Source organism: Balaenoptera borealis (genome assembly GCF_965194805.1).
Source record: "Balaenoptera borealis genome assembly, chromosome: 12".
NCBI lineage: Eukaryota > Metazoa > Chordata > Mammalia > Artiodactyla > Balaenopteridae > Balaenoptera > Balaenoptera borealis.
In genome coordinates, this window is record NC_138869.1 from 98,431,734 (window position 1) to 98,707,164 (window position 275,431).

A 275,431-nucleotide genomic window follows, 5' to 3' on the forward strand; every position below is an offset into this window, starting at 1 on the left:
AGCTAGAAGTCTGCAAACCAGGAAGAGGCCCTCCCCAGAACCCGACTATGTTGGCACCCTGATCTCAGAATTCCAGCGTCCAGAACTATGAGAAATAACTGTCTGTTGTTTAAGCCACCTACTCTATGGTATTTTAACAGCCGGAACTGATACGACAGGTAGGAAATATTATCTGTCCTATGTTACCGGTGAGGAAACAGAAGCAGAGAGCAGTTGGGTAATCTGTCAGAGAACACAGCTGGCAAGCAGGGAAGCCAGGTACTAAGGTTCTTTCTAGAGCCCTTGCTCTTTACACACACACACACACACAATACAAGACACAATCAACTTGCTGCTACACAGTCTTTGTGTCTTCAGTTTCAGAAGGAGACCCATAGCGAGAAGATTTCTCAACAGAGCCTCAGCTCTCTGTGAGGGGCTGGCTGTTCAACAGAAGGCCGCCCCTGGGATTCAGGCCCGGGGACGATGAGGGGCCATGAGGATTGTCCCTTCTTTATCTCGTGGTGACAGTGGCTGGTGAGCAGGGTGGGAGATTTTGTTGGTTTGTGTAAAAAATTAAAAGCATAACAGAGAAATGTAAACCTAGGTAAATCAAGGTTCTGAGCAACAATGACAAACACTTTTTTAATAAAATAAACACAGCTTTTATTATCACCCAGTATTCCTCCTTCTCCCACCCTGTGCCTTCCTCCAGAGCCGCCATTTTCTGAGCTCTCAGCAGTAAACTTAATAAAGATTGATATCAGCGACAAATTCTGTCAACTTCCATGCTGCAAAACTTAGCCACTGTGCAAAATGGACCAAGGAAAATAAATAACCTGAGGAATGATGGAGTGTGTAAATATTGATGTGGACACTGGGCGCAGGGAGTTTGGATGAAGCAAAATAAGAGCTAGTGAAGGCAAGTTTCCATACCCTGACTGAATGCAGAAAGGTCTCCTCACGTTGATTTTAATTCTCTGGCATTATTTTCAGAGTGGGAGTGTGTGTTGTAGGCTAAATTATAAGTTCTTGGATTCCAAAAAAAATTCTAGAAAAAGCATTTTTAAATAGTTTTTAAAAATTACTATTACGAAAATAGTACTGTGTACAGAAAAATTTAAAAATACATACATAGGAAAATTAGAATAATAAAGACTAGCCATAATTTCATCACCCAAAATACTAGCTGTGAGCATCTTCCAGACTGTTTTCCATGCTTATGTATACATTTCTAAGATGCAAGTTTTTCAAAGTTTGGTATTTCTGGAATCAGATTGAATCTATGGGTACATATACCATGGCAGCATTTCCTTTTGTCCTGAAAGGCTGTTACTAAGTTACAGTTGTTTCCTACAAATGGTGACGTCTTAAATCCAAAGATATATGTGGATATCATATATTTGTAGAAAATATTATATCATACATACTATTTTTTCTTTTTTTTATTGAGGTATAATTGACATAACATTATATTAGTGTCAGGTGTACAATGTATTGATTCAACACTGGTATACATTGCAAAATGATCCCCACAATAAGTCCAGTTATTCACCACACATAATTACAAAATATTTTTTCCTTGTGATGAGAAATTTCAAGACCCACTCTCCTAGCTACTTTCAAATATGCAATACAGTATTATTAACTATAGTCACCGTGCTGTATTACATATCCATGACATTCATTTTATAACTGGAAATTTGTACTTTTGACCTTTTCACCCATGTCATGCACTCTACCCCCCTCTTTTTTCTTTTTTACTGTATTAAAGTATACGTAACATAAAATCGATCATTTTAATCATTTTTAAGATTACAATTAAATGTCATTAACAATATTCACAATATGTAACTATCACCACTACCTTTTTTCTGAACTTTTTCATCATCCCCAACAGAAACTCTCTACTCATTAATCAATAACTCCCCATTCCCCCTCCTCCCAGCCCTGGATAACCACTATTCTACCTTCTGTGTCTATGAATTTGCTTACTCATCATATGAGTGGAAGCATACAATATTTGTCCTTTTGTGTCTGACATTTCATCTAGCATAATATTTTTGAGGTTCATCCATGTTGTAGCATGTATCAGAATTCCATTTATTTTTATGGCTGAATAATATACCACATTGAGTTTGTCTGGTGATGGACACTTGGGTTGTTTCCACCTTTGGTCTATTGTGAACAATGCTGCTATGAACATTGGTATATAGTATCAATTTGAATCCTGTTTTCAATTCACTGAATTGAATACCTAGGTGTGGAATTGCTGGACCACATGATAATTATGTTCAAGTTTTTAAGGAACTGCCAAACTGTTTTCTACAGTGGCTGCATCATTGTATATTCCCACTAGTGATGCATAAGGGTTTTAGTTTTTCCACATCCTCACCAATATTGTTATTTCCTGTCATATAATATATCCAGAACATGTTTCCATGTCAGTTAATATTCTTCTACATCCATATCAGTTGCCATTTTAATGGCTGTAGTTTTTCAGTTCTATGTAATCACATTTATACATTTTTAAGCAATCCGCCATTGTTGAATATTTAGGTTGTTCTCAGTTTTTTCCTACTATAAATGATGACGAAATGAATACTTCATGGCTAATTTTTTGCACACATTCTTAATTATTTCATTGGTATAAATTCCTAGATATGCTATTGTTGAATCGAAGATATGAATGTGTAAGGCACTTGAGTCACAATTCTAAATTGCCTCCACTTAGTTTTAAAAGGAAAAAACCAACAGCGTTTTCAGTGAAGAACCACCCACACCACCACTGCCAACCCCAAAGATTTAATTGGAAAATATTTACACTTATGAGGAAAAGAGGAAGTGGATATGAGGATCTGGTCAATGAAATAGAAGTTGTATCAGTCAGCTCTTTTGCCAGATGGCTTGACAATTCTGGAAGGATGAAATTCTTTACAATATTCATCTTGGGTCTGGGAATAAACTTTTTTCAAAGAAGTATGATTACTTTCTTTCTGATCCGATTTTCAGATTTCTCATCTACCATTCTTGCCTGGGGTGTAGTAGGAAAAAAAATAGAGTAAAAGTAGACACTCCACCAAAGTGTTCCTCTAGCAGTTACTTAAACTTGAAATTCTGAGCATCTGTATGAAATTTCTATAGAAGAGGAATAAAAAGAAGTTTTTGATTGGTATGTCTAAATTAGTACACATAACCTGCTAAATCTACGCCATAGAAATTCTCTGGAGGATTTTCTTACCTCTGAAAAATTGGATGATTTTACCAAAAGCATTACATTTCATCCCTCATTGCTTGTTAGGGTAGATGCTGCAACAATGACCAGGGCAGTTAGGTGAGCAGTCATCCTATAATTAGAATTACCCGCTCCAGCTAAGTCACCTGTCCTAGTCTGTATGAGCTGCTATAACAGTACCATAGACTTCTACAGTTCTAGAAGCTGGGATATCTAAGATTAAGGCACTGGTGGATTTGGTGTCTGGTGAGAACCTGCTTCTGTGTTCATGGATGGCTGTCTTATCACTGTAACCTCACATGGTGGAAAGGACAGGGGAGGTCCCTGGGGTCTCTTTTACAAGGGCACTAATCCCATTTATGAAGGTTCCACCCTCCTGACCTAATCACCTCCCAAAGGCCCCACCTCCAAAGACCATCATGCCGGGAATTAGGTTTCAGCATATGAATTCTGGGGAAACACATTCAGTATAGCATCGCCACATTAAAAACCATAGCCTAACATCGTGGTCCTTACAGCAGTGATTCTCAGACCTTGGTGTGCATCAGAATCACCAAGGGATGTTAAAACACAGATTGCTAGGCTCCACCTCCAGAATTTCCAATTCAGTAGGTCTGGATGGGGCCTGAGAATCTGCATTTCTAATCACTTCCAAGGTACTGCTGGTTAAGAACCTGACTGTGAAAAACCCTGCCTTCAGTGATGTTGCCTCTCACTCACCTCCCTCCGGATAGCTTTGGATGATCATTTAGGTGAGTGATTAAGAGCAAGGAAGCTAAATGCTAAACAAAACAACTATATAGATTGTGATAATCATGACAAAGAGCTACAACTGTTTTATTCATGGGGCATTTTTTCCCTAAGAGAATTATTGGAGTCTTTGTACTTAGAATTGGCATCAACAGACAACAGACTTCTCGCACGGAAACAGAGGTGTCAATCTGGATCATATAGTAACTCTGATAATTAAATTTTTCACTGTGCTTACTTCAGTGGCTCTAGTGACTAATGTATTTACAATGTGCATAAATTACACAGATGGAAAGCTTAAAATCTTTCCAAAGATGTATCTTTTAGGTTCCCAGGTAAAATATTTAGTCCTTGAGGCCAGGATCTTATTTCCTGTCACTCCAGGGCACTTGGCTTCTAGTCAGTGTTCAATACATGTTGTTGATCAACTCAAGGTCAACCAGTCTACAAGAACCACCAGAGTATGAGACAAGAACATATTTAGGAAGGATGGGAGGTGTGGTAGACTGTGCCATGCCCTTGTGTGGTCCCTTCCACATTGACTCTGGACTTGGCTATGTGAGTTGCTTTGGCCAATGGAACAGCAACTAATATGATGAAGCAGAGACTTGATCAGCACTGGTACATTGGGGCTTGTCCTCATGAAATGCTTCCTCTTCCACACCATCTGCCGGGCTGTAAAGAAGCTTGGGCAGAATCACTGAATGATAAGTGACCCCATGGAGAAAGACCTCAGAGGACAGGGGACATCTCGGATGTCCCAGCCCCACTCCCAGGTGAACGCAGCCTCGTGAGTAACCTCAGCTACTGCACTTGGTGCTGAAGAACCACTCACCGATCCCGATCGACTGCAGACTTACAAGGCATGATGGGAAGTGGTTGGTACCAAGTAATAGGTAGTTGAAGCAGGAGGACTGCGAAAGCAAAGTATCTTAAAATCTAAAAAATAATTCAATAATCATGTATGTGATTTCCCTTGGATCAGTTCGGCTTTTGTGATACTTGTAGAGTTGTCCTGTGTTGAAATCTGAGAAAGAATCTGGATGTCATGACAATTTCATTCATTTGTTTATCCACTCAACGGTCTTTTGCTGACCTTCTATTACAAACTAGGCTCCATGTGAAGAGAAGAGACGGGGAGGGAGGGAGAGACAAGGAAGCCAATAATCCCAGTGCAGGGTGGTAAGAGCCATGCAGGATGGTACAGGGGAGCGCCGGGGAGGATGGAGAGGAAGAATGAAGCTGGGGCGACTTCCCAAGACAGGTGCTCCCAGAAGGAGAGCTGGTGCTGGCTCATAACTTCTACGGGACCCTGACTTGGGGTGATTGAATTCCAGGTATCTTTATGAAACTCAGGATAAAAAATCAAAATAAAACAACAACAACTGGAGAGGTGGTTAAGATGGAGAGACGAGCTTTTGTTATTCATGTAAAGGTTTCAAATGCAGCTCTTCTCGAGATATGAGCAATCCTTCCTGGCTTCCTTAAAGCACAACCTGGATGCGTGGCCAAGAAACAGTTTCCTTCCGTCACTGAGACAGAATGTCGTGTGTGATAACACAATGCACCCCACCCCCATGTGCCGAAAGTCAGAGCTCAGACTCACGCAGCCCGGCCCCTGCCCGTGACACTAATAACTTGGGAATTACTAGGAGAAGAGCCTGGCATGTGCAGGACCCACCCAAGAAGAACTGTCCCAGAAGAGAGGTGCTAGCTAGGTGAAGACATACGACTCTGAGCACCACTTCCTAATTCTAACGGAGGGAGAGTCTGGCATGGAGCCAGGAAACAGAAAAGGCATGAAAGGAAGAACTAATCTGGAGCTGGCAAAGTGAGTGTTTTTTGGCTTATTTAAACACATAGATATAGAATTCAAACAGGGAGGAGGGATCTGACTACCAGATGCAGCTGCTGAGTGAGGCAGGACGTCAACAGTGGAATCAGTGATGTCCAAGCAGGAAAGGAGACATTTTGACAGCAGGGGGGCCATTGAAGTAGCAATGCTTGGTAGACTGGGTGGGTTCACCTTACGCTTAGGATTTTATTTCCATTTAAATCTCTGGGAGGCAGAGGTGGACGTTACTGGCTTGACCCCATGTTAAAGAAAAACCACAGTCCAGGCCTTTAAAGACGACTAGGGAAACAAGTCAAATAGACAGCAAATAGGCAGATGTAAGGACCTTCACTGAACACAGATGTATCGAGCGCCTGTGACAAGGCAGAGGCACTGTGCTGGAGCCCAGAGATGCACCGAGGAGCATGACCGACAGATTCCCTGCTCTTGGGGGACATCCATTCTAATTGCCATTTAACATGCCAGGTGCATGGAGGGGCAGGGGAGGTCACAAAGTAGCTGTGATACAGCGGGAAGCTCAGAGAAAACCTGGCCTCTCGGCTTGCTTGCTCCAGGACCTTAGGCAAACCTCTGAAACTCTCCCTTTCTCGTCCATTGGTGGTACCTTCTGGGGTCATGCTGAAGAGTCACTGAGGCAGTGTTAGGTGGTAACAAGGCCCTGGAGAGGGCAGGAAGGGCTTGGAGCTTTGTGCTGTCGGCCAACTGGGGCGTAGACCCCTGTGTGTGGTAGCTCTCGGGGGATATGGTTGCCCGTGGATAAAAATGTGGGAACTAGAAAGACAGGCAAAGCCAGCGGGAAGACTCAGAGGCAGAGAGAACACGTGTGCGTCCATCGCCAGCACAGTTTCGCCCCTCCCTCGGTGTGATTTCATGATCCGTGCTTCTCTGGGCGTCATGTCACGTGGTCTGAGATGGTTATTGCGCTGCATTCCAGGGGTGGCGGGGGGAGCCGTGTCCAGTGTTAGAGAGCTGGGGAAAGCCTCCTCGGTGGAATTTTAACTCTTCCTGTAAACAGTGACCTACTTTGAGGAAGGCTCTGTCTGGCCAGGCCTCACAGCCCCTGTATCTCTTCTTTCTCTTCACCCCCTTCTCCCGCGCTCAGTCAGACTGTCTCGCCTTTATCTCACATATGGACTTTGCAAATAAGCGTGGGTGATTTGTGTGCTCAGCTAACTGGAGAGACCGTGTGTCAGCAAACCAAGCACCGCAGCCAAGTCATGAGCGCCTGCAGGAGGGAGCCGCCTCCTCCTCTCTCGCTGTGAAACGTTATCTCAGCAGGAGGGACGGAGTCCAGGCAAGGCCAACAGACCGGCCAGGGAGCCCCTTCTTTCCCTCCCAGCTCCAGCTCCAGCTGTATGTTTTCCCCCTTGAGCAGTAGGTCAGGTTCTCTCTCTTCTTTGTGTAAACTGAGCAAACTTTTGACTGAGGGAACTGCCCCCCGGTTGTTTATGGCTTTTCCCTCCTTCCCTTCACCTACTATCAAGGAGGCTGAATTTATAGGTGGGCAGCACCTCACAGAGGAATAGAAACCGCCCTTCTCATTGCTCAGGTGCCAACAAAAGAGCTAACCTTCCCCCCGGGAGCCCACAAGTGAGGGGTGAATCCCAGCTAGCGAGCCCCTTGGTGGGTGGTACTTGGGGATGGGAAAGGAAGGGTGAGTGGAAGAGTCATATGAGGGCGGATGGACGGAGGGGGACAAGCAAGGCGTAAAATGTCCTGCCACATTTTGACTGAGAAGCACTAACCTAGGTCAGGGGTCAGCAGACTTTTTCTGTAAAGGGCCAGATAGTAAATAATTTGTTCTCTTTGTGGGCCATCCGGTCTCTGTTGCAACCATTCTGAGGTTGTAGGGCAAAACCAGCCACAGACAATTGGTAAACTAATGGGCGTGTCTGTGGCCCCAATAAAAGATGGTTCACAACAAGAGGCGGCAGGCGAGATTGGCCCGTGGGCTATACAGTCTTCTGACCCTTGGTCTGGAAGAAGACCCTTCCCATGTTCCTGTTTAGCCAGCTACATCCGGGAAGGGAGGCCAGTCTGCCTCTGTTATGTGGTTCTGCTTTCTCCACCCTGTTTCTTACCAACCCTGGGTGCTGAGCTTGGACAGGGAGACCTCCTAAATGAAAGCCAGAGGGCTGGTGACCTCAGGGTTCAGGATTCTGTTGATAAATTCCCCACTCTGTGCAGGCACAGGACAGGTAGCAATTGTAGGCGTGAAACTCAGCCAGGAGCGGTGTTAGGACCTTCCCTAAGCAGTTTGGTTTAGAAATTATAGAATTCTCCTATTTTCCACCTCTTCTCTTGTTTCCAGGTCTCTTATAATCTGAATGTTGACATTCTGACTTCATCTTTTGTATTTCTTGGCCCTCCTGTGGTATCTTCTATCCGTTTTTATATTCCCCTTTATATTTCAGGGAGAGCTCCTTAGTCTAATATTCTAGCTCGTGGGTTCATTCCTTGTTCCACAATTTCCCCTTCCATTGTACTCCTTAACCCAGCCTGAGAGCGGGTTCAGTGTCAAGGGCTGGACTGCTTGGGTTCAAATCCCAGCTCTGCAGGTAATTGTAGGCCAGTTACTTAACTAGTCTGTGCCTCCACTTCCTCATCTGTAAAGTGGGCTTGGTGATAGTACCCAGCTCACGTTGTTATAAGAAGTAATTATGTAACGTGTGTAGAACACTTAGCACAACAGGATAACAACCCATAGAGTTTTTATATGTAGTGCTAAAACTTCCTTATTTTTCTTCACAATTTTTTCACAATATTTCATATTGAGAATCCCTTCCTTTATTTCTCCGCGTATATTTTTCATGATCGTTTAAATCCTATCCCTCCTAATACTTCTGTGTCAGGTGGTATTTGTTGTGCAAATACCGGTTTTCGGCATCAGAACTCCTCAGGGGTCTAGTTGTGGGCGGAGGAGCTCACAGAGCCCCCCGGGAATAGCAGCTACTGTGCCGTATCCGTGCTGTGCTCTGGGGAAGGGTCAGACGCCGGCCCGGGAATAGCAGCTACTGTGCCGTATCCGTGCTGTGCTCTGGGGAAGGGTCAGACGCCGGCCCGGGAATAGCAGCTACTGTGCCGTATCCGTGCTGTGCTCTGGGGAAGGGTCAGACGCCGGCCCGGGAATAGCAGCTACTGTGCCGTATCCGTGCTGTGCTCTGGGGAAGGGTCAGACGCCGGCCCGGGAATAGCAGCTACTGTGCCGTATCCGTGCTGTGCTCTGGGGAAGGGTCAGACGCCGGCCCGGGAATAGCAGCTACTGTGCCGTATCCGTGCTGTGCTCTGGGGAAGGGTCAGACGCCGGCCCGGGAATAGCAGCTACTGTGCCGTATCCGTGCTGTGCTCTGGGGAAGGGTCAGACGCCGGCCCGGGAATAGCAGCTACTGTGCTGTATCCGTGCTGTGCTCTGGGGAAGGGTCAGACGCCGGCCCGGGTGAGTTTAAGGGGGGAGGTCATGAGCTCCTGGGGGGAGCCCCGGTCACCCCAGGACCACCGTCCATCATTCCGCCGGAAACCTCTCTGGCTCGGTTGAACGTTAAACCCTTCGAGTGACTCTGCATTGGGAGGGGGCCGTCTCCAAGGTGGTTTCCCACCAGCCTAGGGGCCTGGGGGCGTTGGGGAGAGAGAGCCTGAGGGCAGCTGCACAGACTTAATGCCACCGCCCTCCAGGGTCTCTCCTGCCCAGATATTTGCGCTGTCCGCACACCCCCGAGATCTCAGACAACAGACATCCGCGCTGAGCCCTTGCAGCCAATTTCTGTGGAGGAGGAACAGTCAAGGATTGCCCTCAGGCTCCTGGGAGATGGGGGTCGGGGCAGGGAGACCAGAGCAGAATTTCCAGAGCTTTCCTCCAACCTCTTCTCCAGCCACCTACCTCCTCCCACATTCACACTGAGGGAAGGCAAGCTTCCGCCACCCCAGGGATGACCCGAGGCTTTGTGCAGCCATTCTCATTCTCACTGCCTAGAATCCATCTCTTCCTCTCACTTCTATGGTTTCTCAAGGGCTGATTTTGGTGGCAGGAACCTGCACACTATGCTAGTTCCGTATCTTAGGAAGAACCAGAAAATAGAATCATAAAGTCCAAGGAAACTGAGATGCTGTCCGGCTTTCCGTTCTGGGTGTGGATCTCCCATGATGGCCCCAGTAAGGTGTCATCTGGGCTCTGCTTCAAGGGCTCCACAACCGCAAACAATGACGGCATGGGCCTGTTCATTTTTAGTAACTTTTACCTGAAATATACCATACATACAGAAAAGTGCTCAAGTCCTCAGTGCATAGCTCGATAAACTTCCACAAAAAGAATACATCTGAATAATCCAAATTTAAAAACTTTACAAGCAGGCTTGTTAATTTTAATATCACTGTTAGGAAAGTCTCCTTTATTTTAGCCAAGAGCTCCCTTCCTGTAATTTCCACCAATAGTTTCAGCTCTGCAGAGTTATACAAAAGAAGTGCAATGTTTTCTTACCATTAAGCATTTAAAGTTAAATATTTGTCTTTCCATAAAACTTCTTCCCCTGTCCCCACCACCCCCCCAAGTTATACAGTCTTACTTCTTTCAACTAATTTTGCTGTAACAAGATGGTACTGCAGTGATGATGTAAGGAGATAAACAGTGTTGAAGGACTCCCTCATTTAGGCAAAGAGATGTTTGGAGAACACATGTTTGGGGACTGGAAGTGACTATCTGGTCTAGACAGTGTCAATATAAGGAGGAAAACAGAAGCAGGGCTGTGTCTGCCAGCACAAGGAATAGAGTGGCTTTCTGCCTGGTCACACGGGGAAGTTTGGTGGCTCTGGGGCTCCCAAGTGGGTGGGCGTGGGGTGGAGAGCAAGCGAGATGAACCAGCTGCTGTGCAAGCCAGTGTTTCTGGAGACACAAGGCAGCTGCAGCCCAAGAAACCAGGGAGGTGTCATCGGAACCGACGGCGGGGAGACGACAGCTCAACTGAGGTGGAGCTGAGAGAGAGTTCTGGCTGCTTCCAAGACTCGGCAGCCACTCATCTGGGAGCTAAATACAGAAGCAAGCTCACTCCAGATTCTCACCGTACAGCCCAGCAGAGGGAATAAAGCATTCGGGGTTGAGGGGGGTGACACTGAAGAGATTTGCAGACTGAAGTAAGCGAGGAATTAATTCTCAGTGTCAAGATACAGTCTAAACGCTTCTCTGGAAAACAGGAAGCCAGACTCTGAGCCCTCCTTCAACAACTGGGGCCCCTCAGTCCGACCCTGGGGCCACGAGAAGGGACCGGGCCGTGTGCGTGTGCAAAGGAAAGCTGTGACGCGTGGGAGCCCTGGGTACGTGTGCTTTTCCAGTTTCTGCCATTGTCCACAGGCCCATCCTTTCAGCCTCTCTTTGTGTGGGCTTGGAAAGGAGAGCATGAAGTTCTGTCAGCCACAAGAGCCTTAGGAGAGTCGGGGCCACCTTCTTTTTCTCTTGTTCCTCCTCCTCCTCCTTTATTTTTTAAAAAATACTGAGTCAATTTAATAAAAAGAATGGGAAAGGTGAAAAATGAGCCCTCTAACTTGTGTGGTCCCAATTACCCATTGTATCTAAGGTTACATTTATGTAGGTATTTGCTCTGTTCCTTTTTTTTTTTTTAATTAATTAATTAATTATTTTATTTATGGCTGTATTGGGTCTTCGTTTCTGTGCGAGGGCTTTCTCTAGTTGCGGCAAGTGGGGGCCACTCTTCATCGCGGTGCGCGGACCTCTCACTGTCGCGGCCTCTCCTGTTGCGGAGCACAGGCTCCAGACGCGCAGGCTCAGTAATTGTGGCTCACGGGCCCAGCTGCTCCACGGCATGTGGGATCTTCCCAGACCAGGGCTCGAACCCGTGTCCCCTGCATTGGCAGGCGGGTTCTCAACCACTGCGCCACCAGGGAAGTCCGCTCTGTTCCTTTTTATACCCTTCTTCTTAAATTTCACTCTTGCTCTTGCTGTGTGCAGAGAATGACGGAATATAAAAGTGGTGTGATTAGTCTCTGCCACGTACAGAAACTGCCCCTGTGTTTGCCACGAGGGTAAGTGTTTAAAGCTTCTCCTGTGTGTAGTAGACTTCTGGCCTTTGGCCTCCTGAGTTGTAGCCACTTTTGCTCAGAAGGAGCTCATCCATTTCCGGTTGCCACATGCTTGTTGCGTGGCTGTCTTTCCCTGGGATTCCACAGCCAGACCATACGATACCAAAACATATTGGCTATGGCTTATCCTAAAAGACTGCCAGGAAAAAAAATTGCTGGTTAAGAAAAGCTAGGTTTTTTCAACTTACTGCAATAAGGGGGAGTTTTACCTTGACAGAATCTAGAAGCGTCTCAGAAGGGAGAAGTCAGGGGAAGATTACTTAGGGTTTAGGGCTTGCACTGAGTGGCTTTAAGGCGGGTTTTGCAAGGCAGGGAACTAGTTGGGATTAGGCAGAATTTTAATGCACAATAGCTGTCGATTGGTAGGCACAGAGATGTGAGGGTCTAAAAGTGCACTTTGATGAGGAAACTGTTAGTCTTGGTAAGTTAGCTATTTTATTTTAATTTTATTTATTTATTTAAAGTATAGTTCATTTACAATATTATATTAGTTTCACATGTTTTTTATAGATTATACTCCATTTAAAGTTATTATAAAATGTTGGCTATATTCCCTGTACATGATCATCTCCATATAGATGCAGAGAGAGCGTCTGACAAAATTCAACACCCATTCATAATGAAAACTCTCAACAAAGTTGGTATAGAGGGAACATATCTCAACATAATAAAGGCCATTTATGACAAACCACAGCTAACATCATACACAATGGTGAAAAGCTGAAAGCTTTTCCTTTAAAATCAAGAACAAGACAAATGGGGATGCACGCTCTCCCCATTTCTATTTCATATAGTATTGGAAGTCCTAGCCACAGCAACCATACAAGTAAAAGAAATAAACTGCATCCAAATGGGAAGGGAGGAAGTAAAACTGTCACTATTTATAGATGACATGATACTATGTATAGAAAATCCTTGGGACATCCCTGGCGGCACAGTGGTTAAGAATCCGCCTGCCAATGCAGGGGACACGGGTTCGAGCCCTGGTCTGGGAAGATGCCAGATGCTGCAGAGCAACTAAGCCCGTGCGCCACAACTACTGAGCCTGTGCTCTAGAGCCCGTGCGCCACAACTACTGAAGCCCGTGCGCCTACAGCCCGTGCTCGGCAGCAAAGAGAAGGCATTGCAATGAGAAGCCCGTGCACCATAAGGAAGAGTAGCCCCTGCTCCCTGTAGCTAGAGAAAGCCTGCGCGCAGCAAAAAAGACCCAACGCAGCCAAAAATAAATAAATAAATACATTTATTTTAAAAAAAAGAAAACCCTTAAATCTCCACCAAAATAACTACTAGAGCTAATCAATGAATTCAGTAAAGTTTCAGGATACAGGATTAATATGAGTTAGCTATTTTAGTAGTTCCACAGTCTAATTTTCCAGGAGCAAGTATTTATTGGTAGTTTAATTATTTTTGCCTGGTCCCAGCATTGTTCAGCTCAAAACCAGGAAATGATGCTTTATCCCAGAATTGTTTAGCACAGTCATGGAAGAATATGTTAGTTTTGGTTCTGTTGGGTTTGCAAATTTTGCTTATATTACAATTTAAACATGCAGAGAAAATACAGTTTCAATATTTTGCCTCTAACTGATCTGCTCTTCTGGGTGAGCCAACTAATTGGGGAAATAACAACAAAGTCAGTGATGTAGTCATTTAATACTCAGTTGTTTAATGCCCCTTAGTTAATACTCAGAGTCTTGGTAAAAATGCCCATTTTCTCCCCAGTTTTTCACACTTCCACTCTTCTCCCCAGCTCCTCTCTAAGAGTGTGCCTGGGTGTATAAAGGAAGGGATGTGACTTGTGTGTCTTCTCAGTGGAGGGAAAAGGGGCCCTTCAGGGTCTTCTGGCTCCTGGGGTCTCTAGAACAATGGCCTTTGGCCACCTGCTTGCTGTCTGCCATGTTGGCTCTTAGGACTGAGGCTGATGTGCAGGATGGCACTTATCTGGTCCCCTCACTTGGTTCAGGCCTGGTGGGTCTCTCTGGGTGACTTGATCTCCTCTCAGCATTACCCACTTGCAACACTTGTAACCCTGATTGCTCGTGCTGTTCCCCAGGGTAGGTGGTCTATACCCTGTGTGTTAGTCCGTTCCGGCTGCTATTACAAAATACCACAGGCTGGGTGGCCTATAAACAGCAGAAGTTTATTCCTCACCGTTCTGGAGGCCAGAAGTCTAAGATCAGCATGCCAGGATGGTTGGGTTCTGGTGAAGGTCCTCTTCCGGGTTGCAGACTGCCTACTTCTTGCTGTGTCTTCACAAGGTGGAAGAGGTGAGGGGTCTCTGCAGGGTCTCTTGTATAAGGAACTAACCCCATTTATGGTGGTTCCACCATCATGACCTAAGCACCTCCCAAAGACCCATCACATTGGGCATTGGGATTTCAACATATGAATTTTAGGGAGACACAAACATTCAGACCAAAGTACCCTGCCATAGGGCCCCCCGATTAGGCCCACTGGCTTCAGTCTAAGCTTCTCTACTGTGGAAATAAACGAAGACCAACCTAATGAGAAAAGCAAAGCCTATTTATTTTGAGCTTGCTGTAGCAAAGGGAGTCAGCCACCGTCACTTGCATTTTGGCAGACCCAAAGGCAGGCAGAGGAGGGAGAAAACTTTAGAGTGGGAAAAAGGGAAGGCAGGGAAGGTGTGCCCTGATTGGAGGCTGTTGGCCTGGGGAAGCTGTAGACAGGCTAACTAGAGGCAGGGTATCCTATGTGATTGATTGGGGTGTGGGTGCATTTGACTTTTTCTGATTGGTCCTAAGATGGAAGTGGGGACAAAGATTAGGAAAGATGACAGTTATTAATCAAGTCCTGGCCATTTGGGGCTGATTATTACAGAAGTTATTGTTTAGCTTCCTGGATTCTCACTAGGGATAGCAATCTGGCTTCTTACAAAACTGACTTAGAGTGGGCTGCCTGCCTAGACTGATTACTGTAGATAAGGAGTTGGCTTTCTGGGCAGATTGTTACAGATTGTAGGTCAGGGCTCTATTTTTAAACATGGCCTAGCTATTTCCTGTTTGTATATTCCATCTCTCACTACCATATAGGGTCTGACCTAATCTCCTAGAAGTGCAAATTAGACTCTGTCTCCAACTCCACGCTATCCTCCTAACCATGCTGGGCTCCTCTGTGATGTCTCAGTGCCTCCTGAGTGTTTGCATCAACTCCTTTTGGATATTCCTAAATCAATCCCTCCCCCAACTCTTCATCCTCTCATCATCTCCTGGGACAGGAAGGGCAGGGCTGATCTGCCTTGCCTGTGGCATCCCCTCCTCTCCAGGAGCAGCAAGCAAGTTGTATCTCCAGGGGAATAACTTTTCTACCTGCAGGAGAACACCAAGATTCTGGGTGCTTCTGGTTGGTGCTTAGCAGGTCAAAGGAGGAGATAAAGGAATTCCGATGGGTCTCAGAAAAAATAGTCTTTTTGCAAGACTATTGTCTTACTTCAAAAAAGTTTTTTTTTTTTTTGAATATCAAAAGCTGAATATCAACTCTTTCTTTCTCTTTGCATACTCTATGTAACACCCACAGACCTCTGGGCAGATGACCCTGGAACCAATTAGGAGGAAGGACCTATACTTGCAAGCCCAAAGAGAAAATTACATTAATACTTTTTCAAAATATGGCTCTCATTATAGAAGATACTCTTCATTGTGTTTGAATAGAATTCTTTTGTCCTGCTTTTCTTCAACTGGCTTTCTTTAGGGGAACAGAGGTTAATAGGGAGAAATGAAGCTATTTTTTGTACCCTGTTTAGAAATGATCTCTTCCTCTTCATTTTAAGTGCTGGAGTATAAAGTCTCTTTTATCCTCTCAGTACAGGGCTCCCTCTTCTCAAAAGGGTCTCCACTGGCTTTTCTATTTCTTCGCCATAATTTGAGCTCCCCACCCCCTCTTGCTTGAATCTTAATGGAAAATAGATCGGCAGCCCATCACTCTTTTAAGGATCTTGTTCATAGGGCTCCTCACCTACCTCCTCCTTTACTGCAAACTCTCCTTAAAGTTTGTGCGTGCATGTGTGCGTGTAATAATAGGCCCTCTATCCCTTCCTTGTCTTGATCGCTCTTACAGACTGTGTGTAATAATAATTTTATATCTGACTTTGGCTGTTACTTCATTCCCTCTAGTTCTAACCCATTATTTTACATTTTCAGAGGCTCATTATGACTCATTGGGCAGCCAAAGAAACATAATGAGTCCAAGATGATTGCACATGGCGGTGCTCCACAAATAGATATTAAACAGCTCATGAAATCTATAAATGTCCTTACTATCCTGGGTGCATTATAAAGCTATGAATCAATAATTCAGCCAAGTTTTTTTTATCCTCTCTTTAAAATCTGGCTTTCTGGATGTTTTTCCTCCTGGAAATGGAAGCTGTGTACATATTGGGAAAAGAAAGCTAGAGGAAGGGAAGAAGAGCAAGAAAGATGATGAAGACGAATACAAAGAAAAAAAAGAGGAAAACATAAATTATTTTAATAGTTTAAGCCCTCACAGCTTCTTGACCGCTGTCCACGTAAGGAATAAAAAATAGTAGGCACGACACAGGCACTCAAAAAGTATTTGTTGAATGAGCAAATAAGCTTTATGACTATTTTCCATTGAGTTTACACATTGGTTTTGATAATTACCTTTGCTAAATATTTATCCTGTGCCTGGAATAGTACATGCATCCATTCATTAATTGTTAAATATGAGGAAGGAACTGGTATTATCCCCATCAGCTGGGTAATAAAACCAGAAGCCACTGATGGAAGAGCGATATTCAAGCTGAATGTTTGATAAAAGCTAATAATCAGAGGGAATTCATTAGAGCATTGAAAAAAAATGAAGAGTGAATTGAATTTGGATCCTCCTTGAGGATTTCCTTTATTGACAAATGATTCCGTCATCTACCAACTCGCCAAACCCAAAACCCTGGGCATCATTCTAGACTTACCACCATACACAATTCCTCACCAAATTCTCTCTGTTCCTCAACAGTTCTCATATATGCCCCTTCCTGCCTCACCACCAAGGACAAATTCCAAATTGTCATTAATTCTTGCCTTAGTCGTTGAATGAAACTGCCAACCAATCTTCCTGCTTTCTTCCACACTGCTCACCAGAGTAATCTTCTGAGATACGAACCTGATCATGTTATCGTCTGCTTAAAAATCTTTCAGTGATTTCCCGTTGTCTCCAGGATAGATTCCAAACTCATTAACTGAACATACAGAGTCCTTCATGATCTCGCCCATCCCTCCCCCCCCCCAGCCTCATCATTTACTATCTCCTCTCCTTACCAGTTCTTCCCTACGGTCATCTCGAACATTATACCTTCCACAGGACGCTCTCATGTCTCTGAACACCCACATTTGCTCTCTGAAATGATCACTCCCTTCTCATCATTGCCTTAGTTGGAAGTTCCTTACCTGCAAGATATCTTTCAAGCCTTAGCTTTGTTTACCTCTGGGACACTTTACTGTTCTCCTGTCCTGCCCCTTCCTTCTTGTCATCTCTCTATTCCCCTGACTACCTCGGATGTACACACATCTCAAAAGTGGGCTTCGTGTCTGTATCAGCCAGTGTCCCAGCAGGAAACAGATGGCACCCTCTGATCGGTCTACACTAAAGGAGAGTTTATTTACAAGGGACTAATTATGAACTTGTGGGTGGAGTTCAGTGGAACCACAGGAACTGGTGTAGAAATCTGGGGCTAGCAGCAGCAGAGCTGTCACCAGGGAGAAGATGAGGTAGAGAGTAGGTCAGTGGAGGATGAGCAGTGACTTTCTATTCAGCTATCCTCCCTGGGAGGGAAATAAATGCCCCTGAACTCCCTTCCTCTCCGTCTGATCTCCTGGAGTGCTCCACCATTGATGGAAGCCAATGAGAGCCTTGTTGCTGTGGTCCATGTGGGCCAGCCTCTCAGGGAAGAGCAAAAAGGTGGTAGAGAGGAAGAAAGACTTTTCTTCTACCCTCTTAAGTTCTGTGACTGGGTCTGAGAATTAAACCGACAAAAGACAGATTAAGAGGAGAAAAGCAACACATTTTATTTGATGTTAATATGGTTACATGACACAGAAGCCTTCATAGAAAAGAAGATCCAAAGAAGTAGACAGGCCTGAGAGCTTACATACCATTTCCACAAAGAACGATAAATTGTAGAGATGTGACAAGACAAAGGAGAAAGGGGTTTGGGCTAGGAGCAGTAAATTACGGGAAAGTGCCTAGGAAACATATGGGGGAAACTAATGGAAGATAAAGGCTATTTTAGGAAGTTTGTTTTACAGATTCATCTCAGGGTCAACTCCCCATCTTGGCTGCAGGAATATTCACCTCTTTCTGGTACAGGGAGGGTACCCTTCCCATGGAAAATTTGTGTCCTGCTTTCAAGCAGAAGAGGGGGAGGTAGGAGAGCCCTTCCTGCATCTGCTGTTTCCCAAGTGCTTTCAGTTCAAAACAAAATGCCAAAGTGACATATTTTGCGGTGGCATGTTCCGGTCTCCTTCGGTGGATCGGAAGGTACACAGTGCCTTGCTTCTGTGCCCCACAGCTTCCCATGCACACCTCTGGGAGCCCATGCCTCTGGCTGAGTTCCAGTTGGCTGCTTAACTCTCTAGGGAATCTGTCTGCTACTTGTTAGGGGGGCGGGACTTTCATCTTTTTATCCCAATGCCTACCGTAATGACCAGCCTGTAATATGTACTCAGTAAGTATTCTCCGAAATGAAGTAATATTTTGAGTGTATACCGGGCCAGAATTGTTAGAAACCTTAGAGATAATTTTAATAAGAAGCAAATTCAGAGCCAGATCCTAGTCCTCCTGATTCCCAGTCTTCCTCTCCTACTTATTTTTTTTTTTAATTTATTTATTTTTATTTATTTATTTATTATTTTTGGCTGTGTAGGGTCTTCATTGCTGCACGTGGGCTTTCTCTAGCTGCGGTGAGCAGGGGCTACTCTTCGTTGCAGTGCGCGGGCTTCTCACTGCGGTGGCTTCTCTTGTTGCGGAGCACAGGCTCTAGAGCGCGTGGGCTTCAGTAGATGCGGCGCGTGGGCTCAGTAGTTGTGACTCGTGGGCTCTAGAGCGCAGGCTCAGTAGTTGTGGCGCATGGGCTTAGTTGCTCCGCGGCATGTGGAATCTTCCTGGACCAGGGCTCGAACCCGTGTCCCCTGCATTGGCAGGTGGATTCTTAACCACTGTGCCACCAGGGAAGCCCCTCTCCTACTTAATTTTAACTGCAGTCTCAGGTTATTCATCGGAAGGAGAATTCACACGAGTTTCCCATAAATCCAAGAGTCTTATATTTTGGCAACAAGAGAGAGACAGCGAGAAGGGTTGGATCCGCCTGCTTTGAGCCCTTTGCCAAAAGCAATCTCTGAGCTCTCTGGATAAGCAACACTTTCAAACCTAACAAAGTGCCAGGAGCTGAAGTCATGAAACGAATCACGGGGCTCGGGAATAACACAGTTACACAAACTACCTCTGGTGGTTGGTGGTGAGGTGGCTTCGCTTTAACATCCTATTAGCACATGATCTTTAGTTTCCAAAGCCTTTTTTGGTTCCAAACCTACAGGTGGTGATGGTGGGTGGGAGGAGGTTGAGTAAGATGTTTCCGAGTTGGGAGGCAAAGCTGTTGGTGCCTCCTCTCTGGATGATTCAGCGACGGGCTGCTGCTGTGTTTTTCCCAGGAAAAGCCAGCATTACTGTGGAAGTGATTGCATGCCAGGAGCAGAAGACCGGAGCGTTCATTAGACCCGATTGGCATCATCTGTTTATTTATCTGCCCTCCGGGAACTGTGTGCTCTTTGGGGGCAGAGGTCACGTCTTTGTCTAGTCAAGCATCTAATGCGTAGTCGGCGCCCCCGGGCCCCCCCAAAAGAATGAGGAAAGTTTATTGGATCTGAGGACGTGGATTTAGTGTTAAGGGGCTAGATCCTAAGACCTGGCATTCTTCTTAGCACTCATCTGTCCCCTCGCCTGTCTAACAGAAGTGGTTCTATCACTGTCACCTGGCTGATGTGATGATCCAGGAAGATCATGTGCTTGGAACTCCATGTGACATGAACTGTAAAGGTCAGATATAGCTAAATTGTCCAAAAGCCGTCAGCTAGTAGTATGACTTCGGACAAGTTAAACCACCTATATGAACTTCGGTATTAAAATAAGAAGACTGGAAACTATGACCTATAAGGTCCTTTTCTTCTTTGAAATTCTTTTAAACTTCCCTGCTGTCAAACACCTCAACTGTCTTCTTTGGCAAGGCAGAAGCCATTCCACGAAGCTCCCACTGAAAAAGATAAAGGGAGAAATTGGCGGAGTTATGATCATAACCAGTTTTGCTACTGCCAAAAGAAAAACAGCACTGAATTTTTTAGTTTCTCAGAGGACATGCAATGTTTGAAAGTCATCTTCCTTCTTGTATTTTCCAAAAAGAAAAAGAAAAGTGGAAGAGCCATCACATTCTGTGCATAACTTTTCTACTTATAGATAGAATTTTTAATGCATTTTTTTTCTTTTCTGGAGGTGTAAGGGAGAATTCCCATAGCTGGAGGCATGTGTAAGTCAGGGGACTGTGGGAGAATGCAAGTGTGATTGTGGGGCTACGCTTAATTCATTAAAATGTGTGGTTTATGAAAATTGTTTTGCCAAAAATGAGCTTTGTGGGAAGAAGAAGGCAGCAGGGATATGGATGGGGGTTGGGGGGAGGGAGGAGTAAGAAGTGCCAAGAGAGAAAGGAGTCTTATTTGTTGCTAAATGTTGAATCCCACATAAGAATGTGTCGTGAGCCAATTCCAGGAAGTTATAATGCAATTTGGGAGAGTGTAAATCTATTAGGCACAGATATTATGTGTTGACATTATTATTGTCCTATTTTTATGCTAATTGTGAATATTCTCCAATGACTTAAGAAAGTTTGAGGAACGTTCTTCTGAGTTAGCCTCCCTTCTCATTTTTTACCTTTTATCAAATCAAATGGCAGTAGTATACGGACATTGTGCTTTTTTTCCTTTCTGTCTATACTGTGAATTATTTCAGAAGCCAACTATATTCGTGAGGGTAACACTAGCAGCTGTAACAAATAAACCCAAATGTTAGTGACTTAACACAACAGGAGTCTATTTCTCATTTACAGAACAGTCCAATGCAGGTGTGTCTGGTGGGCACACAACTTTCGCAATGAGATAACTCAAGAATTAAGGAGCCTGACATCTTTGTGGCTTTGCTGTCTCATAGGAACTTAGTATGCAGCCATGGAAAGAAAAAATGAGGGTGGAGAAGCTACACCTTCTTCTTGATTGCTGTGGCTCAGAGTGACAAATACTAATTCTACCTATATTCTATTGGCCCAGCCCAGATGTAAGAGGGTGCTGGAAATAGTCTCTGATGGGATAGTTTTTGCCCAGCAGCAGCATTTTACTAGGGAAGGAGGAGCATGAATTTTGACAAACAGCCATTGCTGTTCTGCCCACTTATCTTCATCACTCTTGGCCTCTAAGAAAAATGGCAGCACTTCCTTGTCCATTGAGTGTAACTCTAAAGTCCTTCAAAGCAGAGCCCTAGTTCATCTCCTCTGTGAAATGCATGATTCTGAGGGAAGATCCCACACAAGCACTACCAGCCTCACTACACATCTGCCTTCAGGCTTTCCCCTGATCCGCCTCCACCTCTGTTTGGAATCCACTTCCTTTCAGGTACCAGCGCCCAGCCCCACTGGTTTCTTCTTACATTCTTTATGCCTTTGCTTGTTTTTACCCCAGGGGTCTCCTCTCTGAGAGATATTTCTTTGAAAAGCTTTGTCTCTATCAAAGGCATTCCAAGAATTGACAAACCAATGGGGAGATAACTTTTCTTTAAGAAACTCTTGACAGTCAGAGACCTCAAACATACCAAGGACATCCCTTAATGTGCCTGTACTACCGGTCGCCAAAGGGTTTCTCTTCCTCACTCATAAGTCAGAGGAAAACTATTCATAATAGCCTCAAACTGTAAACAACCTAAATGTCCATTAAATGGACAGTAGAATGAATAAATATATTGCGATATATTTGTAGAACGGAATACTATATAGCAATGAAAAGAAATGAACTCCTGTTATACACACATACATGAAAAACTTTCAAATACAATGTCAAGTAGCCAGACCTGAAAGAATATATAATGTATAATTCTATTCATATGTGGCCCAAATGCAAATAAAATGAACCTATGGTGTTATAAGTCAAGAGTGGTTACCTTTGGAGAGAAGAGGAGTGGTGGTAATTGATGGGAACCTGCCGGGGATTTCTCGGGTGCGGATATTGTTCTGTTCATTGACCTGGGTGGTACTTACACAGGTGTGTTCATTTTGTGAAAGCTCATTGAGCTGTAAACTTATGATCTATGTGCTTTTCTGTATGTATGCAATACTTCATTTGAAAGGTTTTCAAAGTCTATCGGAAGAAAAGAAAAAAAACACTGCTCTTCTTCCAACTACCTGTTTCAACCCCCAAAGTAGGGCAAGACACAGTAGCTGTATAGATGCTTAGGTGAGATTACAAAGCAGCTGGACAAAGAAACAGGACTTGGAAACGCCCACACATTCAAAGACCCAGATGGTTCCAACATATTAAACGCAAAAGGTCATCTAGGCTAGTGATCCAATGCACAGAAGGAATAGTTTCTGAATACATCCAGAGGGGTTCATCTCAGAATTATCGGGTTGGGAGAACAGAATGAGGTCACGAAGTCAGAAGAACCGTAATGCAATTCTGTTCTTCTAGCAACGGTCCCACCTTGGTCTCCCTCTTTCCTGCCAGTCTCCACGGTTAAGTCTCATGGGAAGTGGTTTTACTCACAGGACACGTGGCTTTCCATACCGGGTGGCTCAAACTTAGGTTTCCCTAGAGGTGGGATGGATTGATTGGATATATTTGGAACTCTGTTGTTTTTATAATATGCAGTAGCTGAGAACTCTATTCCAGAGCCCTGGAACTTCAATCTTCATAACATAAAGGGAATTGGACCTCCCCAATCAGAGTAGAAGAATAATTATTCCATCTCCTTCATATTTTTCTCGTCGAATCCCTGAAATCTTAGGAGGTCTCTAACTGAGACTTCCTAAATTCATTTCCTCTAAGTATTCCACAGCAGCTAGAACGATTATTGGTGCTGAGAATTTTCTCTGATGGAGATACAACTGCTCCTCTGTCAGAGTCCAGCAGAAGCTAACCTCAGTGCCATGTTTTCATTAGCTTTGGCGGTCGAGAGAATGCTGACGGGAGGGCAAGCAGGGGAAGTTCCAGACATATCACCTTGAGCGTAACTTAGAAAAAGCACAGGCTTTGGAGTCAGACAGATCTAGGTTCAAATACAATGTCCAAAAATCACCAGAGGCTTGACCATGACCAAATTACTTAATTTCACTTAGATTCAGTTTCTTCGATTATAAAATAGTGTTTATTTTAAAGAGATGCTGTATGTGAAACATAAAACAAGCTATGTAAAGTTCCTAGTACAATGACTGACTGAAAGCAATAATAATGATTGATAATAACACTTAACTAGCACTTGTTATGTACCAGGCATTGTTGTAAGTGCTGTGTGTATGTTGACTCATTTAATTGTCACAACAATCCTATGAGATAGGTCCTGTTAATATTACGAATTTATAAAGGAGCCAAAGCACAGGGAAGTGTATAACTTGCCCCAAATGGCAGAGCAAGGACGCCAACCGAGGCAGCCAGGCACAGGGCCCATGTTTGCTCTTTTCCACAACACCAAACCGGTTTCTTGCCCCTAAAGTGGAGCAATAAAATATGGATTATTTGCTTAAAGAAACTCTTCTCTTCTCCCCTTTCTCACAAATCTTAATGGCATATCTAATTTTTACGGTTAGAAAGAGAGAAATTAAGGACATCCCTTTGTGTTTTCCCCCTGGATCTTGTTTTCACCTCTTCAGTGAAAAGTTTTAGAGAATAGGACTGCTTTGGTAAGCTCCCCTGTCATCCACGAGCACACACTGAGCGCCTATGGCATGCCAAGCACTGTGCTGGGTGATGGGGAAACAGGGGGGTGAGTCACGCTCTTCCTCCTTATCCCTCCTCCTCCTCCCCATGGAAGCTCAGAGGAGCAAAGACCAGAGAATAAGGCCTCAGACTATAGATGGGCCATCGCTCATGCAGCTCTGCCTCCTCAGTCCACTTCCAGAGAGGTCTGTGTGAATCCCTGACTGAACCCAGCGCCGACTTACGCCAAGAGAGCCTTCCTTCTCCAGCCTGGATCGGCTTTGCTGGTTTGCTCTCGAAACAGCAAGCACACTGTTGCTCCCCTAGACGCACTTGCCAGCAGGAGCTCACGGCCTTCCAGAAATTGCTTTGCTTTTATATAGCAGCTTTTCATTTTAACTCCCTTCCCTTTTTTTTTTCCCCCCCCCCATCAAAAATTAACTAAAACACCATGGCAAGCGCAGAATTCACTCACCCTGGCAAGAAAGGAAAGAGAAAGGAGAAGAAAAGATAAAAACACATTTCACTGTTTGCCACACCTGGGGTGGCCAAGTCCTCAAGAGTTTGGCTGAGGCTGGAATTCAAGACAATCCCTCCTCCATTGCAAACACTCCTGCTGAGGGTGGCCTTGCCTCACCGGGCCTCCCTCGGGTCTGCGGGTTGTGGGGAAAGGCCAGGCCCTGAAGGGCTTCCTGAGCACAGCTTGAGTAACTGACTGCATACACAAGGCACACCCTGTTGCTGCCCATGGCCCCCTTCTCCCTCATGCCACCTGTCTCCCTCCCAGGCAGGTTCTCCTTCTCTTGACAAACCTAAGAAGCATCCTGTCTAGGATTAGAACTTGAATGAATACCCAGGTCCCAGTCCACTGGGAAGAGGCCATTAGGCCTTGACAGGTGAAAGGAACCATAAGATCTGGGATCTGGAGAGCTTGCCCTACGCCTCTCTTCCTGTTTCTCCCTCCCCTCTCCCAACCCCCCCCCCCCCCCAAGCCCTGATATGAGTGGTGTGTGCCAAGATGGGATCAGCCACAGGACTTCGGAGCATTTGCCTGCAGTTCTTCTGGTCCAGTCTTGTGTTTTCACATGTTTCCAGGCTTGGGCCAAGACCGACAGTGGTCACAACAAGCCCAAACTCTGCTTCGTGATGTGCGGGAACTTTCCTGGGGGATGTGTCACGTTGAAACCAATGTTGATGTTTCTCCTCAACTAGATGCTCTTGGAGATTACACAAAGGGGAGGAAGGACAAGCTTGAGGAACTGGCGTTCTCCCAGTTTGCACCATTTTCTTCCCTGTTTGCGTGGCGTCCATGGCTGTCTGATCTGCGGAGAAGCAGGAGTTACTCTCAAGGCTCAAAGGGCCAGGAGGGAGGAGAGAGTTGACAGCCTCAGCAGGGGAGCGCGTGGGGGTTTTGTACAGCTTTCCTGAGCTACAGGATTGATTTTCTGCTGGAGTCCCCAGGTATCAATGAACCTACAGTCCTCCTTCCAGGAATTATCAGACTCTGGGGAGACAATAAGAAAGGAACTGAAACTATTTTTGAAAAGTTTTCCGAAGTCTGTGAACGCCGTATAAGGCCCCCATTGGCTTTCATTTTTGCTGGGCTAAAGGGACGGGGGAAACACGAGGTGATTATATGGTTGGAAGCTTTGGCCAAGGCCTACGTTACTCTGAATTAAGACATAGGAAGCAGAATTTCCCCCAGGGCCCTGGGGCTGACTTTGAGTTAAGATTTCACAGAAGACTCTGTAGAGTGGGAAAACAGTTGCCTATTATGCTTGTGCAACAGAACGATGGACTCTTTCACTCTAAGAATCTTTATGGGATGATCTAGGAAGCCTGAACTTAAAAGAGATGAGAAACCATCTGAGCTGAGGGGAAACTGGGTTGATTCTGGGCCTCAGAACAAACATTGCCTCCCATGCCTTGTCTTGTGTCTTACTTAGGTTAGATTCCCCAGAAGCGAACACTGAGTGATTTGTTTAAGGAATGTCCCCAGGAAAATCTGGTAGAAGGTTTGGGAAGTCAGCCCCAGAAAGGAAGGATGCTGGGTAAGTGTGCAACATGGCGCAAAGCCCCAGGGAGGGAAGTGGTGGGGTGTGACAGAGACTCTCTCCAGCGTCTCCCTGTGGCCTCCACTGTGCTCCTGATTAGGGCCCGGGGAAGTATTTATAGCCTCCTCCCATCCGTCATCCACTGGTTAAGGGCTGTCATCCCTGGAAGGATGCAGATTCCCATTATTACTTTTTTTAAGCTGGCAAAGTAGTTCCAGAACCCTGAGGGTAGCCCTCTGACAAAGAGACATAGGTGCTGCTTGACACACCTGGAGCTGGTGGGCAGGCAAATGAGAAAAGTTTCCCGGGGAATGTGGGCAAGCACTGACCACATCAGCTATATCTCGTCTGGACCCAATAGCCTTAGGCTGGCAGGTCATCACAGAGCAGGTACAATCATCTGTAAGAGAAGCTCTGCTGGAGCTATCCATGGGGGAGCAAGGACGGAAGGACCTAGGTGGTCACTGGTGATTCATGAGTGCCCCAGACCCTGCCACTGATCCCAGGGTTACTGTCAACCTGTGGTCCCTTGGGGGCGTGCCATTTGTCTCAGCTTGTTCTGGTTCCCATGCCCCTGCTTGACTGCATGGAGCTGGGGGTCATGGGGGTGATGGTGCATTAGCTGGAGGACAGCCATGTGCATCTCTGTTTTCTCCTCTGTTACCCACGTCGGCAAAGAATGCATCAGGCAGATGCTAAAGAACCAGCATATCTTTCTAAATTTCCTGGCCATCCCTCAGCCTGGAGCTCCTACAGCGAAGTAGGGACCACCTGCTCACACCACCCAGAGGTGTGACTTGAGCTCGCCATCATTAGCAGCGGAGCCCAGCACCGCACAGAGACTTCCGAAGGCATGGCCCTCACCTCTTACCCGCAAGACAGAGCTTCTCAAAGCCTGAAGCTCAGCCGTTGGCCTCTCAAGTGTGGCCTGCCTCGCGGTGGCCTGCCGGCCTGCAGAGAAACAGAAATCAGATACAAAGGCAGCTCTGGGATCAGTTTTACCTCGTGCTGAAGCCTTGGGAGACCAGAATGGAGTCAGGGAACTGAGGCAATGACCCGAAGCAGAAAAACCCAGACTCCTGGTTTTGTGCAGGCGCAAATCCCGCTGGTTAAGCCACACCACCGCCGGCCTCCAGATCCTTGTCGAGCCTCTGCCTCAGACTAAAAATAATCGCTCGTATATAAACAAACGTAAATGTATTTTTAACCTGCCTCAGAAAACCACCTTCCTGTTGGGTTTCAGGGCACTCTCGCCACGTCAACTGGCAGATCACAAAAGCAACTGCAACCGCTTGGAACTTTCCACCACAGACGGGCGATGGTGACCCCAGGTGACATCCGACTGCATTGCCAAAGTGACTTTGGGTTGAGAGATTAGAATCTCTAACTGCTTTGTGGTTTCAGAAGGCAAGGGGGGCCAGAACCTAAGAGAGTGGTGAGAGCCTAAAAATTCAGGGTGAATCGCCCCAGGAAGAGCCACTCGTCTTGAGGGTCATTCGTGTGGCTTCCTGAGGAAAGTTTTCTCAGCGAGAGCACGATACCGTTGAAATGTTGGGCTGTGGAAACACAGGAAGCCCGTCCCTCAGCCGGGCAGCTCACTGGTGGCTGCTTCCAGATGGGGTGGCGTTTTAGCCCTCAGGGCAGGTGGAGAGCAAAGAGAAACTGGCCAGCTGACACCGACCTGGAAGAATGTGACATTATAAAAACTGTATTTTCTTTTAAAGGTGTGTACTCGGCAGATGAGCCCTAAGTCACAGCTTATATCCAATAAAATAACACTGTGTTCCTGCCAGGGTAGTCTTTTTCTAGCTCACTAATCAGACATCGGACACCTCTTCCCGCTCCTTGGCACTCACCATCATTCCATGAAAGGAGGAGATGGGGTCAAATAGGAATTGCATTGAGGGGACATTGTATGCTTTTCAGTGTGGTCCACACCCCCAGGAAGCAAAGATAGGAATCATTGGGAAAATTTGTGGACAAAGAAGCAGCGATATGTGCCCAAGGTCAGTGGCTGGGTAAGTGACAGAGGCATTTGCTGGGCACCAAAGTTAAGGTCGTTTGACTCTTAGGTGCTGCTTTGGTGATGACCTAATGCTTCCTGTTCTGGTGAAACGGTGGAAGCTAGTCCAATGGAATAAGCACGAAGCCCCCTCAGGAGAGCAGAGCCTGAACTCCAACCCCAAGTCCATTCACAGCCTCCCACCTCTGCCATTGGAATGGTTTGGGAGTCTCCTTCACTTTGGCCTTCAGCCCCGGACAGTGTAATTTCTCTGGGTGGAAAGAGGAATTCCTCTCATGGTGCCGACATCACCCCCTTTCTTCTCACCCCGAGGAGAGAGCAGAGAGGGGACAAAAGTGAGCCTGCCCAGGGACAGAGTTTTGAGACGTGAGGTAATGTTGGTTCCCCATCCATGGCAGAAACCAGAGGGAGCCTGGCAGGGGCCCTGAGGAAGAAGAGGGCCAGCTTGGAGATTTTCTTTATGTTTGGCCTGGAGGAGTTCCAACCTTAAACTCAAATGAAAACTTTAGAAATGTTATATTACCAAAGTGTGCATGTGTGTATGTTTGGGGGGGTAAAGATGGGGGTAGAGGGATTCGAGGGGAAGGAAGGTAGCCCACAGTGCAGCTCAACTCAACACCTAAACCTCACCTGCAGCATTCAGACCCTTATGACCCCCACCAAGAGGACAGAGCCTTACTACCCCAATTCTCGGATTTTGTGTTTCAATCATACATCGGTCCAGGGATGTGACTGGTACACCTGGGTCCCAGTCGTCCACTTGACACTAACATGGTTGCTTACCTCCCTTAAATCTCCTCACCTCTCTGACCCTCAGCTTCTTCAGTCATCAACTAGAGGTCTGAAGCAGGCAGCAGGCATCTTTCCATTCAGAGAGTGCGGTTCGGGCACAGTCAGTGGCACGTGATTTTTAAGTATCAGCCTCCTGTGCTTCCAAGGTGGATTTGAAAAATGGGAAATGTTAAGTGGCTCAATGCATTTCATTTTCTGTCTTTTTCAAAAGACCTTTCCTATTTCAGACACTGCCTGTGTGGTGAGTATGTGTGTGTGAAAGCATATGTTTGCAAAACGGATGAAACATTTGCGTATAATAGCATTTTCACAGCAGTGAGTATAAACCGGGAGAAACTTATCTTCTGCACGTGATTAGGAGTGGCTTTTCGTGGGTGTCTGTGAAATGACAGATTGTGCAATTTTTAGAAAAAAAAAGTTTATAGGAAAAAAACCTACACAGGCAATAATATTTTGACCTTGAGGGGAAAAAATATGCTCGTTTGTTTATAGAAAATAAACTCCCCTCCAAAGTTTACGTTCAAAAGAACCTTGGTTGGCTGCTCATAAATAAATTGCGAACAGAATTGTTGATTACTGAGGTTAATGTTCTTTTACTAAAGTGAAAATATTGTATGTAATTAGATTAAGAAGAGATTTCAGAAGAAAGGGTGACGATTTGAGTAATCACAGAGTCAATGCAGGCACATTTTGATTTTATTAGCCAGCTATTAGAGCCGTCTTTGGCATTTATGTGTGACGCGCAGGGTAAGGATGTAGCTGTTGAGAGTCATTTGTGTCTGCTGTCTGGACTAATTGAGCGACAATAATAAAACGCTGTTTTTAGATAAACAATGGGTGGCGGAGCTCCATCGGTCCCTGCAGGGAGCGTGTTTCTGCCGTTCAAAGAGCAACGAGCTGAGCTTGTAGGCCACAGTCATTTCACAGAGCAAAGTCAAGTCGTTTAAATCAACTAAATTGAAGGCAGTTTTGAAATGGAAATCAGCGATCCCAGTTTGGAGCTGCTTCGTTGTCAGTGGGAAGATCCTCTTCCAAGTCTTGTGCAAAGGGAGGAGGCCCCTGAGTGACATTAGCAATACGAGGGAATCAAATGCCGCATGTCACGTGGGTTGTGTAGCGTGTGGGCACTGAGTGGGCTGACATGGAAATATCACCATAAACCCAGCTGCCCACTTCCACGCCCTCCCTCCTTTGCAGAAACTGGGTGGACCCACGACAGACTGACAGTCTGAAGGTCCCACGAAGGGTTTAAGTGGTTGACTGTCACTGTCCCACCCAGTGGGAAGGCATTTCTCCTCGGGACCATGAGCTTCACCTACCTTCTCTCTGCCTCTCAAATGCGCTTCTTCCTTCCTTCTCCCTCCGTGCCCTTTAGACTGAAGAATGTCTAGGTGTGAACCTCTACTCTGTGTAGAGATTAAGATCTCTGGTTACAGACTAAGAACAGAAAGGCACTCACAGGCTGGTCTTCTTAAAAGGTCACCTCACCTTAATGCAGGCTCACACAACCTCCAGGCTTTTGTAGACGCCAAGGGGTGACTGGGAGGGTTTTAACACCTCTCTCTTTTCAGCCGTCACCCTTCCCCAAGCCAACTCAGACAACCACACGTTCCAGGGAGAAGCAGTGTGTTTGCCTGGTCAACACAGCTTCAAGATAGGTTTGCTACACCCCACAAGCTAAACCACGTCCATCCCCGTCCACCATTATAAAATTTTCTTGCCACCGCTGAGTTTTAAGAAGTTGGGTAGAGTCCACTCACATTTTCATTCAACAACCCTTACTTGAGCACCTTCTGGACACCAGGTCCTGTGCTGGTTGCTGAGGAGACATCCTCTCATAAGACCAACCCATGGAAGCTGAGGTCTCGTGGGGAGATAGACATGCAGACAAGCATAATACAATAGAATATTGCCCTGGTGAGGCACGTGCAGGAGGCCATGAGTGGCTTCCTCTGTGTCTTAGCTCATGCCGCTGCAACAAAACACCAAAGACCGAGTGGCTTAAACAACAGACATTTATTTCTCAGAGTTCTAAAGGATGCAAATCCAAGAGAAAGGGCCGGGCAGATTCAGTTCTCAGTGACATCCAGCTCCTAGATTCTTCCCACCCACGTGACAGAGAAAGGAAACTCTAGTATCTCTTCTTCTTTTTATAAAGGCACTAATCCCATCATGGGAGCTCCATCTTCATGACCTCATCTAAACCTAATCACCTCCCAAAGGTCCACCTCCAAATACCATCACGTTGGGGGTTAGGGCTCCAGCATATGAACATGGGGGGACACAAACATTCAGCCCGTCACTCCCTGCCAGTGTACCTAGCTCCAGAGCAGCCAGTTCTCTTTTAGGGCTTCTCCTTGGGCCACAGCCCTGACTTTCTAGTCATCTGTGTTTCCCACCCTCCACACCACCATTTCTGTCCATTTCTCTGATCCAAACCACTGGGACAGATTAAAACTACTCTTCAGCTGACCCCTCTGAGTCCCGCCCCACGGGTACATCGCCCAGGTCAGACTGCCTGAAAGTCTTCAGCACCTACTCTTCTAAGTGTCTCTTCCTGACTTTTCCCCCATCTTGGACACATTATAGTACTTTTTTCAAAAAATATCAGTGATGGCTAATTTTATGTGTTAAATTGTCTAGGTTATGTTGCCCAATTGTTTGGTTAAACTCCAGTCTAGATGTTGCTGTGAAAGCATTTTTTTTTTTTTTAGATGTGATTAACATTTAAATCAGTGGACTTTGAGAAAAGCAGATCACCCTTCATGATGTGGGTGGACTCAAAGGACAAAGCATTGAGCCAAAGAGGATCATTCTCAAGCCTTAAAATCTAATGGAATTTACTGTTAGGTTTCAAGCTTTCTTGGGACACATGACCCTTTTTCCTTCTGATTTCTCCCTTTTGGAATGGGAAGGTCTGTCCTTCGACTGCCCCACCATCATGTTTTGGAAGCAGGTAACTTGTGGTCTGGTTTCATAGGTTCTCATACAGAGAGGAATTTTGCCCCAGAGTGAATCATACTCCGACTTTCACCCATACCTTATTTAGATGAGATTTAGGACTTAGAGTTGTTGCTGGAATAAGTTAAGAATTTTGGGGCTATTGGGATAAGATGAATGTATTTTGCATGTGAGAAGGACGTAAATTTGGGGGGACCAGAGGGTGGGCCATTATGGGTTAAAATGTGTCTCCCAGAATTCATGTATTAAAGCCCTAATCCCACAATGTGGCTGTATTTGGAAATAGGGTCATTGCAGATACAACTAGTTAAGATGAGGTCATACTGAAGTAGAGTGACCCCCTAATCCAATATGACTTCTGTCCTGATTAAAAGGGGTGACCTGGACACAGACACACACGCACCAGAGAACATCATGTGAAGACTGGAGTTACGCTGTCACAATCCAAGGAACTACTTGAAGCTAACAGAGAGTCATGGGACCGGTTCTTCCCCAGGGCCTTCAGAGGGAGCTTGGCTCCCCCAACACCTCAGTGTCAGAATTCTAATTTCCAGAACTGTGAGACAGTAAATTTCTGTTGTTTTACGTCATTTGTTTGTAGTACTTTGTTACAGCAACCCTACCAAACTAATAGTGTCCCTTCCTTGTCACCTCTGCACTGCACACCCCACTGGATCCTCACCTGGAAGCCCACCATGTCACAGATGGGGGACAAGGAGGTCCTGCCTCTCAGCCCCCTGCCTCTTGGCCTCCCTGGCCTCTCCATCCTGCCACGAGCACAAATATCCACACGCACAGGACGTAGACACGTTGGGACTGCTCTGGCCTCACGCCTCACAGCACTCTTAATAATTAAGCCAAACATCGTGAAGTGGAGTAAGCACATTAGAATCTGAAATGTGGGAATCCTGTTCCTACTGAAACACCCATTAGTGTAAAAAAAAAAATGAAAGGAGAGAACACAGCCTCAGAAGTTATGTCTTTACTGAAAATGCTGGGAACATGAGGTCTCGGTTACTCAAAAAGACCCACGTGCTTCTTAACTAGCTCTGACCAGAAAAACCTGATTTATTTCTTTCTTCAAATGAATGCCTCTGCTGGATTAGAAATATGGAATAGAATAAGAAACAGCAGTTTAGGAGTTGAGGACCTGGGTTCAAATTCTGACTGGGTTTCTAACCAGCTCTGTGATCTTAGATAAATGACTCATTCAGCGCTTGAGCAACTTCTTTCTCATCCATAAGTGAAAGCAAAAATGCCTAACTCAAGGGCTTCTCTGATGGTGCAGTGGTTGAGCATCTCCCTGCCAATGCAGGGGACACGGGTTCGAGCCCTGGTCTGGGAAGATCCCACATGCCGCGGAGCAACTAGGCCCGTGAGCCACAATTACTGAGCCTGCGTGTCTGGAGCGTGTGCTCCGCAAGAGAGGCCACGATAGTGAGAGGCCCGCGCACCGTGATGAAGAGTGGCCCCCACTTGCCACAACTAGAGAAAGCCCTCACACAGAAACGAAGACCCAACACAGCCATAAAATAAAAATAAATAAATAAGCAAATATGGTTAAGTAAAAACAAAAAACAAACAAACAAAAAACCATTAAAAAGAGAAAAATGCCTAACTCAAGAGACAGACTTTCCTTTAAGTCACTTATTTTCTCGGGCCTCTGACTCCTGGAAGGGAGGGAGCATTTTAGCATAAAAAACTCAAGTCATGAAGTGAGAAGCCATTGTTGTCAGCATGAGGAAGGTCTGCCATATAGTTGCTCCATCAGGAAGAATGTGAAAAACTTAAGACGGCAGGGAGCCCCCACAGGTCCCCAGGTTGGGGCCGGGGATGCCTGTCAGCTCCCTAGAGAGCATCCATGTGTTGTAGGGCCCAGAGCTTAGTCAGTTTGGCGGGGGGAGGCGTTTTGAGGGAGTAGAAATCCTATATACAAATACAAAGGTAGAAACAGGGCCTTGAAAGAGGCTTGATGAATCCAACCATGTCCATTTGGGACACCGGGAGTAGAGCCCAGACCTTGGGCAGTGCAGAGAGAGAAGGGAAAAAGGAGGGAGAGTAAAATAACAAAAAGGATTCTAGAACACCCATCTAAAGCTGATTCAGTATGGCTGGAGCGTCAGTGTTTATCCATTCAGGTGTTTGTAACTGACTACTAGCAAGATCAAATTCTTTTTTTTTCATTGTTGTTCTGTTTTCTTTTTCCGTTAACTAGCTGGCCCCAAGTGCCTGCTCAGATATGAAAATATTTTGTCTATCTATTTTTTTTCTTTAAGTGATACTAAGGATGAACTTCGTGTCATAACACTCCCACAGGCAGTCAGGGCCCAGCTTTGGACCACGTGTGGATTGTCCCCGCTGGTCCTACTGCGCCTGTCCGCGTGAAGCCTGGAGACAGCTGCTACCGCAGAGGAAGGAGACATCACCGAGAACTTGACCTGCAAGGAAACCCGGGTGTAGGAAGGAAGGAGCGGGTCAGACGTTCAATCAGCACGTATTTACTGGAACATGCAAAGTCCACAGTCACTTATCTGAAGCCCTGGAGGCCAGATAGGTTTCAGAATTCAGAATGTTTCAGATTTTAGCAAGGCACTATGGTGCATAAACCAAATGTTTGATAACATCCCAGAGGACTCTGAGGCAACACCCTGGGAATCAAACACATCAATATTTCCACAGTCCTGTACCAGCAAAATACATGAATATTCACACTAAGTGGGATAAATGGAGCCTTATATCACTTCACACCAAAGCAGTTATAAAAATCTTTCTGTTTTCAGAGACTTCTGGATCTTAGATTTATGGATACAGGACTGTGGACTTGGGCCGGGTGCCAGGCGGTGTTCGAAGTGCATTGAGGACCGCAGACCAGGTGCCTGCAGGAGCTGGGGGTTCCAAATGGGGACGGGTCCCTCTCTGGGCCACATCAGATACAGATATAAGCCCCATGGGGAGAAGGCAGGATTTTAAAGGGAAGAAAACAAAACAAAACAATAGAAACAGCGTGCTTAAAAGTAAGATCTCTGATAGAAAAATCACACGGGGAATAGAGGACACCCCCTCCACCCCCGGCCGCAGTTCTTGTCAACAATAGAAGGCCCAGTGACGAGTCTGGTGTCCTGAAGGCCAAGGGCCTCAGCTGTGGTTGGAGGTGTGAGAGCCCGGCAGACCAGGCAGGACACAGCTGATGCGCCCAACAGAAGCAGAGCCCGATGGGAGGAGAGCCACTTCTAGTGGCATGTGTGCGATGTGTGTGTCAGGGTGGGAGTGACAATGGGGCATTGCGGGACAGGGAGTCGGAATATTTTCAGATCTGAAAGGGCCTGCAGGTTCAGTCAGTTAGCAGAATGTGTGTGTGTGTGTGTGTGTGTGTGTGTGTGTGTTTGTGTATTTGCACATATAAACTCTCGGGAGAAAGCTCTTCTTCCATCCACTTAGGTTGAATGGTCAGGGCCTGCAAATTAACTAACAATAGACAGATTAACAGGAGAAAAGACAAGGTTTATTTACACGTGCCTGTGGGAATTCTCAGTAATGAGTACTTGCTGAATACTCAGAGGTAAAGGTTTCTATATCAACGTAACAAAACGGGTGGGGGGCTTCAGTGGGAAAGTATACCAGGTTCTGTTGGGTTTTTCTTGATGCTGATGGGAATGGGCAGTCTGTCTCCTTCCTGGAATTTGCAGGGAATCCCCTTGGAGGGGGGTTGGTGGCAACTGTATTTTTCGGAAGGCTCTGCTTTAGTCAGATAAGGGAAGTTCAGGTAAGATTTCAAATATTTTCACTCTAAAGTAATTTTTATGCCAAAACCATGATGCTATACATATATATATATATACACACACACACACACACACACACACACATAGATTCATACAAAATATATAAATATATTATTAAAAGAATATATATATATGTATGTAGAAAAAAAGAAAGAAGAGAAAAGAAAAGAGAAAAAGAACAAAATGTTTCTAATAATCAGTCTTGAGCACATTGATTCTCAAGGATGGGTCATAGCATTTCTGCACCTTCCCGGTCCATATTGAATCAGCTTCAGTGGGTGTTCTATATCACTATTTATTGTTATGCTTTAAATCTCCTGTTTTTTCTCTCATTCTCCACTGTTTGCTCTCCTGGAGCTGCAGGATCAGGACAGGGAGAGAGCTGAGGAGGCAGAAGGGCAGCTTGTGTGTTGGGGTGCTTTGCTGAGGGCCTTCTGTTTTCTGATGGGGCGGCCTCAGGCTCTTGGCCAGAGGAAACTGGGCTCCAATATTCGCTGGGATCCTACAGGCTGGGAAACATGGGCATAGACTCCCTGGTGAAGATCCTCCACAAAATCTAAGAACTCTCTACCTCTTTCTGCATTGCACAGCTCCCCCTCACTCCCCCATAGAGCTCCCAGAGGTCATTCTGGATTCTTCCAGGAAATAGCTTAGGGAAGTTTATCTCTCCTTTCTCTCATCCTGGGGAATGTAGGGGAGTAAAACTCATCGCCCCAAAATGTCTCTTTGTCATGCAGATTATTTCAAGCTGAAAATAATCAAGGCCCCAAAGACTCAGAAAGGAACTTTGACCTTGCCCTTAACTACCTAAAAGAATTTAGATAGAGGGCACATACCCGGAATAGAGCTATCACCAGAGATATCCTCAAAGAATACAGGCTAGGTCTGGTGGGGGGAACTCTAGGAAGGGGCTAAAGATCAGCGTCCACTCCATGTCCCATTGTCTCTGCAGGGTCCAGCACACACTTATTTACCAAACATTTGCTCATCCACCTCCATGTCAGTTGCCTTCCTCCCCTTTGATGTCCCAAACCACTACATCCAACATCCCTTTTTGTCTTTAGCTGAAGATGGTACTTAAGGTGAGGGCTTTGGCCATTTTGGTGAGTAGCTCAGTTCTCCTGGGTCTCTCCCATGTGTACCTGTTACCAAATTTTTGTTTGATTTTCTCCTGTTAATCTGTCTCATGTCAATTTAATTCTTAGACCAGAAGGATAACCTAGAAGGATAGAGGAAAATTTCTTCTTCCCTGTTGACAGGGACAACAGGTGTGGACCATCCCCCAGTGCTTTGTGTCTCATCCCACACCCTTCATCTCGTTTCTCAGTGGCCCAGCATTTCGCCCACCACCCACATTGGCCTGCCCCACCCATTCGGGGCTCCCTGCATTTAGCGGGGATTTCACCAGCAAAGGGAAAGACTCTGTCTGCAGGCTGATTTGTTACTAAAGAAAAGGTGAAGCCATTTCTGAAGGAGGGTTCCATTTGAGAAGGGAAAAGCAGCCCTGGTCAAACCTGTAGCACGTCTCCTGTGAGCGTTCTGGTTCTCTGGGTAAGACAGCTTCTGCTCCTGTTTATCCAGCACAGGGGAAGTGCTTTGAATAGATGCCTTGGCTGACATGGATCCCTTTGCTCTGTGAATAGGGCGATTACTAAACAATGAAGCTATTACATAAGGAGCAAGGAGCTGGCTGGAGCCAACCAATCTTGTCCTCTAGGTTTACAGAGCTATAATTATCCAAAGTTTTAAAACACAATGGTATCTGCTGAAAGGGAACATCTGGGAAGGAACCAAGCTGTCCCGATTAAATGAACTATGCACATCCCATGGGTTGCATGACTCCACATTAACGGGGTGGCGATTTTTTTCAGTGTCACTCAAGTTAACAAATGTGCTGAAAGGTTTAAGCAGAACAAATGCACGGGGGAGGGGGGAAAATCAGATCAGGAAGAGAGATCTGTTTTATAAGATCAACGACAAATTGGCCGGAGAAAGCATTCTGGGCTGCCGTTGTGAACACTAATCAAGAGAAATAAATGCTTTATGAGGTTTGTCCCATATGAAAATAAAAGCTTTTTGCAGTGGCCGTTTCATTTCAGAATAAACTCTTTGAACCTCCAGGGGCCCCTGTGTGAAAGAGCGGGTGGGCTGCGCCGCGTTAGTGGGGAGGCGTGCGTGGTCCGGTGTTCCGAGGCCGTGCCTGGCAGGGCACAGCGTACTGTTCAGTGGGAATCTGTTGTTACCAGAGATTGCAGCCTTTATCCTAAAAATAGATTTGGCCCAGATGGTAGCATTGGACTCTACTTTGAGAATGAAGGTTACAGTATGTTCTCTTCAGTAATGATTTGTCCCAAAACTCAGTACCGTCCACACGCTTAGGGATCTGGAGCACTTTTTCAAGATCTACAACTTAAATAAAGGTCTCTACCCCACCTAGTCTTTATATTGGGGGCAGTTCTTTCAGGTAAAAAAAACCTGAAAGAACAGTTGTGAGAACAACAACAAAAACAGACCTGAAGGAATCTCATTCAGCATCTCCTACCTAAGGGAATGTTTCTTGACCCGAGTGAGAGTTCAGCTGGGGTTGGGGGTTGCGGCTGACACACGGAGCTTGGCTCAGTTCTGAAGGCAGAGCCTGGAAGTGATTTGGGTCATCGCGGGCTGATGATACAGCAGGACTGACAACAGGCATATCAGAAGGTGGGAGATTTCCGGGGTTTTCCCTAGCTGCCCTTTCTGGTCTTTTGCGAAGCCCGCTGCTTACATGGGTCTCCTCTCCACCTCAGTGCCACGTGGGTCCCCTCTTTGGATTGTCTCACCCATAAACACACTAAAACATGCTGACAGGGCACTTGCTAAGCTTTCACTTACCCCGTGGGGCAAAAAAGCTTAAGTCTATTTATCAACTTTCCCATAGGTATTTGTATCTTAATTGCTGCAAAAGCAATATCACAGAAACATGCAAAAATTAATAATTAAAACAGTTACCAATTAACCCACTACCCTAATAGTATCTGAGCCAGCCCTGGGCCTATTTGTCCTCTGAGCTATCACCTGCCTTTTCTACACTGCTTTTGATACTTGGTTATTTCTAAGTTCTACTATTAATGTAGATCAACATGTGCAGTACTTTTACCTTCTGTGAAAGATCTCTCTAGAAATCTTGGGCCCTGATGCACAGTGTTATGGACTGAATTACATCCCCCCAAATTCATATGTTGAAGCCCTAACCCCCAATGACTGTATTGGAGATTGGGCCTTTAAGGAGGTAATTAAGGTTAAATGAAGTCATAAATGTGGGGTCTTAATCCGATAAGACCGGGGTCCTTGTAAGAAGAGGAAGGGATGCCAGAGATCTTTCTCTCCATGCAGAAAAGAAAGGCCATTTGAGGACACAGCAAGAAGCTGGCCATCTGCAAACCAAGGAGAGAGGCCTCAGCGGAAACCAACCCTGTCAGCACCTTGATCTTGGACTTCTAACCTCCAAAACTGTGAGAAAATTCTGTTCAGTTACCCAGTCTGGGGCATTTTGTTAAGGCAGGCCCAGCTGACTTATACACACTGTGTTTGAGTTGAAAGGTAAAGAGAAAAGCAGCCTTTGGCATCTAGGAGCTGGCCTGGAACTTATAGTTCTCCTGTTTGAACACAAATAATTTCACAGAACACGAACGTTAGACCAGGCCGCTCCATAATCATGTCTGAGCTCAGAAAAATCATGAACATTGTCCAAACCACAAAAATAACCCAACATCTTCCTATCCTGGATAATATGAGTGATTTCTGCTTCTTTACCAGTTTTAGCTTTAGCCTCACCCTATTCTTTCCTCTTTCTAGATGAGGTTTATTCATAGAATTACCTTTACTTCCTGACAGCAAACAATCCAGAGAAAACCTCCACTTCCTTAAATCCACCCCCAAAACATCTAACATTAGCCCAAATCCTAGCATAAGTCCTGTCTGAGACTCTCACCAAGCTTCCCCGTGGTTCCCCACAAGCATTAAACCCAACTTGGTCAAATACAGGTGTGCTGTGTGTTCCTTGTGGTCATTGGCTGGAGGGCATTGACCAAGGTGTGAGCCTTTTTATGGTTTTTAATAAGGACTTAACATTGCTTATTGTTATGACCTGAATATTTGTGTCCCCCCAAAATTCATATTTTGAAGCCCTCATCCCCAATATGATGCTAATTGGAGGTGGGGCCTTTGAGAAGTAATTAGGTTTAGATGAGGTCATGAGGGTGGGACCCTTACGGTGGGATTCATACCCCTATAAGGAGAGGAAGATAGAGAGAGCTCACTCCCTCCATGTGCATGTATCCAGGAAAGGCCATGTGAGGACACAACAAGAAGGCGGCCATCTATAAGCCAGGAAGAGAGCTTTCACCAGGAACCAAATCTGTCAGCACCTTTATTTTGGATTTTCCAGCCTCCAGAACTGTGAGAAATAAATGTCTGTTGTCCAAGCCATGCAGTCTATGGCATTTTTTTACAGCAACCCAAGCAGACTGATACTTACCAGAGAAGTTGATTCATTTTTCTTGTTTTCAAAAACATTAGCACAACCTGGCCAGCAATTTGAATGTGAGGATCTTTTAAAATCGATTTGATAGTGTAAAGTGTGTCTTGTTTAAATCTGCATGCTTTATTAGTTTTTAGACTGACCATTTTCCCAGGCATTTTTTTCTACTACTATTTTCCTTTGTCAGCTGGTTGATAGTCAATTATGGAAAAATAATTTTTGTCATCTAGTAAAGGAATTTCAGGAGTCTGGAAGGGAAGAGAGGTATTCGTGGGGTTGCGATAGTGTAAGGATGTCTTTCACTCCTACTTCGGAAATCAGCCCATGGCCTGGACTTTGGGGCCCTCATAACAGAAACAGTATTGCTAACTCCCCCAGACTGTATCAGTTGGGATAATTTTGGCTTAAAGTATAAGTAAACCTTGACCTAAGCAATAAGGTTATTTCTTTCACTTAATAAGAAGTCCGGAGGTAGGGCAGACAGCAGAGCTGGTTGATTCAGCCGCTCAAAACCGTCCTTCGGGATCCAGGTTTCAGTCTCTTGGGTCTGTTACCCCTAGTTTATGTAACTGGTCATGTGGTCGTAGCTGGTATTTAAAACTACCTTCTTCCACTACCCATTCTGTATTTTTTTGGCCTTCAGTAAGTACCTCAGCTTGTTGTGGTTCTTTACCTGGTAGAGTGACCCAAACCATCATGCCAGAATCTGGGCCATTAGTAATCCTTCTTGGGTTGGGTTGTTGTAGTTTTTCATTGACCCTAATCCAAGGGCCTGGTAATACTAAAAGACTCCTTTCTTTGCCTGTTGATTCAGAGGCGTGAAGAGTCCAGAGGGGCCAGGCAACAGACTTCACTTTCAGTTCAACAGAATCCTTGTGTATCTCCTGGTAGAAGCATTCCTCCCTTTGGAACTAAGACCTCTAGGCCAACAGGGTGTACGGTTGAGGAAATAAGATGCAAAAATTTTGCTAGTTGGGCACTAGGGGTAATGGTGAGTGGTGCCACTTCCAATTCCACTCCTTGATTCCTGTACCCATGAGTCCTGGCTGTGGGAGAAACAGTATCAAATATTAGACACTGATTCAAAGCATACACGGCCTTCTGGAGAACCTTGTCCAAGCCCTGCAAGGTATTGCCACTTACATGGTGCTGTAACTGAGTTTTCAAAGGCCATGACACCACTCTATCAAGCCAGCTGCTTCAGGGTAGTGCAGAACATGGTCAGACGAATGAATTCCTTGAGCATGAGCCCACTGTGCACTTCATTTACTGTGCAGTGATCTTCCTGATTAGAACCACTGCCATGTGGAATACCACGACAGTGGATAAGGCGTTCTGTAAGTCCACATATGGTAGTTTTGGCAGAAATATTGCATGTAGGGAAGGCAAGTCTGTATCCTGAATTTCTACTATATTAAGAACAAAATGCTGCCCCTTTCATGATGAAAGTGATCCAATGAAATCAATGTACCTGCCAGGTAGCTGGCTGATCACAGGTAGTGGTGCCATATGGAAGATTCCATGTTGGTCTCTGCCTTAGGCAGATTGGATGCTCTGCAATGGCGGTAGCCAGGTAAGCCTTAGTGAGTGCAAGTCCTTGCTGTCGAGCCCAGGCATGACCTCAATCCCTACCACCATGACCACTTTGTTCATGAGTCCACTGTGGTGATGACAGTGGTAATTGGAGAAAAAGGCCAACTGGAGTCTATAAAACAGGATATCCTATTGTTAAAATCCTCCTCTGCTGAGGTCACCCTTAGGTGAGCATTTACATGGGACACAAATATCTTTGCGTTTTTTTGCCCATTCAGAGACACCTATCCTCACAGCTCTTCCTGGAATCTCATCACTAATTTTCCCTTCATATTCCTTCCAAGTCCCTGACCATCCAGTTAAGCTATTGGCCACAGCCCATGAGTCAGTATATAATCATATAATCACACATCTGGACTTTTCTCCTTCTAAGAAAAGTAAACAACCAGGAGCACTGCTCAAATTTCTGCCCACTGAGAGGATTTCCCTTCACGCTGTCCTTCAGGGATGTTCCAGAAAGAAGGGCTATAGTTCTGCAGCTGTCCACTTTGGGGTGGTGCCTGTATACTGTGCAGAACCATGTATAAACCAGACCCTAACCTCTTCTTGTAGGAGAGAGAAGGCAGTAGAGCAGAAGTGGCAACCATAGGCATTTTGAGCACTTCTTCATGTAACTTACTTGTGCCTTTATTATTGAAAATAGAATCATTAGCATTTTTAAATCTAATCAGATTAGAGAGTCAATTCCCAGAACCAATTCAGAAAACTCATCCTTAAAGTTCTGTTCCACTCTCAGTAGTGGTGATGGCTGTATACAACATTGTTAATACACTTAATGCCACTTACATGTACACTTGAAGATAGGTAAAATGGTAAATTTTATGTTATGTGTATTTTACCACAATAAAAAAATATACTTACAAAAAAGAAAAGAAATAACCCAGGATTGAATTAAGGCAGGAAAGTGGCAGGAAGGACTTGAATTCAGAGTTTAAATCAACGGATCAAGCACTGATCAGTTTGATGACCAGATGAACACAGGGTTTTAGGGTTTAAGAAATAAAGTGTAAGTCTGTTATCTTTTTTTTTTTATACAGCAGGTTATTAGTTTTTTATTTTATACATATTAGTGTATGTATGTCAATCCCAATCTCCCAATTCATGCCACCACCCCCGCTGCCCCGCCCCGCTTACCCCCCCTCGGTGTCCATACGTTTGTTCTCTACGTCTGTGTCTCTGTTTCTGCCTTGCAAACTGCTTCTTCTGTACCATTTTTCTAGAGTCCACATATATGAATTAATATGCAATATTTGTTTTTCTCTTCCTGACTTACTTCGCTCTGTAGGACAGTCTCTAGGTCCACCCACGTCTCTGCAAATGACCCAATTTCGTTCCTTTTTATCACTGAGTAATATTCCGTTGTATATATGTACCACATCTTCTTTATTCATTCATCTGTCGATGACCATTTAGGTTGCTTCCATGACCTGGCTATTCCATGACCTGGCAAAGTGCTGCAATGAACATTGGGGTGCATGTGTCTTTTTGAATTATGGTTTTCTCTGGGTCTATGCCCAGTAGTGGCATTGCTGGGTCGTATGGTAGTTCTATTTTTAGTTTTTTAAGGAACCTCCATACTGTTCTCCATAGTGGCTGTATCAATTTACATTCCCACCAACAGTGCAAGAGGGTTCCCTTTTCTCCATACCCTCTCCAGCATTTGTTGTTTGTAGATTTTCTGCTGATGCTCATTCTAACCAATGTGAGGTGATACCTCACTGTAGTTTTGATTTGCATTTCTCTAATAATTGGTGATGTTGAGCAGCTTTTCATGGGCCTCTTGGCCATCTGTATGTGTTCTTTGGAGAAATGTTTATTTAGGTCTTCTGCCCATTTTTTGATTGGGTTATTTGGTTTTTTAATATTGAGCATGAGCTGTTTATATATTTTGGAGATTAATCCTTTGCCAGTTGATTTGTTTGCAAATATTTTCTCCCATTCTGAGTGTTGTCTTTTTGTCTTGTTTATGGTTTCCTTTGCTGTGCAAAAGCTTTTAAGTTTTTTTAGGTCCCATTTGTTTATTTTTGTTTTTATCTCCATTACTCTAAGAGGTGGGTCAAAAAAATCTTGCTGTGATATATGTCAAAGAGTGTTCTTCTTATGTTTTCCTCTAAGAGTTTTATAGTGTCCAGCCTTACATTTAGGTCTTTAGTGCTTTTTGAGTTTATTTTTGTGTATGGTGTTAGGGAGTGTTTTAATTTCATTCTTTTACATATGGCTATCCAGTTTTCCCAGCACCACTTATTGAAGAGACTGTCTTTTCTCCATTGTATATTCTTGCCTCCTTTGTCATAGATTAGTTGACCATAGGTGCATGGGTTTATCTCTGGGCTATCTATCCTGTTCCATTAATCTATATTTCTGTTTTTGTGCCAGTACCATATTGTCTTGATTACTGTAGCTCTGTAGTATAGTCTGAAGTCAGGGAGTCTGATTCCTGCAGCTCCGCTTTTTTCCCTCAAGATTGCTTTGGCAATTCGGGGTCTTTTGTGTCTCCATACAAATTTTAAGATTTTTTTGTTCTAGTTCTGTGAAAAATGCCATTGGTAATTTGATGGTGATTGCATTGAATCCAATCCAAGAACATGGTATATCTCTCCATCTGTTTGTGTCATCTTTGATTTCTTTCATCAGTGTCGTATAGTTTTCTGAGTACAGGTCTTTTACCGCCTTAGGTAGGTTTATTCCTAGGTATTTTATTCTTTTTGTTGCAATGGTGAATGGGATTGTTTCCTTAATTTCTCTTTCTGATCTTTCATTGTAGTGTATAGGAATGCAAGAGATTTCTGTGCATTAATTTTGTATCTGGCAACTTTACCAAATTCACTGATTAACTCTAGTAGTTTTCTGGTGGCATCTTTAGGATTATCTATGTATAGTATCATGTCATCTGCAAACAGTGACAGTTTTACTCTTCTTTTCCAACTTGTATTCCTTTTATTTCTTTTTCTTCTCTGATTGCCGTGGCTAGGACTTCCAAAACTATGTTTACTAATAGTGGCGAGAGTGGACATCCTTGTCTTGTTCCTGATCTTAGAGAAGATGCTTTCAATTTTTCACTATTGAGAATGATATTTGCTGTGGGTTTGTCGTATATATATGGCCTTTATTATGTTGAGGTAGGTTCCGTCGATGCCCACTTTCTGGAGACTTTATATCATAAATGGGTATTGAATTTTGTCAAAAGCTTCTTCTGCATCTATTGAGATGATCATATGGTTTTTATTCTTCAATTTGTCAATATGGTGTATCACATTGATTGATTTGCATATATTGAAGAATCCTTGCATCCCTGAGATAAATCACACTTGATCATGGTGTATGATCCTTTTAATGTGTTGTTGGATTCTGTTTGCTAGTATTTTGTTGAGGATTTTTGCATCTATATTCATCAGTGATATTGGTTTGTAATTTTCTTTTTTTGTAGTATCTTTTATGTGGTTTTGGTATCAGGGTGATGGTGGCCTCATAGAATGAGTTTGAGAGTGTTCCTTCCTCTGCAATTTTTTGGAAGCATTTGAGAAGGATGGGTGTTACCTCCTCTCTAAATGTTTGATAGAATTCACCTGTGAAGCCATCTGATCCTGGACTTTTGTTTGTTGGAAGATTTTTAATCACAGTTTCAATTTCATTACTTGTGATTGGTCTGTTCATGTTTTCTATTTCTTCCTGGTTCAGTCTTGGAAGTTTATACCTTTCTAAGAATTTGTCCATTTCTTCCAAGTTGTCCATTTTATTGGCATAGAGTTGCTTGTAGTAGACTCTTATGATGCTTTGTATTTCTGTGGTGTCCATTGTAACTTCTCCATTTTCATTTCTAATTTTATTGATTTGAGTCCTCTCCCTCTTTTTCTTGATGAGTCTGGCTAAAGGTTTATCAATTTTATTTATCTTCTCAAAGAACCAGCTTTTAGTTTTATTGATCTTTGCTATTGTTTTCTTTGTTTCTATTTCATTATCTGTGCTCTGATCTTTATGATTCCTTCCTCCTACCAACTTTGGGTTTTGTTTGTTCTTCTTTCTCTAGTCCTTTTAGGTGTAAGATTAGATTGTTTATTTGAGATTTTTCTTGCTTCTTGAGGTAGGATTGTATTGCTATAAACTTCCCTCTTAGAACTGCTTTTGCTGCATCCAGTAGGCTTTGGATCATCATGTTTTCATTGTCATTTGTCTCTTGGTATTTTTTGATTTCCTCTTTGATTTCTTCAGTGATCTCTTGGTAATTTAGTAATGTATTGTTTAGCCTCCATGTATTTGTGTTTTTTATGTTTTTTTCCCTGTAATTGATTTCTAATCTCATAGCATTGGGGTCAGAAAAGATGCTTGATATGATTTCAGTTTTCTTAAATTTGGTCTGTGACCCAAGATATGATCTATCCTGGAGCATGTTCCATGTGCACTTGAGAAGAAAGTGTAAACTGCTGTTTCCAGATGGAATGTCCTATAAATATCAATTAAATCTATCTGGTCTATTGTGTCATTTAAAGCTTTTGTTTCTGTATTAATTTTCTGTCTGGATGATCTGTCCATTGGTGTAAGTGAGGTGTTAAAGTCCCCCACTCTTATTTTGTTACTGTCAATTTCCTCTTTTATAGCTGTTAGCAGTTGCCTTATGTATTGAGGTGCTCCTATGTTGGGTGCATATATATTTATAATTGTTATATTTTCTTCTTGGATTGATCCCTTGATCATTATGTAGTGTCCTTCCTTGTCTCTTGTAACATCCTTTATTTTAAAGTCTATTTTATCTGATACGAGTATTGCTGCTCCAGCTTTCTTTTGATTTCCATTTGCATGAAATATCTTTTTTCCATCCCCTCACTTTCAGTCTGTATTTGTCCCTAGGTCTGAAGTGGGTCTCTTGTAGACATCATATGTATGGGTCTTGTTTTTGTATCCATTCAGTGAGCCTGTGTCTTTTGGTTGGAGCATTTAATCCATTCACATTTAAGGTAATTATCAACATGTATGTTCCTATGACCATTTTCTTAATTGTTTTGGGTTTGTTTTTGTAGGTCCTTTTCTTCTCTTGTGTTTCCCACTTAGAGAAGTTCCTTTAGCATTTGCTGTAGAGCTAGTTTGGTGGTGCTGAATTCTCTTAGCTTTTGCTTGTCTGTAAAACTTTTGATTTCTCTGTCGAATTTGAATGAGATCCTTGCTGGATAGAGTAATCTTTGTTGTAGGCTCTTCCCTTTCATCACTTTAAATATATTGTGCCACTCCCTTCTGGCTTGTAGAGTTTCTGCTGAGAAATCAGCTGTTTAACCTTATGGGAGTTCCCTTGTATGTTATTTGTCATTTTCCCCTTGTTGCTTTAAATAATTTTTCTTTTTCTTTAATGTTTGTCAATTTGATTACTATGTGTCTCAGTGTGTTCCTCCTTGGGTTCATCCTGTCTGGGACTCTCTGCACTTCCTGGACTTCGGTGGCTATTTCCTTTCCCATGTGAGGGAAATTTTTGACTATAGTCTCTTCAAATATTTTCTCAGGTCCTTTCTCTCCCTCTTCTCCTTCTGGGACCCCTATAATGTGAATGTTGGTGCATTTAATGTTGTCCCAGAGGTCTCTTAGTCTGTCTTCATTTCTTTTCACTCTTTTTTCTTTATTCTGTTCTGCGGCAGTGAATTCCACCATTTTGTCTTCCAGGTCACTTATCCGTTCTTCTGCCTTAGTTATTCTGCTATTGATTCCTTCTAGTGTATTTTTCATTTCAGTTATTGTATTGTTCATCTCTGTTTGTTCGTTCTTTAATGCTTCTAGTTGTTTGTTCTTTAATTCTTCTAGATCTTTGTTAAACATTTCTTGCATCTTCTCGATCTTTGCTTCCATGCTTTTTCCAAGGTCCTGGATCATCTTCACTATCATTATTCTGAATTCTTTGTCTGGAAGGTTGCCTATCTCCACTTCATTTAATTGTTTTTCTGGGGTTTTATCTTGTTCCTTCATCTAGTACATAGCCCTCTGCCTTTTCATTTTGTCTATCTTTCTATGCATGTGGTTTTCGTTCCATGGGCTGCAGGGTTGTAGTTCTTCTTGCTTCTGCTGTCTACCCTCTGGTGGATTAGGCTATCTAAGAGGCTTGTGCAAGTTTCCTGATGGGATGGACTGGTGGTGGGTAGAGCTGGGTGTTGCTCTGGTGGGCAGAGCTCAGTAAATCTTTAATCTGCTTGTCTGCTGATGGGTGGGGCTGAGTTCCCTCCCTGTTGGTCGTTTGGCCTGAGGCAACCCAGCACTGGAGGCTACAGGCTCTTTGGTGGGTCTAATCGTGGACTCTGGGAGGGTTCACGCCAAGGAGTACTTCACAGAATTTCTGCTGCCAGTGTCCTTGTTCCTGGGGAGAGCCACAGCCACCCCCTGCCTCTGCAGGAGACCCTCCAACACTAACAGGTAGGTCTGGTTCAGTCTCCTATGGGGTCACTGCTCCTTCCCCTGGGTCCCGATGCACACACTATTTTGTGTGTGCCCTCCAATAGTGGGGTCTCTGTTTCCCCCAGTCCTGTCGAAGTCCTGCAGTCAAATCCCAGTAGCCTTCAAAGTCTGATTCTCTGGGAATTCCCTCTCCCGTTGCCAGACCCCCAGGTTGGGAAGCCTGACGTGGGGCTCAGAACCTTCACTCCAGTGGGTGGACTTCTGTGGTATAAGTGTTCTCCAGTCTGTGAGTCACCCACCCAGCAGTTATGGGATTTGATTTTATTGTTATTGCACCCCTCCTACCATCTCATTGCGGCTTCTCCTTTGTTTTTGGATGTGGGGTATCTTTTCTGGTGACTTCCAGTGTCTTCCTGTGGATGATTGTTAAGCAGTTAGTTGTGATTCCAGTGCTCTCGCAAGAGGGAGTGAGTGCACGTTCTTCTCTTCCGCCATCTTGAACCAGTCTCTCAGTCTAAGGTTTTCTGCTTTTAACTTTACTTTAATCCTTCTTCCTCTTCTCCCTTCTTTTTCAATAGTTTGATTTCTTCTAGGACTTAGTCAAAATTCTTTTCAGCTTTTGGACCTATGATTGTATGCTAATTTGCACTTTAACATTTGTAATATAAAATTTTCTCCTTCATAAAGTTAAAATAAAGATTAAATATTAACCTACTTCTCCAGGTATAATTGTAGGGAATAACATACCGTTCTCAGAGATTTTGCTAATGTACCTTCTAATATAAATTCTAACCCGAGCCAAAGAATTAGCTTCACCACATGCCTATAGCGTTGTGGTTTAGGCTTCAATCACTTCTCTGCTACCATCTCATCTAACATCTTTTGCATACTTTTCCAGAGATCATAGATGTCATCCTGTGTGGTGATTAGAAATCCCACAGCCATCGGTACTTGCTATTCTGCTTTTTGCTGTCTCTTTGGGGCTCCACATAAGTGGCTGGAGGGAGTAAGGCAATTGAAATGCTCTGACCTTTTCTTCTGACACCGAGGAATCTGCCAAGTGAGTTTGTAGAGAGTGTCCAGTTTTCCCAGCTTCATGTTAGGTGTACTTTCTACCTTAAGTACAATTGTTCCCAAATGCTCAGGGATTGCAGTATGATTTTCCCATCTTGAAAATCTATTAAAAAGAAAGAGATTCTTCACTCCTCTCCACCCCTCCTTCAGGCATTGCAGATGGCAGTTAGCACCCGACACAGCCCCTCCCTGTAACATCATCAATTTTTTGCCTGAATTGCATCTACTTCACAGCTCAAGATGTGCCAAATGACACACATTCTAAGTACTTGTTGCTAGCAACAAATCTATCTAACTAAGTGACCAAGCACGGGCTATATTTGGAATGTCAGAGCACCTCACTCTGCCCTGGCCCACTTCCTTTAGCTGAGACATCTCCAAGCCTTAAAGTAAGCTTATCTATGTTTCTGGGTTCTGCTTCTCAAGAGAGATACTCTGGATCAACTCTGCAAAATACAAAGTGACACGAAGACAGGGAAATGATCAGGTCTTTCCCATGAACTCCTTTCTCCTCTGTAAAAATGAATATTGTTAGTAATCCTCACCTTACAGGACAACTGGGAATACTTGCTGAGATCATCAAAATATTAAAAATTGTCAGGGTTTGGCAACTGTAGATCTGGCATGTGGTCTGCGCTCCATACTTAAATACCACCAGATAGTTCTACTCCTTTTTTCATACTCTCTCTTAATTTTTAAAAATTAAAAAAAAGGGCTTCCCTGGTGGCACAGTGGTTGAGAATCTGCCTGCCAATGCAGGGGACACGGGTTCGAGCCCTGGTCTGGGAAGATCCCACATGCCGCGGAGCAACTAGGCCCGTGAGCCACAACTACTGAGCCTGCGCGTCTGGAGCCTGTGCTCCGCAACAAGAGAGGCCACGATAGTGAGAGGCCAGCACACCGTGATGAAGAGTGGCCCCCACTTGCCACAACTAGAGAAAGCCCTCACACGGAAACGAAGATCCAACACAGCCATAAATAAATAAATAAAAATTAAAACGCAAAAAAAAAAAAAAAAAATTAAAAAAAATTTTTTATTGGGGTATAGTTGATTTACAATGTTGTGTTAGTTTCAGGTGTACAGCAAAGTGAATCTGTTATACATATACATATATCCACTCTTTTTTAGATCCTTTTCCCATATAGGTCATTACAGAGTATTGAGTAGAGTTCCCTGTGCTATACAGTAGGTCCTTATTAGCTATCTGTTTTATATATAGTAGTGTGTATGTGTCAGTCCCAATATTCCAATTTATCCCTGTCCCCCTTACCCCTCACTTAATTTTTTTATTGAAGTAAAATTCACATATCAACTTAACCATTTCAGAGTGATCAATTCAGTGTTATTTTGTACTTTCACAGGTTGTACAATCACATTTCTATCAAGTTCCAAAATACTTTTATCACCCCAAAAGGAAACCTTCAACCCATTAAGCAGTCACTCCCCTTTCCCTTCTCCCCCTGGGCCCTTGCAAGCAACAATTTACTTTCTGTCTCCACGGATTTACCTCTTCTGAATATTTCATATAAATGAAATCATACAGTATATGGTCTCTTGTGTCTGGCTTCTTTCCCTTAGCATAATGTTTTCAAGGCTCATCCATGTTGTAGCGTATATCAGTACTTCATTCCTTTTTATGGTTGAATAATATTCTGTTGTGTGGATATATCACAACTTGTCCATTCAACCATTGATGGAAATTTGGGTTGTTTCCACCTTTTGGCTTTTGTGAATATTGCTGCTATGAACATGCATGTACATGTATTAGGTTTGAGTACCTGTTTCCAATTCTTTTGAGGTGTGGAATTGCTACTTGCTCTCTCTTTTATTTCTATTTCTTCTCTTAATGAGCTCATGTCTGTGGGAACTGTAATGATGTCCTGTTTTAAAATTCCTCACATTGTTTATTTTGGAAGTCTTAACAGTAATTTTAAAATTTTATTAGTATTTTAATGAACCAATCCATAGTTTTGTAGATTTATCTATTTATACATTTGAATTTGTTTTAATTATTGCATTCTCTTTGGGTTCATTTACTCCTCTTTTTGTAACTTCTGGAGAGGGCTGCTAAGCAGACACTGTTGGGGCTCTGCCCATATGCCCCCTTGCCATTCTCATGCACACCAGCCTGAGTTCCAAGGGCCAACATCTGATTCTTTGTCAGAGGGCTGCCACTGAGCTGCCTGAACCCTCTTTGTGGAATAGCGGCTAGAAGTGCCTGGGAACTAACATCCGTGGGAGAAACCTTTAACCAAAGGCCGAACGCTGTCAGGCTGTAAATAGACCAATCTTCTTGTCCTTTGGCCAGGATAATTCTGATGCATATTTTACATAGTTTTTTAGAGTATTCCTTGGTAATCAAGCTCCAGTCACCTGTTGTGATGGCTGCCTTAATAATACACCCTTTATTGGCTGCCTTCCCTTCTCTGTCTCACTTTCTAGTTGTGTTTCTACCTTCCCAGCCCTCCCTGTTATGGCTGAATTGTGTTCCCCTCAAAATTCATGTTGGAATCTTAACCCCCAGTACCTCAGGATGTGACTGTATTTGGAGATAGGACCTTTAAATGAGTGATTAAGTTAAAGTGAGGTCATTGGGATGGGCCTTAATTCAATCTGACTGCTGTCCTTATAAGAAGAGGCGGTCAGGGCACAGACAGCCACAGAGAGAGGGCCATGTGAGGACACAGGAAGAAGGTGGCTGTTTACAAGCCAAGGAGAGAGGCCTCAGAAGAAATCAGTTGCACCAACAGCTTGATCTCAGACTTCCATTTTACAGGACAGTGAAGAAGTCAATTTCTCTTGTTTAACGCATCTAGTCTGGGGTACTTTGTTATGGCAGCCCTGGCAAACTAATTTATTCCCAGTAAACTGTGTGCCCTTGAATCATTGGCTTGCAATCTGCTTCTGAGGAGTAGAGTCCAAACTAAGATTCAAAGTTTATTGATTTTTTTCAGATTTTCTTCTTTCCTAATATGCTCTTGAAGCTATAAATTATATTTTAAGCATGGCTATAGGTTTGATATGTAGTATTTGATAGTATAATGATAAGTTCTGATATGGAATACTATTATTTAACTTGAAGTATTATCTATTTTCCACTATAATTTCTTCTTTGATTCTATGGATTGTTATAACTTGGAAGCATCTCACATTGGCCTTATATACACTCCAGCCATGACATGTGTCACTTCTGCTCACAACCCAATGTCCAAAACTAGCCATAGGGCTCCACCCAGCCACAAGGGAGCTGAAAGCACAACCTACCATGTTCCTGGAAGGGATGGGGAAAACCATTAACCACATAAACCAGGCAACACAGAACATCCTTCTATGTGTTTCCTTTTGTGAATGTGCTAGAATTTCTTCAGAATAGAGGATAAACCTGGGAGTGGAATCATAGGTCGTCTTATGAATATATCTTCCATTTTACTAGGAATTGCCAAGCTGCTCTCTCCAACACGGTTGTGACAGTTTTCATTTCCACCAGCAGTACCCATACATATTGCGCTGCCCCTTTACAACACAGTATGTTATTAGACTTAAAATTTCTTTACAAAGTGGTAGGTGTGAAACAGTATCTTTTTGTGGTTTTAATTTGTGTTTCACTGACTAATAGTCAAGGTTGGTCAAGTCACTTGTCCCATGTCAGTTTCTATTTGATAAAAACTAGTGGCTCATTCCCCAATAGATGACATAACGATCCTCTAAAAAGAATCCATGCGTTTGAGCAAGTCCTCACACATCTATTTAAGGAACGAGGTTGAATTTAAGAATGAACTTTATCAGGGGTCAGTAAACTTTTTCGTAAGGGATTTTTTTTTTTTTTTCTTTGCTGGTCATATGGTTTCTTGCAACTACCCGGCTCTGTTTGTGTAGAGAAAAAGCAGCCTTCGTCAGTATGGTATAATCTTGCTCCAATAAAACTACTTATGGACACTAAAATGTGAATTTGATATCATTTTCATGTGTTACAAAATATGATTCTTCTTGTGATTTTTTTCCCCGACAATTTAAAAATGTAAAAATCATTCTTGACTCAGGCATATAAAAACAGACAAACGGGCCATATTTGGCTCGAGGGGCCCTGGCTTGTTGACCCCTGAACTATACCTTAGCTTGACCCGAAAGACTAAGAATAGAACAGAAGGCATCTGCCCCCTGTTAATGCAACTGTCTTTGCAATCGACACTGAGGGTTAAGGTCTTGGCTGGGTCCATCAAGCCTCCTTCCTCCACTTTTGTACCTTATAAGGATTTTTTTAGATGAGTTTCATGAGCACATCTGGGTCCAGTGGTCCCAAAAGATTCATTCTGCATTCTGGCTGCACAGCTGCTTCACACAGCAAAGGCCAAAGGCACAAGCCTTGCAGTTTCTGGATAACCAGACCTAACTCATCTCTCACCAATGGTTCAAAAACCCCCATATTAGCCATCATCCGAATACACTTGTGAAGTGCTTTACAAAATGATTTGTCCAGAACGACGAATACTGTGTACCATCTTGTGTGGAAGAAGAGAAGACTCAATGATGACAATGACTCTTTCATCAAGAAAAAAGGGAAAGACTTAAGAAGGCTATGAGATTCTTCTTTGGTGGGTTGTCATGTGTTGAACGGGACGAAGTGGTTCTAGGAGACAAAACAGAGAATTGGGAACATTTGAGAAGATTGTGGACAAGTCCCCAGAGTTGCTTTTGAACACGTGTGTGTTATGTAAATATCACACAGGATCTGACTTATCCAAAGGATCTGACTTTGCAAAGCTGATATAATGGTGCCTCAACATCACTATACTTGAGCTTCTCTGAAATGCTCTGGAGTCTATTCAATGTGTAATTGGACATTTGCTACTGTCTCATTTTGGTCTAGTAGAAAACCACATGTAGATCAAGTGAGTCTAGTTTCTTCCAGGCCTGGAATACGCTCTGCTCTCTGGTACTTTCAGGTATGGGGACTCAGATGAATACTGTGTGGTGCCCTAGCCTCATCTCTTGCTATCACTTCTATTCTATCCTGAAACAATTTTGTTTGAGTGCAATATATTTGCTGATATTGTCAACTCAAGTCATTGCAGAATATAGATTAGGTACTGCATTCTCCCAGAGGCTGAGCAGAACCTTCCTTCTGTGAACATTCTCAATAGTTTGTTTTCAAGGTGAGGAAGTAGGAAGTACAAGGAGGGACAAGCATCAAGGCAATTTTTTTCTTTGTTCCTTTACTTGTGTTAGTGGGAACATTTCTATCAAGGAAGACAGTTCCCTTTCATTTTACCAGATCCAGAGAAGCTATGGAACTTCTGTTACCAATTCTTTATCCATAATTTATTTTAGTAACCCGGGACCTGGTGATAGAAGTTATGTATGAAAACAAAAGCTGGTGGCATTCTGAAAGGAGGGAGCAGACGCTCTCGAGAAAGATGTGTCAGAGCTATGCTTCTCTGTCTAAAACTTCTAATTGCCTTTTTGTGAATTGTCCTTCCTTTTGCGCCTTAGTTACTTTCACATTTACTGGCCACTGATCATGAAAGAAAGAGTGAAAGAAGAGGAAGATGCCTATATGGTTTCTGTGATATTGAGGTGAATCTAGAAATCAAAGTCTTCCTTTCTTCCCATGTGTATTTGATCCCAAGTCACATTTTTTTATGGTAAGTAATTTCAGGTTTGAGTAACCCACTCTAGCATATAATGCCCCAGCTGTTAAAGAAGCAGGAGAAGTAATTCCTGTAGTAATTGCCGTAGTGGTATTTCTAAACGTCCTGCACACCGATACCTGTTGAGAGATAGAGCTGAACAAGCACTGGAAGCCTAGAAGTGAATGAGAAAAATCCATTCGTCTGTGGAATATTTATTGAATAGCTACTATTTTAAAGGCATTGGCTCATCACTCTGAGGGATGAATAAAAAATTAAAGGAGGGCTTCCCTGGTGGCGCAGTGGTTGAGAGTCTGCCTGCCAATGCAGGGGACACGGGTTCGAGCCCTGGTCTGGCAGGATCCCGCGTGCCGCGGAGCGACTGGGCCCGTGAGCCACAACTACTGAGCCTGCGCGTCTGGAGCCTGTGCTCCGCAACAAGAGAGGCCGCGATAGTGAGAGGCCCGTGCACCGCGATGAAGGGTGGCCCCCGCTCGCCGCAACTAGGGAAAGCCCTCGCACAGAAACGAAGACCCAACACAGCCAAAAATAAATGAATAAATAAAATTTAAAAAAAAAAATTAAAGGAAAGAGATAAATACAAAAAATATGGTAACAGATTGGATAAGAACTGAAGAAGGGTAGTCAAGGATTCTGTGTCTCAGGTGATTCCAAAGGCAGATAGAACGTACCTAGCAATGTCAAAGATATTTGTCTTCTCTCCAATTTAGTGCCCCCTGTGGCTCTACCTTGCCCCTTAGAGACTCAAATTTCACTCATATTTCAGAGAGGAGACCAAAACTGATTCTTCCCTAGGTCCAAAAATGGGAACATGTATCCTATTCTAATCCCTTGCTGAGGGAAGTGACTTGCTTTTCCCTGTGTTAAGGTTGAATATTTTCTATGGGCTATAATGAACGCTTCCTGAAAAGTAGAAATCTAATAAGAGTGTGTGTGGGGGGGGGAGGGGGGGATTGTAAGAAGTTTGTTTCTAGGATTAAATGGCTAGATTTCTTTTTTAAATGTACTAATTTTCACATTTGCTAAATTCTGAGTGAATCTAAACTATTTTGCCTCAGAGTTGATTTTCCTCATTACTATCAATCTTCTGCTCTGGAAGATTTTAAAGATAAGGTAGGTTTTGAAACTAGCACACACTAACTACCAACAAGAATAACCTTTTATTTGGAAAATGGAACAATGAGGAAGCTATTTGCATCAGAAATGACTCTATCATTAAAATATTCCACATCTAATCCATTTGCAGTTGAAGATCTTTACACTGTTTTATTTTTGTGGGAGCATCTCCTACCATGTGTTTTGGCCATCTGCATATAGTTATGGAGTCACTATCTCTTAGGATATTCTTTCCTCTTTCCTGAGCTGGTGAAACCTAAGGGAATCACAAGAATCAACTCGACTCTATTTGGATGTGTTTCACAGGGAATCCTTTGTATCAACTGAGTCACTCCCATCCAAATATCCATGGGAAGTTCACATAACCTCATTTCCCTCTGTTAATGTTACTGAGTTAAGCACAAGACAGAAATATTCTTAGAAGATATATGGCTTCCTCTTCATCAGAGCTGGCCTAGAGTGGAGAAACAGAGCCCCTGGGGACAAAGCAAGACACTCATGAACTCTGGCCACTGTAAGACAAACAATGGGGACCTTATTCTTAATTTAGTTTCTAAGCAAAGGTTTTCCTGGTGACCTCGTTCCTCTGGAGCAATCACAACGCTCCCCTGATGGATTAGCAGCTTGCCCTGGTACCGTGAGTTCCCACTTTCCCCTTGCCGCCCATTTTCTTTCAGGAGATCTGGATTTTTCTTCTAATTACACATTTTCTCCATAATTCTGCACAACAGTAAAAATAAATATAACTTCTGTCCTCTTAAAACCTGGTAATCATTCAGCTAGAAGAAGGGCTACTGTTTGGCATAGATAAAAATAGTCTCCAATAGTGTCCTGCCTAGAAATAGTCCCAAGCTTGAATTTACAGTGAGGACAACCCAAGGTCTCTCATGTTTAGGAAACCACCAAGCTGTGATGATGCTTAGCCAGAAGTAGCTATTGTATTACACTGGGACTTATGAGCCCTGAGGGGTCCACACAGTTTATCTGGGGTGAGAGCTCCCACCAAAAGTGCACAGTACCAACTTCCCCTGTCAATGAAGCCTTCACTGCATCACCTCCACTGTCCCATCTTGTGAAGTGAGGAAAGTTCTCTGATAGGAGAAATGGAAAGGAGGGAAGAGGGAGGAGTGTGCAGGATAGAAAGGGAGGGGAAGGTGGTTTCCATAGAGACCTAGCCTTCCTCATGCTCTCGTCAGCCAGTGGTCTAGAAGAGCAGTCTCTGAAGCCACTGGCCTAATTCCACAGCTGCCTATGGAAGCCCCAGGGGCACTGAGACATCAGCTGTTTTTCCACAAAAGAAGGTCCCCTAAATCACCCATGAAGAACAGTATGCATGCTTTGCGTATATCATATACCATCTTTCAATGGAGCCAATATAGCCAGGTGGTTTTTTTCCATTATTAAAACACATCTCTGTTTCTTGAGCAGCAGATGAAGTAGTTGGCCTGCATCTGGGGCCATGTTGTGTGAGAACTATGGTTGCTGTGGCTGTTGTTTTCTGCAAACATGTGGTTGAGTGTGTGTAAGTTGAATGTGAGTGTGATATGTCTCCACTACAAAGCGAAAGGGATGAGGATAGTCTAAATTTGATATGGTCCTAAGGTTAGTGGATAGGCAGAATTACACTTCCTTCCTTCCCCAGGAAATCCTTGGTATTCATTCTATGTTAAATTGTTTGATTCCAAAGATCTACTGGTTTGCTCATGGCTCCTCTTTATTTTTCTTATCCAAATGACCTCCTGCTCTACTTATTTGCCCTGGAGAGGTCAACATTTGAGGACTTAGTAAATCAGGTCAGCCTTGGATTTCCGTCACAGCTCTGACTGCTTATGTGAGCACTTTATATCACAGAGAAGGAAGTCTGGAGGACAGGACAGAGATAGCTCAGAGAGGTTTCCACTGATATTTACTGAAGCGTTATGTGAAAATATTCTCCCCAGCTCCCACTTCTATCCTCTTTAACCACACACATCCACAGAGATGAGCACTGTTGTCATTGACTGTGGCCACAATACAGGGTGGAGGCAGCAAGGCCAATTTACATGTACCCACCCCCACCCCCATCGAAGAGGCGTGACACAGGCTAGAGGGGAAAAGAAAACGCGTGCAGGTACAGTAGAACGGCATTTTGTATATTGTGATTTGTCCATACATGTTGATTGAACTGAATTAGGTAAAAGTGAACGCAGCAAATATTTGCCTTGCGCTAACATGCTTAGAAGTGGAATTTTGTTTCACTTTCCCTGTCATCTTGCAACATCTCCAAATATTAATCGAAATTTTGCGTAACTCCAATGTATATTTGTATTGGTATAAGACGGTGTTGTATTGAAAAGATTGGCACAATTTTCTGATCAATTACAAGGCTCATATAGTTATTAAACCTTACTTTTGAATGGAAGATTAAATACAGATTGGTGACACAATCAAAATTGGAGGTTGAGAGAGTTTTGCCCAGTGCAGATCCTGTTTGCAATCAAGATTTGGGATACTGTTTCAGGGAATTCCCAACCAAGAAAGTATGAAATAAAAGCCAGATGAGTGAAACAAATAAAGAGCTATGGGAAAGCAAAGGAAAAGATGGTTATGTTTGTGAGAAAGTTCTGAGAAAATTTTCACAGAGAAGATAATATGGGAGCAAAGGGCATGGATCTTACTGGTTTTGCCTTACATGGTACCTAGAGCCAGCTTAACAATTAGTAGATTCTCAATGAGTAGTTACTGAACTTATAATGGAAGGAAAGGCAAGGAGATAAGAAGCAAAGTTTTAATCTTGGAGCATATCCATATTTAGAGGGCAGGGAGAGGAAAAGGAAGAAGACAAGAAGGTTGCAAAGAAGTAAAAGAGGAAAAGGGGGAATAGAAAATCATGCAAAGTATGAAGACATCTCGAAGAGAACTTGTTGGACAATATTTTCTAATGCTGTAGAACAGTACTATTTAAAGCGTGATCCTCAGACTAGCGGCATAAATGTCACCTTGGAACTTGCTAGAAATGAAGATCTTTGCGCCAGCTCCAGATCTACTGAATCACAGTCTTTTGGGGTGAGGGCCCAGAAGTCTGTTTACTTAGCTCTCAGAGTGATCTTTATGCATAGCTGGAGTTTGAGAAACAACATTGTGGCATATTTCTGGAAGATGACTTGCTGCTGGCATAACTTAAGTTCTCTGATTCTGAGAAGATTTCAAGAATTTGGTTCTAGGATCCTCCCAGAACTATGTTGCAGGGAAATTATTAAACTAAATTGCTAATGTTTAAATTATATTTAAACGGTTCAAGATAAACAGTTTATGCCATGATTATTTCTTTTTTCTTCTTTTATTGAAGTATAATTGATTTACAATGTTGTGTTATTGTAGTTTCAGGTGTACAGCAAAGTGATTCAGATATATATATATATATATATATATATATATATATATATATATATATATACACACACTCTTTTTCAGATTCTTTTGCATTATAGGTTATTACAGAATATTGAGTATAGTTCCCTATGCTATAAAGTAGGTCCTTGTTGGTTATCTACTTTACATGATTTATTTCTTCAAGTCTGTTTTATAATGCCTCACTTCCATCCCCACCCACACCCCAGCCCTGTGTAGCTGCAGACACAGGGCACAGTCCAGGGTGGGGAGAGCAGGTCTCAAGTGCGACTGAGTTTAAAGTGCTTGCCAAAGGGGCTTCCCTGGTGGCGCAGTGGTTAAGGATCCGCCTGCCAACGCAGGGGACACGGGTTCGAGCCCTGGTCTGGGAGGATCCCACATGCTGCGGAGCAACTAAGCCCGTGAGCCACAAATACTGAGCCTGCGAAAAAGAACATCAATTAATATAAAGATGCAGCCGTTATAGATTTTTCATGTGAACCTCATTGCTTTTGATAGGGATCAGGAGAAACCCTTTATAAAGGGGGACTAGTGTAAACATCTCCACTTTGGTCTGGGTCCTCAGACCATGGCCGACCTAACTGTGGTCATTTCCTGTATTGAACACCAGTTCGTGCTCTGTGGTGGTTCACGCCAGGGTGGTTGTTCCAGATCAAGGCTGTGCTCCCAGGAGCAAGGAATTCTCTCTCTTTGCTAATGTGTTTGTTCACAACTCAGACTTCAGGGTCCAGGACCTGCATCAGCCGTCTTTGTGTCGCCCTAGCTAGCTGTCTCAATGTGCTTCTGCACAGATCTATATACCGTATAGAATGCAGTTTACAAAGGTTACTCTCCTTTACTGTCGGGTGTTGCAAAACCATCTGCTGCTGCAGAGATTAGAACCTGGGGTGGCTTCTCTGTGCTGCTGTGCAAGTGGGTTTTAGAAATCATCCTGGCTTTGGGAAGGTAGAGGAATCTCTCTAGGCTATGAGTTAACATAAGGCTTTCCCTTAACTCTATAGTTTCTTGTCTGGTGTTGCTCTATCAGCGGAATATTATTCAGTCCTAGAAAGGAAGGAAACTCTGAATAGTCAAATTCATAGAGACAGAAAGTAGAACAGAGTTTACAGGGACTAAGGGGAGGGGGTTACGAGGAGTTATTGTTTAATGAGTGCATTTCCTTTTGGGGTGATGAAAAAGTTCTGGAGATGGATGGTAGTAATGATTGCGTTAACATTGTGAATGTACTTAACGCCACTGAACTATACACTTGAAAATAGTTAATATGATAAAATTTCATCTTATGTATATTTAGCTACAATGAATGATAAATTTTTTTTTTAATTTTACAGCTCATTGGAGGCTCTGAGCTCAGGGGTGGGGTTTACATGCTATGGCGTCAGCCATTTCTTTGGGGACCCCTCATTGTCAATTTCCTAAGTCTTTCCTCTTGGACGAGTTGGATTCTCCAGAGAAAGACTTTCCAAACTCTTACCTGAAGGACAGAGATAAGCAGAGTGGGGGAAGAGGGCATAGGTCTTGGCAGTCAGTATGGAAACGTTTATTTAATCTTCCTCCAATCCGATTTAGTCCTCCTTTCATTAAGGTACCCCTGCCCCAAACTGTGTCTGGTGTAACCCCTGTCTGGAGACCTTCTCTGTTACTCCTCTGGAGAATAGACCCTTAGGTTTCTGCTGCGTAAAGGAGGGCTACAAAGACATTTCAAGTCTTAAACAGATTTGTGACCAATCCTCCTGTTTTCACTCTGCACCTTAAACCCTCCTTCTAGAGGTAACTGATGTCACCAATTTCTGAAACTTTTGGGATTCTTTAGTGTCACCTGATCCCCCTACTGGCTTAAGATTCATCTTTCTTAGGTCAGATAAGTCAGTTACCATTTGTTCATCTGCTCTCCAGCTTCTAAAACGTTATTACTATTTCCTTCTCTCTCATTACCTTTATTCTCAGGGGCTTATGCAAGGAAAAAAAAATCCTTTACTGTTGTTTTAATGGAGCCTAGGACAGAGCAATATGGAGATGGATGGTAGTTCATCTGAACATGTATGTTCAGTCCACTGTCTTTGCCGGTAAAACTTTTCTGTAGTGTTTACAATGCCACTTAAAAAACTGTTGTGATTTCTTAGGCTCAATTAAAAGAGGGAAATCATCTGAAACAAGGAAAGTGGTGGTGGTCAGTGAACTCTGGAGTACTGTTTTCAGTTCCGGGAACAACCCTTAACACTAGAAAAACTGGAATTATTTAGAGGACCATGACTAGAATATTAATGGAACAACTGAAGGGACTAGGAAGGTTTTCAACAGAGAGTGGAAATCTCCAGCAGTTGACCTCAAATATTTGAAAGGCTGTTGTTCATTCATTCATTCATTAATTCATTCATTCGATAAATATTTAGTGAGTTCCTGCCGTGTGCCAGGAGGTATTTTTCCAACATGGGAACACAGTAGTGAACATGACTGATTCTTAATTCTTGTGGAGCTTACATTCTAGTGGAGGAAAGAGTGATTTGCTCTGGATGGACCCACTGTAGAAATAGAACAAAAGGATAAAATCCATCAGGAAATAAATTTCAAGTTAATATAAAGAAGAACTTTAAAGTGTTTGAGTTATTGAGGTGTGATGGACAACCTCTTGCACGCCCTCAGAAGGTGATGAAAACTAGGATATGCCCAATAAAAGCTGAGCAGAGAGGTTAAGTTGCACAGGGTCTAGTTGGAATCCCAACTCTACTCCTTGCTGACTGTTGACTTCGGTCAAATCACTTAACCTCTATGAACCTCTATTGTTTCATGTGTAAAATGCAGCTAATATAATATACCGTGCAGGGTGTTGTGAAGATTAAATGAATTACTCTGTGTAAAGTGCTTGGAAGAGTATCTATAGCACAAAGTAAGGGCTACATAAGTATTGCTAATATTATTTCTTTTTTTTTTAACCAACTTTTTATTTTGAATAAATTTCAAACCTATAGAAAAGTTGCAAAAATATCTATATACTCTTTATCTAAATCCCCCAATTGTTAACATTTACCTTATTTGCTTTAACTCTCTGGTGTGGTTTGTTTGTTTGTTTGTTACTGGAACATTTGAGTACTAGTTTAGCTGTCAGGACACTTCAACCCTACATATGTCTATATATATGGGAATGAGGGCATTCTCCCACATAACCACAGTCTAATCATACAAAATATTATTGATACAATCCTACTTTCTAATATGTAGTCCATGTTCAGTTTTCCTCAGTTGTCCCCATATGTCCTTCATAGCTTTTGAAAAAATCATAATCCAATCAAGGATCAGATGTCACACTTAATTGTTATATCTCTTCAGCCTCTTTAATCTAGAACCATTCACTGAACTTTTTTTGTCTTTTATGGCATTGGCATTTCTGAGGAATCTAGGCCATTTTTTTGTCTATTGTATCTCAATTTGGATTTGTCTGATTCTTTCCTCATGATTAGATTCAAGTTTAACATTTCTGACAGAAATACTACACAGGTGATGTTGTTTTCTCACTACATCACATCAGGAGGCGCTTGATGTCAGTTTATCCCATTATTCCCATTTGGTTAAGGTGGTGCCTGCCACCTTCCCCTTGGTATTAATAAGTCATCTGTGGTGTCATATTTGAGACTGTGAACGTCCTATTCTCTGGACAGTTTCTCACCCAGTGATTTTAGCATCCACTGATGATTCTCTTATTATTATTCCACAGTGGGCATGGCACAGTCAACCAGATGAACAGAGAAGATAACTGGTCCAGGGAGAAATTGCCATAGAGTATAATGGGGGCTTCATAGCAGGTCATTAGTCCCACTTAGTAGAAGAGACCATAACCTTTGATATAAATGCACATTTCTCTGACAATTGTTAGCTGAATGACACTGGGTAAAATTCCTTAAACCTAATACTCTGTAAAATGGGAATTATAATTTCCATATCACGAGGTTCATTTGTGGATTGAATACAAAGGGACTGGATGATGATAATGGTGATGATGACAGATGCAGCATCACAGGATGAAGAGCATTAAATTATCAACTAACTTAGTGGCAGTTAGAGAAAGAAAGAATGAAATGGACACAAGAGACAGGATGTAGGGAAAAGGCCTTGCTTCACAACTAATCAGATATGAGAAACGAAAGACACAAGGGAAGCACAATGATTAAATATTGGTTGAATGCTTCCTATGTGCCAGCCATTCTCCAACTGGTACATTTAATCAAAGAGTGATGATGACTCTCCGATTTATGGAAATTATGGCCTTACCTCCTGGGTTTGGACAGATTACAAAGGGCAGAAGTCAGGAGAAGGAGATGAAGAGTTTGATCTTTTTCGTACGCCATCTGAATCGCTGGTGATACATCTAGTCTGAAATGTAATGCAGAGCTGGTCATAATCAACATTGGACTGTTCGCACAACAATCTCCTGAGAAACTTATTAAAATTGTAAATTTCTAAGTTAAGCTAACCCTTCAGAGATTCTGATTCTATATGTCTGGGGTGAGGTTTTGGCCCACTGTCAAGGTAGATAAAGTGTTACATGAGCCAAAGAAGTCAGCTCGGGGGTTGAAAGTCGATTTGAGTGTTATCAGATTATAGACAGTAATCGTATACTTGGGTGTGATAGCATTGGCGTAAATCCTGGTTTATAACAAGAAGAATGAGGCAGCAAGGTCTTTTACAGATCAGTTGAGGCATTATGTGCACATTCCTGAATTGACACAGGAATAGCCAGAAAGTTCTGACGCCACCTCCGAGAGCTGCTCTTCAGATCCGTGCTGTCCCTAGGTGGCCTCTAGCCACACGTGATTCAACCAGAATTAGAGAAGCAAGAGTTGATGGACTTTTAAGACACATTTCTGAGTACTCAGGGTCATTAAACAACAACGACAATTTTTATTATGGAAAATATAAATTGAATTGAATTTACATTTAATTTTAAATGAATTATTTAGCCCATTTCAGGTGTTCAGTAACCACGTGTAACTAGTAGCTGTTAGATGGGACAGCATAGATGTGGAACATTTCCACCACTGCAGAAAGTTCTATGGGACAGCACTGCTGAGGAAGTGTTGATAGCTTGCCAAAAGCCCACTCATAGTACAAAGTAGTTGTCATGGCCTCACTCTAGAGGCCAGGAAAGACAATGTTTAGTGAATAAAGGACGATTTTAGTTGGTCTTCTTGCCCACTGAAGGAGAAAATACTGTAACAGGCAAGGAGGTATTTGATGAAATGAAGAAATGGCATCCGTGTATGTTCATTCCCCTTCTTCGGTGTGGGAAGGGCGAGACGGGAACTGAGCTTCTAAACTCCGTGGCCCCAGGAGCAAAAGCTCCCTATAACACCCTCAAGGGAGTGTTCTAGGATCCACTGTCGGATTCTACTCTCCTCCTGGCCTCCCCCTTCTCCAGGCAGCCCAGTTGCCACGATGGTTGGCAGTGCCCAGGTGTGACGCCAGGTGGCTGCACTTCCCCTCTGTGTGCGCTCTGCTGGCCTCCTCTCAGGGTAGTTTGCACCTATCTGCTCTTCTCGCCCTTGCGTGCTGCGGTAGTTAGCTGCTGTTTTGTCCCCTGGAGGAAGCCCATATTGTTCTGTTCCTACCAGAGAAAAAACAAATCAAGAGCAACAAGGAAAAATATGGAGTGTAAGCATGTGTTTCCAGGTCATCAACATGCAAGCAAACATGCATGAAAATGAGTGTTAATTTCCTGCATGATTCAGTGTTTGCAAGACTATCAAGTCATTTCCCATAGGCAGCCCAACAGCCATCACATGGTAATGAATTTCTATTACAGCCATGTATGATGGTTGAACCAGAAAACTAATGAGCAAAGAAATGAACAAAATAATAACAATGGTGATAACAGTAATGATGGTGTAATACTTAACTGGAAAGGCATTTACAACTGGGGTCAATAGGGTAATATAGTTATTTGGGGGCAGTGAGAACAGATCTGATTTTCTCATTTTAACATTTGTGGTTTCTGCTGCCTTTACATTTTTAAAAAATAAAAATTCTCAATGAAAATAGACCCAGCCTAACGATCAAAATGGAAACAAGTTGTATGGATAGTAGTTTGTGCTTTTATTTATGTTCTTCTTATTAGGTTTTAGAGGTCTTTTAAAATTTCCATGGACTGTTCTGCAGAAATTAAAACAGAAAAAGACTCTAGCTTTTTGGAATTTTTGTGTTCAGTATTGAATTATATTCTTCATTACCAATTTTCTCCTTCATACATATGTATCTTTGGGTTTTGCTTTAGTTATCTATAAAACTCATGATGGACTTGTACTTTAACATGGACTAAACCATTTGAAAACAAGACTATTTTAAAGATAAATAGGTATTTCAAAAATTCATTTTATCCTCCTTTAGAAATCACTATTATTTTCTTCTCACTTTTTCTTTCTCTTAGTTATCATCAGATATATTTTAATATCAGATTGAAAGGAGAATTGATCTGGTTTTTACAAGGTAAAAGTACATGATGAATTTAAAACATCTAGAGAGCAGCCCAAGATGGCCAACTTCGAGGATTGGGTGTCGGATGAGGAGAAGGTACGCATAGCTGCTAAATTCATCACTCACACACCCCCAGGGGAATTTAATGAAGTGTTCAACGATGTCCGGCTACTACTTAATAATGACGATCTCCTCAGGGAAGGGGCAGCACATGTACTTGCCCAGTATAACATGGGTCAATTCATGCCTGTGAAGATAGAAGGATATGAAGATCAGGTCTTAATTACAGAACACGGTGACCTGGGTAATAGCAGATTTTTAGACCCAAGAAACAAAATTTCCTTTAAGTTTGATCACTTACGGAAAGAAGCAAGTGACCCTCAGCCAGAGGAAGTAGATGGAGGTCTGAAGTCTTGGAGAGAATCCTGTAACAGTGCTTTAAGGGCCTGTGTGAAAGATCATTATTCCAACAGCTTCTGTACTGTTCATGCTAAAACTATAGATGGGCAACAGACTGTTATTGAAGAAATGGCATCCATGTATGCCATATGTATTGAAAGCCACCAGTTTCAGCCTAAAAACTTCTGGAATGGTCGTTGGAGATCAGAATGGAAGTTCACCATCACACCCTCTACAGCCCAAGTGGTTGGAGTACTTAAGATTCAGGCTCACTGTCATGAAGATGGCAATGTTCAGTTGGTTAGTCATAAAGATGTACAGGATTCAGTAACTGTTTTGAATGAAGTCCAAACTGCCAAGGAGTTTATTAAAATCATAGAGCATGCAGAAAATGAGTATCAGACAGCAATTAGTGAAAACTATCAAACAATGTCAGACACCACGTTCAAGGCCTTGTGCCAGCAACTTCCAGTTACCTGCACCAAAATCGACTGGAACAAGATACTCAGCTACAAGACTGGCAAAGAAATGCAGAATGCTTAAAGGCTGAATGTAGGATTCTTCAGTACATGGAAAGAAAGGATTCAATGTGTGGTCATATGATAAATAAGTGATTTATAAACAAGAGTGATATTTTTCTAGGGCTTTCAAAGTTAACAGGTTTTCTAGCCTCATGGAATACTGTTGAACTTATAGCATTGTCTTGATTCTTTTGTGTTTTCTGCCTTGTAATTTTCTGTTTTCACTATATCTACTTGTAAATCTTTTTTTTTTTTTTTTTTTTTAATTCTGCCACATTTAATGATGGAGAGAGATATCTATCCTGGAGTCATTTTACTATTTAGAAAATTTTCCTAGCCATGAAGCCCTGTTACTGACATAAACAGGTAATATGTTCAGTACTTTTCTACCCCATCCTTCAAAGCACTTCTGGTACTTCACTGGTTTTTACTGATCAACCAACAGCTAAAGAGGCTATGCTACAAACTATAGCTGAATGGAAGACACATTCATTCTTCTCCCTCCGATTGCTTTGATCATCATTTATAACATCTCATAACTATAGTCTCAAACGTTTGGATTGGGGCTTTTCAGGTCCTTTTTGGAGGCAAAGGAAGTTTTCTGGAAATTCCAGTGTAGCCAGCTTCTCTGGGGAAGTTGTTTTTAAATCCAAAGACTTGAACCACATTCCCTACAAATGAATGTGTTTGCTTTTTTCCCTTCCCTCATTGTCTCCTTCCCATCTAGTACCATTATAGTTATAGACATGTGCATTTTTAGAAGAGTTTTACCCATTTATTATTATTTTTTTAATATTCAAAAACTGCTGACATACTAGAGATAGAGTATAAAACTTGAAAAAATGCAGATGTTGAAGGAATAATAGTTATCCTGTGCTTTAATACTTTGTGGCAGGATTGTACCATAAGCGAATGAATCAAACAACTATGTTAATCACAAACAAAAACTAAAAATGAACCGAAGTGAAAAGGACAACATTCAGACAGTATCTTTCTATTACAACCTGTTATTTAAGGGAATACTAGTGATTTGTTCTAAATAGGTTGTAAAACTTTTTCCAAATTACTCTTCCTCACTCCTGCCTGCCAACTCAAATGTTAACTGTGATATAGCAACCCTTCCCAGGTTTATTGGCAGGTACAGGTGTGATCTCAGAATGCACAGGTAACATAGATATGATATGACAGTTGGTAATGGAGGATTCATTTACATTGTTTACACTTCGATGACCAGGCCTTAAGGGAAGGTCAGTTTTTTAAAAACCAAGTAGTGTCTTCCTCCAAATACATGTCAAAAGAAGAGTTTGTGTTTCAGCTTTGTTTTTGCTCGGTAATACAGTCAAACAAGAGTTTATTTCCAAGTGACCCGTTGAGCTGTGTAAGCATTTTTGTTTATTTCAAATAAAATATATTTGTATAATTTGTCATTCACACTATCTATCCGTACCACACTATCCTCTGTATCAGGTAGACCAATAGAAATATACCTGTTCTGTTCTTTAAAAGAAATAATAAAAAATAAAACTAAAAGAGAATTCTAAATAATGTAAATTGAGTTTAATGTTTAGTTAGCAATTTTTCTTGAAAAGTTGTGTCAGTTCATGCTCATTTTCTTTAATGGAGTGTTGTTATCTCATTTTAGGTAAATATTCTCTAGCAGGTTTCAGCCAGAACAAATATTTACAGTTAAGCCCTCAACTCCAGAAAATGGCTTTGCATGTGTGCTGGGGGGGAGGGTTAAATGCAAAGGCTGACTTTGTCTTCTCTTTAGACAAGCCACCACAATAAATCATTCAAAGACACTCAAACGGATGTGTATTGGAGGAATGCTCACCTCCGTGAAGCTAAGGTAGAGGGTTAAAAGGCTATGCAGGCTATGACACCACGTAACTAATGGGCACACTTTTCACAGACAGAAGGGCCATGCTTTAGTCATCGTGGTAAATCTGTAGTGACAGACGTTTGTTCTATATTTGTGAATGACCTGATTTGGCATGCATGCGGCTCGTTCTACTGACAATAATGGTAACATGGTGTGAGGGAGAGAGGAAAGAAAGGAGGAGGAACAGGGGGAGGAGGTGAGGTAGAGGGAGGAGAGAGACCCAGGCAGACAGAGAGGGAGAAGGGGAAAGGAGTTTTAAACAGCTGAAGATCATGAGCATCTAAGGGTGACTCTAAGGAAACCTGCCTTTAGTAGATGGTTATTTTAATTTGGGAGCAAGTCTTACATTCATTCCTAATCGATTTGGAGAGGATCACCTTCCCTTCCTCCATGCCCCCTCCCTCTTCTTTCACTCCTCTCCCCGCCAGTCTCTGGGGAAGATAGATATTTGTCAGACGGTAACAACGGATGCTTCTGTCTCAAGGAATCCCTTGTAATTTGCAAAACTTGCCTGGCCTTCCACCCTTTGCTGCAGTCCTGCTACCCCTTCAGCTAGGAAAGAACCTGGCCCCAAGTGATGAAAAGAATGAAGGGCTGCCAAGAATTATTGACGTCTGCCCTGACCAGCCAATCCAAAGTGTGGCCCTCCCCCATCATTCTCCAACACAACACTTCCTATCACCTGAAACTATCTTACTGATTTCTTCGCAGTTGTTTAATTAACCAACTAGGATGCAAGCTCCATGCAAATAGGGACACTGTCTTATTCACCACTTCTTCTTTAGTGAAGAATATGTATGTTCTTTATCTTATTTGTATTCTCATTATAAAATAAATGCTTGAGGAGTATTCAGTGAATCTATACAGATATTTTTCTATGTTGAGTTCTTTCAGTTTGCAAACAGTAGAGATCTACTTGGGTTACCTCAGTGAGTGGGTGTTTATAAGGGCCACACAAGCAAGCGAGGGCTCAGGAAACTCTCCTGGAAACTCCACTGGGAAATGGAGCGTGGATCTCACTATTTAGGATCCATTTGGAGCTTTATAACCCGAGAGCCCCTCTGAGGACACAGCATCTGTCTGCTCACTTCTGCTCAGATCAGGCAGCCCTCCCTCTCCGCTCCAGGGCTCTGCCATGTCGGTGAAACAGCTGCACTGGCTCCCCGGTTCCGCTGGTCTGGACTCTCCAGCATCATCAACTCTCTGTGAGTTCTGAAGTCAAACTCCTCCAGAAAGGGTTTGAATGATTTGCCTAATCACTACACAGTATAAGGAAACCCTTTGGGGAAAAACTGCCTTGAAACCAGCACTCAGAGGTTCCTTACCAGGGGAGCACATCAGAAGCAACTGTACAGCTTTTTCAAAATACACTTCCAGGGGACCCGCTGATATGTAATAAATTAAAATCTCCATCTGATATTGAACTGGACATCTGATATTTTGAAAAGTCTCTCCAGGTAATCCTGTTGTGCCCCTCTGGACCACAGCCAGTGCCATTGATGATTGCCTTTGGGCCAGGGGCTCATCTTTAGTCCAGTCAACTATGCCCAGGGAGGTGGAATTCCTGGTACAAAGGGCAGGGAGTGAGCATGGCACACACTCCGAAGTCCCTAGTATCCTTTCACATACCCTGTCTACCTTTCCATTTATCTGTCCATCTTTCCTCCTGTCTACCTATATATTTATCTTCCTAGGTATGATTCTTAGATATTGGATCTTGATTCTAATATCCTTCTCCTTTTCCTTCAGAAACACTTATAAGGATTGATCAAGAAGACAAGTTAGAGCAGTTTTGAAAACTGGAAACAGAACAGTTGTGATTATAGAGAACAGAGCCCATAACTCTAGATTCCATTTCAGAATTAGAATTTAGCTTCTTAAAATAATAATCCTTTATTCCATAGTCTTTCTCATTCACAGTCCTTCCAAGGTGGGGATACCTGGAAAGGAATTTATTCTTCTGGGTCACATGAGGGCAGCCCACTGAATTACTTATGAAATATAACTGCTGCTTATTTCCTTTATAACAACAATGACAACAAACAGAGGTAAAGAAGGAGGAGGAGAAGGAAAACAACATCAAGCATGGACCAATTTCCATGGCTGACATCAGGAGGCCCTTGGGAAAGAATGGGCTAGCAAAAAGTGAGGAAGACTCGGCAATAATTTAGTCAATATAATGTGTACTGAGCTCCAATTTGTATCGTGTGTAAAAGAAATAGAAGATACTGCCCTGCCTTCACTGAGCTGACAACCCAATAAGAGAGACACATGGAAAGGAGCTACAATATTAAATAGGGTAATGTATATAAAGAACCTAAGACTACTGTATGATCTCAAAAGATGCTAGTTCCCTTTCATCTGAAACAAAGAAGCTGGTTAAACAATAGCTGTGTGTATCAGACTTACCTAACTTCCCTTCCAATTTCCTCCTCCCTTGCCTGCCTCTGCTTGATTTTCCAAGCTCCCTTGCAGCTAAGGTGACCATATGACACAGGAGAAATCTGCTGGCATTGCCTCTACCCTTTTGTACTGGGTTGAATGGTGTCCCCAAATAATCCATGTCTACCATAACTACAACCTTATTTGGAAAATGGGTCTTTGCAGATGTAATCAAGTTAAGATGAGGGCTTACTGATTTAGGATAGGTCCTAAGTCTAATATGACTGATGTCCTTATAAGAAGATGGAAATTTGGACACACAGTTGCAGATACACAGGGGAGAAGGCCATTTGAAGATGGAGGCAGAGCTTGGAGTGATGTATCTACAAGCCAAGGAAAACCAAGGATTGCTGGCAACCGCAGAAGCTGGAAGAAGCAAGGAAGGATTCTTCCCTAGAGCCTTCAGGGGGCGGATGGCCCTGCCCACACCTTAATTTTGGACTTCCAGCCTCCAGAACTGTGAGAGAATAAATGTCTATTGTTTTAAGCCACCCAGTTTGTGGTACTTTGTTACGTTGGCTCTAGAAAACTTCTTTCTTCTTCCTAGAAAGAGGATATGATTCCTTGAGGAACAGCAGACATCTTATGAGCATAAGGACAGAAGCCATATGCTAAATAAGGCTGGTAGACCAGAAAGACAGTAAACCTGCCACCTTGGGGCAAGTTCCCCAGACTTGAGATAAATAAATCTTAGATGATTCAGTTGTCACTCAGGATTTCCATTAAGGGAGGTACATTTCTGAGTAAGGCACTATGGTCAAGAGGAACCGACATAAGAGTAACTTGAGTTGACGTCTCAGCCATGTTGTTATGTAGATGGGTGGCCCTGGGCAAGTTGTAAAAACTTCTTGAACTTCATTTTATTCCTCTGTAAAATAGAAACAATAATATGTACCTGGGTTTTAAATGAGATATTTTATGAGAAAGCCAGGGGTCATCAACAGGGCAGGGGAAGCTAATACAAATTACCTAGACTGTGGAATCTCCCAAGGTGCCTGGATCCTGTCTGTTGCCTATCAATACAAACGCTATATGGAGACCATTTCCCCCCCCTATGCTTGCTGGCGGGGACTTCCCCCTATTTTTTTAGTAGGAAGCAGCTCTTGACAGCCCTGGTAAAATATAAAGAAAGTACCTTGTAAAATATAAAGAACCATACTAACATTGAGGATTATTTAAGTACAAATTAAATAGCTCCATCACATAACTTATATAAGAAGTATTACTGGGATGAAGGGCTCCAGATGCCCTCATCCAACAGTTGAGAGCAGAGGTGATTTTTTTCAAGTTCTGTCTGGGGTAGTCCTACCCCACAAACTTCCTGAACCATGCCTTTCTTGCCCAAAGTATGTCCTTCCCATCCCAGAACCTTCCTTTTAGTTATGAGCAAATACAAGACAGGAGCTAACAGCCTGTGTTGTCGACACTTCCTAGTCAGAAAGCAGCAGATAGATAAGAATGAAAACTTGTTCCAAAGGCCCACGGGCCCTGATGTAATTGAACGGCAAATTCAAGGGAGGCCACAGAAGCCCACCGCTGCTCCCTGGACATCCGAGGTGGTAGCTGGGCTTTCTCAGAGGGACACACGAAAGAGACTCTATCTCACCCCACTTCCCACTCGGCAGAAGGGCCTCTCCATGAACAACCTCAATTTTCTAAAGGGCTGGAGCTTCCCAAGGTTCAGAGCATTGAGACGCAGGTCCAGGTGGGCCCTGTGTCCCGGCTCCATCAGTGCCTCGTTCCTCGCAGAATTCAATCAAACCACCTGTTTGCAGATTCGAGTCTCCACAGTGGCCGGCCCTGGTCTGTCTTTTCCACTTCCTGCCACCCTCTCACACCCTCTCACCACTCTGGAGCTAAGTGAATACGGTTTTCCAAATATAGTTTCGCAGCCAGTGTGTTAGGCCTTCTAATGAGCCACGGTAATTGCTTCTGCTATTTTCCAAAATGGAAATCAACCTCGGAAGAGCAGCTGGGTTGTTGTAATGTTCTCCTCCCTCCGATTACATCCCCCCTCCCTACAAGTCAGTCAGGCTCCAGCCTTGACTGCTTCATCTGTGAGCGGGGCCTGTGGGACATGCATGAGGAATGTGCTGATGGCGGCACAGGCGGGGAGACGGAATAAGCGAGCTATTGTGTCTTTATTACATTTGAGGGAGTAGGGAAGGAGGAGGTGGGAGGGAAAGATCTGCTTCTACTTTTGATTTCTAAGATATTCTGTTACGTGTTGTGCTTTTCGATGTATCTGAAAAGATAACCAGGGTTTTAGATGACAGAGCAAAGATGTTTCCGCCCTCCTTCTTTTTTTCAAGAATTGCTCCGAAACAGCACAGAGAACAAGAAACAGAAACACGAGCCCCGTATTCGTTAAGGGCAGGAGACATCTGTAATCTGGAACCACAATATATGGAGATGAGAAACAGATGGAGGAATGGTAAGGTGCTTCGTAGATAGATGTACGGAAAGTTAAACCTGAACGCCCAGCGGGGTCACCATTGCAAATCAAGCTGATTCACTCTGCAGAACACGGGACTTCCCAGGCCCACGGACGGCAGTGGCCAGGAGTGAGCGTGGCCCTGCAGACAGTCCCTGTGGGAGGAAGGTAATAATACCAGCTACCATTTGTGATGTGCTTATTGGTGCCTGGCTCTTTACATTCTCTCCTGCAGTCCTCACAATAGCAAAACGTACTGGTGTCCCCATTTTGTAGATGCAAACATTAAAGCTCAGAAGGATAAAATCATTTGTCCCAGACAACAGAGAAAAAGATTCTAAACCAATGGAGGCTTCATTCCAAAGCCTTACCATCAGAACCCCACCTCTCCTTGTGAAACTGAGGCAGGGGTCCCAGCTGTAGCTACGTTGACTATGTGGCCGGGCCGTGGTATGGCTGGTGGGGTTGAGAGCGGGAGCTGAGCAGGGCCGCTGCTGTCTGACGTCCGGCCCTACTGCGTGGCTCGTCCATTTTGCAGAAGCTACCCTGTTGTTTTGAAAATTCCTATAGAAATGGAAGTGTCCCCACCTCCCCTTCAATAGCATCTGGTCTGGGGGGACCCTCCTCCTGGAATGGGGGTTAGACCTAGAAAGTGAGTTCTTCGAGGTCCGCAGTAGCCAAGGGTCCACCAAACACACTGTCCTGGGTCCTGGGGGGGGGAGCGGGCTAACCCCTTCCTGTGCCCTCCTGTTTGCTGCAGGCCTGCTGCCTTTCCTGCACCACCCAGAACAGGTGCCCGTCCCACCGCAGCGTCCCGCCCCTCCCCTCTACCATCGGGTCCACTGGTCGCCAATCGCACACACGTCTGGGTGAATCTCGGTCATGAGGAAACCAAGCATCCCGTGTCGGAACCTTAAAATAAAGTCTGCAGACACGTGATGAGAGTCTACTCTGTAAGCGGTCACTGCGTAGGCACTTCAGAGGTGAGAAAGACAAAGGGCGTGGTGTCTGCCGTCAAGAATCCATAACCAGCTGGAGCTTCTAGCATCAGCCCCAGAAAAGGGAACTGAAAATACCAGGCTGCGTGCTGTCAAGAGCTGGTGGAGAGGTTCTCGGGCTTAGGGAAGTTGTTCTCATGGTCTGTTATCTCCGGCTCTTCCGTTAAATTGTGAACGCTTTGAAAGGAGGTGGTTTTTCTTTCCCCCAGGCCATAGCAGTGTGTGGGTAAGCATTTGTTCAGTAAGCATGTTTTGAAAGAATGGAGGAAGGAAGGGAGGGAGGGAGGGAGGAATCCGTATGTTCAGAGGGAGGAGTACTGCACAGACCTGGAGTATCAGGGAGGGCGTCAATGAGGAGGTGCGTCTGCAGCCAGGCAGAAGGTTTGTCATCCAGTGGCTCCACGTTACCAGTGGAAACTTCCAAAGGACAAGACAGTCCCAGAAAGAGGCTGACTTGAGAGTAAGCCCAGAAAGCAGGCTTGTGGCAGTGAGCTCTGGGGAGACTGATGGAGACAAATGGATGTCATGGGGACACCAAAACAGAGCCTTTCCAGGAAGCAAGTAAAAAGTCAGCTGTAAGTAAAAGAAGTATCTAGAAACAGATATATGTTCTGACCCAGATGTTGCCACTGACTCTCAATTCCTATCTTGCAAAGACAAGGCAACTTTTATGATGCATTTATTTTTACTTTTGTCAGTCAGCCTGCTGATGCCCCAGGCGGCTGCAACAGTCTGTACCTACCATCAAAGGCTATTCAACAAAGTGTGAAATTCTTGCTGGCATTGAATGCCTCAGAGTCATGGGTTCCTGTTTGCCACTTATGATGACATCCAGCAATCAGGACCAGTACAAACTAACTTCTGCCCATGCTACTAACAGATAAATTGAATCGATGGTTATCCCTTCATTCAAAAAACATTTACGAGCCTGTACCGTATGGTTCGGCAAAGTCCTAGGCGGCAAACTGAGCACTGGAGATTGAACGGGGCGGGTAAATAGCCAGGGTTTCTTCTCCGTGGACTCTGGGTCTGGTATCTGCACAGATGTTCAGTTCCTTTCCTAGCTGATGCTGCTTCCAGGCCCTGGGTCAGGAAACTACAACCTGGAGGTCAAATTCAGCTCACCACTTGTTTTTGTACAGCCCTCTCAAGCTAAGAATTTTTTTTTTTCCTTTTTTAAGTGGTTGGAAAAAGCCAAAAGAAAAATAATATTTTGTGACACATGAAAATGACATGAAATTTAAATTTCAGTGTCCATAACCAAAGTTTTCTTGGAACACGGCCACGCTGGCTGGTTTATGTGCTGTCTACGGCTGCGTTCGTGCTACAGCAGAGTCATTGCCACAGAGCGTATGGCCACAAAGCTGAAAGGTTTTACTATTTGATTTTTTATAGAAAAAGTTTTCTGACCCCTGTTCTAAGCTAACTTTCTCAAAATGCACTCCATAAAACACTACTTCTAAGGATATTAATGTGTTAGATTTTTTTAAAAAAAGATTTCCATTGTCAGTATATTAAAAGTTTCTCTACTCAACATTTTCTCTAATCTGGAGTGTGCCAAAGTACACCCTCTAAGACACAGGATGTGGAGGTCTCCAAACCTGTTCATACATTTGTTTACTTCCAGAGAATCTCATAATGCAGGCGGTTGTGCACAGCACTCTTTGGGAAATACTTATCTAAACAGAGTTCTTACTCATAGGCTTTATTTGTGTTATTTCTGAAACCAGTCACCAAAAACCAAAGCAGTGTCATTGCTGGAGAAGTAAGATTTTCCTACCCAGATCTGAAGCCCCTTCCTCTTACGCATAGCCTGATTGTTCTGAAGCCTCCCAGTTTGATTCCAGCTAAAGGATTAATCTCTACCTATCACACTTAGAGTTTCCATATGCGTCCTGAAATGAAAACTTGTGGGGAAGATCCCAATCCCCTAGCTGTCGGTTATCTTGCCGACAAGCTGCTCTTGATTTATTCTGTAACCACACACTGATTCATCCACATGTGTGTGCATAAGGGTCTCAGGAAGAGCCCAGGATGGGTCAGCTGGGGCCCCAACACTCTGGGACACATCTGGAGAACTGAAGGTTATCTGCACAGGGGCTGAGAAGCCTCCAGGGAGAGCATTAAGGGAGAAATAAGCCAGGCATAATGACTTTGACTCAGTAAAAAAGTCTTCACCCTTCTAGGGGAGGGCAGTTCTGAGGATCATGTGATCTCTCTCACATAGGTGCATCCCCTGCTTTGATACCTGCCTGCTTGAGTCCTGTGAAGAGGTGGCAACGGGGAAAGGGTGTAAATAAAAACTGAAAGAGGTGTTTCTTGACATTCTTAAAATCTTGAGGCCTGAGTGACACTGCTTCGAAACTGAAGAAGGCATGCTTCCCGCCATGCCGCGAGGCATTGGTCTGGTAAGTGCTCATGGCATTGGGGGTGCTGCTGCCCAGGAGAGAGGGCCAAGCGGTATTACAGCCTCCTGGGGGCGCTGTGGGCACTGGAGAAGCCGCAGAGCCCCACCTGCTCCTCAGAACAGTGATAGATGGTGTGGAACCACCAACCAGCAAGAGACAACCTTGCCTGGAGCAGTGGATGCGATGGCCACCAGCAGGTGTTCTGGTGTCCAGTGGCAGAAGAAGCCTCTGCTCTTCCAGAGGATTAGCAGCAGAAGGGCAGCTGCATCTCCTAGAGCACAAACGAGACTATCTACTCTCCCTCCCAGGAGGGCGGGTACCAGGAATCCTTGGGGCTAGTGGGCATGGGGCTGCCATTCTGTGTCAGGCTCATGACCAGTGAGCTTGCGACCTTTGATCTCACTTCTAGTCTCAGAAGGTGCATGGGGGAAATTTGGATTTCTTCTATCCACTAACAGAAACACACATAATCTCACACACTTGCATGTATTCCTATCAAGACATGTGCTATGAATGTAAAGCTCACAGGTACCCAAGCTGTGCTTGTATATGAAGCCATACATCGTTAAAATGAGGTGGGAATGGGTGAGAGTTAGGTGGAGGGTTTAAGTGGATGAGTCTTGGGGTTGGGGGTCTCGCCATCCCTGCTTCATCCAGAGAGCTCTGCTTTTTTCTGTTATATATACTGTGCTTCTACCTAAAGATTTCTTTTAAGAAAGGTTTTCGTGGCAAAACAAAGAGCTGTGAAAAACCCAATTGATATAATCCAACACTCTTATTTTATAAATGAGGAAATGGGGACACAGAGGGGTTAAATGACTCATCTGAGTTCATGAAGACAAAAGTATTGGATTAAGGGCTCGAGTCCAATGTTTTTGTTTTGTTTTGTTTTCCTATTACACCTTGCAGAGAAAGAAGGAATATACACTAAAACAATGAAGTCTGGATATTTTACAGAACTTCATGTGATTCGTAGTTTTAGTGGTCAGAGGTTTGAGAACTGGCTTATTAGATCTTTTAATTTTTCTAGCTATGATTTTATAGCAAGAAAAATATTAGCTATGGGGGCAAAAATGTAGATTAAATTAATACAGTTATGTATCAAATGACCACAGTTAATACAATCTTCAATTCAACTCTAAAGTTGCATTAAAGTCTACTTAGACATGTTGTACTAATCAGAAATATATAACAAAATGAGATCATTGTGTTTTAGAAAGGGCCTTGAAGAACAATGGCCCAATTTTCTAAGCACAGAAGGAGACGAAAAAGATGGCAAGAAAGTTGGCGAAGAAGTTCATGAGTAAATGTAAAGAGAATAGAATTATTCACTCTGGAGAAGAAAAGGCAAAAGAAGCTAACCATTTCCTGGGGCATAAAGGATCTCTTAACTGAAGTGTGCTCCTTTTCTCATCCACAAGGAGGACAGAGTAAGAGTGGACCTTTAGAAAGACCGTGGGAGCTTCAAGGTGGTATAGAGTCTGTAGAGTAGCTTTGAGGTTCTCCAGGCCATGCAGAGCTATAAAGATCAGAGGTAGTGCACGTTTAGTGATCATTCCAGGCAAGAAATGATAGCTGGATGACTCATGGTCTCTTATTATTTCAGAAAATATCAAGTGTCACCATATGGTGGAGACTAGAGGTAATTCATCCAGGAGGTGTAGGGGTAGGAAGCAGGAAGTTGAGGCACCACTTTCCATCTGTACACTAAGACGGTTACTTGGAGTGCCCACCCACTCTGCACGCTGCCTCCGTAACCAACTCTGAGTGCCCTTTGTACCCTGCCCTGCCCCTCCTGCTGTCAATTAGAGATTCCCAGCTGCCTGCTGGTGCCGTGGCTGAAGTCTACAGATGAGCGTTGGAAATAAGGCAAAACACTTTCTTAGAAACTTAGGTTGCATCTAATGTCCTCATTTCTTAATATGCTGTCATAAACTTCTGAAACATGATCAAGTTCTGGACACAAATGACTATCACACATCCCTCCCTGTGTCACCATTTTCCCTTTCTTATCAGAGAAGGCATTTGAAGCTGGTAGAATGGGACATTTAAACAGCTGGGAACTGGATGCAGGCACATCTTCCCAGAGGGGGTTGTCATAAAACATATGCTCACATGAAAAGTGACAGAGATGGTACTTACAGGAATTGCTAGCCTAACCCTTAGTACCTCGGCAGTGCCCGCTTCCAGAGAACAGGACGCTATGGACTGTCCCGATTGTGCATCTTTCAAGTTCCCTTGTTTTCAGACTCCAGGGGTCATGTTGCTCTATTGTATCTATATCTAACCTTGCAGCCCCAGGGCCCAGTGATGGTAGATATTTGTAATGGAAAAAAAAAAAAAAGATTCAGAAATAAACAGTGATTGTTCACTTCAATTTTAATGGACCCAGAAGATGTATTGGAATCCTATGGAATGAAAGGATTATTTGTGACTGACGAAAGATTTTTGTTCAATTAACCCCAAGTCATCAGCATCATTAGAAAGTGAAATCCAAGATTTCAGAAAGGTGTATTTGCAAGTTGTTAATTATAAAAGCAACCAAACAAGCCAACTCAACAATAAACCTCCAACTCACTAGCTTGCCTGATGCCCTGAGATTCTGGGATGATTTGGTGTCAAGTGCCCCTTTCACTTTCAGGAAGAAGGAAAGGAGCAGCTGAGACTCTGTCTTCCAAGGACAGACCCTGACTAATTCTCTTGTTGTTCCTGCCTTTCTCAGTCTGGGCAAAGTTGTAAGCTGGAAAACTCAGCTTCAGATGGTGAGGCGCTCTCTTGCAAATTGCAAGGATTTAGCGGGAGTGGGTATTAATAATTTGCAATGTCTGGTGGTGACTCAGGTCTCCGCAGACTGGCTGTTTAATTTGCAGCCAAGCCCCATTTCTCTGACTGTGGCCCTGGTCCCACATGTCCCTTCCAGGATTCCGTATTTCACATGAGTCTTTGAGGCTGTAGACATGCCTCTGTCTTCACGCCTCTAGAAGTATGAGACACCCAGGAGGCAGTGCAGGCCCCTTTGAGTGTAAGTTGTTGAATCAGCCTACTTTGACTGATTTTCTGTCACGAGTTTGCTGTTGAGAGCAGCTGTGCCCCAGTTATCACTCAGGCTAAGAAGACGACAGCTTTTACCGATTTACTTGGGGAAGTCTTTGGAAAGCATCTAGATGTTCTCCAACTTTGGCCTATGGATAGGGCATGAGAGTCATTTTGTATACTGCTCAATTTGGAGGGTCTGGTTAATTACAGCAATTTTCTATGGATTTTTAAAAACTGATATTTCAAGGACTGACCTGAGCAATTATTTCACTGGTCATTAATGTGAAATGGAAGAGAGAGAAAAGATCAAGATGGCGTGGAAATCATGCCGCTTGAACGAAACAATTATAATAGTTACAAGAGTTTTTTTAAAGTAAGCTACTAAAATAAGGAAGAATGGTGGTGACTAAAATTTATGTAGAGGCTGATTGAAACTTTACTCCCTTCAAATGGGATTTCATCTCTAGTACGCTGCAAATGTCCTTAGAACCTTACTCTCCCATGCTGTCCCAGTAATTGTCACCCACTCCCACTCCATATCTCTTCTCTCTTCTTCCAAACTCCTCGAATATCTCAAGTCCACATTACTGCTCAGCCCAGGGCCCCCACTCCACCTGACTCCTCTTCTCACCTCCTTACTGAATTCTGTTCCACTAGAAACACTGTCATTTCCGACATACATCACTCCAGCCAATCTTGGTTACTTTCAGTTCTGCCCTACAACCTGATTCTGCAAACAAAGGACTAGAAAACAGCACAGAAGCCTTTTGTACAGGTGGAAAGGGGAAGAGGCTCTGAATAATCCTTGATTTTTAAAATTACACACGCAAAGGCCTAGTGTAAGGCCAGAGCAAGAGAAATGATCAATAAGTAATTCACTAATATTAACTATAATTAGCTGGAGGAAATAGAGTGAGGTTAAAAAGTGAAAGAAAGAAAGGAAAGAAGGAAAGAAAAGGAAGGAAGGAAGGAAGAAGGAAAGAAAGGGGAAAAGGGAAAACAGCAGTTCCTTTGCAAAATTTTGTTTGAAGTCCCAAATTTAAAGTTCTAACTCTGATCACAGCAATCTAGACGTGGCCTTCTTCTTCTTTTTTTTTTTTTTTAATAAATCTATTTATTTATTTTTGGCTGAGTTGGGTCTTCGTTGCTGCACGTGGGCTTTCTCTAGTTGTGGCGAGCACGGGCTACTCTTTGTTGCGGTGCGTGGGCTTCTCGTTGCGGTGGCTTCTCTTGTTGCGGAGCACGGGCTCTAGGCCCGTGGGCTTCAGTAGTTGTGGCACACGGGCTCAGTAGTTGTGGCTCATGGGCTCTAGAGTGCAGGCTCAGTAGTTGTGGTGCACGGGCTTAGTTGCTCCGCGGCATGTGGGATCTTCCCGGACTGGGGCTTGAACCCGTGTCCCCTGCACTGGCAGGCAGATTCTTAACCACTGTGCCACGAGGGAAGTCCCGACATGGCCTTATTCTTAATAGAAGTTATATATATATAAGGTGAGAAACTGTGACAAAACTATGCCCAGAATACAGCATGGAAAGAAATATATATTCAAATGATAATGGTGGTTGCTTGGGGAGGTAGATATGTAAGAAATGTAATTTTGGAAAAAAGATTAACTGATAATACACATAGAATCAAGCTGTAACATCTCCCCAGCTACACCAGCCTTCAATATCATCATTACTGAAACTCTTCCCACTGACATAGATATTCTTCATTGTCTCCCTTCTTCCTTCCTTTCCTCCCTCCTTTTTATCTTCTTGTCAGTGTCTTAACCCATTCAGACTGCTGTAACAAACTACCATGACTGAAGGGCTTATAAACAACAGACGTTTATTTCTCACAGTTCTGGAGATTGGGAAGTCCAAGATCATGGTGCCAGCAGATTTGCTGTCTGATGAGAACCCACTTCCCAGTTCACAGACAGCTGTCTTTTCTCTGTGTCCTCACATGACGGAAGAGGTGAGGTTGCTCTCTGGGGTCTCTTTTATAAGGGCATTAATCCCATTCATGTGGGCTCCACACTCATAACCTAATCATCTCCCAAAGATTCCACCTCCTAATACCAACACACTGGGGGGGGGGGGTTAGGATTTCAACATATGAATTTTAGGGGGACACAAACGTTCAGTCTATAGCAGTCACCTTCAAGGTCATTCAAGGATAAAGATACTGATGAGGGTAGGGTTTCCATGCAATGTGACTTGTCTGATTCTCTTTGAAAATAGTCATAAATGGGGCTTCTACAAATGTGAGGGAGGAAAGCAGTACTCAGTATTGACTGAACACATACCAAGTCTCATGCTGTACCCTTGACAAGCACTAACCCTCTCCCTTTTTTGTTTTGTTTTCTTTCACAACAATCATGTGAGGTGTGTCTGTAATTACAGTGGAGTTATATGATGCATGCATTTGACTTATTCAACCTAGAGAAATTAAACTGTGTATACTTCCCAGAGAAGAAGGTGGTGGTGGAGTGGGAAGAGAGTGGGAAGAGATTGCATTTAATATAATTGGTGCAAGTGATTTTGCTCCCACTTTCACTCCGTGAACTCAGGCACCAGGGTGCACAGAAGATGTGTGTTTCCTCAAACTCTCTCTGTTACCAGGGTGCCTCCAGTGGTGTTTAGCATCTTGGAGCATCAAGACTGATTTTAGTGCCTAAATTTGCAATACAGTTGTTTTCTTCCAAAATGGCTCATAAACTGAGGCCAGGATTTTATCTGTTCCACTGTTGGAGGAAAATTTAGCTGTGTGAGACCCAGTGAGAGATGATTTGGGAGATGACTTTGGAAGAGAAACCATATAGATGCATTTTGGAGCATTGTCAAGAATAAATTTTGATATATGTGATATTTTACTTCAGTTGTTCAGTCTTATCTCACATGTGAGACTCCACTTTATCTCCATTTTACAGATGGGAAAATTGAGGCTCAGGGAAGTTAAGTAACTTGCTTCCTGCCATCTATATGGGGCCGAGATGCGATCTAAGCCAAGGCAGTCTGGCTCCTAAGCATATGCTCTTCCAACTCTGCTTAAATCCAGCTGCACTCTCTCCTTGCATCCCAGTTCCAAACGGTCACCTGCTTCTTGGCCATCTCCTGGGTGTCCGTGTCATCTCGCTTTTCCCTTGCTTCACTTCAGGACTATTTTGACAAAAGTAATAGTCTAAGTCATTTTAGAATATTTTTGCCACACACAGGTCGTAGGCAGTTACTGGCATCTTCATTTTCCCGATAAGGAACTAAGGTAAAGAGTGGGAGATAAGTTTGGGATCTGAATGCTCCCGACTCAGCATCTGTTCATGCTGGTTTTCGTGCAGTGCCCAGGAGTGCCCGCAGCCAGCTGTCTCAGTATTTGCTGAGAATTTAGGGTGACAACTGATGGAATGACCTAGTGAGACTTCGGAGAACAAACAAGGATTTTATTGTCTTTATCTAGAAACGTGTGGCGTAGTCATGGACTGTGTTGGGGTCCAGAGTTACCGATGGCATCAGGACCCTTTTGGGCTGTGCGTCTGCCTTGTTCTGATCCATCCCACCGCTCCCACTAATTACGCTGGCCGTGTGGGTGGCCCAAAGCTTCTCTCGCAGGAGGACTTGCAAGAGAGGAGCAAGGCCTCCTGCCATCACGTCCGATGTCACCCTGTAGGATATTAAAACCGACTCAAGATTGTGTTGAAAAATGTTTTCCTTTCCAGTATGCTAATAAGAACAAGATCATATCAGTGGACGTGCATCGTGGCAGGATTTCTCCGCGGCCAAGTCTTTTAATGAGTTGTTCCGTAATGAGGGCCCATTTGCAAACAGTATCTGGGTGCTAGTCAAAGTTTAAAGACCTCTGTTTTCCCCCAACACACGCCCTCTTCCAAGCCATGGCTTTAATTCTTTTAAACAGTAACATTAATTGGCTGTTAAGTAAAACAGGAGAGAACATAATAGATTTATGATATTTTGAGAAGCTACAGCAGTTCTCAAGCATTCAGAGAAACAGCCTTGGCCTTTATGAGGTAATTATGATTTAGTGTTTTCTCTCGCCCTGTTGAGTCTGTGGGCTGCCTCTAAAATGGATCTGGGATGAATGTCAAAATCAGGATTTACAGTCAAACCTTTTCAACATAGAGAGAAGTTTACAGTTTTATTTTTTTTTTCTCCTAAGCAATACTGCCTCGTGCATTTCTGTGCTGTTAGGTTTTGTAGGATTTCCACTCCCCAGCCCCACCCCGCCTTTGAAATGGTGTCTATAAATTACTTCTCCCGATAATGCTGCTGTATCATCAAAAAGTGATTGTTTTTGCAAGCAATCACGAGAGAGCATGTCAATTTATTTTATTTTATTTTTTAAAATAAATTTATTTATTTATTTATATTTATTTTTGGCTGTGTTGGGTCTTTGTTTCTGTGCGAGGGCTTTCTCCAGTTGCCGCGAGCGGGGGCCACTCTTCATCGCGGTGCGCGGGCCTCTCACTATCGCCGCCTCTCTTGTTGCGGAGCACAGGCTCCAGACGTGCAGGCTCAGTAGTTGTGGCTCACGGGCTTAGTTGCTCCGCGGCATGCGGGATCTTCCCAGACCAGGGCTCGAACCCGTGTCACCTGCATTGGCAGGCAGATTCTCAACCACTGCGCCACCAGGGAAGCCCATCAATTTAAATTATCTCTTTTTTTTTCTTCTCACCCCTTTTCTCCCTCACCCTCTACAGGAGAACTGCTTTCATCTTAGTTTTTCCACCCTTTCAGAAATGAGCAGAAACCAACGAAGCTTGATGAACAAGAGCTCTTTCTCCTTCTTCCTATGTCTTTTTTTTTTCTAGTCTCTCTTTGACATGAGAACTGTGTTTAGCTGTTGCCTTCAGGGACAGCAGACCCTGGGGATCTTCGGGCTCCAAGGGTTTCATCCTTGTCTCCCCTTGAACATGAGGAAATCTGAGGCAGTTTCTTTCCCTCTGGGAGCCTCCCTTCTCTTAATTTATAAAACAAGGCAGGGGGTGATTTCTAAGGTGTCTTCCAACTCTTAAGTGTTACCATTACCTATATATGTCCCAATAGTAGTATATTAGGCCACTTCGGTGTGTGTCGTTGAAGAGTACATGTCACCCCAAATATGCCACTTTGGCATAAGAATTATTTTGAGCTAAAGGCATTTGAAATCCCTTCTCTGCCAAAACACAGAGCCTCTGCAGATAACTGAATTGTTATATTCCCTCCCTGGGAGCCACTCTTACCTCCTCTTCTCAGAGACCTTCTGGTCAGCACCACACCCAGACAGGCATTGTCATAAAACTATCATATCTCCCACCTATTCTCCTAAGGGGCTGCTTATTTCTCCTAAAAGTTATTTGTTTTCTCATAAGTGCCCTTTTCCCTTCTCCTTCCCCTATAAAAATGGCATATAAGCCCCAAATTCTAACCACCTCCTTTGAATCACATGTTTTCTGTGAACTCTCATGTATGTATGTGAATCAAAATCTGTCTTTTCCCTTGCTAATCTGTCTTTTGTCAAGTTAATTTGCAGGCCCCTAATCACAGAACCTAAAGGGTAGAGAAAAGGATTTTTTTTTCTCCCTTACATTTGTGTGTGTGTGTGTAGAAGTTACAGAGATGGGGATGGAGAGGATGATGCTAGGAGTAGTATTTTTCTTTAAACAAAAATTTTTAGGAGGAAGCTTTGTGAGAGAAGGCACATTCACCATGCTTCTTAGCTCTACCAGGAACCGCTCTACAGCACCCTTGTCAGTACAGCCCTCCCTTCCCTAGGTAAGGGTGTAAGCATGGCATGCACTAGGGGCTTTTGGGGATTTTGTTTTGTTTTGGTTTGGTTTGGTTTGGTTTTTTTCTGGGAGGGGGGAATGTAAGGAGGGGAGAGAAGGAACAGATGCCAATTCAAGGTCAGCAACTTTTCAATATGGGCTCGGACCACAGTTATTTAATTGTAAAGTTTTTTTTCCCTCCATTTTATTTTGTTTTCTATCTTATTGGATAATCCTTGGAGGTTGTTCCTGGCAAGTTGGGAGTAGGAAGTTGCACCTCTGGTCTATTGCCTGATGTCTTCATAGAAGAGACCATTCAGGGACTTAGACCAGAGTCTAGATATAGCCTCTGAACATTTGATTAGATTACATACTATATGAAATATAGTATGTATTATATATAGCACCATCGACTGTGTAATGCACCCAAGATGTCATCGTATAGTATATACAGCTTTAAAATATGACATATTTTATTGCAGCTACAATTTATTGAATATTAACTATGTGCCAGACATGCTATTAAGCCTTTTTCTTATGTTTTCTCATTTACTTTAGATGATGTAGTTTATATAAACGGTAATTCCAGATAACATTTGGTGTTGGTAATATCTTCCAAGCATTTCTCCTGTCTTCAAGATAAAGAAGTTAAGACACCCGGAAAAGGATCCAACAGTAAGGATGTCCTTGCAAATAGATGAGCATAATAAAATAGGACTTATTAGAGGAATTATTAACCCTTCCTCCTCCCCACCCCCAGCCCCCATCCACTCTAACCCCACACACACACACACACACACACACATTTAAAGGTCTAGTACAGAATAATTCAAGGGTCCCATTGTATTCTAAAATCTTCCCAGCTGGGATAATTGGCTTTGGAACCTCCCTTATCTCCATGACTCTCTCATACACCAGCATCTCTAACACATAGATAATTTATGAAAACAGAGTAGACACTTTTTAATAATTAAGTGATAGATAATAGGAGCTTTTAAAGTAAGCTGTAAGAGCTTGGAAAAGGAGGGGAGACTAAGATGGTTAGCCATCCACATATTTATTTGGAATGACTCAAAAAGGTTCTTCACCTTGTACACCATTATCCGCGCCTGGACTCCCCCCAGGTTTTTTTTTTTTTTCCCCCCCAGGTTTGCTCTGTTTGTTAGCCGAGGTCTTTTCCAGCAGGCGTTTGAAGCCGCAGTCATTCCAAGGGAGAACCAGACACCTGCCCCAATTTTCATCACCCGGCATCACCCACTCTATTCTCTCCAAATTACAGTGCAAACAATAACACAGGTAAAATTAGCCACGACACTAATTATATAGCGCAAATGTGTAAAGGATATAGAATGATAAATGGCAAACGCAGAACATGTTGTGTCATATCATGTAACCTCTCTGGCTGCCGAGCCCAGGAACAAAAAGAGAATTGTGCCCTGTTTGTTTAACATGCTCCATATCACAAATTGGAAATCCTTCCTAATTAAGATATTGTTAAATGTCCTTTGTTAGCAGATTTTAACAATGTTAATTAGGAGGTTAGACTGATCATTGCTCATCTAGCAAACGGTTAGGGTGATTTGCATTGTAGCTTTTGAGAAACTTCTGAGCAAAACAGAGGAGTTTCCTTTCTGCAGGGCGGGGAACTGTGGAGAGAAGGAGGGGACGGGATGGGGAGAAAGGGCGATGCTACTCCTAACACTTTTAGGCTACGGGCCAAGGCAAAGCGTGAGGAAATGTAGCTGTGGGCCTAACAGCTGTTAGAAAGCAGTGTTGGCCTTGACCTTGTGGAATAACAGTATTTGCAGATGTAAAGTCGATCCCCGCGATGGTTCTCGCCTTGATAATTCAGGAGACTGTGGTCAGAGAAAGCAGAGTCTTGAGGTGTCTTAATCATCGGTTGAGTAAGGGTGTGGATGGAGTTCAGGACGCGCTATCTCAAAATACAACACCTGGCACGTTAAATATTTTAAGCTAAAGGAGTTTGAGAAAACGGCAGTTGCAGGAAGGTCACACTGACCTTTCTGCTGATTTTCTTTCCTGAAACAGGTCATAAAGCCCTCCTGTGAGAGGTGCCCTCCCTAGACCAGGAGGAGAGGAACATCCTTATCTCCAAAGAAAAAGGGATGCCAAGAAGAATTGGGGTGAACAGGCCTGGCTAAGCGTCCCCCAGTTTACTACTCTGACCTCATACCTGTTGTCCTAGGTATTCTTCCACGTCTGTGCTCTTCATCAAACCTGGCATCGAAACACCCAGATCTCACGTTCTTCAGGTCTTCATTTCCTTATGAAGCTCCTGTGTCGTATAAACCTTATACTCAGTACGTGTGTATACATATCTCCGGTTCATCTGTCTTTGTTGATTTAAGGTTCACACCCAATCAGGCACCCTAAGAGGCTCCAGAAAAACTTTTTCCTCCTCTTCGGTGTCTTCTTAAGGAAACAAAAACAAGGCTGTGCCAGCCATATTTCAGACTTTTCTCAAATTAGAATTATTTTAGCACCAGATGCGTCTGTGCTCCTTCTTCTCTACCCCCACCTCCTGCCATTTTCATGCCCCCAACATACACACACGAGATAAAGAAGTCAGCACATTTGTTTTCTTTTCTTTTGAAGGGTAGCAGAATATGCCACCCCAAAATATGACTGCAGGAGTTCAGGGCATGCCACCCCTAAATATGCCACTTTGGCACATTGACTATTTCGAGATGTCGGCACTTGAAAAACAGCAAATTCTGGGAGAGGCTTTCTCTCAACTCCCCTTATTTGCCTAAAGACAGATCCTCCAAAAGGAACTCCATCACTTAAGTCCCCTCCCCTCCCCTCCCCTCCCCTCCCCTCCCTTCCCTTCCCTGGGAGTTTGATCAGCCAGGAAAAATTGACCCTTATCCCAGGAGGGAAGACTAGAAGTTGACACCACACCCAGACAAACTTTGTCACAAATGGTCATTCCTCTCACTTATTCTTCTAAGAACCCATTCATCTCTCCTAAACATCATTTACTCTCCCCTAGGAGACCTGCATCTGCCCTCCCCTTTCCCTATTAAGATGATATTTAAGCCTGAATTCTAAGCCACCCCTTTGAGTTACTCATTTTCCCCTGGTATCTCCCATGTATACATGAGGTACCCAAGTTAATAAATTTCTGTTTGTTTTTCTCTTGTTAATCTGTCTTTTATTACAGAGGCCCCAGCTAAGAGCTCAGAAGGGCAGAGGGAAAATTATTTTTTCTTTCCTTCCCCCCTTGCCCAATCCCCAGCCTGATACTGGAGGCGACTGGATTAAAAAGAAAGAAGGAAGGAAGGAAGGAAGGAAGGAAGGGAGGGAGGGAGGGAGGCCTCTGTGTTTAGCTACTTTGAAATTGCAAATATGAGAGCAAAGTATATTTGGAGAGGAAGCAAGAACTGGCTGTTTAAAAACTACCAGAGCACTTGGGTTTCTCTGAGAATCTTGTTCTCTCTTGGCAAAGGTGCTTGCGGAGGGCTGGCATCTCAGCAAGAGGAAGTATTGACTAGAAATTGAACACAGATTCTGAGTTCTGTTTTTGGCTTCATCAGTGATTTCTCAATACAAACTCAGGGTGAGTCACTGAACTAAAAGTCACACCTACTTGGAGATGGTACCAGGTATCTCAGTGTAGTGATTTTCTAACCACGCACACCCAACTCTAGGGAAAAAACGTCTTACAGATATCCAGCAGCTACTCCGTGCCTGGCACTGTGCTAGGTACTTTACATAAATTTAATCACAGCTAGCACTTAGCTTCAATCACAAACAGCCCTGAGGCCCATTTAAGTCGCTCTCGAGTCTCTTTTATCCTTGGGGGACCCCATCTGCTGGGGGGATAAAAAGCCCTTTTATGTTCTACAGCCTCACAGACCACCCACCCCAACAGTTTGTGCTTTGTCACAAAAACCCTCCATCTAATTAGCAGCGCACAATTTTGATGAAATACTGGTGAAATAAATTATTCATACATGTCAGAATCAAGTATAGATCGGATCATCTTGTAAACTGTTCCGATGTCTGTAATTTGCTATAAAGTGCTTTAGCATAGATAATGGGATATCATGTATGTCTTAGCTTAATTCACAACCTAAGTGTAGGAGGTGCTCTAACAGAAATTTACTTATTAAGGGTGAGCAGTCAGAGTTCTCACTGGGAAGTCCAGCTACTACAAATGTACTTCTGTTATCTTATCTTGATCAATATTGGACAGTTTTTGAAAGAGCATGGCCAAGGTCAGAAATGGGTCTCCACTGGTGAATTTGTGGCTTGTTAATTAGCATACAGGCTGTTATAAATGGGCTCTCACTGGTGAAGTTTGATCTGAGAGTCACATAACAGTGACATGTAGAGATGAACTCAGTTTTTTGTTTCTTTGCGCTGTGTGCAGGCATAAATACGAATTCATGTGTGCCTTTGTTCTTCTGGCCTGCCACGTCTGTCCCCCCCAGCACATCTATGCCAGAGCAGGCGCTCAACACACTCAGGGACTCAATACACATCCCCTGAATGAATGATGAAAATTGCTCTGTCACGATTGGGGAAAATTCATCTAGGGTGGAAGATCCATCCACCTTTTTCAAGACCCAACGGAAAAACTTGGCAGGTGCGTATTTTACTCTTCAGATTTCCAGATAAGGCTTTCATGAGTTGATACAGGTCGTGGTGTGAACCCTTCAAAAACGTCAGTGAACTGTTTCCTTCCACTTAGAACCCTTGGTTATCTTAAAGCCGGTCAACTTTTCCAGCCATCTTTATCCAGGGGCAGCAAGCAAGGAGCCCATAAACTCATCCAAATGTAGGTCCTCAATGCACGGGAGGAGTGGAGAGAATATTCAGGCTATGAAATTCTGATGGCTCATTATCATGACAAAGGTGGTAACAACTTGGACAGGAATTTGAACAAAAAGCATCCACTGTTCTATTTGCAATTCTAGGATTGTATTTGTCATCTCTCTTTGCAGGAGAAAGAGACTGCCAGTAAAAGGCTGAAACACAATAGGAAGAGAGGCCGCACAATGCAGAGAGAGACCAAAGGGCTCTGTGCCTGTGCTCACACGCACGCTCCGTGTGTGCACCTTCCCTATGTCTGTACACATTGGACAAGAGGAAATTATTGTCATGGGTAAGAGTTTAACATTATTGACCTGTAAGATGGCTTTTAAGAAATATATGCAACCTGGCTGGAATGCCAATGGGAAGTGGAGAAGCATTTAGGGAAGACGACTAGGCTGGATGAATAGACATGGAGCGGAGCGAGCCTCTTTAATTGGTTCGCTTCGGAGTGTCTGGGAGTCAGCTGACGCTGTAACCTGCTAAGGAAGTCACTGTGAACGTGATTAATAACGTGGTGCGGGGAGGCTCAAGAGTTATTGTGCTGTGTAGGGTTCTGGTGTCAGGGAGGAGGTAACTTTTCCAAAAGTCACTGACAATTGTGGTTAACAAGTGATACAAATGGAACAGGTCACTCTGCTGGTCTTTGGAGCCCTCCCTCGCCCCGTAGCCACTCAACTCTGCAAATTCTGATTCATTACCATTTGCTCCCCTTTTGTTACCTACCTAGCCAGTGACTGTAGCTGGGAAGTGTGTGGTGGCAGGGACCGTTCAAAAAAGGCTCATTGTTCCTGGAGCTCGAGGAGCAAAGCCATTGCTTTTGTTCAGCTGGAAAAGAATGAAACCCACATTGCCTTCTATCGTCTCACTGCAAACTAGGCTTTTAATTGGCACGTTGGCGTTAGGATTTTAAAAGGTGTGCGATGACAGCTTAGAAGTGAGGCATCACGGGGGCAGACGTGACTTCACCTCCAGGTTAATCCTGCCTTGAAGTTTGTGTGCGTGTGTGTGCCGTGACTGTTCTCGACTCCCAGGAAATGCATGTGGTTGCTATCAGTGGAAGGCAGGCAGGGCTGCTCTTAGATCACAGGACCGCCGTTCAGAGGCTACACTAACCTTATGCTAAGATGCATCGATCTCTTTTATTCCCTCCACCCCTCTGACCCCCTGATGGACATCAACAAAGTTGGCACCTAACCACACTTCTCATTCTGCTTCCTTTGGCCTCCGTCTTGTTAGGGACCCATGAATAAAAATGTCAGTTTGTCAATCCCATTCATGCTTACAAAGTGAACACCTAAGGATGAGACAATTAACACTGAGCAATTCAATGCAACAAACGTGTATTGAGCCTCTAACTATAATTGATCGAAAGTGCTGAGTCATTAACAAAATCACTTTTGTGACTTTCGAGACAAAGTCAAGGTGATTCTTGCGGTTAGCCACGTGGGTGTGTGTTTGGCGGCCAGAGGAGGCTGGGAAGTTCGGTGTTGACAAGGTCTAGCTGTGAGAACTGCATGTCAACTCAGGTGAGTGCTAGCCTGCTGTCCTGGACTTGCTTTAAGTCTGGCCGTGGAGTTCCTACGATCTGAATTGACGCAGTGCTGTAATACTGATGACTGTGGAGAATCTGTCTCTACTAAAAAAGTATTGAACGTGTGGAGTCCAGAATGGGGTGTCTGGTTATTCCATGTCTGTACTTTCTTCACCTTCCAGTCTGAGCCTTCCAGTCCTCAGACGTGAAACAACATCATCAGCTCCATTCATGTACATGTAACGGAGGAAAAAAATCTTTTTTTCCTTCCCTCCTAGATTCTCCAGCTGGGGATTTGTAAATTAGACTACCAAAAGAAGGATTAGTAAGAGAAAAACATACAGATGTACTCCATGTAAGTTTTAGATGACACAGGAGCCTTCAGAAAGAGATGAAGACCTGAAAAAAATGATTAAACCAGAGGGTTTTATACCAGGTTTGATGAAGAGTGGATAGTTGTGGGAAAATATAATAGGAGAAAAGAGTATGAGATACACGTAGAAAACTGGGGGAAACTTAGCAAGGCCTTTTCATTTGGATTCCCCTGGGGGTCCCTCCATCTTTGGAGATTAGGATGCTCTTTTCCTCCAGGTATAGACAGGCCACCTGCCATGGGAGGGTCTTATGACCTGCATCAGGGAAGAAGGGGGAGGTCAGAGAATCCTTCCAGCGTTTGCCGTGACTATGCCCTTCAGCTTAAAATGATCAATATGGCAAGTTGCCATATTTTGGGGTGGTGTGCTCTGAACGCCATCAACATACATATATTCTTTAAGAAAGTATCTGCTTCTCAAATCTCTTTACACTTAGGTAATGCAGTCTCCATTTTATAGTAGACTGGTGCATCAATGAAAAGAAATATACTTAATTTTTTAAAAAGTCCATAAAGAGAATTTTCTTCAGAGCCAAAGCGGTAGGATTAAGCTTTTTTTTTTTTTTAATTATTCTTATTATCCCAGGATTAAAAACATTTTTCTTCCAAATTTAATTTTGGAAATAGAGGATTCAGAGGTATTCGGTAACATATGGAACCAATATAAGCTGATAAACGTATGTTATTAAAATAATAGCCCTTGTATTAATTGGTGTATTTTCCTGAAAAGCAGTTTATCAATAGGCACCAAAGGCCTTTTAAACAGTGCACACCTATTGACCTAGTAATTCCCTTCTTAGGAATTTATCAGAGGGAAATGTTTGGACAAATGGACAAAGATGTATGACTGAAAACAATCAGTGTATACTTATTTATAAATAGGGGCACATTAGGAAACTCTTTTAATGTCCATCAATAGAGGATTGGTTGGATAAACAATGGTATATTCATGCAATACAATATGTTATGATAGTTAAGAATGCTGTTATAGAGAAATATATACATATTATCTTGGAATAATTCACACAGTATGTGATCAAGTACAAATATCAAGTTAACAAAATATTATCTACACTATGGCTCTATTGTTGTAGGAAAACATTGGAAATTTGCTCGTAAAAAGTTAGCAGCAATACTCCTGAACAACCAGTGAGTCAAAGAAGAAATTTTTAAAAATCTTGAAACAAATAAAAGTGAAAACATAACATGCCAAAATGTATGGATACAGCAAAAGCGGTCCTAAGAAGGAAGTTTATAGTGATTAACACTTACATTAAGAAAAAAGAGAGCTCTCAAACAAACAACCTAACTTCAGACCTCAAGAAACTAGAAAAAGAAGAACAAACTAAGCCCAAAGTTATCAGAAGGAAGGGCATAATAAAGATCAGAGAAGAAATAAATGAAATAAGGAATAGAAAACAATAGAAAAGATCAACAAATCTAAGAGTTTATTTCTTGAAAAGATAAAATGGACAAATCTTTAGCTAGACTTAAGAAAAAAGAGTGAGGACTCAAGTAAATAAAATTATAAATCAAAGAGGAAACATTACAACTGACACCACAGAAATAGAAAGAATTATAAGAAACTACTAAGAACAGTTTTATGCCAACAAATTGGACAATCTTAAGGAAATAGATAAATTCCTAGAAACATACACCCTACCAAGATTGAATCATGAAGAAATAGGAAATCTACTGATTCAATCTTCTATTCAAGAATCAAAAAAATTTCCAGTAAAGAAAAGAAAAGCCCAGGATCAGATACCGTCACCAGTGAAGTCTACCAAATATTTAAAGAAGAGTTAATACCAATACTTTTCACTCTTCCAAAAAATTAGAGAAAGGGACACTCCCAAACTCATTTACAAGGTCAGCATTACTCTGATACCAAAGCCAGATAAGAATATTACAAAAAAGAAAATTACAGGTCAATATCTCTGATTAATATACATGCAAAAATTCTCAACAAAATACTAGCAAACCAACTTCAACAGCATATTAAAAGGATCATACCTTATGAGCAAATGGAATTTATCCCTGGGATGCAAGGATGATTCAACATATACAAATCAATATATGTGACCCACCGCATTAATAGAATGAAAGATAAAAATCATATGATCATCTCAATAGATGCAGAAAAAGAATTTGACAAAATTCAACATATTTTCATGATAGAAGCTCTCCATAAATTGAGGATTGAAGGAACATACCTCAACATAATAAAGGCCATATATGACAGGCCCCAGCTAACATACTCAATGGTCAAATGTTGAAAGCTTTCCCTCTAAGGTCAGAGACAAGAAAAAGTACCCGCTCTCACCACTACTATTCAACATGGCACTGCAAGTCCTAGCCAAGCAATGAGGCAAGAGAAAGAAATAAAAGATATTCACGTCAGAAAGGAAGAAGTACAGTTATCTCTGTTTGCAGATGACATAATCTTATACCTAGAAATTTCTAAAGACTCCACCAAAAAAACCTGTTAGAACTAATATTTTCCTTCAGTAAAGTTGCCGGATACAAAATCAGCATACAAAATCAGTTGCTTTTTATATACTAACAATAAACTATTTGAAAAAGAAATAAAACAATCTCATTTACAACAGCATTGAAAACAATAAAATACTCAGGAATAAATTTAACCAAGGAAGTAAAAGACCTATACACTGAAAACTAAGACATTGACAGAAGAAATTGAAAAAGGCACAAATAGGTGGAAAGATATCTCATGTTCATAGATCAGAAGAGTTAATATTGTTAAAGAGTCCATACTTCCCAAAGCCATTTATAGATTCAGTGCAATCCCTGTCAAAATTCCAATGGTACTTTTCACAAAAATAGAACAAACAATCCTAAAATTCATATGGAACCACAAAAGATCCTGAATAGCCAAAGCAATCTTGAGAAAGAACAAAGCTGGAGACATCACCCTTCCTGATTTCAAACTATATTACAAAGCTATAGAAATCAAAACAGTGTAGTACTGGCATAAAAACAGGCATGTAGACCAATGCAACAGAATCGAGAGTGCACATATGGCCAAGTAATATTTGACAAGAGAGCCAAGAATACTAAGGGGAAAGAATAGTCTCTTCAGTAAATGGTGCTGGGAAAACTGAATAGTCACAAACAAAAGAATGAATTTGAATCCCTAAATTATACCATTCACAAAATTAACTCAAAATGGATTAAGGACTTACATGTAAGACCTGAAACCATAAAAGTCCTAGAAGGAAACATAAAGAGACAGCTCCTTGATATTGGTCTTGGTAATGATTCTTTGGATATGACACCAAAAGCACAAGCAACAAAAGCAAAAATCAACAAGCGGGACTTCATCAAATTAAAAAGCAAAAGAAACAATCAACGAAATAAAAATTGAAACCTACCCCCACTCTATCCAAGAAGGGGGCTGGTAAATATTACAACCGGAGTTCCCTGGAGTGATGGCTAGTTTTATGTGTCAACATGGCTAGACTGTGGAGCCCAGTTGTTTGGTGAAATGCCAGTCCATGTGCAGCTGTAAAGGTGTTTTAAAGATACGATTAACATTTAAATCAGTAGCCTTTGAGTAAAGCAGAGTATCCTTTTCCTAAATGGGAATCATCCAGTCAATTGAAGGCCTTAAGAGAAAAAACTCAGGTCCCCCGAGAAGGACAGGATTCTGCCTCCAGACTGCCTTTGGAATCAAGACTGCACCTTTTACTCTTGCCAAAATTTCCAGTCTGCCAGCCTGCCCTACAGATTTTGGACTTGCCAGTCCCACACCCTACTGGTCCTGTTTCTCTAATATACCAGGGTAATGCAAAGGTCATTTGCATAAGAAATTCGGGTGCCCTCGGGACAGCATCTTGGTGACTGAGATATGGCAGGAGTTGCGATGGCTGGTAGGAGAGCAGTACACCCTGCTCCACCCACAAGTGCTCCATCCATTTGAGGAGAGACCAGAGGCTAATGCCAACGGGCTTTCAACAAAAAAGACTGTGGTGCCAGTAAGGCCTGTGGTTTCTTCCCTGACCATGTGGACCGAGGGACATCCTCGATATGCCTTCTTTGCATGGCTGCCACACAACAACCCTTGGGGGAAGGACACGGAAGGTTTTAAAGTTGGCTTTAGCTACACCTTTGTGAAAGAAGCAACCCAGAAACACGGTCGGCCTCGTAAGCATTCACCAACCAATAGAACCGGAAGCCTTGTGAGCAGGCAAGGAGGCTCTTTTTCTTGCCCAGCATCCAGCACCGTGCCCAGCACCTGCTGGGCCCTGAGTTAACTATTGTCAAATAAATGGATGAAAGAATGAATGAATGGGAGCTCTTCAGATTTAAGGGAAGTCAGCACAAGTTCAGAAATGAAAATCCAGCTTCAGAGGCTGTCAGGTAATGCTGTGCCAGGATACAGGTCCAGCGGCTTTAATTAGCACTTGCCGTTTCCTTCCCAGCCTTGTACAGCGGACCGCTCCGGTCATATTGTCTTCACCTCATCACTGTATCACAGATGGTCCCTGGAATCAACCCATCCAGGTTACTCTCTATATAAACCTCAAGTAAAGCAACTAAGGGAAAAGATGATCTGTGCAATAGCAGACGGTTCTACGATTCAGTCTCATTTTGTTAAGAAGCCACGCAGAGGAATCCATAAACGTTGAGGAGAAAATTGAAGCAGATGCAATGAATACTGTTTTTGTGTGTGTTCTTAAGTAAGGTAATTTAAGAGATGGCAATTGGCAAAGGGGAAATATACATTTTCAATGGATTCTCCAATAAGCAAAAGCAAACAAGAGACAAACACCAGTGTGTGTTTGTTCCTCTCCTTTCCTGCCTGGTGTCTTCCCAATCCACTGTTTGCAAAAAGCCCCTGGGCTTTAAAAACAACTTCCAAATCTGACATTGCCACATTTTTTGGGGGAAAGGCAATTTCCTTTATGCATCTCCTAGCTGCGACCCCATGTTTCTCTTAGCCTTCGACTTTCCTTTCATTTCTCTTTTTACACTATATTTCTTCCATTTCTTTTCCTCCCACTCAAGTGTTATAAGATCCTGTGGCTAATTATGCCCAGATTTTCTAAAATAAAAATGAGGACATAGTCTGGAAAGTCCAGACTGCATTTGGCTGCATTTGGCTTCTTCAGCATTTGGCTTCTTCAGCAAGTAGAGGGCCCGATGGAGTTAGAGTGCAAGAGATTTATTGGGGTAACAACATGGAAGGTAAAGAGGAGGGGCGCAGGAGCAAGTAGGGAGAGCCTTCAGACTACAGGTCTGATGCTTGTAAAAGAAGAGAGTCAGGGTTCTCCAGAGGAACAGAACAAATAGGAGAGCTATATATTATATATATCTCCATATATATATATATTTATTTATATATTTATATATATTTATATTTATATACAAAGAGATTTATTTTTAAGGCATTGATTCATGTGATTTGGGGGGGGGGGTTGACAAGTCTGAAATCTGTAGGACAGGCCGGCAAGCTGGAAACTCTAGGAGGAGTCAATGCTGCAGCCTTGAGGCAGAATTCCTTCTTTTCCAGGAAACCTCAGTTTTTTCTCTGAAGGCACTCAACTGATTGGATGAGACCCAAACCACGTTGTGGAAGTTCATCTCCTTTACTTAAAATCATCTCATTAGAGATTGTTAGCCACATGTACCAAGTACCTTCACAGGACCACCTAGATTAGTGTAATTATATAACTGGGGACTATTTATATGTCAACCGGCCAGGTTGACATATAAAACAAACCACCATCGGGGAGAAGGAAGGCAGATTGGGTAGGAAGAGTCTCCGTGTAAAGGCAGCTCTGAGAAAGCCTCAGCTAGCCCAGCGGGGAGCTCTAGGGCAGGGTTCACATTAGGCAAAAGCCCTAGACCCTCACCACTGGCTGGAAGGTGCCCAGGAAGAGGCTCAGCGCTGACACGGGCAGGTGCAAAGTTTCTGCAGCTGGAGGTGTCACCTGACTGCATCCTTGACCAGGGAAGAGAAAGGGATCTGGACCATGCAGTCCTTGTACATCCCCATCTTCCATCCTCTTCTCATACCTTATGCTGACACCTAATTTCTCCCTTTCTTGTTGTCCGTGAAACAGCATTGAACATCATGGTCTTGTCTTCTTCCTCCCCTTAATTCTATTCCTCTGTTTCTTCTAGTTCTTCCCTCCTTTTCCACACTCCTCATTTTTCACCAATTCTCCCCCAGCTTCTCTTTGTCATTTATAAAGTCTGCTGTGCCACCTCCCTTTCCTGACCTTTCAAGAGTAGCGGGTTTGTGGGAGTCCCGAGCCCGCTGGTGTGTGATGGGGGAAGCTTCTCAGCACCCCTCCCTCGCCGTGGGGAAGAGGGGCAGGCTGGCACCAACCCAAATGCATGCTTAAATAATGGGCACGCCAGTGCCAGAAAATTAAAACCCAGCATGGAATTGCTGAATTCACAATTTTATTGTCACTGATTGCCTGGTGGCTCTGCATATTGAGAAGATCTTCACAGCTTCTTCCATTTTCCATGCCTTGGTTAATGTGCAGATAATTCTAGTGGTAAACTTTTTATTCCCCTTTCAACATATTCGTCCTTTCCTCCCCACCGAACCAGGCAAAACAGAGAAAAATTAATGCACAATTGTCATGAACGTGCTCTGTATTTCATCTCATCTCATCATTCATCTTTAATAGAATAATGATATCTCATAACTGAAAGGTCATACAAATCGTCTGCCCATTTTGCAGATGAGGAAAGTAACTTGTTAGAGGTCACCCAGGGAAGTTGTGGGAAAGGCAGAGCCGAAGAGAGTTCCTGGCCTCAGCTCAGTGTGTGTTCACAACTCCCTCTGAGTTCAACGGAGAGGTAGGCAGGAGAGATTGCCATTCTCCCCCATTCACAGATAAGGAAACTGAGTCTCAGCCCTTCCCAGGGAGGAAAGGGCATAACTAGGTCTCTGGACCCATTTATTTCTATTTTTGACACACGATGCTGGCTTTTACTAAGTACCAGGGTAATTGTTTCCCTTGTTAGAATTAGAGGTGGAGCCTGACACCGCACACGCGGAAATACAGAACCTGTGGAATCTTTCTACGATGGAAGAATGATAGATATGGAATAACATCTGTTGTGTGTCTAGTGCTTCACCGATTTCAGAATCACCTCTTATTCGTTATTCCAGTGAGTCAACACAATCGCTCCAGGAAGTAGTGAGGCCATGTTTCAACAGCCCGATTTTTATGGTTGGGGAAACAAAGGCTGAGAAAGTAAATGATTTGCCCAAATCACATCTTAAGTGAGGAAACCAGGACTTGACACCTGGATCTTCTGACATCCTGTGCTCTTTATACGCCTCATCTGTCAGCTCACTTGTGGGTGCCGAGGTTTCTGATGGAACAGTCACCCGTGCAAGCCTGAAGTGACGTTAGAGCCGGCTTCATACTTAGCCACTTCCTTGCATCCTCAATGCCATTGTCATTCCTACTTCAATCAGCACGACAGCTTCCTAACTAGTCTCCTTGCCTCCACCCTTGCTGCCCTCCAACCCACGTTCCACACTGTCATCTACTGCAGCAGGGGAGACCTTTCTAAAGCAATTGTCCCTGCATCCTCAAATGTGCATATATTTATAAATGACAGGCACGTACTATTGCTACCATATGAAGCGCATGTGTAAACAGCATACAGAACGAGAAAAATTTAAAGGGCGCAATTTTAAACAATGTGATTAAAGGATCTAATATTTTCTTCTTATTATTCTGCTTTGGAGAAATTACTCAAAAGTGCAAGTCTGATCCTTCCCTTGCTAAAAACTGACATGGACCCAAGATGAAAATCCGAGCTGAGTGTGGTTTATGAGGCTCTTCCGGTTGTGATGCTGCCTGTCTCGCAATCCTCATTTCTTGCTATTCCTCACCTTGAATTCCACACTCCAAGCAAATAAACAACTCCCAAGTTTCTCGCTCCTGCTCATCTACCTGTGGGCTTCACCCTCTGCTGTTGTTTCTGCCCAGAACCTGATTATCCTCCCTGTACCTTCTTTCTTTTCTTCTTCTTTGTTGCCAGTTAATACCTGCTGGTCCCTCGAGTCTCAAATTCAGCTTAACTTCCAGTGGAAGGCTGTCTGTCATCCTCTGAGAGAGGTCAGGTGCTTCTGGGTACCCTGTAGCAGCACTTAGCACATGGAAAAGTCATCTTCATTTTCAGTTTTCCTCATTCCCCAGTAGATCATCAGCTCCTTGAGGGCAAAGAGTAGGGTTTGTCGATCTTTACTCTTCGGTGCTATCCAAGTGCCACGTGCCAACAACTACTTGTTAAAGGATTCCATGAATATCTGCTCTCAGCCCAAGGGTTTCTGTTTAGTGGAAACAGAGCATGCAACCACTTTACCAATCACCCAGTTCTCAAGGGGTGTAATATTTTTGACACCTTTATTCTTTTAAACCACCCAGCAGGGAAACTTCACCTTGTCTGGGAATAAAAGTGAGGACATTCCACGACCCATGGCTTTTCTGTTTACTCTCAGGCAATGGAAAAAAAAATCACACGTTCCTTTGAAATCTCAGCCATGTCTCTCCGTTAATTTAGTAACAAATGGTGTGCAGCCCAGTACACCGAGCAACTTCAGTATTCACGGTAAGATTGCAGGAGAGGAGAAGATTGCAGGAGAGGAGAAGATTGCAGGGTCCTCTTAGAGTCCCTGTCTGAGTCTGAACATGAAACTGACAGGTTAACAGCAGAAAAGTGAGCAAATTTATTTACTATAAGTTTTACATGACACAGAGCCTTCATGAGGAAATGAAGCCCTGAAGAAACAGCCCTGAGTATTGTTCTAGTTTTGATGAAGAGTAGACAGTTGTGGAGGAATAAGATAGGTTAAAGAGTATGAGGTAAGGGTAGTGAACTGGGGGAGACTTGGCCAGGCCTAGGGGTTCAGACTTTTCTCGGCGTCCCTTTGTCTTCGGAGATAAGGATGCTCCTCTCCTCCAGGTACGGGGAGGGCTCCTCTCACCTGAGAGCTTTATGACCTATTTCATGGGAGAAGGGTGGGGAAAGGTCAGAGTGACCTTCCCACTACTGCTGGTTTCTCAAACTCCTTCAGCTGGAAATATTCACTATGCCAAGGTGCCATATTTGGGGTTAGTGCATCCTGAACCCCATTGAGATACTACACCTCCTTCTCCAGCAACTGTACTGCCTTTCTTTGGGGAGAGGGTATGACTCTCACCTTTTCTGGTCAACCTTCCCACCATCCACTGGCTACAATTTCTACCCTTTTGGGGTAGAAAGGAAAGGAAACAGAGATAGTAAAGTTCTTAACTGAATGACACTGTCGTACGATGGCATCGTGATCTCTGGACCGTACAGACGTTTCAAGTTGACTTTTTCTTGTGGGCACTCTTATGTGTTCTCTCTTCTCGACTCTTAAATGCTTGCAGGATGCCATCTACAACAGCCCCAGACCAACAGTACCAAACTGGGCTGCATCTCGGGTCCCTAGGATTCAGGTGCCATTGCGAGGAGCGCCATGACACAGCCCTCCTTCTGGTGACCACAAGTCACTGAAGCTCTTCCCAGGGATGAATCTGGTATAAATCCTCCATGAGTTCCTAGTTGCAGAGGATATGTGTCCAGCTCTCTAGTGGTTTATTGAAGCTCCTCTCTCAAGTATGAAGGAAGAATCAGATGTCTAGTTAGAAGCTCCAGTTAGAGAGAGGTGGTCCTAAGAGGGAGGCGCTAATGTAAAGTTGCAGGTTTGACTCTCTAGCTGCTCCATAGATAAGAGATACATTGAGTCCTGGACTTGCCCATGTGCTGGGGACAAAGAGACGAAACCCAAGAATCGGGGTCCCCAGGGGCTCCCCATACAGGGCTTGGCACAGGTATCTTTAGCACCTCTTCCTACCCTGTGATTGTGTGCAATCCCATGCAAAGGAAAAGATTATAACAGGACAGCCTAAGTCCTAAGTCTGATCGCCCTTTCTTCTTGATTGCTGAAAGCATTGGGTTAGAAACTTAAGAAAGGTAAATGGAGGCCTTGTCTACCAGGTCTTCTCTGGAATGGGTCTTTCCAAATCGCAGAGAATTCTTCTAAATTTCCAACTCAAGGACTGACATGAACAAGCTGTGAGCCTGGGTGATCCACGTCCCATTCATCAACGCTACATCTCTTGCTTATTTAAAAGGTGAAATTGTCCATAGTGATCAGATTGACTTTTAAAAATTCAGTTAATGAATTTACAAAGTACACCGTCATCTTAAATTGACTGATTTGTCCCCCTCATGCTGGCATTTATTACCCCATTCTTAGGAATGTGTTGCAAGATAGCAATTTTTTGTGGAACCCTTCTAAGGCAATGATAGCAACATGAGACTTCCTGCAGCCTTTTAGAGTAGAGAAAAAATTTTTAGGGGCATTGCTTAATCGGAAGTTTTAAAAAACCCAAATGAAGTCATAAAATGCAGGCATGTCTCTGAAAATATGTTCATGAGACTATTATAAAAAGACCTGACTAAAAAATACTTACAGTCTAGAAGTGGGAAAATGAAGGCATTTTCTCCTTGAAAGCAGCAGAGGGTTCTTTGTTTCTCAATTTAATGGAATTCTAATATGAAAAACATCCAATGATCCATTTAAATAACAATGCCAGGTCTGACTCAAAAATTCACAAAAACAAGGAAATCAGCGCTTATAGCTGAAAACTTAGCACAGTGAGGCTGCCTTCAGCCCACACTATTGAGTCAACAAGTCACAAAGAGAGAAGGCCCAGGGTACAAGGCACGGCAAAAACGCGTCACTGTGCTTTCTAGACACGAGTGTAAAAGTCATGGCTTCGATAGTAATTTGAATTTTTATTCCTTAAGGAAATGTCATGGTGCTCGAAATGCAATTCTTTTGTTTTCTTTGAGGGGAAGAGGTGTGTGGATGTGTGTGTGTGTTTAAAACTAAACGGCATTTGAGGGCTTAAGTGTTTGAGTCCACGAAAGTGAACAGACCATATGGTCTATTGTAGAATTAGTAATTACAGACTTATTAAAAATACACGTTAATTTTATTCACTGACACTCCATGATAATGGCTTCCTCAGGATCTAATCCATTCTCCCCATTATACTCAGCTATTTCTTGTGCAGAAACCTCTCATCCTGAACAAATGGCATAAGCAAGATTCGAGCTGACCCAGTCCCACCCCAAAAGATGAAATCACTACTTTTCAGCGATGTAGACAATTTAAGATGATTTTCTCTGTTGCCCTTTACATTCTCACTTCAAGCCAGAGGCAGATAAAGCAGAAAAGAGGTTTCTACTCCCCTCAACCTGTCAATCTGAAGGGAAAAAAATATGGAAAAATGATGATTTTATAGGAGGTAAGACGGAAATTTCCTTGAGTTACCTCCTTAAAGAGTATAGTACTCACTTAGGTTAGCAACCCCAGAGTAAATCACTGATGCCTGAAAACGGGTTGTAAATTTGATCGCCATCTAGTTTGGGGAAACTAGCCCTGACATTTCTCCCAGCTGTTAATGACTAAGTTACTTATCAATACTTCTCAAACTTTAATATGCTTATGAATCACCAGGGCATCTTGTAAAATACAGATTCTGATGCAGTAGGTGTGGATGGGGCCTGAGAGTCTGCATTTCTAATAAACTCCCTGGCGATGCTGGTGCTACTGTCCTGGGGACCACTCTTTGAGGAGCAAGGACTTGGCTGACTGACAAGATGCTCTGGTGCTGGTCCATACATGCTCAAGCTTGATAATGGACCAAGTGTCTGTATTAGTAGATTATTCGTTGAATATAGATTATAACCCAGGACTTCATTCAGAATATTACACTTTATTTTCTTAGACTTTCTTTCTTTAGCCACTGAAGTTTCTTTAGAGTTGGTCAGTCCTACCAGAAGATCCTGATCATCCATGGGGTACCATTCTAGAATATAATTACAGAATACATTTCTCTCTCTTATAACCTAGGCCAGCTAGTCATTAATTTGAGGTCAGTAAATCACCAAAACTTTGTTGCTTATGAGTCTATATAATTCAAATCAAAGTCGTGTGTTTTTTAATGGAAATATATTTATTATTTTTGAGGATTACAGATGATATATGTTCCCTGTAAAAAAATCAAACAATTAAGAAATAATCTAATGTGTATTCCAAAGGCAATTTAAATTGGTATCCCAGCAAAATATGACACACCATGGACATCTGAATAGTTGAAGCATCAAATATGAATTCCTGGAATGCCAAGGTAGTCATATGCCATTAGGCTAATAATTGCAATAGGTACCAGGTATTGAGTGTCTGCTTGGGTGAACACCCCACTGTGTGCTCTGGCGGTATCATACACTTCACGTTTGCAGTGGTCAGCGTTCCTAGATTCAAACAGAAGATACCAGCTTATTAACTGTGAGCAGAAAAGGAAAGTACGGAAACCGTGTCAGAAGTTCACTGAATAGAAGGCTAGAGAACTGAGCTCCGAAAACTCTGAAAATGGGCAGAAATCAAGGAAGGCTGAGCAGTGGGGACACAGAGTGGCTCTTGCCACGGGATCCCTCTGGCTGGGACCTTGCCGCTGTCAAACTCTGGACCCATGATGCAGCCACCAGGAGTGACTTTGCCACTGTCCCCAGAATATTGAAAGGTTCAGTTTGCCCATGGGGCCAGAATCCTGCCTCCCCATCAGGACTCACACAATGAGGGATTCCCCCAGGGTCGTCACAAAACAAAACAGAGTCCGCTGCTTTTCATTATCTTGTTTAATCCTCACAACAAATTGGTGATGGGGTTCAGGACACGCTACCCCCAAATATGGCACCTTGGCATACTGAACACTTTAAGCTGAAGGATTTGGGAAATGGCACGTGCAGGAGGGACTTTCTGACTTTCCCCTGAAGTAGGTCATAAAACCCTCATGTGAGAAGTGCCCTCCCTAAACCCGGAGGAGAGGAGCATCCTTGTCTCCTAAGACGAAGGGACACAGAGAGGGACACACAGGCTTTGCTAAGTTTCCCCCAGTCTGTTAGACTTACCTTGTACTCTTTGTCCTATCACGACTGTCCACTTTTCATCAAACTTAGGATAAAAGCACCCAGATTCAACCGTTTCTTCCAGGCTTCATTTCCTTATGAAGGACCCCACGTGGTGTAAAACTTGTATTAAACATGGCTGCTTTTCTCCTGTTAATGCTGCAGGTGTCCCTCCATGGCAGAAGCTGATGTGACTGCTGCCATTTTCAGGAGGAGGATCTTGAGTCCTAGAGGTGAAGCAATTTACCCAAGAAGCCAAGGTCCTGCCACTTAAGCCCAGCACCCTCTTACCCCGAAACCATGCGCCCTGTCCCCTGCCCTTTGACTTCATGCCTCACCCTGAGGTGGAGGAAGTCACATGCCATTCAGCTGTGTATCTTTTGGATCAGAATCTGACTAGTTTTCTAAGCAGGAGCAGGAAGAGAAACCAAACCAAAACAAAACAAAAATAAAGGAGTTGATTTTCTCCCCCTCCATTTGCTATCAATCTCTTCATCTCTAAGAGAAGCTGGAGTAGAGAATCAAAGGTACAACAGAACCTGTTCACCACCTCTTCCTTTGCTTCTTCCCCTGACCGCCTCTTAGCACAATATGGCATTGCTAATTTCACGCTGAGAATTTAGGTAATGGGGCTCTCCTTCTCGGACTCATCTCCAGTGGAGATCTTCTTCCTTCCTTCCCCACCTGTGGATGTTCACCATCAGTTTCCCCAATAAAATATACTCACAGGTGAAAGTTCTCAAAACCTAAAAACTGTCCCTCTGCCATTCTAGGCTGCAGAATGGTAATGCAAACCTTTGGGCAGGAGCCATGGCTCTAGAGAACGAGGCTTATTGTTCTAATGGAACTTCTGGCCCAGGCTTTACCTGGAGTTAAAACTTTGTCTTAAGAAGGTCACAAAACCAAGATAGGGGATGCTGGTGATAATCTGAAATCCATGGCTCTGGGCCAGCCAGGGCACTCCATCGGGATGCCTTAGTGAGGTTAGAAAAAAGAGAAATACTTAGTGTATTTCCTGAAGTCTGGAAATTAAATTTTCCCCCCATTTTTTTCAGAGTGGTCTAGATTTCACTTCCTCCCCCAGCCCTATTCCCACTTTGGTAGGAAAAACAATGCTGAGATCAGCAGAAAAGATTAATACATCAGCAATTCTGTTATTGTGTGTATTGATTCTCAAGGGACCAGAAAAGAACTCAAAGGTGAGTGTAAGTAGAAAATACACGTAGGCAATATTCCATCAGCTGTATTTATGAGCCATTTAGAGCATCCCAGGAGGGTTGCAGTTTAAAATCTATCAAAGCTTTGGGTTTTTTCTGTTCTTCCCAAGGAGATGCCAACAACCGTTCATTCTGCAAGTTTCTCTAAGATCTCAGTGCTTCCCATGAACGGTACCTAGAAGGAAAATAGTGATTGTCCTGCCAATAAATGAGAAATGCCGGGGGCTGAGGGAGAGAAAAAGCCTTCTGTGTTTCAGTTTTTCATTTCGCACCCATCATTTGAATGCACAAAATGTGCATGATCTGGCCTGTGATATAGCCAGTTACCTCTTGTTTTCATATAGTGAGTCTTATCCTGATTCATGGGTATGCTACATTTTAAGGACCAAAATATTGAATCCAATTTCTTTGTTCTTTTCCTTTTTTCTGATTTCCTCATTGTTTAGAATAGTCTCTAATCTCAAATATGTCTCCAGAAATAAATTTGCTGCATGATGCACGAACCAAGTCAGCCTGCTTAAAGATGAATCCAGGCATTCTCGTGGACTCATTGATGCACTCTTCCAAAAAAAAACATTCACATAATGTCCCCTCTGTGCCAGATTCTGTTCCAAGGTCCAGGGATAGAGAAATATCCTCTAAAACACCTCACAGTCCTGAGGAGATGCCAGACAGGTAAACATGATCACAGAACAGTGTGGGAAGTGCTATCATAATAAAAAGAGCTACCATTTTTTGAGTATTTACTATTCTGGTACTACTTATGTTAAAGCATATTATCTCTAATCCTCCCATTACCCTCCAATAAGTTTTATTTTCCCCTTTGTTTAAGGAAATAGACTGAAAGAGGCTCAGAGCCTTGCCTAAGGTTACATTGCTATAAATATTAGCACTGGGATCCAGACTTGGGGTATGAGGCTCTAAAACTCCCATTCTTTGCATGTTGCCCCTAAGTGCCCTAAGAGATCAAAGACAACTCACCCAGACCTAGTGAGGGTTCCAGGAAGGCTTCCCAGAAGAGGTGAGCAGGAGGGGAGATTCTCCCTCCCCAGAGGAGGGAGAAGTTTTCCTTTATGACACCTCCTTCTACCCACCTCCTTAGACAAAGCCTCATCAAAATGTGCCCAGACTCCTGAGCTGTGGGGAAAGGAAGGTGACAATCCCACATTTTTTTGGTTGCTGTAGGAAAAGTAATAACCGGACCGGGAAGGGAACACAAGCAATAATCAAGGGGCAGCTGTAGTCAGTAGAAAAGGTGAAGTGATTCCTGGCCACAGTAGGTCTGAAAGAAGAAATGGCATCTACCAAGCGGCATCTAGAAACACGTAACTTCAGCTTTGTTACTTTGAACCACCACGTCTCCTTCCCAAGGCTTCCGCTAACTTATTTCTCCCCTGGATAAAGAAGGCTGCTAAGGAACTGGAATTAAATAGAGAAAAATCTTATTATTTTGAGAAATGGGAGATTGTGAGGCTCATTTGAATTAATCTTTAAAAAAACATTCTTACTCTAGGATTTGTTTAAAGAAATACTGATAATTATGTTACAGTATTTCTTTCTTTTTTTTTTCTTTTTTGCTATAACTTCAGAAATGAATGGGGTACTAATAAGGAAAATTAGCTAAATGAATCTAGGATTACATTTATACAAACATTGTTTAATAAGTGTAGATCTCATAAACTTACAGATTTCGAAATTACAACCTTTCATTCAAACTTCTTACCCAATAAGATCGTGTCTTAACTAATATAAATTCCAAAATGCTGGGCCCAATTAAGGAAATTTTACTGTATGGCAAATCATGAGGCGGGTTGTTGTAATTCTGTACTTATATTAAGAAAGAGCTCTGAGTAGTAGTATTAAAAAAATGTTCGAAGCCACTCAAAACAGAGGGAGAGATTTAGCATGTATATCTTGTATTGTGTCAGAAGCCCTGTAATTGCCCTGCAACTACTTAGCTTTTTATATACTGGTCACTGAGTGCCTACCATGTGACCAGGTCCCCATAAATATGAGCATGACCCAGTCACTAAGGTGCACACGTGCTGGAGGGTATGACATGGCTCTCACACCAATAAATAATGTGTGTGTGTGTGATAAATCCAACATGCACTCACAATTCCCATCCACCCCTGGAGAGCAAGTTGAGTACGTTGGTAGGCGGATAAACTTTCTACGGGAAGAAAGGTAACAGAGTGGCTTAGAGCTGTCACAGCATCTCTCCAGCACCCAATTTAGAGGAGAAACACCAAGGATGGGAAAATCAGGCTTTCGTAACCAGATGACCTTGCCCTTGGTTTGCAGGGTCTGTGGATCCAAAGCCAATTTTTTGAATTTTCAATTTTGCAAGAATGAAATGTGCCTAATTTAACTGAATTTGCTGGCCAACCTAGTTTGCTTGTTTTTCTAAAGGTGACGGGAGGGGCTGTGGGTATAATGAGGGGGGGCGGGCAGGACCTAGTTCTCTGTTCCTTTTCCCCCCCACCCCCCCCCCGAGCTATTGAAGAGTGTCCTGGAGAGTAATCTGGAAGTCAGCTGAAATTCACACGGTCATGCTGACTTTACTCCCATTTAATCTGTCCCTCTCAGAGCCCTCCTGCGGATGGCTCACCCTCTCCTTGCCACCAGCGTGGCCAGGCGCGGTGCTCCTCAGAGCCGCCCTGCCCCTTACACCCAGGTGCAGGCCTCTTTTCCCCTTTGACCTGGAGCCGGGCTCGCACCTGAGGGCCTACTCGCTTCCTTCCTGAAGGGCGAGGCCCGCAGCTCCTGCCTTTGCTGTCGGGGTGCTGGTCCCTCAGCTGTTCCTCCCACCCCCTCCTTCCATCTGAAGTCTCCTTTTGTGAGGTCCATCTTCCAATTAAGCCTAAATCATGACAGATGGTGCTGTGGGCTGATTAATCCGCACAGTGGGCGTGCCCTGGAGCACCTGAGGTGTACGTTCAGGAGGAAGGGCTCCAGCTTCGGTGGGAACGGCTCATTGGGAACACAGATAAATCGGAATAAAAGGAATACACGAGGTGGGGTACAGGGAGGGGAGAGAAGGAGAGAAAGGAAGTGGGGAGAGAAAGAGAGAGGGAGAATGAGAGAGAGAGAGAGCCAATACTCCATATGCTGGAATTTGTTTTTTAAAGTATCTTATTTTAATTGTTATGTGAATTTTTTTAAACCGGTCTCAACCCACAACTTAATGGTAAGGAAAGCTGGAAGATGGAGAAAGAGGGCTTTCACATCCCCGCTCCACTGACCACTGCCCCCCCCCACCCCCAGTTTATTTGTCTGGCGATCTGGACCCACAGAAGGAGGCAAGAGGCTTCATAGAGGGGAAGGGAAGAGAAGGAGTAAATTGACGTGCTCCCTCCAAATTTTGGGGGGCAGTTTTTCTTACAGTGGACAGGGCTATGCCGCCATCTCAGCCTGAATGGCTTTGAGAAGTTTTCCACACATCCCATTTTGATGCCAAAAGTCACCAGTGATTTCCTCTCTCTGATCTATAAGAGGTGCTCCAAGCAGCAGACAGATGGGCCCACTTCCCCAGATTCCATAACTCTCACCTCCTGCTCCCCTCCCCACTACCTTGTCACAGTGTGAGCGCACGCGCACACACACACACACACTTTTCCCTTATGTTTGCAACAAGATTCATTTATTTTTCCAATGTATAACTTAATTCACCTATTCCTAAAGCAAACACTTATGAAACACCTATCAGTGTCAAATCCTAGGCTGGGCCCTGCCCCCAAGTTGCTAAAACTCTACGAGTGGTAAGACGGAGTTGTCCCTAGCCAAGTCCAGGTTACTAAACTTCTCTAACCTCAGTCTGCTCACCTGTAAAATGGGCATCTGTTATCACGTATCTGACAGATCTGACTAGTATGTGTTGCTCTTACTAGTAAATGCGATGGCATGTGAGAAATGCAACATCTTTACGAATGTTAGGTACTATTATTGAATCATTAAGATAATTTCCAGAGGAAACACTTCACGGTTTGAGTTTTCTGGTCAGTCCCTTGACATTCAAAGTGGCCTCCTATTTGTGAAAGTAACTCTTTCTCCTCTTTAGTCCCATCCCCTTCTTCCTTCATCCTCCCCATTTGCAACAGACCTAGGTTTAGTCCATGTGATTGAGTTCCTTTCCTCCTCTCCCTCCTCCTTCATCTCCTTCATCTCTATCTTTGGATTATTATTACAGTATTATTACTATGATTAATCAAAGCCCGAACATCACAGATTGATTGTGCAGAGACCCAGAAGAGCTAAAGAAAGCGGAGGAGATGGAGAAATGGAGAGACAGCAGACAGTCCAAGGAACACGTTACCAGACTGGCAGCCTAGTTATTAGAAGCAAATACCTCTGAGGTAAGACTCCTTGAACTTTCTTTGGGACAATCTAGTAACGATAAGAACCCTGCATTACTTCTTCCCTGGCTTTCAGCCAGACCAGCTCTGGGAATTGTGGTCACACTCTAACTGACTTGGCATCTGGAAATCAAGCTAAACCTCTTCAACCATAAGAAGAGTTTCCCTCTGCCCGCTAAACTATTTGCAAAAGAAAGAAAGAGTGAGAAGTATAAATATTTGAAGATCATAAAATAAATACTGCCATCCTTTTCTGGTTTCCAGCCGTTCCAACATTCCAAGACCCTCCTGGTTCCCCCCTCCCCGTCTTACTGATACCTCCCCTTCTCCATCCATAGGGTAGTGATGTGCAAGGTGTTCCTTAGGCCAAGGTTCCCTATACGAGGGGTCGGAGGTCAGCCCTCCTGCACACAACAAGCCACTGGCATGTGAGGGTGCACCCTCCAGGAAGGGGTACCTTTTACTAACTCACATAAAGGCATACTGTGCTGAGATTAGCCCACTCTTCCTCCTGATTTTGTGGAGAAAGCCTTACAGAAGCCACTTTCTCCTTGCTTATTTCTGGGCATGTTTGAAACCATCTGGATATGCGTCCATTTTTCTCCCTTCCAGGCAGAGAAAGTGTAACCATTTGGGTTTACACTGAACAGAACTTGAACCCCACATCTGCCACCTTCCATCCAAATGAACCTGCATAGATGACGTACCTTCCCTGAACTCCATTGTCCCCATCCACAAAATGGACACAGCAATAGCTGTTCTTGAAGGATTGTTTAAGGATTAGATACTGTTTAATATGTAGAGTTGGCACAGAATGAGTATAGCTATTGACAATCAACAAATCACCAGGAAGAGAAAAATGACTTTCTTGAAGTTTCTAGGAAAAAAAATTTTTTTGTGCCTGGCCCCTATCTTAAATAAACTGTACCAACTTGAGTAGATTTTCAAATACTGTTCTTTCATCTCACGTGAAAATAATCTGGTTATACAAAAATGCATAGTTAGCAAACAAAAATATGTTGCATCTACTTTTTATTCTCTCTTAATAATGCAAGCAGTTCTGCTACATTGAAAGAAGGATTCAATTTGCAGTTTCTTGATTTGTTGGTTGCTTTTCAAAGGAAATATATAGCTCATAATTAAGTATACCTCTGGATTTTGGGTGTGTGCCTATCTCTTACAGAAGTGAACATTACTAACCATGACAAAGATAAAGCATCTGCAAATGACAAATGACTCAGGCGCAGAAACAAAAACAACTGATTAAGCCATATGTCACCAGGAGAACCTAAGGCTTAGGCATGAGAAAAACATGCCAACAGCTCACATTTTCAAAATGGGCCTCAGGATTCATTCACCTAGACAGTGGATGGAAGTGGAAAACTCGGTTAAATTGGTGAAATATTAGAGCTGAGAAGGACATAGTGATCACGTGGCCTGACCCCCTGGTTGGACAGATGGGGAAACTGAGGCCCAGTGAGTCACACAGCTTACTTACGTGGCAATGCTAGTGCCACAACCCAGGTTTCTGGCCACTACAGAAATCTCTATTTTATCTACAGGTATTTTCCTAAGAAATCCACATGATTCTGATGGTACAGGAGAGGCATTTCAGCTCTAAGTCTTCCTGGCCCGCACTTGTTCAGATTATACCCTATAACCCTAACAGGCGTGGTGATGATGCAATATATCAGGAGAAGACATTACCGGGAGATGGGCTTTCCCTCTGGGTTCCTGGCTCACGTGTCTCCGTGCCAGTATGATGCCTGGCTCACAGTAGGAATTCAATAAGCCCTTACTGAGTGAACACAGTTTGAGTGTGCACTTTCAAATCGTATTAGTTTAAGAAAGACAATGATGGCGAATTCCCTGGTGGTTCAGTGGTTAGGACTTGGTGCTTTCACTGCTGGGGCCCCGGGTTCAATCCCTGGTCAGGGAACTAAGATCCCACAAGCCACGTGGCATGGCCGAAAAAAAAAAAAGATAATGATGATCATCATGACCTTTTGCCAATTAGCAACGAAAGAGAACAAAGAAGGAGGGACAATATACATAAGTAGAAAGATCAGGGACTCAGGAAAAGGAGTTCCAGGACTCAGGAAAAGGCCAGTTCCAATCCTGGCCTTCTTCCACCTACCTGCCCAAGACAATGACCTTTCCTGAACTTAGTTTTTCTCAACTATAAAATGGGATTAAAATGTCTATTTCACAAGGTTTTATGAAGGTTGTACATGATAATATTTATTAACTGCTTGGCACTGTATCTGGCACAGACTAGGAGCTCCATAAATAATCAATGAGACAAGGAGAGAAGAAGATATTGTGGCAAAAGGTGTCCTGTTGGGTTTAAAAGAATGGTGTTCGTAGAGGTTGCCCTGTCTTACAGCATCACATTCTGACAAAGAGGGGATGCAACTCCACATCAGAGCAAACCCTGCACATCTGTCCTCAGGCTTAATATGAAGCGCCCCACTCCTCCCAGCTTCTGATCTTGGCCATCCCTCACTTCCTTTTCCTTTCTCTTCTCACTTTCATCATGATTTCGTTTGTGGTTTTAAGGGCTCCATCTGCTTGGGTCTCCTAACATACACCTTACTCACCACCCATCTCAAGGGAACTGAGATAAGGCCCTGGGGTCCAGGGCTGTCCCAGTCCTGGGGGGACAGTCACGGCTCTGTCCGGTATTGATAGAGGAGAGACTCTTCCCCAAGGCTCTCACAGCCACTTGTCTCCACTAGGGACCCAAGCCAGAAGAGGCTCAGGGCAAAGGCTGTAGTGCAGGGCCCTGCTCAGAGGGCAGGCCCCCTGGGGCAAACCCCGAGGGGCTCGGTACCCTTTCCCAGTGAGACTAGAGTAATGCCCGAGCCACCAACCCCACCACAACCCGTCCCTCCCACCTCCCCAAGCTGCCACCTTCTGCAACTGCTTAAATCATGTCCCTGTTTGGGAACTTGGGTTTGAAAAAGCAATTTAAAACCAAAGCAGAGGGAGCACTTTGTAGCAATGAGTGAGCCCACACTGAGAGCAGGTCAGAAGGGTTCATGCATGTTCAGACACACACAGGGCTGGGAAATCCACACACCTTATTCGAGAAACCATAATGCCTCTATGTTCCCTCCTCTGCTGGGCCTTTCACAGTTTACAAAGCACTTCCACAGACCTAGGCTCATTCACACCTTAAGAAAGTATGAAGAGGAATTCCCCTCTGTTGCTTGGTGGGGCGTTCCCAGCAGCAAAGTGAAGATTTGCCTCCTGCAGGAGAACGTCTCAGGAACTAGGGGGCTGCCTGGGTTGCTGGTGGCATCCCTGCTGGAAGCATCCGCAGCTCCTGGCAGAGAAGCACCGGAAACCCCTGTGGGAAGGAGGCCCCTTAAAGCCAGGGCTTCATCATTTCTCAAAACCCACAAGGGAGCCCTGTTTCCAGACATGGGGTTCCAGTGCTGGCTGCAGCCGAGCGTGGCCCAGATCCCCAGGGACCCCGGCTCGATCCCCGAGTCTCTCTGTGCCGTGTGCACTTTATGCGACTCTTAGCCCTAAGCTTTTCTGTGTGGTGATGAGCAGAAGCTCCTCCTCCTGTACTTGGACTCATCCTTCCTTCTGAAATCTCTCCCCTCAGCCTCATGTGCTGCTCATTCAGCCTCACAACAGCCCTGGCAATAACGAGGTGCCAACGGGGAAGAGCTACGGTTTAATAAAGCCCAGGCCCAGCGGCCTCCCTCCACCCACACTTAGGGCTCTAATCAAGCCCTTTCAGCGTTCCAGGGCTGCAGTTCCCACCCCGGCGTTGGAAACGGAAAGGATGCTTTATGTGTACTTAGGACGAGGTTGTGAGCAGTCGCGGGTTTCAGCCACCCTGCGTGGGGTGGGAAAGGGAGTTGGGTGCCGGTAGCTCCTGACCTAACCAGGTGACAGGACTTCCCAGGAATCATGAAGCTTCTAGAAGTTTCTAGAGTGCCTCCACTCTAGATGCAGGTGGGCTGCATCACTACCTTTAAACACACAGCTAACTTGTTTCTCAGGCTTTCTGTTTGTGTAGAGAAACAATCTTTTCACTCTCCCCTCTGAACGTAGAAGACTGGAAAAGACCCCCCTCCGAGGTGTCCCTTTCTCCACATCCCACCCTTTCACAGCACTTTATAGGATGTGAGCCAAGAGCTTTCATCACCCTTGTATATTTACTCAGTGAGTGGCTTGCGCTTTTACTGTGTGTTTTTATAAAGTGTTTTTGTGCTGTTTTTATAAAGTGTTACTTTTTTAATTACAAAGTCATTCATGACATTGGTTAAAAATGCAAGTATTCAGGAAACGTGTGAATTAGAGACTGAAAGACCCCTATAATCCTATCCTCTGGAGATCTGTATGATGGGAGGGGTTTACTTTAATTTCCCATCGTAGTTAGTAGTTACGGGGCAAACAAAAGGATGGCTGGTTGGATGGGAAATCGGCAGGAGACTCACAACAGAATCAGGTAATTCTCCTTAGCACACCAGGCTGAGCCTCTTTCCCTGCAAATGGGGATGGTTCTGACTTCCGTAACTACTTTCTCCACCTAGATCACACCTGCTTTCGATGGCAGGGCTCCTTGAGTCTTGGCTAGTGGGAAGGAAGGACAGATGGTCAGTGTAGTGTCAGGGTATGTGCTGAAATGGGGGTGCTATGGACAGAACTGCCCCACCCCCAGATTCATATGTTGAAGCCCTAACACTGATGTGACTATGTTTGGAGATATGGCCTTTATAGAAGGAATTAAGGCTGCAGGAGGTCATAAGGGTGGGGCTTTGATCTGACAGGATTGGTGTCCTTAGAAGAAGAGACACCAGAGCGAGCTCACTCTCTCTCCACCACGTGGGCCATCTGCAAGCCAGGAAGCGCGCTCTCACCAGAACCTGACCACACTGGCTCCCTGACCTCGGACTCCCAGCCTCCAGAACTGTGAGAAAGTCAATGTCTGTTGTTTAAGCTACACAGTCCATGGTGTTTCATTATGGCAGCCCAAGCAGACGAAGACAGAGGGCGGGAAAATACTGCGCTCAGCTAGCTGTTTTCCCATCCCAGCCTCTGTGCATTATCGGTATATTCACATTTCTTTCCCTACTGCCACCACGGGGACTCTGAAAATGGGATTGGGGGGTAGGAGTGTCCTCTTACAGACCCTCCTCCCAGTGGGACCTTCTGCTTCTTTCTCTGTTGCAGCCCAGGGGCCAGATGGTCCCCATGTACCACTAAACTTGCCTACAGCGGGGGAGAGAGCCTTGGGGCACACTCTACACACCTCTGAATCAAACTCACAGCGTGTTTCATGCCCTCAGCTGGCTTAACTCAGATATAAATTCACTCAACAAAGCCTGTGCCCCTGATGGCCTTGGTTGAGAGGTTTAAAAGTTCTCCTTCCACTCTTGCAAGTTCCAAGCTTGCTCCAAGCCTCCGTTATTGAATTGTTAATTATTTAGCCTGTTTTCCTCCTCCTTGACTCTACAGGACCTGCTGGTGGACTCCACGTTTGCCTCATCAACGTCAGATCACAGAGACCCTACCACCAGCTCCTGCAACGTGAGGCCCACGTGTAATTCAAAAGATGAAATAAACAAAAACCCAGGAGGCGAGTGGAGCTGAAAGGAAGATTTCTGGGTTTTGCTGTCCATCTTTAGCAAACACATCACCGATACCACCGAGGTGCGTTCCAAGATGCAGGGGTCTTTTCGAAGTGGCCGTGAGTGGGGAGAAGGGAAGCTCAAGGCAGCTGAGGGGCAGAGGGGACCCTGAATCTGTGCTTCTCGGGCTTTTCTTTAATGACCCACAATAAATAGTCTTTATGTCACCACCCAGTAGTATGCAGGTGCACACACACACATTTGAAACAACTGTTTCACAAAACAATAACTACCTTTATTGCCTGAGATGCACTCTGATATTATCTAGTCTAGTCTAGTCTATTTCACCAAAAATCTTGGCTAGGAATTAAATTGATGTGATGGTTAATATTCTGTATCAATTTGACTGGGCTAAGGGATGCCCAGAGAGCTGGTAAACATTATTTCTGCGTGTGTCTATGAGGGTATCTCGCATTTGAATGGGTAGACTGGGTACAGCAGGTTGCCTCACCAGTTTGCGTGGGCATCATCCCACCTGCTGAGGGCTCAGAACAAAAGGTGGAGGATGGGCAAATTCCTTCTCTCTGCTTGAGCTGAGACGTCAACCTTCTCCTGCCTTTGGACATCAATGCTCTTGGTTTGGGGGTTTCTTGGACTCAGCCTGGAACTTACACCATTGGCTCTCCTGTTTCTCATGCCTCTGGACTCAGACAGAATTACAGGACCGCTTTCTTGGTTCTCCAGCTCGTAGATGGCAGACTGTGGGACTTCTTGGCCTCCATAACCACATGAGCCAATTCCTGGATAAATCAACTCTTGTAACCAAGCAGGACCCTGCAGGACCTCCCTAGGGACAGACCCCCGTGTCCCCTGCCTCTTGTCTGTAGAAAAGCTTTAGCCTTCTAGGCCTTCCCCAAGTTCCAAAGTGCACATTTAATCAGAGAAGTGAGAAAATGCAGAAACAAAGTAAAACAGTTAAGCAAGACAAAATAATAATAGTTTGGCCATAAAACAAAGTCAAGGACATTTAGTTCCTCCTCGAGGGCTGTAGATAATATTCTGAGCCACGTCCTTGAGCTGTTTTGTAGATACTGAACCCCCCACCAGGTGGAAGAAGTTAACTGCATGCTGCCCACCAGCACGTAGACCCCCAGAATGATTGGAGCCAGAAAGCTCATAACTGAGATTCCCAAAACATCACCCCGTTACCTCACCATCAACCGAACAGAGAGCTGCGCCGAGCAGACCAGGCTCCCTGCCACACACACCCCTAAGCTTGCCTTTAAAACCCCTTCCCTGAAAGCCACTGGGGCGTTTGGGTCTTTTGAGCATGAGCTGCCTGTTTTCTTGCTTGGTCCCATGGGGAGCACCTTGCAGTAAAGGCTGTGCTTTCCTTCACCACAATCTGGTGTCAGGAGATTGGCTTTACGGCACGAGGGGGCAGGCAGACCCGGGTCTGGTTTGGCAACACTCTTCTGTGTGTCTACATATATCCTGTTGGTTCTGTTTCTCCAGAGGACCCTGACTGATCCAGTTGATTTCATTCACAGCAGACTTTGTTAGCATGTGCCAGGATGCGGAGAAGGATCAGTGTTGAAATTGTAGAGACACACTTTGGTCAGAGGGAGCATCGCAGAGTAGTTTAGACCCCTGTCTTTAGAGCGCAGCGGGGCCTTTGGGTGCAAGTCTCAGCTCTGCCCTTTAACCAGCTGCACGGACTTGGACGGGTCCTCTGACATCTGTGTGCAATGGGGGCAATGACACTTTCCTCACAAGGTTGTCATGAGAGTTTTGAAAGATGAAATCTTACCGCAGTTCCCCGCAAACAGTCAGCTCCTAAAGAAATGATTATTGTTATTAACGGGCAAACACCCAATCAGTCATTCAGGCGTTTGTCGTGTGCTTACCCTGGAGGTTCTGAGCCCTGCCCTGCCTGCTTCTGCTGGAAGCCGATCAGTCCTGTGCAGGGCTAGGCAGTGAAGTATGTCTCCGTGATGTGGGCACAGGGATGTATATTAATAATAATAAATGGAGCATCGTTCATTTTAGCTGCTAAGCATTGTCGTCCAAAACAGACTCGTGAGCAACGTGGGTCTTAAACCCTGATTGCTACTCTGCCACTTTGTGTCATTCTCCGGCAATACCGTCTTGTCTGGAATGGCCATTGGGCGGCTGCCTTCTAATCTCTCTCAGATGCTGATGTGTTATATGAGCTTATGCCAGGCATTCCGTTTTTCTGCGTCAGTTCTTGTAATAATGGGAATAATAATACCTGCCCACCCTATGTCACAGGCAGGTTGAGAGGCGTGAGTATATTTAAAAATACAGAAAGAGGCTTTGAAACCCTCACAGAGAAGCATATTATCAATACAAAGGTTTTACTATTTATTGCTACTGTCTATCTTTCCTGGGTATTCCATTGTGAAGATTTGTGGTTGGCACTTCATCTTTTTTTCCTTCCTTTTAAAGGATAAAATTCATTTCTAACTACCTTTTGAAAGCCAATTTATGCTTTGGCTATTCGATTAATAGGAGTGGGGCAAACCAGCTTCCCAATCAAAGCTCTTTTGAGTAATTCAATGCCTGATATTAAAAGAGGACGGCTGCTGCCTGACACAGTTTACTTTTTACATTGGGGGGAAAACACGAGCTGCCCTTCCACCCAGATGGACGCCTGGGCCCTGCTTGCTCCCTCGTTCAGAGCCCTACCAGCCCCAAAGACGGCTGCACAGTTTGTGCATAAACATCAGAGCCCAGCCCTGGGTACCCCAAACCCTGTGTCCTGCCTGGGGCTGAAGTCACAGACCCCAGGGAAGGGACATCTTTTTCTAACTGGTCCACCCAGTGGGGTGACTTTTTCAAATTTGCACAAGGTTCGCTGCACAGACTAGCTGAGGCCCTTCTCCTAAGTGAAAGGCTTTGGGAAAATACAAGGCCAGGCAGTGTCCCTGCACAGACTCCAGGGGGCACGACCACAAGTCCCTGGCAGACACCTGGCTGGAGCTGACCCTTTGGACTGCAGAGTTCTCCTGCCCGCAGGTGCCCCAGCCCCCATGGAAGGAGGGCTGAGCTGCTGTCCTCTTTGCCTCTCGGTAGGGCAGGGCCTGCAGTGGTTAAGGCCGTGGCCTCAGGTAGGGAGGCCACCTGAGTGTGCATCCCAGGGCACTCTGGTGTTCTCTTCTCAAAGCCTGTTGTATAGATTAAACGAGAGATGTGTGTGCATTACCTGCCACGTGACTGCAGTGCTCAAAAAGTGCTAACCATCACTCCCTTCCCCCCGCTACGCCTTGTTCATCTTTAACCCTTTCCACTCCAGCCCTGTTGCCCCTGTTCTGCCTTCCTCCTTCTGTTCTTCCTCCTCTTCTCTCCTTCCCACACCCAGGCTTCTGAAGAGTTCACATAGACTCCAGCTGTGCCCTGCATCTGTAATGATCCTCACGTCAATATTCTAACATGCTTCCTCCTCCCTTAGTTTTCTGGCTTTATTTTTGGTTACCAACTTCCTCCAGTTTTAAGGGCATGATGAGTGAAAGTACAGATGATGATTTTATTCTAAGTGTTTTAAAGGCAAAGGTTCTTGTGTATTCAGTGTATTCTCCCAAAATGAGGCTGGAGGTCTCCAAAGCCACGTGTACGATGATGTCGGTAACGGTGCCCCCAGGCACTTTCTGGCCATGAGGGCCCCAAATCCGGCTGTGCCATTCTGGAGGCTGGTGGTGAGGTTCTGATAGCACTAACCCGACTTGGAAACAGGAGGGTTAATGCTGGTATTAGGAACAGTCGAAATCTTTATCTTCAAGATAGTATGTTTTGAGGAATATCTAAAAGCCTACTCTTGTAATTGAGTCCGTTGTGTTAAACGTTGTCATAGAAGTGTCTTATTTTCCAACTGAAAAAATTTATCAGCTTTACTGTGACTTCATTCATCAGATTGTAGAGACTGGGAGGGACAATTCAGTCCAACTAACAATAACCAGTTTTATTAAGGACAAATCTGTCATCTTTTTCACAGCTGGCTAACCAGCACCTAGCAGGATACTGAGCACACGATAGCCTCTCCACAAACGCTGGGAGGATAAGTGAATGAATGAATGAATGAATGAGTGAATAACATGCTCAATATGGGGCCAAACACCCTTGCTTACCAAGATGAGGAGGCTCGGCGTCCTCTCAAGCCAGTGGTGGAGGCCACGTTAACGCACACCTACCATCTGTTGTAATAACCGTTACGATCGTGTTTGTGTACTATCTTAAGGGAACAAGAACTCGGAACAATAAACTGAGTGCCTGAGTGGGGAGGTGGGAGGGTGGCTAAATATGCCATGTTTTCAGGTCACTCATAAAAATTTTAACTGGAAGAAAAACATTTTAATTGGGAGGATCAATTATTTATAACACTATTCTCAAAATACAGTTAAAAGCCGGAGAACTAACCATATGCCAAAGTGTGGTGATGGGAAGGCAGAGGCTGCTCCTTGTGCGGTTGGCTGGCTGCCCATCGGCTGTCAGGTGCTCGGGGGCCCTCGGGGGCCGACCTCACGACAGGGAGTTCCGCTCTCCTGGACCAGCCACCCCAGAGTAGAAACACGCTCCATATCACCTCTCTCCCTTCCTAACTCCCAGTCCAACCTGTGAAAAGACTTCAAGCACCAGCTTTGTTAACCCAATGGGTATGGTTGGATTTTCTTTGATTTTTTTTCTTCTAGCCCGTAGTAACTCAAAGTACCAGAATCCCCTCGGGGTGCTTAATAAGAACAAAAATTACTGGGCTTCCCCCTAGACCTACTGAATTAGAATCTCTGGAGGCGGGGCCTGGGAATCTACATTCTTCTAACTCAAGGGCCCTAGATGAGTTTTTTTAGAATTGACCTTATATTTTAGATTTTACAGAAAAACTGAACAGATAGTACTAAGTTTCCATATAACCCTCTGCACACGGCTTCCACTAGTATTAATATCTTACATTACTATGGTGCATTTATTATAATTAATGAACCAGTATAGAGACATTGTTATTAACTAAAGCTCAGAGTTTATTCAGATTACCTTAGTTTCTACCTATTGTCCTTTTTCTGTTCTAGGATGCCACATTACGTTCCCTTTGATGATTTTTTGCTTGTTTTTATTAATTTTTAATTACAAAGAAAATTTGTGAATATATTCTCTTATTAAAAGTTAAATATTACTGATGAAAAATCCCTTTAGCAACCCCCCGGTTCTTTACCCTTCCCCCAGAGGCAAACAGTGTCAAAAGTTTAGACCGTATCCTTCTGGTCATTGTTCTGTGTATTCATATCCATAGACAGATGTATCAAAGGATAGAGTATTCTTTTGCATTTCTTAAACATAAATTAAATGGTTTTGTTCTGCACAGGTCATTCAACTTCTCCCTTTTTTTACTCAGTAATAGTGACTGCTGAAGGTTTTATGTCAATATAATGAAGCCTAACACATGCTTTTAAACTGAGGTTAAATATCCATAGCATGAATACGCTATATTTTATTTGTGATCAGTTAACTGATAAACATTTACATTGTTTATACTATTTTTTTTCTGCTTCACTATTATGAATTTGCAAAGAATATATCCCTGTGCATATTTGTGACTGTTTCTCTCAGGCACTGTATTCATTCACGGGGGCTGCCGTAACAAAAAACAAAAACAACAACAACAAAAAAACCGAGTGGCTTAAAAAAACTGAACCTATTGTCTCTGGAGGCTAGAAGTCCAAGATCTAGGTCTCAGCAGGACCGTGCTCTTGCTGATGGTGCCAGGGAAGGACCTTTTCCAGGCCTCTCTCCTAGACTCCGGTAGCTCCTCAGCATGTGACTGCACAAGTTCAACCTCCACATGGCCTTCTGCCTGTGTGTGTGTCTCAGTGGCTACATTTCTCTTTTATAAGGACACCAGTCATATTGGCTTAGGGGGTCCACCCTACTCCAGTATGACCTCATCTTAACTAATCATATCCACAATTACCCTATTTTTATTTTTATTTATTTTTATTTTTTTTAAAATATTTATTTATTTATTTATTTATTTATTTATTTATTTATTTATTTATTTATGGCTGTGTTGGGTCTTCGTTTCTGTGCGAGGGCTTTCTCTAGTTGTGGAAAGCGGGGGCCACTCTTCATCGCGGTGCACGGGCCTCTCACTATCGTGGCCTCTCTTGTTGCGGAGCACAGGCTCCAGATGCGCAGGCTCAGTAATTGTGGCTCACGGGCCTAGTTGCTCCGCGGCATGTGGGATCTTCCCAGACCAGGGCTCGAACCCGTGTCCCCTGCATTGGCAGGTGGATTCTCAACCACTGCGCCACCAGGGAAGCCCCACAATTACCCTATTTTTAAACAAGACTATATTCTGAGGGACTGGGCAGGGGTGGGTAGGACTTCAACATACGAATATTAGGTAGACAGGGCAACCCTATCAGTAAAGCACATCTTTGAGCATTCACCAAAATATATGTGCATTTAAATATTTGTAAATTATATGTGTGTGCTTTTGTACTCATTTGTGCATTATACAACCTCCTTAGGTCAGCTCCCCAGGAAACAGACACCAAGGCTCTGAGCTGTGCATGCTGGGACATTACCGGGGAGAGAAGGTGAGCTCAATGCAGTTGCCAGCGAGCACTCAGCTGGTCCCTGGAGTTCAGGGCTGGATGGCCCCTTAGTGCTATTTAGAATTGAGGTAAGGGGCTAGTCTTTCTACCCCCAACTTGACCAGTCATCGGACACAGGCTGACCAGGTTGGGCAAAGCAGCTCCCCTGAGCCAAGGGCAATTCCCTAGGAGTTGCTCAGCCATAAGCCTTTGGCAGTCACCCTTCCTGCCAGCTGGGGAACCAGCTAGAAAGGGCATCGAGGCGGTGCTCCACGGCACCCTCCGCAAAAATAGATTCTCAACATGAAATTTAAAAGGATGGTGTACAGTTGAACACAAATAGAAGTTACCGTATTCTCCCTGATACTGAATGAGTCTGGCATATCCCCTGAGATACACAGAATCCACCTTCTAGACCACGGCTGGGTCATAAAGAATATGCATTTTAAATTTTCATAGAAACTGCCAATGGTCTTCCTAAGTGGCTACACAATGTTATACTCCCATCAGGAGTGTACAATGGTACCCATTTCATTTCCTCGTAGTCTCACCAACACTTAAAATTATCAAACTTCTTAATTTTTACCAATATTGCGTGTAAGAACATCTCAGCCATCTAATTTTCATTTCCCTGATTCCTAGAAAGGTTGAGAATCTTTCTCTATTACTACATCTTCATATCTTCTCCCCTCATTCTTTTGAATTCTGTGTCACTTTCTTAGTGACCCGTAGGCATTACTTGTATCTTTGAATATTGAACCTCCATTCATTCTTAAGTACAGTGAAATCTGAAAACCACACTCCTGTTCTTCCCCCTCTAGCTCTCTTCTTATCTTCCTGTGATGAGTTTCTCCATGAGACTTGCCGGACAGCTCTGGTATTGTCTACTTGGAACCAGAAGGTTTGAGGTCTCAGTCCCAGTGCTGTCACTTACTAGTTGTGTGCATTTAGGTAGTTAATATGGTCTCTCTGACCCTCAGTTTTCTCATAGGAAAAAATGAGAATAATCTCCCTTCCCAGGATTGTTTTGAGGATTTAACAACATTATATATGTGCAATCTTTATTGTTACGTCTTATTTTTTTGGACTTTATAATAAAAATATAAAAGTTTATATAGGTACATTCTCTCCCCGCTGCCTGGGATTTGTTCATCACTCATTTATTCATTTGTTTATTGCTCACTAAAGGGAAATTTATTATTGCTAACCACCTGCTGTGTTAAGCATTGATGGATAATGTGGTTCCCGTCCTGAAGGAGATCAGTGGGGAAAGTAGATTTAAAAAAATGAAGAGTCCACTTACTAAAGATAATAGAGAAACTCTGGATTCTTTCTTCTCATGTTTCAAAGGAAGTACTTCCATCCTTCCCAGACTTGGACTGGAGGAAGAGAACTATACATACAAATGCCTCCTGCATCGCGATGAATCAGAACTTGACATTCCCTGAGCCGTGCCTTAGCCCTGGGCAGGGTGACTGCGCTAGAAGAGGCATGTAGGAAAGTCCTGACTCCTGCATGTCCAGCCTCCTTGTTGCAAATATCAACAGTTTAGGCAGGCTGGCCGTCTTGCTAGTTCTCTCTTCCCCTTTCTGCCAGTGAGTAGGTAGAGAAGGCCACTAGCTGTGCCCAGGCAGCTGGCTACTTAAGGGGATCTGTCATCTGCTCTGCAGGTCCGGCCACATCCTTCTCTCTCTCAAGTGCCCCTGAGTATTTAAGCCATAAGTCAGCTATTTGTGATGAAAGGGAGGACAGATTCAGCCCTGAAAGGAAACCATGTTTTCCAATCATGCTGTTATCAGACGGCCCTGCCTTTTTCATAAGCAGGGGTTTGTCCATCTCTTAATAACGGATTACTTTCCCATTTCTCTGTTGGTCTTGAGTTAGCGCTCCACTGGTTACAAAAGCATGGTCTGTTCAAGAAGTGGTGAGAAATTCCATGACACTGAACATTCAATAAGGTTCACTGGGTGAAAGTACTGGAAAGGTACGATCCAACTCAATCGTGGACACATTTATATGCCAAACATTGTAGCGGTGGACATCTGAGTGTTTAAAATAGGAGAGTAGCATGCTTAGATTTAATTTTTCAGTAGATGAAGACAGCATTAGTGTAGTGGAGGGACAGGTAGCAGGAAGTTTCCATTGTCAGCAGATTCTTCTCCCCTCAGCTGGGGTCCTCTTCTCCAGCCCACCACCACCCTCTCTTTATCCTAGCAATCTCAGGGATATCTGAAATACAGTGCAAATATGCCTGCCAGCTCTCTTGCCAGCATTCTGACTGCAAGGTTAGGGATAGAAATGTGCTTAACATGAAATCGCGTATAACAAAGGCAGGAAAAGAAGTATACAAGCTGAATTTGCCTCTGAAGCCTAAGATGCATTTTTCAAATGTCTTTCCCTCCACTCACCGTGGCTGACACGGGGCCGTGTTGTTCAGGCATCTCCCACCTGGCCTCTGTCCCACACTTTCTCCAGCTGCACTTTTAAACTCTTTCTTCTCTGCTGAGATTTTAGTTTTTTGTGTTTTCTTTTCCTGGTGGCCTTTTACAATCTTCCATTGACATAGAACTCACTGCTTTAAAAAGTTGGTTTTATTATTATTGAGGTATGCTGAGGGCAACAGATCAGGAGATAACTGCCATTGAAAAGACAGCTTGTTAGTCACAGTTCCCAAGAAACAGGGTGGGGCAGGAGGGGGCACATGGGGAAGCACCAGGGTCTGCCAGGAGGCAGAGAGAGCAAGGGGAAATGTGGGCAAAGCCTTTATGGTGGTTTTTGTGGGAAGGAATGCATGAGGCAGGGTAAACAATCTTTGGATTGTCTAGTTTGCATGATTTCAGCGGGCTCTGAGGCATAGGGGCTGTCCCTAGTTGCCTAGTACCTGGCTGTCTTAGTTCAGGCTGCTATAAAAGAATTCCGTAGACTGGGTGGCTTAAACAACAAACATTTCTTTCTCACAGCTCTGGACACTGGAGGTCTAAGATGAGGGATGCCAGCACAGCCAGGTGCTGGTGAGAGCAGACTGCAACTTCTCACTGTGTCCTCACCTGACAGGAAGAGAAGAAGCTAGCTCTGTGGCCTCTTTTTATGAGGGCACTCATGCCATTCATGAGAGCTCTACACACAGGACCTAATTACCTTGCAAAAGCCCCTCCAAATACCATCACACTGGGATTAGAATTTCAACATATAAATTTTGGGGGGACGCAAACATTTCATCCATTGCACTGGCCATGGGGTGATTAAGGCAGGGGATAGCGCCCCAGAGTGTGAGAGCCCCATAAAGGAGATGGCTGGGGGTGTGGGGTGTGGCTGGTTTGCATATGAAAGGTGAGCTGGCAGGAAAGTCCTTTACTATCTCTAGGAATTAGCTAGTCCTGGGAGAGGCAGGCTCTCCAGGATCAGCATGGCGCAAGATGTCAATGCATCAGAATAAAAAGACAAAATTACTGTACTCTTCTTATGATTACTCCACTCAAATTCTTAACGGAATGGACAGATTTAAAGGGCAATACTTTTGTTTACTTGACATCATTTCCCTTTATGTGCCATTATCTTTTCTTTTCTCCACTGTTTTTTCCTTTCTTCAATGTTTCCCTTTACTGGTCACAAAGTTCATTCTCTTATAGAGAATCTCTTTTCAACCAACTCATGATCTCCGTCTCTATGCTGTCTCTTGTATTGACTATCTCATGTATATCTGTTTACGATTGTTTTTAGGGACCATTTTTTGTTTTGGACCATTTTTAAAGTCTTTATTGAATTTGTTACAATATCGTCTCTGTTTTATGTTTTGGGTTTTTGGCCACGAGGCATGTGGGACCTTAGCTCCCCGACCGGGGATTGAACCCGCACCCCCTGCACTGGAAGGCAAAGTCTTAACCACTGGACCATCAGGGAAGTCCCAGGGACCATTTTTAAACTGATCTGCCTCTCCCCAGGTTGAGGACTGAAGCCATGACTTGTTAATTTTGGTAACTCAACACTCTTCACAATACCTTACGTGCAGTCAGGGCTCAATCTATGTCTCCAAAAATAAATGTTAAGTGCTATGTCATATGGTATCAGGCCAAGGTTCTTTTTTAACCAACCATTGAGCTTTAACTTTGAAAATAAAATCTTTTGGAAAAACACCTCACTCAAGATTGCACAGCAGGGTGTAGGAGACACTTGCAGAGCCCATGCCTGTTAGAGATTATAGATTGGAGTGACATTAAAGATGATCATCATGATAGTTTACTGGAGTATGTTGATAGTGTTTGCATTTTAGAATATGCAAATTCTGTCCTCAAGTAGACTTACCTCTCCACAAGGCCCCCAAAATAAATACGTGCATAGAGAAATGATATGCAAAGTTAAACGACACTTTGTTTTTTTTTTTTTAATAAGATATGAGGTACATCCTTAGCTTTTTTTTTTTTTTAATTAATTTATTTATTTTATTTTATGGCTGTGTTGGGTCTTCATTTCTCTGCGAGGGCTTTCTCTAGTTGTGGCAAGCGGGGGCCACTCTTCATCGCGGTGCGCGGGCCTCTCACCATCGTGGCCTCTCCCGTTGCGGAGCACAGGCTCCAGACGCGCAGGCTCAGTAATTGTGACTCACGGGCCCAGTTGCTCTGCGGCATGTGGGATCTTCCCAGACCAGGGCTCGAATCTGTGTCCCCTGCATCGGCAGGCAGACTCTCAACCACTGCGCCACCAGGGAAGCCCCTGACACTTTGTTGTTAGCTGGGATTTCAGCCTCTAAACTACAGTGCACCTCTAAGGGCTGGACCAGATCCTGTCTCAGTGAGCTCTACCTAGGATCATACCAGACAGAGGCCTGCTGTCCTTTGTTCTTTTCCCCAAACATAAGCCTTCAGACTGTATCACTATGAAGAGAAGAAAGGCCAATTCAAACGTCCAGAGAGAGCCAGAGAGTAAGCAGGAACCCTGGCCAACACTTGAACAATGCTGGCCTAGGTCTTCGGCCCCAGGCTTTCTTAAGCCAGCCAGGAGTCTACTCCGTGTGGGAAGAAAGAGCATCTAAAATCGATAGTAAGAGAGGGATTATGTCAGAGGAGCTGAACGGGGGACAGACCCATCTTTTAACACGTGACGCCTCCAGCCACTACACCCACCACCATGTCAGCCAATCAAGTGTCACAAAATGTGACCAAAGACAGCAACACCTCCTTTGGGGGGTGAAGTTCTCTCCACCCCACCCCCAACCCGAGGGAAGCAAGGAAAGAGCCTTGAGCTCTTTTTTCTAGAAGCCAAGGATCCAGGGCTCCTTCCAGCTCACCTCACCAAGCCCCACCACGTGGCCTCAGGGTACGGGTTTTCATTTTACTTCTGCCCTAACTTTACCCAGCACTCGGATTACCTCTCTTTGTAATCAGTTCCTTCTGTTGATCAAAACAGGTGACAGCGTTAAGGTTTCCATCTCCACAAAGAACGGAAAGTGTGTGTAGAAAAGCTGGCTGTAAAATTAACCATAATGCATCCAACATGGTATTGAAATTCTTCAGCAACTACTCATTCTGTTAGGCAGAAAATGGTTTTAGATCTTGAAAAGTCAAGTCTACTCTAGTCTACGTATTTGGATCCACACTTTATGTAAAAACACATATGTCGTTAATTCCTAAAGGCATGGGGAAGATAGGTTTGTTTTAGTGTAGAGCACCTACCGTGTTTTTTTCTACAAAGCTGACTTTACTTTCGTTTCAGAGCCTCTCACTCTTCTTCTAGTGCATATTCCACTGGATTTCCCCAGAAAAACTTTTTTTGACTAATTCCGTTGTCTCAATTCATAGAGCTATGAGGACCTCCTGCCCTCAACTGTTTTCTTTTCTCCTTTTCTGAGTCTTGAGTCTTAACACTAACGTTTATGAATACTTTTATCCCAGTGTAGAAAGCTGAGAAGCTGATTCGAGCTTTCAGTCTTTGTATTTATGCTTCCACACAATTTGGGTCTTTTCTTCCTTTTTTTTTTTTTTTTTTAAGAGTAGATGCTTCTTGAGTCAGGGATAATTTCTGGGGCTTTGGTTGGAATCATCTGGTCAAGAGCAGTTCTCTGCACAGAATGAGCATTCAATAAATATTAACTGACTCGTGGTGACAAAGTAAACGAAGATGCACTTATAGTTGGTAGAAAAACCAACACTTTATCCTCTTCTCTACTTTTTCTACACATTGAAACCCTCATTCCTTAGGTTATTTTTTTTCCCCAAGTTATAATAGTTATTTTCTAGGAATCTTCCCTTAGGCAATATATTTCACAGCTTAGATACTTTTTTCAGATGTTGTAAATTATTGGACATGTAAAAACATATATGACCCTGATCTGGTAAAAAAGCCTATTATAATAAGAAACCCTTCATTCTGCCCAATACAAATGCATATTAATTTTGTATTATGTGCAAATATTTAGTCATGGGTCCATGTACACATACATCCATTAAGCAGTCAAATACTAAATTAAAAATGGCAAGCTGAAAAAAATTCTGAGTGCAAAGGTGTGATTGCTTTGAAAATAGCCAATTTAGAAAAGAGTTCAGCCTTTAATTGGCCAAGTTAAATAAGGCACAATTACCACTAACTTGGTCCCCAAAGATTGGCTCTAATCGTGTCATGTTTAACTTGGCTGGTTAAATTGCAAATAGTGTTCTCCTTTTCTGATTTGGTTCATTTCCCTAATAGAATGCCTTTCTATGGCTGACTTTTTCTTTCCTGACAGCTTTTTCTGTGAATGGAAACTCCATGGATTAGGAGTACCTACTTTTTTTTCCAGAAAAACAGCAAAATGTATGTATGGTGGTGGTTTTTTAAAGAGTTTCTGATACAACTTTATGAGTGTGTAGTTGTACAAATGTCAGAACTTCATCATCAAATTCATATGCATATGTCAAAGCTCCTCATAAACGTATCTCAAAATACGCTTGCAGATTTTTGTTTTGCTTTATGTTTACAGGTGAGGAAGAAGAATGTTCTTTTTGTACTAACTTTATCCTCCTCTGTTACTGAGAGATGAGTAGTTTAACTTATACATTTAATGTTCAATTAGCTGGCTCAAGGATTCCACACAGATCCACAAGGGCACAGGGAGGGATGGTTAAATATTTATCTCAATTTCTAAGAGCATCAGAATTCAGAGAAGGCCAATTTCTTTGTTCAGAATGGTCAGTTTCATGCAGAGCAGATTAAAAGGGCATCTCATTTCATATGTAATACCATGGAATGCATCAACCTAAAAAAAAAAGGAAATCTTTTTCTCTGGTAGAGAAACATATATATACGTACATTAAGCATTCATTCATTTACTTAAAAACAATAAACATTTAAGGAGTGGTAACAATGTGCTTGGTTCTATATTAAGCACTAGACATGCAGAAATTGGTAAGACACAATCTTTGCCTTTAAGAAGCCTATACGTTTTTATTGGGTTATTTGCAAGTGAGCAAGTCAAGAACGAAATGGTTTCAGATTCCAAATTTTAGCTCTTTATGCCTCTTTTTTTTTCTTATTAGTTATCTATTTTATACATAGTAGTGTATATATGTCAATCCCAATCTCCCAATTCATCTCACTCGCCGACCCCGCTTTCCCCTCTTGGTGTCCATACATTTGTTCCCTACATCTGTGTATCTATTTCTGCCTTGCAAACCGGTTTATCTGTACCATTTTTCTAGATTCCACATATATGCGTTAATATACGATATTTGTTTTTCGCTTTCTGACTTACATCACTCTGTATGACAGTCTCTAGGTCCATCCAGTCTCTACAAATGACCCAATTTCGTTCCTTTTTATGGCTAATATTCCATTGTATATATGCACCATGTCTTCTTTATCCATTCATCTGTCGTTGGACATTTAGGTTGTTTCCATGTCCCGGCTATTGTAAATAGTGCTGCAATGAACACTGGGGTGCATGTGTCTTTTTGAATTATGGTTTTCTCAGGGTATATGCCCAGTAGTGGGATTGCTGGGTCATATGGTAGTTCTATTTTTAGTTTTTTAAGGAACTTCCATACTGTTCTCCATAGTGGCTGTACCAATTTACATTCCCACCAACAGTGCAAGAGGGTTCCCTTTTCTCCACACCCTCTCCAGCATTTATCGTTTGTCGATTTTCTGATGATGCCCATTCTAACCAGTATGAGGTGATACCGCATTGTAGTTTTGACTTGCATTTCTCTAATAATTAGTGACATTGAGCAGCTCTTCATGCGCCTCTTGGCCATCTGTCTTTATGCCTCTTTTTAACGCAGAACATGGCTTAGTTTGTCTTCAGCATCTCTCCCTTCGTGTCACCACCCAGTTCTGTTTGGCATCCGTCCTCAGTGACATCCCTCTCTCCCCTCAGCTTCCACGGCTCTCACGGGCTCTCCAACATCAAACCGAACTCTTAGGAAAGAGCTAATTAGTCTATCTTGTTATGGCAAATCATCTAATAAGAACTCTGTACTATCTCTCGCATGGTTGTTTGCCTTGAGGCAGAGCCAACAAAACCATATGTTTATGAAGAAAAGATAATTTTCAGATACCTTCAGGTATATTACTTACCTAAGAATAAGCTACACACACCAAGGCATTTTTATCTGAATTTGCAGCTTCAGTCCTAACACTTTCCACATTTTCTATTCCACCAAGTCAGGACGTGCTTTCAGGCCAAAAAGTGTGTTGAGGGTGTGGAAGGATGGATGGGGGATGCCCACAATATCCCACCCAGCTTTACAGATGGGCATAGCGATGGTCCGGTCTGTACATTTATTATCAAAAGTAATATCCTGATGTGGCTTTATCTGATGTGTTCTTTCGGAAGGATCCAGGCTTGTGGCCTCAACTAATAAATTCTCTGCATTAACATATCGCTCTGTCGTAAAGTTTGGATTTTCAGTAACACATAAACGATAAAATGAATCTGTATATAAAGTGTCTGTTAGCCTTGTTGATCATTCAACGCACAAGCAAGTAAGTGAACAAATAAAAACCCACCACTACGTAATGTAAGGAGCCTGTGGACTAAAAAGCCCAAAGTTACTGAAGTCTCAGTAATATAGACCCTATACCATAAAGAATAATTTACAATTAAAATATAATGTTTTCTTCTGGGATTCAGGAGAAAGTATCTACGGGACATGCTGATGTGTGTGACAGGAATGTCTGACACCACAGACATTTTTTGTTGTTTTTTAAACAAAATCTTACCAATAGGTAAGTAGGTAAAGAAGGAAGTAATCTTGTCATAGTTAGAGGATGCCCCGTCCCTATCCGTACAACCACACGCTCACATGAGCACACATCTGCATTGTGACCCTTGAAGAGGCTTCACAGAGCAGAGTCAGAACATCTCTGCTTATATTTACCCTGACAGAGCCTGAAGCCATAATAGTTGGGCTTGGCTTGGTGCCTAAACTGTAAATTTGTAATTAGTTCCAGAAAAACAAATGATACTCAAATCAAGAATGAGCTTGGGAGAGAGGGAGGAATCTGATTTGGAATGTCTGCATGTTCTTATGAAATCATCTGTGAAATGCGGGGAATCTTGAGTCCTGGGTTTTAGCTTTGGCTACTAACAAATCTGATTACCTTGAATAAGTTACTGAGGCTCTCTGTCCTCCAGTTTTCTCCTATTTGTAATGAAGAATTGCAGTAAAAAATTTCTGTCTACCATCCATCATGCAGATGCTGCATGCTACCATATGTAGAAAAATACATTCCAAAAACAAATACTAGGATGCCTAAAAATTCTTTCCCATGAACAATCAGTTCTTTGGGCAATAAATAAAAGAAGACAAGATTATTCTGCTAAATACAGCCTGTCATTTCAGATGACTCTGACCCATCTTTCATCAAGCATACCCTTCTGATGGTGGAACAAATTCTTGGATTTAGAAGGAACAGACAACATGATGCTTCAACATCATCAAATGTCTTAAGTCACCATCCATGTAGTAAAGGGATCCAGGAGTGGAACTAACCAGAGTTTGATGCTACAAGGGCTGGCCAATCACTGTATGCATGGGACTTGATCCCATCCTTTTTCTGGATTTCCTAGTGACTCAACCGTACACCATGAGCTAAGGCATCATTGGACAAGAGGAATGTGCCACTGGTGGACCGAAGCCAGGTGGTGATAATTTAGGGTTCCATGTACATACTCAAACATTCATGGCACAATGACGCAAAACAACTTTGAAGCACAGACTCCTTGGAAAGGCCACAAAACATACTCAATTACCTTCTGCCCGAAGTGATCTTGTCCGACTCCTGTTGGAACTCTTCCCCTTCCACACTCCTATTTGTTTGGTTGCTACCTTTTCACTCAGACCTTTATTTTCCCCTAGTAGAAACAAAATGTTCAAAATTGTAATTTTGTCATCACAGAAAATATCGACTCTATATTCTGAATGAAAACAAAATCCATATTAAAAACACATAGTCAACAGGCACGTTGAAACATGCTTTGAGATGATTCCAAGTATGTTTATATACAATTGGACTCATTCTCAACTAGACCATCCCTTTTGGGAAAGATCTTTTGGGATATCCTATTATAACAGTTCTGTTACTATTAACTTCTGGAATTATTTGGAAATCATTCCTCCTTAATTAGCTTGGCTAATTGAAATTTTATGTATAGGATTAAGACAATTTCACCTTGACATTGGTTTTTATAGGTTGTGTAGGTTCAAGTGAATAATCAGGGCAGTTCCTGAAATTCAAGATCATGTTCTGTCTGAAGAAAGAAGGAAAACATAGGGCTTTCTTTTCTTAAAACAACAGAGAGACCAATCATTCATTTATTCAACATTTATCTAGCGACTATGTGTCAGGCATCGTTCTAGGCACTGAGCAGCCAGAAAGGAGTAGAACAATCTACTTTTGTGAATCTTCTCTGTAAGGATACTCTGGGGACTGGCAACATGTGGTAGAAAAGGATAGATTTGCAAAGTTATATTTAGCCATGGCTTCTGCAGGTTTTAGTGCCACTGCAATTGTATGTAATGGAAACGAGAACTCTTGATATTTTATCAGAAATTACTAATACAACAAAAATAGGCCAGAAATAGAATAGGTGGAGAAAATTGTCTAGATTTAATAAATTCCTATAATATTAGTTATTTTTACACTGCAAATTTTCTCCTGAACTTACTTTTGTGTGACAAAGAAATGTTATCTAATAAAATAGTCAAATTGAAGCTATATGCCCTAAGAAACAGAATGACAGAATAGAAAAGGCAATAGCTTTTTCTTTTAGTTCTTGACATGAAGAATTATCCCTGAACCTCAGTAAGCCTCAGTTTTTCCCTCAGTAAAATTGAAGAAAGAGATTGCTATTCCACCTTGGAATTAAGTAGCATTTATAATTATTGTATCCTTCTTTAGGACAGGCTAAATTTGTGAGAGCAGAGACCATGTCTGTCTGTTCCCCCATGTTATCCCAAGTTACAAAGCCTATGAGGCATTCAGAAATATTTGTTGAAAGACAGTACACATTTGTTAAAGACTGTTGTGAGGGTGACGTGAGAAAACATATGACAGATTATTTGAACATTGTGAAATATTTTTAAGTTAAACTCACTTTGTTTCCTGCTTTCTTGATATTTTTGCAGTTTGGATAAATGCTTGACCTCTCTTTGGGGATAACCAAGTTGCCTACCAGGAAAACCTTGGTCCCAAACTTTGAGAACAAAATGTAGCTTACTAGCTAGCTACACTAGCAGTTTTTCCATTTTGCCCTGAGATGATCTATCATTCCCCAGGGATTTCAAAACAAGGTTTCAAAGTGAAACTTCATCGCAGTCTCTGAAAGCGTCTTCTTCTATTGGCACCAAGATGGGATTTTATGATGTCCAGTGGTTCAGATGCATACCCCAGCAGCTTTCTGAGTCAGGCTTTGAAACAACCCATCTTTCTGTAATGAATGGTCAGGCTAGAGATCCACACAAACCCAAATCAAGAGGAGATTTGGACAGCGTCCTGAGAACGCATCACACTAAGTCATGTAGTACTAATCATCCATCAGTCCCACCCTGTTGCTCCTTAGGAGGAACCAAATTCTTTCCCAGCATTTCTTCACCCAAGTCCACTGCAGCTGGCTACCTCCAAGTGGGGTGTCCGTCACCATCCCCCGCCATCCTCCGGGGCAGAGGGCCCTGCTAGTCCTCACTCACAGCTCTAAGTGAGCTCAACATTTCAAGGAAAAGCATTTTCTTGAAAGGTCCCTTCAAAACAACGGCCCTCATAAATTCCCTGTGACATCTCTGGCCCCTTGGTGTCTTCCTTCTACTTTCCAAAGTAGATGGCATGTCACGTGCGTGGTGTGTGAGCCCCTCGTCTCTGCTATAGACCAAGCAGCCCCCAGCCATAGGCTTCACCTCATGACTTAGCTGGTTCCCAGACTCGACCATCCCTCCAACTCCCTTCGGTGCCACCCAATTCCATCTCAAGCCAAACCTCGTCCAGACGGTGACCCGCTGAAGCTCTCATCATGGGTATCCGAGGGCTGGCTCCTGGCGGTTCTGCATCACTGCCCAAATCAATCCATGTAGGACAGTGGCATGATGACCACACCGTCTGGCAGCACGTCTGAAGTGTTCCATTTATTTCCCTTCAGGGATGTCAGTGTATATTTTTTCCTACCTTCAATGAATGCCCTATTGAAAACCCTAAGGAGAGACAACTAACTGTGAAGGACATTTACCATCAGCACGTAAGTTCCAAGGCTTTACGATGTGTCTGACAGAATCAGACACAGATACTTTACCCTGGGCACTTATAATTTCCCGGAAAACCCGCATTGTTCTGCCCACACCTGGTGCCCTGCTAAGTGCTGCTGACCGGTGACTGTACCCAGATGTACACTGAACCGTTGCTGTTTAGTTTCCTTCTCTCTTTCTGGAGGTGAAGGATTTGCTGGGATCAAATCCCCAGGGGAGCAACAATAAAGCTAAAGAATTTGGGTGCTGAGTAATATAAGGCTGAGATGGGCTCCCAGGGAAGTCTTGTGTAGGGAGCCATTCTCAGTGTGTGAGTGTGTGAGTGTGTGTGTGTGTGTGTGTGTGTGTGTGTGTGTGTGTGTGTGTGTAGGGGACAGGGGATATTGTGAAGTCTAGTAGGGAAAGATTAATTCTTTTGAACTACCAAGAAACCCAGGAGAACATACATCTGATAGTAATGATGAGGAAGAAATGCTCTTTAAAACATTTCTAAAGGTTGTTCCTGGAAAGGAAGGAAAAGCTAAGATGTTCCCCCCACTTCCCTCTCACCTCCTTCCCTCAATGTTATATTTAGATCCTTACTGGAGCAGAGTTCCTCCTCCCATTCAGCAGCCCAGGGCAGCCCCCTGTCGCCATGGTGCCAGAAGATGCCAGGACAACACCTGGCTTCCTGAGCTAGACTGCAGATGCCCCAGCCCCACACAGACCAGCAGAGGCTGCGTCCCAGGGGGCTGTCCACGTGGGCACCATGGGAAGGCCTGGTCGGGGGGGCTTTCACAGCCTGGGACAAGGCCAGGGCTGACAAACGCCAAGCAGCTGGAAGAGGAACAAGTGGGACTTGGGAAAGGAATGGAGTAAGCTTCAGGAGAAAGTCGAAGCTGACACTTTGCTGGCACAAAATGACATTTTATCAGCTATTGGGAAAACGGGCCACAAGTGCTTGGTCCTAAGGGATTTGAGTGGTATTTATTTTTATTTTTAAATAATTCCAGACTTAGAGAAAAGTTGAAATAGAACAAAAAATTCCCATGATAGCTTCACCCGGATTCCCCAAATGTTAACATTTGCCTTTACCGCATTTGCTTTGTCATTCTCTCTGGATGGATGGATACGCAGATGTATAGATATAGATACGGATATACTGATATAATTTTCTTTCTGAACTAAGTTGCAGTTATTATGTCCTTTTGCGCCCAAATCATTCAGATAATATTATCTAGTTGATAGACCTTTTCCTAATAATGTCCTTCATAGCAAAATAATTTTTTTCTGGTTCAGGGTTCAGTCCAGGATCATGTGCTGCATTTAACTGTCTCATCTCTTTAGTCTCCTTTAAACTAGAATCGCTCTAGAGTCTTTCTTTGTCTTTTACGAACTTGAAATTTTTGCAGAATGTTCCTCCATTTGGATTTGTCTCACGTTTCCCAAGTTTAGATTCAGATTATGTACTTTCGGCAGGAATGTTACAGAAGAGATGTGTCCCCCTCACCCATTGTATCAGGAGGCAAGTGAACTTGATTGGTTCCATTAGCAGTGAGGCTGACTTTGATCACTTAGCTAAAGTTCAGTCTTCTCGGTTTCTCCACTAAAAAGTTACTGTTTTCCTCTTTGTAATTAAAAATAATCTTGTGGGGAGATACTTTACAATTAAGTCAATATCCTGTTTGTCATCAAGCTTTCACTGGCCAGGTTTAGTGGCATCCATTGATGTTCCTTACCTGAATCAATTGTCATTGTGATGTTTGCCAAATGATAATTTTCTAATTTCGCCATTCCTTCTACATTTATTAGTTGGCATTCCACCTCTCTTTCCCCCTTATTTTAAAAAAAAAATTTATTTATATCAGTTTAGCCTCATGGATTCTTACTTTATTTAACGGATAATCATCTATTAATGTGAAATTTATTTTTAAATAGTGACAGTGATACACTGGGATCTGATGCGCCATACAGAAGTGTTGCTTGACTTTTTCAGTGGTCCCTGGGATACATTTTCTTCAAGAGTCCTGGGAAATGGAACTTGCTCTTCATGAGTTGTTGGTTTGGATTGTGGTCAGTAAAGAAAACTGACCTGGGGCCAACACAACTGCCCAGTCTGCAGTTATTCATTGTGGGTGGTGTTAAGAAATAATCTCCCTCCCAGAGGGCCAATATTTGGGGCCTTTGGATGGTTGCTGTGACCAGTGGAAGGAACTTGGACACACAGGAGTTGGATGCTATGCTGGCCAACTTGAAGGCCATGAAGATCAACTCAACTAATTTTGGAATTCATCCGCCCTTCATAAAAGGCAAGCAGATTGCACATGGGATTGTGAATTGAAGATCAATGAAGGTCAGTGGTGGAGGTGACTTCTGCATCCTAGACTCTAGAACTCTCATCATATGGCTTCCTTTTCACCCTCCCCTGCCTTTCTCTTTGATCTGGCCCCTGCTCAGTCCCTTGTTTCTCATCAACTTCTTATTTTTATTACTTTTTTTCTGATTCATCTGCTTGTGCCTTAGGCACCCAAGGGCCTAACTTTATCCAAAAGATCAGGTCTCAGATCTGAAGCTTTTACTTACTGAACTCTTCTTAGAACTGAGTGTACCAGGCCATGGTCACTTGTGGGTTATGTTTTGGAGGAATTGGGAAAGATCTTGTATTGGTCAAAACTCTGTGAGCAACAGAAATCAACTCAAGCTAGTTTAAATACAAAAAGACATTTACTATAAATATAAAGAAGCATCAGAAAAAAACCCAAGAGCAGAAATGTCAACAGATCTTGGCGAGGGTTTAAATCGGACTGAAGTGTGCCCAGCTGCTCTGTCATCTGTGCCCCTATTCTGACATCAGCCCCATTCTCTTCTCTCCTCTCTGCAGACTGACTTGTTCTGCGTCTCTGGTCCAAGCGGGAGAATATGTCTGCCCCTTTGGAGACAAGAGTTTATAGTTGATGGTGCCAGTGAAAGTCCAAAAAAAAGAGGAATCTTTGTGTATTAGGCAAATATCCCAATAGATATCCCCTAGGTTTATTACCCCAAATTTTCTCTTATTTATGTCTTAAATTCCACTATTATTAAGTCTTTATTTTTTTCTTAGAAATCCTTCTTCAGGCATATTTAATAAAATGTTAAACAATTTAACAGTAAATTGTTGGAAAAAAGAAATACAAAGGAAACTCCCCCCCCACCGTGTATAATCTATTGTCTAGTGACGGTGTTGTAAATATTTGATGTCCATTCTTCTGTCCTCAGTTCTTTGTGTGTGTGTCTGTGTGTGTGTGTGTGTATATTAACCACATGGGTACAATATTATACATACATTGTTTCAGCACTTGCTTTTCTCACTTAATTATCAGCATGTTACCTTGCCATTAACATTTATTCTAAAACATAATTTTTAATAGTCACACGGTCTTCCTTCCTATGGCTGTGCCGTAATTTAACCAATTCTCTATGTATCAGACACTCGGTGTCCCTTCAGTCCATAAGCCAACCCAGGAAATTAATTGCCTTTGCTCCAAAGCTGTAATATAGCTTTGACTCTCTTCCTCTGGTCAACATTTATCAGCCTGGAGTGGACCAGGCTTCCAACCTCAGCCAGGAAGATTCTCCTTCCCAGGAATTTGGAATTGGGGCCTATAGACTCCCAGTTTTTTGTGTTGTTATGCACATTTTTTGGTAGCTGGGAGGCAGCCATAACTTCCCATGGGGAAGGAGAGCAGAAATAAACAGCTGACTAAGATACAGATGAAAAAATCAGGGACAAGAGATGGAAGGGAAGTAACTCCACGGGTTGTCTGTGATTTTTCATGTTCAGGTTTTAGTCCTATAGTAGGTTGAATAGTGTTGTCTCTTTAAAATTCCTATCCACTTGGAACCTCGGATTATAGCCTTACAAGAAAGTCTTTGCAATTGTAATTAATTAAGGATCTCAAGATGAAATTATTTTTGATTTAAGGTGGGCCCTCAATCCAATGAGTGGTGTCCTTATAAGAAGAGGTGGGGCCCAGGGACAGAGGAAAAAGCCATGTGAGGACAGAGGAAAAGATTAGACTTATGCTGTCACAAGCCAAGGGACACCTACACCTTGGGGCCACTAGAAGGTGGAAGGGCAAGAATGATTCTCCACTGGAGCCTCTGAAGGGAGCATGGCCCTACTGACACCTTGGTTTCAGACTTCTGGCTTCCAGAACTGTGAGAGAATAAATCTCTGTTGTTTTAAGCCATCTGGTTTGTGGTACTTTGTTAAGGGAGCCAGAGGAAACAAATACCAGTCACTTCCCAAGGACCAGCTGCATTACGGTCTTTGACTCAGGCAAGAGGGGGGCCCCTGTCTTGAGCCCCTTGCCTTGGAGCCCCCATATTATGATCCCTGCTGCACCCTCCTTCTAGCCAAGCCCTCCCCATGGGGGCTAAGGGATGTGCCCAACTGAAACCCAAACTTTCTTCTTTGAACCATACTCCAAAAAACCAGGATCCCTGAACTCCCAGCCCAAATGGCCCAAGCCCATCTGGGGACCCTTTCCCTGGGTTTTGGCATTTCACCTTGCTAGTACATGTACCCCTAGATCCAAAGACTAGGTTAGCGCAGTAATTTGCAGGGGGTGAGAATGGACTTGAATGGGTGGGCTGGTGAGTCCACACATGTGATGGTCAGCAAGGTCCCTCAAGATGTAGAGCTGACCAGGAAGTGAACAGAGAAAAAGGGCCAGTCAGCGCCAGGGGACCAGGGGTCCTGGGATGAGATTCTGGCTTTCCACGTGCTGCATTTTCTGACACAAAACTCTGAGAAGTCTAGTTCTCCAGATTGTTGTGAAGGTATATTTGTCAAGGTAGGGAATCAGATCATTATATTTAACTGTTCAAGTATTATATTTATAGCTTGGTTATAACCCTTAAATACTGAGGCAACTGGAATGGGGACCTTCATTTGTCCTCTTGCCGAAAGTTCCAGATGTCAAAGGCAGGGCTGCCCAGTTGTGTTCCTAACCTCAGTCCTATGAGACATGTTTGTCTTTGTATCACCAACCCCCCTCCTTTGCTTAGGCTGGCTGGTCTTGGCTTCTGCCTCTTGCCTCTACAGAATCTTAGTGCACTCTATTTTTTTTTTTTCAAATTTAGGTTCCTTTCAGTTTGTGGCCATTCTGTTGTCAATTACACTACAGTGACTCCAGATGCATACATTTTTGTGCATATCCTCAATTAGTTCATTAAGATAAAGTCCTAGAAGAAGGAATGACTAAATCACGGGGTGTAGAGATTAAGACTTTAATACACAAAATTCTTCCCCACAGGTGGTATAAGAGGATGCCTCGTCTCCCCTCCCCTCCCGCCAATGATTAAAAGATCTCTTCCAAGGATTATTCTTTTCTTTTAACTTCAAATGCATTGAATTCTTAGTGAAAATACGTTAATTTGATCACTCTTCTGCTGCATAGAACATTCTAGGAAATATTAGACCCTGGGTTTGGAGCTATGCAAGACTTGCTAAAAGGGTTTAAAAGGTGTAGACAGGTCTTCACAGGTGGTAATACCGAGGGCAGTGAAGACAAACATCCTCCCTCTCCCAGCCTTGCTCAGGATGTCAGAGTTCAAACTCTCCTTTCATATGTTACTAAAGCTACTTTTCAAACAGCATTTTGGAGAAAGACTCCCAGGGTCCCCTATATGTGACCTTGTACATCTTATTTTTGTTTTCTGGAGATGTGAAAGGGTGGTAAAATGGTGGAAGGGTACCAATATCTTTCTGCTTCTGAATGTCGGGTGTGGCCTGTCTTGTCACTCCCTTGTGAGGAAAAGAGTGAAAGCATGACAGCGAAACAGCAGACGTGTACGGCTGGTGGGTGATGTCGCCGTCACCAGCATGGGGAGAGTGGAGGGACTTTTTTAAAGGAGTTGACAAAGGCTTTACAAGCATACAGGTCAGAAGGGGGAAGAGTCATTATTTCAAGACCAAGAAGAGTTGAAAACCAAAGATATTAATCATTAAGTCCTTCCTGGGCAGTTAAGTTAAATTAAAACTCACCCTTATATACTTCCTAAATTGTCTGACACACACACACGCTCACACACACACAGAAATGGACCGCACGCAATTCTTCAGCCTCTGCCATTGGAAACAAAATCAATATTGTGTTGCACATAAAGCACCTATTTAATTTAAAATTGCATTTTATAGTCCATTTACCCCACCAGAGTAGCCCAAAGTCAGTCACTTCTTTCTGTTCATTTGCAAGCTCCAGCTCACTTTCCATTGTTCTCCTTGTCAGTGTTAAGCTTGTGAAGGGGGCTTTGAAACAGACAAGAAAAGCTCCAAGCAGGAAACCAGCTCTGAGACCTCGGGTGAAAAAAGCAGCGCACATACACACACGCGCGCGCACGCGCACACACACACACACACACACACACACACACACACACACCCTCGCGGCTCTAAGCTGGCACGTATTTAGCTTTTTTGTTCTTCCAATTCACTGTAGCATGAAGAAGGAAGAAAGAAAAAGAAATAGCCTCAGAAGAGGTGTATGCACGTGTGTGTGTGCCCACGCGGTGCTGTGTTGGACACATGGGTTATGATGTCAAAACTGCAGACAAATAATCAAAGTGATATACATAAAGTATGTTCTCTGCCTTAGGGGCCCGGGTTTTACTTGTGTAATCTTATGTCCCTCAATCAGCTGGTTCAGTCCTTGCATCACAGCATAATTCCTTCTTCACGTAAGGAAGGAACCCGTCAACGAAACAGTAATTATGCTGAGCTAAAACAGGCATTACAAACACCTGTCGTCCGAAGCATCCATGTACTATATCGTTCAGAGGTTTCTAAGAGACCTTGTTCATAGTTACTACATGTGGCAGCAACAAATAGCTCATAAACGCATATAGATAAGAAATTTAATTTCCTTTCATTTTCTTCAAATCTATATCTATTCTGAGTCTCCATCTGTCCAGGTACTTGGGACATATTCTTGGTCAGTTCATGCCCCTCCCCTTTCTCCATGTAAACTCTAGGGTGACAATGTTCTACCAAGATGCCAGGCAGGGTATAGGTTACTGTTGCTCTGTATTCACACTGGCATCCACTGAGATGCCCATTGCTGGCCTGGTCCCCAGATACCCATCCACACAGTTGGCTGCAGCCTCCATGTTACTCCATTATTCTATCTTTTCTCATTCACAGGCTGTTCTACTCCTACTCATGCAGGGACGCTGAAAACTCTAGAAAACTCCAGCTGCCTCCCTGCCTGTCCCAGGTCCGTGGAGTTCTTTGGCTGCTGCCACTCTAGAGGCTGCAGACCACGCCGTCTCGATCCCCCTACACAGCCCTCTCTACTCCAGAGTCTGCCTTCCCTGCAAGGCTCCCCCTGAGAGTGAAACATAGATTCCATCTCCCGACCCACAGATACCCCTGAGGCCCAGGGCTCTCCTAGCAGATGCAAGGCGTTTTCCTAGTGACCCCATCTCTCTCCTCTGGCTCATCGCTTTCCTCCAAACTGGGAAATCCTTTCAGATCTACAGAAGCTGTAGCAGACACCGTGGGTGCCTCAGCCAGATCACGGGGATCCTTCAACTGTCCTTTGATGCCCATCTCCTGCCTCTGTGTGCATTTGCTTTTAATGTCCTGCACCTGTGACTCTCTTCTGAGTCCCCCATGGGGCTGTTGGAACTGCTTTCCGTGAGCTAAAGCTCATACACATGCAGAGAGCCTGAAGGGTCTAGGAGTTTATATCCAAACCTCCCCCTCCCAGGGAGGTCTTTAGCCAAAGCCTGATGGGTGAGGAAATATAAAAGCTCAGCTCTCTTATCTCGAGTTGACACAAACTCTGAGGCATAATTTATGCTGCAGGATCAGGCCGAGGCTGGCAATCACACTCTTTCTGGCCGTCCTCCTTTCTGTAGTGGACGCTGTGGTGTGCCGCCCAGACCCCCTCCAGGACGGAAGGTCTTATCCCCCAGTGACCGGGAGTGCTGCCACCGACAGCCCTGGCTGGGAGCCCTCATGGGAGCTCAACCCAAAGCCTTCTCGGGGCAGCCCTCATCCATTGGCTGGCCGATGCTGGTGTATAAACACAAATGCCTTACCACAACGTGGGACAATGCTGAAGGGCCCCTCCATCTCCAGAGCCCTTCCTGGGGTCAGCTGAGGCCTTCACAATCTGCCTCCCAGCCCAGCTTCCTCTTTTACCCAGTCCTGCTGGCGCCCCTTCCTTTTCCCAGGTGGTAATGCTGGACGCGTTCTCCAGTGACCCTGTGGCACAGGGAGGAGCGGGTGGGTGCAGGGCTCCGGAATGTGTGCTCTGGAAACACACTACCGTATTAGGGAGTCGGCTCTGCTACTTGCCAGATGTCTCAGTTTGTTCGGGCTGCTATTAACAAAATAGACCGGGTGGCTCACAAACAACAAACGCTTCTCCCTCACAATCACCTTGGGGGTTAGGATTTCAACATATGAATTTGAGGGGGACACAAACATTCAGCCTATAGCATCAGAGGTGCCATTCTGGGCAAAGTACTCCATTTCTTGTTACCTCAGTTTTCTCATCTGTAAAATAGAGATGATAATCATACCTATCTTACTGGGTTGTAATGAAAATTAACATACATAAAAACATGCTTTAGATCATGCCCAGCACATAGAAAGTTTCCAGTAAATGCTAGCTATTTTATAATGTATACAAGGTCTTCAAACTTTTTTCTGAGGACAAGACTTTTGAAATTCAGAAGCCTGAAAAACACTCCAAGCTTCACCTATGTCATTGCTTCTTGAGATAATGAGCGTAGAACAGTCTAGCTTGAAAGAAGGAAATGGGGAAAAGGAAGGAGGTGGGGAAAAATGAAAATTGGTTAATATTTCAAAGTATTATCCTGCCGTGTATACTTAGAACCTTTCATCTTGGATTAAGCCAATGTATTGACCATGGAAAAAGTCATCTAATTATCCTGAGACAAACCTTTTTTTTGTTTTAAATCAGAGGTCACAATGTTTGATGACCATTTTTCAGATCCTTAACGTGCTTTCTCTTGCTGTTTGGTCAAACTGAGAGCTCAAAGTTTCCAGTTAAACCAGGCCAAGTCTGAACAGGATCACAGGGAAAAGTTACCATCAAATTAGTCAAAAGGGTGTAGAAATAGCTTTATTTGGTGGGAGGAGAGGAGAATGCAGGGGTTAGTTCTCTGTTCATTTCTATGTGACAAGGAATCTTCCCCAAAACAAGGTGGTTTCCAGTTGGAGGGCTATCTTGGACTCTATAGATATCAATAAGGAAGCCTTTTCCTCCCATGGCAGGTGTGCATACAATGCTCAGCCCGGGACTCACAAGAAACCTTTCCTCTCTGGTATAAAACAACAGCTATGGGAATTCTCTGCTGACTGGAAAACAGGTCTAAGACACCCGCCCCTTGTAACCTTCTTAGCCGTGAGCATCATCCAATCGTAAAGCTAGCAACTTTGGTGGGGACACCTTATTGACAATAGCGCTAGGAGAAGAGTGGCTTGGATTTGGAATTAAATATTTATAATCCCTCTCTGGGGGCAGTGAGCTTAGCACAAGGCATCCACGGGCGTTGGCTCTCCTGAGGTATTTTTCTCATTCTCCCTGGCACGGATAAAATCTAAACTGTACTTAAGAAACAGTGTTAAATGTGTTAGTTGACTGAATCTGGCATTTATAATGCAATTTAGCCAAGTTTTATATTGACAGCATGACATTTTTAAAGGGCCCTTTCTGATTAACAAGGTTCAGAATCACTCCCCTGATTATGCTCGAGGAGTGAGTATAAAATGCTACAGGCTCTGGAAGCAATGAATTGAGGCTCTGTTAGCCTTCGAGGCATTTTGCTTTCTTAGTGACCATTTGGAGGGAGGATCAGGCTGGGGCGACATTTTTTTTGGACAGAAGAAAATGTTTTCTTGTTTTTAGGGGACTTTCTGCAAGAAAAAGTCCTCAATGAGCAGAGGGGCATATGCAGATTCCAAGCCAAGAACGAACAGGTGATCCAAACTTTACCTTTTGCTTTTGGTGTCTGGATAAAGCAAAGATCTCCAGCTGGGGGCGGGCTGGAGGGGACACAAAGCTCTCTTTCCAAAGAGCACGTTGAGAAAGTGCTTAATGTATCTTAGCTCCATTCCCATTCCCGTTCCTCTTACACTAAATATTTCCTGAATATCCACTAAATATCCATCAATTGCCTTTGGGTCTCACATAGGAAAGAAGGGAGACACGTGAGTCATCTTTTACAAATGGAGCAAATGCCACACAAAGAGGGACATAAATTGTCCCAGCTGCTTCCCAGTGGAGCCAGACGTGAGTCCACTCCCCTGAAGATGATCTTAGCAAACATCTGCTGGGCATCTGCCCGTGTGCCAAGCACCATGCTAAGAGTGCTACCTATTTTTTTTTTATTGTGGTCAAATATACATCCCATAAAATTTTCATTTTTGTATACATTTTTCAGTGTACAAGTCAGTGGCATTTACTATATTCACACTGTGCATCCCTCACCATCCATCTCCAGAATTCTTTTCATCTTGCAAAACTGAAACTTCATCCTCATTAAATAACTCCCCGTCTTCCTCCCCCAGCCCCTGGCAACCACCATTCTACTTTCTATCTCTATCAACTTGACAACTCTAAGAACCTCAAGTAAGTGGAATCATACAGCATGGGTCTTTTGGCAACCGGCTTATTTCACTCGGTATAATGTCCTCAAGGTTCATCCATGCTGTATTGTGTGTCAGAATGACATTCTTTTCTAAGGCTGAATAATATTCCGTTGTATGGATATATACCACGTTTTGTTATCCATTCATCCAGTGATGGACATCTGGGTTCCTCCACCTTTTGACTGTTGCAAATAACGCTGCTATGAACGTGGATGTACAAGTGTGCGCCATCTATCTCACCTCTGATGCCTATGATGATGCTGGAGCAGAGGTATCGTCCCCATTTTACAGGTGGTAAAACTGATGCTCAGAGAACTGACCTGCCTACGACTCTTCTCCTAGTGAGTGGTGATGCAGAGATGTGAAGCCATATCTGCCATCCTCCCCACCTCCATCCCCTGGTTCAGTTCAACCCATGTGTTGTGTCCACCCAGCATCAGAACTTCTGTTAGACAGCAGGTGTCCTTTAGGACAATCTCTCTTCTTCATCATCACTTGTGACATGTTTTCCTATTTATGGGTTGATTGGAACCTGGTGAGAATCCAGTAATAGATACTCAGGGAGTTCAGAGATGTCAGATGCCCACTCCTCCACATGCAGGGAGGAATGGAGTAGTTGGAGAATTTAGGAGACGGCTCCTGTGCGCGCTGGTACACCAAGAGGCATCTGGGCAGGGGATTGAGAAGGTCCGTTCTCAAAGCCACGTTTCAGTCAACGTGAGATCCAGAGGGGAGAGAGCAGACCCAGGAGGTGGCACAGGTACCTAATTCTCATCCTCTGCACCGCACTCCCTTGGGGAAAAGGATACAGAGACCCATCCAAAAAACCTGCCTTTCCTGATATCTAAGATTACAGTTCAATGTCTCTGGACCTTGGACTCCATACTGATAAAGTATTTCAAGGAAGACTCTTTTTAACCTAAACGGAAAGTGTAACATGTCTAACTACTTGTAGGCATGGCCAAAATGATCTGGTTTGCAGAATCTGACTTGCATAGGTTTTGTTTTGAACTAAGGAGGAGGAAGGAGGTTAGGAGGGGCCCAAGGGCTAGAGAAGCAGAGTGAGAGTGGGAGTGGCTGCTGCCCTGGCCGGCCCCGCCCACGGGGTCCGTGTGGCCGTGAGCTAAACAGAGGGGGCCGTCCTCCAGAAGAGGCACAAGGCACGGGCCCTGCACACACGTTCCCAGATGACAGGAGAGGGGCAGGGGAAGGAGGCTCTACTTCCCCAACGCAGGCCCCGGCTCCCTGAGAGCATCGGGCGATGGGGGTGATTTCCTGGGAGCCTCGGCAATGGCAGTGGGGAGGGATCATCAGGCGACTTTGGGGGCTGTCACCAATGGGGGTCACCAGCGAGGAAGAAAACGGCAGGTGCTAGTTGAGGAGCAGCTGACGGATGGGGGCTTCCGCATCTGACGGGAGTGAGACTTAGTGCTCCTTGGTGAGTGTGAGTGAGTGGGACAAGAGGCAGAGCAATCGGGGCTATTGCACTGTTCCCTCGGACCCTGGGTCCCCGCTGTGGTCAGGCTCTTAGAAATGAGATGACCTTTAACATCTAACCCACATCTAACCCTCTATGACTCTAAGTGATATTCACTGTGCTCTGCACAGTAAAACAGAGTAAGACCCCATCTGGGAGGCAGGAAATCACGCCACAAACACCGTGACAATGGTTCACGTTTTCACATGTTGTTTCTGATGAGCTCGGGACACATGGCTTCGTGCCGCTGATTCCGGCACTAATGTGAGACCCGTGGGCCCAGGCACCGCATCTGAGCTCAGCAGCCTCTTCCCACTCCGTCATCCTGACTCGGGGCACCCGCTCCCCCAGGCACCCCATCTCTCCGTGTCAAAGTGGCGCCAGGCAGTATGTCACTGTGAAAGGACCCGTCAGCATTTCCATTCCAATCACCGCCTTTGGAGGGATTTATTATTTGTCCATTAAAATAAATTAAAGCCTTACTGGAATACAGGACCTTAGCATGTAAGCAATTTGTTGGAGGGGTTTTATTTTGGAGGGGGTGGTGTGTATAATGTAAAACGAGGTTCAGATGTATCCTGATTTACTTGTAAGCTAACAGAAAACACCGTCAAAGGAAGATTTCACAGTCAGTATACATTTTTCCCCCTAGAAACAATAGCAAATGACAGTCAAGCAGGGCAAATCTAACCTGGAAAGACATTACTGGGCACCCTTCCTCTTCCCAAATATCAAAGCCAAGCTCTCTCTGTGGCTCAGCTCTGATGAATTGACCACTTGATTATCTAAATGACAAAGCTGCAGGCAGATGGTTCCTGTCCCAGGCACTTTCTCTGGGAGGTCTCCTGGGGGGGCCTAATGTCCCCCAGCTCTGCTGACAGGGCAGCACCCTAATAGCAAGACCACCACTAGCAGAAACTTCTTCCTCAGGAACTCCTGCCAGCCATAACCCCTTTCCTTCTGTATTGTTACTGGGGAAGAGGGCCCAGACCCAGCACCAGAGAACATGCTTTTTAATGACTGTGTTTCCAAATGATTTCAGTGGCAGGAGGTTTGGACTGGCTGCTTTTTGTTTGTTGTTGAAACTGAAAAATATGACTTTACTAAGGCAGAACTGGAAAGAGACATTTGCTAGGAACTTCCAAAGATGGTTGTCAGTACCTTTCTTAGCCTAGGTTGGCAGGACCAAGAGCTGAGATGAGAAGGGAAGAAATCCCAACAGAAATGAAGCCAGAGGTTTACCTGGCTTGGTGAGGTGCTAACAGCTAACAGTAGCTCTTTCTACCAGCAGGTGCCAAGCCCTGTTCTAGCGGCTTCATACGTATTAATGCAGTGACTCCCAGCCAAAGCTTTGTGAGTCAGGAGGTGCCACCACCCCACTTTCACTGAAAAGGAGCCTGAGGCCCTGAGACGTGGAGTGGCTGGGCCCCAAAGATGCAGAGAGCATGGGGTGGGCCCCAGCACCACACTCCAAGCCAGCAAGCCTGGCCCGCTCCCCTTCATTGCCGCAGAGATGCCCAAAACAAAGGGCAGCCTGAGCAGATTCTAAGGCAGGGATTGTCTGACCCTTTGCTTTTTACCTTGAAAATAAAACGGTCACTACTTGGGCACTAGAAGGAAGTGCATACGTGTTGGTGTGTGTGAGTATGTGGGGGCCCACGTGCCTGCCTGTACCTCATGCTTAACATTGCGGCTGTTAGAACTGCAGAGAAAGGACTTTGAAGAGAACGCATCCGGTCCAGAAGCGCGAGGTGGCCTGTCCACAGCCTGCCTCGTGGCGCCTGCTGGCGGCACAGCAGGACGTGGTGCACACCTCGCCACCTCAGCCCAAGCTCTTCTGACCACAGAGGAGGAGAAGCACAGGTGTGCTTTGACAGAAGAACAATGAAGACAGAGTTTGTCGACATGTTCAGAAGGGCGAGATGAGAGCAGCCCGGGAGGGAATTAGCGTTAGCTGCCAGTCTCGGGAGTTGGGAGTGTCCACAGTCTTCCAGCAAATTCTAACCCTCATGTAGGAAACACACTTGTTACTTTTGGCAGTTGCAGGAACATAAAAGGGGTGTCATGCTTCACTCGACTTGAGCCCCCCGTCATTCCCTAGGATGGACCACCCACCTTTCTGGAGAGGTCCTTGTTTTTCACTTACAAACATTCTTGTCTTTAAAAAAGGTCTAATTAGGAGAAAATGATGTCAACAAACATTGCCTGGGCAGTGCTCCAGTGGTGCCTGAAAGACGCCCTCCTTCCCAGCTCCTTGGAGCCCAAGAAGGAACAGACCTGCCCTCTGCCACCCCACCCCAGGGATTGCCCTGGAGAGGGAGCAGAGAAGCTTCTCAGCCTCGGCACACAAATCTCCAACATTGAAGCCCTCCCTCAAATATTGCTGGTTTGGATAAAACCTCAAAACATAAAGAGTAAACATCTTCCCCCAGTTAATTTTCTTAGTTATTCTTGAACAGCCATGACTCCTCTTTTTAACCCCCTCTGTCTTGGTGGGGGGACCTTTTCCATATCCTTTTAGAGACCACTAGTCCTCACACAGCTTTTTAAAAGCAGAAAAGGGAAACCTCCTTCTTGCAGGTTTTGCCTCTCCATTCTCTGTTTCCTATGGAAAGTCTGTCACCAGTGTCCCTTTGAGAGGAACTGCTTCCCTGGCAGGAGTTCCCTCTTTGTTTTTTTTGGTTTTTTTTTTTTTAACATCTTCATTGGAGTATAATTGCTTTACAATGGTGTGTTAGTTTCTGCTGTATAACAAAGTGAATCAGCTATATGTATACATATATCTCCATATCCCCTCCCTCTTGCGTCTCCCTCCCACCCTCCCTATGATTGCAGCTCTATTTACAATAGCCAGGACATGGAAGCAAGCTAAGTGTCCATCGACAGATGAGTGGATAAAGAAGATGTGGCACAGGGGCTTCCCTGGTGGTGCAGTGGTTAAGGATCTGCCTGCCAACGCAGGGGACACGGGTTCCATCCCTGGTCCGGGAGGATCCCACATGCCGCAGAGCAACTAAGCCCGTGCGCCACAGCTACTGAGCCTGCGCTCTAGAACCCGTGAGCCACAACTACTGAGCCCACGTGCCACAGCTACTGAAGCCCGTGTGCCTAGAGCCCGTGCTGTGCAACAAGAGAAGCCACCGCAATGAAGAAGCCTGCGCACCGCAACGAAGAGTAGCCCCCGCTCGTCACAACTAGAGAAAGCCTGCGTGCAGCAACGAAGACCCAATGCAGCCAAAAGTAAATAAATAAAATAAATTTATAAAAAAAAAAAAGATGTGGCACATATATACAATGGAATATTACTCAGCCATAAAAAGAAATGAAATTGAGCTATTTGTAGTGAGGTGGATGGACTTAGAGCCTGTCATACAGAGTGAAGTAAGTCAGAAAGAGAAAAATAAATACTGTATGCTAACACATACATATGAAATCTAAAAAAAGATTAGAAGTTTCTGAAGAATCTAGGGGCAGGACAGGAATAAAGACACAGACATAGAGAATGGACTTGAGGCCACAGGGAGGGGGAAGGGTAAGCTGGGACGAAGTGAGAGAGTGGCATGGACATATATACACTACCAGATGTAAAACAGATAGCTAGTGGGAAGCAGACGCATAGCACAGGAGTTCCCTCTTGCATCCTGAGGGAGCGTGGCGGCTGGGGGGGGGAGGAGCTCGGGGGGGAGGGAGCACAGAGAAGGAGGAGGCCAGGCAGTGGCTCAGCCTTCTTCCTCTGGGTGCCCTCTGCTGGGGTGAGGAGGGTCGGAAGGCATCCCCGCTGGGTGTGAGACAGGCCAGGGTCTGGACCCCAGCCCAGCAACTAGAATCCACGTGGACGGGTTAACCAGCTGCTCCGCAGCGTCCTCGTTGATAAGATTAGAAGCATAATGTCCACTGCGCAGGGGCTGCTGTGAGGACTAAATAAGATGGCCTGTAAACCTCGCCTGGTACCTAATAGGTTGTCAGGAGATGTTGGTTCTAGTGGTCACCTAGAGCAGGGGGAGGGGACACGACCAGATTCAGGGTTGAGGACGCCACTCATCTCTCTTTCTCCCTCTCTCTCTTTCCACCAGAGGCACAACAAACAATTTTTCTCGTCTCAAGAAGAGACCGAAAGCCAGTTGCCACTGCCATTTCTTGCTTCCCTCAACTTGCAAGAGCCACCAACGGTCTCCCTTTTAGTATTCAAAGTGCTAAGTAACCAGCACCTCCATCCAATTTTTTCAGGCAAAGAGAGATGCGAGACCACCATGAACACCTCGGGAGAGTAGGTTGCCCCCAGCAGGCCGACGGGCGAGGGCTCTGAGCAAGCATGTGCTGGCCTTTCCAGGATTATTCCTCACTAGATCACATACTTCCCAGGAGAGACCTGAAATACAGGCTTCCATGGGACAGGTCACTGATGTCTATACAGCTCCCAGAAAAGTGCCTGGCAGATGGAAGTCCTCAAAAATACGTGCTGAATGAACATATAGTCCCTGAGCGAATGAATACTTCAGGGGCAGAATGGCTTCAAAGGCAGCCGGCCTCAGACCTGCTTTCCATCTCACCACTTACTGGCACTGAGCATCTTGAAAGTCACTTACCCTTCTCCATTCTGTTGCCTTATTTCTAAAGTAAAGAAAATCCCATCGACTTTGGGGAGAGTCTTATGGATTAGGGACAGTGCATGTAAAACACGTCACATGCGGAGAAGAAACCAGAGTGGCCTGGCACCCTTAGGTAGTGGGCCTGAGGACCTGGCGGGAGCATCTGGCGCCCGCTCTGGAGGGGAGGAATGTCATCTTGATGCTGCTGACCTTGAGGCCTTGGACCCCCTAAGGCAGAGCCGGAAGCCTACACATCCATGACTCTCGGCCCCAAGCAGACTTTCTCAAGGAAGATCACGTTCTTGTCATGAAACAGTTCATCCTCCTCTCTGGTGCCCCTTGGGACAAAGGATCCACACTGGCAAGACCCTGTCCTCATCACTGCTGACCTTGCACCTGGACGTCACCTTCCATCTCAGCACTTCCTCTCTCTCTTTCCTCTCTCTCGGGTGGTTCAAGGCCAGAGCTACCAAAGGAAACCCCTCAGTGGGGATCGCTTGACTGAGTCATGGACCCTAAGTCTGCAAAGCAGTTTGGTCAACTATGTACCAGCAGGACGTCTCAGTTTCAAAAATACCCCGCCTTCCAAGATCAACTTATTCCCACTGTATCAACATTCGCCGTCTGTTTGCACTAGTATGGCTTTGATAGAACTTGTATCAGTATAAATATTACTTTAGCTTTTAACTGCTAATTATATCAACATAAACTTAATTTATAGTGATAATCACAGTCATAATGTGCTGCTGCCAAACATCACCACTGATGCTTTGAGCTCTGCCATTAGCAATCATGTAAATGCTCCCATTACTCATTATGATACTGGCTGAAGGACTTCTCTAATTGACTCCTTCTCAAAGTCCACAGTAGGTAAGAACAACAGAAGACTAGAAAACGTGGATCAGTTGATCACCGCAAACTTGTTTCTTACAAGAGCCCATGCTGGTAAATATGAGATTGCAAAGGAAGACCTCAATCTGCCAGGACCATATTCTCAGTTTTGAACTTAGTTTAGGTCACATTATATCAACTGAATCGTGATACTCTCACTCAGACAAATGCCAAATAACACTTACTTCATACAGTGTGCTACTTCTATCTCCCTATGTCAGGATATAAAAAGGAAAATTTGTTGCATCTTGTGAATTCATACTGCTTTTTGAATTCAAGTGATTCAAAGTGCTATACTAATTTCAACTAGTGGTCCTTTTTCGGTGACAGTTCAGTGGATGTTTGTTTATGCCACCAGTATTTACTTTCCCACCTTGAGGCAATAGTACCCTGATTTTGCTTGGGGAATCCCTGACCCCCAAGACTCTTAGTTCACATTGTTCTCATAATGTGAACTCCAGGAGTGAAGCACGTGATGATCTAGGATCATCCAATCAGCATATTCTGGCCACACCCTGTCCATAGTGATTGGTTCAGGGGGGAGCACATGACCCACTTCTGGCCAGTGAAGGTCAATGAGACTCAAGTGTAGGAAGCACAATTTCTCTTCTCTCCATTGGGTATGAGGGACAGAGAAACGCACTGTGGGGTTACAGTCTCAATCTGCTGACCCCAAGGAACATGCTGACTAAGAATGAAACAGCCTACTGAGGAGAACACAGCTGAAAACCGAGAGTAGGAGAGAAACAAGTGCCCATGACGTTTAAGCTCTTGAATCGTCGTATGTCTGAAACCAGCTTTTTCCCTGGACTTTTCAATTATACAAGTCAAGAATTTGTTTTCAGCATAACCCAGTTGGCTGTTTACTATCACTTGCAGCCAAAGTAATCCTAATTGATGCAGGTAGCAGGTGGACATCAGGTAGGATTATATACATGTCTAAGATGAAGAAATGCGCACATAAAAAACTAACGCCCAGTCAGTAATGAAGCTGTATAAATTAACTACAGAAGGAATGAGCAGATCCTAAATATTCCAGAACCAAAGCACCTTGCAAATACAAAAAAGTTTTAACAAAATTCAAAAATCAGAAGCTAGAGTCGCAGGTACAAAAACCTATGTCTTTTCCTTGTCACATAATTCTGATTCTCCAGTTGTTTAGGTGCTAAAGAAAGTAAAATCTCTGGAGAGACAAACAGAAGCTTCAGGAGAGATGTTTGGAATTCAAGAGGGAAGGGATGTTATTCAGAGTCAGTGAAATGATCAATTCCAAAATCAGAGAAGTTGATGAGAGACTAAAGTAAAATTCAAGAAGCTAGATATGTGAGATCCTCTTGTACTTGGGAAATCTGGTCCCGTGTGCAAGGCCGAGCCAGTGTGAGGAAAAGCAAATCCTCCGGGCTTTTGAAGATGTAGTTTTTCATCTCAGAATCAGTATTCCCAGCACCCCACCTACTGCTCTCTGCCGTGCCGGTGCCGGGCATGTTATCTGTCAGGGTCCCCCCCAATTAGCACTTTGAACGCAATCACAACATTGGAGAGCGTGCCCTCATCTGCTGGGGCGGGCTGGCTTCTGCAATTAAGCTAAAGTTCAGGTTTTGGCTAATAACAGGAGAGGAATGTGACAGTGAAGGGAAGGCTTACTCATTAACTCATGCTAATGGGTGCTGTAACCACCCAGCCACCAGCCTGCCAGCCTGAGAGCCGGGCATGCAGTGTCACTCTGATCGCAGTGTGTTTGCAGGTTTATTTCACAACATTGCTGAGGTCTGGCAATTATCTAAGTGGGAGCGGTTTTAAGGGAAGAGAAAAGGATGGTCTTGTTTTAAGTGCCAGTCTTAGGTCTCAATATTTTATGAAATAGTCATTAATTTTCAATACAAGGCTGACGGTGATATTACGAGGCTCGCATGTTTATGCAGAAAATGTTCCCTGGATATCCCTAAGAGTTTGGTGAATGTAGGGAAAACAATTCTCTCTCATTTATGGAAGGCAAATGATAATTACCTCACCAGCCCAAGTCACTGCAAAGATAGGTCACTGCAAAGAAGGGGACAGACAGTTAGACGCTGGGTGATAAAGAAAATGCAGAGAATGAAGCTATTTTGCTCATGGTGGAAACCCTAGAATCCATTCGTTCGATCATTCCTTGAACACAAACGTTATCGAGTGTGTACCTACTAAGTGCCAGCCACTCTGATCGGCGCTGCGTGTTCAGTAGCCCAGAAAGCAGAAACTTCCCTGCCCACTGAGAGTTTACATTCTTTTGGCCACAGGGAATTAGGTCTCAGGAGACCCCGTGAGGTGTTCCATGTGGCACCTGCTGTCGTGGAGCTCTTGCAGGCACCCACCAAGTCTTTTACTACTTCAGGCTCTTGGGTCACCCAATTTTAGGCACTGGTGACCTAGAAAAGTGTCAGCTTTCGTGTAAACATTATATTGGAGCGTTGGGGATTGTAGGGATTAACCTCCAGGCATTGAGGCAGACTTGGTTCTATTTAGGTCAGTTGGATAAAGCAGGCACGTGGCCCCGATCCTCTTTGTGCCAGTTAAAGCCTCCTATCACGTCCTCACAGACAGTGCTGGGCCCCCGCCCCACCGGCTGCCTTGCACACCCGCAATAGTAAACACATGAAGAAGGTGCGTGGATAAGACCGTTGTGGTTGTCACGACTATAGTACAGCTCCAAACGTGTACTCGAAACACAACGGGTCATTTGTCCAAAATGACAACTTCTGTGAAAACCCACCGGGTTTGAAGGGCTACACAGATCTGCAGTGCGATCGGGTCATCTGTCAGGGGGGTCATTTTGGTGGGACTCTATTTCTACAGCTGCAGATGTGCTCCTAAATGGATGCTTCCATCTTAACTATTAATAACATGCAGGAGAGTCCCAGCTTCCCTCTAGAGCACCATCTATTCAAAATTCATTTATTAAAAATGCACCCTCGTCATTAGTGCTAAGCAGATTTATGAAAAGCAGATCAACCAGGACACATAAGTGTGCGGGCCCTGAAGTTTATATCTGTGCCGTGTTAGCTATCATTTATGTAGAATCCTGGCCATGTGTGTCAATATTTGTAGACTACCACTTTGGAGGTTATTTCTTTCTCCTGGTCCATTTCTCATGGTGACATGGCTTTCCAGCATCTTCTGACAGGCAGTAGTTGACACCAATCTACATTAACTTCAGTTTATGCTGAAAATATACCACTAAGTGAAGGCAATGTTCAGATGATGGTCTGGGTGTATGTTGCATGCTAGGGAGAATCTTAAAATGTCTCCTCGTTTTAAAATGAGGAGCATTTTGGCTTTTAATTTTTTGACTTAACGTTTTTACTATTTTCTTTGTCTCTTTTTAGATTGTCAGCTGATTTAGTGACAGCTGGTAACACCAGTGACAACATATACTTTTTAAAGAAAGACTGGGACTTCCTTGGCGGTCCAGTGGTTAAGACTCCGCACGTCCACTGCAGGGGACACGGGTTCGATCCCTGGTCAGGGAACTAAGATCCCACATGCTCTACGACGCTGCCAAAAATTTTAAAATAATAATAATTTTTTAAAAAGAAAGAAAGAAAGAACTTTAGTAAGAACTCAGGTAAAGTCTTATGTAGGATTTCTCCATTAACCGTTTCATCAGCGGGGGACTGGATTGTGCTAGTGGGAAGAGAGGGGGAAAAAACCCCAAACCTTTTTGTTTTAAAACAGTAATCATAAAGAGATAAATTAGGCGCCAGCCCTTCAGGCTGAAATCGTGCTTTCCTTGACACTGTATAATTTCCGTATTAAGAAGTATTTTAATACATAAGATACTTAAGAAGTGTCTTTAATACTTAAAAGTATTGAGAAACATGTAAGCCAGTTTCTAATTTTCAAAAGAAAATTATGTTCATCTATTTATCGTTGAATTTTAGGGCTGAAAAAGGATCACAGAAATCACTTGGCCTTGACAGAACGCTTGACAGCTGAGCCTTCTGAGGGCTCAGGAATTAACTCTGTGGCTCATGGTCCCGTAGCTGCAGTGGTACAGCCTGTACACACACCCAGATATTTCCATTACACCAGGACCTCTAGCTCCCCGCTTATCATTCTTTGTGAGTCTAAACTTTCTATTACCTTATCTTACTGCTTATCAATGGGGAAGAGAGAAATGCAGAATTTTAGAGTTGGAAAGGACTTATTTACTGATAGACATCACATAAATATTTATTTAGCTATCCCCTATTATGTGCCAGGCATTACATTAGATGTTCTGGAAGCTAACGTAAGTCTTTTCCCTGCCTAAAGTTTTCATAATTTGTGGGGCAGGGAACGGTATACGTGTGTGTGTGTGTGTGTGTGTGTGTGTGTGTGTGTGTGTGTGTGTGTGCTGGGGCTGGTGCCGGGGTGGGCATGGGGGTTGGGAGGGACAGTTACCAGGGGAGAAAAGCCATCTCGTACTTGCACTGTGTTATAAGGGATATGATACCAAGTCTGTCCTGGGGTAGGAGGGGCACAGGCAGGAGTGAGCACTCCACCTGTGGTCTGCAACCTGGGCTTCAGAATCATGCAGGGAGTCTTATTTTTAAAAAGTACAGCTTCCAGAGCACACCCCAGAGCCACTGAATTGGAATTTCCAGAGACCCAAAGTTGCATTTTTAAAAGGCTTTCTACATTGTTCTGCTGATCAGCCGAGTTTGCCAACCATTGTTCTATTCTACCCGGGGGTAAGAGGCTGGTCAGGATTGATTTAGAAGAGGCCTTGTCTCTTACACTGAAACTGGCAAGCTGAAGGAGGACTTGCCAGGCAGACAGGGACGACTTAGCTTAGTCCAGAGTTCCTCGGCCCACCATAACATCTCCACCAGGCCACCTCTGACCTCCTTGGTGAAACGAAAGCTGGTGGGTCAGTGTACCCAACACCTAAGCCTTCAAGCTACACATTCCTTTGATTAGGAAACTGAGCAGTCAGCAGACTATAGCCTTTTGGGGCAGAGCTCAGGAGACCAAGGTGCAGCGGTAGGCAGTAGCTCCCTAAAATATTGGAGATCTCACTGGGATTAGACACAGGTCTCCCTGGAACCTGCAGCAATTCCAAAATAATTGTTTGCATTTCATTGCTAATTCATGGTAAAATGAGAAAATAAAGGTGCATTTTCCCTAAAGGTAAACTTAACTCAATTTTTAAAACTCTGAGTAGGAGGATCTCTACTATCTAGAGTATGCAAAATAATAATAACATTTTAAATTTCTTTATTTGGAAAAATAAAACATGTCAGTCCCTGAAATTTACAAAAGGTTTTATTGGTCTCTGAAACCCAGGAATCTGGGAACAGTCCCTCTTCGTCTTCTGAACAGAGGTCTTTTTTTCCCCCTCCACCCTTTCTCCTTACATACACTCAAATTACACCGCAGATAAACCTGAACCTTTTAAATTTGCTCCTTTTGGTGGGGGGAGTAATATCTTAACAAATTTTTATTTCTATTCAACTTATTTAATTCACTATATTGTCCTTCCTGAAATCAACCTGTATGCAGGCTTATTTAAAACAACTTAAACAACTTTAATTCACTATATTGTCCTTCCTGAAATCAACCTGTATGCAGGCTTATTTAAAACAATTTATTTAATTCACTGTATTGTCCTTCCTGAAATCAACCTGTATGCAGGCTTATTTAAAACAATTTATTTAATTCACTGTATTGTCCTTCCTGAAATCAACCTGTATGCAGGCTTATTTAAAACAACTTAAACAACTTTAATTCACTATATTGTCCTTCCTGAAATCAACCTGTATGCAGGCTTATTTAAAACAACTTATTTAAACTTGCATCAGAAACAGGAGCATTTATTTGAACTCCTAAAATCACTAAACAGAATTTTAGAGATATTACCATTTTCCTCACCAGTGGAGGTAGAAGGTTATTCCTTCTCCCCAACCCAGTTTGCTCTGGAGAACTCCTTTTTTTCAGTCATAATATTTGATGTCATCCACTGCTCTAGAATTTCAGATCAGCCAGCAGAAGTGCTTGTCTCCCTTGTGGCTGGAGGACTCAATTTATGTGGATATGAATAAGATTTATGGTGTGTAATAAACATTACTAAAACGTGACAAAAGAGTGACGATTTAAAGACATTTACTAATTGAAGATGACATTTTAAACATTCACAGTCTTCAGAGCAATACTATTTCAGGTCTTTGTACAGGTTTCCAGGCAGAATGCCTATTAGGAAATGAAAATCATCTGTGTACTTTTCTCTCCCTTTGCGCGGTCCCCCAGCCCCATTTACCACTCCCTTGATGCTCAGCACCTAGATGTTAAACAAATTAGAATCTTAACATATGAGGTGTGACTATGAGGTCTAAAAGGAAGTAGGGAAGAAAAACATACCAAAAAAAAAAAAAAAAAAAGAGGCTGGCCACGACTGCAGTTATGAATGCCCTGTTAGAAGTCCAAGTTTTAAAGGACTGAAATCAACATAGTGCTGGTCTTTTGGAAAATGCTGCCAGGGCTATTTTTCCTCTTACATGGGAAATTATACAAGTAAGTCTACCAAGAAAATACGTCATGGATTTGGAAAGTTGGTGCTTGGCCCATTCTCACACAGCTGGTTTGCTGGGCAGTCTCCCTCCGCTCACAAGCTAATAAGGATGTACGTGAACCCGGCTTAGTCCGGAGCGAGCCCCTTGATCCGCATTTGATCTCACCTGGACGCCGGCCCTCAGCTCTGGCCTGGCCTTCTCCATTCAGGGCCTCTTTTATTTCCAACACAGAATGGTCTCGTGTTGTTAAATGGTCTCTAATTTTTCTAATAGTAGACAGTAGAGTTTCTTGCTGGTTTTCAGTAACGCGCTTTATTTTGCCTCCCTAATTTGCTCCCAGTTGAATCTGATTGCATTTACTTGGGCAAACGGGAGGGGCTGTGGTTATCCAGAAAGCCATGGACTTGAAGTAGTCCTAATGATCTCATGGGGTGCTGTGTGTAATGCAAGCCCCAGGTCCCTTCCACCGTGCAGATGCCAGTCTCGGTGACTGACACGTACTTAAGCTCTCAGGGCTGGCTTCCAGTGTGTGATTTACTCTCTCCCTTTAATTACCCAGGAGATAGCAAGCCAAGAATATTTGAGGCTTGTTTTTTAGGGTAAACAGTATTCCCTGGAACAGGTCACAAACAGCACCTTGGCCCTTTGGGACCTGAGCTAATTCAGGGAGGAACTCCATGACAGACTCCAGGATGGCCCATCTCTGCATTTCTAGTCATTTCAAAAATAGAGACCTTGGAGAAGAGTTGCAATAGTGAATTATGGTCAGTCACAGAAGAAAATTTAACTCATTCCGAGGTAGCCCATAATGTTCAACAACCCATGTTACAGGGAGCTATTTATCTCTCTTTGCCAGTCGTGGCATCCAGGACCCCATGCATGGAGGGGCAGAGGGTGGTTCCCTTTCTTGCATTTGCTGCAGGGGCCACCCAGGTCCTCCCACACCTTTACGGATAAATAAAAGTTAAGTCTTGATGACACCACTAGTTCCCGTCATTAATGCAGGCACTGTTCAAACATGGAAGCACAAGAAATGAGTCAGGGCTGCGTAGCTTGCAGAGATGATTTCTTACAGCTGAGGGCTTTCACACACCCATATCCTTGAGGTTGTTTATACTGAGTTAATTTTTTCCCCCACCTTTACAGGTGCTACAATTTACCTACCATCAGGTAGATACATGCCTGGAATTATTTCTCCACCAGTGGGAGGGGAGCTGCCAGTTTGCCAGGCCTGCCTTCTTTTCGGGGCAGAGAGAGGCTTTCAATGTCATCTGGGCTCCACTCTCACATCTGAGCTAACCATGCCGCGGAGAGGGCCTTTTCCCTGAAAATAGTAATTTCCTTATATTACAGGGAGTTCTGTGCTATGATCTAGTACCGATCTGGTATGCATTGGTTACAAACAAAGCAACTGTTTTCCTTGAAGAAAACTTCAGCAGTTAAAGGTGCTAGGGCCCGGCTCTCCCCTTGCCAAGTTCTCTAAACGGTCTTCATCTCTTGCCATTGTCATCGGTATTTGGAGGCAGTGTGGGACAGTGGTTAGTGCTCAGGTTTTTAGCATCTGAAAGCAAGCTGTATGACCTTAAGAAAATTACTTCATGTCTCTGGATGCAGAAAATGGTGAGAGTGTTAGTTCAGTCTCTCTAGTTATTTTTGGTACTAAAAACTGGTGATTCAACACTAACAATGGTTGGCAGGCACCTCTGTACCCGCTGTTCAGTGAACAGGATCTGTTTATCTCAATGTTTGGGAATGTTCCCTCTGTTTTTCAAATTGTGCCCATCTTTACTCAATGACTTTTAGTTACGCGTTTCTGACTGCTTTTTCCTTCCATTCATTCATGACGTTGACTGGCTTCTTTTGCTTTTCTCTCAAAGCAAATGAAGCTATTCAGGCTTGTCCTTAAGCGGAGGTGCAAAAACTAGATCCTCAAAGCAAACATAATAAGGACTATTGAGAAGGAATTGTGAAAGTCAACACTCAAGATTAATAGACGTCATTTAACTAAACGAGCAGGGCCATTATGAGAATTCCCTAGAAACCAGGGCCCCTAAAGCTCAGGCAGAACGAGACTCAGGACTCAGGGAACCTAGTGCAGGCAGGGTCGGGCCTCTGTCCCCGAGTCTAACCGCTGCCTGAAATGTTAACCTCCTCCAAGTATTTAGGAGAAAAATGATATCATGTTAAACAAATAAACAAACAAAAACACCAAAGTGGGGGAGGGGAGAGCAGTGAAATAGGAGTGGTACCAAATTGAAACTGGGTAATGAATGATGAGTACATGGGGTCATTATTCTCTTTGTTTACTTATGTGTATATTAAACACTTTTCCAAGATAAAAACGTTAAAAAAATATTTCAGCCCTGAGGCAGGTCTTACTCTAGAACTAAGATAGAGGTTGCAGAAAGAAGGGTGGAAGGCTCTGGAAATCCATCTGGCTGGAGTCCCTGAAGACACTCATGAAAGAGGATGCTGAAGGTCCATCCTTTGGCCATTAACTGCTTTGGGAATTCCAAATATTGGAATTCCCATAATGATTTTGCTAACATCACAGCTCTTCCTTAGAGATCTGTAATCATCTTCCTTAGAGATCTGTAATCCTTGTTGCATCATATCTGAAGGAGGACTATAAACCTTGATGGAATTGACTAGACAAGGCCCAGGAAATTCTTTGCTTCTGCTTCATATAAGTTTGCTTGACCTCACCTTCTCCCACTTGTGTGCATGTGTGTGTGTGTGTGTGTGTGTGTGTGTGTTGTGGGTTTTCCCATGGATGTTTCTAATATGGGCTCTGAAGGTTCTCAGCAAAACTAAATTGGGTGAAGAATGAAGAAGACTCATTGCTAACTACTTCTTTGAGTGTCTGTTTCCTTGAGTAGACTTGAGCTATCCATCTCCATATCCCCTGACCTAACAAAGACCTGCTCCCTGGTAGTGGCAGAAGGAGTGCTGGTCGATTTGGGTTACAGTGACACTAATGAATGCGATTTTACCAGATGTTCCAAAAGGAAACTAAATTCTCAATGCATCAGTGTGGAGTAAAGAGCACACACTCTGGAGTCATACAGGCTGATGTTCAAATGCGGCTCCACCACTAGGGAGGCTGGTGGCACTAGGTCTATGATCTGGTCTCTGCATCTCAGTGATGGGGTTGGTACCTCTGCTGAGCTACATCCCAGGGGCTCTGGTGTGACCATGAACCAGAATCTGAATGTGCTATGGGAATAAAGGTACATTTAAATGCATTATGGAATTGTAAACATTGGAGAGGATAAACATAAGAATGGTGCAGATGCTTTACATAATGTAAGCAATTTGTTTAAAAGCAGCAAATGTCCTAAGGTATTTTTTTAAACCAAAAGTCCTATAGCTGTTTAAGTCCAAAAGCCTCAAAACTGCTTAAAAGTAAAGATTAATTGGTAATTTCTTCCCACCTCAGTTTAAAACAGAAAGGTTAGAGTCTATATTGGAAAGTTGAATTGGAGAAATTAGACTCCAAAAGTTGCATTGGAAAATTAGACTCTCCGATTGCACGGAGAGTCTAATGACAGAGATATGGGCAGTTTCGAGGTCTATGACCAGCAAGAATTACAAAAGTAACGCTATCTTTCTTCTCTCCTTTTTCTGACTACATATATGTTTTCCAACTTCCTCTCTGATTCTAAGGGAAAGCCCTTGCTGAAGAAAGAAGAATAAGTCAGGGTTGATCCCCTATCCCATTCCGTAACCAGGATTCCCTTGGGTCAACATAACCCCTCTCCATGACACGAAGAGGCCCTCCAACCCTTCAGCTCGGCCTGAGCTTTGAAGCCGTTACCCTGGTCTGTGCCCACCCTGAGGCTCTAAGACGTCCTGGGCATTAATCAGCCATGGGTGAGCCTGGAGGTGGCCTATAGCGTTCTGCTGAAGTCATCACCATGCAAGACAAGCCTCGGAGAGACTGAGCCTCTATCTTCCTGTTACCGTCTTCGAAATGAATGAGGCAGATCTGGGGTGATGCTGGCCAAGAAGTAAGGTTGCTAATGTGACCGCTTCACTGGAGAAATGAGGGTGTGAAAAGAAGTGGAGGGCTGAGCTCAGAGCTGTAACTTGTGGCTTGACCTTGGACATATCTTGATGACTGTAGCCCAAAGCTGCCACATGCCCTAGACTGTATCCCTCTGTTTTGGAGGTGGCCTATCCCCCTTTCAGTCCCATATCCTTGATTCTGGAATCCTCACCCAGGCTGGCAGCTCCAAGTTATTTGGAGAGAGAAGCAGAGGGTTGTGAATGACCTTTTCCCACCTTTACAACCTCCCAGCCAGATCTGCAAGTCCCCACCTCTGAGCCCCAGGAAGCCCTGCAGAGACAGAAGGAAGCCCTAGCCCAGTCCCAGCCCTTCCTCGGCAGCCAGGAATACCTGCTCCGGAGCAGGCAGTTGACCCCTGTCTCAACTTCTTCCTCTTCAATATTTTATGGCTCATATCTGTCCACAGGCATGTATTTATAAATAGAAGATTTGTCCATTTATTCACTCATTTATATATCGAATATCTATTAAGCACGTTCTACATGACAGGTATCTGGCCACACTCTGGGAGACCAACAGTGCACAAGATGCCTCTTTACCCTCAAGATCTTTCCAGGCCAGGAATTTTGTTTATTTGTTTCAGTGCCCAGGGTGGTACCTGACCCTGAGTGGTTGTGCAGTGTGTCCCTCTTATTACTAATGAAAGTGGCCAGGGCCACCCACATGGAGCAATGGACCCAGGACAGATCACACCTTATGAGAGTGCTTTTCTGCCCCCTTCACTTCTTCCAAAAGGTAACATCTGATTTAAATGAACAACAAGAAAACTTTGGGAGAGAAACAGAAGGAAATGTCCCAGAAGGGCAACTTGCAGCCTGAGGTGCAGGTAGAGGGAACATGGGGTGGGGGTGAGTTGAGGGCATGTTTTTGGTGGGCTGGCAGGGAAAGTGCTCAGTATGGGAACTTTTTCAAACCTTTGAACAGGTTTTCAAGTAGAACCTCCCCTGCCCCTTTCCCCATTCCCCTCACCCCAAAGTAGTTCTAGCTGCCTGATTAAAAACATCACAGGGCACTTGACAATCACTACACCAGGACGGAGCACCCCTGTACTCACATATTGTACTCTAAGTACAACCCTGAGGGAGGACCCAGCAGCCAAAGGAGGCCAGGAGGCCCTTCCTCTCTTTGTCACCAGAAGCCCTGTTCTCGAAGTGAGGGCATCTGGCAGAAAGCCAGAGCTGAGGAATAAAATAATATCACCGAATCCTACACCTCCCATTGGAGAAAACCAGAGATAAATGACAGAACGAAGAGAAGAGAGAAAATCCACTGGGCAAGGAGGCATGAGTGCCCTTGAGTAGCTGAGTGCCCTTGAGTTCTCTCCTAACTTCACTCTCTCGTATCACGGTTCCCCACTCCCACCCCACAGGGGACTCATGAGGACCAAGGACATAATAGATTTGAAAAGCATTTCAACAGCTCCTCCCATAACCTTTCATCTGTAAAATGGGTATAGTAATAGCACCTACCTTATAGGGTTATTGCAAAGATTAGAGTCAATGTACATAAAGCATTTAGAATAGCAGCAAAGACAGAGTAAGCGTTTATATAAATGTTTGCTATTTTAAAAGTCCGGTCTGGGCAGGACACAGATGGTACAGCAGGTTTAACTAAGAGTTATTGAATGTCGGTACTATTTACAGAGGTGGTGGCAGGCTACAGGAGTCAATGAGGGATGGAGACATGGCTAAGGATGGCCACAGTCTAAGGCCGGAGCTGTCAAAGAGGCAGGGATTGAAGGGCTGAACACACCAACCTTTCGCTCCTCCCACCTCTGATCTCCTGCCTATGTCTCCATCGCCCAAACCAACCGGAAGCAGAGGGCAGGTCCAGGTGATGCTGTCCATGGGGTCAGCCTCTGGGGGAACATTTGATGGAGGAGACGAACCAAGAATAACTAGCACAGCTGTTCTTAGTAATGATCTTGGTATTAGTATTAACCAGTGCAAATTAATATTATTGTTATTAACATTGGGTATCTCTAATAACAGGACCTGTTTCTTTTGTATAGATTTGAGCTTTATTCTTAAATTGCTTTCTGTTTGAAGGATGTTTCAACGTCACTGTATTCATTTGGGCAGCTTTCATTGCCCATGAATTAAAGAGCAACCAGAGCCCAAAGCAATTGTTGGAGCCTCATCCTGATTTGGAATCTCAAGCACTCCCCTACTTGCTACCCATCTCCCACCCTGGTGAGCCTCAATTTCCCTTAACATAAAAGGGAAAGAAGAGTTCTAACTCTCACAGCAGAGTTGTGAAAAAGAATACCCTGCCAGAACTGTACAAATACGAGGAATTGGCAGATATAAAATTCTAAAATATTTCTTAATAATATGCACGAGTTCTGACTTAACAAGCATGGCATATTGTGGCTACCCTGTTAAAAAAAATCCACTGATCATTTTTCACAACTTATTTATTCTTGGTGCCTATTTCCTTTCCAAGGAAGGAAAGGGCATAAAAGAACTTTAACATCTATTTTTCTTTACAGAGTTCTTTTTACATTATTCCCAAAATTCATTTCCACACATAGAATATATTTCGAGGTCTGCCTTCTGATTTGAAAAAAAAAATCTAAATTATTTTCTATAGACTTTTAAAGCATTTTGTTCACTTAAATGTGTATATTTCTGCTCTAATTGAAATTCCTAAATAGTCACTTTCTGAACTGTCAAAATTGTAAAGCTGTTGATGGGCGCAGCACTGGGGTTTCCATGGCAACTACTTTCATTGCCTAGGCGACGCTGGTCTGGTGATATCACCACTGAACTGGCTCAACTCTTGAAAACTTGGCGGCTCCCAAAAATGTGCAAGTATGTCCTGAAAGTTTAACGGGCTTTTATTTTTAATGGCTGGCACCAAGCTTGGATCCGCCAGGACTCGGGAAGCAGCAGCTCTGTTCTGAGGTTCATTGTGTAGGGGATGGGAGATTTGACAAGCATGCTCATACTACCAGATCCTATTTGGATGGTGTCGTTTTATGTGAGTAGCTCCCAAATAACATTTCCATCAGTCATGGCGGCTGGGACGCAAGTGGAGTTAAGTGACAGAATCTTAGTTCACTCAGGAGATAATAAGATGCTTCTGAATATAAGTCACAATTGGAGTTTAGACTGTCTCATAGCGCTACTATTTTTTTCTTTTCCTTTTTTCTTTTTGTTTGTTGTCTGTTTCTTTCTCTCTTTCCCTCTTTATCTCCTTCTATCTCTTTTCTCTTTTTCTCTCTTGTCTGAAGAGACAAGGGCTACTGAAGGCTGGAAACATCATGATTTGTTCATTTTGGATGTCTATTCGAATGTGGTGTGTCATTCCTAAACTACCTCCTGTTAAACTGTTTGTGGGAAAGTTACATTAAAAATAAACCATTTCTTGATAAGCAGTTTTATTGGTGCATGGTCAAAAATTACTCAGGGGGAAGGAGATCATTTAGCTTGCCTTTTTTTCCTGCCTATGGAACTCAAGTTTGTTCTAATTACATCCGGAGGAGCATTTAAACAGGGTGGTCCATTTTAAAGCAGTCACATTTAAATCTACTTTGCATTAAATGAGCTCGCTTTTAGATGAGTTTGGCTGGCTCAAGAATACATCACAAAATGCAAATCTGATGATAAATAAAGCTTTGGCTACATCACGGAAATGGAGAGCATTTCAAAAAATGATGTTAGCACTGACTGCTAAGTGAAATGGCATCCCTCGAACACTCCTCATATTTTAAACATTTAAATGTATGCTACTGAATCAAATATGTCCATTTGATGTGTGGCAATTCGTAAGTAACACAAAATGAGAAGATGAGGTGCAAGCTTTCCCTCACAAGTTAACACTGGTGAAAATACAAGGTTGAGAAAGGGCCGTTAGAAGTCAAGAGAATGAGGAAATGGCTCTGCATACTTATTTGAGGAGTCATTTGAGGTACCTAGCGGGCAGAATGTGAGCTGCTGTCTGCCAATTATTCCACAGCTCCTTGGGGCCTGATGCTGTTGAGTTGTTGCCACTGTTGGTTTGGCTCTCAGGAAAAGAGAGAGGTACTGAAAAGGGGAGAATATCAGGTAGGACTAAAAATAATTTAATGGGCTTTGTAAACAAATAGTTCAGACTCCGTACATACAAAAAAAAAGATTGTTGCCTTTGAAGTATTGATCAGTGACTGAACTCGATCTCCAGTCCCTCTCCCATTCCCAGAGGTCAGAGGATGGGGCTGAAATTCCAACCGTTTAATCACGTGGTTGATTCTTCTGGCACCAGTCTGGATGCTGAAGTTTTCCCCGGGCCCTATCATGAGTCACCTCATTAGCATAAACTCAGGTATGGTAGAGAGGGGCTCATTATGAATTTAAAAAGACACTCCTAACATTCAGGATATTCCAAGGGCTTCTGAAGCTCTGTGCCAGAACCGGGAACAAAGACCACCTACATTCTTTATTAGATCACAGTGGTCTATAGTAGGTGGGTTCCAACTAGGGCCACCAACAATACCTACCTCCCACCCCCATAGTTGCAAGTGGCCCCCAACCTTAAGAGGTGTATCTGTTTCCCCTCCCTTGAATGTGGGCTGACCATGTGACTTGCTTTGACTAACAGAATGCAAAGAAAATGACATTCCAAAACTTCTGAGCCCAGGTCTTAAAAGAACTGGTAGGGCTTCCCTGGTGGTGCAGTGGTTGAGAATCTGCCTGCCAATGCAGGGGACATGGGTTCGAGCCCTGGTCTGGGAAGATCCCACATGCCGCAGAGCAACTGGGCCCGTGAGCCACAACTACTGAGCCTGCATGTCTGGAGCCTGTGCTCCGCAACAAGAGAGGCCGCGATAGTGAGAAGCCCGCACACCACGATGAACAGTGGCCCCCGCTTGCTGCAACTAGAGAAAGCCCTCACACAGAAACGAAGACCCAACACAGTCAAAAATAAATAAATAAATAAATAAAATTTAAAATAAATAAATAAAAGAACTGGTAGCTTCTACTTTTTCTCTTTGGAACACTCCCTTTGGAAGTCAGTTGCCATACTTTTAGATTTGTAGCCAATCTAATTATTAAAATGATGCTGCTACTGTTTAATGTTTTTTTCAAAATGCCGATTTTTTTCTTTTTCTTTTTCTTTTTTGAGATTGCTTTTAAAGACTATAAGGCATCTATGGTACATATTTCTAATTATTTACCAAAACTCATTTTTTCTACTCCTGTAGAAGCAGAAGCTGGGTATGTGGCTGTCATCATAATGGCCCCTGGGCACATGGGTACCCCGCCAGTGACTACCAGGTGTGGCCACATGACAATGTTCTCAGTGGAAAATGGAAGTACTGTGGGTCATTCCCAGACCTCAGTTTAAAGTATTGTGCATTGTTCCTCCATCACTTTATCCACCCTCCAGGCACCACAGGAATCCAGCCCTGACCATGCCCTAGGAGATGGCAGGGCAGCATAGTGGAAGGAACCTGGCTCCCTGATGACCGCATGGTGTAGCTCTGCCCTGCCAACCAGTTCTCTCCTCTTGAATTTGTTAGATAAATATAAATTTCTTCTTTTCTTCTTAAAATACCAATTTTGGGGTCTTTGGTTATAGCTTCTACAAAATGTAGGCAATGAAAATGGTAACTATAATGAGTAACCAAACCTACTTGGATAAGTAAGTCTTTGCATGGATATTTAGGAAGAAGTTTCATGAGTTTTGAGTTAGTCCTTGCATTAGGCTCACCAAGGGAGTAAACCAGAAGGACACAGAAAAGTGCATAGAAGCGATGACAGGAAGACAAATAAAAGAAACACTGGAGAAAGGACAATCAAAATTAACCAGGCTCAATATTGTACTTTTTAATACAAGACATGGTCCTCTAAATGTTTCTTATTATGGAGGCTCCCTTTAACACTCTTCTCTATGTAGCAGAGTTCTGCATAACTGAAATGCTTCTGGGAAAGACATTTTGTGAAGTTCCGTTGTCAAAATACCAAACTATCAGAAGGATCTCAATAGGCCCATGTTTCAGTTATCTGCTGCTGTGTAACAAACTACCCTAAACGTAATGGCTTAAAACTACAAAAATGTATGATTTCTCCCAATGACGTAAGTTGGCTTGGATCAGCTGGGAGGCTCTTCTGCTCCATGTGGAATAGCTGGGGTCACTGACATGGCTGCATTCAGCGGGGCTGTTACCCACAATCTGGGTTCCCCTCTAGATGGATGTTGAGCCAAAAGACACAAGCAACCCAAAGATCAGGAGAAGGAAGGATTTATTATTACTTGCAGCAAGGAAGGAGGGCACTGGGGATCTTTCCCAAAGCAGTGTCTCCCCAAACAGCAAAATTGGGGAAGTTTTAAGCTAAGGGTACATGCATATTATTGAAGGGGTTTGGGTACTTGAGAGTCCAAGCTTTAGTTGACTGAAGTCATGAGGGTCAGAAAAGGTCAATATCATCCTCCCTTAGGTTCCAGTTGACCTGGTGGTTGAGTGCTTCAGGCTAATCTTTACCATTGAAACAGAACTAGGAGTCTTTACAACTGATATATTACCTTTGGTATTGTTACTTCTCTTACCTGACGACAGTTGTTTGTTTCTGCATTCTTTTGTTCCCTTAAGGTCATTAATTACTGAGATCTGTTTAAAGGCAAGCATTGTGGCCAGGCTTAGATCACCAAATGGCTTAGGCCAAAAATGGCTTCTCTTCCATCAAGGAAGCCATGACTGGTTCTCTTTCTCCAGGGACCTCCAGCCTTATCTGCTTTCAGGGCCTCTCATCCTCCCAGGTCCCTTTCAATGTAGTCTCTGGTCTTTCAAACAACTGAACTTTCTAAAAGCATGGCAGCTGACCTCTAAAGGGAATTTCCACAAGAGAAAAAATAGCCCCCTTTTAAGGCTGGGGGCCACTTGCAACTATGGGGGTGGGAGGTAGGTATTGTTGGTGGCCCTAGTTGGAACCTACCTACTATAGACCACTGTGATCTAATAAAGAATGTAGGTGGTCTTTGTTCCCGGTTCTGGCACAGAGCTTCAGAAGCCCTTGGAATATCCTGAGTGTCAGGAGTGTCTTTTTAAATTCATAATGAGCCCCTCTCTACCATACCTGAGTTTATGCTAATGAGGTGACTCATGATAGGGCCCGGGGATAACTTCAGCATCCAGACTGGTGCCAGAAGAACCAACCATGTGATTAGAGGGTTGGAATTTCAGCTACCTCCTCTGACCTCTGGGAATGGGAGAGGGACTGGAGATCGAGTTCAGTCACTGGTCAATGATTTAATCAACCATGCCCACATGAGGAAAACTTGATTAAAAAATAATAATAATAACAAACAAAGCAAGGAGGCTCAGAGAGCTTCTTGGTTGGTGAACACACTGATGTGCTGGGAGGGCAACACACCTGGATTCCAGGAGGAGAAGGCATGGAAGCTGAGTCACACCCTCTCACTCCCCACGATTCTGCCCTGTGTATCTCTTCATCTGGATGTTCATTTGTCTGCTTTGTAATCAAATGGTAATTGTAAGTATAGCGCTTTCCTGAGTTTGGTGAGTCATTCTAGTGACTTCTTGAATCAGAAGGAATTATGGAAACCACTGAATTTATACCCCAGAGGGCAGAAGTGTGGGTAGCCTGGGGACCCCACCTGTGGCTGGTGTGTGAAGTGAGGGCAGTGTTGTTACACACCTTGCCCTTTCACTTGTGGGATCTGATGCAAACTCTGGTTAGTTAAACGTAAGAACTGAATTCAGTTGTGGACTGCCGGTTGATGCTGCAGAATTGGCATTGGACTGCAGTAAGTCACCTTGTGGCTGAAACAAAAGGTCCCAGAATGCAGAGGGCCTGGGCTAAAATGCTTGTACTCTTACTGTCCATGTAGCCTCTCATAAAGATTCCATTGTCTCATCAGGTAATGTTGGTAAAAGAACAATGCCCATATTTGGGGCTAATATGAAGGTTAAATATATAGGAAAAGCACTTTATGAACTGAGGAACACAAAGCAAATACTGGGTACTATTGTGGCCCAGACACTTATGTATAATCAAAAATCTTATTTATAACCCAACAAGAGCTTTGTGGCCCAATTTTCACCCTTTTTCAAGTCAAGTAAGTGAGAGAAATAATGAATGTAGATTCCCAAAGCTAAAGATATAAATTTGGTTCTATGTGTCTTTTGTGTGCATGTCTGGGATTTTTTTCAACCAAGTTTTTTCCACCCCGCTCCAGGCAGAAACTCGACAATTTCTTCTCATGAATCATCTTTCTGTGGCACTCTTCCACACCCGGCAGAAAAATTATGTGAGGCCACGGTCTTTGCTGGCCAGCACTCAAAGAAAACATGCAAAACCAAACTCCATGTGGTCTTTGAGTCATTCCTCAGATCCTGAATTCCCTCAACCCTTGAATCTGAGTCGGGTTAGTGGGAATCCCAGGTGGATGCTGTGGGGACATTTGCTCTCAAGAGTCAGCAGAAAGGGATGGTGACGGAGTGATGTGAGTAAATACGATTGCTGCACCACTCATGAAAATGAGACTCTACCCCCGAAACAAAGGTGAAGTAAGCCTGCGTGATTTTTAACAGTTCAAGGCTCTGGTAAGTAAGATGCTGCTTTCCCGGGTCCTCTGTGCTCCAACCCAAAGATGGTCAAGGACAGGTAAGATTTTACAAGACAGCAAGAGTGTACTGTGGACAGACTGTGTACCCAGGACCGTAGGGATTAGGAAAGATGAGAAAAACACGCAACCACTGAATTCAAACATACACTGAGTACTTCCTTTTCACCAGGACTGGGGATGCATGAAATACCATCTTGGGCTTCAAATTCTCTATGTCTGTACACACACACGTCTTGGAAGAGACAATATGTAATGGGTATATTGGTACATCCTCGGGGTCTTACAAAGGAAACCCAAGAACACATCCTCAGTGCTCCATGCACTGGCTTCTCTTCACAGATCCTGAGACCCAGGGCGCTGGACTTAACTTGCCAAAAACTCACCAAGTCTGACTTGGTATGCAGAGAAAAGCATTTCCCTCCTCTTGTTAAATGACCTCGCCTCATCATCGTACCGTAAAAAGAAAGCTTTCAGATCATTTGTCTCCAACACAAAAACTTATAAAAATGAGGTTTTTTTAAAAAAGTTAAATTATTTTGGCCCATAAATTTCAGATGGGGTTGTATATTTCCCTAAAGGGTCAAAAATAGAACATGTATTAAATGGCAAGTTATTCAAAAACCAGCACAGGCCCCAGTTGTCTTTCAAAAGCTCCGATTTACTGCATATTTCTCCCTTGAGAAAGGCCTTTGTAAAATGTTCATTTCCATTTTAAGAGACTGAGGGCTTTGATCTGTTGGGAGCATTCTTTTTCTTTCCCTGACTGGGGCCTGTCGACTACTCCAGACAGAGCTGGAGGCTTGCTCTCAGGGCCTGTACTTTTCCATGGCCATCCCTGGCATCCCAACAGCGTCTCTTGCATCTGCGTTCACCCTAGTTAATCTGGAGGTCAGAGTTGGTGAGTCCCTACACCAGGGGACACGTGGCCACACGTGTTCTTCACACCTCAATAAGAACCCAGCTTCCAGGACATAAGACAATAGCCTTTGGCATCCCTAGACCCAGTGGAAGCTGCTAGGCCGTCCTTTAAATTATTCAGTATTCCATAATCAATTTAATCTTTTTACTCTGATAAAGTCAAATCACAGCCATTGTGATATTAGAGGGTATTTTGCTTTTGAAAGATTTTTGTCTTTATTTGTTTGGTTGGTTGGTTTAGCTTTGTGTAGGTGATGCCAATATGGGCACAGAGTCTGTGGGCCACGCATTTTTCTATTCTAGAGGGGTGGGAAGATGAAAGGTAACATGGTCACTTTTAGTATCAAAACTCTCGCCCCCCGCTTTGTTTTCAAATGACACCACACTTCTCCCTGCAGGACTGCCTCTGGCCCCCACTGCATCTTTGTGTAAATTAAAGAGAGGCTGCCCTTAAAAGCGCAGATTCAAGTCCCTGCGGGGTGCCCATCTGGGTGAGCCACCAACGCTAGGTCTTAGCTCCCACTCACCTTGCAACTAACTGTAGGCACAGTGTGCCTGCCTTCCCGGTTTGAGTTCCCTGCCCACATCTGCCCCAGACACACACACACACACACACACACACACACACACACACACACACACGCACACGCACACACACACACACGCCCACGCACACACACACACGCACGCACACGCACGCACACGCACACACGACACAGACGCACACACGCACACACACACAGACTCTCGATGAAATCACTGGGGTAGCACCAGGTGTTCCTCCCAGTGCTAAACAATTCAGTATTCTTCTCCTCTTCCCTCCCTCCTCTCTCCCCTCTTCTCCTTTCTCTCCTCTTTCTCCTCCTCTCTCTTTCCAATCCTTCCTCTTCCGCAACAACACAGTGAACGTTTATATCAATATAAGTTTTACATGCAGTCAACCTGATGATTCACCTCCACTAGTTCAGGGCTGGGCCACTCTCAGAGGTAACTGTCACTCAGCGTTTTATCACTGGGCCGTTCCGTTGAGTCCGTTCCATATGTAAAGCGATTGTTAGTAGAAATAGGATCACGGGTGGGTGCAGAGACAGAATGAGCAATTGATAGAGGTGGGCCTGCCCGCCCTGGGCTCCCGCTGCCATCTCTCACAGGTAAATGACATGTACAGGCTGAGAAAAAACAACTCTCCCATTTTCCTGTAGCACATTCTGTTTGTTTGTTTGTCAGATTACACGTTCAATTAATTGTAACAAGCCACTGTGCTATGCAAGGCATCACGCAATCCAGTGTAAACCCTGGGCTCTGCAGACAGGAAACCAATCCAAACTGTTCTCTCTGGCTGTTACCCACTGTGGAGGGAAAAAAGCGGTAATGAGGGGGTTTTTTACAACTGACTTTCTATGGCAGGGAGGGAAAGAAATTGTGTTCCCCAGGAGAAAGTGGTTAATTATTTTATTTTATTTTATTTTATTTTATTTTATTTTATTTTATTTTATTTTTGTAGCTGCAGGCAGTCCGTGGATAAGTGGGTATTACGATCCTGGTACATCTCTAATTAATAAGATCAATTGCCACTGTATTTTCTTTTACAAACTCATTTAGATATGTCAGGGCTGCAATTATTTTGAGAACGATCTGGCTTTACGCTTATTCATCTTTCCTCTTCCTCAAGGAGAAAATAAAACTGTCAGCTGAAATGCCCTTTGAAGTCTGTTTTAGATCCTTGATTGAAAATTAAAAACAAAGTCGCTAGCTTAGTGCCACTTACAGGGTCCAAGTTCCTGTCTTCACATTGGGGTGTGTGTGCGTGTGTGGGTATTGTGCTAATTTCTGTTTTTAAAAGGGTCACATGTTGGTTTTCTAATAACATGTTGCATCCCTTTGCTTTAATCTCTTTAGATCTACAAGAACCCTGAAGTTTATATTATTTTAAAACTGAGAAGCACCGGGCATTTTGCTTAGCTGTTGTTTTTTGATTCAGAGAAAGATCTTTCTCCAAATGGACGTGACAACTCTTGGTGTAAACCTGGGGAGTGGTTTAGGAAGCTTCGCTCACCACCCTCCTGCCTCCTGCCTCCTGCCTAATTACCGCTGACTGAATGTGCAGAAATCCGCCCCCGCTCCTGGGGACCCAGATGTCACCCCACCAGGCGGGAAGTGCCTGCCATCCCTTCTCCGAGTCTGTGCCCCAAAGCCCGGACAGCTTCACCACCGAAAACCCCAAGAACCTGCCTGGTCGTCCCATCCCTCTCTGTGCAGCCCCTGCACAGACGCAGACAAATAAACCCCGTCACCCCTGTGGTGCCAGAGGAATGCTTACAGACGCCCCACCTGGGAAGGGTGAACCCGAACTGTTTCAAAGGAGACCTAAACCTTTTCTTCAAGAAGCCAGAGAGGCTGGCGCAAGGCTAACAAATAAGAGAAACTGCCCTGAACTGAAGCAGCCATCTCTCCCAGGCCGTACCCTGCCTGCTTCTCCCACCCCTGCCTGCTTCTCCCACCCCTGCCTTCCGTCTGATTTGTCTTTAAGGCTTTAACATTATCCCTCTGTTGACAAATGAATAGTTTTCGGGAAAATGAGGGATTTCCAGAAGCTGGCAGACACGGGAGTGCAGTGGTGGGGCTCCCTCGATTCATTACGTGAACAGGAGAGGCCTGGAGGTTTGCGCTAGCATCCCACTCAAGGTGATGATAAACGTGGTCTGGCCAGGGAGGTAATAAGGGAGTTTCCAGCCAGGTCCTGTCTAGACCACGGTTTGTTAGGGAGTGAAAACCACAAAGCGGGGGCACCAGTACCCTGCTCCTCAGAGGAATGGTCCCTGGGGAGCTCTAGCCACATTTCAAGTCTGAGCCCTCATCCGGCCCCTAACTGGGGCCCCTGTAAATAACATTAGCCAGTCTTTCAGCAAAGCTCTGGGAAGCTTATACACTGAACGCGCTTTTTGTTGTCTGTGGTTGTACATTAAGCTCAGTACTGTCAAGTCTAATTATTCTCATTAAGGCCTGAAAGTTTTAGGGATTAATTAAGCAGAGAGCAAAAGCTTATGCAGAACAGCAATATTTTCCCCCTCAAGGATTAGCCCGTCATTCTGGTGGGGTTTTCCTTGAGCACTGCCCATTACTTTATGAGATAGCAAAGTGTGGAGCTCATATAATATGGATTAGAAATAGTCTACATTTCACATGTGCTATTCAGCCATGAAAATAAGTCCTGGCCCTTGTGCCCATAACCCAGAAGGCTCGCTAATGAGAACCAGGCAGTGGGACTAATGAGAAATCCAATATGTGCTGTCTCTCTTTCCCACTTCCTTTCAATTTACTTTCCACGGGATCCGATGTGTGTAGGAGGAGTCTGAGTCGATGCTAGCATTCTTCTCTTTACTTGGTGGGACTCCTAGAAATTATCTAATTCTACCCCCTTGTCCTATAGATGTGGATACTGGGAATCAGTGATTTGCTCAAAGGGCCATAGTTATTGACAAAGCTTCTTTAAGTGAAGGTGGCAGGAAACTTCTGGAAGCATTAACGGTCATCAGGTCAATTAGAATGGTGAGGGTCCTTAGCGCTTAGGGTTTGGTGTGACCCAAAACTCAGCAGAAACGAGATGGTCTCACGGTAAAGAAAGGATGGTGGTGAGGACCTAATTTTCATGTGAGCCCAAGGGAAATCTGGGACACCAGGAAGTGCCAGCAGGTGTCCTGTTAGATGAAGGATTTCAAGGCTCTCTGAAGAAATGGGGACAAGGAGATGGATAGTCAGGCCCTGGAATTGCCAGGTATAGAAAGGAGAGACAGTCGTGGGTAATCACCCTTGCTTTATCCCATTAACTTGAGTTTTCAGCAAGATAGATTTTCAGAGGGGTATTTCTGCTCGTCCCTTTTCGCATTTTACATAAAGACACAGTTCCCATTTGATGACTTGAAATGGAGCATTCCATCTCCGCCATGCTCCCAAATCCATTCACTGACTTATCTCTTTAGATTGGCCCCTGATGCATGCCTAGAATTTGGGCTGCAGCAGTGCCAGAATCCCTAGGGCTTGTCTGTACTGAGCTGTGGCTTCCACCCAGTAGAGGTGGGAGTACCACTTCCACCCCATACCCTGACATACCCCACTGCTCCCCCTTCACCCCAGCGTGTCTCTATCAGGCACACCCAAAGGACTGCCAAGCATCCTGAAGGTGGCCAGAGAGAGCACCCCCCATAGACACCAGTTGGAATACAGCCAGGAAGAACAAAGTTGGCTGCCATACTGGGTCGGGTACCTCAATGTAGCCTCCTTTCTTGTCTCTGGGAAACTTGTTTTGGCTCCTCCAAGAAGGCAACAGGAAAAGTGTAGCTTATAGAGGCTGAATTCACTGGATGGCACCACACCCCAAGAGGACTGGTCAGTGAGGCCAAGTGTGACAGCAAAAAATGGGAGCAGCAACTGTCCAGCAGCCTTAGAGAAGGTAGCCAAAGGAGCAGCGGCCACCACTGTTATCATCAGCTGGTGCCATTCCCTGAATGTGACATGTCCTTCTAGCTCCTTTGCTCATAAAGAGCCATTATTCCTTCCCCAATTCTCCACAGCACTTTGCTTATACTTCTTTTTGTTTCCTAAATGCTGCGTTTGCTTGTATGTTTATCTCTCTATGAACTGTGAGTCCCAGAGGGTCTCACTGCCTCATTTATCTTTGCTTCCCCATGGCCTGAGTTAACCCTGCAAAATTCACATATTGAAGCCCTAATGCCCCAGTGTGATAGCATTTGGAGGTGAGGTCTTTGGGAGATAATTAGGGTCAGTCATCTAGGGTTCTGCGGGTGGGTGCCCCATGATGAGGATTAGTGCCTTTATAAAAAGAGGATGAGACAGGAGGTCTCACCCTCTCTTTGTGCCTACACTCACCAAGGAAAGGCCACGTGAAACCATAACCAGGAAGAAGGTTCTCACCAGGAACCAAATCAGCTGGCACCCTGATCTCAGACTTCCCAGCCTCTATAACTGTGAGAAATAAATGTTTGTTGTTTAAGCCATCAAGTCTATGATAATTTATTATAGCAGCCTGGACTGACTCAGAGAGCCTGGAGCCATGATTCTTACATAAGAGGTGATAGCAAACTTGCTGACTGACTGGCTGAAATCTCTCTCACCTACACATAAACAGTGGTCCAACAATTAGTCGGTAAATCCATTTTCAGCTTCTACTGTGGGAAACGTGATATGCTGAGCAGTGGGAAATAATAACTTCTTTTCAAAACTGAACCAAAGGTCCAAGTAGCTTAACACAGTATTAGATTTTTTCAAATGGGTATGTGTCATTATACACGTAAGTCTAATTAATCGTATTTCCAGTGTAGGCACTGAATAACCTGAGAGAAGAAATCAATTACAGAAACTTATGTTATTCATAATTTGAGGTCTTTGTGTCTCAAGGTTTAAGTTTGAAATCAAAACTTTTTGGCATGTGGGGTGGGGAGATGGGAGGGATGTGTGCTTTTTAAATTCTGAAGAAACTTAAGGGTAAGGGATATAGTAACTTGTATGTGTTACTATGTTATTTCTGGATCTTTTTAATGTTGTAAGCATAAAAGGTGAACGAGAAATATTTTATAAATAATACAACTAATTGACAGGTCTTTTGTTATTTCTAAATGTACTGAGAGAAGCTGTGACTGAGGACTTCTGCCCCAGCTCCTCCAAAGGCAAAACTGTGCACTGAATCAGGAGTAAAAGAAGGAACGTGATATAAGAGGCTAAATGAACACAGGATGAGGAATAAGTAATATCATTTTCTCTACTGCTTGTTAATTACAGTAACTCCTTAGATGCTGAAAGCTTGTGTCCTGAGGTCTTATTTTTCTTTCTTTCTCTCTTTCCTTAATTAGTTCTGTTCAGTGAGCACCCGGTTGACACGTGTAAGATGTGCTCAGGCGCACTTTGCCAACGACACAGTAGAATTGCTCTATTTAGCAAAAATGGTGCTTTATGGCCACTTTAACCTTCCGGCATGTGCGTGGAGAACCACATACACGTGACCAACAGGTACATTTTCTTTTCTCTCTTAAGCTGCATCTTCATCCATCTATTCTTGACCACGTGCCTCTGAGGATGTGTAGGGAGCCAGGATGTGACAAAGGCTCTGCGGCTCGGAGATCACAGGGACCAGGAAGCTGGGAGCAACCACCAATGGGAATGTGCGCAGCTAAACGCCAAGGACATTTCCCTCCTTGATAAAGCAAGATCTTAACTGAAGTGTGCTGCTGCCTCTGCCCACCTTGCCCACCCCGCACCCTCCCTGTTCTCCAGCCGTCGGCCTGGCCTGGAGAAGCAAGCACAGCAGGAGAGGATGCCCGACCGTGTGCTTGGTGCGTGGCCACCGCTCAGCCCCACTCATCATTGCCATGGGGAGGGGGACGCGGTTGATCTTCCCATACTTTTCAAATGATGCCAGGTATCTGGATTTTATATGAGTGACCAATTTCTTATGAATTGATAACTAATAAAGTTTTTGAAATATACTGTGCAAACCAAAGAAAATGTCTCTATGAGCATCTAGGCTGCACCTCTGGTTTAAGGGAAGCCCAGCGGGTGTTCCCATCCTGCCTACCACCCTGACGCCTTCCACAGATTCATCTGACACCTATTTTTGTACATCGACTACGTGTCAGGCATCATTCTGTGCTGGGCACACGGCAGATAGAACTCAGACAAATACCTGCCCTTTATGGGCCACATTCACGGAGGAGAGGCAGACAGTAAACAAAATGAGTAAGAAAAATGCATAGTCTATTAGAAGTGCTGTAGAGGAGAAGAAAATAAGATAAGGACAACAGGGGGGATGACTTGGGGTCCTCTTTTGAAGAGCGGAACTGGGGAAAGCTTCAGTAAGAAGGCAACATGTTAGGAAGGACCTGAGGAGGTAGGAGAGTGAGACCTGTAGATAACTAGGGAAGAGCATTCTAGAGAGAGGAAACAGTGTGTGCATAGGCCCTGGGATACATAGCAAAGGGGCCAGGCCAGCAGGAGGGGTGTGAGTGAGTGAGTGAAACTAGTAGGAGAGGAGGCCAGAGAGATGCTGTAAGGGCATACCACAAGCAGCCCCTGTGAGACACGAAGTCATGGAGGATTTTGAGCAGAGGAGGAACTTGATCTTGCACGGTCTACCCATTTGCCCCCACTGCTAGGCTGAGAGTAAACCAAAGGAAGGAGAGTGAACAGGGAGGCTGTGACAATGGACTGGGTGAGAGATGAAGGTGGCTTACACTAGGAGGACAGCTCAGAGGTGGAGAGTAATGGTCCATTATTTGAAGGAGAACGCTTGAGAAGCTGTGCCCATGAAATGCCAGGTGTGGAATGCCCACCTCCTGGATGTTTCCAGTCACCTAATAAAAATAAAATGTAACATCAGGTTTTAAAGATTTTAAGCTGGGAAAAAAAAAACCAAAAACAGTATCCACTTAGCTGCCCTAAAGCTCTTAACTTCCTTCATAGTCTGGCTCCTCCCTATTCACGGAGAGATCTGTTTAGGAGAGTGAGTTAAGTGCATGTATCACAAGACACATAAAGGGGAATGGACAGATCTGGAAATAAGCACTGGCTCATGCATCCAGAACCTAAGACAAACCAAAATAAGCTGCATTCCCCAACTAGTTTACTTGTAAATATATTTATGGGTTTTTGTTGTTGTTGGGTTTGTTTAAGAAAATTACAATTTTATGATTTACAAAATTACAATTTAGAGATGGCAACCGGCCTGAAGAAGGAGGAAGAGGAGGAGGAAGAAGAGGGGATCCCACAGCCTCGGGACCACTCCTGGCTCTCGCCTCTGACTCCACGAGTGGCTGCAAGGATGGGGAAAGGGAATTGCAGACGTGGACCATTCAGAAGCTCAAAATGTCTCTAATCAATTACAGATTTAACATTTGATATACCTCCTATGCGCCACAGCATTTGTTGTTGATTAAAATCGATCCCAGAACTCTATGGATAAGAGGACATCTTCAATATTCCAGATAGTCCCAGGGGTGCTTAGGAAGATTGAAGGGGTGTGTTAGTCTGCTCGGGCTGCCGTAACAAAACACCACAGATGGGAGAACTTAAACAGCAGACATTTATTTTCCCACAGTTCTGGAGGCTGGAAGTCCATGATCAAGCTGCCAGCAAATTCAGTTTCTGGTGAGAGCTCTCTCCTTGGCTTGCAGACGGCAGCCTTCTCACTGTGTCCTCACCTGGACTTTTCTCTGTGCTTGTGCAGAGGGAGAGCAAGCTCTGGTGCCTTGTCCTCTTCCTAGAAGGACACCAGCCCCATCAGATTAGGGCCCCACCCTTATGAGCTCATTTAACCATAATCACCCCCTCACAGGCCCTGTCTCCAAACACAGTGACATTGGGGGTTAGGGCTTCAATCTCTGAGTCTGGGGGACACAATTCGGTCCACACAGGGAGGAAGGGCGATAGTCCAGCATCTCCCCTTCAGACCAGAGTGACTGGACATGGCAGCCAGGCACCTGCCCCACCCACAGCTCAGGTGCCCCGTCACAAAGGTGAGTAACTGCCTTCTTCTCTCACCTCAAGGGATTCCTCTTGCTCCACCTTCCATTCACGCCCTCTTCGGCACCCTTAGCCAGCGGCACCCTGTTTGGGTTCTCTTACTTTGCCCAGATGTCCTTGGCACTCCACCCACGTCCCCTCCACATCCCCCTCTACGCCCGGAGCCTGCTTCCTGCAAAGCCTGTGACTCTGCTTTTTCCTGACCACAGGAGCCCTCTGTGCCACGTGCAGGGCAACCCAGAGGGCCAGAAGGTCAAGGCCCCAGAAAACATCTGTCCATCAGTGACGAGCAATGCCCATCTCCCTCGCCCTCGGCTGGAGTCTGTCTGAGGCATGTTCTAAAGGGTTTCCTGGTGAGATCAAGCCCCAGCTGCCCACGGTGGCAAATGGCTTAATAAAGCCCCTTCCTTGTCTTCCTTCCCTTCTGCCCCCCCCCACTCCCCGAGCCGTGCTTCCCGGCATCACCTCCTAACTAAGCACCTGAAGTCTTGCCTCCGCGTCCACTTCCAGAGGGACCAACACCAAGACACCGCTCAGACTGAGGACGAGGTGCTATGACCGGTCCGACCTCTGACTTGTGCTTCCCCTAGAGAAGCTTCTCCCTGCTTGGTCCCCAACTCTACCCCCACAGTGGGGGCCCTTCCAGTCCAGACTGCGCTCCTAAGACAGCTCCCCAGCCCAGGCACACGGCCGCATCCCTGCTTATGGGGGGAGCAGACCTCTTCCCCTCATTCCCCGCCCCCCGGGCTCACACTCATCTCTGTCTGGTATTGCGGTGCGGCCCGTGCGGTTTCACACCAGCTGCCCACGGGCGCTGACGGAGACACTGCTGGGCCTCACTGCAGACTTCCAGCCTCACCAGGCTCGCTGCTGCTGGGATAAGGAAAGAGCCCAAGCCTGGAGATTTCCAGAGCTCCCAGAGACCCAAGAGCATCCTTGGGCTGAGAACTCCATGTGCACCTGAAAGAACAGGGAGCAGGAGCCCAAAGGGGACAAAAGGGGACCCTCAGAAATAAGGAGGTGCCCCTTAGCGGTCGGGTCCTGAGGTCAATCGCATTTGGATACCTAATGGCAACACAGCCTTCTCATGAGGGGACCAGCAGTCATACCTTCCAAGCTGTTCGGTTGGTCCTTGAGCGGTTGCCCTAGCAGCAACTTTGATCCAAGCCTGACACAGGTGGGGTTGAGAGCTCAGAGGTGGAATCTGGGCCACGCCATCTGGCAAGCTATGCAGAGTGGGAGCCAAGGTGCCCAGAGATTTCTGGGAACATCCTTGGGTATTTTTAGTGCCCCATTCCTCACTCTTGTTCTCTGACAGCCCCTAAAACCAACCTCGACAAACAAGGAGGCACCTGTGTTTCACAGCAGCGGGAACCCTTCTTTACCCCATCGCTGACACCCACGTGGGCCTCCCCCATCGGGGGTTCCTGCTCGGTTCTTTGGTGGGGTCAGCCTTTCCCGGGAGGACCCTGGCCCCATATCCCTGTGCTCGTGTGCTTGATTCTCGTGGAAGCTGGTCCACAGCAAACTAAGTTCAGGAGGGCCAGGGTGGGTTTTGTGTTCAGCATGGTATCTCCAGGGCCTATAATGTTGCCTGCACATAATAGGGGCTTAATCAAAGTTGTTGTTTAAATAAAGGAATAAAGTGACTCAGCAAGTCTCAAAGCAATAGCCCAGCCAGCTCCTGGGGCACTTGCCCAGTGTGAGCGTCCCCAGGACGGGCTCCACCCCGCACACTCCCCCTGGTCTTGGCAGTTTTCTCCCGTGTCAAACAGAACCCAGGGGAGGTGGAGAAATGGGAGCGATGTGATTGGATTTGGAGAAAGGAAGCAAAATCTGGGAGAATCCAGGAAGTTGAACAAAAACAAGGAAAGATGAGAAGACAGAAGAGGCTACTTCCTTCGTCAAGGTGAGGGGAGCAGTGAGGAAGATGGAGAGGTGTGACCGGAATCAGAGGAAAGAAGACAGGCTGGGGTGGCCACATTGGTGAGGGGGGTGAGAGAGAGGACAGAGCTACGGATTGTTCCAGGTTTCTCTGGCTCGAGACTGGAGGACAGCACCGTTAACCCAAATCAGGAACGTGTTAAGAACAGATGAAAGTGCACCTAGTGTTTCGTTCAAGTCTCAGCAGTGGTAGAGCCTGACTCCCTCAGTGTAAAGTCAGGAACGTCTTGGTCATCTAGCTGAGTGATTTGATGGAGACCTACAGATACATTTTTGCTAAATCAGGCCATCGGATGTGAGACCCTATTGATATATAATTCATTAACTATACACCTCGTGTTCATCTTCCTTGTAGAAACATGCTTGGCCTTTTTAAGCACAGAGAATACACACAGAAGGAACAGAGGGGCCAAGCTAGAGGTCACGGCCATGGAGGGTTTGCTGTCTCCTGCCGGCTGTCATGGGGCCATGTGGGCCAGAAAAGGCTCCTCTGGTCGGAAAGCAAAACTTGGCATATTCGGAGTGGAGTGCATTGCTTTCACAGGTGCTGTAAATTCCAGCGCCTATTGTTCTATCCCATTGTCCATTCAGAGGCACAGCAAGAGGTATTTGGCAGGTCAGTAATCGGGCTGCACGTGTGCTAATCCCTTTGAGGGTGGGTCTCTTTCCTGGTCCTGCACTCCCTGGCTCTCCCCTCCCACCCTTTTCATCTTTTCATTTTCTTCCCCTTTTCATTTGGGTTTCTGACTTTTTTACCACATGGGTGTGGCTTTGTGTGAAAGTCAATTGTTCTTCGGAAACGGCTATTTCCACCGCATGGGGAGACGTGGAAGAGATTAGAAGGATCCAAGCAAATCCCCGTCCTGATCCAGGAGATAAGGGGCACCGCCTGTGGTGTGAAGGAGGAATGCAGGGGGAGGAAGGATGGTAGTCTAGAAGGATCCACTGGACAGGCTCCTGTGGTGCTGGGTGAGGATGCAGCGAGAGCAAGGGAGCCCCCACCCTCAAGGAGGTCAGAGCCCAGAGGGTGGTGCTGTGCCTGACACCACCTCCCTGAGAAGGAAGTGTCGTCACCGCTGTGTCCAGATGAGCAAGGTCAGGCGTGGTGCAGTCATGACATGTCAGCACCCAAATCTTACTAAAATTACTAAAATTCTCAATTCTTCCTAAATTCTTCCTAATTCTCAATTCTTACTAAAATTCTCAATTCTTCCGCCTCACCCTCTTTATCACAACTGCCCTCTGGCTAAACAGGGCACAATTCTATCAAAGATTTTGAATGATCCTTACAACCTACTAAGCAGGGGGGTGGGGAAAAAAAAGTCTAAGAACTAGACGTCCAGTTTATTGCCAGTTTCTAGATTTCCTCTAGTTTCATGATTGAGGTTGCACGGAATAATTTGAAAATTTGACCTATTATCCAACACCCCTTGTGATAAAGTGGCTGAGACAGTGGGCCTTGAACTCTAAACACCCTATTATGCCAACGGGAAGGAGTGAAGCTCTTAAACCAGTTCAGTAAATGTCAAATCCAAGAGTTTAGAAGGTCCACAGGTCCCGTGTAGAACCTGGTTACTAGCCCCACCTCTGGTCCAGTATCGGCCTTACTCTAATCACTGTGTCTGTTTTGTCACACTGTGACCTAACGCCATGCTCCCATCGCAGGAATGGGTGGTTGGCAGGATTACCAATAAACTGTCCCCAAAGAACTTGTTCCAAATTTGCTAGGCAAGGAGAGCGGCGGGGAGCCCAGGCTGCAGAGGGGATCTCCTTCTCCCCTTTCTTCTGCACGAGACCCTGAGGACGGGGCGAGCGGGATCTGCAGGCAGCTGCTGTGAGCAGAGTCGAGTGTGGGCAGAATGCGCTGCGCACCTGAGCTCCAAAGAGGCCAGCGCTCCGCTGGGCCTGCGTGAGAGCATCAGCGCGCACCACCCTGCCCGGGGCTATCCCCGCAGGAGCTCTGATCAAAGGAGGCACGCTGCCCGCGGGAGGGGCAGGGAGCAAAGCCACAGGAGGTGACAGGCTTGAAAGACAGTGGCGTCACCATAAGCCAGAGTGGAATCTTCCCAAGCGTGCAGTCTGGGAAAAACCCAGGTGCCCGTCAACGTGGCCACACCCAGCCAGGGGGAGAGTGGAAAGGAAAAGAACGTCCAGGAAGGCAGGGCAGCTGCCTCCTCTGTGAGGGAGACAACCAGCTCAGGCTGAGAGTTAACCTGCAGAAAATGCTGAATGAATGAGCCTCGAGCAAAGCAGGGCCAGGTTTGAATCTAGGCCCATGACTTTGACTGTGTGGCCTTGGGCAAATCCCTAAACCTCTCTGAGCCTCAGTTTCCTCACGAGTGACAACAACTGCTCCAGACACTCACCGTGAGGATGACACGAGACGATGTATGTACACACACACACACACACACACACACACACACACACACATCCCTGGCACAGTCCCTGGCTCATATTAGGTGCTCAATAAATGTTGGTTTTTTTATCTCATCCTTCATCCAACTCCCACACTTTGGGAAAGCCAATCGGGGCAGGGACCGTCATTTATGGGTTAAATGTACTAAGTACAGGTCTGAATCCTACCCATCCATTTAGAAGCAAGAATAAAAACAGTTCGTTCCATAGACTTCCCTGATGTATGTGCCCTTCGTTGCAAAGACCTTATTCTGCTCTCATGGCTTCTACCAGCCTTCAGCCAAGCAGTGGAGATCAGAACCTCCGGAACCTTCGATGCTCCCTCCGAAAACACCCTGCCCTTTCCCTCTGCTCTCACTTTCCTATGAACCACCAGCAAAGACTCCCACTTCAGACCTGTGATTCTTTTTGCACTTGGTTTACACCTTTGAGATTTGAGCTCAGCTTTGGGTGACTGTTCCATGCAGGAGACGGTGCTTGGCTGCAGGCAGAACCCCATGGTTTTGGAGTTCTGATTCCCTGGCCACCTGATTCATCAGTCAGGCTGCCCACCTCTCAGACCTTGACCTTAAAAGTCAAGTTTTCTTTCTTCGCTGTGCCCTAAAACCCCATGTGCAGGCTCTTTGCCTTTCTTCTCTTACTTAGCACATCCTGCATTTTCTAAACCATCTCTTCTATCCTTGGTTTTCCCTTAAACCTTTAGCTTTTCACTACATCACACCTTTAACATGCCGAGAGCTGCAAGCAGGGTCATGGACTGTTTTGACGGAAGGAATCATTAAAATAGCAACAATTTACAATACACACTGTATATTTGTACACATGAAATACAGGTAGACACAAAAACAGAAACAGCTTGTCAATTTATCTCCTCCAACTACATTGGGAAGGATAATCTAGAATTCCTGACACGCTGCATTTGCTGTAAAGGCATTGTGAAAGAGGACTGGAAATACCCAGCAGTGACAGAAGAACTAGGTCGTAAAAACATCTTATATATAAATAAGTATCTGTTGTTCATGGGGAGGTGCCATGTCCAGATCAGGGCATATATTGTGATTAGATTTAATACTAGTGTACACATTTTGCAACCTGTCATTTTCTCAGCTGAATCTGTGCTTCACCCACATTAGACAGTCAGCAAAGAGTGGCACAGAAGCACAGAAGACTGGGGGAGAGCAATTAGGGCGAAGAAAAGAAGGGGAAAATAAAAACAGTCTCGAAAATATAGCATCCTACCACACATAGCAGGTAGTGTTGGGAGAAGATGTTAAGAGATTTAGAGAAAGAGCACAGAGACTGTAAGGACAGTTGTAAGCATGTTTTTATCTTATTCGAATTTTTAGAAAGTCAGCAATTTGCATACCGCACCTGTATTAATCAGATACTTGATTGAACAGAGGCTTCCCATTCCTTTCCTCCATCAGACTGTCTAGGATGACACTGGGGGAATTGACTCTGATGTTCAAACAAGTAGCAGGGAGGGGTGTCTGGAGTCACCACTCAACGAAATAATTTAGCACTTTTATTAGGAAATCATTATATTTACCAAAGGAAAAACCTCATTTTCACCGCAAACACAGAAAAATCAAGCAAGTAATTTCAAAGGTTGCATGGAGAAGATTAGTCAAGTACACATCTGTCCCCAAAGAAAGACAAACAGGTAAATCCAACTCTTGATTATTCAGAGTTGTAGGTGGATTATACAACACCTCTGCTTCTGTTTGTCATTCTGAATGACTTGTCTTCTGCCACTGTTGGTTGGCTATGCAAAAGCTATTCTGAACCAAATACTACTCACTTTCCAGGGTCCTCTGTATCTAGGGGTGCCAGTGTGACTTGGTCTTGGCCAAGGAGACACAAGGAAGTTTGCTGAGGATGAGGGTTGTGTTATGGGAAGCCTTTCCTCTGATAAGAGACAGGTAAGGGAAAAGAGTAAGCTCTCCGATCTCTTCCCCTTGTTTCTGCCTTGTACATGGTTTTGATGCTATGAGCTGCAAAAGCCATTTTACAGCCTCAAGATGGCAAGGACAGGGGACAAAAGTCAACAACTCAGGATGTCAGAGTGAACAGAGAGAAACCACATTGCTCCCTGAGCAGTTGAACCAACACAGCCTCCACCTCCCATCAGATTTCTTAAGTGAAAAAGCAAGGGCTTCCCTGGTGGTGCAGTGGTTGAGAGTCCGCCTGCCAATGCAGGGGACGCGGGTTCGCGCCCTGGTCTGGGAAGATCCCACATGCCGCGGAGCAACTGGGCCCGTGAGTCACAGTTACTGAGCCTACGAGTCTGGAGCCTGTGCTCTGCAACAAGAGAGGCTGTGATAGTGAGAGGCCCACACACTGCGATGAAGAGTGGCCCCCGCTCGCCGCAACTAGAGAAAGCCCTTGCACAGAAACGAAGACCCAACACAGCCAAAAATAAATAAAATAAATTTATTAAAAAAAAAAAAAGAAAAAGAAAAAGAAAATGCCTATGGGTTTAAGGTGCCATTTGGGATTTCTGTTACTTGCAGCCTAAAGCATCTCTAACTCACACACCATGTAGCAGGGGTCCCCAGAGGCCTAAAGCAGGAGCTAGAACCTGGGTGTCTGATGAACTAGTGTTACAAATTGCCTGCAGGCATTGGTCTGCACTTTTAGAAGCTGAATTATTTTAGCTTCCACATTTAGATTTGTAATTTTCCTGATGTCTTTTATACTATATAAGAGAGGAATCAAGATTTTGACATACAGATATCTAATTGACTCAGACCATTGTGAAAAAGAAAATCTTTTAACTAATGCACTGCTGTGTTAACTTTGTCATAAATCAAGTATGAATTTATATGAATGAGTCTGTTTTTAATACTTTCTTCTGACACTGCTTGATATTTCTATTTTATATGAATAGTAAGCTCTCTTAATTGGCTGCAGCTTTATAATACCTCTTAATATAATAAACCCTACAATTTTATTTTCCTTATTCAAGGAGTACTTGGCTATTATCCTTTGCATTTTCATATAAATTTTATAATCAGCCTGTTGCTTTACCCAAAAAGAAAAAAAGCAAAACAAACATCCTAAATATCCTAAATCCTGAATATTTAGATCAGTTCGCTTCTTTACAATATGGAATCTTCTAATCCATGAATATAGTCTATTCCTCCTTTATTTAAACCTTATTTAATTTCTCTCATAATGTTTTCTGGCACATATTTCATTGTATTTATTCTAGATAGTTGAATAAATTTGAGGGATTCTCTTGTAAATGGTATGGATTTTATTTCCTTTGCAATTGTTGCTTGTACAATAGTCCTTCCCTTACCCAAAGTTTAACTTCTGTGGTTTCAGTAACCTGCAGTCAACCATGTTCTGAAAATATTAAATGGTAAATTCCAGAAATAAACAATTCATAAGTTTTAAATTGTGTGCTGTTCTGCGTAGCATGATGCAATCTCTCACTGTTCCTCTCCATTCTGCCCAGGACCTTCTCCATCCTGCCCAGGACCTTGAATCATCCCTTTGTCCAGTGTATCCACACTGTATATGCTACCCATCTCATTAGTACCTGTATCAGAAAAAAATATGGTCTATATACGGTTTGGTACTATCCGAGGTTCAGGCATCCACTGGGGGTCTTGGAACATATCTGCTGCAGATAAGGAGGAAATACTGTATGTAGGAATAAATTGATTGTTTTATACTGATGTATTCAGTGGCATTGCTGCATTTACTTAATAATTCTAATAGTTTTTCTATAAATTCTTTTGCCTTTTTCTAAATGTACAATCATGTCATCCACAAATATCAGTAATATTATATCTTCCTTTTGAAACCTCGTTGCTTTTATTTCTTTTTTCTTGCTAGTAATTCTAGCACAACACTGAAGAAAGGTGATTCAGGTATCTTTTCTCATTCTTAATCTCAAGGGATGACTTTCACTATTTTACCTGTAGAACATTTGCAGTAGATTTTTTTGTAGATGTCCTTTATCAGATTAAGGAAATGACTTCTATGTTTGTTTTGATGAGTAAGAATTTTGTCAAGAATGCATATTGAATTTTATCAAATGCTTCTTCTACATCTATTGAGATGGCCACATCTCCTTTATTCTATTTTTATTAGTCTATATTGTGTATATTATTCTACATTCAATTTATATTCCTCCTTTATTCTATTAATGTGTTAAATTATAATTGCTGTCTTTTGATTATTAAACCATTCCTATATTTCTGAAATTAACCCAAATCAGTTTTGATTTTTACTTTTTATATATCACTGGATTTGACTTGCAAATATTTTAATTAAGAATTTTACATCTACATTCATGAAAGGGATTCACAGCCTCTATCCTTCTCCTTAAACATATTCGGAGCTGCCTCCTTGTGCCGAAGACAGTGCCCATTCTGATCTCTCTTTCCTTGGCCCTACAACCTGCTTTGAAAGCTGTGTCTAGGAGGGTTTCCTGAACAGTCAAGGAGGATCCTGGGTCAAGTCTTCGCCTTTGTCAGCTTGGGTTGTCTAAGCAGTATGCAGGAAAAGGTAATATAATTAATAGAGAGGATGAGATAATGTAACTCTGGAATTTAATACCTGAACCTTAAGATTTCATCTTAGTCTTTAAATGACGCCAATAATAATTTTATGTTTTTAAATGTTGCCTTAACTACCCACTTCCCCAAACAAAAGAAAAAAGAAAGAGAAAAGTAAATCCCATGTACTTTGTATATAACCCCTTGTGTTTGACTCATGACAACCCGATGAAGATTTATTATCTTCACTTTAGAGCGGGAAACAGGCTCAGATCACAGAGGCAGTAAATGGAACAAGCAGGGATTGAACTTGGGATTGTCCATCTCTTTTCAAGTCTGGGCACGAGAAGTGGGACAAAAATCCCTCCTCCCTATCTTTTCCCTTACCCTCCTACTCTCTGTGTCTCCCCAAAACACATTCAGTAGATCTAATGAAAAACCAGGTGGTGCAGGACCAGTGTCCCATCGGCCCCAAGATTGCCCACGCAGCTCTGCCTTGCGTCGAGCAGCGCATAAAGAACTCTAGCTCTGCTCACCCTGTAATCAAGTTTTGAAGGTTTTGCTTGGCTCCGTGACAGCTGCGACGCAGGGCTTCTCCCCCAGTCCTCTCACCCTTTCACTTCTCAGGGATTCAATAAGATTTCTGGTCTTCGAGGGCTTTTCTTTTTTCTCAGACAACGATGAAACTTCAGTGAGGGCAAGAGCTAAGACACTTGTTTAATGAAAATGGAGACACTTTAAAAAAAAAACACACCAGTACAAGGAGGGTGGAGAAAGGGTCACAGATGTTGTTAAGAAAGCGAGCTTTGCACCATGAGTTGGTTTTGTACATGTGCTCAGAAGCCACTGCATGTGTGTGGACAAGAGTTTATGTGCATTTCATTGGCTCTGAGCACGGACAGGACCAAGGAAGGGGCTGAGTGGGTTTGACGCGGTGGGTGGGGAAGGAAAAGGGGTCCTTGGGTGGGGAAGCAGAGGTGGGGGGCATCTGGGTGGCAGCGCTGGGAGCGGTTCCGGAGCCGGCTGACCGGCATATGATTCTGGGCAGGCCATCACCCGCGTGCTCATCATCTTGCCACTCAGCCTTAAGAGACGCTCTGTGTTTATCGGTCTGGAAGGCCCAGCTCAGGCCGCCTCCGCCTCATTGGGCAGGCCATAGCAGCCATCAGCCGTCATCATCCCAGAGGCCTGTCACACGGCCCGACACCCACCACAATGCCCAGGGACTTGAGAGGCACCAAGTTCCTTCCCGGCACGTCCAGGATTCACGGAGGAGCCTCTTCATCCCTCCCTGGTGTCCTCCCAGCTCCCGCCAGCTGCCTGACCCCAAACCCATGAGCCCCCCGAGAGAACAGACACCCAGCAGCCAAGGGATCCTGTTTTCCACTGTCGTTGCCTCCAAGTCAGGTGTGAGGGTCGGGGGGTTGTAGGGTGAGGCTGTTAATCAGTTAGGAAACCCTGATTGCATCTTAATAACAAATGCAAAGCACCGAGAGCAGCAATTTGCAGTAATGGGAAAAATCAGCAGGTCCCTGGGGGTTGACAGGAAGTAAACAGTCTCCAGGCTCAAACTGGGGGGAGGAAAAATCATTTGTGAGAGTGTCCTGGAAGGGCTTAGAGCTGTAGTGCTTTCAGTCCAAAGACAGGAGGCACTGGAGTAAGAAGAGACCTACACTGGATAAGGGGAGATGAGGCTGTGAAGAGTGGCCTCACCCTCTGGGCAAGGAGCCTCCACCCTCCCAGCCTCCCTGCCTCCCGGAGGATTCCAATATGAGAATATCACACTCTCTCCCAGGCCCCTCTGCCAAGTGCCCACCAGAAACAAACAGAAAAGACTATCACTAACAAAATCTGGTCAAACAAGTGTATTTAACTCAAAGCATTCCAGGTTTAGGGGCAACCAGGCAAAGGCTCGTTTTCCCCCTCCAGCCTCAATGACTGTACACACCTTCAGTCAGAGGGGGCTGGAACCTCACCATAAAATATCTCTATCCTGCTGGGAGATTCCTTTCTTTTACAGCTTCCTCTGAATGGAAAGGAGCAGTTGTCCCCACTAGAAGGTGAAATGTTTTTCATAGCAACAATTTTTCTTCCTCTTTGAAAATGTTCCCAGTACTGAACACACATATTTTTTTTACATGTAATTTGATTTGGATGGTTTCTTGACCTGCATCCAAATAGAGCCGAGGGCAATTATTACTGTCACTATTGTTATTAATACTGATATTTATCATAATCTCACAAATGCAGGGGACAGCCCTTAATCTTGCTGTTTTATCTGGCTGAAAATTCGAAGCACTGGCCCCCCTCCCAGTTTATCCTCTTGTATTCACTTTCTCAGGCTCCTACTACGTGAATAATTAGCCCAGTTACCAGTGATCTCCAGTCAGCTCTAACTCTGCATTGCATTTAGCAGACAGAGACAAGGCCAGCAGGTGGAAGGGACAAAAAGTCAGAATTATCTCATTACAAGGAGAAAATATCTAATTGTTAGGGCTTCTCACCAAATGCTTTGTGAATCAGCGAGCTCCCTGTAGCCAGAAATATTCAGGTAGAGGCCACAGAGCTCATCCTTCAGGTATGCTGTTTAGGGAAGTAATGAATTAGGACCTTGGTTCTCAAATTTCAGGTCCGTCGGAATCACTTGGAAGGCTTGTTCGCAGACCACTGGGGTCCCACCCCCAGAGCTGCTAATTCATTAAGTCTGAGGGGGAGCCCAAGAGATTGCATTTCTAATGAGTTCCCAGGTGAAAGCTGCATGTCCAAGGACATGCTTTGAGAACCATAAACTAAGGGGAAGGCCAGATTAGATCACTTAAAGCTTTCTTTGGAGGCTAAGATTTTATGATGTTACAGAATAAGAATTATTAAGAAGTGACCAAGAATGACTGGCTCTGGGTAAAGGGATGAGATACGGTGGTTCTCTTAGAAACTTAATATGGATGTTTAACAGGAGGATGACTTCAGCCTTCACCTTTCAGCACTGTCGTAGATAAGCTGATTTATCCCACAAATGCTTAGGTGTCGGCTCAGCCTATCGCTGGAAATTTTCCACCGCCTCATTTAGTTCAGGTGGATAACCGCACATACACAAATAACCCCTGGGTTTTACTCTCCCTGTACGCCTCTGGCTGCAGCGCCTTAACAAAAATAAAAAAACAACAAGAAAAGTCCTTTCCCCTGAGATGTGATGAGCACATGGCACCACAGCCTTAGCTTGTGGTTTCTGTCACTGTGTTTCTTCCAGGAGCTGTGAAATCCCCTGGAACAGTTTCCTGTACGCCATGTATGAGTCCTGTGGGCAGCTGTAACGGGGAGTAAGGAGGGGAAAGCAGCCCCAGTAAATACCTCACAAAACATGACCTTGCATGAGGGCTTCCTGGCTGCAGAGTATCTTCCACATCCGTTATCGTATTCGATTCCCACACAACCACGCAGGACAGACAGGACGGGTGTCATTAACTCCACTTTACTGATTAGGAAATTGACAGAGTTTCTGAATTGCCCAAGGGTCAGTGCACAACAAACACTGTAGAAGAAAAATTCAGGTTTTCTGACTCCTGGAGCAATCTTTTCAACTACCTCACCAAACCGCTCTTGAAACAAAGCAGGGGCAGGCAAGATGACCAGGAAAATGGTAAATCTGCAGCAGCTAGATAGGGCTAGAGTGTCTGGACAGCCGACAGCCACCAGCTCTCCTTCCTCCTTCTCTTCCGTCTGTCTGGCAGGCATCCTCACCTACTCATCCATCCATCCATCCATCCATCCATCCATCCATCCATCCATCCACCCTTGGACCCACCCACCCACCCATTCATCCATCCATCCACCCATCCATCCACCCATCCATCCATCCATCCATCCACCTATCCATCCATCCATCCATCCACCCATCCACCCATCCATCCATCCATCCACCCATCCATCCACCCATCCATCCATCCATCCATCCACCCATCCATCCACCCATCCACCCATCCATCCATCCACCCACCCACCCATCCATCCATCCATCCACCCACCCATCCACCCATCCATCCATCCATCCATCCACCCACCCATCCATCCATCCATCCACCCATCCATCCATCCATCCATCCATCCATCCATCCATCCATCCATCCACCCACCCATCCATCCATCCATCCACCCATCCATCCACCCATCCATCCATCCATCCATCCACCCATCCATCCATCCATCCACCCATCCATCCACCCACCCATCCATCCATCCATCCACCCACCCATCCATCCATCCACCCACCCATCCATCCATCCATCCACCCACCCACCCATCCACCCATCCATCCATCCATCCATCCATCCACCCATCCATCCACCCATCCATCCACCCATCCATCCATCCATCCATCCATCCATCCATCCATCCATCCATCCATCCACCCATCCATCCATCCTTGGACCCACCCACCCACCCATTCATCCATCCATGCATCCATGCACTCATCCATCTATCCATCCATCCACCTACCCAGCCATCCACTCATCCATTCACCCATTCACCTCATTTCAAAGATGAAGAAATAGGTCCAGAGAAGTGAAGTGCCTTGCCCAAGATCACACAGCTAGTTAGTAGCAGAGTCAGGACTAGAACTAAAAATAGAACTCATCTCCTGAATCTCAATACAGACGACCTACTAGGCTACTTTTCATGAGAATGGCAGCATAATATTTAAGTAGATTTGCTGAGGTGCTTCTTCCCTATGTTTTCTATTACCCTGTGTCTATTCCCTTTATTCTAGAATTAACTTGATATTTTATGCTTACTGCCTGGGTGAAGGAAAGAGATATAAAAACAAAGTCACCCTTAGGGTATTCGGGGTGCCAGGCAGATATTTTTGCAAGGGGTGGGGAACTGTCCATATAAACAGTTGAAGTCACTCCAAATTATCCTGTCAGTAGCACTGGAATGGTGGCCCAGTCTCATACAATCCTGACAAGGAATCACTGCTCCATCCAGTGGAAGTGATCTTATCGCCAAGCTACCCTTCTAGAAAAGAGGGCAGCACTAGGGCCCTTGGATGATCCTATAGGTTCAAGATCTAGGGCCCCTCAGCATCTGGTAGACCCTCACGTGCAGAAAAGGGTCAGACAGTGTTTCACAGGAGATAAATGGGAATGGGGCCCATACACCTTTTGGGGGCCAGAGGAGGATTTAGAAAGGTTCAAAGGAGACACTTCAAAGAGCAGGTTTCCTTGAGGCACAGGGCCTGGGGCAGGGGTCCCATTTACCCAAGTCAAGGACAGTACTGCACCAGACCACAGAGGTCAAGAACTCAATACAAGCTTGGAGACTCGAGGCATTAAAAATACATGATAGAAAAGCAAGGATTCCCCACCCTGGGACTAGATAAGGATTCTCTGGGCTGGAGGCGTGAGGAAGAGAAAAGTTGAAAGGGAGGGAAAGAAAGCTGAGATGCGATTGGGTCCTGAGTTCCCCTCAGTCAAGTAAGAAAGTAAGGGGAAGGAGTGACAGAACCCCTGCGTTCCAGAGAGGATTGTGCCCCCAGCCACGACCTGTAGTAATTCCCACCTCTTCCTCCACCTGACTCCGCCATGCCTGGCAAGGTGAGGAGCGGAAGAAATGTCTGTGAAATGTGTCTACGTGGGTAGACAGCTCTCAGAAGCCCTCCTTCAGTGTAGACTGCACCAGTGATGTGTTTTCTGTGCTTTCAAGAGTGGTGCAGACGTGGCAGAGACAGAGAAGGAGAGGGGGGAGGGGAAGGGGGAGAGAGGGGAGAGGGAGGGGGGCTAGGGGAGGGGGGAGGGGGAGGGGGAGGGAGGGAGAGGGAGAGAGAGACAGAGGGAGAGAGAACCCTAAGAGGTTTTGTAATCAGATACGAAGGAGTCCCAGCAGAGACACGGATGAGGAAGAAGGGCATCTCAGCAGAGGCCAGAAATGAGAATTCCCAGGCTAAGATGACCCTCCCAGACCCCTAATTTCAGCATTGTATGCCTCTTAGAGAATGGATGTAGCCTTGAGGAGAAGGATCCTGATTTGGCTAAGAGTAGGGTTTTACCACTTGGCTGAATGGGGGCTCAAAATAGAAATTAAATTGTTACCAAAGACAAAAAAAAGAAATTAAAAAGCGATATATTTTTTTGCATAGCTCACTCTTTGATTTAGCTTCATACCTAAAACAAGAGGCTCAAGTGAAAAGTAACAACTGAAATCCTGGAGGATGCAGACAGACAAAGGTCCTCGGGAACCATTCTGTCTTCGAGACGCGGGCAATGGTCGGACAGAAGAAAACAGATTCTGGGAATTCCTTGACATTCCATTTGTATCTTGGGAATCTCTGTCCTGGTCTCTTGCGTGTCCTTGGGGCTTGAGATGTGGAAGAGACCCACAGAGAAGTGGCTATACTCTCCGTCCTCTCACCCTCATGCCAGCCTCTTACAAAAGGATCTGAGGGCTTCCCTGGTGGCGCAGTGGTTGAGAAGCTGCCTGCCAATGCAGGGGACACGGGTTCAAGCCCTGGTCTGGGAAGATCCCACATGCTGCGGAGCAACTGGGCCCGTGAGCCACAACTACTGAGCCTGCGCGTCTGGAGCCTGTGGTCCACAACAAGAGAGGCCGCAATAGTGAGAGGCCCGCGCACCGCGATGAAGAGTGGCCCCCGCTTGCCGCAACTGGAGAGAGCCCTCACACAGAAACCGAAGACCCAACATAGCCAGAAATATAAAAATAAATAAATTAAAAAATTAAAAAAAAAAAAAAAAAAGGATCTGAAAAGCACGCAAGAATGGTTCCAAGCATCTCTCCTCAGCGTTACAAGCAGCGCTGGCTGGTCTTGAAGGCTGTCGAGTCATTGGCATTGTTCTAGTCTTGACAGGGGTGAAGCAGGAAGCCAACGCCCAGGCACAGTGGCCCACCTCGACCTCTGCTCACAGGAGCCCTTCTCCTTGTGCCTGAGCAGGTTCACAGGAGGTCCTGCACAGGATAAGCAACACTATCGACCAGCAGGCCCAGGGGACTCTCCCTTGAGGCACCCGCTGAAGTCATTTCATAACCTGACGTGAATCATGTCACCTTCTGCTGTTTTCAAGAGTGAGGACACTCTTGTTTTCTCATGAAAAAGCCCGGGTCACCTGAGGACGCTTTTTGCACTGATCCAGCTGGCCTGCACCTTTGTGTCACCCAGTTTTCTGTGTTCCCTCCGGGGGAGATGGCCATCGTTTTCACTGTAACGAATACACTGTAAGTGAACTAGTTAGGAGGATTTTTTAAAAAAATCTTTGTAATCTGCTAAGTAATGCCTCGATCCCTTGTCCTCTTTCAGAAAGGAGAAAAGCAACTAATACCCCACCGGGTTTCACCTGGGCTTACTGAAAAGCCACATTTTAAAGAAAATAAAAGTGTAGTATGAACCAGCCATACGTATCAGTATTTCATCTGCAGGAAGAGAACGTGTCTCCAAAGTAAGGATTTTGGGGAAGAGCATTGCAATGTAAGAGCAATTAGGTCAGATCACCTGTTCACTGTGGACATATAAACTGTATGTAGAAAAGCATAGTAAGTCGTATCATATCAGGAAGCCAACCAAGTCACCTATAGTCACTCATTCAGCTGTTATTGATGCTGCTTCTAACCCCTACCACCTGAGGTACAGTGGGGTATATGAAAATAAAAAGAATATGCAAACTGCCTTCACTCTCACATAAATGGGCACCCAAGTTTTTACCTATAGGGAGCAATCGGAGAACAACACAAAGAATTCTTATAATTAGTAAATACAATAAGTATAGTGGCTGACATGCATTAAGTCCCAGGCCCTTTGATAAACATTTTACATATGTTATCTCATTGAATCTTTAGGAAGACAGACAAGTGCTGTTATTAGACCGATTCGATTGAAACAGAGATTGAGAGGTTTGCACTGGCCCGAGGTCATGTGGTAAGAAAGGTAGGACTTGAACTCAGGTCTGCTTGACCTCAGAGCTCTCACGCTCGCACCAGTTCTGCACATGCATCAATGAGAGGATGTGCTGTGGTCATTCAGAGAAGACAGTTAAAGAAGGCCACAGGGTAACAGGTGCACCGCACTGTGCCAGCAATGCCCCAAACCTGGCCTGAATTGGGACCAAGGTAAAGAGAAAAGTCTGTCAGCTGGGCTCTGGTCTGGGTGATGTGGGAGAGCTGTAAGTTCCAGGCAGCTCCATTCCCAGATCTGTCCGACTGAGATCTGAAACGGTAAGCAACATTTGCAATGTCACACTGATCCCTTAGCTGTGAAAGGTGGTAATTAAACAATGCTGTCCAACTCTTGTCTCAGGGAGAGGGTCAGAGGAGGACACAGTATCATTCAGGATACAACTCATATTCTGGAAGTGTATCTCCTTTGTAGGAACTTCTTTGGCTGTATTTGTGCACCTTGAGTATCATCAGATTGGCACAGACTCTGACACCCAAAACCACTTGAGATGGGCACATTTCACCTGCTCGGTGAGTGGGTGCTAAAGTTCCAAGCTTTCCCATTTAAGGCCTGAAGCTATCGTGAAGTAACCCAGATCTCAGTGATATGTAAAATAAATAAAGTGCTGCATCTCGATTGTGTGAAATTGGAATCTGAGAACCTCTCCTCTATTAGGGAGGTAAGAATAGAGGTGAGAATGGGAGCTAAAGATGGGAGTGGGAGGTGAAAATAATCTTTTGGAAGGGTGAGAGATGTGAGTCCAGGGGACCCATTTCTTTTTCTTCATCATAAACTAACTTATTTATTTAGTGGGAAAAGCATCGAAGGAAATGTTTCTGGGAACTTTCAAATTTCTAAGTAAAATTCCAAAATTCTCTGGTGTATTATCTAATACGGAAGCAACCCTCATTTTATTCTTAATATTGTTAGCAGTGTACAGTACATGTGCTATCAATCTGCATGTATTTTCCTATCCGGGCTCCTAATAACTCTATGAGGTAAGCATTATGCCACTTATCTACAGGTGAGGAAATAAGGGGACAAGAAGCCCAGTAATTTACCCAAAGTCAAATGGCCAGGGAACACTGGAGCCAGGGTTCAAACCCAAATCTGCTTGAACCCAAAGCCTTAGTTCTTGACTAGCTCTGATGGCAGTGTAATTATCAGGTCACTGTGCTCCCTCTATGCATTATGAGATGTGTCCATAATAAACCGAGATTGGTTTGCACAAGTGATTCCTCTGCATAATGGGATGTTCAGTTTTACATACAACTTGGTGTTTGTTCCTCAGAGTTTCCTTCTCAAGCCACAAGACCACCACCAGCACCAATAGCAAAAATCCAATATGAAGTATTTAAGCAAGAGGTAGAAAGTATGTGTTTAGAGTCAACAGCTATTCTTTTTTTTAAGGTACATTTTATACATAGTAAAAGGTACAGATCATAAGTGTGCGTCAGTGAGTTTTGGCAAAACTATACACCTGTATAACCACCACCCAATCAAGATACAGAATATTTTTATCACCTAAGAAATTTCCGTTTTCCTACTCTTCAGGCAACCCCTATTCTAATTTCTAACACCATAGATTAGTTTGCAGTATATGTGTGGGTCTATTTTCTGTACTCCATTCTAGTCCATTGATCTATTTGTCTATTATAATGCCAATATCCTAATTACTGTAGCTTTACACTGTATCTTGAAATCAGATGGTATTAGTCTTCCAACTTTGTTCTTTTTTAAAGTGTTTGGGTTTTTTTGGCTATTCTAGGTCATTTATATTTACATATAAATTTTAGAACCAGTTTGTCAATTTCTATCAAACAAAAAGTCTTCTGGGATTTTGACTGGGAATGCACTGAATCTATGTGTAGACAACTGACCTCTTAATATTTAATTCTTTTTTTTTTTAACATCTTTATTGGAGTATAATTGCTTTACAATGGTGTGTTAGTTTCTGCTTTACAACAAAGTGAATCAGCTATACATATACATATATCCCCATATCTCCTCACTCTTGCGTCTCCCTCCCACCCTCCCTATCCCACCCGAATATTTAATTCCTGATTCAGGAAATAAAGTCTTTGAATATGATATACCTCTTCATAATTTAAGTCTTCTTAAATATCTCTTAACATTATTTTATAATTTTGTTTACTCTATTCCCAAGTATTTTATGTGTTGGTGCTATTGTAAATTATTTTTTAAATTTCATTTTAATTTGTTTGCTATGAGTATTTAAAATAAAATTGATTTTTATATAATTGACCTATATCTTGCAAACTTGATAAATTTAGTTGGTATTTCTAGCATTATTTTGTAGATTTTTTAGGATTTTCTATGTGTACAATCATGTCATTTGTATCTAAGGCCCAGTCATTTCTTCTTTTCCAATCTTTATGCCTTTTGTTTCTTTTTCTTGCCTTATTACAGTGGCTAGGACCTTCAGGACACTGTTGAATACAAGCAATGAAAGCAGGTGTTTTTGTCCTATTTCTTATCTTAAATAGAATGTGTTCAATAGTTCTTCATTAAGTATTAAGTTAGCAGTAGAATTTTTGTCTTTGCCCTTTTCCAGGTTTAAGAAGTGTTTTGTTTTTGTTTTTGTTTTGATAAGAGATTTTTATCTACAAATGGCTGTTGAATTTTGTCAAATGCCTTTTTTCATCTCATTACCTATTTTTATTTTTATTTAAACTTAGGTTTCAAATACTTCTGCCAGCTATTTGCTGTTTATCTCCTTGTGTTCTGATCTGTGTGGTCTTCTAGGCAATTTTGCTAACTCCAACACAGCACGAAGCTGCCTTCACACAACGTGACTGAAACCTGGTATTTCCTAACTGTTGTACCTTTGTGTGGTAGCTTCTGTTTTCACTCAAATGCTGTTCATTGTAGAGTGTTTTTAATTTTGAGCCAAATCATTCTAGAATTACATATTGAACTATTAGAAATAGTTACTACAGAGTTTTTCTTCACCTACCACATTTCTTGAGACAAATGTAGCCAGAAGCCTCAGAACTTGGCTTGTTGATCACAATCAATTCACAATCCGAAAAAGAAATGCGGAAATATTACAGGCCCTCCCACTGTATCAAAAGCAATGCAGCCAAGAAAGATTGGAAAGGAAATGAAGCACTGAGATGTGCCGTCCAGCAGCCAACTACCATGTTATCTATGGATCAACCTGACCAAACCACATGCATGAGGGAGCAGTTTGGAAAAAAAAGTTATAACCTTGCCAGCCTAGATCTGGCTAGGAAAAATAAGTACCTCATCCCCGAGGATTGCTAAACACTTCTTATACTATTCCCTTAACAACTGTCACTCAATCTCTAAAGGAGATATCCATCATATCATTAGACATGACAATTTAAATGCTTGAAGCCAAGCCTGGTCCAGATTAAGAGTTAGTTTTTTCTCTCTGTGGCTTCATACTTTATACCTCTCTTTCCCTTTTCCTTGTTTTCTTTACTTCCAAACTTTTCTGTCAACCAAACATACCAAGTATCTAGAAAGCAACTTTTGTTGCTGACTACAAAAGAACAGATGCTCAGACTAGACTTTGTCTTCATGATCAACCTGGGAACATTCTTATTACAATGATACTCTCAAATCTCAAAATATTCTGGAACAAGCATTCCTTTGAAACCACCTTCAGGGCTAAGTCACTCATGAAAACCAACCTTCTTACTTTAGGCCTGAGTGTTGCATCTAGTGACAAAACCGTGCCAAACTAAAGGGAGCTAGCTGGTGTGAAATAAGTTTAGGAAGTGTGACATATTATTACATCCTCCTGGAAATTCACAAGACACATTTGTATATCAACAGCTCTTGATATATACTCTTTAACCTAGTATGGCTTTCAATTTGTTTGAACATGGAAACTATTGGTTTGGTTTGATCTTGTTGACTAACACCTTTTAACTCTCATTCCACACTTTGACACTCTACCTTCTATGTTCACTGGCACCCTATATACACTCAACTCTGCGTCCTATGAAAGGGAAACAAGCATCTCTCAGGGCAACATTCAACACTGGATTATCACATTCATCCTTCAGGACCCTTCAAACTGGCCTTGCCTTCACAGCTATTTGGCTGGTAGGGCACCCTTTGGAAAAGGATCACATTTAGATCTCTGACTTGGCTTAAAAGTTGAAGGAAGTTGAGGGTGGGAGGAGGGTAAATGTTTTGCAGCAGAAAGTACAGTCAGGGTGAAAGCATTGATGGAGAAAGGAAAAAAAGGGAAGAGGGTGAATACACGTAAGAGCTGTAGAGAGGGTACACTGCCTTTGCAGGAGACTGTGCAGCCTACATTTGTGGTTCACTCCTGAGGAATGAGGTGGGACTTTATCTACGATGAAGCCACCAGTTTTTATGAAGGTAATTAATGTGGTTTAACCCTCACTTTGTTATGTTCAAATCATTCCTATCATGGGCAGTGAGATCCTATTTCTTCTTTTGCCTCTCCTGCCATCTCTTCTTTTGGGGTCCTAGGTTGGTTTAGTTGAGTTTTTATTTTTCATTTATTTATTTATCTATTTTTTTGCTGCAAAAAGCTTTACTGTTTCCATTTGGTCCAAGGCTTGGGAAAGGGCCCCAGGGTGGTTAAAAAGCTGCCTAGTGGCTGCAGAGAAGGCTTCAGGCAGAAGCCCTGACCACAGGGGCCCCTCAAAGGCCGCCGGGCTCTGGAGGCTCCTAGTCATGCTTGAGGGTGAGCCTTTCAAAGAGATACTCGCTCAGCCCAGCCTGGGGACCAGCCAGCCTGCGGAGGTTGGTCAGGTGGTGACCCATCTTCTTGATGAGTTTTACCTCCTCATCTAGGAAGTGGCTCTGCAGGAAGTCTCAGAGGTGGGGGTCTGTGCAGGCAGAACCCAGGGCATGCAGATCCAAAAGGGCCTGGTTCAGGTCCTTCTCCGTGAGAATGGTGGTTTCCATAGCGTCCTGGGTTTTACCCCACTCATCGTCAGAGTCTGGAGCAAAGGGCGTCCCTGGGTCTGTTCTGTCCAAACACTGTTGAAGCAAGAGACAGATCCGGGGGACCGCCAAGAGCACTGCCGAGTTTTTATTAAGACAGCTTATTTGCTTTAGTGTGAAACTTCTTGATTCATTCCAGTATGTTTTAATTTTTTTTTTTTTCTGTATCTCAGAATATGCTTCCTCTGTATAGAGACTCCTGAGTTTGAGGTCTAGACCACTGCTGTCCCACAGGATGTGCTGCGGTGATGGAAATGTTCTACATCTGAACTGTCCTACGGTGGCCACGGGCCACATGTGACTCTTGAGCACTTGAAATGCGGCTAACGTGACTAAGGGACTGAAATTTAAATTTTAATGAATTTAAAGTCCAATAAGTACACGGGGCTAGTGGCTACTGTATTGGAGAGTAGATCTGGATGCTTAGACCCCCGAGGAGAAAAGAAATAATTTCTATCATATTGCACTGGGATGGCTACACCACATTCGGAGAACTGTAGAATCTGTTAAACCTATTACTATCTCCTTTAGCTTTAGACTAATGTATGTATGCCATAGTAAGTCTGAAGATAGAGTTTTCAGCAGTATGCATGGTTTTATATATACAGGGACTAGCTCTCCCAATTATTTGACCTTTAATATATCCAGGAAGCTGTGTGTGTAGTAAATGTAAAAGAACTTCAGAGGGAGACAGACTTGGGTGAGAATCCTCATTCTGTCCCTTAACAATCTCTAGTGACCCTTTACCTATGTTCCATTTACAAGGTTGCAGTAGGAACTGCCACATTCTTATTGTATGGCCTTCCTCCCCTCTGTCCCAGGCATAGGTGTCTAGAGAAGACAGGTAACCCACACGGGGCCAACTTGTCCTCTCCCTGGGAAATTTGGGAGGTTAGAGAGAGAGATAGAGATCAGATGCTTCAGGTGGCTGAATCCACACTGCTAACATTGAGTGCTGTTGGTCTCCTCATTTTCAACATATGGACCACAAAATTCAAGGAAGCCAGTGTACAAGAGAGAGAAGAATTATACAGGCAGGCAGAAGGGGGCACAAATACTAGACTGAACGAGGACAGGGAGAGTTCCTTGATCTCGCTCTGGCGGGCATGACAGTGCTCACCAATGTCTCTCCTCTGCTCCTGTTCCAACAACAAGAAGATGACATTTTCTAGCCCCAGCACTTAAGCAGGTTCATCTGACTAGAAGTAACATGTGTAGCTTCCCAGGCTGGGGCAGTGAAAGTCCCCTCTGAGACACCCCAGGCTCTCACCGCCCCTGCTGGGCACATTTAGGAGCCTCATTTTGAGATGACAGATCCAATAGTATCCAAGCAGCTGGGTCTCTGAGTCACCACATGGAGGACAACTGCCCCGGAGAACCACTTAGACCTGCAGCCTGGTGTCTTGAGCCACTGAGATTTTGAGGTTGTTATGATGGCATAACTTGGCTTCTGGTTAACGTTCTCTCTGAGCTGCCGTTCCTTCATCTGGGAAATGGATATAAAACCACTCTGTTAGAAGAAGCATTTGTTTATTCGTCAGCAGCCAGAGTTCCAGGTCTGATTGATTCTAGTACAGTCTAAAAGCCTACCAGGTCCATAGTCAGTGTGATACAATCAGTGCAAATCCAATGTCATCTGAAATACATTTGCATCAGCCTGAGGAGTTCAAGCCAGTCTCAAGAGGGACCCATCACAGAGGATGAATTGCCCTTTGTCAGGGGCAGCAGGAGGGGACGAGTGTGAGGCAGGCCTGGGACTGCTTGTCCTACTGGGGGCCACTGCAAACCTCATGCCATCTTCATGGCAAATCAGGGCGGGCACCCAGGGCTCTGTGAGATGCTCCCCTCCTTCTTCTCACTCCTAGCAGGTGGGCAGTGACTCACAGAGCCAGCCCTTAAGAGAGAGGAATTGGCTCTGCCAGCTGGTGCTTAAGAGAAAAAGAACAAAATACAAGGCTCCTGGAAATCTGCTAGCAACGCCAAGGCCAGCACTGGACATCCTTCCCTCATCACCACACACCCCCTCGGGCTGACCTGTGCCTCCATTTCTTTTTTTAAATTTTTAAATTTAATTTTATTTATTTGTTTATACAGCAGGTTCTTATTAGTTATCCATTTTATACATATTAGTGTATATATGTCAATCCCAATATCTTATATTAACGCATATATGTGGAACCTGGAAAAATGGGACAGATGAACCGGGGTGGTGGTGGTGTGTGCCTCCATTTCTGCTTAACTTCCCGCCTGAGGAAATCTGGAGTGTCCCCGTCAGTGTGTATGTGGAAGGAAATCCACATCTGCAACGCGGCAAAGGGAATCCCTTCACCCTCTCCTCTAGAGCCCCACGAGGTCCTTACTGCATTTGGTGTTTACTGTCGGAAAGAAGATCTACTGTCCTGGCGACAGCCTCGCTCTCCAAGCCTAGCCTGTTGGACCAGTCAGAAGGACACGTTTATGAGATGTGAGCTTGAAAACGGAAATAATATCAGTTTGGGTTCATAACCTGTGGAATAAATCTAGTCACTCTGTCATCAGTCGGGGACGCAACAGAGAACAGTGGCCGCAGTTAGGAGGCTTGCCTTTCTTTCTAAAGTGGCTGTAGGTCTGGGGTTTGCACAGGTCCTGAGTGGCTTTCAGCCTTCACTGAGGGGCAGGCCAAGGGCCTCAGGAGAATCGGACAGAAGAAGAGGAGCACTGCTGGCTGGAGGGCAGGTGCTCTGACCTGGGCTGGGGTCTCCAGGCTCTGCCCAAGCCCAGGTGTGCCTGCTTCTGGTGGGCGCCCCTCACGTCTGCCAGCCAATGCCCTGGGATAGGCAAGAAATGGATGAAGAGAATAAGAGCTGAGTAATCTCGTCTCAGTCATTCCTAGTCATCCCCAAGATCTAATACACTGAATGGCCACTTCCGTTCTTACTTTCTCACCAGTGATTCTTTCTCTGGGTGGAGAAGGGGTTGGATTTTCCAGAATTTTTTTTGTCAGTTCATGACCCCCAAAGCTCAGAGTCCGGGACCAGAAACGCGTGTGTGAAACGCGTGTGTGTTATCCGTAACGCCTTCTTAAAAGAAAGCCTGGCCCTCCAAGGCTGTGTCTGGGAAGACTGAGCTGAAACCAAACTGAAAAGAAACTGTGTATCTGTTTGTGGTTTAGAAGGTCAGGGACTCCATCTTTTTCCTCTGGAGCTTGAAAAGGGCTTCCTGCTCCACTCTCAACGAGCCTTTCATTTGCGGGCAGCAGGCGCTGGCTTATGTTGACGGCAGCATATAAAATTGAGTGGCTGGTTATTTCGTCTCTAGCACATCAGAGTTCTTCTTAGACAGAGCAGTTATTCACAGAGTTTATTCTGTTATTTGTTTTCTTTTTAATCCCCCAGGGGGATTTTAAAGAGGTTAACTCCAGTTATTCAGGTTATCAAGTTTGTTCACTGGCAGCTGAATTAGGCCTGGAGTAGAGTCTCTGGAAGCCGGCGGATGCAGGGGGCGCTGTTACAGGGAGAGGGCTTGTCTGGACTCAGGATTCAGGAAAGGAAGGGGAAGGATGAAGGGCCAAGAGACCGGGTACCAGGGCTTGTTGACAGATTTGGTATGGAACCACAGAGCAAGAAATAAAGAATAACTCCGGGGTTGCAAAGCCTAGAGTAGTTTCATACAATTGAAATGTAATGCAATCTACGTATACAATTATAAATTTTCTAGGAGCTGTATTAAAAAAGCAAAAAAGAATAAATAATATTACTATTTTGAGAATTTTTAAATTTAACCCCATATGTCCCAATATCATCGTTTAAAGTTAATATTTTACCTACTGGTGTTTTTTTTTTCATACTAAATCTTCCATATCTGGTGTGTGTTTTCCACTTACAGCATGCTGCAACACATTCCAAGTGTTCTGTGACCACACGTGGCGGGTGGCCCCCAGCAAAGCCCAAGAGGATTAGAAGGATGTCAGGAGAGATGAGTGGGAAAAGATCCCTTGTTTGGAGAGGAATTTGATAAGCTTTTGCCATGTCATGTCTTGTGGGATGCCCAAGAGATGGCCGGAAGGAAATTAAAGACACAGGATTGATGGTTGGGGTGGGGGAGGTAGAGAAGATTGATTGGTCAAGGCAGATTTGAGGTAACAAAAATCCCCCGTTACTATGTTCTAAAACACTTGTTGCGTGAATGCCCAGACACTGTTCTGTATTGAGATTTAGCCCCTTGACACGTGTGCCCATAAGAATAAAGGGCTAGGCCCATCTGTGGTGGGCCTAAGCTTCCCCTAAAGCTTTTGAAACTTAAAGTACTTGGGGATATTACTGCCTATCTGCCAATCTCCAGATCATTCCCAGTATACATCAAGGATTCAGGTACGAGAGCTATTTGTTAAATACACATATGTTAAAATATCCAAAAGGTACAGAAATGTACAAAACAGAAAATAAATGTATTTTCAGCTAATCTTTTCTATGCTTCTTATAAAATAAGGATGCATCATACTATATCATACCATACCACACGTATCATTTTTACTTAAATGCATATCAGGGACCCATACCTCCCCCTCATCCTTTGTAATGGGCGCACACTACTCTATTGTGTGGGTGTTCCACCATTCATTTATCTAGTCTCTTCTTGATGGAAATCTATGTTGCTTCAGATTTTTCTTTGTTATTATCAAGTACTACAATGGCTGTCCTTCTACATACATCTCTGTACAATTGTCAGTTTTATTCCTTTGGAATACATTTCGAAAGTGATTATCATGATCAGTACGAGTATTTTAAAGTTCTCAATGAACACTGCTAAATTGCTCCATAAGGCTTCCCTTTAATATTTCTTGAGAGTTCTGTTACTACAACACCATGCTAATACTGGTTATTTTCGTTCTTTTCAATCTTGTCAATCTGATAGGTGAAAAATATAATACATCTTACATTTTAACTTCTTTGATTACTGGTGAAGTAAAGCAGTCTTTAAATATGTATTCAACATTCATATTTCTTTTTCTGTGAATTGCCTGTTCATATTTTTTGCCCATTTCTATACTGGGGGTTGGTCTTTGTATTACTAACTTAATGACACTAACGTTTTGTCTATATAATACACCCTGCAGATATTTTTCCCAATTGTTTGCTTTTGATTTTGTTTGTGGTGCCTTTGCTTAATATTTCCACTGCAGGTAAAATCAGGCTAAAATAATCATGTGGAGAAGCTGGAGTTGGGAATTGGCAGAAGGTATGACAATGGGAAGAAATAATTCAGTGCTTTTCCTTAGTGGTAAAACTGGCCTAAAGGCAATATATAGAAGCAATGGAAATCTCTCAAGTATCTGTATGTCTGGTGTAAGTCTCATTTTATTAAAAACAAAGTACAAGTTTGTATTTTATTTTAATAAATAATTGAATCTCTAAATTGTAACAAGATAGAAAAAATAAAGAAGGATGGTTTCTCTTTCAGACTTAATTCTGATTTTTCCTCAGAGAAAGGCCAATTGGGATATAGAAAAAAAGGTCTTGGAAAAGTAATTTTGCTGCTTTAGCAGTAATGGTAATAAGCATTTGGAAATACATTGCAGTTTAAACAAGTTTCTCCACGTTGTCCTTTTTCTCACAGGTGGGGCTGCCGGACCAGGTTAAGCATATCATTACTCCAGAAACATTTTTAAGCACCTACCCTCTGCTAAGTGCTTCTAAAAAGGGAAGGCTTTCTTGCCAACTGGCAGTAGGACAAGGGCGTGAAGAAGTTGGGCTTTACTCTAAATGTGCCTGAACCCAGTAAACATAGAAAAACCAATTAGCACAGCCCCGTCTTGAAGGCCTTACAGTCTCACAGGGAGTAAAGGCTATTGTACACACGTGGGCAGTTCCCTGCCTCTGCAACACTGCATGTATAGTGTGGTGCGGGGCTGATCCCACCTAGAAGAATCCGAGCAGTTTTCAGAATAGGCAATCCTCAAGCCACGTTTGGAGAGAAATTATGTAGTTAAACTATCCAGAAACTAAGAAAGCAGATTTCAGACAGTTCAGAGGAAAGGTAGATGTGGTTGCAAAGACCAGGAATTCTTGAAGCACCTGCCGTCTTCAAGATGATCTGCTAAGGGAGTAGTGTGAGATACAGAAATGTAAGTAGGGAGAACTGTGGATACACAGACCATCAGATGGTGAGGGCTATGGGACCCAGCATGTTGGTACCCATGGCTCCTACATGGGCCAGCCTCTGCTGCGACTCCTTTTAAAGATAAGATGTCTTTTCAAGCTGTGATAATAATAACAGCTCTCATTTATATGGCCCTTTTTCCTTTCCAGGCTCTGTTGCAAGCACCTTACATGTAATAAACACCTTACATGTAATCTCCTTTTGCAGGAGATATAAGGAAATAAGGATATAAGGAAATTGAGGCACAGAGAGTTACAGCCACTTTCCCAAGGCTGTTCAGTTCAGAGGTGATGGGGTCAAAATGTGAACCCGAGCTGGCGTGTGAACCCGACCTTCAGACTTCATCATCTGTGTTCACCGTCACTGCTCTCCAAACAGATGCATTTATTGAGTATTTACTATGCTGCAGGTCTAGATATTTATGATGTATGCATGATCTCAACTGCCATAAACCTGTGAGACTGTGAGGTTGATACTATAATTTGTCCCCTTTAATAGCATTAAAGTGGTTATCTGCAGGTTCCCACAAGCTACCTGTTTTACACCTGGTAGTGTATATATGTCAATCCCAATCTCCCAATTCATCCCACCCCCTCCTCCCCCCGAAACCCATGTCCACATGTCCTTTCTCTATGCCCGCGTCTCTATTCCTGCCCTGCAAGTAGATTCATCTGTACCATTTTTCTAGATTCCACATATATGTGTTAATATACAATATTTGTTTTTCTCTTTCTGACTTCACTCTGCATGACAGACTCTAGGTCCATCCATGTCTCTACAAATGACCCAATTTCGTTCCTTTTTATGGCTAAGTAATATGGTGCTCCGTGGTGACCTAGATGGGTGGGATGAGGGGTAGGAGGGAGGTGCATGAGGGAGGGGATATATGTACACATATAGCTGATTCACGTTGCTGTACATGAACAGAACATTGTAACACAGAAGCTAACACAACATTGTAAAGCAACTATACCCCAATTTAAAAAAAAAAAAAAAAGAGGTTATCTGCTTGCCCAGGGCCACAAAGTAGTAAGTGGCAGAGCCAGGATTTGAACCCAGGGAGTATGACCATGGAGAGAGGCAGAGCTCCTGGGCACGATCATGGAAGTATAAAACGCAGAAGGAGGGAGGGGACAGTCCCACGGCATTTGGCGCTGGACTCACCACATCTGCTCTCATAGTTCTCTCTGGAGCCCCCCAAACAAGTGAATATTCAAAGGATGATCTGCAAACATTGAGGAAGTTTGCAGGAAATGGAGGTGACAGGCTTAGCTAAAAGGAAACTGGGAAAGGGGTACACGAATGTCCTAATCATCTGAAGAGTTGTAAACCAGAGAGATGGGACTTAGCCTCCATGGCTTCAGAGGCGAGAATCAAAGGGATTTTTTAATAGTAAACTCATAAATGGAATGCAGTTGTGAGCTCCTTGGTACCAGGGTTTTGTTTTTTTTTTTAAAACAGGAAAAAATAATTGTCAGAAAGTTTAGAGAGGGGCATCCTGTGCTAGATGCAGAGCTGGTTTAAGTTGCCTCTAAGGTCACTCTCTTCTATTAGCTTATTGAATCTTAATCACCTTCAAACATACTCAGTTCCTTTTAAGAAAATTAACATATGACAGAATCAAGACTTGCAAAGTTCATTAGAAGCTGTTTATCCAGCATTCTCTTGCCTGTTTTACCAATTCTTTGGTGCATGGGGTTCATAATTATGTTCCTGAGGAAATACAAGTAGCGTCAGTGTTTTAAAAGATAGATTGGATTATGCTCTTTGTAATTTACCGTTCAGAGTATTTTGTAGCATTCTAATGCTTTTGAAAAGTCATGTTCCATGAATGAGAACTAATAGCTCACCTTTAACTAGAATATATGACTAACCGGGATCACCCACCTCCTAACCATGACAAACAGCAAATGTTCTGGAACAGTCTCTGAACGGGAAATTAAGCAGCATAGTATATGAAGCAGTTTCCTAGTGGGAACCCAGAGGCAGCAACCCCCTGCACATCTCCTCCACTGGCCAAGCCCAGGTCCCAGAGATTATGATTTAAATGTTGGCCACAGGGTTTTTTCAGCTGCTTCAGGGATAGAAGAGCTACTGCTCATAAGCCTGAAGGCCAGGAGTATCCAAAGAAGCGGCTAGTGCTCATGATGCGTGCGCTCTCCAAGCACAAAAGGTCTGTTCTTACACAATCACACAGGACTGTCTGATGGTCTGGACGTGAGCGCTAAGGGAGAGACTATTATTCTCCCCACCAGCCCCAGCCTGATGCCCCAATGAGAACTCCCCCAGAGGACAGCAGTGCACTCGTTTTATTTAGGGAGCTTTTCTTTTCTCCAGTTCAAATAGAACCATGTTTTTTGTTTGTTTGTTTTTTGGGGTTTTTTAAATTAATTTTCATTGGAGTGTAGCTGCTTTACAATGTTGTGTTAGTTTCTGCTGTACAGCAGAATCAGTTATGTGTATACATATCAGTTATATGTATACATATATCCCCTCTTTTTTGGATTTCCTTCCCATTTAGGTCATCACGGAGCACTGAGTAGAGTTCCCTGTGCTATACAGTAGGTTCTCATTAGTTATCTGCTTTATACATAGTAGTGTATATATGTCAATCCCAATCTCCCAGCTCATCCCACCACCCGTTCCCCCTCCCCCGGTATCCATACATCTGTTCTCTACGTCTGTGTCTCTACTTCTGCCTTGCAAAAAAGTTCATCTGTATCATTTTTCTAGATTCCACATATAAGCGATATTATACGATATTTGTTTTTCTCTTTCTGACTTACTTCCCTCTGTATGACAGTCTCTAGGTCCATCCACGTCTCTGCAAATTGCACAATTTTGTTCCCTTTTGTGGCTGAGTAATATTCCACTGTGTATATGTACCACATCTTCTTTATCCATTCTTCTGCTGATGGACATGTGGGTTGCTTCCAAGCCCCGGCTATTGAAATCAAAGGGAGTTCTAACACCAGTGGCAACACCACGAGGCGGCATGCCCACAGCCGGTGTTGCATATATCACACCCCTACTTCATCACCCTCTCTCCTGCCTGGCTACTCTAATCACTGATGTTAACTTTGAGGAGTCACCTTGTTAGGGCTGGCCTGGAAAATCCCCTTTCCTGTGTCCCAGAGGGAAAGTGAGCCTCCACCCACACAGAGAGGAGGCCTGTTGCCAGGTCCTCCGCCACGCCAGGCCTTGCCTCCACTTCTGACTTGTCACTGGACCTGTTCTCTCTCACAGGGTGTCTCCTGCCCCCTTGCTTCCTCCAGCGTCTGCTCTGCCCAGCGCACGCCCAGTGGGCTGTGCACATGCAGCTGTGCTCCAGGGAAAGCGCCATGGACCAGACACCAAAAGCCTGTGTGCTGGTCCCAAGCCTGGGCTTTCTGTGTGGTCCCGACGCCGCAAAGCTTGTTTCCTCAGCTGCAACCCGGGAGTAATAACCACTCCCCAGGGGCAATGTGGGGGCAATGAGGGTGAAAAGGAGAATGGGTATGAAAGGCCTTCGTGAACTGAGAAACACTCTGTGATGTACAACAGGAGACGGACGTGCAACCTTAAAAAGGAAGGAAATCCTGACTCACATCACAACGCACGTGAACCCTGACACTGCGCTAACGAAACACGACAGTCACGCCAGTAGTAGCTCCCTGTGGCCACCGATGCAGGCAATGAATAAGGAAGTACATGGCTGGATGAGGAGACAATTATTCCAGAGGAATACCCCAGTATTCCAGAATGCTCTCATGGAAGTCTCTTGTAGGTTTCAGAGATGCCAAGTAATACAGGATGGAAAAGAAGTGATGCATGGTGCGTAAGTTAAAAACATAATAAACCTCCCCCCCATTCCTTATTATTCTTCAATCACTGAGATTTAAACTTTCATTATGATAACCTAGTATTTTGTTAAATGCAGAAAATCCTCTGATGTTTCATTTCTGGGGATAAACCCCAAAGAATTAAAAATAGGAACTCTAACAGATATTTACACCCATTTTCATAGCAGCGTTATTCACAACAACCGAAACGTGGAAGCAAACCAAGTGTCCATCAACAGATGAATAAAAACCCAACATGTGGTCTATCCATACAAAGGGACATTGTTTAGCTTTAAAAAGAAAGGAAATTTTGACACATGCTACGACAGGAATGAACTTTGGGGACATTATGCTATGTGAAATAAGCCAGTCACAAAGTACAAATATTGTACGATTCCACTTATAGGAGGTACCTAGAAGATAGGCACACCTTGTTTCATTGCTCTTTATTGTGTTTTTTTGCAAGTTGAAGGTCTGTGGCAACCCTGCATCCAGCAAGCCTATTGGTGCCATTTTTCCTACTGTATTTGCTCTCTATGTCACATTTTGGTAATTCTCACAAAATTTCAAACTTTTTCATTATCATTATTATATTTGTTCTGGTAATCAGTGATCTTTGATGCTACTACTATAAATCGCTGAAGGTTCAGTGATGGTTAGCATTTTTTAGCAATAAAGTATTTTTAAAGTAAGGTGTATACTTTGGCTTTTTAGACATAATGCTGTTGCATACATAATAGACTACAGTATAGTGTAAACATAACTCTTCTATGAACCAGGAAAGCAAAAAGTTCATGTGACTTGCTTTATTGTGGGAGTCTAGAACCAAACCCACAATATCTCTGAGGTCTGCCTGTAGTCAAATTCATAGAGACAGAAGGTAGAATGGTACTTTCCAGGGGCTGCGGAGAGAGGGAGTTATAGTTTAACGGGTACAGGGTTTCTGCTTTGCAAGATGAAAGGGGTTCTGGAGATTGGTTATACAACAATGTGAACATACTTAACACCACTAAACTGTACCCTTAAAAATGATGATGGTGGTAAATTTTACGTTATGTTCATTTTACCGCAACTTTAATAGGAAACATGGGCCCTGCACATCATGTGCTCCCAGAGGCCACTTGGTTTTAGAGGAGTTTCTGAGACTCACGTATGCTAAATAGTCAACCGATATATATGGAGTCGAAAGACTATCTTGTGCTTCCCCTTCTCTCCAAGAAAGGGGCTTCAATAAAGGAAAAGGTCTCTGGCCGGAGATGAGACCTTTGACTGGACAAGGAGGCTGCTGACCACATCATCTTTCATACACTTGGAAGAACCTCTGATGAAGGGTTTCAGGGTCTCTGTAGCTTTCTACCTCCGCTTCTGTTGCCCCAGACAGTAGATTCTCAGCCTGCAGTGCCTCAGCCCAGCCCTTCCAAGTGTCTCTTCCTCAGGGCGGCTGCCTTGTTTTCCTTCTCTTCTCACTCTATGCTTTCTGCCTGGGTCATTAGACTTTCTTTTACAGCATTTACCATCTCTATGCTAATGAATCTCCAGCCCAGATTCCTCTTCTGAACCATAGATTTTAATATCCAAATGCTTATTGAGAATTTCTATTTCAAAGACTCTTAGTATCTCCTTCTACCCCAAACCTATCTACCCCAACCCTGCTGGTAGTTCAGTGAATACCACCACCATCCTCCCAGTTAGAAGCCAGGACCTAGAGGTTGACCTAGAGGTCAACCGCAGCTTTCCCTCCCTCACCCCTATATCTAAGCCCTGTTGTTTTTATCTTGCAGGTGTCTTTGGGATCCAGTGACTCCCCCCTGCCATTCCCCACTCTCACTCTCAAGGGCCTCACACTGCCCTGCTCCAGCCATAATCCCCTGTACTGGGGCCGGGGCCCAGCAGATGGCACACTGCCAGTGCGGTCCTTGAAGAATCCCTATTTACAAAGGGTCTTGGCAGGGTTGACAGAAACCAACAAAGGATGGAGAGGCCCCCTGGGGCTAGCAGCAAGGGGAGGCTTAGGTGCCTGGACCTGATGGCAGCTGTTACTACACATAACCTAGAGAGAGAGTCACAGTGGGGAAGGTCCACCAGGCAGGGTCTGGGGCTGCAGGAGGGGAACACACCTCCCACCAACCTGAGACCACAGCAGGGAGGGAGCTGGGGAACAGACACCCCAGTTTCTAACTCCTTCCACCCTCCCATCTCCTGCTCCTGGCCTCCTATGGGCTGAACCTGTCTGGAAGTCAGAGGGCAGAGAAACCTGCTCTTGTAGTCCAAAAAATGTCAGCCTACTGGGACACAGAGCAGGATGGAGAAAGGCAGCAAGCGGGTCTGGAGGGGCAAATGGGAAATATCGAGCACATCCTCTCTGATTCAGTTCCACACTGCAGCTCAAGCGACTTTCCTTTAGCACAAATCTGATTTTGTCATCCCTTCACTTAAACGTATTCAACAGCTCCTTATTGCCCCAGGATGATGCTTGAACCTCTTAACACCATCTCTGCGTTGTTCCTGCCTAAATCTCCAGGCACGCGCCCATCAACCCCACCACTGCCCGCACCGCTTACCCTGATTGCTCTTCCTCTCTCTCTCCACTGCAGCCGTTCTGAATTGATGGGTGATGCCCTCTTGGGTCTCTGTACCCCTTTCCCTGCCAACTTATTCCACCGGTCAGTTCTCTCTTTGGTTGTGGCCTCCTCCAGGCAACCTTCCCTAAATACCCAAGATGGGGTTGGGTGTCCCTCCTGTGACTCGTCTTTCTTCTCACCCCTACAGTAGCACACTGTACTCACTCATCAAACACTATTGTTTTTTGCCTATTTCAGGTCCATTTCTCCCATAGACCAGAAACATTGAGAGCAAAGACCGACAGCCCTAGCATTTGCACAGTGCCTGGCACACAGGCACTCAACACATACTTGCTAAGCCAATGAATGAATATTTACAAAAATCATATGACTTTGATATTTGGGTCTGGAGATGTTTAGTGACTTGTCCAAAGCCACGAGGCTGCTCAAGATGAAGTCCAGATTAAAGAAAGTGTGAGTTCTGATCCTTGAGTGGGTGCCCATTCCACCTCCGTGGGCTGCCTGCCAAGGATGCCCCAGAGCTGCCAGAAGAAGGTGCTGTTACTTGGTTTTGCCCTGATACCTAGGCAAAGATATTTGCCCAGAAGTCTAGGCTCCATTGCATACAAACAGTGGTCCCTCCTCCCTATAGAGCATATAAGATGTGTTCATGGTCTGCGAGTTTCCTTCTTTTGCTGGTTTCTCTGGCAACAAGGCAAGAACTGATGTGGGGAAACAGTGGCAGAGAGTTAGAGAAGGAAAGTCCTAAGGCCAAATGCTTTTGCTGGAAAAATGAGAGAAAGAGAGAGAGACTGAGTCACTGCAACCCAGCATCTCCATCCCAGACAACGAGTTAGTCCAGCATCATGCCCCGCCCAGCACTTGAATACTTCTCACACCAACCCACCCTGTGGAAAAGCCCAGTCCCCTTTGCAGCAGATATATATGCTCCAGATTTATTTTCTCAAAGCATACGAGGGCGGAAGTCTAGGGTGGTGAGATAGCAGGGGGAACGCTGAGAAGCACCTATTTTTTGTGAGCAGTTATTGGATTTCTGCTCCCCTCCCCTGCCCCCCACCTCTCCTCCTTCTTCCTGTTGAATGGAGAGTGTTTAATAGAGCGATCGCAGGCCTTCATCCAAAGGAACAAACAGCTAGCAAGCCTGGCTCTTGAAACACTAGTAGGATGTCAACATGGGAGCCTCGGAGAAATTCTTCTTGAAGAGTACTTTAGTCAATAACACCAGGGAAGACAGCGAGAGCGCAGGGCGAGCTGAAGTGAAGGCATCTCTCTGTGAATAATGAGAACCACAGCGCGCCCTGCACTCTCCGCTCGCCAAATGGGGGGCTCCAAGTCCTTTCAAAATGCACAAAAGCCTCCCTCGGCACTCCCATTTAAAGGAAAAGGGGTCATTATGTCCATTTTGTAAATAGAGGCGCAGAGAAGGCACCAGTGCTTTGCCCCAGTCCACAGCACGAGGAGGCAGGGAAGCCCAGACGGGGGCCTGACGCCCCCCAGCTCCCACGTGGGGAGGGTCTTCCTGGCCCAAACAGGGGGCACTGGTCACAGGGCTTGGTCCCAGGCACCCCAGTTTCCCAAGAAAATTCACAGGTGTAGGAGCCTTCAAAACGAGACAGCAGAAAGACATAGGTCCTTTTTGGTCTGAGGCATAGTGGGAAATATATTTAAAAATAAATGAACAAGCACAGCAGCAAAAGCTTGGGGCTTGGTCAGCTGAATGGGGGCAGCTTCGGATGTGCAGGGCCCTAGGAAAAAGGCTGTAAACTTAGGTTGCCCTCCTGCCTGGGGGATCTCCAAGGACTTCACAGATGGAGCCTTTTTAAAAAATAAAATTCCAAAGTACATTGTGCTTAGGGCTTGAAAACACAGAGTGTCCTTAATGGAACAAACTCCCTAATAGCCTGACGCTGCAGTAAGTACCTCGGGGAGGGATTCGGGTCTTATTTAGTGATGTCCACCAGGCGGTGGGTCTGTGGCAGAGGAAGGGAGGGAGGGAGGGAGGAAGGATGGAAGGAAAGAAGAGTGGAGGGAAAAGAGAGAGGGAGAGAGAGAGAAGGGGAGAGAAGGAGAGAGACAAAGGAAGACGAAAGAGGAGGAGGAGGAAGAGAAGAGGAGAAGGAGAGGAAAAGGAGGAGGAAGAGAAGGGGAAGGAAGGGTGGGGGAGGGGAGGGATGGAGAAAGGAGGACCAGAGAGAAGGAGGGAGGGAGGAGGATGAAGGGCGGTGACAGGAGGACAGGAATTCAGAGAAGCAGAAGTATTCACTCCCCTCGCTGTCTCCCTGCTTCGGCAGTGGGGACATGGTCAGAGGGGCCGCGTGGCATACCCGGACAGGGCCAGCTCCCATCCACTGCCCCCAAACTCACAGCCTCTGGCAGCACCAACCCCCTCTGGCCCTTCAGGCCGAGGACCAGCCATGGCTTCCCACGGCCATTCATCCCCAGAGCTGCCGTTCCCAGCCCCCTGCTGCAGCCCTGCTCGTGCCTCAGTAAATAGCACCCTTCCTTAAATTCTCTTCTGTTAAAGCCTTTTGAGTGGGTCTGAGTTTCCCGCGCAGGTCCTGACTGATGGGACAGTTGTCTGAGTGGTGACTCCTTCACCTCTAAAATGAGGATGATGATACTAGTGGGCAAGGTTCTTCCAAGGCAACAATCAAATATGATGTCTATGGGGCACCTACTGCTTGCCTGGAGCTAGTTACAAATTTTACACGTGTGAATTCCTTTTCTCTGCCTTTGACGACAAACACCTTGCCCCTGGGCTTTCTGAAAGGGATGAGGGCCATGATGAACTTGCAGCCCATCACCAGGGTCCAGGTTCCCTGAGCTACCGAGCTTCCCAACCTGGCAGCCTGGGTGGCCTTGGAAGAAGATGTTTTTATCAGCTCACAGCTAGAGGAGAAGCAGGTGCTTCGTGGGTGTGATACAGACTTGGGCAACCATCTCCAGCCAAGGATAAAGCTGGCAGGCGTGTGTTCTAACTTAGCAAGGAAGGCCACAAAGGCCTGCGGGACCTGGGATCTCTTCCTTGAGGCCGAATTTTGAGAATCCACACTCATCCTGCTGGGCAAGGCCTCCCTTTTGGGGTGGTACTTCACTAAGCTTCGGGCTCTGGGGTCATAATCAGCCATCTCCACTCTCAACCATTAAAGCATCTTAATCACTCATCATCATTACAGAGGGTTCATTCAGTCTCCAAAGAAAATCCAACTCACTCTTTCCATCATGCATTCTTTCAGAGAGTACATAAGGACTTACTGTGTGTCATCACGGTGGTCCCAGCTGTCTTCATGGAAACAGAAGAATAAGGGAGGGGCTTCCCTGGTGGCACAGTGGTTGAGAATCTACCTGCCAATGCAGGGGACACGGGTTCGAGCCCTGGTCTGGGAAGATCCCACATGCCGCGGAGCAACTAGGCCCGTGAGCCACAACTACTGAGCCTGCGCGTCTGGAGCCTGTGCTCCGCAACAAGAGAGGCCGCGGTAGTGAGAGGCCCGCGCACCGCGATGAAGAGTGGCCCCCGCTCGCCACAACTAGAGAAAGCCCTCACGCAGAAACAAAGACCCAACCCAGCCAAAAATAAATAAATAAATAAATAAATAAATAAAAGAATAAGGGAACTTGGGACATGGTTTTCCAAGATTACAGAAGTCCTGATCACTAGCGTGTGGGCTGACTAGAAACCAGGCTGTTCTGAGCCAGGTGGTTTGTTTATTATTGGGTTAGCCAAAAAGTTCGTTCCGTTCGGAGTTTTCCATAACATCTTACAGAAAAACCCGAACGAACTTTTTGGCCAACCCAATACTTCTGTTTAGTCATCCTGATAGTTGTCTTATCAGCCCATTTAGGCTCCGTGTTTGCTTTTGTTTTCCCATCACCCCGATATGTGCTCTCATTTTACTCTCATCACTGCTGCTGTAACTATAATCCACCATGTTCAGTTTACAAAGGACAGTTCATCATTCATGTGGAAATGTATCTGATGACTTTTTCACCTAGTCCATTATGCAAGATTCCGTGATCGCCTGCTGTGCTTCCCGGTACTATAAACTCTGAGACTTTGCAGAAGAAAATTGACAAAAAGCAGAGAAAATTATGGGATTGTGGTCTTCTGTTTTAAAACATTTAATGTGTAGGGTTTTTCATCAGAGTTTTATGGAATGAATCTTCTATGCATGGAAACACATTTCTATTAGTTTCTGTATTAATGGCACATTAGTATTTACACTAATCTGATGAAATCAGGAATAATAGCAATAGTTTCTTTCATTTATCCAACAAATTTTATTAAGCACCTACTAAGTGCCAGTCACTGTTCTTAGTACCAGGGATAAAACAGTGAGTGAAATGAAGACCCCACTCTCTTGGCGATTATAATCTAGTAAAAGGAGGTGGAGAATGAGCATGGATATGATGTCAGGGGGTGACACATGTGAAGAAGGAAAAATAAAGCAGGAGAAGTAGGCAGAGAAGGCCTGGGTGCTATTTTAGGTAAAGTGGTCAGGGAAGGCCTCCTAATAAAGCAAACATATTTGGAATGTGGATTTTTGAAGTCAAGAGTGTCCCAGGTAGAGGAACAGTCAGTGCAAAGGTTCTAAGACAGCAGAGGCTTGGCAGGTTAGAGGAAGAGGAAGAGCGAGGAGGTCAGTGTGGTTGCAGTGGAGTGAGGGGGGAGGTGAGTGGTGGGAAATGAGGTCAGAAAGGCCGTCGGAGGCTGCATCCTGCAGGATCCCACAGACCATGGATAGAACTTTGGATACGGTTCAGAGTGAGCTGGGAGTCTCCTTAGAGGGTTCTGTGCAGGTTCTGAGCAGAACATGATATACTCTAAGTTCTAGAAGACCCACTCTGACTGCTGCGTGGAGAACAGATGTCAGTGTGGGCCAGGGCAGAAACCAGAGGTCAGTTGGGGCCATTGCAATAGTCCAGGCGAGAACGGGTGGATCCTCTACCAGAAGTAACATATTTGATGTTTGGCTTATATTCTCCTTGGCTTACATAAACTGGGATTTTTGTCCTCCTTGGTGAAAATAAAGTTTCTTACTCCATAGCTAACCACATGATACAGACTTTCTTAAATGGAACCTAACATTAACTAAAATTATGTTACCAATATATTCTTTTCATCCCTTTCACCCTAACTTGATGGAAGAAATACAAGATTCTTTTTTTCTTTTCTCTGCATACAAGTCCTCCTAGCAGTTGGTCTCAAATGTTTGGGGAATTGGTACAAGATGAGATGAGGAACTGAGAACTCTGTTTTATTAAATGTTCTTTTCTTCTAGTAGAATTGGGCTTAATCACTTCCAAACTGCATATTTCAGACTTTCACAAGTTAGCCTTCAAAAGAATGCTTGTGATGCTAATTTTCAGGGATTGGATCATATCCTGAATTACAGTATCTGAAAGTTTTCATCTCGATTAACAAAAGACTGCTACTGAATTTTCACCTTGAAATTGGTTTTCAAAAAATGGAGAGAGCAAAATATGGCATTGTTACACATTGTATTATTTGTTTATAATATTCAGTGCCCCTCTCCGCAGACCAGTTCCTGCAGAACAATAATTCTTCTCCTCCTGCTAACGCTGGGCTTGACCATTTGATTTCCTTTAGCCAATGAAATGTGAATGAATGTGGCCAGTGTCATCTCTGCCAGGAGCTTTCAAAGCTAATACAGGGTCTCACCACTGCTCTTTCCCTCTGCCGTGAGGTTGACGTGTCCCAGAGGGGGCTGCTCCTTTAGCCTACGTTCTGGAATAAAAACAGCACAGAGCAGAGCCCAGGTGGCCTGCAAACTGTAACTTAGGGAGAAAAAGACCTTGTTTTTGTGAAGATGCTGAGTTGGAGTTCTTTGTTACTGCAGCATAACTAAACCTCAGCTGACTGCTACAAGTATATACCTGTATTTTACCCACTTCAAATAGGTGGAGCCTTAGAGTAGGGTCGTTTCTTTTTCACAAATCACTATAGCCTGACTTGGACTTGCATAAAGGACCTGAAGAAAACTTTATTGGCATTTTGAAGATTTCTTAAGATCTCAGGCGATCACTATGTTCTCTCCAGTTTAGTGACACTTTGGGGATTTTTCTAATCCAGAAAATCTCCAAGGTGAAATCTCATTTGTGACCTTCCTCTTCAAAATCTTAACCTGGGGCAGGAATACAGACTATTTCCCCATCCTCTTGAAAATAGTAAGCTCAGTTTTGAATAACAACCTGTTGACACAAGAAGGTGGTGAAGAGAGATTTCTGGAATGCTGTGCCTGCCAGCAGACTGAGTGACGCTAGGGGAGATGGGCTGATCTCAAGTATCCCAGCTTGCCTCCCAGGTCCTGGGCTGAATACTGATGAGGACTTTCAATAGCTTATCATTTCAGAGAGTGTCCTGGAGTTACTTAGAGATATTCCTAAAGGTGAATACACATCACATACTTTGTAATTCCCCAGCTTAAAGGTCCCCAGTGGTTTACCAATGCACTGATAATAACAATCTAAATTCCTTCCCACAACCTGCAAGGTTCGGCATAAACTGGCCCCTGCCTGGCTCTCTCCCCCACGGCCAGCCTTTCTCCTCCTTTGTTCTCTCTTCTCCATCCCTACTGGTTTCCTTTCAGTTTCCCAAACACATGGAAATCTTTCCTATGTTACAGACTATGCAATTGCTGTTTCTTCCTCTTAGAACTTTCCTGATCCTTCTCTTGTTTGATTTTCCAAAGCATAGAAGACCCTGCCTGAATAGCTGGGGCTCTCCTGAGGAAGGGCATTCTGAACATCAGGCTCTCAGCAGCTCACATGCTTATCAGCTCTCAGGATAGACAGTAAAGCAGAGAAGAGGGTCGGGGAAGCCCTCTCCACCCTTGCTCAGGTTTTCTCAAACCCTTGCCTGTAGGTTACCACCACGCCTGCTCTGAAAAGGCCTGACCGATGCCGATGCAAACCACCTCATGAATCAGAGGTGCCAGCTCCGATTAATATCACTAATACCCCTCTTTGTTTTCCACCTTTTCTGGCCCTTCCCAATTCAGTTTTCCCCCATATTGCTGTCTAGTACTGTCTATATCACCAAAATGAGAGATCTGCAACCAAAAAGCAAATCTTTTTACGGTGGTGAGTATCTTCCTTTGTAAGATGATCGTATCTTCCTTTAAGTGGCTGGAATTACCACCAGCATAGTTTCTCTTGCATAATAGGTCTACCCTGAAGTGTAGCTATTTTAAGCCATCCATATGATTGTTGTCACTCTTTGTTCCCTAACACCTACATGGATCCTATTATAAGTATCTTGGTTTCCTTTATTTCTGCAGGTCCTCACTCCAAGGGGGAAAAAAAGATGAACTATTTTATTTCTTTCATTTAATTTTCCAGACGCCTGGGGAACCGTGCTTAGAGAAATCCAAACAGAAGAAGAAAAAAGAGTGCTGTTGAAAGACGATCGGCCCCAATGCCTTTACTTGGCTTTAGAGAAAAGAAAAAGTGCTTCAGTGGGCAGTGGTCCATTTGAAAGGACAGAAGAGAAATCTCTTTTTTTCTGTGATGGTCTCCTTTACAGCCCACAATGCTTCTGTCTACATTTTGCAAGGGGGTATCCCATGAAGCAATATGCATATGTACTCACACATACACACATACACACACATACACACATACACACACACTCCCATGTGTATGCAAGCCAAAGAATGGAAGGGCTTCTTCTGTGAGCTGGCAATAAACCTCTATACAGAGAAATACAGTGATAATGCCTGTAAGGGACTAAGCAAATACTTCATTCCTGATTATTACCCAAAACTTGAGATGTCTTGTACTCTTTTCTAAAATTTTGCCATCCTCGGCATTATCTCAATTTTATGTACTCTGAACCTTCCAATTCATTACAAACAATAGAAAAATATTACTATCACTAACAACAAAAGACAGCATTCTGACTGCTTGTTATGCTATGTGCCAGATACTAAACGATTCATGTGAATTTTATGATATAATTTTTAAAATAGCCCTTTGAGTTAGATATGATTGCTGTCATTGTTGCTGTTATTATTATTATTATTATCATTTTCCAGATTATGAAATCAAGGCTTTGTGATTTAAATAACTTGTGCTTGAGTTTCAAATCCCAGTCACCTGACTCCAGGGCCCAAGCTCTTAGATAGACACCGGTGTTGTCTCGCTATGGAAACCACGTGGCAGAACAGAAAGCAAAAGAGCAGAAAATTCACCATTTAAGCAGTAAACCATTTTACCTAATAAACCCAATCCTACCTAGCAGGCTCTCCCCCTCTCACTGCAATATAAACTGGGACAAGCTCCCAAAGTTCTTTTCTCATTTCTCAGTTACTCTGCGGCCACATTACGTCACATGAGCCCCTATCCATAGGAGCAATCTGTAAGTGGCTCAGCCTCATAATGAAATCCTTTGGGTAATCCCCTAAAACTCACTGGCTGGAATCCAAGAAGGAAACTTCGAATACCAAATTCTACTCTAAATGAAAAAAACATTTTAGTAAGGACCTAGAATATTTATAGTAGGTGTGAATATCCCTCTTCCCACTTACAAAAGTGATAGAAATTCTGGATGAGATATTGCCACCAAGGCAGAGAATCTTCTCCCTATCAGTATCGGGAACCAAAGAAATGCCATGATATATTGGAGGGGAACAGCGTGGAAACAGCACGTCAGAAAAGACCTGATGAAATACTCGCCTAGAAAAAGGCAGTCTCCACACACCCAAAGCCCAGGCTTGAAATCATTTATATTTGATATCCACATAGCGGAGAGCACAGAACTCAGCTCTAAACACTAGAGAGACAGAAACATGTTGCTTGGGGGGAGTGCGATGCGACAGCCAGGCCCGGGATCGACGCTAACGTGGTCAGACACCTGCGCGATCGGCCGCGAGAATCACAGCCCGCACGGGGCTCCTGGCAGCCTCCCGGAAAATGTGACACATAGCCGGGCGGCCCACCCTGGGACATACCTGTGTACACGGAGGTGTGACTCTGACTAGTGCGTGTATTAATTATTTCCAAGGCCTGGCAATAACTCTTAGGGTTTCCGTAGCAGACTATCCAGGGCAGTGCTCTGAGCTCTGCAGGACGAGGCATGGGGAGCTGTGGGAATTTTCCCACGTTGTGGCCCCAGGGTTCCCCCCAGCAGCCACCCCTCATTTCTTTAGCCACAGGTAAATAACGTCCAAAACAGGGCTGAAAATGGAATGATTCACTCACTCCCTTGAAGGGCTCCCCAAACATACACCCATCTCTACAGTTGTCCCAGCACACCACAATCTCGTCACTCTCGCCCCATGCAGTTTTCTTCCATCTACCCTAGAGGGACACTCTGCCCCAAGAACATATATCTGCACCTACTTCTATAGCACACGTCCACCCGTGTTTTCCTCCCTCCTGGCCTCTGCAAATGCTTTCTCCAGGCCTGGAATGCTCTTAACCCCTCCCCCTATACTCACACCCCAGCCCTTCTTCAGAGCCCATCGGACCCTGGAATCTGCTTGCCTGACTGTCCTCATCCCACTCACCCCCTCTCACCCCTGGGTTGTGGGAGGTGACTGTGATTAAAAAGAGAGAGCTTTGTTGTCTCGTGGATGCTCGTCTCTGAAGACTGGTGAACCTACGTCAAATGCAAAGATGCTCAGTGGGGGACCAGTGGGTGTCAGAATCCCCGCTGCCCATCCACATAGAGCTTGGCGCATCTCCACCTCTGGACCATTCTAGGTACTGGCAGGATGGCACAGACCCTGAAGAGAGACTGGGGGCATAAAAAAGAGAGGTGGGGAGAGCAGAGAAAGTGGGGGCTCATCGGAGGCTGCTCTAAGTCAATTAGAGGGTGACCAGTGGGAAAAGCAGAGAACTGTTTCACACCTTCTAGAACGCTGCGTGTCTGAGATTGCCTATCAGTAAGATTATTTTCTTGCTCCCTACGTGGTCTTTTAGACATGGTAAGATAACGGTAGAGTTCCAGAACATGCTTATCTGCAGCAGCGTCCTTGACCCCACCTGGTTCCGTACTTTTCCAGGGCTCACTACTGGTCCTGCACACATTTTCCCTTAAATAAAGATTTGCTGCTTGCTTGATGTGTGTATGCCTTTTCTTCTGAATGAATTTCTAAGTTCCCACAGTGAATTTCTTGTATCCCACAGCCTGGAACTTAAGTATGTGCTCAGTTTATATAATTATATAATCTCTAATAAGATGTCGTTTTGTAATTTCTTCCTCTGTTATTGTATTATGTAAAAACAGCAGGGTGGATTTTCAGCCACTCCATGGAATTTTTTTTCTGGGCAGTGGAGAGTGTAAAACAACATGAATTTATTACCGTAGAGTTCTGGAAGTCAGAGGTCTGAAATGGTTCTTACTGGGCTAAAATCAAGGTGTTGGCACTCCTGGAATCTCTAGGGGAGAATCTGTTTCCTGGCCCTTTCCAGTTGCTGGACGCTGCCCACTTTCCTTGGCTCATGGCCCCTTTTTCCATCTTCAAAGCCAGCAGCATAGCTTCCTCAAATCCACATCCAATTCTGACTCTCACGCATACGGAACCTGGTATATGGGTCACATCTGGATAATCTAGGATCATCTCCCCATCTCAAGATCCTCAACTTAATTACAACCACATAATTCCTTCTGCCACATGCACAGGTCCCAGGCATTAGGACACACATCTTGGGGTGGGGTGAGGGACTCATTTTTCTGCCTGCTGCAATGTAGGAGCTATTATTACTCCCAGACCCGAAGGGGAAGAAAAGGGAATGGTTTCCCAAACCCAGAATGAGTTATGGTGGTGGGGAGGTCTAAACGGGGACCCGGTGATGGTAATAAATACCAGACCCAATCCCTTCCTACTTTGCAGAGTGTTTTTGAGATGGGCTCATTTAAAGTAGAAGCTACACAACATACAAATAAACTTAACTTTAGGGGTCTTGGGTGGAGAAAGAGAGAGGCCAGCTGAAGGAGGTGACACTCTAACACAGTGGAGAAAGTAAGAGCCCAGACTCTGGAGCCAGATTGCCTGGGTTCAAATCCTAGTGTTACCATTTACTGGCTAGGTGACTTCAGACAAATCACGCCAGCCCTCTGTGGCCCCATCGGTAAAACAGGCATGATGATAAGGACATCTAGCTCACAGAGAATTTAATGAAATTGTATTTGTGGAACTCTTAGCATGGCTAATAGTGAGCGCTATTGTTATTCTTGTTTAAGAGGTTGCAAGTGGATTTCAGTGAAAAGCCTCTCCATGCTGCAGACAGGGAAAACAAAAATGGTTTCAAAGGGAAGTTACAAGGTCAAGCACTCAGAACCACAGGTCCTGATTTTCAGACAACCTGTTTTTCACAGTGGGCAACTCGATGAGGACTTCCTCCAGACCAAGCAGGATTTACATATTTAACACGCACGTATGGAAAGGCCAGCTAGTGCTCAAAATATACCTGTCGAATGAAAGCAACAGCTCTGTGATGGATTTTAAATGTGTTCAGAAAGTCTTTGATGCACCTCCCTTGAAGAAGTGAAGGCTAATTCTCTTCCCCTGGGGTACTGGCTGGATTTAGGGATCTTCTAATGAATAGAATAAAGCAGAAGTGATGGTGTGTAACTTTGGAGGCTACATCATAAAAGGCAGTGCAAGGTCCTCCCTGTTCCTTCTCTTGGGTCACTCACTCTGGGGGAAATAAATGGCCACATCGTGAGGACACTCAAGCAGCCTATGGAGAGACCCACAGAGGGAGGAACTGAGGCCTCCTGCCCACAGCCGTGTGAGAGCACCATCTTGAACGCAGATCTTCCAGCCCCAGCAAACCTTCAGATGAATACAGCCCCTGTAGCATCCTGACTGCAGCCTCAAGAGAGACTCTGAGCCAGACCACTCAGCTAAGCCATGCCCAGAATCCTGACCCTCAGAAACTAAGAGTAATGTTTGTTGTCTTAAATCCCTAAGTTTAGAGGTAGTTTGTTATGCAGCAGTAAAAAGCAGTAAAGCTCTTTTGTTGATAAGACATCAAACAAACACTCTGATTCTTTCACCAGTAGCATCTTGAAACATGTTTCAACGTCATGCATATATGACTGATTATACATAGCAGGCAGTGAACCTGAATCCTTTGGGGTTTATAAAGGTATTTTCGACATGTGCATGTGTACTGCCCAGAGACCTGGGGGTACATCTAGGACGTTCTCTTTGTACAGTCTTCCTTCTGATACGCAGACATGCCTTGGGATGGTGCTGGTGTAGTAGCCCTGTTACTACATTTCGCCAGCAGACACTTTTTCATCTTTGAAGGTCCTATCAAGGACTTCAGAAAATCTCCCTCATTCACTTTTAAATAAATCCCTAATTTAACAAGACCTAACTGTCATTCTCTGGCAATGTCTCACATACATGGGCCCACAAACTTAACCAAGGGCTGCAGCTCATTCACTCAGCATTAATTAATTACTGATAACTAGTTAATTACTAATGGACGCACCAGGCACCAATCTTTACAAAGATGAAAAGGCATGGCCTGTGCCCTCAAGAACCTTCAGGAAAATCACTATTACATAGTCATGTACAACCATTTTGGAGTAGCATTCCAAGTCCCCTGGAGGAGGGTAGGGAGACCGCGTGGGCTTTCAAGAAGAGAGAATGTTTGCGCAGACTCAATTCTAACTTTTGAAAAGGATTTTTGTAGCAGCTTCAGGACCCCCCTACCCTGGCCCTGAGTGGAAAACCAGAAGAACACAGAGCGTGGTGTTTCTGATCTGCAGTATTACACAACGCCTGGTGGAGTATTCAAGTTCAACAAAAGCACCAGACAATAAAAACTGTAATCCAGGATGTCAGCATCAGCCCTGAACACCCCCTTGGTTCCTGTGAAAGGCTGAAGCCAAGTGCTCAGTGCTGGGCAGGGCGGAAGCACAGACATCTTCTCCTCGACAAGCTTTGTTCCAGGTCCGTCTGAAAGGTACACCAGGCTGCCCCAGCTCAGAGGCTGGCAGAACCCACATAACACGTGGAATTATGTATCAGTAAGAGACTTCCAGAGTGTTTATTCACTTCCCAGATTCATTTATCAGGTATGGGATTGAGAGGATTTCCCCACAGGATATGTAGAGATTAGTGTGCAGCGAAAATGCTTTTGCAACAAATGCGTCTACTAATCAGGTCCTGGTTTTCGCATTCTAGCAGAACGGTGCTTGCTGCCCTTCGCTGGCATTTGTGGCAAGAACAAACATCCACGCTGACAAACAAAGCAAGCCAAAGTGTGGACATCTCTCTATCACACTGAAGAGCAGCTGTCACTTTTTCAAAGCCCAGGGGCATGTTTTAATATTATGTTAGATACGCACATTTAAGATGAAACGACTTTAGGTCTCCCCGAGCCTACGAGACCTGAATGAGAAGGGAAAATACCTTCCCCCCACTGCTTTGTCTACCTGGAGTCATCATTAGATGATTTCCAGAAGCTTCTCAAGCCCGTGCTGGGTCAAAGGAATGTGTTCATTAAGAATCCGCCCCATTGGAGCTTAAAAGTGCAGCTGAAGGCTCACGGGTCTCTTGAAGGGCAAGCGGAGAGCATGGCCGAGGCCGCTCCAGCGAGCTTCTTATATAAGCCTCTCTCACTGCCTCTACAGTGAGGCCAAAGCAACCAGATGAACAGCGAAAACAATCACCCCTCATCTGCTCTGTTCTTTGCCAAACATCTGGTGTTACATAATAAGCCACTGGGGTCGTTTTTCTTGCTTTCCTTTACTCGCTTTTTAAAAATAGGCCTAACAATTAAATCTGGTTTTTAAACTCAAAATTTCATATATTTTCCATAAGCTCTTTGAGTGGACTGGTCTTGATTATTCTTTTCCATTAAAAACCCGTACAGTAATGCTCCGAGCGGAAACCTCTAAAATAAAGCTGAGAACCAAGAAGGGAACCTCTGATCCTTCCGCAGCGTCTTCAGAGGTCCGTTCCTCACGGGCAAGCAGCTCAGAACAGTAAGGAAGATTAAAAACATGCCAATGGCCGTAGCCGCCAATGACCTCCACTCTGAGGAACACTTGCTTCTGCCCAGTGGCTCAGTTTTACACAAAGGGGAATGATACCTACACCTCAAGGAATTTCTTTTTTGTTTAGTTCCTTACAATTTTTCAAAGCACCTTGAGACAGGACAATGGGCTAGAACTTGCTCTCAGGTCACAGCTGACCATAAGGTCGCCAAGTCCTTGGTCAAACACAAGGTGTGGCCATGAGGTGGGAGTCTCCAGGTTTTCTTTCTCTCCCTCCCCTCCCCCCCTCCTCATAGAACCCGCTGCAGGCCCGAGGCCAGCCTCCTTTAATTTTCCAGGAACGGGTGTGTCTTTTCCCTTCCCTGGCTGTTCTCTTTTCTGCCTCCTGGTTACTCACCCAGCTCACTGACTGCCATCCACTTACCCCTAAAGAAACGAGCACGCGAGAAAATACAGTGAAACACCGTGTCTCGGGCACTGTGGCAGGAACATTCTCTTTAAGGAACATATTATCCCCTAATTGTGGAGAAACTGAGGCTCAACAAGATTAAGTAACTTGCCTGCCAAGTAGCTGAGCTGGAATTTGAATTCAGGTCTGTGGATAGAAGTGGCCATGTAAATTCATGGTTAAGAGCTTGGCTTTTGAAGTCAGCAGAGCTGGGTGCAAATTTGAACTTTGCCACTTAACTGTGTCACTTTTGGCAAATCATTAAATTTCTCTAAGCCTCACTTTCCTTATCTGTAAAATGGAGGTAATGATAAAAGTGTCTTCACAGGGTTTTTTGATAATGAGAAAATGAAGGTAAAGTACTTGGTAGAGTGACTGGCGTGCTGGAAGTTTTCAATAATTATAAGCTATCATTATTAGTATCCACTAGATTTGCTATATACCACTCCAGTGCACAACTTCCACAAGAACACTTGGCCTTTTGCTGTTAGGCTTTAAACAAAATACCTTAGTTAGTCTATATGTAGTAGCAAGTAACAAAAACCCAATGAAGAGTTACATAAACCATAGGGATTTTTATTCTTTGCTCAACAAGAAGTTTGAAAGTAGATGGTCCTAAGGTAGGTTTGGTGATTTAATGATACCATCGGGGAATCAGGCTCATTATGGCTGCCACAGCTCCAGACATCACATCTTCATGTGATAGAATGGAAAGGAAAAGGACAAAAACAACGTTCTCCTCATATTCCTCTCTCTTATCAGGAAGGAAAACCTTTTTCAGTTGCTTCCTGCAGACTTTACATTATATATCCTTGGTCAAAGGTGATCATATGTCTGGCAAAGGAGAATGGGATTGCCATGGCTGCATACAAACTTTTTCTATAAAGGGTCAGATAGTAAATAATTTAGTCTTTGCAAACTATATGGTCTCTGCCACAAGTAGTCAATTCTGCTGTTGAAGCATGAAAGCATCTGTAGACAGGAGGTAGACAAATGAGTGTCTGTGTTCCAATAAAATTTTATCAAAAGAGTCAGCAGCTGGATTTGGACAAGTCCTCCCTTGGACCAATCATGATTCATTGGTGGGTGTCACTTGAGTACATGGTCACCCAGATGAAAGTTGGCTTCCATTAGCAAGGAAAAAAGGAGAATGGGTGTTAGGCAAGTTATGCCTCAGGGATAGTGGTCCTCTAAGACTCTGGGGAACAGGACAAATCTGAAGACGTGAGGAGCAGGATGGAACTGTCAGGAAGCTAGAGGTTACACTGATGCAGAGATGGGCAGGTGCACACTTTCAAGGCCCCCCCGCCCCCGTTGTCTACACCAGTGGTTCAAACTGCTTTGGAAGAGCCCTAGGATTCCTCAGAGGTGCCTGGGGCATGTACACAAGGGAGTGAGGCAGCCAGCGCAGGCCCCTGCCTCCACAACTCTGGCCAGAGACCTCTTACTTTTATCTGTTCTACATACAGGCACACCTCAGAGATATTGCGGGTTCAGCTCCAAACCGCTGCAATAAAGCGAACCTTGCAATAAAACAAGTCACAGGAACTTTTTGGTTTTCCAGTGCATATAAAAGTTATGTTTATACTACTGTAGTCTATTAAGTGTGCAAAAGCATTATGCCTAAAAACGCAGCATATGTACCTTAATTTTAAAATACCTTATTGCTAAAACATACTAACCATCATCTGAGCCTTCAGCGAGTTGTAATCTTTGCAAGAGTAGTGTCAAAGATCACTGATCACAGATCGCCATGACCAATATAATAATTATGAAAACGTTTGAAATACTGCAAAAATTACCAAAATACGACACAGAGACATGGAGTGAACAAATGCTGTTGGATAAATGGCACTGATAGCCTTGCTGGTAGGATTGCCACATACCTTCAATTTGTAAAAAACACAACACCTGAGAAGGGTAATAAAATGTAGAGCGGGGGGAAAAAAAGAGTTATGCCTGTATTGCATTTCTGTTTGTGGGGCCTTTATAGGAGGGAGCAGGAGAAAATCTCTAATAAAAAAAGATAAAAGCCTAAAAGATAAAGACCTATCGACCCATAAAACATCCCTTTCTAATTATATCTCCCATGATTTTATTAAATAAACTCTGCCCCCAGGAGATGGAGGCAAGTATTTCTCAAGTTATTCCACCCTTTTCCCTTTCCTTCAACTTTGCCCCCCAGCTCATGTGCAGACCAGGACTCCCCTCTGAATTCTCCTCACACAGAAAGTTTCCCCAACATACAAGGCTCCTTGTCAGCCTAACACAATCATTTTGCATGTAACACACTTGGTGTGAAAGGGAATATAGAAGTAAAAGACACAGTCTCTTTCCTCACATTTCATAATCTGGTTGTACAGAAAGAATATAAATGAAAGTTGAGGATAAGGTGATGAGCATGGTTAGAATATATATGTTTAGAAAAACAATGTGTACTTCCAAATGAGTTTTACCCTGCCTGCATCCCTGGGAGTGCATGCTCTCCAACAAGGCGGCCAGGACTCATCTCCTGGGGGAATTTTCTCTTTTGGAATTACATTTAGATCCAGTTTTCAAGCCACAGAAGAAAACCAGACTCTTTCAGTTAGAGTGTATCCTATTTCCTTTTACCAAAAGCAGTTTCTCTTACCTTGATCGCTGGCTTTTTCACTGGACTCCAAATGACTTCTGGATGGTTCCAAACATCATATTCGCCTTCAAAAACAGCTTGTCAGGATTGAAGGTATGAACAGACGTGCCTCGGGTTCTGAAGGCGATTCCTCAGAAGATGCCTCCCTCTTTCCTTAGGGTGATGGCATCTCCGCAGCCATGGCCGGACTCCTGAAAACATGACAGAGCAGGGAAGCCTCTTCAGCTGGCCCAACCAAGGAGGGGTCTCAGACTGTAACGGGTAGAGGTGGGCCTTGAATTCGGGTGAGGTTTGATTAAGAACAGGAATAAAGATTCAGAGATGGAGAAGCACTTTAATTCTACACCTAGACTCTGAAATCTCCATTCAAATCCTGGTTTTGCCATTTACTAGCTGTGGACTGTGCACTATTTACTTAACCTCTCCGGACCTCAACCTCCTCATCTATGAAATGGGAATAATAAGACTACCTCTCAAGGCTGTTGTTGAGGATTAAATGAGTTAATACAGGTAAAACACTAAATATGACGTAAATGTGTGCTGTTGTCAGTATTATTAGTCCCCGATATTAAAAAGTTTAGTCCAATCAACATAAAAAACCTGACCCTTTCATTTAAATCAGCCCTTCTCTCCTTCTGCCAACAGCTGGAAGCTGGCTTAGGTTTGGGGACTTGTGGTTGGGGGTCGGGGAACGTAGTCAGTGTTTGTTTCTTCCTCTCGGATCCTCCAATCACTGGCTGGTGGTTCAGGTCTCTCAGGGCCCAAAGAACAAAGTTCTTCAGGGAAGGCTCAGTTGTAATTAGGGGTTGGTGGCAGACATTCAGATGTTGGCTCTTTCTCTTGTGGGGTCATTCTGTGGGGTTTTTTCCACAGTTGGAGGTTCCCTCCCATGGGCAGCCTCGGCTGGCAGGCCACCCTGCCCACACGGGTCCTTGTTCCTACTTCTCACTGTGGCCCCGGCCCTGCCTGGGGAAATAGGTCCACTTTGCCAACAGGAAGACTAGCTGGTGATGTGTGCCTTGCCAGCTCTTGGAAGAGAGTCTGGTCCAAATACCTCCTTCTCTAGCCGCTGCAAATGGTTCTGTCTACTCTGAAGTCACCTCGGTCCCCGTGTCCCCCAGACTCCAGGAGGCACCTGCAAGGTCTCCAGATGGTTCTCTGGAGCCCTCCTCACCTATCTGAAGATAGGTGCGAAAGCACAACAGGTCGACATTTTTCTAATAAAATGTTCCCTGCTGGCCTTACCTGGGTCCTTAGCCTCCCATCGCACAGCCTGGAGTTGAGGGGTGGCACTGTCCCTCCAGCAGTCCCACAGAGATGGCCTGCACCTCACTGGAGAACGTGGGCGGCAGTTAGCGGGCACATAGATTGTTCCGTGTTTGAGTCTGAGCAGAAACTCCAGCACGTGTGCGTAGGAGTCCCCCCCTCTATCGTCCTGTCACAGGTGGATGAATGCTAGGTTGGAGCAGCCTAGAAGCACTGTGGGAAATTCCCCGGAGGGCAGCTTAGGGGGCCCAAGGGAAGGGCTTGACTACCAGGGAATGGAATTTGGGCTTGGTGGTGTAGACAATGGGAAGCCTAGGGGTGTTTCTCTCTCCTTCTCCTTTGTAGGAAAGTGCCCCAAGTCACCATCTTGCCCTCACATCCTCTGATCTTTCTCTTTCCCGGAGTCAGGTGGCCCCAGAGAACCCTCAGAACATTTTGTTTAAAATCGAAAAGGAGTGGCAAGCACGTGCTTGTGTGTTTGTGTGTGTGTGAGTGTAGTGGGGGGTTGGACTGCGGTGGGGGACGTGAGACCAGCCACGAGCCAAGGAGAGAAGTGAAGGCAGAGAAAAAAATTCCAGTGAGCAGAGAGAAAAGTCGGCCCTCCAACCCTCACACACTAAATGAGGACGCCGGGCGTGCAGCGGGGTCAAACGAGGTCAGAGGAGCTTTGCTCTCTGTGCGCGCCTGGAATTAAGGGCATCCCAGGACAGCTGCGGGCCGGGAGGTTCCCCGGGTCCTCCTCCACATAAGCGGGTTAGGATCCCAGGACTCGGGTGCAGGGAAGAATCCTCCGAAACGGTGGTGGTATAGGTCTTTTACCCCCCAAAAGGGGTAATTTCCAGATTGCTTCTCTGGAGAGGGGAGGCTCTCAAGAAGAGAGACAGAGAATAATTGTCGATGTGTTTGTGTTAATATGCCTCTTTCAGAATCAATTCCCAGTAGAAGGGCTCTGAAACAAAACAAAAAACAACAACAACAAAACACAGCTGAAAACATCAGTATACCTGCTTCAGTTACAGGCCCCGAATCCTGATTCTCCGAGTGGGGGACAAAGAGAGACGCCATCGAGGCGTGCAACTCTCCCAGAGGAATCCCGAAATCGGAGCGGCGCGGCCAGCCGGCCTGGGAGCGCCCCAGGCCCGGGTGTGTCTATGTTCATTAAAACTTTTGCAGGAGGGATGCGCGGGCTCCGGCCTCCCCGCGCGCCCCGCGCGGATCCCGGCCAGGGCACCAGCAGCGCGGCACTGCCACCTTGTGGGCGCCGGCCGCCCGGGCGCCGGGCGCCGAGCGCAGGCTGCAGTTGGCGGGGCGGGCGGGCGACGGCTGGGAGTCCCGCGCGTCCGGCGCCCGCAGGAACGCGCCGCGGAGCCGGAGCCGCGGGAGCCCGCGGGGGCGGGGCCGGGGGCGGGGCGCGCCGGCGTCGGTCACGTGGGTTAGCAACAGGCAGCAGCCAATGGGAGCACGAGTCAGGTGGTGCGTGCGTTCGCCGCCGCCGGAGAGGCCAGGCGGGAGTGGAGGCTTCCGTGCGCCCGGGGCTGAGTTGGGCCGGGAAAAGGCTTCCTAAAAGGGTGCGCCTCTCGGGCGGGGAGCCCCTGGCGGTGGAGGGGCGGGCGAGAGACTGAAAATAGCAGAGAGCTTTAAAATAGGACTTTCCCACTCGTAGGACCCAAAGCAGTGACCCTGGAGGGCGGTGGGCGGCGGCGGGGTGGGAAGCAGAGGAAGAGCAGCAGAAACCCCGCCCCGAGCCTGGGTCCGGGTGCACCCCCTGCATCAGCCACTTGTCTTGCCAAAGCCTTGGGGCTGGAATTGCCACTTGGATCCACATAAGGGGATTAAAACAAAAAGAATAATGAGGTTCCTGGCAGTGCCCTGTCCCTGTTGGCAACTTCGCCCTGCCTGTAACAGGTAGGGAAGACACGCACGGTCTTGAAGCCCTCACGGAACCGAAGACTTAGCCCCAAGAGGCCGAAGCAGAAGAAAGTCAGGAATGGGGTCAAAAGAAAATGTCAGCTTAGTAGTTGGTTTTAATTATTATAAATGTAAAAGCCACATCCAAAAGTACATCTAATGACTTTTACCGTAATCCCACCATGTCGACATAAACCAGCCCACCCCTAAACGCAGAGAAGACCATAACACAAAATGTCAGAGGTGTATTCCAGAGCATGGGCGAACCCAGGACCAACAGAGACAAGCATGTTTTCCATCAGATTCTCGCTCTTCTGGTTTCATGGTCAAGCACACACTTGATCTCGGTAACAGGGCATTTCTCTTTCTCTGTGTGTGTGTGTCTCTCTCTTATTGCCTTATAATGTTCTCCTGGAAGCTCTTTTACTTCATTTTTGTTGTTTGGGAGTTCACCTCGTGTTTTCTTCCTCTGAAATGAATACAGGGCGTAGATGGCCTCAGAAGGGCATCTAATCCATTGCCCTGCCTCAAGGCACTTTGAAAGACTATAAACTGTGATACTGTTGTAAAGTGTTATTGTAGAGACAAAAATATCTCAAAACCCGCAGGATCTAGCCATTCCTATTCTTAAAGTAACTTAAGGAAAGATGTTGTAGGGTACTCTTTAATAACCTACTACAAATGCTAACCACTTTGGGTAAGATATAATAAGAACTTTCTGATCCCAGGTTTTATTTGTTTCTATTTAAGCTCATTCAGGGTCAGGCTACCCCAGAGGGCAGTCGGACATCTGCCCAGCAGCTTATGGGCAGGGTGTGCACTTCCCTCTGTCAGGAACAGAGATCAGTGGTGCCAGCTGCCACCGGGAACCTTGCCTGGTGCCCAGGCCCTGTGGGGATTTGCCAGGGCAGCTCTGAGAAGGAGATCCACTCTGAGTCATATTTTCTTCTTTTAGTCCAACGCTGCCAGCTGAGTTCATTGATTCACTCAGTGAACAGCCCTTGTGCATTACTGTGTGTGGAAATAAATCTACTGTACTTGATGGTTATATTTATGCAAATTTGATACAGTATTTGGTTTTTTAATGTATCATACTCTCAAGTCCTTGGCCAGGAAAGGGTTTTGAAGATGTCAAGAAGATTCAACGAATATTCATTGAGCTCTAACTAAGTGCCAGGCCTTCGTTTAGGTACTGGGGATACAGCATTGCAGCAAGGAACTTGCATAAAGAAATAGACTCATGAGGAAAGGAAGTAAGGATGGATGCACCCGTTTCCATGGTCCAGGAGTCAGTCCCCTGCCCCACGCTAGCTGACTGTTGCTCCCTTTTATTCTGCTCCCTCAAACTCCTCTGTTTCAGCCCCACATTCTTTGGGGGGACTTCTTGAATCATGGAGTAATTAGGTCACCCACATGTTCAATATTATTAAACAATGTGACACAATAGGAAAAGTCATGGGCTGGGAATAAAAAACAACTCTACCTGGTTCCAGCCCTGGTTCTGTCACTTGATGAAATCCATACGTCTCTACAAATCTCTTAAGCTTTGAATCTTGGTTCCCACATCCCTAGAATGGGATGATTCTTGCTTTCCAACTCCACAGGGTCAAGATTCGAGGCGTCGGTTTTCTCATCTGTAAATTGAGGGGTTTGACGTAGATTTAAAGCTTGCATACTTTCTTTAGAAGTGGATTCCCCTTTTGAGATAAAATCTAACCTAAAACCCCAACATATAAAACTGATGAAGACAGGCTTGCTCTCGTGGCCCTAAGGGAGAAGGCGCAGAGTCCTGCATACTCTCTTCCCCCATCCTTAGAAGGCCCTTGAGGCACCTGTGTGGGACCCTAGGGTTCCACTGAGCACAGTGTGAAACCTGCTGTGTTAGATGATTATGTTTAAAGTACCTTCCAGTCCTAAAATTCTACAAATCAGAATGTTCCAATATCGTGCGTTTCTATGATAAGATTTAACCCCCATTTTCTTCCTTCATTAATTAATATGTTGTGGGAGATAGGCACCAACTTTACTAAAACCAAAATGCATTTCATTACTCTCTTCCTATCTGTGAAGTCAATCTTTCTGTCACAAAACGAAATTAGATTTTGATGAAACATCGTATCCTGTAATGAGAAGAACCCCAGACTGGGAGTGACAAGATGTGTGTGCTAACCCTGGCCTTGCCTTTAACTAGCTCCCCACCCTTGGTCAAGTCAAGGAAACTTACTAACCCAGCCAAATCAATAAAATTAAGAAGCTGGGTGACTTAGTAATCATAGGATTGCTCCTGATCATTTCTGGACTCCATGCCCTAATGAGTTTCTCTAAATTCAATAACGTTCACATTCCACCCTGCCTACAGGCCAAGTCTCTCCATCACACGCTCCTTGGTATATATACTCACCCTATTTGGAGAGGAAGGGGAGGCGGGTGGGAAAGAAGACAAATTAGGTTGTAAATGACACCATCAGGACATCGAGCTAGAAATATCCACTGAACCACTGCTGTGTTCGCCCAGGTGGTTGGAGCTCACAACGTGCCTCGACCTCAACTCACCAAGCGGGATCCACGTCTCCGTTAATAAGGGTCCTGCTAGGCACTGGATGCAGTATGGGCGTTCATGAGGGCAAACCAGAAAATCCCAGGGTTTGGGGAATGTTTCAAGGAAACAGTCTGGGTTAAGTATCCAGGACCTGGGCTTGGACCAAGAGGAAGGACCCCACAAGAGGCAAGCAGTCTGATTCATTGCCTCCAAGCATGCACGTCCCAGGAAAAGGCAACAGGCCCTGCCTTGGGAAGCCAGGGAACCTCAGGGGTGGACACAAGAACAACAGCTCTGGTCAGGGCTGTGACTTGGTTATAAGTTAACTTTATGGGTCACCGAGTGTCTGGAAACAGACTATATAAAGAAGAAAGGGCGGCCCAAGCAGCTTTGTGTCGGAAATGGCTGTGACCAGTTGCTTCTAGAAGGGAGGTGTATTGACTGCAATAAAACTTGATGGGCTCAGCACTGGTCTGTTAAGGCTGGAATCAGAAGTAAACTTTGGACCTGAGTAATAGGTATGAAGCTGTGCCTAAAAGTGGGAGCAGAGGGGATTTTTGTCCCAAGCGGTAAACAATATGGTACCCAACTGATGCACATGATCTGCCTTCTTTGTGACCTCTAATCCCATGATCCTGTCTACAGGCAGCTCTTTTAGGTTAATCTCACAGTCCACACAGATTGGTACAGTTTGACTCTCACTGTAATGGCTTTAAAAAAAACAAAACAAACAAAATAAAAACTCCTTGTTGGTCTTGGAATGGCAAAACATTTAAGGTAAAAATAAATAAAAACATCAGCCTCGGAGACTTGCTATACTTAACTGTCTGTTCTGGAGGAAACAGTGCGTTGCATTTCATGTTACCTTATCTCCAACCACCCAACTTTAGCCTCCTCCAGCTGGTCAACAATTATTTATTAAGCACAGACTTTCAAGTCATCTGGTGTCAGAGAGCAGACCATCCACAGTTGTAAGCAACGAATAAAACAAGATTCTGCCGGAAATATTTCAAAAAACACACATCATTTTTTTCACTTGATCTTTTTTTCAATGTTTGTGGGAGGCGTATTACAAATTTGACTCAAAGTACAATGTAGGAAAGCGCTGAACTGAGTTTCACAAGGCCAAGGAGCTCATCTTAACTCTCACTATCTCTAGCTGTGTGGCAATCAGAACATAAGCCCATATCTCTGAGCCCCGGTTTGTTTATCCAAAAGATGAGGGAGGCTGAACTGGGTCATATTCCATATCACAGAGCTCAGCTATCATCATCGTTAATGTTTCCTGAGACAAGCACTTTGCCTTCTTTATCAGATATTCCTTGTAACAACCCTATGATGTATGTATTATTATTTTCCCCATTTTTCAGATAAGGAAACTGGGCTGAGAGAGGTTTTGAAACTTGTCCAAGGTCACACTATGAGTAAGTGACAAATCCGGCATTTGAACCTACTTTTCTCCCAGATGCCAAGTTGCATCCACTGTTTCACATTACTGAACTGCCTTAGAGTTCACCCAGGAAAGAGGGCACCTAATGTTTAATTTATGTCGGAATTTCACCTCGACTTCCTCAGGGCTGCCAAGAGAGATCACCTCTACGTTGGTTACCACTCTCTCATCTTTAGAGAAGCACCCATAAGTGGTTGCTGGGGCAGAAGAGGGTGGAAACATCACCTGGGGAGCCGGGGGTGCTGGGGGGACAGCACACCCAGCCCTCCGAGGATTGAAGAGGAGAGTAGACTTTTGTCTAGTGAGCGTGCCCCAGCATTCAGAATCCATGAGGCCACAACTGCCCAGAAATGACCAAGGCAGGAGTGACAAGGGGAGCCCAGTGATGCCTGACCAAGACCTTCCTGTCACTTCCCCTCACACACCCCCTTAGGCAAAGCCTGGCATCTAAATCTCCTGGTGGTTGTGCAACCAACATGATGCCATGTATGTAGCATAGAACAGCTAAGAAATAGCAGCAGAACCCTCCTTCTCAGGAAGCTGGGGTGTCCAGAATGGGGGACGGGGCTGCCCAATTAGGTGTCTGGTTCCCCCACCCCTGGGGTCACTGCTCCTGCATGGACACCCTGCAAAACATCTACGTGCTCCATCAGACGACAAATAGGGCCCCACCTGCCTCGTGACCAAAGACTTAGATTCCCTGGAATAAAACAATCCTATTGAGTCTCCACAGACCTTGGGGAATGTTTGGGTCTCCATGATGTTGAAAATGAAAAATAGCAATGTATACAAGGAGGGGCCGTCATGATCCAGAGATGGATGAGACACAGTCCCTGCTCTTAAAAACTCACTGTCTAGTGGGGTCCACCAGGGCTCCCTTCCCCTTAGGGCCTCTTGGGTTAATCCAGTTATCCTAAGACCAGAAAAAAAATCATGCGTAAAAGATAAGCATAATTTTTTAAGTACACAAATTATTAACATGTATTTAATGGATTAAGTAGAAAATAATCAGTTGAGAAATGTCAACCTCAAGAAACTGCACATTTTGTCTTGAAATACTAGGGCTGTCAGAAACAATAAAAAATAATCTCATTCATTATCAAGAAAGAGGAAGCAGCTATGCATATTCTCAAGAATAACAGTGGAAGAGCTAATTCTCCTTTATTTGTTTATATTAGATTAATCTTGATCTGTATTGAGGATGAAAATTACACTTCCTCCAATAAATTCAATTTTGCAGACAAAGATGTACTTCTTTTCCAATCTATTTTTAGTTGCTTGAAAACTGCCCCACATTTTGCTGACCACATATGAATTATATGAACCCCCTACCAGCTCCCTGAGGTGATAATTTCCATTTGGAGAATCCCCCTTGAGGAATGAGGGAATATTCCAGCGGAAAGAACTCTGATTTCCATGTTAGGAGACCGAGAATTGATTCTAGCTCTGCCCCTAACTAGATGTGAACTTACAGACAAATTACTTCACCTCTCTAGTTCCGTGTACAGTGAGGAAGTAAAATTAGATGATATCTTTCTAAGATTCCTTCCAGCTCTAAAATTATGTCTTTGCTCAATCCTCACGAACAAAAGCAGGGAGTTTCTTCTGCGTGAGAACATTGGATAGACGGGGAGGAAAGCTAAAGGGGGCTCTGGGAACTGGAGGCTGAGCCAGGGACCCTGGAAGCAAGCACATAAAAAAGAGCCCGCAGCAAAGGCTGCTGCCTAATTCTCTGGAAATTCCCTGGGTGGATTCCTGGAGCACACACTGAAGATCGGCGCAGTGGGATGCTATGAGATGTGACATTGAGTAGACCTATTTATTGTCCTCTGAATCAGGAATATTTTCGTGAAGAGAAGGGACAGTTAAAAAAAAAAAATGCAGCAAGAGTGAGGAGTTTAATAAGGAATGATACCTCGGTGAGAAGAGACCCATCTTCCATTCCAGTGGCAATAGAGGCTACTCACAGGGCTCTTACGCCTCCCTTTGGTGTGATAGGAGCTCTGGGTCAAGATGCGCACCCACAAGAAAGCCAAACCCCTAGGAAACGCCCATGTTGAGATATAAGAGAACAGTACCAGTGGAAGCAACCACAACCAAAAGGGCTGACCCGAGAAAATATTCATTATTTCAAAGGAAACATCAGAGGCCCCAGATTCCAGGCACAGGGAAAGGGGAGCCTTCGGGAGGAGGGAAGGGGTGCTCCAGGGAGTCCGCAGTGGATGATTCACAGGCAATGCTTGTTCTCACCTTCCCTACAGTTAGTGTTCATGACTCCCCTCCCTTGGGTTCCTAGCCTGGAAGAGAAGGGATTTTCACATTACAGCCAGAGTGCCCTCCAGCCGCCCTCCAGCAGGGCTCTGTCGTCCCCCCCCCCCCGTGTTGCTATTCCAGCCTGGCCGTGACTCTCTTTCGCCTTCTAGGACTTGCCTCTGATTCGAACATGAAGAGGGGGAAGAGAGAGAGAACTTTTTCTCCCCACTTGAGTACCAGAGTCAGGAAGGTTAGAGTCAATTTTGTCTCTGCTCCGTAAAAAGTACCAGGATTTGTGGTCTTCCTACATTTGTGGTCTATGCCACAAATCCATGTCCTCAGTGGAAAAGAGGAATTGCCCAAAGTTCACTAGCAATTTTGTGTTCATGTGGAATTTCAGGATTGTTCCTAGCCGCCTCTCTCTGCCTGTGACTGCTGGTTACTTTAATATTACCCTGTATGTTTGTAATAATGACACTGCAAAGGGGTCAAGAATTTACACTCTTTGTACTTTTATGCATATCACCCTCTTTAATCTTCAACAACCTGGAGAGATACCGATATCTTATTTTATGAATGTGGAAATCGGGGCTTTTGGAGATAAAGTGACTTACTTAGGCTGGGGAACTGAAAACTCCGGCATGTTTTTCTGATTCCAGGGTCTGTGGTCTCCTCTTATACTACAGTCCATGACAGGCCACGTCTCATGAAACTGGGGCCAGAGACACAGGAAGCAAGCCCAGGTGTGGTTTATACCAGCATCGAAATGTTACACATTGGTGTGTCAGGCTTTTCTATACGGACAAATAGGCTCAAATGAGACTGTTCTTTCTGTCTGAGCAGACTTTATATTTAAATATAAATGAGGGGGGATAGAACTGGTTCCTGAGGAATCCCCTTCGGGCCCAGCTGCAGACGTTCTCTCTGTCGCCTCTCGTGACTGTGTCTCTACTCACGGTGTCTTTCCATCAGTCAGAGCTGCCTCACTTACTCCTGGAGCCGGTGGGAGCCTGGAAAGATCCTCAGAGTGACACCCTATAAAAAGGAAGAGAGAGAAGGCTACACCAGCCCCATTCCCAGGGGATTCTTGCCCCTTGCGTACAAAGCGTTCCCTCTGAGAGCCCGGTCACTTCAGAGGCCAGCTTTCCCCTGCAGGGAAGAAATGGGGATGCGGACGAAGCCAGGAGGGCCTTTTGAAGCGCTGGCTTTCTCTGTGACATCTCTGTGAAACAGGAACTTTGCAGAACGTGTCTCAGGATCACTAACAGCCAAGTGCTTGGAAAACGTTCAGAAAGACAAGTGCTTGTTTCTGGGACAGGAGAGCAGGGCACAAGCTGCAAAAGGTGTTCTCTCCAAGTGGCAAAGGAGAAAACAGGGAAGAAACCGGAGGTGGGAGCGAGCAAGGAATCAGGAGGCTAGTGCCTGAGCTTGCAAGGAAGAGCCACGTGTGTGCGTGTGTTTGTATGTTTGTATGTGTGTATCTGTGTGTGTGACTGGGTCTGTGTGTGTGTCTGTGTCTATGTGTGTGTGTCTGTGTGTGTGTGTCTGTATCTGTGTGTGTGACTGGGTCTGTGTGTGTGTCTGTCTTGTCTCTGTGTGTGTCTGTGTCTATGTGTCTGTGTGTGTGTGTGTCTGTGTCTGTGTGTGTGTCTGTGTCTGTGTGTGTGTGTCTGTCTATGTGTCTGTGTGTGTGTGTCTGTCTCTGTGTGTCTGTGTCTGTGTGTGCCTGTGTGTCTGTGTCTTTGTGTCTCTGTGTGTGTCTGTGTGTCTATGTGTGTGTGTCTATATGTGTGTGTGTCTATGTCTGTGTGTGTGTGTCTGTGTCTGTGTGTGTGTGTCTGTGTGTGTGTGTGTCTATGTCTATGTGTCTGTGTCTATGTGTCTCTGTGTGTGTCTGTGTCTATGTGTGTGTGTGTCTGGGTCTGTGTCTGTGTGTGTGTGTGTGTGTGTGTGTGTCTATGTCTATGTGTCTGTGTCTATGTGTCTCTGTGTGTGTCTGGGTCTGTGTGTCTATGTGTGTGTATGTCTGTGTGTGTGTGTGTCTGGGTCTGTGTGTCTGAGTCTGTGTGTCTGTGTGTGCACGTAGGGGAGCGGGATGGTAAGGGCTTACAGGGCAAAGGAACAAGACTGAGAAATGCTCTGGGCTGAGGGATAGCTTTGAAATATTTCCAAATGCTTGAAAATTCCAACCTGAATGTTGCTCCTACCACCTCACCCACGCCCAAAAAGCCACACCCCATGGTCAGTGCTCCCCCAGGAAGAGGCTGCAGGGGGTCACAGAGAGGGTTCCACTCAACGGCCTTCAGACAGAGCTCCTCCAGTCTCTGCCAGTTTCCCTTGAAAACATCACACATTCTGAGGTCCAGTTTCTTCATCTGAGAAGTGGGAACAATACTTCAAAGGACTATTGTGAAAAGTGAATGACTTACCACGTGAAAGCATAGTGTCAGGCACATGGGAGGCGATCAGTACATTGTCATGAATCTCCTCATGAAGACAATTGGACCTTCAAATTTACTCAGCTGAATTTTGTGTTTTAACAGTGCTAACATAAACGGAGGTGGCTGGGCAGGGTCAAGTCATTTTTCTCAGACACTTTCTCATGAAGATGTTGTGAGGATTAAACGAAACAACACATAAAGCACTTAGAATGGCACCTGTCACCAAGCTGGTGCTCAATAGCTGTTAACTCAATTAGCTCAATTAGACAAATGAACCAGGTATACAGAAGCTTTGGTTGTGAACAATTATTATATCAGTGCCATCCACAAACGTAGATAGTTGTACAATTCCATTTTCCTCTCACTACCTAACATTACCAATATTTTGGTGTAGACTTTCTGAGGAATACCTTTGTTTATTTAAACCACAAAAATGCCTGTGTTAAGAGGAAAAAAGTATATAGCAGAAGATCATTGATCCAGAATGCCCAAGACCTAATTTTCATGTGTGTACATATTTAGCCAATATTATTGAGTATTTACTAGGTACCAGGCAGTATTCCAGGGACCAGGGACCAGGGTCCAGGGATACAGGGAACAAAGACATCCAAAGCTGCCCTCATGAAGATTTATATATATATATATATATATATATATATATATATATATATATATATATACACACACACACACATACACATACACACAGTAAGTCCCCTACATACAAACCTTCAAGTTGCGAACTATCAAAGATGCGAACATGCATGTGGTTCCAGCAAGGAGCCAGAACCTGTGCCATCAACGTCAGGCGTGAGTGAAATTGCAGCTTGCCCTCCGTCTCCTATTGCTGATGATCCTTCAGCTCTACAATCTCCCACCTCTTCTCCCTCCTCCAGTCAGTAACTCTTCTTGTCTGTTCACTCAGTGCCAGCCCCTGTGTACCAGCTGTTGTACTGTACTACTGTACTTTTCAAGGTACTGTACTACAAGATTAAAAATGTTTTCTTAATTTTTTGCGTTTGTTTGTTTTTCATGTATTATTTATGTGAAAACTATTATCAACTTATTACAGGACAGTACTATATAGCCGATTGTGTTAGTTGGGTACCTAGGCTAACTTTGTTGGACTTACGAACAAATTGGACTTGCAAACCGCACACTCGGAACAGAACTCATTCATATGTAGGATACTTACTGTATAGACTAGCAATAAACATATAAATATATACTAGGCTAAGAAGACAAATAAAGCAATGAATCAGAGTGAGGATGGTGTACCATATTAGATCAAGTAGTCACAGAAGGTCCTTCTGATAACCCATTTCTCTATTATTTCCAGAATTTAGACCCATTAGCTCCAAAGAGTACGATAATTGAGAAAAGATGTTTTACTAGGTAAAGAATGGCACACAATATGAGACATAAACCATGGCAAGGAAAAAAAGGGGCTAAAAAGAATATGCCCTAGAAAACACTTTATATAATATACACATATCAATTGAATCCACCAAAGAATATATTAAAACTCTGTCATCATTCTGCTTCCATTGACTATATCTGGGTTTACCTTGAAACAAAAATACTATGTTTAAAAAAACCCAAAATATTTAGGGATGGAAACAAAATGAATATATGTCATTTTCTAATCCTTTCCTGGAAAATTAGGATATTTAATGAATACTCACTACCTTAAAAATGTCCTAAACAAATAAAAAAGAATCATGTTACAATGAAAAATATATGAAATTTTTCTGCAGTGAGAAATCCTTGTTGGTTGCACATGGTGGAATGGCAAATTCCTTCAGACAGTACTATGGTATCATAGATGAAGGGAAAGAAGAGGCAACAGCTCTCTTGCGAAGAACTATCTGTATCATCGGTTGACTCTTGCTATGCTTTTCTTTCCAAATTTCTCTCTCAACCTCTTTATCCTATGAGTCTGCTGCACAGCAGTCAATGACCATTGTTCTCTGAGATCTGTGAGCTTCTCACAAGATTAAATGGCCTCTAGTAGAATCATTTTTGATCTGCCCGTTACTACCCACGCTACCTGCCCGCACTGAATCGCCATGAAGTTGCTCACCTTGTGGGACCATCACCACACACCATGTGCCTAAACAAACTGTTCTTGGTATTCAGAAGAAAAATGGATGAGAGCTCTAAATTTTCTTGCTTTGGAATTTTCCTGTGTTCAGACATCTGTAGTACAGACATCAGCTCTAGCACGATTTCTATGGTGTTTTATGGTTGACAAAGCCCTGTCCTATACTTTAACTCATTCAGTCTTACAGCAGCCTTGTAAAAAGCTGGGGGCTGGAGTTGCTAGCTGATTACCAGAACCATTTCCATTGGTCCCTGGACACACTGCTAGACTACATTTCCCAGGGTCCCTTGCACATGGGTGTGGTCATGGACTAGTCCATAAAAATTTCCTATAGGAGTTTCCCACACTCTTTTTTTTCCACAGCAAACTTCTGGAGATGGAGGAGCCACAAGATGGAGCTTGGGTCTCTAAATTTCCACATGGAGTGGAGTTACCTAAGGATTAGGAAATTTTTTTTCATTGCATTACACCACAGATATGTGGGGCTTTTCTGTAGCTGGTGTTACTTTGATAGTGCATATTTCTCCAGTGTTTTATTATTAACACAACAGCTTCATATATTTTATCTCAACTGAGAAAGCGTGGAGCAAGTATCATTTTTGTTACCTCCCCCGCCTTTTCAAATTGGACAAACTAAGGCTCAGAGAGGCCATATAATGTAGCCAAGGTCATGAAGCTGTTAGGAGATGGAGTTAGGTATCTGATTAAGGTGTAGTCAGAACCAGACCTTGTGATCTTTCCACGAAAACTTGATAATTTCACAAGATTTTAGTGATTATGTTGATCTTAACCTTCTAGCTCATTCTGCTGGTAGTGTTGAGAGAGATTCTTTATCAGCATGCATTTGCTGCTGATATTTTTCTGCATCTGAATTGAAGAATTAAACCTAGTGTGCAGTCACTTGCTCACTGCCCATAGGGCTGCATAAATATTGTTATCCTATTGGTCTTTGGTAAGATGCCATCTGTCATCTGGCTAGGCAGTTTCCTGGACTTTATTTTTCTAAAAGCCAATAAAAACAAGTCAACCCTTTCATTCCCCCCCCCCACTTTAAAAGCAAATATCTTATTTAAATATTTAAATATAAATACTATATATTATTTATATAAATATTTATACCTTATTTCTATAAATATATTTATTTAAATATTCAGTGCCTACTAGGTGCAAAGCACTGTGTATGACGCTGTGAGGGATTTAAAAACAAATAAACAAAACCCACAGCACAGTGGCCAAGAGGGTAGACTCTGTAATACGTACCTGAACTGAAATTCTGGGTCTACTACTTGCTAACTGTGTGACTTTGGACAAGTTACTTAACTTCTCTGTTCCTGTGTTTTCTGACCTGTGGCATGGGGTAATATTAGTACATATTCATGAAGATGTTGTGAGAATTAAATGAAACAATGCCTGTAAAACACTTAGCATGACACCTGACACCAAGTAAGTGCTCAATAGCTATTAATTCTTATACTCACATAAATGGAGGTGTGCCTAAGCCTTGGCAATGAACAATTATTATATCAGTGCCATCCACAAACTTAGACAGTTGTGAGATTCCATTTCCTCCTTACTATCTAAAACTACCCATATTTTGGTGCAGTTTCTTTGAAACCATAAAAATCTCTTCCCATCATATACGAGTGATTTTCCATTCTTATATCTCTTCTGTAAGCAGGCACTAAGGGAAGGAAAACACACATAATACACTTTTTTTTTCTGTGCCAGGCACTACACTAAGCACTTTACCTCTGGGTTTCTGGTTTTGTTGTGTTTAAATCTCACAATGACTCAATTTCCCATTTGCAGATGAAGCTTCCTAGACTTCAAAGAAGATAGTGTGTAAGCATCAGACCTGGGATTCAAAACCTGATCTGTCCTGCTCCAAACAAAGCCTGAGCTGTAACCCTCACTAAACAGCTTGGTGATTCTAGGCTAGTCTGATTAAAGCCACAGAATTTCACAACCTTCCCAGAATACAGTCAAGAAAGAAAAGATATCATTGCTTTAACCTGCCGCAGTCTAGGAAATGATGGGCCTTGATATTAACAAGGCAGCTTCTCTCCTAAGTGCAGGAGACCCTTGAAAAGGGTATTTTCATCATAGGTGTCATATTTCATGATTGTGTCTGTTTGTATTTAGAACACTTGTTATCCTTGATGTTTTCGCCCTGAGGACATCCAACTGAACAAAATTGCATACATCTTTGTGGATTACCCTTTCTGCATCCATAAGTTATCCGCCCTTTTAAAATAATTTGCACTAAAACACCAAGTGTTTCTTCTAATGGGAAGAGACAGCTAGTGTTTTTTGATGCAAATGACTTCTCCCCGCTTTCTCCCCAGCCCAGAGCTAAATCTGCAGCAGCAACGGAGGGGCTCGGTGCTTCCAGAAGCAATTGAAGCACAGCAGCTGGGAGCTGCAAAGTGACTTCAAGCCCCCTACTTGATGTTAGGGAAGGCTAAATTAAACATCGGAAAAGATGCCGTGCCATGAGCCGGGATGTGTTAAGGGCACTTATTATAATATTCACGTCTTTTGTTTTTAAGAAACCAGCTTCCATTCAGGTAGTCTTGGGTTTGTGTATAAAGATTAAACTGTTAAATAAAATCATAAGCATAACCTACTGTATCACAGGGTTTCATTTTTTCCCAGAGGTAATATGTTGGGCTTTTTTTTTTTTTTTAACTTTGATAGTATTCCTGAACTTTATCCGTGGTAAAAATCAAGAATTCCATTTTAACTTATATTCTGGCACTTAAACATATGATGTTATGAGTTTCCAAGTGTGTTTTTATTTTGCTACTTTTACCTGAAAAAAAAAAAAAAAAAAAGAAGCCAAATCTCAGTTCAACACAATAAAAGCTTGGAATATTTAAGTAGAAAAAGGGAAATAAGCACTGGATCCAGAAAGAAAACTTGAGCATTGCCACCTCTTGGCTAAAAAGAAATATATTTCTTACTATATAGTTTTTGTTTTTGTTTTTGTTTTTTTAACAGAAAAGTGACTTCGGAAGAAAAATATATAGCAAAAAAGACGATTATAAGACTAATGAGATGTTTGAGAAATGAGCTCCGCAGGCAAAAGGCAGTCCACAGAAAGAATTATGCACGGTCTTAATTGTTGTTAGGATTATAATTAATAATTACAGTTAGTTCTTAAGCCGTAATTGCTTCGGTGTCACTTCCAGCAAAGCTCTGGCCAGAGTATCCAAGTACAGTGGGCTCCCCGCCCGTAAGCAATTGGACAGCACAGCCCCTCTGTGGTGGGAATGGAGACGGGTTACCCTGGGAACCCTGACTGGTGCGATGTTAAATTATTTGCAAACCATTAAATGATCCAGCACATCACAGGGCGCGCGCCCGTCCGGAGCAACCTTCTCACGCATTCCGCTCCCGGCCCTCCCACGCGTCCCACACTGTCCTCACGTCCACCCTGGGCTCTGCAGACCCTCGAGAGCGCTGCAACCTGGCCTCGCGAGACACAGGGCTGCTTTCTCAGCAGCTGCTGTTCTTTCAACCCCAGCCCACCCCAGGCATTCTGAGCGCCTACTAGCCATTTTCCAGAGATTCTTGATTCTCCGCCCTTTCCTCCTAAACTACCCTCACCTCTAATCTAGTGTTTCTCAAGGTGTGAGCTGCCCAGGATTCACATCATGAGCACAAGGGTGAATGTTTAAAATGAAGATTCCCAGAGCCTGCCCTGGACCGATTGCATTGCAGTCTTACTAGGTCCTGGGAAAATGCACTGAATAGTCACCTTCCTGCCTCCACCTGATTCTAATGCTGTTGGAGTTTGAGAGCCACTAGACTAATCAAAGGACTCATTTACCTGTCTATGTCTCCCACTCTTGCTTTTTCTTCTTGAGCATCTCTTTTTTGATAGCTCACAAGCATTCCCAAAACAATCAAGATGAAGCCTCTAATAGCCCTTGGTCCTCCCCTAAAGCCTCCTTTCTGCTCAGTGTCACTCCCTCCCTAAATGCTTTCCCATGAGCAGAATTGAGGACATTTTAAGTTCCTCCCTTTCTCACTTTAAGAGGAAATGCTTGCATCCTTTAAATAATCATTCCTCTGTCTCACGGGCCTCTCTTTCAGACCTTTCAGCAGGATGCCAATCAGAGTACAAACCCAGGCTCTCCCTCTGCTTTCAGGAGGCTGGGTCCCTGGGTTCAGCCAGCAGAGCCGTCTACCAGGAGGCAATGCCCGCCACTCCTCCCCAGTTCACCCTGCCGCCCCCATCCCATGCTTCAGGCAGCTGGCCTCAGCTCCCTGTCCCGTTCCAGTGTGTATCCCCAAAGGGAGGGATGGGATTCGTGTTAGGACCAGCGTATAAGAACACCAAAACCTGTGGCTGGGCCAATCTGATATCAGCCCCTGCGTGTGGTCCTTTCTGCATTTACACACAGACTGCAGACAGCCTAAGAAAGTTCTGATGCTGGCAGAGGGAGTCAGGTTCTTCTGAACTCTCAGAGACACCAACGTGGACGGACAGATGTTTTCTCTGAGCTGAGACCTCGGGAGGGTTTCCATCTATAGGCCATGAGGAGGGAAGACCAAGCTGGCTGGCTGAATCTTCTCAACCCCTCCAAAGCCCCTTGGGTGAAAGGGCCATCGACTTATTTTTTTCAGAAAACCCTTTCAGCCCACACATGAGTTACGAATATTAAGATCAGGATAGGTCCCCCTTTCCTCTTTGTTCCCAGGACTAAGACTCACTAGCTCTATGAAATGAAGTTGGAAGAAAGAACCGTCTGCATTTTGGCACGTAAAGAAGCCCTCCATGCATTCCATTGTGTTTCTGGAATTTCGATATCCACCACCCCAGAGAGATTTTTTTTTTTTTTTCCTTTACGGAATAGAATCCTTACTATTTTTCCAGACTAGTCCCACGAGATAAAAAGAACAGAAGAAGACTGACAAAAAGGGTTGAGGGTCTGATATTTGACCTTCTATTTGGGACAAGATGAATTATGGAGGAGAGATTTTACGGTACCGTTTCTTACCCAAATAGCAAACGAAGATCCTTCTTTGTTCCTCCCACTGCTTAAGCAGAAAACAGCTGTGCACAACATCTGGAAGAGTGCTTCCGACCTTGTTTTATCCTATTTGATTCCCACTGGCTTTTATGTTTTCCATAAATGATTGAAGAGAAGTTCTCAGTTGGAAATAGCAATAAAATCTTCCATAAATCCTTGGTTAGCACCAGCTTCAGGCAGCTCATTAGATCCTCTGCCCAGTCCCGAGGTGAAGGCTGGCTGGCCGGCTGAGGGGAGAAGAGGACCTGGGTCTCATCAAGAAGAAAGCGCCTGGCCAGTGTCTTCTACTTGATCTCCTCAGGCAGCTGCAGAATATGTAGTTTCTCTCCTCAACCACAGTCCCTGTTATGGCCCCTCTAAATTCCTCTATATCTCTGAGCCTCCATTTCTCTATTTATTAAATGAGGAGTCATCATATCTACCTCACTTAGGACAATGCCTAGGACATAGTACAGATTCATTTTTATTACTGTGAATCATTCACTCAATGCATAATGAAAATAATGAACGTTTATTGATAGGCATTTTCCTTACTTGGTGTCGTTTTGTCCTCAGAACAATCCTAGGAGGGAGGTATTCTCATTCCATTTTATGGAAGGAAAACATTGAGGCTTTGCAAATGTAAGTAACGGACCCAGGGACTGTCCGCTTATAAATGGTGAAACAGGGGCTGTGCTCACCAAAGTCTGTGTTCTTTCTGGCAAACAACAAAACCCAGTGTGGAGAACCTACTGTGCTTTCTGGATGCTGGGGATTCAGGCGAGACCAGATAAGGCCTGGATACCTGCAGACTGTACGTGCCACTTGCCATAGCTCCAGAACCCTTCCATGGCTGGTGACTATGTCGTTGGAGGGATGCAGTGAGAGAACCACGCTCAGCTGCCCGTCACCCACCTTGAAGACAGTCTCCTGGTCCTCGGCTTGTGCGAATTCAGCCTGCCTCTAAGTCTCCTGGTGACGGCTTGAATCCTCTCCCTGCTCTGGGCACCATGAGCCTCTCAGCTTCATCTCTATCCATTGGTAATACATGAGCTCTGCCCAGACCAATCGTCTATTAAATTGGCTCAGAAAATTCATGCTTTCCTTGGATGTGAACCTTCTCCAAAAGCTTGACCTGAGGGTGACTGGTCCCAGAAGCCCCATGTCTGAAAACTGGAGAGAAAGGAAGTCAACTCTCAACAAGCATTGACGAAAACTGTGAGGAAACCACCCCAAAGTTGACTCAGATGCAATCCAGCCACCAGCTCGTGCTGTTCACGGGCAACAAAATCTACCCTTCGAGGAGTGAGCAGGACCTTGGCTCTTCTAACACACGCTTCGCAATCACACATCTCCAGGGTCAGACTGGGCGATAATCTGACTCCAACTAATAACTACATCAGGGGATTTTGCAAATTTATAATTTCCAAAGGGCACATCAGCTGATATTCTATTATAATTTCTTAACTCCATTTCTTTCATTAAGGAGCTATTTTTGTTCCCAAGTGTGTCATTAGCTTTTTCCCCATTTTGATTAATTTAACTCATATTATCAACTGCTACCAAAGGTTGAACTGATGGGAAACTACAAGTTCCTGTTCTTACCCAGTCTTTTACCAGAAGAAATCCTATCAACTCCTTTAAACTTTAGTGCTTAAAGGACTTTAATTTTGTTTCTTATGATATTTTCCAAAACTGTAATAAATGAAGAGTGTTTTGCATTTCCCATAGGGTAATCTTAACCTCACCACAAAATTTAGGGCCAAATTTTATCCAGTCAGGGCTCTTTTGATAGCCCAATGTCATGGTTCTAACTGAATCAAACCATAGTTCATCTATCCCAAATATTTTCTTCCCCTCTACTATTGCCTGCCATGTTTACTTTTTGGCCAAGAGAAGAAGTTTACCTTCTGTTCTTTAGCAAAAGAGGCCACAGGCTCAGGGATAGACAATTACACTGTCAAAATTGTAAACTCAATATAAGCTTCTGAAAATAATGGCATGAATTTATTTTAGGACCTCTTCCACTGAGCCCAGGGTTTCTGAGCTGTGTGTAAAGGAAAGGATAAAGTGGAAGTAAGATAGTTTTCCACGTGATTGATTAGGCACTGAACACTTGTAAGTTAATACTATTTTTCAGAAAAGGGAAATACGATTGAAAGGAGATCTCCTGTGAAATGGTCTTTTTTAAAAAAATTTTTTGCCCACACCACGTGGCAGGCAGGATCTTAGTTCCCCGACCAGGGATCGAACCCGTGCCCCCTGCAGTGGAAGCGCGGAGTCTTAACCGCTGGACTGCCGGAGAAGTCCCTGAAATGGTCTTTATACCAGGATTTCAACATCCTTTCCAAATGTTTCATGACAAGTAAATAGTACATCTCCTATCCTGCCATGAAGCTGAGCAACAGTGATGGACCCTGGAAGACAAAAACAAAATGTGCAAATTCTGCCTTCCTTTCCTGTGCTACTTTTTCTACTGATTTTCCTGGAAATGTTAACAGAACATGGAATTTGCCAGCGTCTACTTTAGTATGGGTTGCGTCTCATTCTTCTCAGTCTAATGAGATGGGGCCCTGTGATGGGGGGACAGGTAAGAAACTAACCTGGGGGCAGAGAAAGAAAAGACCAATGTCCACAAACATGGCTATAATCAACTCAGGTTGTGGAAGCCAACGAAAACGTTGTGAGGCCCAGATATAAATATTTTGTACCTTTCTGCCAGACACTGTCGTTTATTACAGGAACCACGTTTTAGAAATTCACATGCAAGTGTTATAAATTTGAGAACATAAGTTGGACCCCTTCCCATCCCAATAAGCAGTCGCAGGTGTGGTTTTCATGAACTTGTATATTTAGGGAGGGAGTGGGAGGGAGTGAGGGGAGAGAATTACATGTTCTAAGCAAACTGTATTTGCATACACATTATGCATGTACCCAACACACACTTGTGCAAAGATGATTAAATATGTTCTGTGTTGGCAGCCTCTTACTGTGTTTCCTTGAAGCAGGAATAGCAAATGGGTTCGTCTTGCATGCCAAATCCAATCGATATGCAGTGGCTGTTTGAAGTGCTATGTTGAGAAAGATTCAGAGGTTATATCTACATTGCTACATCTACGTTCAGTCAACAATTGTTTGCCTAATATGGCCCATGCTCAATGTGGGGCTGCTACATTTTAAAACTTGGGTGGGGCAAGGAGGGGGCGGAGAGACTTCCCACAGAGCACGTTACCAGGTGCACCCTGGAGTGGTACAAGCCAGCTGCCCCGAGTGCGAGACCAGGATTTGGGGTAGGTTTAGAAAGAGCGTAGTGACCAGTTAGCAATGTCCGCAAAGGGAATGGGCCAGCGTGGGGGGGCGGCAGTGGGGAGAGGGCGGGGGTGTGTTGCAATATTTGTCATCCCTGGTGAAGAACCGTCAGAAATATACTCACCTTTCCATACTACCAACTGACATGCTTTATTCATCTGAACAACCCAGTGTTGTGTCATGGAAGTGTTTACAGTTGGGACAGAGCAATGCAAAAGGTAATGACAAAACAAAAGAACTGTACTCCTTGAATACAGTGGAAAGAGAAGAGAGTCATTTTGGTGCACCTGAATGTTTTGCCATCATTTTTATCAAAGACCAGGCCATATTGAAATTCCCTGTCTTCTGAATTTCATTTTTTTCCTTCCTCTTCCAAGGACCTATTCACTTGGATATCCTTTGGCTCTTCTTACAGGAGCATCCATTGACACCCATTGAATACTAGAGTGGAAGGAACCTCTAGGGGTTTTTGTGGGTCATTCTGCTGCCTTTGGCAGGGTCACATCCCAGAGAGAACAAGGGTCTGTTTATCCCTGAAAGAATTCCAGTTGAAGAGCCCTCGGGCTCCAGGCCTCTATCTTCTCTACAGTATTTGAGGGAAGTTCCTTCAGAGGTTGAAGCTGGGCTGAGAGAGAGAGTTAAGACCATGCACATTAGAATATTCCGTCCTTCTCCCAAACCTTCTAGAGGTTAGTGTAAGTAAAGCAGGCCAATGCTTGCTTTAAGGAAGGGAAAATATGAACTAAACTTGATGGTCTCATAACCTGAGCTATTAATTGCTACAGCTACTATAATTTCTTCTGCTTTTTTCTAGGCCAGTGTTAAAGTTCTATAGATATGAAGAGGCCTAACAAATTATTAGAAATTCTCTTACTTTGCTTGTTTTGTTTTGTGTAACTTGGTCATTCACGTTGGTGCTAGTTAGGCATGCAACAACCATTTAGCTATAAAGTTTATTAGGAATTCTTTTTTATTCTTTCATTTAACGTGCATTTTTGAGGACTGAACAGACTCAGGCATTGGCCTCAGGAAATTCAGTGCTCCTGGATAGTCCAGGGCAATCCCAGGACCTTGGGGTAATTGCCAGGATGGGAGAGGACCAGGGGCTGAGCAGGCAAAAGGGAGGCACTTCACCCTGAATGGGGTGTCAGGAAAAGTCTTCTTGGAGAATGCAACATGACATCAGGACTTGAAAAACAATTTCTGGTCTTCAGGGCTGGGTTAAGATGAAAGGAAAACATGCTAAATACCTTAAAAATGTATGTGTCAAATGTGCTTTTCCTTTGAACTAGCAGCTCCGTTTCTAGAATATTTCCTAAAGAACTAATCAGACAAGTTCACAGATACGTAGGTAAAAGAATGTTCATCATAGACCATTTACGATAGAAGAGAGAGAGCGGGAGGGAGAGAGAGGGAGAAGAAAGCAAAAAAGCAACATAGATAATCAACAGTAAGAGACTAGGTGATTAAACTGAGATACATTCAAGTGTCTAGGTATAAATAGGACCATTAAAAATCATCTTGTAGAACCATGTTGCTTGATATGTGAAAATGTTCACAGTAGGTTTCTGAGAAAAAAATCAGACTACAAAAAGATGTACCACTATCCAGGAGCTGACAGTCCCTGGATCAAAAGATGGTCCCCGGACCAGCAGTATGAGCGTCGCCTGGGAGTTTGTAAAAATGCCGAATCTCAGGTCCCATCCAGACCTATTCAGTCAAAATCTGCATTTTGACGAGAGCCTTAAATGCTCTGAATGCACGTTAAAATTTGAGAAGCACTGGTCTAGATGGCAGACTGCTGTTCGTGTACAGTAAAGTTTCCACTGGTCGGTGACATTGGGAGAAAAATAAGGGCAATGTGTTGAGTTTTTCACAAAGTTAAATATATTTAATTTGTAGCAATAGTCTTTATTCTGAGATTATAATCTTGCTTTTATGGGGTTAAACTTCCTTTCTTTTGTACTATGGTGGTGATTTTTGGATGGTAGGTTTTGTTTGTTGTTTTGCTGTGGTTTCAGTGGCCTTAGTTAGCAAAATAAACAGTTGGTATGGTAATCCTATGTGTTGTTTTGAAATTTTACTAGGAAATCTGGGAATCATGATGAATGCTAACACACATCGCTTTCAAGTGAAATATTATGTGTGGGTGTGTGGTCTGGGTGTGTGTGTAAATTACATGTAAACACTGGTTCCCTTTGGGAGGTAAAACGGTGGACATTTTCAGTGTTTTTTTTTTTCTTCTTCTTCTTCTTTTCTGAATTGTCCAAGTGTTCTGCATTTAGCTCTAAAAAAATGAATTTAAGTCGAAACTGGAGGAGCCTACAAAAGGCAGGTGTTTGGTCTCAAAGGCTCAGGAAGCTGTGTCTGTTTGGGGACCCCTGATGCAATGATGTAGATGGACTATGGAACCAGTCAGGTCCAAGGCCAAGGGCTTCATGTCCTTGAGTCTCAGGCTCCTTATTTATAATATGGGTTATGATAATAATAGTCCCTAATTCTGGGGTGGTTCAGAGGCTTAAGTGAATTAGCACATGTATTATGTTACCAGGGCTACTGAAACAAATTACCACAAACTAGGTGGTTGAAAACAACAGAAATTTATTCTTTCACACTTCTGGAGGCCAGAAGTCCAAAATCATTGTGTCAGCGGAGCCCTGCCCCTGCTCCTTCTTAAGTCTCTAGGGGAGATTTCATCCTTGCCTCTTCCAGCCTCTGGTGACTCCACGTGTTCCTTGGCTTGTGGCTGCATCACTCCAATCGCTGCCTCTGCGTTCACATGGTCTTCTCCCCGCTTCTGTCTCTTATAAAGACACCTGTAATTGGATTTAGGGCATGCCTGGGTAATCCAGGATGATACCATGTCCAGATCCTTAATTTAGTTACATCTGCAAAGCTTCTTTTTTCAAATAAGGTCATATTTCCAGATAATGGAATATCTTAGCGATATCTTTTTTGGGGGGGGGCACCATTCATCCCAAGACTATTTAAATTGAAAATATAATCCAACTTAAAATAATAAGCGACACATAACAAATGTAGTTTTTGTCTCATTTCTGTTCTCTGGGAAGCTTTTTTCCAGAATTTTCTCTAAAGATTCTTGCTTGGATAGAAACCCCATGCTTTCTCATTTCCAACCCAGGTGAATTATTAATATTACTAAAGATCTCTATCTCAAAAACCATTGCTGTTAAGGGGCTCAGCACTTCTGTTCACCATGGTTACCTCTGAAAATGGGAAGAGAGGTTGAGGAAAGCAGCATCAAGTTCTAACAGGAATCCTCTCTGTGTTAAAGATTATGTAAATGTGAGCCCCCTGCGTCATCTTACTCTACAAAGTTCTGTTTGTTTTTTTCTTTCTTCTGACAGTCACCTTACATTCATTGAACAAATAACTATTCCCCACAGGGAGTAGGAAGGACTGCTGACCTGAGGCACAGGACAGTTGGTTTCTCAGACCAGCCTTCTAAGGGCCACAGGGAGCGAGCTTTAAAAAGAGGCGACCGGGCTTCCCTGGTGGCGGTTAAGAATCGGCCTGCCAATGCAGGGGGACACGGGTTAGAGCCCTGGTCCGGGAAGATCCCACATGCCATGGAGCAACTAAGCCTGTGTGCCACAACTACTGAACCTGCCCTCTAGAGCCCAAGAGCCACAACTACTGAGGCCACGCACCACAACTACTGAAGCCCGCGCTCCCTAGAGCCCGTGCTCCACAACAGGAGAAGCCACTGCAATGAGAAGCCCTCACACTGCAGTGAAGAGTAGCCCCACTCACGGCAACTAGAGAAAGCCCGCGCGCAGCAACGAAGACCCAACGCAGCCAAAAATAAATTAATTAATTAATTAATTAATTTTAAAAAATTCATCAGACAAGATGTGTACATTCTTCAGCTATATGAGTCCTTCCCCTTCCTCCCAAGGGGGTTTTCTCCAAATCGGAAACTAAACAGCTGGGTGGGTACATCATTTCTGCTACTTGCCAGGGTGGGATGCATTTATAGAATCAGGACTAAGGAGAGGATCTTACAGCTTCTTGTGCATACGTGGGGGGTACTTAACTACCCACTCTCCGCTTCCCCCACCTGTGGGTCCTCTTCCTTCCAGGGAAGCCTGCATCACCTCCATGTGGCCCCCTGTTTACCTGAAATACCGTACAGGGGAGGGGAGCCACAAGACAGAATCCTTTCCTAAGCCATCTCAGGCAACTTTCAGAATTGCAAACCCAGGCTACAGGTTCCCTTTTCACAGTGTGATGTAGACTGTCCTTTGCTCATATCTGGGAATACATCTGTCGCTCTTGCTGGCTGGCAAGGAGGCCATGCAGGAGAAGCACCTTGCTCAGGCACCACACCCAATATCTCTTCAGATCCAGCTCCCAGACACTTAGCCCATAAAATGGCCCTCTCCACATGCACACACAGGGAGGGAAAGTTGTCCTTTGGATATTTCAGGCTGAAAATAATTATAGGCTCCTGAAAAATTCAGGCAACTAAACCAAATCTGAAGTTACCATTTGTATTAGCAAGAAAATCTCTTGAGTTCTTCCTTCAATCTGCAGTCACCTTGAATGAAGATGCAGATGTCATCTCTGCTACAAGTTCTATCTTTCACGGTAGACCCTGGAGTTAAACTCATTCAACGGTGAAGCCATTCCGAATACATCCGTAAGTAGAGACTTCCAAATAATTAGAACCAACGGCAATTCGAAAAGCTTCACAATTGCCCTGTGGAGTGGTAGATCTGGCTAATGTTACACCCATTATAGTGGTGGTGTTTTTATTTCAGACTACAGGCTTTATAAGAATGTGAAAATCAATACGAAAGGTTTGTCAGGGTGACATGTTTGTTAATGTTTTATTGATTATGGTATTGGTTGTAAATTTTCTAACTTAATAAAGCTCAAGATTTTTTGCAGTAAAAGACAGAGGTTATTTAATTAACTGGCAACTAAATGCAAACTACTAACATGATACATTGTGACTGCTTCAAAGTGACACCCAATTCATCACTCTCCAAGTGGGCACGATGTCATACGCTCACATGAGAATATTAGGCCCCTGAAAGAATCAGGCAAGGGAAGGCTGATATAAAAAGGAACGGCATCTACACATGCACTTAATGCTAAGAGAATCTAGCAATGTGCACTTAATATTAAAAGAAAAGCTGAATATGCATACAGTTGTTTTATTTATAAAAGGATATTAGGAATAGGCTCTTTAAAAGCTAAGCCAAATTACAAATGCCCATGATTCAGGTAGCATTTGTAAAAAATTCATTATAATCCACTTTCTGTATTCCAAGTGAAAACACTGTGACTTAACCCAATGAGCTTGTGAAAGTACAATTATTTATTTAACATATCTAAGGAATCACATAAATCCAGTTCAGCAATGGTTTATGTTACTCTTTCCCAGGACCGTTTGGTCCATTCTATACATATTGTATAGGTCCTGTATGAAAAAGACTTGATGTTCCTCATTAACACGAGTTCCGATTATCTCCTGATGTAGGTTGCTGAAGGACAAAGTTGTTCGACTTAAACCATTTTCCAGTGAACCACTAGTAAAACAAGTCTATCTCTCTTCAAATACAAATCCTCGAGTATGGGAAATATAGGTCCCTGAGCTCGACTTTCCTTGGTTTATTCCCCTACCGTTAAACCCTGACACACAATATTATATCTTTTGCAGGCTTCCTAGAGCTGCATCATGATATTCAATCTGGAAGGGAGGTGGTTCTTTGTTTGCGATGGTGCAACTCAGCTCTCACGTCTCCAAGGTGTGACACTGCCTTTAAAGCTGGAGAAAACACTGTGCGGGTGGTAAACACCTATTTCAGTCCTGATCGCTTTCCCCACGAAGAGCTAAACTGGCATTAATTTTTTAAATCTTCTTCCAAACTTCTTTCCTCAGGAAATGATTTAAATCACCGTTTTGTAGTCACAAAAGCCTCTTGAATCACCAGTTCTTCCAAGAAATTGTAAAGATCCTCATGGAACCGCTTCAATAAAGCATTTATTTCCTCAGAAGAATGGAAGGGGAAGAATTACCATCCTGAGTACTCATCTCCCCAGTTACCATCGTGGGTCTCCTCTCTACCTGCCAGGTTAATCACCAGCCTGTTTTATCACTATGCCATATAAAAAGCCTCCTTATCTGGTAATTATTCTCTCTCTCTTTCCCTCACTTTTTTTTGGAATATTTTTAACACGTCTTTTCAAGCTTTTTCAAACTTTCTAATGGAGCCCTCCTGTGAATGTTTCAAAATTTCCTTCCATTCGAAGTATCACATAAGCTCTTCCAAATTCTCGACAGTAATTCTCAATTAATAAAAATCTCACTGAGGCATGAGTTCCTTTCCTTTCCACTAATTTAAAAGTCTCCCACAGTGGCCTCCTAAAATATTTGGAAAACAATTTTTAAATTAAAACAAGTCTTTAAATATGTAGCCATGAAACCAGATTCTCTTTGGGCTTGACCTGGTCTTGGTTGTGAGTTTATGCTTCTAGGAAAAGGTCTTTTCTTTTCTTTTTATACTTTTTAAAATGTTTTGTGCCTTTTTACATAAAGTTTTAAAACACTAAAATTTTAAAACATACCTTTTAGAAATTCATATAGATGAGATGAAACTATATAAACATTAAAAGAACAAAATTGGGAAGACAGGATTATGGATGTTCTTTCCTTGGGTTGAAGAAGGAGATGGGCTGTCCTAGGGATGATGACACAATAAAAGTCATCGTCAAGGTCCTAGTTTTACACTGGGTGATGAGTTCAAGGTGCTTATTAAATAAACTTGAAGGAATGAATGAGAACATACATGGAACAAATATTGAAAGTGAGCCATAGATTATCATTAATCCAAATCAGCGCAATTAAGACCATAGAAAAAGCAAAGTGCTAAAGCAGAAGAATTACGTGGGAAGATTTTAATTTCTAGATGCTAACAAATGACCCTCCAAAATGGCACTACAACCATACAACCTGCATGATGTTTATTCCCATTTCTCTTTAAATTCACCACCACATTATGAAACGTGTGATCTTAGTTTTGATCTCAAGGTCCCTGATTAGGAATGACTGGAGCATATTTCATATGCTTTACTAGCCATGTTGATTTCCTCTTTTGTGAACTGACATACATTTTACCCACTTTTCTACAGTTGAGGAAGCAGGTTTTATTAACTTGAGAAGACTTCAACTTCTAGCTTTGACAGAGTTAGAGCCGCTTTCAGACACGGAGAAATAGGCAGGCCAAACTGTGATCCCTGAAAGAACAGATCAGTGAGGCAAGTCCTACAATATAAATTGATTTGTAGATAATAACACACACACTTACTCCAGATACAATCTTCTGTCTATTCCATATATGCAAATATAGTACATGTTATGTCCCATAACACAGACGTTTTAATTTTGTGGATGTTGACTTTTGTAGTTAGACTTTTGTAGACTTTTGTAGTTGACTTTTGTAGTTAGGTTTTCTATGCCTCTTTCTGGGGGCCTCCCCTACCCACAAAGTTATAAGAAAGCCTTTTATATTTCTTCAAATTATAATTTTAAAAATTATGCCTAATGTATTTTTGTAATGGGTATGAGGTAAGGAGATTACTTTTCATTAAATGGAAAACCAGTGTTCTTGATGCCATGTCTTTAAAAATCAAAGGAAAAGCGTAATTCTTGGAGGGCGCTTGGACTCACAGAATGTCAGAGCTAAACGGAATTGAAAGAATATTTCATTCAACTGCCAGTGTTTCGGGGACGGGACTTGCAATTGAGAAAGACTCAGTGATGCATGTAAGGCCCCCCAGTTGGGTAGCAGCGGAACCAGGATCAGACCCAGGCTGCCTGCCTTCCAGCTCAGCCTCTCTCCTGCCCCACAGGCCTCTTCTAAAGACTTGCATCAAATATTGCTGGAATGTGCTCCATGAATCCAGGCACACTTCTTAAACCAGTCTGCGTCCCTGCACTGAGTGTGTGTGTGTATGTTCACACACACACATACACACACATGTGTGAGTGCATGCGTATTTGTTACAAAAACTCTTTGAATTACACTACTTCACATAAAGTAGTTAACTCTTTGAATTAACTACTACATATTGCGGTCCAGGAGTCCTAGCCAAAAATGATAAACTAAATGTGGTTCAAATAGAATAATTTGCAGTCATTTGTTTCAAGTAGAATAAGAATACAATTCATGAAAACACCACTAATTTTTTTAACTAATCAAAGTAATCGCTCCACCACATTAAGAAAGAGCGGGGGGGCCTTGGTCATCCTTGGCCTTGGCCGGGGGAATGAACAATAGAACATATGTCGATCTCAGCAGCTGGCTGGGTATATGTTGAACAGATAAATGTATGACTTGCTTGCGGAAAATCCCCGCTAATTCCAGGGGAATCTACGCAACCCCAGATATGGAATTATAAACTTTCTTGATATTGCTGCGTTAAAGCAGGATGCTCAGTTAAAATCGTCAATTAGAAAAAAAACCCCTGAGTTTTCCTGCTCAGAGACTAAAATAGAGTTGAGGCTGCCCTCCAGCATGCTTCCCATATTGTCAGCAGGAGACAAAGTATCCTCCTTTCACTGGACACCTTGAGGGATGAAGGAGAGGCGAGTTAATCTGAACATGAAGCTGTGTTGGGCAGAAGAAAGGGGGAAAAGGAAGTCAGGAGACAGTGTGTAACTAAGCTTATCCCAACAGACATAAGGATGAGGGGTTTCTGGAATTAGTCTATGTGTTTAGATCTTCTATCATTCACAAAGTAACAGAAACTCCAAGTATTTGCTTTTAAAAAAAGAAGGGGCAAGGGGAGCTTGTTTTTCTCACACAGGAAGTCTGGAGACAGGCAGTCCAAAGCTGGTGTAGCAGCTCAGTCATGCTCTTTCTATCGTTCCCTTTTGCCATTTCCAACTTACAGCCTCACAGTCACAATACGGCTGCTGAGACTCCAGGCATCACATTTGGGTTTAAGAGAGAAAGAGTAAGGAAGTGGTGGTGCCAGGGCATCAGTTTCTCTTGTAAAGCTTTCCTAGAAACCCCCCCAGTAGATGGACTTGGGCTTGTCTATGGTCCCAAACTGCTTCATATGACCATTTTCTTGTGGACTAAACAAGGTAGGAATTATGAGTCTGCTTGGTGAGTTCTAAGGAGTTCCTGAAATAAAAGAAGTTCTTCTGACTCTGGCAGAGCAAGGGGAGATTCAGGGAGCAGACACTGGGGGCAGCCAGGACCCCGCTGAGTTCTACTGTACCTGCCTCATCCCCCCATCAAGCGCATTAGCCCTGCAGAAATAGAATACACTTAAAAGTTCCCATGCCTTGCCCAAACTCTACAGCTTTCTAGTAGATGGAGAACATCATCTTTCAGAGAAGTCAGCGAGGAAGAAACAACGTTTTCTCCAGGAAGTGAAGCCAGCCATCTTGCCCTGCAGACTTGTTGCTCTTTTCTGTCTGTCGTGAGGTCACTGGGGTTCCACTGCCAGGAGGGACTAGGAAGCAAAGGGCAGGCATCCTCCTCCAGAGAGCACTCCTGGAATGCCACTGACGAGGACACTGGCATTCACTTCAGTGAGCCCAGGACGAGTCTGCGCCATCCAAGACTGGTGGCAGGAGATGGAAAGCTGAGTGTTCTGTCCCCTGGGGAGCTGGACCCTGTCTCCAAGCCGAGGGAACATTCTATGCTAGCATCCTGTGGGCTCCTTTGGTCTGTGAAAGGGCAGCATTTGCCTTGGGAGGTGATCACTGTACCTCAGGGCCCCTGAGGGCCGCTGATACTGTCAGCAGGGACGAAGGTGGCCATGAGTTTCCTTTTGCCTTTGGAAGACACCTGCTGTGCCTTCTCACGCGTGAGAAAGAAAAAGAGAAATATTTCTCTCCAGTCTTAGATCTTCGATATTTAATCACCTCCTAGGTTCCAGGGAGTGCTCTGGCCCCGCAGTGGATGGAAAGGTAATTTAATCCCCTACTGCAAAATGGGGCAGCTCTTGCCGGAGAACTTGCTGGAAGCTGCCACACCATGAAAGCAGAAGAGCAGGTGCTCCAGACTTCCGGAATGCGTGGGAGTTAGGGCTCCGTTCCCATATGCCCAACTCTTCCACAAGGCAGCTGCTCTTGGGTATGGGTTTTTTCTTTTAATAAATTTATTTATTTATTTATTTATTTTTGGCTGCATTGGGTCTTCATTGCTGCGTGTGGGTTTTCTCTAGTTGCGGCGAGCGGGGGCTACACTTTGTTGCAGTGTGCGGGCTTCTCATTGCGGTGGCTTCTCTTGTTGCGGAGCACGGGCTCTAGGCATGCGGGCTTCAGTAGTTGTGGCACGCGGCTCAGCAGTTGTTGCTCACGGGGTTAGTTGCTCCGCGGCATGTGGGATCTTCCCAGACCAGGGTTTGAACCCGTGTCCCCTGCACTGGCAGGCGGATTCTCAACCACTGCACCACCAGGGAAGTCCCCTGGGTATGGTTTTGAACTCACAACTTCTGGCTACCTGATCATCACGTGTAGCACCCATTGGCAGAAATAATCCATGTCGAGAAACTGATTATTAATAATAACGAGGATATATTCAATGCTGATTCTGTGCCGGGCACTTACTTTGCTTCACATTTTGTACGCATTAAGTACTTGTTTTTCTTCATCAGCATCCTAGAGGGAGGTACTATTTTAACCTCCATTTTAAGAACGAGAAAACTGAAGTCTGGAGAGGCAAAGTAACTGGCTCTCATTACAGAGCTGTGAAGTGACAGAAACCAAGTACGCATCCAAGTTCTCAGAGTCCCAAGCTTTTGTGCTTCATCGCCACGGGTACCGCCTCCCCCGAGGACGCTGTACACATACCATCACCCACCTGGAGCGTAAGATGCTGCGCCTGAGGGCCAGCAACACCCACCGTTCAGCTGTTTATTAATATAAGTAAAACGTCCTTTTCAAATAAAAGTACAGAAAGAGTACTTTTACTTAGCATTTCCTGAAGCCAACAGAAGGGCTCAATTAAAAAGAACAATGAAATCCACTGTGTGAATTTACATCCGATGGAATGTAAACAATTCGGAGTAGCTGACCAGAGTGGCCACGTGAATAATCCAAAGCATCACACACAATCCTTGCCTCATGTAAGGTGTTCTGCTCTGGAATGTCTCCTTAATCACGTCTTTTACTAACAAGTCCAAGTCTTTGTTTAAATCCTTTTACTAAGTGCTTCCAAACACTGACTCAATAGCAACTGATTTCTCCAGGAATCTTTACTTCTCTCCAACACGCTTTTCCAAGGGTCACCGTCAACATCTGACAGCTCCCTCTCTGGGCATCCCGAGTTCTCTGGGTTGGCCCTTCTTTCTCTGGGGTATGTTCCTTAGGATATTGTGGCAACGCAGGGCACAGTGGGTGTGGAAGCTTCTCTGTTAGAGCTGGAGCTGTAGGGATCCTCTGTTGGGAAGGTCTGTGAATGCCATTGCCATGGCACTTCCTGGGTAGCACCGCTGAATGTCCCTTTGACAGCCACAGCTGACGCACTGACTATTTAATCACTGAACGCATTATGTCACGTGGGCCTCAAGGGCATCTTGGCCAGAGCTCTCCTTGGACCTCTGCCTCGGTGTCTCAGACCAACTCAGATGAATACAGACACACCCCACCCTTCCCTTCTGTGGCCCAGGAGTGTTATCAACCGACAGGCAATTAATAGAGACTTTGTCTGTCTGGCAGACTGAGTCTGTCTCTGTCTACGGTTTCTGAAATTCATCCCTTAAAGTAAATTTCCTGCTTCAGCCACAGCACCTTTGCAGTCGCATTTCTGTTGGTCTTGCTGTCTCTGTTCTGATTGATACTGTGCACGTCCAAGCAAGGTTCAATTCGAAGATGGTGCTACCTGCACTTGGTCAGTGTCCAAATGCTAATCCCCCACTGAAAATCGACTGCTTCTGTAGAGAAGGGACGTGTGTAGACCTCCATGGCTTCAGGTGAACAAAAACGTGTCCTCTTTGGCTAAGTGCTGCCTGTAAGCTTCACTCTCCTCCATTGCCCAGTGTTCGTCCTCTGTGATGGTTTCCTACCTCTCCTGTAGATAAAACATCTTTCTTTAGGGATGGATGGACCCTAACTGGCCAGCTGCTACCGTGCTACTTAACCACGCCCCCAGAGGCAGGATCCAGACCCCAAGGTTCTTACAGTCTAGGGTGACAGTTTCCCATGTGGCTGCGACAAAAAATTACCACAAACTCAGTGGCTTAAAACAACATAAATTTATTATTTTATATTTCTATATGTCTCAATTCTAAAAGCGGTTGGCAGAGCTCCCTTCTGGAGGCTCTAGGGGCAAATCTGTTTTGCCTTTTCTAGCTTCCAAAAGCCACCTGCATTCCTTGGCTCATGGCCGCTTTCCTCCACCCTCAAAGCAAGTAGGACAGCATCTTCAAATATCTCTTTCTCTCTCTCTCTCACCCTGACACTCATGCCTCCCTCTTATAAGGACACTGTGATTACATTGGACCCACCAGGATAACCCAGGGTAATCTCCCCAAGGTATGATCCTTAATTACATCTGCGAAGTCCTTTTGGCATGGAAGGAGACATATTCACAGGTTCCAGGGATAAGGATGTGGACATTTTTTGGCGGGGGAGGACGGCATTATTCTGTCTGCTGCACTAGGAAAGAAGACAAGATGATGAAACAAAAAATAAACACCTAGCAGAAAGGGATAGATTAATTAACAGCAGAGTCTTGGGCCATCAAGACTTTTCATGGACTTGAAAAATCAACTTATGCCCTCATTTGCAGAAGAGGAAACAGAGGCCCAGAGAAGGGAAATGCTTACCACATACACACAGCTGTTTCATGGTCTGATGGGGCCTGGAATCCAGTATTTAACTCCCAGTTCAGTGCACTCCACAAAAGAGTTGAGCCCTTCTAGCCAGTTTCTTCCATTCCACATTTTCTCCTCCCTCTTTTTAAAAGACATGTGTTGCCAGATGTAGCCTCTAAGTTTTCTGGCTGCTTCTAGGGCAGCAGGCTTCTCTTGAAGCCAAGAGCCCCTTCCTGCAGGCCTTTCTGCCACGTGCTCTATAACGTGTACTGTGCAGTCACATTCTTTGAAGATCCTTTTCTTTCATCTCGGCTCAAAATAGCACCTGCCGTAGGGTTAGCCTCAGAAACTTCAGAGTGAGGACCCAAAGGAAAGGGTAAATTTATCACTTGGTAAAATGACCTACATTCTGCTTAATTGTTTTTGGCCTGACCATTACCCCAGGCATCAGAGTCAAAAGGAAGAAAAGAGATGGTTAGATCTCTGTGTATATAGCTTTTATGGCTCTGGTTGATCTTGAAAATTAATAATTGTCAGGAAGAAATGTAAAGATAAAGGATTCTTAGCATAGAGCTAATTTTACAAAAGACCCACTTCTGCTGATGTTTCAGGAAGAAGAGATTATCAGAATGATGACTTGTGCATTTCTCAGAGGTAGATCATCTGATCTGGTTCAACTTCTCTTTTATTACATTGTGTTGGATCAGCTTTTATTTTATTACGAAAAGACTAAATTGGATGCCATATCTTTTTTTTATTATGAGCATTTTTATATGAGCAGAATGCATCAGTTTCTAATGTACAAAATGCTTCATATTATCGGATGTAATTGAAGAAACAAAGGTTTTTGTGAAAGCTAAAAGGAAGATGTTGTCAAAAGATATTTAAGATGTTTCTGAGGTCACCATCAAATACATATTATCTTCCTATTTTTTTAACACTTCAGTTGTAAATTCTCTTGGCGAGCTTCAAAAAGACATTCACTTCCTTCTGATTTGATCATTTAGTACATTTGGTAGCTGCTGAGTTTCATTTCCTAATGTTTCCAGTGGAGATGTACATGGCATGGCTTGTTTAATACAATGTGTTGCTTATGCGCCAACATTCATGGTATTATCTGCCTAAATGTGTAAAGAGGGGCTGGGTGGATAACTGTGGGTTTTTTTTTAAACTTTTAAGTCAACGTGGGTTCTCTGCTCCTTACAAAATGTAATCAGTACTGATAGAATTTACACATTTCAGCAAAAGAACGATACTTCTTTGAATCTCTCCAAACAGTTCCCAGACCTCAAATTACTACAAAAAAAGTAAGATATATATGAGTACATTTCAAAAGTAAGTATAATGAGTACATTTCAAAAGAAGCTATTTGGTAAAGCAATTTCCCTATCCCAGTTACAGGGACCAAAGAAATGAAACTTTGCTAATCTGACCACACCACGATTTACCCACAGACTGTCCGGGTCCCCCGAAATGAAATGAAATTTCATTCGTTTCAGAGTAAACATGTCCAAAACTGAACTCCTCATCATTCCCCCAAATTTGATTCTTCTCCCACCGCTTCCCGTCTCAGCAGGTGACACCACTGTCTTCCTCACTGTGTGATCCCCAGAGCCAATCACCAACCCGTCAGTTTTTATCTTCTAAATATCTCTTGAATTCATCCAGGTCACTTTATCTCTGCCCTTATGGCCAGAGCCACGTTACGACTTCAGTGGGCCCTGGGCACTTTTACCTTCATGGGCCCCTTTGGCCTAAAAAAATATTAAAAATTATGTTTTATGACTTCGTTGGTACAAAGACAAATATAAACCGAGCTGGATTCATTATTATATGTTCATCATTATTATATTCATTTTTAAATTCTGATTATAAGATAAACTGAAATTAAACATTTTCACAGACCAGTAAGACGTGTTCTGGGCCCTGGGCACTGCGCCTGCTGTGTCAGTGGCTAAGTTGGACCTGCTCATGGCCCTGGCCCTTCACCTGAGCTACTCAGACTGCCGGTTACCTGATCTCTGCAGAGCTACTCTTGGCAATTCATTCTCCAGCTGCAATCTAAATATTCAAATTTGCTTACACCCCTTCAAGGCTTTGCATTACTTTAAAACAAAAAATTGTATTGAGTTGAAATTTGCATAACAAAATTCACCATTTTACCATTTTTAAATATACAGTTTAGTGGTTTTTAGTATGCAGTTGACCCTTGAACAGCGTAGGGGTTAATCCATGTAAAGTTCATGGGCAGTCCTCCACATCTGACGATTCAACCAACCGTGGACCATGTAGTACTGTAGTATTTACTGTTGAAAAACAGCCACATATGAGTGGACCAGTGCAGTTCAAATCCACATTGTTCAAGGGTCAACTGAAATTACAATCTGGTGAAAATATCTCCACCATCCATTCTAGAACATTGCCATCACCCCCAAAAGAAGCTTTGTATCTCTGAGTTCTTCCCTTTCCTCATCCCCCTAGAGACCACTAAGCTACTTTCTGTTTCTATAGATTTACCTGTTCTAGACATAAATGGAGTCATACAATACTTGGCCTTTTGTTCTGCCTTCGTTCATTGAGCATGCTTTCAATGTTCATTTATAAGCACTTCGTTCCTTTTTATGGCTGATGGCTGAATAATATTCACTATATACCACATTGGGTTGATCCAGTCATCACTGGAGGACAGGTGAGGTGTTTCCACTTCGGAAAGATATCTATTCAAGTCCTTTGACAGTCTTTGAATTGGGTTGTTTGTCTTTTTGTTTTTGAATTTCTTATATATTCTGGATGCTAGACCCTGATCAGACATATGATCAGACATATTTTCTCCCATTCTCTGGGTTGTCTTTTCACTCTCTTGATAGTGTCTTTGATATACAAAAGTTTTAATTTTTATGAAGTCCAATTTATTTTCTTCTTTCATTGCTTGTGTTTTTTATACCATCTTTAAGAAACTATTGCCTAGGGACTTCCCTGGTGGTGCAGTGGTTAAGAATCCACCTGCCAATGCAGGGGACACGGGTTCGATCCCTGGTCCAGGAAGATCCCACATGCCGCTCAGCAACTAAGCCCATGAGCCACAACTACTGAGCCTGCGTTTTAGAGCCCATGCTCTGCAACAAGAGAAGCCACTGCAATGAGAAGCCCACGCACTGCAACAAAAAGTAGCCCTTGCTCGCTGCAACTAGAGAAAGCCCGCATGCAGCAATGAAAACCCAACACAGCCAAAAAAATAATAAATAAATAAATAATCCAAAAAAAAAAGAGAAAAGAAACTATTGCTTAATCCCAGGTCACAAAAATTTACACCTACATTTCTTTCTAAGGAATGTATACAGTTAACTCTGATATTTAGGTCTTTGATCTACTCTGAGTGAATTTTCATATGTGGTATGAGATAGGTGTAAGACAAGGCAAACATTTCTGACCTTGCCTCCTGCAGAGACAGACCTCATTGGCAGACATACAATCACCTCCATGAAGGTTTATCACTGCAAGCCCAAACCTGCTCACACCTACAGACAGGATCTAGTGATATAAGGCTTAAGATGTGTGTGCTAATGTCAGAAGGCTGAAATCTTTGCTGACTCTCTACCCTCTTGAATTCTGAGTCCTGACAACAGACATCCATGGCACCTGCCTACTGCCTCCCTCCCTTCCCTGTGCAAGCTCTGTCTCTTGTTCTTACTGACTCTGCTGGCTCTCTCTTTCTTGGCTAACGTATGAATCTTGACTCTCCCTAGGCCTGTTTCATTCATTCAACAAATACTTGTTGAGCACCTAGTAGGTACAAGGCTCTGTTCTAGATGCTGGAAATATCCTTGAGCAACAAGTCAGAAAAAAAATCTCTGCTCTCATAGAGCTTATATTCTAGTTTATGTCTAAGATCCAGGCATAACAAAGAGCTCACTACCCAATCTCAAAAGGAGATTGGCCAGGATAAGACTGTGTTCATCAGGTGCTGGAAGATCTTCTTTGAATCTTGAAGAGGAGAGTTAAAACCTTCTACTCTAATGAATTCTAACAAACAGGTCAGGCACGTCCTTCCCCCTAAAAGGCATGCTTCCTTGAATGTTCTGCTTCTCCCTTTGTTATTTTCCCCACTGTCTTGCCAGTTATGGAAGGAAGACTGTCTCATTGCAGTTCCTGGGCATAGTTTGGAGATTTTCTTATGGATGGGAGTCCCTTTGACAATCTACTACTTCTCTGCTAATCAGTCAGCACCCACAGGCTATTTATTCCTGCACATTATACATGATGGCCAAAACTTTCAAAATTTTGTCCTTCAGTTGCCTTTCTTGAATAGATAACTTGGGGGCCTCAGGATTTCTTTTTAAACCCAGTTTTTTAGTTCTAGAACAGCCTGTGATCTTACAACTATTTTTTTTTCAAATATGTTTGACCAATTCTTCAAAAGAAAATTTGGAATTGTGAATTTCTCCAGTATGGAAACCTAAGCAAGACCTTGTCAAGCTTCTATGCTTCTCTCTGGTCCCACGTCATCTTTTGTTACATGGTTATTAAGTGGCCCCCCTAGTTCTGTCATTGATTTCCTCCTTTTTGTGTAGAAACTTCTACTGTTGGCTTTTGAGTCCACTGTAGTGATGTCTCCTTAAATTCTTTTTTACTAATTAATACCAAGTTGTAACTGACAACCTTAGTTTTATGTACCTTCTTGATCTCCTTCATCAAGCAATATTTTTATTTTTTCATGGGTTTCATTCTGCTGGAGAGCCATATAGGAGGCTTTGCTGGAGAAAAATCCAGCTTTTAAAATCCTCATCTCCCATTTTTTTGACCTTCTAGTCTACCTTCTTTGGGCTTTCTCTGCAAGCGTCATGAGAGCAGCACCTTTGTCTGTTTTATTTGTTGTATGTACAGCACTCAGACTGGCATATAGCAGGTACTCAGATGTTTGCTGAAGAGTGAATTGAGTGAATGAACAAACTTTTTTAAAATGAATTTTTCCATTTTTACTAACTCAGTTGTATTTTTAGTTATGATTCCCTCTTCCAATTTTGAGTAGCCATTTAATGAATGTGTCTGCTCTTTTGTAGGTTAGTTTGTTTTCTCTTTCCCATCTGAATGTCACACATCATCATGCTTTGATCACAGTGACTCAGGGTTCCAACAGAGACAGACGTTTTCAGCACCTGTTCTTTTAAAAGCAGTTTAAAATTTCTCTCTTCGTAGGTCTGAAACTGTCTGCCCTAGGAAACAGAGGAGAGCACATCCTGCATCACATGGTAGTTTTTGCAAGATGAGTCTTAGAATGGTGTGGCCAATAGGCCAAGACTCAGTGTCTATCCACAGTGTGGTCCATAGGTCTGGGCTGGTCCATGAGCTAACTGTCACCCATCTGCAATAAGTATGGAAGGTGAGATCAAGCACTTAGAAACTTTTATCTGCAATTTGACATTGCCACAGCATCCAAGTACCTGATTTTGTATTTTATAAAAGTATCAGTCCATGATATATTGGAAATAAAAAGCATTGGCCCTTCACCACAAATAGTGAGAGAAACCCCAGTTGAGTTCTTAGCTGGATCAAACGTAGAGTGGCTCAGTCTGTCTGCAGAACAGACTGTGAACTTGAGGATTGTCCACATCACGTGTCTTTCTAGAAACTCTATAAGCCTAAGGTGATGATTCCTGATGGGTGGGAATCATAAGCCCTCATATATGTTACAATAGAAAAAGTATCTGTTAATGGAATAATGGACATCACCCTGAAGTGATGCAGAATGGTGCAGTTTCAAAACCAATTTATCTCCCATCTTTGCAGCACACAAATGTAGCTGCTTTGCAAGGAAAACCTCATTCACTGGTATAAAAAGGCAGCTGTGCCAGAGAAGGGAGTAGTAATAGGGGCAGCTTGTACCGAGTCAGAATATACCTCATTGACACTAAAGCTGATTGACAAGCAGGGAGACTTCTGGGTCCAGAGGAGAACGAAATGGAAGCAAGATAGACAAATGGTACCAGGACGTGTAAGAAACTGTAGGTGTGACACAGATATGTGTTCTCTGTGTAAGAGAAGAGTGGGGTCTTTCGAGGCTGACAGTTGTTGTCAATGCAGTTGACATAAATTTGCTTGTGTTAGTGGAAATGTACTAGCATGATTTACCAAAGCCATTTACAGCTGTTGAGTTACAGTGAAATAGAAAGCAACTGTGGGAAGAAGAACACAAGAGGTTTTGCACTTGCATGTGTGAATGAATGCATATATATTTTTTTAATATAAATTTATTTATTTATTTATTTATTTTTGGCTGCATTGGGTCTTTGTCTTTGCATGAGGGCTTTCTCTAGTTGTGGCGAGTGGGGACTACTCTTCGTTGCAGTGCACGGGCTTCTCATTGTGGTGGCTTCTCTTTTTGCAAAGCATGGGCTCTAGGCACGCGGGCTCAGTAGTTGTGGCGCACGGGCTTAGTTGCTCCACGGCATGTGGGATCTTCCTGGACCAGGTTCGAACCCGTGTCTCCTGCACTGGCAGGCGGATTCTTAACCACTGCGCCACCAGGGAAGTCCTGAATGCATATTTTAAAGCTGCTATCTACATAGAGTTTTCCCCCTAGCGTGGCAATTTTTCTCTTTAAAGTTCTTTCAGATCTTACAAAACGACAGTGAATTCTGTGGTTCTAGCAAGCCTTCTCAGGCTCTCTGCTTTCTCCATTTTGAGACTGTAGGTCTTGTGCTAACAGGCTTTTATTTCTTACAAATCCACTTTTTAGGAAATTATGTTTTTTTGTCCTTCCTCCTGATGTTGGAGTTAGACATTCTCCTCTGTGTTGAGATGTTCCGGAATGCCAAAACATTGCCATCAGCCATGAAACAGCAGTGCCACGGGCGTGCAAAGTTTCTACAGAAAATGGGTCAAATGGAAAGAACGTCAAAAGCCAACCTCGAAGTGTATGAGGTGAAGCTCACGACATCTCCATGCAAAGTCAGCCAAGAGAGTTGGTTGGTGGGAGGAAA

The 275,431-nt window shown here is 44.1% G+C and overlaps 3 long non-coding RNA genes and 1 pseudogene across 16 annotated transcripts; 3 read left to right on the plus strand and 1 right to left on the minus strand.

The window, feature by feature from the left end:
• Window positions 1-2,402: 2,402 nt before the first annotated feature.
• Window positions 2,403-75,328, plus strand: LOC309607176 (F-actin-capping protein subunit alpha-1 pseudogene; annotated as a pseudogene). Of its 6 annotated transcripts, XR_014249692.1 has the most exons (5): window positions 2,403-5,795; window positions 31,462-31,703; window positions 32,083-38,981; window positions 73,222-73,511; window positions 74,104-75,328. The product of XR_014249692.1 is annotated as an F-actin-capping protein subunit alpha-1 pseudogene (transcript). The 6 variants fall into 6 exon arrangements; XR_014249694.1 differs by lacking the exon at window positions 31,462-31,703; XR_014249695.1 differs by lacking the exon at window positions 31,462-31,703 and having other exon boundaries at window positions 38,863-38,981.
• LOC309607184 lies at window positions 17,917-236,008 on the minus strand. Of its 7 annotated transcripts, XR_014232307.1 has the most exons (5): window positions 235,630-236,008; window positions 233,360-233,550; window positions 133,268-133,369; window positions 105,278-105,501; window positions 90,685-104,620 (listed from the first exon to the last, which is right to left on the minus strand). It is a non-coding gene; the product is annotated as an uncharacterized lncRNA (long non-coding RNA). The 7 variants fall into 7 exon arrangements; XR_014232305.1 differs by lacking the exons at window positions 90,685-104,620; window positions 105,278-105,501 and adding an exon at window positions 17,917-20,181; XR_014232306.1 differs by lacking the exons at window positions 90,685-104,620; window positions 105,278-105,501 and adding an exon at window positions 50,075-53,673.
• Window positions 88,860-116,467, plus strand: LOC309607190. 2 transcript variants are annotated; one of them, XR_014232317.1, is made up of 3 exons: window positions 88,860-90,657; window positions 110,719-110,846; window positions 116,325-116,467. It is a non-coding gene; the product is annotated as an uncharacterized lncRNA (long non-coding RNA). The 2 variants fall into 2 exon arrangements; XR_014232318.1 differs by lacking the exon at window positions 116,325-116,467 and having other exon boundaries at window positions 88,860-89,106; window positions 89,923-90,657; window positions 110,719-114,358.
• Window positions 162,463-180,661, plus strand: LOC309607187. The gene is made up of 3 exons (XR_014232314.1): window positions 162,463-172,495; window positions 175,336-178,190; window positions 179,485-180,661. It is a non-coding gene; the product is annotated as an uncharacterized lncRNA (long non-coding RNA).
• Window positions 236,009-275,431: the final 39,423 nt, after the last annotated feature.